Source organism: Molossus molossus, unplaced genomic scaffold, assembly GCF_014108415.1.
Source record: "Molossus molossus isolate mMolMol1 unplaced genomic scaffold, mMolMol1.p scaffold_m16_p_5, whole genome shotgun sequence".
NCBI lineage: Eukaryota > Metazoa > Chordata > Mammalia > Chiroptera > Molossidae > Molossus > Molossus molossus.
The window spans coordinates 47,353,889-47,642,246 of NW_023425388.1; positions in this window are offsets into that span (position 1 = coordinate 47,353,889).

Here is a 288,358-nt window from a genome sequence, read left to right on the forward strand (position 1 = left end):
AAAAAAAAGAATAGAGGAAAATTGGGCTGAGATTAGGGACATTGTAATAAAGACAGATCAAACAGAACAATAAGAAAAAGTTAAATTACAGTACAAGTTCACCAGTGAAGTTAAACATAAAAACCCTAAATAAAAATATTATTAAGTCAAGTGTAATAAATGTTTTATTATCCTCATCTGAGGACATTTTTTCATTTTTTGTTCAGATAGAGTGGAAGGGAATGAAAGGAAGAAAGAGAAACATCGATGTGAAAGGGACACATCAAGTGGTTGCCACCTGCACGACCCAACCAGGGCTGGGGACAAACTGCAACCGAGGTACATGCCCTTAGCAGGAACTGAACCCAGGTCTCTAGGGACTGCAGGCTGACGCTCTAACCACTGAGCCAAACCGGCTAGGGCCAAGTGTAATAACTTTTTAAAAGACACTATCTTATTACATGTTGAAGGAAATGTGAGTTCAAAGAAAGAATTTTGTATTGTAATTTTCTGTATTAACTGATTGAAGAAAAATCCATGTAGTAATTTCAATAGATACAGATAAGAAGCATGGGCAAGGAACAAATAAAAATTGAACAATTTTACTAATAACAGGGAAATATAAGTTAAAACCATGATAAGATACCACTTACAAACATTGATTTGCCAAAAATTAAAAACACCAAGGGTTCACTAGAATGTGGAGCAAAGGGAAGGTACACACCGATGATAGAGTATAAATTGATACATTCGTTTTGGAAAACAATATGGCATTACCTACAGAGATGGGCTCATCCTCTAACCCAAAAATTCAGTTCCTAAGTATATACCAACAAACCAAAGAATGAATGATCCTTAGAAGTGGGTGTGTATATTGAGATGGATGGGAAGAGGGGTGTGTTTCAGCCATGGGGAAAAGACAGATGCCCTAGAGACAGACATTGGTAGTGTCTACCCATGTGATGTCCTTGGGCCATTGGAGGAGGAAATTTTATCTACAGAATTTGGAAATATAATGCCTGATTTGAAGATAAACCAAAAGTCAAAGCAGTTAGCAAGATTATTGCTATATTGGATAGTTATCTCAAGCTGGTTTTGCCCAGTTCTTTTAAACATTTCCTTAATATAATACTCTGTGTTCATCAAGCATTCTCCTATTCCCTAAGCAGATCTGCCTATAGGGAGAGAATATACCATTCACTTAATTTTAAACTATTTCTGATTCCTGAGGATAATTTCTGATTCTGATAAATCCAAAAGCTAGCCTCTGATTATGGTTTGACTTTGATTATGTGAAAAGAATTGTATTCCAACCTAAATGGCCAGCTTATATTTCTCACTGAATTCATAGAGTAGGCATTCTGATTTGTATGACTCTGCCTGCTCTAGAGTTAGTGTGAATTCTTGCCCTAGGGCCGATCATTCTGAGGCTGATGTATACACATGACATCCAGGTCTTGAACAGAGTCCACATCCAGCTGTTTTCATGTCAGTGATGCTGCTATCTCACATCCATATCGCCACCCTTTAGATTGATTCCTACATGGATTACATCAGTGTTCAATTAGTAATGAAAATTAAAGGTTGCAAGTTAAAGCTATAATATACAAAGTCATTTCTGAAACTTCACACATTCCGAAAAGTCAACTAAGTCATTCTATTGTATAAGCATATTCAAATTGTGATATGAAAAATTGCTGAACACAAACAAAACCACATGTACACATAAAATTGTGCTTCACAGTCGGTTTTATGAGAAAGTTATAATTTTGGAGGGAAAACATTTAAAACCTAAAAAAGATAGGCATGTCATAGCTGAGCACTGACCAGTGGGTAAGTGGTCGACATGCAGACTTAACCTAGTGATGATTTTGTTAGGAGCCAGCAAGCGGCAACACTAATAGCCACACAAAACCTGTTGAGACCTGAATATGATAAGCATGTTTCTCAACAACCACAATTTACACTCCCTTTAGTTGACCTTTTTTTTTTTAATCTGACTTTTTTTTTTTTTAAATCTGTCAACAAATAATACCAACTCAGTGCTGCTTATGGTCCATTAATCCTGCTTGGGTCTCTTTGAAATTTTGGACAACATGCTTCTCAGGTGATTGCAATATGAGTCAAGTAGAAAAAGAGGTTGTCAAGAGTCCCGGTGAGGTCCTACACCTTGGCAGTGGGTTTCACACAAGCCTGGTGCTGTCACCGCATCAATCAGGCCTGGAGCACACTGTTATTATCACAACCAGTCATTCCCACTGCCATCACAACAGGAGAGAGGAAAGCCTCTTCACAACTGACTGCAAGCAGCTTGATCCCTGCAACCTTGAGAAGCACGGAATGTCCCAGGTAGGAGTTGCCCTTGGCTCATCTATAGATCTTTTCCTCCCTGCACTGACCCTCCCTCTCCCAAGTCATCATTCTTCTCAAACTAAAAGATAGTCATGAATGAGATGGTCTGAACACAAGGACTTGGCTATAATCCAAAAGGACAAACTAAAAGTACCATAAAGGTGAAGTATAGGTGTAATTTTGGACTGCTATGGAAGAGAATGCCAAATCCAGAGGCTGAGGCTCTGGGAGCACGTGGCAGTGCTCTTTGTGAATGACAGCTGCTCACTAGCTTCAACTAGTGATCCTTCGCAGGACCTGCTTCTGGGCACAATAATAAAGAAAGTAAAGTTTATTATCTTTGTTTATCACGTTCATTTTATGCCCTTCTTCCCTATCCACTAATAAGGACCTTTTCTCTCCTAGGGATCAAACTGGCCCTTGATTCTGGTTGATGTTGGAATCATCCACATTATAATTCATGTAAATAATTAAGGGACTGCTATACTTTACTGGGATGCTTTTTCTAGAGGATTTGAATATGAATGAGGGATAACATGTCAATTCAGAGAAATAAGGCTTGATTAGTGAATGTTTGCTCCTCTCAATCCCGGCTCCTTTGCTGCTCAGTCAGTCTAGAACCAGATGTTATTTTCTCCTGTGTTGGTGAGAACAGCATGCAGATAAAGCTTATTTAAAGCTAATAACAATCACAGCCACAGTTGCTATTTATTAAGAGACTACCTATTCCACCTACCAGATGCTTGACATAGTTATAATCATTCAGTCATCACAAAACAATATAAAGTGAATACTCATTTCTATTTTACAGATAAGGAAACCAACCCAACGTAAGTAATTCTGAGCAACTGAATATTAGAGATAGTGAAGGGCAGAGCTGGACTTTGAAAGCCCTTGACCTGTCCACTCAGAAAGCAAAAGTTTCAGTTGAGTTTTAAAATTAACACATTTAAATCAGATTTTCAAAGTAGCAATAGAATACAACTATGACACTGAAAGAGGTGATGAGAGCTTATTTACCTGCTCTACACACCTGCCTCAAAAGAATATTGTGATGATTAAAGAGCTTCTCCAAAAATCTGGGCTTTTTTCTAAGACAAAACTATTATAATAAATCTCTGTTTCATTCTTTTTTTTTTTTTTTAGAGTTATATTCCTATACCTGGACCACAAAGAAAACCTCAATGCCTTCTAAGAAATAATGCAAACAACATTATCTGACTAAAATGCAATAAAAAACTGAAATTAACAACAAAATAAAAAACTAAAAAGGAACTTCCACCTAGAAATTAAAAACTTGTTGTTAAATGACACAAAAAATTAAATTGAGTGGAAGAAGCCAGACACTAAAAGTGACTTATTTATATGAAGTGAACAAGCAAAACTAATCCATGATGATAAAGATTAGAATGACGATCACCTCTGAGAACCGGATGAGAATGGGCACAAAGGAACTTTCCGGTGGAAAAAGACAGACTAAATCTTCATCTAATTGGTATACTTGGAGATAGATAGATAGATAGATATCATTTATGTGTGTGTGTGTATATATTTATATGTATGTAAATTATAACTCAATTCAAATTTAAAAATTAATTAATGTAATTTACCACATTAAAAAATTAGAATAAAATTACATTATCATTCCATAGTTAGAGAAAAAGAATTTGAAAAAAATTTCATCACCTGTTTATAAAAACATAAGAAACTAGAAATAGAAAACTAGGAATAGTAGAAAGTTCCTTACTCTGATAAAAAAAGTGTAAAAAATGACCCTTCTGAAATTGAATACTTAATATTGAAGTGTTAAAATTTCCTCTGAGATCAGAAATAAAGTAAAGATACACATTATTACCTCTTTTATTCAACATGGTGCTGGAGATCCCAGCCAGGGCAATAAAGCACTGTCATCACTTGTAAGTGGCATAATTGTGCATGGAAAAATCCAAAATAATTTAGAGATAAGTTATTATACTTAATAAGTGAATTTAGCAAGGCCTCAATATCTGATCAATTAATAAAAATCAACTGTACTTTTATAAATGAACAAAACTATTAGAAAAATAATATTTACAATAGCATTAACTTTAAATACCTTAGAATAAATCTAATAAAATATACACAAAACTTCAATACAGATAACTTTAAAATATTATTGAAAGAAATTTTAAATTCCCTAAATGAATAAAAGAGATACCCTTGTTCATAAATTAGGTCAGTGTTGTAAACATGTCAGTTCTCCCAAAAACCCATTGATAGACTCAATATAAGAATCAAAATCCCAGCAAGGTTTTTTGGAGGGAGAAATTGACAAGTTTCTAAAATTTATATTTTAAAATGCAAAGAACCAAGACTATACAAGAGAGATTTGAAGAATATATTTGGAGAAATTGCACCACTGGACATAAAGCTACATTAGTTAAGACGGTGTAACACCAGTTCAAGCTTAGGCAAATGGACCACTGAAATGCAAGAGCGGAGCTGGAAACAGACCCTGACTTGAACACCTGATTTATGGCAAAGGTCGCATTACAGAATCATAAAAAGAGCAGAGCTGTAACAAACCGTGACATGTCAATTGGATATTCAAAGATAAAACTTAATCTTGATCTTACATGATACCATATAAAAATTCAATTCTAGATAAACTGTAGATGCAAATATGTAAGGTAAAAACAAGTAAGTTTTTCGAATATGATGTAGGAAAATACCTTCATGATCTTGTCATAAGCAAAGACTTCTCAAATAGAAATAATAATTAAAAAAGCACTAACCGCCCTGGCCGGTTTGGCTCAGTGGTTGGAGTGTCCGCCTGCGGTCTGGAGAGACCCGGGTTCGGTTCCCGCTAAGGGCATGTACCTCGGTTGCAGTTTGTCCCCGGCCCAGGTTGGTCGTGCGGATGGCAGCCACTTGATGTGTCCCTTTCACATCGATGTTTCCCTCTCTCTCTCTTCCTCTCTCTCCCTCCCACTCTATCTGTACAAAAAATGGAAAAATGTCCTTGGGTGATGATTAAAAAAAAAAAAAATCATAAAAAAGCACTAACCATAAAGGAAAAAATGACAAGATTGACTACATAAAAATTTAGAACTTCTGCTTATCACAAAAGTCATTTAGAGGCTTAAATGATTAAAATACAGAGGAGCCCATGTTTGCAATTCTTACATCTGACAAAAGTTGTCAGATGTATCCAGAATATTTAAAGAACCTCTTTAAATAAAAAGTGAGACAGTCCAATAGAAACATGGCCTAAGAATTGAACAGGCAAGTCCAATAGAAACATGGCCTAAGAATTGAACAGGAACATTACTTCTCTCCAAAGAGCTAAATCCGTTTTAGTACATGCAGTGGAGTACTGTGCTGCTGTGAAAAGGAATGGGGAGTGTCTCTACTCCCTATTTTGCTATTAGGAGAAAAAGGGAGAGTGGAGAAGAGGGTGTATAGCAATATAAATGTTTATGTATGTGTTGTATTACCTCTGCACCTAGTTTGGCAGCATAACCACATAGAAGGGAAATGTCCCATGTAAGTTTAAAACGCAATATTTCAAATATTCATTCCTAGTGGAATATATTCTAAGGACCAAAGAAATGCAAATACAACTTAGACTGTTTTCAGTAATCATATTGTTGGTAGTCTTAATATTATTCTGATTCTGATATATGTTTATTGTAAGATAAAGCAAATAAGTAATTATTTTAGTGCCAGTATCAGGAATGTTGGTGTGGAACAAAAGAATGCAGACATAAGAAGAGTTTAAGTAAAAATTCTATAGTCCTGAATTTGAATTGGAGCAGAAATACCTATTTCTGCTCTTTCCGGACCTGGTGGAACAGGAGGCACCATCATGGAAGAGGACATTCACTACCACAAAGACTGAAACTTTGGGACAAGGAACCCAAGAGCCAGGACATCTACCTGCTGTTGGTCAAGCTGTACAGGTTTCTGGCCAGATGAACCAACGCCATCCTCAGTGAAGTGGTGTTGAAGAGGTTGTTCATGAGTCAGACCAACTAGCCACCTCTGTCCCTTTGGGGAGATGAAGTTTTCTGGCCCTGGCCAAGGCAAACCCATTGTGGTTACAGGGACTATAACCGATGATGTATGCATGCAGGAGGTGTCCAAACTGAAGGTGTGTGCACTTGGCGTGAGTAGCCACCAGAGCCCACTCCTCAAGGGAGTGAGGGGGGCCAGATCCTCATCTTTGACAGCTGGCCCTGGACTCTCCCAAGAGCTGTGGCACCATCCTGCTTTTCAGTCCTCACAAGGGCCAAGAGGTGTACAGACGTTGTGGCAAGGCCCCAGAAATCCCTCAGAGCATTCCAAGGGCCTGAAGTTCGAGCTCGAGAGACCCATGGGCCAGCTCCAGCTACAAAAATTAACCCCAGATCCTACCTTGTTATTAAAAGATTTTGCAGGAGATTCCAAAAAGTTGGTGGAGTGAATGGAAGCCACACAGACCATCTCCCAGGACCAAACTGGAATTACAACTAAAAGACAAATCATTGGGAAAAAGGAACAGAAGAGCAGCTTGTGAGGACCATATAACCAGGGACACTGAACTGACCCTGGTAGGATTGCAGAGGTACAAGAGGGAGTCTGGGAGCCCATGGATAGCAGCAGTCTTAGCTGTGAGCAGCGCCCTTGGGGTTAAACTCTCAAGTGGCTTCACAGCACAGAGCCAGGACAGAGCTCTAAAATAGCCACAGCCACTCACCTTGGGCTCTGGCAGAGGGAGGGTGGACTGGACTGCAGCTATGTGGGGACACTCGGGATTTGAAGGGCACTCAGAGCTTTTGCTGAGTTGTGGTCACACAGAACAGAGGTCATCTTACTCCTTCCCAGGGCTCTGGGGAGAAGCAGTGGCCCCTCCCTCAGAGATTAAACCCCATCCAGTGGCCATTGAAATGCAAATTGAGGCCCATTAACAACCAGCATCTGCCCCACCCTTGGGAAATCCCCTAAAGCTAAACACCTGAGGGAGTTTTTCATTCAGCTGAGAAACCAAGGCTCTTCAAGTAATCGCTACTGATAGCCTCCAGGCAAAAAGCTAGAGGATAACTGAACCATTCCTGGGCTTGCAACTCTACCCAGGAAAGTAAGACTTGACATTGGTGTTTAATGTGGGTCCTGCCTCGTTCATCCAAACCCAGTAGAGGGAGCCACAAACAGCAGAACACCAACACCCACAGGGAAAATTTGGCAGGCTCCAAAACCCACTGAGATAGCCAAAATGGTGAAACAAAGAAACAAATCCCAAAAGAAAGAACAAGAGAACTCTATTGAAGATGAGATAAATGAAATGCAGTTAAGCAAGTTAACACAGCTACAATTCAGAACCATGATCTTGAGGAAGCTCAACAGTATGTGTAAGGACATCAGCACCATGAGCAAAGACATAGAAACACTAAAAATAAACCAACTGGAAATTTAAAACCACCAAGGAAAAATGAAGAATGACATAGCAGAAATAAAGAACACATTGGAAGGACTAAAGAGCAGAGTAGAGGAAGCTGAGGACCGGATCAGTGAATTAGAAGACAGGGTAGAAAAAATCAACCAATCAGAAAACCAAAAGGAAAAACCAATTAAAAAACAGGGAAACAGGTTAAGAGAACTGTGGGACAACTGGAAACAGAATAACATTCCCATCATAGGAGTCCCCGAAGAAGAAGAAAATGAGCAAGGGTTAGAGAATATATTTGAAGACTTAGTGACAGAAAACTTCCCTAATTTGGTGAAGGAAGAAGGCATTCAAGTTCAAGAAGCATAGAGAGCCCCAAGTAAGAAGAACCCAAACAGGCCCACACCAAGACACATAGTAATCAAAGTGCCAAAAATTAAAGACAAAGAGAAAGTCCTAAAAGCAGCAAGAGAGAAGCAACAGGTTACCTACAAAGGAAACCCCATCAGGCTCTCAGCTGACTTCTCACAAGAAACACTACAGGCCAGAAGGGAATGGCATGAGGTAATCAAGGACATGAAAAAACAAGGATCTGAATCCAAGACTACTCTACCCAGCAAGGCTATCATTCAAAATAGACAGTCAAATAAAGAGCTTCCCAGACAAAAAAAGGCTAAGGGCATACATGAGCACCAAACCAGCACTGCAAGAAATGTTAAAAGGACTGCTGTAATTAGCAGGAGAAATAGGAAGTATAACCACACTAAACAAAAATGGCAATAAATAAGTACATATCAAAAATCACCTTAAATGTAAATGGATTGAACGCTCGATAAAAAGACACAGAGTAGCTGATTGGATAAGAAAGCATGACTCATCTATATGTTGTTTGCAAGAGACCCACCTCACAACAAAAGACTCACATAGGTTGAAAGTGAAAGGATGGGAAAAAAAACTTCCAAGCAAAAGGAAAGAAAAAAGAAAGCTGGGGTAGCAATACTCATATCTGATAAAGTAGATTTCAAAATGAAGGCCATAACTGGAGACAAAGAAGGCCACTACATAATATTAAAAGGATCTTTCCAACAGGAAAATAAAACCTTGGTAAACATATATGCACCCAATATAGGAGTAACAAAATATATTAAAAATCTTCTAGAGGACTTCAAAGGAGAAATTGACAGCAATATAATAATAGCAGGGGACTTCAACACCCTTCTGACATCACTGGATAGATCCTCTAGACAAAAAATTAGCAAGGAAACAGAGACTCTAAATGAAGCATTAGACCAAATGGATTTAATAAATATCTACAGAAAATTACACCCCTAAACCACAGAATTCACATTCTTCTCAAGTGCACATGGGACATTCTCAAAGATAGACCACATGTTAGGGCACAAACTAAGTCTCTACAAGTTCAAGAAGATTGAAATCATATCAAGCATCTTCTCAGATCACAATGGCATGAAACTAGAAATCAATTGCAACAAGAACATGCAAAGACATTTCAACACATGGAGGCTAATTAGCCTGTTATTAAACAATGAGTGGGTTACTGAGGAGATCAAGGAAGAAATTAAAAATTTCCTGGGAACCAATGAAAATGAACACACAACAACAGAAAATCTATGGGATGCAGTGAAAGCAGTTCTGAGAGGGAAGTTCATAGCACTACAGGCCTACCTCAAGAAACAAGAAAAATCTATAATAAACTATCAAACCTCACAACTTAAAGAACTAGAAATCAAACAAAAAGAAAACTCCAGAGCAAGTAGAAGGAAGGAAATAGTAAAGATCAGAGCAGAAATAAATGACATACAGAAAAAAAAAATTCAAAGGATCAATGAAACAAAGAGCTGGTTTTTTGAAAAGATAAACAAGATCGATGGCTCCTTAGCAAGACTCACCAAGAAACAAAGTGAGAGAACCCAAATACATAAAACCAGAAAATAAAGAGGAGAAGTTACAACTGACACCACAGAAATACAAAAAATCATTAACAAATACTATGAACAATTGTATGGCAACAAATTTGACAATCTAAGCAAAATGGATAAATTTCTAGAAACACATAGTCTCCCAAAACTGAATTGGGAAGAGATAGAAAACTTGAAAGACCAATAACAACTAAGGAAATTGAAGAGGTAATCAAGACTCTCCCAGCCCAGGCCTGGATGGATCCACAGGGCAGTTTTACTGAACATTCAAAGAAAACATAATACCCATTCTCCTCAAATTATTTCAAAAAATTCAAGAAGGAAGACTTCCAAACTCGTTTTATGAGTCCAGCATAACTTTAATTCCAAAACCAGAAAAAGACACTACAAAGAAAGAAAACTATAGGCCAATATCCCTGATGAACATAGACGCCAAAATCCTGAACAAAATATTAGCAAATCGAATCCAGCAATACAACAAAAAATGTATTCACCATGACCAAGTGGGATTCATCCCAGGGATGCAAGGCTGGTACAACATTTGCAAATCAATAAATGTGATACACCACATAAACAAAATGAACAATATAAACCGCATGATCATATCAATAGATGCTGGAAAAGCATTTGACAAAATCGAGCACCCATTTCTGATAAAATCGCTCAGCAATGTGGGAATAGAGGTATCATATCTCGACATAATAAAGGCCATATATGAAAGACCTTTAACCAACATCATACTCAAGTGGCAAAAACTAAAAGCATTTCTCTTAAGAACAGGTACAAGACAGGGAAGCCCACTTTCGCCACTCTTATCAAACACAGTACTGGAAGTCTTAGCCACAGCAATCAGACAGGAAGAAAAAATAAAAGGTATCCAAATTGGAAAGGAGGAAGTGAAGCTGTCATTATTTGCAAATGACATGATATAATTACGTAGAAAACCCCAAAGACTCCATCAAAAATCTACTAGACTTAATAAATGAATTTTGCAAAGCAGCAGGATACAAAATTAACATAAAAAAAATCGATGGCATTCTTATACACCAATGATGAACTCACAGAAAGAGAAACTAAGAAAACAATCCCATTTACCATTGCGGCAAAAAAAGTAAGATACCTAGGAATAAACTTTACCAGAGAAATAAACGACCTATTCGCAGAAAACTACAGGTCATTGAAAAAATAAATAGAGGAAGATATAAAAAAGTGGAAGCACATACCCTGTTCATGGATTGGGAGAATTAACATAATTAAAATGTCCACATTACTTAAAGCAATCTATAGATTCAATGCAATCCCCATCAAAATACCAACGGCATACTTCACCGAATTAGAACAAGTACTTCAAAAGTTCATATGGAACCAAAAAAGACCTCGAATAGCCACAGCAATCTTGAAAAGGAAGAACAAAGTTGGAGGGATCACATTACCAGATTTCAGGTTATACTACAAAGCCACCATAATCAAAACAGCCTGGTACTAGCACAAGATCAGGCATATAGATCAGTGGAACAGAACAGAGAACCCAGAAATGGTCCCAAGGCAGTGTGCTCAATTAATATTTGACAAAGATGGCAAGAGCATACCTGTGTAGTAAGGACAGCCTCTTTAATAAATGGTGCTGGGAAAATTGGACAGCTACATGCAGAAAAATGAAACTAGACCATCAACTTACACCCTATACAAGAATAAACTCAAAATGGATAAAAGACTTAAATGTGACTCATGAATCCATAAAAATCCTAGAAGAAACTGTAGGCAACAAAATTTCAGACATCGTACGAAGCAGAATTTTCACTGATATATCACCTAAGGCAATAGAAACAAAGAAGAAAATGAACACATGGGACTACATCAAATTCAAAAGCTTCTGCACAGCGAAAGATAGAATCATCAAAATGAAAAGGATACCCACTGTATGGGAGAGCATAATTGCCAATGATATATCAGATAAGGGGTTAATTTCCAATATATAGAGAGTGCTCATACAACTCAACAAAAGGAAGACAAAGAACCCAATTAAAAAATGGGCAGAGAAGCTAAATAGACACCTCTCCAAACAGGACATACAAATGGCCAAGAGACATATGAAGAAATGCTCAGCATCACTAATCATCAGAGAGATGCAAATTAAAACAACAATGAGGTATCACCTCACACCTGTCATAATGGCCGCCATCAACAAATCATCAAACAACAAGTGTTGGTGAGGGTGTGGAGAAAAGGGGACTCTAGTACACTGCTGGTGGGAATGCAGACTGGTGCAGCCACTATGGAATATGGTGTCACCTCAAAAAATTAAAAATTGAACTTCCATTTGACCCAGTGATCCCACTTCTAGGAATATACCCTAAGAAGCCTGAAACACCAATCAGAAAGAATATATGTGCCCCCATGTTTGTCGCTGCCCTGTTTACAATAGCTAAGATCTGGAAACAGCCCAAGTGTCCATCAGTAGACAAATGGATAAAAAAGCAGTGGTACATATACACAATGGAGTACTACGCAGCTGTAAGAAAGAAAGATCTCTTATCCTTTGAGACTACATGGAGGGACCTAGAAAGTATTATCCTAAGCGAAACAAGCCAAACAGAGAAAGACAAGTATCATATGATCTCACTTATTTGTGGAATATAATGAGCATAACAGTCTGAGGAATGGGGTAGTCCCAGAGACGTGAAAGTCGGGTACATACTGACAATCCCCAGAAGAGGGTGTTAACCACAGAACTTATATGCATGTATGCATGAACAGTAGACTTGGACAACAAACTGAGGACAGGGCAGGGAGGGAGGTGGAGGGAGAAATCAGTGGGGAAAAAAGGAGAAACATCTGTAGCAAAAATTAATTTAAAAAATAATAAAAAATAATAAAGAATGAATACTACTCAAAAAAAAAAAAATTAGGTGGGATCACATTATCAGATTTCAGGTTATACTACAAAGCCACTGTAATAAAAACAGCCTGGTACTGGCACAAGAACAGCCATATAAAACAGCCATATAGAACAGTGGAGCAGAACAGAGAAACCAGAATTGGACCCAGGACATTATGCTCAATTAATATTTGACAAAGGTGGCAAGAGCATATAATGGAGTAAAGACAGCCTTTTTAATAAATGGTGTTGGGAAAATTGGACAGCTACCTGCAATAAAAATGAAACTAGACCATCAACTTACACCATAGACAAGAATAAACTCAAAATGAATAAAAGACTTAAATGTGACCCATGAATCCAATAAAATTTTTGTTTTGTTTTTTTATCCTCACTCGAGGACATTTTTCCATTTTTTGTTCAGATAGAGCGGGAGGGAGAGAGAGAAACATCGATGTGAAGGGACACATCGAGTGGCTGCCACCCGCACGACCAACCAGGGCAAGGGACAAACTGCAACTGAGGTACATGCCCTTAGTGGGAACCAAACCCGGGTCTCTCTGTACCGCAGGCCGATGCTCCAACCACTGAGCCAAACTGGCCAGGGCCAATAAAATTTTAGAAGAAAATATAGGCAACAAAATTTTAGACATCATAAGCAGCAGAATTTTTACTGACACATCTCCTAAGGCAACAGAAACAAACGAAAAAATAAACACATGGGACTACATCAAACTCAAAAGCTTCTGGATAGCAAAAGATACAGTCATCAAAATGGAAAGGCAACCCACTGTATAGGAGAGCATAATTGCCAATGAGATATCAGATAAGGGGGTTAATTACCAAAATATATAGAGTACTCAGACAACTCAACAAAAGGAAGACAAAGAACCCAATTAAAAAATGGGCAGAGGAGCTAAACAGACACCTCTCCAAACAGGACATACAAATGGCCAAGAGACATATGAAGAAATGCTCAACATCACTAATTATTAGAGAGATGCAAATGAAGCATCACCTCACACCTGTCATAATGGCCGCCATCAACAAATCATCAAACAACAAGTGTTGGCGAGGGTGTGGAGAAAAGGGGACGCTAGTACACTGCTGGTGGGAATGCAGACTGGTGCAGCACTATGGAAAACACTGTGGTGTTATCTCAAAAAATTAAAAATTAAATTGCCATTTGACCCAGTGATCCCACTTCATGGAGTATACCCTAAGAAGCCTGAAACAGCAATCATAAAGAATATATGTACCCCCATTTTTATAGCAGCACTATTTACAATAGCTAAGATCTGGAAACAGCCTGTGTCCATGAGTAGATGAATGGATGAAAAAGTTGTGATACAGGACAACTTTGGTCAAGATGGCGGCATAGGTAAACGTGGTATTGTGTCCTCCCACAACCACATCAAAGTTACAACTAAACTACAGAACAACCTTTATTCAAAATCACCTGAAATCAAGCTGAATGGAAGTCTTACAACTATGGAATTAAAGAAGCAGCTACATTGAGACTGGTAGGAGGGGCGGAGGTGGATGGGTTGATACCACACCCACATGAGGCGGATAAAAATTAGGAGGATACCTTGGCTGGGAAAGTCCTCCCTGAGGACTGAAGGGTCCCTGGACAGTTTGACTCAGCGGTTAGATCATTGGCCTGTGTACCAGAGATTCCCGGGTTTGGTTCCTGCTAAAGGCACTTACTTCGGTTGCAGTTTGGGTCATGTGGGTGGCAGCCAGTTGATGTGTCTCTCTCACGTCGATGTTTCTCTTCCTCTCTCCCTCCTTCTCTATCTGAAGATAAATGCAAAAAAAAAGAAAATGTCCTTGGGTGAGGATATAAAAAAAAAGATTTTGCGCCCTGGCTGGTTTGGCTCAGCGGTTAGAGCATCGGCCTGTGGTCCAGAGAGACCCGGATCTGGTTCCTGCTAAGAGCATGTACCTCGGTTACAGTTTTTCCCGACCCTGGTTGGGTCATGTGGGTGGCAACCACTCGATGTGTCCCTTTCATGTCGATGTTTTTCTCTCTCTCTCTCCCTCCCACTCTATCTGAACAAAAAATGGAAAAATGTCCTCGGGTGAGGATAAATATATATATATTTTTTTGCATGCAAAAGTACAAGTATTTCATAGCTTTGTCCACTGAAAAAGCCAAGATGCAATGACCAATCTAGGAGCAATATGCACCCCTATCATCCAAATGGTAATTTTTAGATACCACTTGCCATTAAAAAGAACCAGGGATTCATGGGGAAATGGCTGACTCAGGGGGACGGACAGGCAATCTTCACCTTGTCATACCAGAAAGCAAGAAAAATATTAAAACTATTAGAATTTTGTCAAATAAACTCACCAGCTAGCTTGTAAAAGTCTCCACTGGTTAAAGATAGGATAATTTGAGCAGCAATAACAATAATAAAATAGATTGAATTATAATAAATATGTTTAAATTTGTGAATTTATAATGGTAGTTTTAAAAAATGTATTGGTTACTTTTGGGAAATGTTAGAGATTTAACTCATTGTTTTGAAAACTGGTTAACACAGGGAAAGAAACATTTATTCTGCCTTTATTATTGAACAGTCCGTCAAGGAAAACAAATAGTTGATAAAGAATACTTTTTTAGAGAAGTGTTTCAGTGTTCTAGCTAATAAAATGAAAAAAAGAATAACAGAAGAGTGCATTTTGCAGTTCTTAATGAATTAAGGGATCTATGCAATGATCATTAATGGCTGTTCACATCTCAAAAAGAGAGACAATCAGACATTTTATGCTGCCTGATGGATGTTCACAAAATGAAATATATTTGCTAAAAACAAAAAAGTCAAACCTGAATCTGATCAAGCCTCTATATCAAGATATCAATTTATGGAAAAATAGAGGAACATGAAAACATTCTCAGTAATACCAAGGGTATATGGATAGCAAAATGCACAAACAAAAATCTACAGGACAATCTTTAAGAAGAAAAACAATGAAAGAGAACATATAGATAAAATGAGGCTTAAGAGATATATTAATCGATTGCAATTTATGTACCTTATTTGAATCCTAATTTAAACAAACAATATACGTGCAAAACAGCCGGGGAATCTTTAACTTACCAGATATCAAGAATATTATTAATTTTTAGTATGATATTATGATTATGTTTTTTAAAAGAGTTCTTATTTTTTTAGAAATACATATTAAAATATTTACAGATTAAATTATAGGACATCAGAATTTAGTTGGAAAGAACCAAGCAAAGGGATGAAACAAGATTGGCTATAAACTGATAACTGTTGAATCTTGGTGATGGGTCCATGGAAGTTTATTACACTATCTCTCAACTTGCTCCTGTTGGAGATTTCTATAATAAATTTAAAAAATTTAAAACGGTTGTTCATTTTCATTCATTTACCCATTCATTCTAAATTTATTGAGCAACCACTAAGGATCTGAAAGGAATAACAACAACAAAAATTAAATTTATATGAATCCAGAGGAAAAGTTGAGTGTAATAATATGAAATAGAAAAAATAAAGACAGAATCAATAAAGATGTTCTTCTCTTCTCCATCTGGGTAACATTAAAAACATTCTATTTCATCAGATTCTGGATAAACCCTTTGAAATTGTCACTTGCCCAATCCTCATTTAAAAAGAATTTTTTTTCGGATAAGTTTCTAGAAGGTGAACCTCACTTCAGCCCTGAATAAATTAATAAAGTAGGTGAGTTGGAATTCATTAGTTCCAGAATAACATTTTCAGGCATCCTCCACCCCCTTTTTTTTTTACCTTCATGCAGATGCCTTTCAGACATAACAGTCCTACTCTCGTTTGGAAAACTTGCCTGTCAGTGTAATGTGTTACCTTTATGGGATTATTTGAATAAGGCATACTATACACTATAATAAATGCCTTGTTAAGTATTCAAGATACATATTTTGAACTGCACATAGTCATATGATTTCTATGCAAAATCTGTTGTTATGGTTTTAAATTAAAATGCTTTCTGGCCCTGGCCAGTTTGGCTCAGCAGTTAGAGCATCAGCCCGCGGACCAGAGAGACCCAGGTTCAGTTCCCGCTAAGGGCACGTACTTCGGTTGCAGTTTGTCCCCGGCCCCAGTTGGGACTGTATGCGTGGCGACCAGTCAATGTGTCTCTCTCACCTCGATGTTTCTCTCTCTCTCTCTTCCCCCATCTCTCCCTCCCACTCTATCTGAAGATAAATGCAAAAAAATATCCTTGGGCAAGGATAAAAAATAAAATAAAATAACAAATAAGTAAAATGCTTTCTGGAGCATCTGATATAATTATAAACACTCTGATCAACATTTAAATTAATTATAGTTATGATTTATCTTTCATAATATATTCTAAAAGAAAAAATTAAAAATTGAACTTCCATTTAACCCAGTGATCCTGCTTCTAGGAATATACCCTAAGAAGCCTGAAACACCAATCAGGAAGAATATATGTACCCCCATGTTCATAGCAGCACTATTTACAATCACTAAGATATGGAAACAGCCCAAGTGTCCATCAGTAGACGAATGGATAAAAAAGCAGTGGTACATATACACAATGGAGTACTATGCAGCTGTAAGAAAGAAAGATCTCTTATCCTTTGAGATGACATGGAGGGACCTGGAAAGTATTATCCTAAGTGAAATAAGCCAAGCAGACAAAGACAAATACCACATGATCTCACTTATATATGGAATATAATGAACATAACAGTCTGAGGAATATGGTAGACCCAGAAACATGGAAGTAGGGCACAGACTGACATTCCTCAGAAGAGGGGATAGGAGGGTGGGAAGAGATGAACCACACAACTTATATGCATGTATGCATAACAAATGGACATGGACAACAAAGCCAGGGACGGGGTGGGGGAGATGGGGAGGGGGGTGCCAATGGGGTAAAAAAGGAGAAACATCTGTAACAAAAAAAAAAAAATTAAGAATGTTACTTCTTTGCAAAAATCTCAGCTTGATGTGGTTACCTATAAATCATCTCACTTTTTTTATGTTATTGTTATTCTTTTTTAAAACTAAACACCAGTATAGGAAAGCAAGGTACACACTGAAGAAGACTTAGATTTGAAATGGACTTTTTAGCCCTGGCCAGTTTCGCTCAGTGGTTAGAGGACCAAAGGGTTGCGGGTTCGATTCCCAGTAAAGGGCATGTGCCTGGGTTGCAGGTTTGATCCCCAGCCCTGGTTGGAGTGGTGCAGGAGGCAACCAATCAATGTGTCTCTCTCACATCGATCTCTCTCTCTCACCCCTCCCGCCCTCCCACTCTATCTAAAAAGCAATAAAAAAATATCCTTGGGTGAGGAAAATTAAATGGACTTTTTAGACATATTTTAGATGAAGAAGAGAAAATGATGAGACTTAGGTCAAATTTCATAAAGGAAGGGACTGGATAATACTTTCATAAACAAAAAACTCAAAATAAACACTCAAGTAAGGTGCTCTGGTCTGCTTTCTTGGCAGAAACAGGTCTGCAGAACATTGGACACCACAGGGGAAAGGTGCCAATGCAGAGCTAGTTAAGTTAGAGAAAAGCAATTATGTGTATTGTATATGTATAAATAGATATATAAACATGTATGTAGACATACAGACATATACATATGCATATAGATATGTATCAATAGAACATGGAGGATATTTGGAAGTAATCCCTTGATTATTTAGCGTTGGGGTTTGGAGCAGTAGGTGGGCCTGTGATCCCAATCCCTTGGGTGGTCCTTGGAAGCAGGAGACAGTGCAATCCACTTGAAACACAACAGGAAGCCTGTGTGTTAAAAGCAGTGAGAAAGACTCTCAGCACATATTTAAGATGTACGAGTGTGAGTTTTGTGGTAAATTATGAAATCTTTACTGCGGTTGTTCCCAGACTTTTGGGTCTCAGAGACACATAAGAAAATGTTTTAAACAATGACGTTGGCACAGGGCTACCAACTTTCTCTTTTTTTAAGTAAATGTATTTTAAACTACCTTCTGCTATCTTTGTCATTTTATTCAAAATGATATTTTAATGAAAAATAGGAAAGACATCATTTTGAAAAGAAAAGAAAAACAGTCCCTCTTAAATCAGAGAGATTAGTGACAGGTATCAGTCTGGATACCATTTTAGCAGAACTGGGTTTTCTTTCATTAAACTCTTTTAAAACTCAAATTATATAAATAACTTATATGCACAATACAGAAAACTTGAAAGAACATGGAAAATCATGCAGAAAGAAAATTTGCATCCCCCCATCCAAAGATTACCTCCACTTGGTAGGCATTCACTTGGCATTTTTAATAGGTAATTGATTTTTCATTAACCAAAAACTATTTTTCTATACACACTGTTCTTATTTTTTTTATTTAGCGCTATATCAAAATATTTCTCAAATATATAAATATATTCTTCCACAACATGATTTTTAATAACTACACAATATTATACAGGGGTGGGCAAAAGTAGGTTTATAGTTATAAGTCCACTAAACACGAGTTTATTCTTGTATTATTATTTATTCATTACTGTATTCTTTTTCATGCAAACAACTACAAACCTACTTTTGCCCAGCCCTGTATTTGTATGGGTGCAGAATAATTAACTTGACCAAATTCTCTCATTGTTGAACATTTGTTATTGTTTTTTGCTTAACATTTTCCTCTATTGTAAGCAATACTTGAATTTCCTCAGGTCTCTTCAGCCAGTGAGTACAGCCAGGGTCTACTTAACAGGAGTAATATACTTGTCACCATCTCTTGTCCACCCCCATTCATGCAGACCCAGACTGGAACATTTATAGAAGTCCCTGCGGATGGAAGACTCACATGAATTCAGTAACAATCTGGCTCCTGTTGGGGTAATGGCTCTTCCTGTGAACATTCTCTGAGCACACTGGTATGCTCTGGAAACCACTGTGTCTCCAATCAGCTTTAAGTGGTCCACTTTCTGTTCCATATTTGGGGGAAGCTTAAATCCCATGACCATTTGTGTTATTTTGTGCTAGAGGGATTCAGAACACACATTGTTATTTGACCCATAAGACGCCCCCTAGAAACAGTTCCTTCAGCCTCTGCCTGCAGGCCCTCTTTCTGCAGCCCTCGGCCTCCAGTGCCCGCACTGGTCTGGAGGCAGACACAGTGTGATCCCGGAGGTGTGCCACTTCCTCGGGCTCACCCAGGCAAAGCTTCGAAGGCCCTTTTCAGCGTGGGCAGGACTCCTGCCTTGAGGAGCACTTTGGGCATCTTTCACCTGGAATAAATTTCTAGAAGTGAATTTCTACGTACATTTTAAAAGGCTTTTAGTGTTGTCGTGCATTAAATTGTGTCCCCATCAAATGTATGTGTTGAAGCCCTAACCCCCAGAAACTGAGAATGTGACTGTATTGGGGAGACTGGGCCACTAAAGAGACGATTAAGTTAAAATGAGATCCTCAGAGTGGGTCCCAATCTAACCCGACTGGTGTCCTTACAAGAGAGGGAAATTTGGACACAAAAGAGGTACCAGGTGAGCACATACCATGTGAGGGCACGGAGCAAAGGTGACTATCTACAAACCTTTGGGGGCCTCAGGAGAAACCAAGTCACACCTACTGACACCTTGGTCTCAGACTTCTAACCTCCAAAACGGTGAAAAATAAATTCTTGTTGCTTAAGTCACTCAGTCTGTGGTGATTTGTTATGGCAGCCCTAGAAAATGAAAACAAATGTAAACTCTACAATTGGGCAAATCACTTTTCGTTTCCCGTATCATTGTCTTCTTTTATTGTTGCCATGAAGTCGCAGAACGTCAAGTTAGGGAGGACCTGAAGATCTAGCAGTGAACACTGACAACAAACAGTTCTCAGTGGGATGGATCGCAGACCTTTTTCCGTAGACGTGCTGGAGCCCCACCCAGACTTTTGAACCATGCCCCAAGAGTGGCACTCAAATTTGTATTGTACGAAACCCTTGTGTATTTACAGAAGCTTCCCAGTCTAGAGACCACTGACAGCTTTCACTAAATTATAAGAATATCGAGGAAAAGTTACCATCCCTAATTAATGGCTGAGCAGGAAGTAAAAGCAAGCCTGTTGTGGGCTCTTTCCAAGCAAATGCACCACCTTCTTCTCTGTCTAATGTGGGGTACCAGTTCGTGTCAAGAAGGATTTCTCATCAATCCATCTCTAAGAGTTTGCTTGCCCTGAAGTGACCATTACAATAATGAAAATGTTGATGAAGACTATAACAGGAGCTAACATTTATTGAGCACTTTCATGCTAAGCACTCTAAAAAGGAAATTGCAAAATTAACTCAATTAATCCTTCTTGCAACCCAAAGAGAGATGTTATTTTTTCCATTTTTCAGATGAGGAAATGAAGGCACAGACTTAGGTTCATGACATAGCATCAGAAACAAAGTACAAACCCTGAAGTGGAACCCCACTGAAATGACTCAAAAATAAAACCTTAAACTTCTAAGAGATTCTCAAAAGAAGACAGTCATATTTCAAAACATAGGTTTGTGTTCTCCACCTAGAATTAGGCCAACTATAGGAGATCAGGGATAGATTTAGAACCACCATTGCAGAGGGCAGGTACTAAGTGTGGGTCTTGAGAGGTAGCTCAGGTCATGGACAGCAGATGAAAGATGGTAGTCCTTGCAACCTGGGGGGTGAGGTATATGAGGATAATAGGAGCTTCTACAAGTCAAGGAGAGCCAAGGCAGTGTAGACTCTCATTCTGGAAATAAAAATGTGATTGATAGATTGTTGGCACTGGGATATCATACAGGGAAAAAGACAGAGGTCAAGAGGCCATGACCAAGGCACGAGGTAAAACTAGACTGGCTGCAAGAACAAAGAACAACCTGTCGCAGCGTCACTAAGCGATTGGACTAGGGCTGCTTAACGTCTCTCCTTAGGTAGCATACAGGTGAGTATCTGCAGGTGTGTGTGTGTGTGTGTGTGTGTGTGTGTGTGTGTGTGAACAAAGGACAAGAATGTGACCTATAAAATTGATATTACCCCACCATTGCTAATTGGGGCCTATTTAGCTACAGGAGCTCATTGATTAAGCAATCCAGGGGTCATCACACTGGGGCCAAGAGCATATCCTTTGGAATCAGACAGAGGCAAACATGAATTCTAGCTCTTCGCTTCCTAGCTTTGGGACTCTCACAAGTTATTTAACTTATCCTGAGCCCAGGATTTATAGGATTCTGTAAACTTTCAAATTGGGCTTTCATCACAACGTCCACATTTTTTTTCTTTCTAATTAAAAATATTTATAATTGGACTGCTACAATTTCACTTTTGAAAGCTTCTCATTAGTAAAAGAGTACCTGTGATGTGAAGGGAACTCAGAAAGAATGTAATGGCATGGATGAATGAATCAATGCATTGTTAGATGAATGTAGCATCAAACACTCTCCACGTTTGAATCTCGGACCTGGGGGAGGGGGGGCAGTTATAGCTATGTCTTCTTTGAACATACTGAACTCTAGCTCTGTAAACTTTAGGTTTTATCCAGTATTCCTTCCCTTGACTGGTGGGAATACACTCGCCCCACCCCTCCCAACGTTCCCGTCACTTCTATTGCATCAACTCTTTCCCTCCTGCTTCTTTCATCTTCGCATCAGTTAAGAAGACAGTTGGCCTGGAGAAAGTTTGAAGTACATTCCACTTCTTATAAGAAAAAAATCATTTCACAGATTTTTTTTTTTTTTTACAGATACGTTAGAGAAAGCATTATTATTACTGGGATTAAATGACGAGGTTGCCTGTTTCTGGCATAGAGTTCAGAGACTTTCCCAGCTTGAGAATAAGATCGAGCTGGTCACAGGAAAGGTGCTCAGAGTGTCATTCTGCATCCACGGCACTGAGCGCGCAGTAGCGCTACTCTAATCCCAACTTCTCATATCTCCCCAATGAATTTCTTATCACCATAAGCAATTTTTTATGCAATTCATGTTTCTGTATGTCACACGCTAAAATGAAACAAAGACCAACCAAATGCCATAAACCACCCAGAAGCGTCTTTGCTCCTTTAAGAAGACCAACAAATCTATTCTTATTGGTATTCCTGTTAAATCCTTATAAATAGTGGTTAGTCTTCCATGGCCATTTAAGAGACTTTTATATGGTTTTTTGAAATGCTCTCCAGCCATACTGCTTTTATCTTTTTTTTTTCTTTATTGATTTTTCTCCTTAAGACTTTAATTCACTCTTCTGAGGTTGCTACAGTCAAGAGAGAAATTCTGAAGATCACATAGAGATAACATTCTCACCCAGACTGGGTCACATGCATCTCACATAAGAAATTCAGCTTCCTGCAGATAACTGGTCCTTTCCTGCGTTTCAAGCCCTTTCGGTCTCTCTTTTCTTTTTTTCTTTTTTTTCCTGTTCCTTAGTATTTGAGACTTAATCTTTCTTCAGTTTTATTCTTCATGCTGAGCTCATCTGAAATGTCCCAATAATTGCTACCAGCTAAATCTGGTTTCATCATTCTGAAAATTCCTCATTGAAACCAGCCCTACAGAATACGAATCTGCTCATTTCTGCAGGTTAAAGTGACATTTGAGATGTAGCTTTGCCAATACACTAGTCTAAGCCTAGATAATTCCTGGGTAAATTTGATAATATTGCTAAGAGGTGTAGGCATATATTTGGCTAACTGCTTTAACAAAATACCATTTAACCTGATTAAAGCATCATTTAAGTGGAAATTTTTTTTAATTATGTGGTAACTAAACCTTTATAAAATTTAATACTCTGCTGAAAAATATTGTTAGTTTTGATTGTTAGCTAGACCAAGTCCTAGATGCACTGGGAGAATGATAGCTTAGTCTATTTTATAATCTAGATGTAGCTATTAAATTCTCTGTGTTCCTATGATGTGCTAGAAATTCTATGAGGTATTTAATATAGAATTTAAAAGAGTGTCAAGTCACTAGAAATAGGTATATATTATAAATAGGCAAACTAATGAATGACACCAAAAGAAATATATATTTGAAGTATATACTATGTTTGAGTCTATCTGAGGAGTCAGGGAAGATTTCCTGAGGGAGGTGACATTTGACATATTAGATTCAAATATCTTTGACGGAGACCATTAATTTATTCTTTTACAAGTTCTGCTTTTATCCCTTAGGCTGAAGTCATCATTATTATTACCATCACATTAAATTATTATAGTCCTGTCATTTAGAAGGTACTGGCAACATTTCACAACTAATTTCAGTTGTCCTCCCAGTATTAGGGACATCTGCAAAAAAAGTAAAGTTGATTTGAAAACTTTTTTCCCTTTTTCCTGGTATCCTATTTCTTCCCCGAGCCTACTGGCATCAACCCTGTGTCTTAATCTGGTTAAACTCTGTTAAAGTGCTAAATGCTATGTAGAGGTCTAACTTCTGTTCTTCCATATGTTTACTTTTTAACCAAGCAATAGAAAAAACAAAATGCCTTGGAATTACAAAACAGTAAAGCTATAATGGTGGAATGCTTGGCAGTGGGTTGACATTTGGAGAGTAACCACTGTGGCCACTTCCACAGATTAAATAATGTACGAAGCCAAGGCACAGTATGCTCATAAAATTAGTGATGGGATAAACATCTCTATTATAGTTTTAATGGGTACATTGATTTTCTTCAAGGTCACAGAACAGAAAGTGTAGTTAGCAGAAATCTAAGTCTCTTAACTTCTCCGTTTCTAGTTCTGTCTATTAGAAATGCTGTATTACAGTACCTCTTATTATTTGTTGATTTTATTCATTTAAATAGTTCAGTTAATGATATCCACCGTGTGGTGATTTATAATTTATACTCTTATTCTCATGTATATTATTGAATCATTATTAAATCCCCCAAACAACCAGGTGAGGAAACTGAGGTAGTGAAGGGTTAAGAGGCTTGCCCACGATCACATAGCTGGTGGTAGAGTTGGTACTGGTCTGATATGTGAGGACCCAGGGTCTGTCATTGTCACCTCTCCTGTGCCAGGGTGGAAGCTGCTGCTGATTTGTTGACCTCAACATAATCCTACCACTGTGGCCAATGGAAGAAACCAGTCTTCCATACCGAGGCAGCTCTTCTGTGGTCAAGGGCATAACTACATCTGTGTTCTGAGGCCAAAACTTCCCCCCAAATCCTCTTAAGCTCCATTCCAAGAACATAACATTTATGAAGCCCAGGTAGTCTAACTTTTATTCTTTTTGCATTTATTTTTTGTTTATAGAAAGAGTATAGAACATATTACATAATTATGACACCAAAATAGAAAGCAGTCAATGCCCACTGCAACCAGTAAGTTCCAAGGCTCAGAGGCCCCAGAATCCCTGGATACGACCCTGCCCTCCCTTCTCAAGTGGTATTAGTGGACTTCCTGTGTGATTCTGACGTGGAGTCAGCTGAAGTCGTAAGAGCTGGCAACCAGCTCCCCTCCATAGATGGTATTCATTTAGGAAGCATGACTGGTGGTTTCATAGGATTGGAGAAAGGGGGGAGGGGGAGCCAAAGAGAGGAGGAGGAGCCCTCGGCAGAATTCCAAGTTCCGTGGCACTGGCCCCACGGAACTTTGGAAACAAGAATCAGGCTCGGGCTGCACAGGTTCCAAGTCACAGGGCTTCCATGGCTGGCAAGCGTCGAGCCGGAAATTCAGTTGAATAGAGCCCTAAATGTTTTTTTGTTTGACATTCATGCTTAACAGAAAATGATGAATCCATTAGCAACTCCTTCCGTTGCCAAAAGAAACAGACTTGCACTTGTAGATTGCTTTCATTCTGCACTATCAAGCCACTGCATGTGCTGCTTTCTCAAAGCTGACAGTCATCTATCATTTTTAAATGGGTTTAGAGGTACAGTCGTCTTTGTCTGGAGTGTGTGGATGTGTCAGCGTGAATGCGACTCATTAAAACAGACTGATCCAAACAGTTTAAATAGGATTCACAGTAGGGGGAAAATGTTTTATTTGAGGTTTGTTTGGAATTATTTTGAAGTTTGTCACTAATTTTGAAAAACAATGGGCTCATTTTCCTAACTTCTTTTTTTTTCCCTGAGATGTGTTCAAGAGAACAAATGGCTATATTATATACACTGTCTCAAAAACATGCTCTTTTGGAAATGAAGAAAGATTCTATGATTATAAAATTTTAAGAGTTCCCTTGTGCTCTAGAACATTTCACATGCTTAAATGACTTCATGCGACTCCCCCAGGTTTCTGTCTCTCCTCAACCCTTGACCCCCAACCCATAAATGACATCTTTGAGCATAATCTTTAGACCCATTTTTCATCATTTCAATTAGCCTCTCAAGAAATATCTTTTGAAGTCTATGATTTAACATATGGCTTGAATCTTCCATAAAATGGGTTCAAATATTAGGAGGAAAGCACCTGGCTATATGCCTATATGCATATGGGTTTCATAGGACGTTGGTTGTTTTAAATGCTTCAAGATGTTCAACAAAATTGAATGTGGCCAAACTCATCCCCAATGTGAGCCTGTGGGCCTTCAACTTGCTTCCCAATGGCTCTCGTCTCTCTCTCTCTCTCTCTCTCGCTCTTCCCCCCATACTGATATGATGTTCCTAAAACAATAAGAGAAGTGCAAATTGCAGGAATTAAGGTCCAAGAAGATATACACATATCAATGAATACGAAAGTAATTTATCAAGACGTTCAATGCAACTAGTACGGTTGCAACTAGTACGGTTGATTATTTTTTTTTTTTTTGGTTTTATATGTGGTTACAGAAGAATATTCAAAATATTTAACACTTGAAAGTCTTGGGCACGCCAATCTGAACAGTCAGCAGAACAGGATCCTGGAAGCCCCTTGCTAGAGCAAGTTAACCCTTAGACTGCTGCATGCAGGAGATTCAGGCAGTCCCAGTGTTGACACCAAGGAGGCTGAGGCAGTAGATAGGGGTAGGTGGGTAGATGGGAACTTCAGGTAGTTGCTATTTATAAACCAGTAGAGAAGTAGTTCAGTATTTTAATGCACTGCTTTACCAGTGTGTATTGGTTGAATTCCAGTCCTATTTTTATCGTCTCTTGTTCTTCATTATATAGATTCCTTAGATTAAGGAAGAAAAGCAAGAATACCCCCATTATGTTTTGGCATTTCTCTGTGGTCTATCACTTCTTTCTGTGCAAACCCTAATCAACTGAGCACCTGCTAAGTCACCAAGTGCTGTTCCAGCTACTCCCACAGGAAAGAAATGTTGTTGGAAAGTGAGAGGTGAGGAATAAACCATAAGAAAATGGTGAAATAGCCCTGGCCGGTTTGGCTCAGCGGTTAGAGCGTCGGCCTGCGGTCCGGAGAGACCCGGGTTCGGTTCCCGCTAAGGGCATGTACTTCAGTTGCAGTTTGTCCACAGCCCTGGTTGGTCGTGTGGGTGGCAGCCACTCGATGTGTCCCTTCACGTCGATGTTTCTCTCTCTCTCTCTCTCCCTTCCTCTCTCTCCCTCCCACTCTATCTGTACAAAAAATGGAAAAATATCCTCGGGTGAGGAAAAAAAAAAAGAAAATGGTGAAATAGTGATTGTGATAGTATAAAAAAACATCTTAAAATAACAATAGTTTCTTAGTGTTTACCCCATTTTACCCAAAGACTTCTAGATTTTAGCACTGCAAAGCCCATTTGCAGAAAAAAATATGTAGACTATATATTCAACTTTTGTCACATTTCTATTACAGAGCTAAAATAATTTGACATAAATTAACCTATTCGGTCATTCCTCACCACCACCACTCCCACAAAAGGTAAACTCAAGGAAGACACTGTGATACCCGTGCCTTGGCTGGGTAGTTCAGTTGGTTGGGGAATTATCTTGAACACCAAAAGGTTGTGGGTTTGATCCCTGGTTGGGGTGTATACGGGAGGCAACCAACCAATTGGTGTTTCTATCTCACATAGATGTTTCTCTCTCTCTCTAAAAAAGTAATCAATAAAAACATATCCTTGGGTGAGGATTAAAAATGTATATAGGGTGTCTGTAGATTCTATACATTTTTAAATGAAATGTATTTTAATAAACACTGGCTTTATAATTATTCAAAATTGCATATACATTTTTGGGGACTATATATATATAATGGTACTCATTTTGCAGGTGAAGAAGTTAAAGCAATTTTCTGGACCCTAAGGCTCGCACCAACCAAGGACCGGTTGAAGTCAAGTCTCTTGCCTCCAAGACTGCTTTGATGAAGCTGCCAAGTTGTCTGACAAGTAACATTCATGTATGAAGAGGAAGAGGGAATGTGACAATTCTGAGACTTCATTCTTTACAGAAGTATAATTGGATACCCCTTGTGTAACTTACTTCAGAGCCTGAAATACACATCAAATACAAGGAGAAAAAAAAAGGAATGTATTGCTTTTATAGGAAAAGCACAGATAAAAAAGTTTTTACTTATATGCATACAAATATAATTAAAAGCTTTTGATAGAGAGAGAGAGCATAGAAAAACCACAAGAGAGGCATGAAATGTCACATTCCTTCAAAAGTCGCTGGAGCCAGAGAGTGGCCATTACATCTGATTCTCCTAGGCAACATGCAGAGCAGCAGGAGATGGCATTTCTGGCCAAAATATCAAAACTCAAGTCCAAAATATTTTATTTAAACTATAAATGTATATGCTATATACAATGTTTATGCAAATAAATATATGCTTTACAAAGATTCAAAAGGGCTGAAACTGTAACAACCTTATGCATTTTGTTTAGTAACAGAAGATTAAAGGCAGACTGTGGAGTCAGACTGCCCAAGTTTGTAATCTAGCATTACATTTTTGTGAGTGTGTAAACTTGGACAAATTACCCCCTTTGGCCCAGCTATTAACACCACATGGTGAGGTGGTGAGGATTAAATAAGATATGTCTGTCAAATTCCAACGAACAACTGGTGAAGAGTAAATGTTAGGGTGCCTCCCTCTCACTGATAAATCCTCCTCCTTTTCAGTGACTATTTTCCCTTAGCAACCAAAGACATTCGTGCTTGTATTATTGGTCTTTCTGCAGCAAGATTAGAACACAAAGCTAATGCAGCTTCATGAAAACATGGTCCCTCTTCCTGGTCCTAACCACCCAAGTCTTTCTCATCCTGTTTGCCTCGTTCCCACTATCATTTCCTGATAGACCCAGAACGTGGGCCACGGTTCCCTGGCACACCGCTGCCACCTCACTGATCACTTGGGTTCTCTCTCATGTGGAGGCAATGTATCCAGGCCCTCTGTAGAAGCAGGTACGAGCTACCAAACTCTCCCTCTTTGTTCATGGCTTGTAAGAAAGCACACACATCTTTTGAGTGTAGAGTGAGCAACTACAAGGAAAGACAGGGAAGAAAATAGTCAAATAAGGGAAAATTTTATAAATTATTTATAAAATCCCATTTATTAAGAGTGAATTCTGCTCTTGACTGAATTGCAAATGGAACTAAAGTCTTTCTTGGTTCTCATATTTTTTTCTTTCATCGTTTAGGCTGTCATCATCTCGGGCTTATTAACTTATTCAGCAAATATGTATTGAGTACCTACTACACGCCAGGTGCAGCGTCACTGGGATACATCTCCTCAACTTGAGATATGTCAAGTCTAGTCTTCCTGCCTGCAGTCTATTGGTTCTTGAACGTTAGCAAAACAGAATTGCTTAGAGGGATTGTTAAACTACAGGTTATTGGGCTACTTCCTCAGGTTCTGATTCAGGTGTGGGTAGGGGGTCTGAGAATTTGCATCTGCAACTTGTGGGTGCTGGTCTGGGACAGACTTTAAGATCACTGCTCTAGGCTAGGCCTGGAATCCATTGTTTTCACCATCACATGTGTAAACTTTCTAAAATAGCATCAATTGCTCTGTAGAGCAAAAGCCCCATTTGTTTCTCCAATAGAACAAAACCTTCAACCTTCAAGACTTGCCATTCGAAGCTTTTACTTTCCAGCCTCTTTCTGATGATGATTAGGTATGAGGAAGTAGTCCCCTCTGTACAGGTCCTGTTTCATAATTAGCTTCTTTGGAAACTCAAAGTCTTAGACTTTCCATTTATTAAAAAAGGGAGAGAGAAGTGGGTTTACTTTTGTGAGTATATTGGTTCATTGGGCACGCGAAGCTGGCTTTCAGGGAAGGATTATTGGCACTGTGAAATAGAACCGTGTCGTGAAGCCCAAACACTGAAAAAAGTTGTTTAAAAAATTTGAGTTTAAATTGAAGAAATATCTGATAACACTATTCACTATACTTATTACTAGAGTGTTTTCATTCTACAATTGTGTCTAAAATTATAACAGGACAAGAGGCATCATTGTATAAACATTAATATAGCAAGCAACTGCATCAAAGAGGAACAGGAAACACTAGCTTTTATTTCATTTCGTGAGATTAACCTAAAATAACTTACTTGTGGTTTTGTTTGAATTCACCATGCAAAGTTTCAGCATGTGGTAATTCTTAGGAAGCAACATTGAAAGTATCATACCTCTTATTTCTAGGGCATAAACTTTCTGTATTAATATACTCTATGAGAAATGCTGTTTGTATTAGAAATATAAACCAAAATAAAGCATTTCTAAACAACTTAAATAAATACTTAGGTATCACAAAGATATGGGTTGTGCTACTAGATTGCTAAAATCATCTGATTTGAGGAATAAAAAGTAAGAGAGAGAGAGAGAGCGCAAGAGAGCAATACACAGAAAGACCATGTATAATAATTACCTTTTTCTTCCTGTCTCTGAAAACAGTTGTGTTCATATTTTTAAGATTTTTTAAAAAATATCTTACCTGTGGGCAATCTTCTAATTTAACACTGTAGAGAGGTCGAAGAAATATATTAATAATAAAGATGAACTTAATAAAAGTTCCCAGAGTGTATGTGTGTGTCTAGGAGGTTGGAGGGCGGGGGCTGAGTCGCTGCTATTCACATTTGGTTTGACGTGGTACCTACATTTGTAACTAAAGAGTCAAGGGTAGCCCTGGTTGGTTTGGCTCAGCAGTTAGAGAGTCAGCCTGCGGACCAATGAGTCGAGGATTCGATTCTGGTCAAGGGCATGTACCTCGGTCCCTGGCCCTGGTTGGGGTCATGCGAGAGGCAGCCCCTCCCTGCGTCCCTTTCACATTGATGTTTTTTTCTCTCTCTCTCTTTCTCCCACTCTATCTAAGCAAAAATGTCCTCAGGTGAGGATAGGAAAAAAAAGAATCAAGGGTAGTTTTCCAATTCTACCTACTGTGTCGGCCAGAAGAGAGCCTACCCTCCTATCACCCTTGCTGAGGCCTTGTACAGGCTCTGGAAGGGAGCGGGGGCTCTCAAAGGGTTTGTGACCAACTGCAATCAAACAGCACACTTGTAGGATCAATGCACAAATCCCACCGAATGATATTTGATGACCACTCTGTCCTTAAATCATGGAAGAGACAGCTTAAAAAGACAAGCCTGGAATTAAGCTTTTTGCTATTATTTATATTAAACATATACATACAAAACGGTAACAGAAACCAAAGGCCTTTTAGGAGTAGCCTGGTGTGTGCAAAGAACAATGGATTTGAGTCAGGCTCACATGGGTGTATATCCTGGCCTCAGAGCTGTGACCTTAGTCTTGTTTTCCATTTCTGTTCACTGTAAAATAAAAATAGTGTTGTGTTGTGAGCGATTCAGGGTGCTAGCATACACAAACCATTTGGAACAGTGTCTGGTACACAGTAGGTGCATAATAAATGACAGCAGTAGTGGAACAACAAAAGTGAGTAACTTGAACTTTTGTATACAGCTCTCCTTGGCCAGAAGGCCAAGGGCAGGGCTCCAACTCCACAAACTTTCTTCTTCACTGAGACTGCTCAATGCATGTGTGGTCTATAAAGGAATAAATAATTGCAACAAATAATCATATTCTCTAAACACTATCTGACAGAATGTAAGATTTCCCAACAGCTGCCATGCCAGACAAAATTGTAAATATTTTTTAAACACCTATTAGGTGCAAGGTACTGTTCCTAAGTCAGAGAAGGATGAGCTTAACCTTCTAAAGATAGTGGCTTAACCTTCTCAGTTATGGCTACAGACAATGACCTAGGAAGATTTCAAAAATCTTGCCACCCAGGCTGCATCTCATACCAATCAAATCAGAATCTCTGAGGGTGGGATTAACACACCAGTGTTTGTATATGCCCCCTGGTGATCCCAATGCAAAGCCAAGATTAAGAAGCCATGGTCTAGGCAATTGGTGGGCAGACCACATGAATATAGATACTTAATAACAATGTGACAGTGATATGGAATATTAGTAGGGAAAATGAATGTAGTGGAAATGGGAAAGCACCTAGCAGGAGAGGTACATACACAGAGGTTTCAGAGAGGAGGCAGTGTTTGAGCAGAATCCTCAATGTGTTTTAGCAAAATCTTCAATGGTCATCCTTACAGGTGGAACAGGCAGGCAAAAGGCCCATGGTGAAGGGATGGCCATGTCATGTGACGGAGATGCGTGCGGTGTTCTGTGTCATAGAGAATAATGATGCACCAGGTTCTTTTTCATAAACTTACATTTCAACACAACCACCCTGCCCCATTTGCCTCTGGTTTTACAACTTTCACAATCCTAATGCCCCAATTTCTAAATGTATCTTTAGATCTTTAGGTCAAAACACATACCTTATTTTAACAATTCATACATATTTTTATTTTATGTAGAAACTGGATCTTTCACAGTCCCACAAAGAATTTGAGGTGACTTACAATTTTATAGCACTTATAAGGTAGCAATTTTTTTTAAGGCAGAACAGAAATCACCTAGGAAAAATAGACATAATTATACCAGGAAGTGAGGAGGACATTGTTTCTGAAATTAAGTACTAAATATAGCCCTGAGATTCCTGTCTGTCAAAGCAACAAGGGAAATGTGAAATTTTATTGTCTGATAGAAGAAAGTATGTCGTTTATTTGAAAAGGCAATACTATCTGATTGCTAACGTCTGGGAGAAATGTACTCACATGAAAAACACATTGCATAACATAAGAAATGCATTTAACTCACTGGTTTATCCACAACCTTGTCCTCGACTACTTGGAAAATTTTGCTGATTTCAACTCACTCTGGGACTAGGGTCTTTCCACCCATTTTTTTTTTCTTTATTGATTTTAGAGAGAGAGGAAGGGAGAGGGAGAGAGAGAGAGAGAAACATCGATGAGAGAGAACATCGATTGGCTGCTTCCTGCATGCCCCCCACTGGGGATTGGGCCCACAACCTGGGCACGTGCCCTGAATGGGAATCGAATCAGCGACCTCTTGGTGCCTGGGTCCACACTCAACCACTGAGCCACACCGGCTAGTCCTTTCCACCCATTTTAATTCATCCCTGTGTGCTAAGATTAGTCAGACTGAATTAATGTGCCCATTCTATGTAGAGAAATTCGTTCTCTCTCTAATCACTCGACATGGGAGAAAATACCTGCACTGATCTTTCTGCTTTCTAGTTTTGTTGATGTATTAGCATACGCTATCTGTAAACCTTATATTTTAATTCCTCTGTGGTGCCAAGTGTAATACTTAAAGAATCATTCGCCCACCTATATTGTTCCAAATGCAACACATTCTTAAAAGAAAACATGGGTAGTAAACCCCTCTTAAAATTTAAGGCATTTGAAGGAGTTATATTCTTAAGGCATTAAGTCACTATATTAAGGTATATAAGCAAATTCTTATAAGCTTTCACACGCCCAATTTGGCAAAGGATCATCTATATAAATAGTCCTTTGTTTTCACTCCTAAGATATGTACAGGTTTTTACAGAACTCAAATTGATTCTAGCAATTATTTAAAATTCCTCAGAAATACCTTAAATCTCATATCTTCGTTTCTGAGTAGGGACAATGCCAAAATGCCAACAGATAAGTACTTTTAGATTAAAGGCAACATCTCTTTTGACAGCCTTTCACACAGACACAGGCAAACAGCAATTCAGATAAATCACAAGCATCTAGTGTCTCACTTTATGTATCTTGATGGGGGAATCCTGTGGTTGACTAATCTAAGATGTGAACCTGGGCCATCATTTCTTGAGACTGATTTAAAGCCAGTCTAACTCAAAACCACGCTACAGTCAACAGGTCATGTTTTAAATGGAGGGTTGTACGTTTAGGTCTATTATTGCATTGCCTTGCAAGATCACATATCAACTCCTTTGTCACTGTTAATTACAGCTATAGCAGCACATTATCTCATACCAATCTAAATGTCTACACTTTTAAAGCATTGCCCTTTATTTGAGAGATGCTGATGACAAATATAACTGAGTTATTTTCTAAGACCTACTTTACGCTGAACCATGCTCTCTTATTCTCTTTCTCCAGACTAACAGCTTGTCATGCACAATAGCTGAATGGGTTCAAGATTTAGTCAGCAAGCATGAACAGAAAACTATGGAAACAGTTGCACGTGAAAATGCAGATCAGAATCAACTTATTACATTTTCTAGGACAAGAATGGTAAACACAGTCAAACACATTCATGCCCCTTTATAGAAAAGTGAACATTGACTAGTTTATCGTGACCATTTCTCCTGAATGGCTTGGACATGGCCTCATAATTCTTTTTGACCAAGAATATTATGTAAACATTATTAATTGATCAAAGGGGCACTTTACTGAAATGTATTTGCTGTCCCTCTCCTATGACTTCAGATTGGTGCAGACCTTGAAGGTAACACGACTCAACCCAACATCTGGTGCTTAATCCCTCTCTCAAACATCTCCAGCGAGTGACCCTTCAGCTTCTTCTTGGACACTTTCATCCATAGGATAAGTGAACAAGCCACATACAAAAGGGCTCACAAACTCATGTGCAAAAAAGACTGAACAATTAACTGATTCATAAATAAGTAAAAACAGCTAGAAGTTCCTGAGCTGTCTTCTAGGTAGTCTTCTATTGCTGTGGCCCGCTGCTCACTCTGATCACAGCTCTTTTAAATTGAAGGGGACGAAAGAAGTTTTTTTGCGCTTTATTTCCTAAGAAAACATTTCATATTCAGGAGTAAACTCTCAACTCTCTGGTAAAAGGAGACTTTGCATTCTAAAGACGAGTTTGTAGAGCCCTCCAGGAATTGGGCAGTCTGAAAATTCTCACGGTAAAGGAAAAAGGAGATAAGAGGAGAAGGGCCAGGAACAGAAGAGTCTGCCGAAGGGGCAGAAGTCTGATCCCTTGTGGCCCAGATCTCTTGATCTCAATGTTCTTGACCATTCAATCCCCTTACCAAATCTCCATACAGTCAAAACCTCCACTTTTCCTCCCGATTCAAAAGACTCAATCTAACTGAACTAATAAAAGAAATGTACATTAAAGTATAGCTAGCCCTTTCAGAAAACATTTGAATCTAAGAGAAAGATTTGTTAGTGCAAATGAAACTCTACTTTTAAAGCTACTTATCAAATAGATCGTGATCCCTTACTTCCCCCGCCTAAATCAATTAGAGTCCCAGGAAATGAAATCCATGTTATTTGTCATCATTTTATAAATTGCAGCCAAATGGCGGACTTTTCTAGAACTTTTAAAGTTATTGTACTTTCTAGCATGTTGATCTTCAACAATGCCTGAAAACATCTGGAATGCTTATATTAAAATATTCTACCCAAGAAACTATAAACTTCAACAAACCATTACTGTTGTGGTGCAGGGGGTGGAGGGGCACCTTAAATAGCAACTTGCTGTGCGAGATTTCTAACTATTCTTCATTCACTGTAGATCTTAACCAAAGGTTAGTCTTTAACTGCAACACACACACATGCAAAAGCTAACACACACAAAAGGAACAATGCACTTCTGAGACCCAAATGACATTACAGAGATCTTTGTAATTGCAGTGTCGGCTGAAAAGACCACAATAACTCTTCTACTGTCCAGTGTTACTGGCTGAATCACACTTTGTGTAGCCAGCGCATATTTGGAAATTGTTGCTGTGATGATATACTAAAGGTATATGGTATATATACTGTCTCATCAGGTAGCTGCTCCAGATATTTATAAGGACCTTTTCTTTCTGTGATTCAGTGAGGCATAATCATTGAAGTTCTTTAAGACTAATATAAAGCAGGCAAAATAGAACAAAAGTTAAAACGTACACCCAATATTAAATCTGGAGTTGATCTGTTTTATGCCTAGGATTTCATTCAGCTCCTTAGATTGATAATAATAATTAATGGCATGACTCAAAAGATTAGAAAACCAGCTCGTCTGAATCTCAAATAAGCCAAGTCTTACAGAAGTACAGAGTATGAACAGGTAATTTTCATTATGAAAACATTCATATATTTCTTTTTGCACAAATGTAAAATTATCACGTCTCATGTTGAGTTAATTAGGACATATCAATCTCTGATCAGCTAGTACTTTAAGAGTAGATTGGAGAGGACTTGTACATTCAAAAAGTTTGTATGCATGGTATAATTTATAACTTTATTTTCCCCCTGAACCCTGGGGCAAAATGTCACCTTCTGCTACTATGCTAAGTTAAAAATAAGAGTTGGATAGTTGTCCCTATGGTAACAGAGGCTCATTTTACCCCTAGCCCATTTCCAACCTGTTACTAAATTACTAAGCACTGGAGCCATGCATCAAAGAGCAAAGGGAGATGCTGTTAACATATTGAAACCAAACACCATCCACTTAAAACATGTTGTGTCAGCTTGGAAATAAGGATGGATAAGCCTCATACTTTCTATTTCCACCCTTGTAGCTGACCACCTAGCAACTGTTACATTTTTCTAAGTTACAAAACTAGGTCCTCCCTCTAAGGTACAAAAGGTACTTCCCAAAGGCGAAACTGACTCTCTAGAGCTCTTGTGGTTTGAGCATAGAAATATTGTTTATTATGCTCAAAAACATGTTCTTTAACTTTTTCACTTCTCTATTATTCTATATTAACAATCAACAATTAGATATATATATATGTTTTTGGAGGCAATGTATAAGCGTCTATTAGCTGCAAAAAAGCAGTTACATTTCTTTAGAGCATCCACGAGTACAGGGGGCCAAGAATGAGATTTTCTGTCAAAGTTTTCAAAGGGTCAGCCAAGAGGATTGGGACAGGCTGTATTGCCTCCTAATGGTGCACCAGGACACTCCAATACCCTGCTGAGAAGAATATTCTACTTTGAATTTTAAAGTCTCATCTGACAGGACCCATGCCAGCAGGGGCCTCAATTTATCTGCCCTAGAGGAAGAACATTGAAATACAATCTGAGGAAATCCAAATTTTTGTTTCCATGGCGAGGCTTCCAAAAAACGACAGAAAACATTCAATTCTGTCCACTATAGTTATGGGTATCAGTATATTTAAAAATGTAACCTTAAATTAGCACAAAGGTACACAAACATATCTGTCATTTCTGCAACTAGGAGCCAGATTGTGGGTATTTACCTTGAAAGGCATTGCGACTGTGTGTTCCTGTTAAGTTATCTCGTCTGAAAAATGAAGGTGTTGAATTAGACGATTTCTTGGATGCATTTGGGGGTCTACACTGTAACTAAAGGTTAACTGTGTGACCTTAATCAAGTCACTCAGCTTCACTAGTGTGTGAGTTTCCCTCCAGTTAAAACAAGTCCACAGGTTTCTATATTATTTCCTGGATTATACTATTCCTTAAAATTAACTGATCATTTTATAAATAAGATTAGTATTCTACACACCATCTGAGATGGGGAAGGGGGGGGGGGCAGTAAAAAGTAGGGAGTAAATTTTTGTCCTAAGAGTCAATTCTGTTTGGCAATCAGATGGGCAAATAAGTAACCAAAAAAGGTGCTTAAGTAAAAAGTGCTTGAGAATGTTAAGATAATGAATCAAAGAATGACAACTGATGAAGTATAATATTTCCCATTAAACTAATGTCAATAGATCTTCACTTGTCTTTTTCATATCAAAAGCCTCTTTTCTCCCTACCAGTCTTAAGTTCTACAACAATATACAGTAGGCCTTTTTGAGAGTCATTCCTTAAAATGGCTCCTCTACCAAGTTTACTTAGATTTCAGTTCAGTAGGAGATTTCTCTATCAACTTGGAGATACATTCATTGATCTAAGTCCCATACAACAGAATAAATTCCTGAAGGCAAGGTAGTATGATATAGGATATAGGATATAGGATTTGGATTTAGAGGACCCAAGCAAAATGAACTTTGTAACACAATTCTGTCCCTTTCTAGCTGTGAAGCTGGACAATGCTTTTAATATCTCTGGGCTTTAGTTCCATCATATGTAAAATCATAATACTGATACCCTCTTTAAATACTTTTAATAAGGATTAAATGAGATAATGGGAGGAAAGTGGTAAGACCTCAGTAAATGCTTGAACTACCTGTTGAATTTATTCAGTTTCAATACAATAATTATTTACTATCAAGTGCCAGACATTGCATAAGGTACTATAGATTAAATGATGGAAAAGATTTACCCCTACTCTGTTGGTACACTTTGAATAGAAATGATCCAACATGGCCATGGAACCTGAAGAACCAATTTGCCTTGAGATTCGAGATTATAAATTGTGCTATTTACCTTTTCTATGGCAAAATTCTTGGGGGCGGGAGACCTGCTGTTTAAAGTAATTTGTCACACCCTTTTTCAGAGGCATAATATTCTCATTTGCTCAAGAGATATTAATTGATCAACTGCTCTATGTGGAACACAAAAGTCTTATTATTTTTGCTATGATGTTTATAATCTCATAGAGAGAGAAGATATAAATCTATGGCAAGTTAAAGTCAAGACAAAGAAGTAATTAAATTCAGAAAACACCACTGTAGTTTTAGAATCCTGCTAGGACTTCTAGAAGAGGGAGAAGTAGGAAATATATATAACTCCTGACCCCAGGGTAGTCACAGTCTATTGGGGGAGGAACACCAAGGGACATAAATTGCTAGTACAAAATTGCATGTGATTATATGTCAACGAAATCAACTGAGATGTTCAGAGAGAAGTTCTAATGTGATTCTGTAGGAATTGTGATTTGCTCTCGTCAAAAAATGGTAGAAGGAGAAGGTGGGATTCAGCTTAACTTTGAAGAATGGGTAGGATTTAAATACACGGATATAAAACAGAGAAAAGTCCAGATAGAGAACTTGTCTTTAAAAGTCTCAGTGTTAAGAGAAAAATGAGCACAACATGTTTAGGGGGAGCAATATGAGATGAGGATGGAAAAACAGGGCACCTGACGAGGGGAGAGCGCCTATACAAACAGTTGTTTCCTTGGCCTAGCAGCAGATGGCAAAGAGACCTGCTCTAACTGACACCTGTCAACTGTACTCTTAGACCACAAATGACAAGTTATAACATGCATCAAATTTTCTGTCACTGAGAACACAGCCAAAGTCACAGATACTCAGTTCACAAATAAAGCACTATTATAAAACAAAATTTCCATTTGACAGAGAGTAAACTAGAGATATATTCAGACAAGGCCCAGCGTGAAACTGGATAAGATGCAAGGGATCTGGGTCCCAGAAGTGGGATTGTTATTACATTACTATTTCCTGTTTCAAAGCAAGAAATAGCAGGGAATGTGTAGCCGGGGTAAGAAAAGAGAGCAAGCGTGGACTTGAGAATTGGGTGCTTCTTCTGAACACTCTCACTTAGTCCAGCAACTCCTTTCAAGCTCTGTCTTTAGAGGTTGCCATCTTCCAACACATGCTTTTGCAAGTGACTTCTAAGTATATATTAACTGAAGACAAGTGTGACCTTTTCATAAAAGAATCAGTAATATATGTATGAATCCAGTTTGGATTACAGATATGTATATGTATTTATTTATTGACCACATATTGAGTCAGTGAAAACTTTTCAGTTCTTCTAGAGTGGGAGCAAATGCCCAAGACTCTCCTACTAACTACCCCACCTCAAAGACCTGGAAATACCAGAGATATAGAAATAGAGACTATATAGAAGAAATAGAAATGCTTAACATAAGCAATATAACTCTTTCACCTCTCTAATTTCAGCACCTTAACTTTATTGACATTGTCACTAATATAATGCAGTTTAGGCACAGTTTGACTTAAGAAGTGGATTCTAATAAATCTATCCTGGAATGTTTAAGCTCAATATTGCTGGGAAAATATATGTAAAAGAAAACCTTGATTTATCTGTTTGTAAGATGAGAAAATTTATTGGAATTTGAAGACTCCTCTAAATCTTTTTCTCCAACCCAGCTACCTAAAAGTGTCAGGAGATAGAAGTAAAGAAACAATAATTTTAGTTAGACCATATACTAGTATTAGATTTATTTCTACAACTGAAATCCGGAATTTAGCTTTTATATGGAATATACTTTCCCCCAACCTCTGGCCCCTAACTGACTTTGCTGTTTCTGAACAAGTCCTTCAGTCGATATTCTTTCATGTGAACTTGCAGGCTTCTTGCCTAATTCCAGTTCGTTTGAGATTGTTTTGGGGACTGTCACTTTGAAGGTGAAAATGTTTGAGCCAGGTGGGTTCTGCCATTTTGTTATCACTACTGTCAGAAGATTGGGGAGAGGGACAAAGAGCACATGTGTCGTATTACAAAGAAAAGACACGTCACATGTGATTTCCATATTGGATACCTCGATCAGAGAGCTACGCGTATGTCCCAGACACAGGCTATAGAGTTCAGAGTGATGTTATATTATGACTTATTAAAGGATTTTAAATTATATCACTGGAATTTAAATGTATGGTATACCTTTTTTTGATTAAAAAGAGTTACTATGCCCTGGCCGGTTTGGCTCGGCAGTTAGAGCATCGGCCCACAGACCTAGGGGTCATGACTTGATTCCCTGTCAAGGGTACATACCCGGGTTGCGAGTTTGATCCCCGACCTGGTCGGGGGTCATATGGAGGACAACCAGACAAGGTGTCTCTCTCACATCGATGTTTCTCTCTTTCTCTCTCTCTCCCTCCCTCCCTCCTTTCCACTCTATCTTAAAAAAAAAAAAAAATCAATGGAAAAAGATCCTCAGGTGGGGATTAACAAAAAAAGCACTGCTACATTGGCAATATATAACAGTATGAAGACTGCTTACCTTCAACCCAGCAATTTCAGAACTTGTTATATTTCCAAAGGAATTTTCAGACCTACGTACAAAGAAACATGATTTTAAACTAGTGTAAACAATTCTGTGATGAACAATTAGAAACAACAGAAATGCTCTTCGTTAACAGAAGAATAGATTATCGTGTCATGTTTACACAATTGATGAAGTAAAACAAACTAAGTAGAGCTTTGTGAACCACTGTAGGAATAAAGTCCCACAGATACAATTTGCAGCAAAAGAAATAACATTTGCATAAGGATATAGTTGATATATTATCATGTGTGTAGATAAACTTTAAAATCATGCAAAACAATACTATCTGATTATTATTGATACAAATATATGTAAGAAAAGCAGTTTTCAACCTTTTTCATTTCATGGCACACATAAACTAATTACTAAAATTCTGCGGCACACCAAAAAATATACTTTTTGCCGATCTGACCAAAAAACAGGTATCATTTTGATTTATTCACACCAGGCAGCTATTGTTGTGTTGGCTGTTGCCATTTTTTTAATTTGACAATCTAAAGGGAAAAAAGATGAGTGCCCCTGACTAAATAGTCAGGTACTGCATGTTTTCAGAAATCCCGCTGCGACACACGGGTTGAAAATCGCTGGTATAGTAATGCAACAGCAGAAGGACACACAATGGACCTCTGTATCTGTCAAACTGTATTTCTCAACAAAATAATTCAAAGCAAATATGGTAAAATGTTTAGAAGGCTCAACACTGGGTGCTTGGATATTAGGAACATTGTACTTTTCTACAGGGTTACAATCTTTCACTTAAAAAGAAAATTGAACAAATACAAAAGCCTACCTGCTTTCGTTGAAAAACATTTTTTTTTTGAGGTTTTGAAGAATTGTATGTACCACATGGGTTCTTTCTTTCTTTATTTTTTTCTCTTCTATGAAGGTTTTGACTTCTCCACAAGGACATGTGGGAGTTTTAGAAAAAGACTCCATAGCAATTCTTCAAAGAGATTGTTCAGTAGTGAAGCGCAAACCGAAGGAACTTACGCACCTAGTGCAACGGTTTTTCTCTGCCCTGACTTTTTTAACCGAGAGGTCACTACTCACAAATGCTGGACTTGGATTTTTGTGTGCCGGAACATCAGAGCCCAGAATCGCTGAGCCTGGGCCCAGCATTTGAGAGTGAGTATCTGTTTGCCCCTGACATCTCTAGGTGCTTTAACTTTCCGAGCTTGGCTAAATGCATCCCCCGTCAGTGTCCCTCTGGAGCAACATGACAGTCTCTGTGGCCACATGTGCACTGTTCATTATCTGCATCCTCTCTTGAGAACGTCCGTAATTGCTCTGGGGGCTACAAGGTAGAGCCATTCTCGTTTACCTGTAGGATAAACAGCATCCAGGTGAAATATCTTCCACATGGCTGGTCTGAGGCCTCCCCTGACCCCAACCATGAAATTCCCATTTGCAGATAAATGTTTTCCACCCAATCAATATGAACTTTAGAAATAATCAAAGTAAGTCTAGCGGTTCCTCTTAGGGAAGACACATTTCCCATGGTTATCTTCCTCTATTCTCTTATTTTTATTTCTGAGTTCAGGGTCATGGAATCTTTAACAGAACTGAAAACTCTCCAACCAGCAATAATCCAGGAAGACATCAAAAACACTCAGACAGAATAAGGCTAATATTTCCTCACCAGGTGTCTAGCCTCTTAATCTAGTGATAATATCACATTCCAAAGAAAAGGGCTCCAGACCCTCCCAACCAGTGCTCTAAGCACTTACTTCTTCGCCGAGGATTACCAGCTTGTTGAAGCAGCAAACATTCTCACCTGCGTCGGCGGCAGGGCTGAGCTCCGGTTGCTGAGAACGGCAGCATTTGAGGAGGAAAGAAGGGCACGGGCAAAACTTTTCTTTGGAAACCCAAACCCAGCAGCCAACTTGCTGGTTTCAGGTGCAGGTGCCAAATTATCTGGGGTTTCATTTATGCTTCCTGAGACGGTGACCCTGCTTTAAAATTTGGAATTTAAAAGGTATTCTTCACTGAAAGGGCTGATTTTTAGACTGCTGTGTTTTAGAGGTATGCTTCGGGTTCGTTGATGAAGAGGGGATGACCCATCTTCCTTGGCAGAGGATAAATCGGGAGATTCCTCTATTGATGATTTGACCCCAAACCCTGAGCAGAGTCAAGGGTCTTATCTGACAGATGCTTGATGCTGAAAAGTGCAGGGAGAGAGACAAAGCAAAGGACATTTGGGGTGGGGGGCGCAGAATCTGATTTATCCTCAAGTTGCCATGAACTCACCTTAAACAATTCAGTCTTTCCTTTGAAAAAATGGAGAGGGACTATTAGAAGATCCTGCCTAAGGTTTCTGAGCAATTATGCAGAGACCGTCGGGAAACGTGGGTTCTAGTCACAATTCAGCCCCTAAATGGCCGTCTTCAGCATCCTTATCAATACCGTTAGAAGAAGGGCCTAAGGCACGGACAGGCTACTCCACTTTGGAATCGCTGGGGAAGTGAAAAAGCAGTAACAATGACAATGTCCTGCCTGCCCCGTCCTTGGACCAACAGAATCAGAAACTGGAAGGTAGTGCTTTGCACTGGTATGTAAAAATCTCCCGAGATGATTTTAATATAAAGCCAGACTGAGAACTGGAGTAGTGTTTCTCATACTTTAATGTGCCAGCAGGTCATCTGAGAGCTTATTAAAATGACGGTTCTGAGTCAGTAGGTCAAGGATGAGGTGTTTCTGACAAGCTCCCTGGTGAGGTGGGGCTGCCGGTCCACAGAGCACACTTTGAGTAGCAAGAAACTAATGATTTCTGAGCGCCCTTCCAGCACTGGGATTCTGCGAATCTGTGTTAACTTTCAATTCCGACAGAATCGCCAGACAATTTCCCACCTAAGAACACACATTTCAGACAGAAACGCCTTTTATGATGCCATGTGCCGCGCCGGGTCTGTGAAATAATGGTCTTTGGAAGTTAGGAGAGACTTCAGAATCTTAGAGTGTCTGAGGCAACACCATGGACATTAATTATCACTGAATGGGGTGATGGGTATAAAAACTCCTGGGGGCTCCTGGGGGAGTCACGTAAGCTAGGAATGGCAGCCAACGTGGAGGATGAAGTGCTATGAGGGGCTGTGTATGGGCCATCGCTCGGGAGAGTGTGCGTGTGGGTGCCTGGGTCGGGTGCAGGTTGGAGTTTGGAGAGGTTTAGGGAAAGCTTCCTGGGAAAAAAATTACTTTCAAGCTGAGTTCTAAAGACGAGTAAGATCTGGGAATCGGGAGGGCTGTCTAGACGGAGAGTTGTATGTAAATACCTACACATACGTGTGAAAGAGAGGCGGAGGGCATCAGAGGACTAAAAGTAGCTTCATTTGGCTGGAGCATAAAAACACCAGAGGAACGAGCTAGTGGGTGAGCAGTGGCCGGAGACAGGACTTCGTAAACCTGACCCAGGAGTTCATCATTATCCTGAAGTAAGAGAAAAAGTCTTCCAAGCATTTTACATAGAAAAAGCAACATGATTTACATGTTCAGAAATAACTTTCTGTGCTGTGTGGGCAGTAGATCCTGGAGGGAGGCAAAGCTGCCCGAGGGGTCTTCCTATAGGCTACTGATAGTTGAGAGTGAATGAGGCCAGCTAGTCCACTTCCAGGACACCCTTCGACAGAGACTCATCTGTGTACACGGATGTCTGGGCAAGTGTGTTCATTGCACTATTGCTTTTGGTAACCAACACTTCCACACATAGGGGATGTCTACCAACTAGAAACTAGTTTTAAAGTTTTTGGCATATCTGTGCTATGAACTGTTAATGGCCATTAAAAAGAATATCGTACACCTATATGTAAAGATATCCGAGACATACTGCAAAGTGGAAAAAAAAGCAAGTCAAAAAATAATTTATATAGTATGGACCCCCATTATAGAAAAACAAACACATATTCTCTACTATCTATATATGTGTGTGTAAATTAATAGTAAAGGGACTGAGGGACCACCTCGCAAACTGTTGGCGATGGCTTCCTCTAAGAAAAGGGATGGAAGAGGAAGAGCTACTTGTACTCCCCATGCTTCTGCTTTGTTTACGATATTTTCAGAGATAGTTTTTGTGCATCACTGTGTAACAGAAAGGACAGAGAAAGGACTGAGTTGCTACATTGCACGTTTTTCATTCATCAATAACATGAATTTTGACTTCATTCAATCTAACAATTCCTACCATTTTGAATTCAAAATTTTCTTTTAAAAAAGAAAGCTCAAAAAAGTATTTTAAGAATTTAAAATACTAAAATGTTTCACCTCTCCCTTCAAGGCGGTGCCCTAAGGTCACTCCCCCCCACCCCCACCCCCGTCTCCCTCATTTATTCCTTCCTGCAGTTTCCATCACTCAGCTACCCTACACCTAAGGTAACTCCAGGCACAATCTAAACTTCCAACGGTTGAAAAGTCATTAAAAAGATTAAGTAACAAGCAGAAATCAACAAGGTTTGAATAAAGAGGTTTTCCTCTTTGCTCTTCTGGGAGCTGCGAATTTTCAGTGCTGCCATAATTTTCTAGAAAGATCCTCTGATGACCTCTGAAAACAATCCAAGACCCCCCACAGCTGCTCTTGGATCCCAGTATAACCAATTCAGCCGTGCACTAAAGGGAAAGTTATAAATTGCTTAGAGAAGGAGGTTACAAAAGGGAGCGACCAGCCTGGCTTTTGTTAGGGTAAATCTGGGCTCCCCAACCTGTTAAGATGCTTTGAAAGAGGTAACAAAATGATCTATAAAGGCCAACCAGTGGGTGTCATTTCTTTAGATAATCAAAAACCTTTTGATTGGGGAATACACAAAAGGCTGAGGAAGGTTAGTAACCCTGGGGTAAAAGAAAAATTTCCTTCATCAATTAAAAAGCAGTTATGGAAAAATGGGGACTAGAACTCTAATTTCCCAAATGGAGGAAGATTAAAATATTGGCATCACTCAACAGTTATTATATCCAATGTACGATTGAATGAAGATCTCCTGTAAGAAATCAATGATCTAAAATTGATTTAAAATTTATAAATAAAAACAAAGTGTAAAAACAAACTTTCGTTTTATAATTAATTAATAAGAGTAACAGCCCTGGCCGGTTTGGCTCAGCGGTAGAGCATCAGCCTGTGGTCCAGAGACCCGGGTTGGGTTCCTGCTAAGGGCACGTACCTCGGTTGCACTTTGTCCCTGGACCTGGATGGGTCGTGCAGGTGGCAGCCACTCAATGTGTCCCTTTCATGTCGATGTTTCTCTCTCCCTCTCTTCCTCTCTCCCCTTCCCACTCTATCTGAACAAAAAAAATGGAAAAATGTCCTCGGGTGAGGATAAAAAAAAAAAAAGAGTAACAAATATTTTATTTCCATTCTAGTGCGTGCTTTTCGGCATAGAACCCCAAAAAGCAGTCCCCAGCATGGATGTGGGGTCACGTTCTAATGCTGTTCGTCCTTTTCTCACCAGTCCTTAACTTTTTACTTGAGTTTCATTTTAAATCATGTAGAGGCTCCTTCTGATAGTTAACCGGGGTTGTTTTTTGCTTTTAACCTAATTCACAGTCACTAAGTAACAGTTCTCTCTAACAAAGTCGACACAAAAGGGCAGCAGCACAAAGCTTATTGATAATAACATTTGTAGTTTATTTTTCTCTGGACAAACTAAAAACTCTAACTTGCAGCGGCTCTCAACCTGGGGGTCGAACGACCCTTTCACAGGGGTCGCCTAAGACATAACAGTGGCCCAATTACAGTTATGAAGTAGCAACGAAAATAATGTTATGGTTGGGGGTCACCACAACATGAGGAACCGTATTAAAGGGTCGCGGCATTAGGAAGGTTGAGAACCACTGCAAGTTACTTGCCATTTAATAATCATTAAACATGAATGATGTGCTGACATGATCCATGTGTTAGAAAGAGAATAACAAAATCTGTATCACACCAACTTAAACCTATAGCCTCGAGGAAACCTTCAAGTTGGTGAAGCATCAAGCCGTAGAGGGGTTGTGTTTGCCTGGGGAGCTTTGAATGTTTTGGCTGACAAAGGCGAGCAGAGCAAGGAGACGTCGCCGTACAGAATAGGAAGCTGACATAGTGCTGGCAGAGCTGCATGCCCAGCTCATGAGCCTGCTCCAGAACACAGAGGCAGTGCAATGGAGCCAGCTTCGTGAAGGCCAAAGGACTCTACTTTGATGCCTTTCATCGCTGTAGAGCAACGACGATGGATGAAACACCTGTCCACCTCCAAGGCTGGATGATAAATAATGACCAAGGCTGCCTCACACAGATCAGGTGCAATAGGGTGCCCGTGGAGTGGAGGGTGTTACGCTAACCAGGACAGCAATGACAAGAGCTGGCATGTCTGTGCAGCACGTGGAGAACAGCAGAGGAGTGTGGCAGTCTGAGCTTGACCGTGGTTCAGCAGCTGACGGCCTGCACCCAATTCCCCCTGCTGAGGCACATGCATTTCCAGCCCCACTCACCCCTTGACTGTGTCCCTGTTTACACCCCTCCACGATAAATCTGAAAAAGACGGGCAATGAGGTGAGGAGTTCCGGATTTTTAAAAAAATAAAACTACATTTATTCATTTTTTAAATTTTAATACTTTTACTACTGAAATGATGGTTGTAAGAGACCCTGGAGAAGTAGTAGTAATATTTTATTGGTAAAATAAAATGTGGCAGGGGGATCCTATATTTATTTCCATTTAAAAATATTACTTTGTGCCCTGGCCGGTTTGGCTCAGAGGTTAGAGTGTCGGCCTGCGGTTCAGAGAGACCCGGGTTCGGTTCCTGCTAAGGGCATGTACCTCCGTTGCAATTTGTCCCCAGCCCTGATTGGTCATGCGGGTGGCAGCCACTGGATGTGTCCCTTTCACATCGATGTTTCTCTCTCTCTCTTCCTCTCTCTCCCTCCCACTCTATCTGAACAAAAAATGGAAAAAAATGTCCTCTGGTGAGGATTAAAGAAAATAAAATGAAATAAATAAAAATATTACTTTGTTGAATATAAAAATCTGGGGATTTCTGGTGCAGTTTAGTTCCAAGTTCTGGCTGAAATAAAATGGATTTGGTTCCAGTCCCAGCTCTACCACTCTCGGGCCATGTGACCTCTAAGCCTCAGTTTTCTCCTTTGTTGACTAGAAATAACAGTAGTGCCTCCCTAGTAGTTTCTCATGAAGATCGAGAAGATAATGCAGAAGAGGTTAGCACAGAGCCTGGTACATGGTAACACTCGAGTGTTAGCTTTGAGTCATAAGAAAGGTTGACTCCTCAGGTACCCTTAGTTTGCTGAACTCTCAGATGAGCCATTTGACTTCAGAAACTTCTACATCCCCTCTAATTACTACATTCTACACCGAAATTCTAGTCCTATTCCTTCTAGGCTATTCAAGTACACAGCTGTTCACAGGTTCAAGTTGAACAAATTATCCTTCATCCATATAATGAACTACCATCCAGCCATGGAATTACATCCATATATATTACTAAGTGGGAAAAACATAACTACAAACCAGTTATTAATAGCACAATTCCTTTTGTAAATGAAATACATACTTACATAGTGGTCATTTCTAACTCAGACTCCGGAACCCTCCCCAGTCACTCTAGGCTAGCGCTATCCAACAGAAATATAGTATGAGCCACCATGTGAGCCATGTGTAGAATAGTAAATTTGCTAGTAGCCACATTAAGAGAGAACAGGTGAAATTTGTTTTAATGATATGGTTTATTTAATTCAATGTAAACAAAATATTCTCATTTCTAATATGCAACCATTACCAAAATTATTAATGAGATTATGTCATTTTTTTGGATTGAGTCTTTGAAATCCAGTGTGTATTTTCCAGTTACAGTACATTTCAATATGGACTAGCTGCATTTCCCGTGCTCAGTAGCCACACGCGACTCCTGGCTACCACACCAGACAGCACAACGCTAGGCAGTTAGCCCCGCTCCTCACATTGAATTAGAACAATCAGACTAAAAGGAAACATGTCTTATTTACATGCCCATTGCCTAAAACAACTTCTGATACCAAATGGGTACTCAATAAACGTTAGTTTGAATGAACGTATTTCATTCCATGTATTCTTGGGTAACTTTGCACTGTTAAGTGCCGCTATGAATCATAGAATCAGAAAACACATTGTACCACTCCCAAAGAAAGAACACAGGAATTTTGGGAAGCATCTCCCACAAGGCATCACACCTCCCAAGCAGCCTCCTACTTTGTCTAGGAGCAAAGCCAGCCATTCAGAAATGTAAGATACCTTCATGAATTAACTAAAACAATTTAGAATTAAAGTTAATGCCAAGATGTACATTATAGACAAATAAACATTAAAAGATAGTAGGACTGAGAGAAATGGATGATAAAACTTTATTAAGCACCTGCTATATGTAAATAGTTTACATACATTGTTTAGAATCTTCACTAATACTCGGTAAGGTAAGGTGGAGGAATAATGACACAGAGGGGAAAATATATTAGCTATGGAATCACTATAACAGACAAACGAACAAAAGTTCTTTAGATTTGAATCCTATCTCTGTCAATTTCTAGCTCTATGACCTAAGATGCATTTCTTAATCTCTCCAGGCTCAGTTTTCTCATCTACAAAATGGGCATTAAAGTAACTACCCTTGATTATTGTGAGGATTGGCTTGACACATGAACTCTCAATAAATAACACCTAGAATTATAATGGTAAGGCTCAATTAAAATGGGAGTGATCACTGTTATTATCCTTGGTTTACAGAAGGGGAGGATGAGGTTCAGAGGAATAAAACCTCAGTGTCATGTAGCAAATACATAGATGAGCCAGGATTCAAACACAGGTCTGTCCAACTCAGCTAGCCCATGCACTTTGCACCACATGTGCCTGGAAAGGCCTCATGGCAGAGTTCGCAGTGTCTGGATACAGAGAAGACATTCTGCACGAGCATCCGCACGGCCAGGGCTGCAGATGAACACCTCTTGAGAAGAAAGGCATCTCACTTAACCACATCAGACAGAATACCAACTGGAGGAGCTGAGCTGAGTCAACACAAGGAGTTTGCTTGCAGGAGGCCTTGCGCCAGTTGGAGGAGTTGAGACTTGATTACAGCCTAAATCCCGTCATAAATCCGTGAAACAGTTGATCAGTCTCCATGCAATTATGAAGCTCTTCTTTTTTTAACTTAATTCTTTAGGCTGATAGAAACATTCCTTTACTCAAGTAAAGGCTGAACATATGCTTTTCTATACTTCTCAAATCCTACCTTAAATTTGTCTTAATCCTTTGAGTCTACGTGAGGAGTGGTGTTCACGATCCCATATGTTAACTGGGTTGTGAACGAGAAACCAACCAAACTCTTATCTGTGGTTGGAGCATTGCAACAACTTTACTCAAGTTAGATCCTCCAGCAGGCCCATTAAACCAACACAGCTGCTTGCCATTAGTTACCGTCTCGCTTGGCCCTTTGCCTGAACCAGCTCATCCACGAGCTATGAGCCACCACACCTGCCACGTTCATGTCTGAACCAAGTCATGTAAAGAATGCTATCAAAACTTTTTTAAAAAAATGAATAACATAGCCCTGGCCGGTTTGGCTCAGCGGTTAGAGCGTCGGCCTGCGGTTCCGAGAGACCCGGGTTCGGTTCCCGCTAAGGGCACGTACCTCGGTTGCAGTTTGTCCCCGGCCCTGGTTGGTCGTGCGGGTGGCAGCCACTCGATGTGTCCCTTTCACATCGATGTTTCTCTCTCTCTTCTTCTCTCCCCCTCCCACTCTACCTGAACAAAAAATAGAAAAATGTCCTCAGGTGAGGATAAAAAAAAAAAATGAATAACATATATGTATGTGTATTAGAATCTGTACATAGACACGCATGTTCATATATATGTATGATTATTATACGTGTTCAAGAAACACATGTAACTAGGGATTCTCTCCAGTTAAAAATGGAAACAATAGCCTAACCAGAGTGGCTCAGTTTGCTGAGTGTCCTCCTGTGCCGAAAGGCTGCCGGTTCTGTTGCTGCTCAGGACACACACCTGGATTGTGGATTCGATCCCTGGTCAGGGTGCATATGGAAGGCAACCGATTGACGTTTCTCTCTCACATCAATGTCTCTCTCTCTCTCTCTCTCTCTCTCTCTCTCTCCCTCTCTCTCTCTCTCCCCCCCCCCACCCTTCCTCTCTCTAAGCATGTCCTCAGATGAGGATTCTTTTTAAAAATTGAAACAACAGGTTATTTACACAAAAATTCCCCTAATTATTTTGGTTTTCTAAAGAAGGTACTCTCTTTAAAAACATGTGTAATCTTTTTCTCAAATTACTTACTTTGGCATATGTAATTTACTCCACACACAAAATGAAACAAGATCTACTAGCAAAAATGATCAGTGAAAGGACAGAGAATGAAGTTTTAGGGAAACTGTCATTAACAATGAGAATGAATACTTATTCCCTGTGATAAGTTCATAGGCGATTATTTCCCATTCTTTTCAGGAAAAAAAAATAATATATATATTATATATATATATATTTATCAATTTGAGAAAAAAACTTTATGGAAGATTAAAATTGGCATCTTGAAATCTTTTGAAACATTTCAGTCTTCTCTACAAGTAAACAAACCACAAATTACTGATAAACTGAATCATTGATTGAAAACTGAAAAGTGTTGTAATTACTCAAGACACATTCTCCTTCTCCGGCCTGTAGAGTCCTGGCGGTTTCATTGTCTGACACTTCTCAGCACTTGGAGCTGGTTTGTGGCACAACCTCCCCAAAGTAATACGAAGAGTAATTTTCAAAAGGAACTTTTATTTTTAATATGGACTGATTTTTATAAAGGCAGCTCCAAGCAGCCCAGTGTATCAAACGGGAACCATTCCACCGATCCCAATACACCCGGGGCAGTGCGCACGCCAGGTCTGTTGTTTCTAGCAGGTATCCATGTAGCCAGAGAGGTCACCACTCAGCACGGTGCTTTCTTTCTGGTGTATAAGAAAAGAAATCACTAGGAATAAGGGGGGAAATGGGCTTGGGAAACAGGAGAGGAACCTGTCAATCTCCAAGATGCTAGAAAATGATTGTGGAAGTCTTTTGTTAGGGAATCCTATAATGGTGTAGCTGCTCTTCTCTTGTGGACACGAACAGCAAGCCACCAGCCTAAGATGACGAGGGCAACAGAGGATTAGACAAATAGTGAAAAGGCCCAGGAAAGGACATTACTGGTGTTTGGAATCATAAAGGCCAAAATTGTATTATTATTTACCTTCAACAGTGGTGTTCTTATAAACAAGATTTCATGGGGGAAAAACCCAAAGGCGTGTATGAAATGTTTATTATAAATGTCTGTGTACAAATTATTTCACAAGTGGGGAAAGTAAAAGGCCCTACAGAACTATTCTTGTAAGTGCTATAGGTCATACACTGATTTTTTTATATTAAGAACTTATACTATTCCCAAGAGAAGGACATTCAGCTTGTTCCCAATCCTTTTTAGTTTAAACATATGAATCAGTGAGAAGGTTGGCATTGTGCTGGAAATGATTTTGATGCACATAACAAAGCTATAAAAACAAAACAGGAAGATATGGATCAACTGTGAGGTTTCGAGATAACTAGTAGGATTGTAAGATCATAGGGCAGGGTCCCTGGCGTTATCCACTAGGCAGGAGAACAGAATATTCCTGAATCCTTAATTTTAGGAAACTACGTTGTAAAGAGCTCAAGTTTTTAAACACAAAAGTCAGTCTAGGGGCGTATCTTCCTTAATCCTTCCACAGACACTTTAATGAAAAGGAAAATCTTTTATGAATGTTTATATAGGTGTTACAGTCCAAGTTTTATTGTTTAATAAAGACAAGTACATTTTTTAGTAAGATCAAACAATATGTCATTAACTAATTATACCCCTTTTCCCCTGGGTACATTCTCTAAATTGGTTGTTATGGGCCATCAAAATTCATGCCCTACCAGTAAGTGAGATAGTTGTTCCTTCAGATAATACTGGTAAAGGCAAAAGCAGTATGGTTACAATAACAACCACGAGCGCTTGTCTAATGACGCAGCTAGTCTCCTATGATGTGCCAGGCACTGTACTTGGGGAGCCGGGACAGGGAGAGTTACAGAGAGGAACTAGTCCCCATCCTCACAGATTCCAGACTAGTGGGGGAGATGGACATGGGCATAAAGGATGATGATTCAACTGGGTGAGTAGTCATAGAGGTAGTCGTAAAGGCACAGGTAACCAGAAACACTGTATGTGCAGGAATACTGCATGTTAAGTGCTCGCTGAATGAATGAAGTGAAGTGGCCTTCTGCCTGCCCGACCTGCAACCTGCACACTGGCCTGGCGTGCTCATCCTCCCTTGATTGGACTCGGCGTATAGCCCACTTGACCTGTGGTCCTGGCCAGACTTGTGGCAGGTCTCCCAGACCTAACCCACTCCAGCCACTAATACTCTATTATATCAAAGTCTCCAGAATTATTTCTTCTGAGGAGAACCAAGCCGAAGCTGTCCCTAGTCACAATGAAATATTTCAGAAATCACATGAACTCTCCGCCATGTGTTGGGAAGCAGTACAATCTTACTACTAGATGATTAGAAGAGCCCGGGTCTTGGATTAGAAGACCAACCCATGGTGTGAGCATAGGCGAGCCATTTCATGAAAATCTACCTGAGATTCACATCACCACGGCACTTATTTGCATTGGCAAGTGTCCCTCTTCCCATGCATTTATGTTGCATTTAGGATAAGAAACCATGAGGTAGATTCCTGAGCCTTTGTTTTAGCCTCGTGGCCCAAACTAGTAGGCTTCCTACAGGTATCATTCACAAAGAAAGACACATTTTCTTGCCCCATGAAAACAAAATATGTATCAAAACAGTTACACGAAAATGTTAAAAAATATAGGAACTCTACTTCTAGAGAGGGCACACGACTGGACAAGACTTGGAGGAACAACACCACCACAGATTATTAGAGCTAGAAAATCTCTTTCTTCCAAGTCAAGCTCAGAAATGATGGCCCAGAGTGGCTTAGTGACTTCACCAAGGCTACACAGCCTATCCTGGGGGGAGCTGGAAGGGACCCCTAACTTGTGCTCTGCTATTAGAGTCTCCCTCCACTAAACATGTTCTGCACTTAACTCTTATTAGTGACTCTTTAAAATCCACCGAGGGGCCCTGGCCAGTTTGGCTCGGCAGTTAAAGCATCAGCCCATGGACCAGAGAGTCCCAGGTTCAGTTCCCACTAAGGGCTCAAATCTTGGTTGCAGTTTGTCCTCGGCCCGGTTGGGGTCGTGTGGGTGGCAACCAGTCAATGTGTCTCTCTCATGTCGACATTTCTCTCTCTTCCTCCCACTCTGTCTAAAAATAAATGCAAAAATGTCCTCAAGGATAAAAAAGAATAAAATAAAATAAAACAATCCACCAAGGGTTCTCTTTACACGCGAGGGAGATGATAGGGTGCTTCCCTGAGTTCACCTTGAATCTCTGCACTCTAAGTCTGTACACAACTTTGGGACTTTTCAGGACGCTCCAGCCTTCACACAAAGACCCCAGCTTTTCACTCGCTCGCAAGACAGCTCTACGCCTCCTACCATCTTTCCTCCAGAACTACCCCAGTTGCCAACATGCGCTCCCTGCTCTTCGTCCTTATTTCTGACATAGGGGCAAAGAAAAAAAGAAAAGGAAAAGGATAGGTATAATGATATTTGTTCATACAACTCTAATTGTCTGCAGCAAATGGAGGAGGTTTTATTCCTTTTCCATTTGCATTAATTCACCCCCAATTTCTCCATATTTTTGCTTTTTGATACTTTCAAATGTAAACAGATTACTTAGTTTTACTCGTTAAGCTTTGGTTCCTGGGAGAGACATGTATTGAGTACTTATACGTGCCGAGCAGAGATGCTGGGTTCCGGGTGTGCTGTACAACCCACCACACTTGCCCCCATGGGGTGGACAGTCTGAAGGAACTAAACAAATCACACCCGTACATACATAGGTGTGTCTGCCTTGCGCTAAGGGATCAAGGAAGCCATCAGGGGCCTGTGAAAGGGAATATTGTGAAGATCTGATTCAGATTAGAGTGAGAGAAAACTAACTGCTTACTTCCTATGGTCTCCGAACTTGTCTTTTTTAAAAGGGATGCTATTTATTTTCTAAGAACAAAGCTTTCAGCAAAAGAAACAAAATCATTTCCTCTCTGTCTCAACTTCATCCTCTATAACAGCGATTTTCAACCTTTTTCATCTCATGGCACACATAAACTTATTATATAAACTAATAAAATTCTGAGGCACACCAAAAAATATATATTTTTTGCCAATTTAACAAAAAAAAAGGTATAATTTTGATCATTCGCACTGTACAGCTATTGTTGTGTTGACTGTTGTCATTTTTTAAAACTGACAATCTAAGAGAAAAGAGGTCAGTGCCCTTTACTAAATAGTCAGGTATTGCATGTTTTTGAAATTCTTGCAGCATACCAGTTGAAAATCACTGCTCTATAACATCAATAATCATAATGACCCTCACCCTACTTACTTCATACAGGCACTTTGTGAATAAAGTAAGACCAGAAATGAGAGGTTGCCTCCAACATTCCACTTATTACCTAGAACAACACCAGCAGAGTTTATATTTAAACCTAGTTTTCAAAAACAGTAAGAATAACAGCAATACTATTGGAAACATTTTGACAAACTAAAACGTAAACATCATTTCTCACCCCAGGCTTTGATGGTAATAAAAGATACCAGCTTTCTAAAAATGTAACAAAACTTAGGATTTCCAGGTGGACCAGCAAATATGCCCTGTGAGCCCCTGTGCCAGTATTATAAAATCTGCCTTTAATTTTGCTTAACAGTAATAAAAGCTTATCACGCAGCCAAATCCCTACAGCAATGTTCTCAAAGGTTCTGCATGTGTAAGCCTGCTGCCTTTCAGCTTCCCCGTTAAACACCTGTTCTGGGCTTGGGCCATGCTTCTGGTCTCTCACTCAGGTGGAGAGTCTTGCTTAAGGGGACAGACAGGTATTTTTGCTGTCACCAAAGACAGCTAATTTGGGAAGCCTAATCTTGCAAAGGGGCCAAGTTTCAGTTCTCAGAGTGTTGGGTTTAGGGTAGAAGGGACTCCGCCCAGAAATGCAACCTGAATACTTCCCGATTTGCCCCTCTCTTGTCTTTGCTGAGAATCCCCTCGATAACTGACACGTTTCATAGATTTCAGGCAACCAGGCCTACGGTGCGTAGCTCCCATTCTTTCCTGTCACCTGGCTAATTTAATACTTTCTTCCTCTGATGGATAGAGCAACAACCCCTGACAAGCAGTGGACTTGTGGTTGATTTCACTTAATTCAAACACAATGATAAGTTGAGACATTAGTTATGGGGATTGAAGGAAGGGGGAATTTTACAGGTGCGAATTCATAGCCATTTCTGATCCAAATATTTCCAAAGGAAGCCTTGCTGAGCAAATACCATCTCCCAACTCTTAAGGCAGAGGCCTCTCTTAATGAGAAAAGATGTATTTTACAGGCTATAATTTTGCAATTTCTTTTAACCCTAAGGATTAATCTTCGCTTGTCCTCCTTTCAAAAGCACTATACCAGAATTTTAAAAAATAACTTTTATTCAATAGTTGTTTGATAATAAAGGGCTGGTGATGCCAGTCACTGGTTTCACTTCAAAACTGTGATTTGATCCCTGGCCAGTATGGCTTAGCGGTAAAAGCATTGCCCTCAGACCAGAGAGTCCCGGGTTCGGTTCCTGCTAAGGGTTATGTACCTTGGTTGCAGTTCATCCTCGGCCCCAGTTAGGGTTGTGCGGGTGGCAACCACTCGATGTGTCTCTCCCATGTTGAAGTTTTGCACTCACTCTCTTTCTTCCTCCCTTTTTCCCTCCAGCTCTATCTGAAGGTTAATGTAAAGATATCCTCGGGTGAGGATAAAAAATTAAAAAAAAACGTGACCTGAATGCACAGCAGTACTGGTGGCTGCTGATCATCCTGCTGCTGGTCGAAGTCCAATGGAGCTACTCTCTTGGTTCCAGGATTTTTTATTTTAGAAAGGGAATTCTTTTCATAGAGCATCAGCTTGGAGGATGTTGTCGTTAACATTTTGGACAAAATGCAAATAATTTCTGCTTACTTGACCATAATCACTATTGCACAAAAACAGCATGTGGAACTTTAGTTACCCTACCCATCCTCTCCACAGAAGAATTAATATTAACAATGTGATATAATGCATTAGCATATTGTAAGATGACCTATATAGGATAACTTTTATATAATGACACAATATTATACACATAGAATACAGATAGAATGACATATTTCATGATGACTTTTAAGAAAGAAATGTGCTCTTCAAAAAGATCAGCCATGGATGAAACCATAGGTTAAGGTCTAATCTGAACGGGTCAAAATCTCTTGGAAAAGAGTTAACAAATCTTTGTTGTCTTCTCTGGCAATTAGAACTTGTTTTTTTTTTCATTATTTATCTCAGTTATTATGTTTAAAAGGATGCAATATACAACACAAATATTTAAGATGTGAAATACATTTGTTGCAAGCCAAATACAAAGGATGTTTTGATAAAATATATTTAGGAGCGATGTCACCGATAACCAGGAGGACACTTTAAAGATGATGGTCTGGCCCTGGCCTGTTTGGCTCAGCAGTTAGAGCATCGGCCCACTGACCAATGAGTTGATTCTGGTCAAGAGCATGTACCTCGGTTGGAGTTCGTCCTAGCCCTGGTTGGGGTCATGTGGGAGGCAACTAGTAGATGTGTCTCTTTCACATCGATGTTTCTCTCTCTCCCTCTCTCCCTCCTTGCCACTCTATCTGAAGATAAATGGGAAAATATCCTCAGTTCAGGATTTTTTTAAATAAATAAATAAAGATGATGATCTGTCCAAGGTACTTCCAGAGCCCACTATGCCTCATCTCAGATGGCCCATTGGCCCTGGTGATTGCAGGTGTTTGAGAAAGTACCAGTGATTCCCAATGTTTCCAATATGCAAATCCTTTTTAATACTAAAAAAATTGTCCCCCTCAATAGCAGTCATCCTTCTTTTTTATTCACTACTCAGACAGTACTTAGTGCTTGTGCATATTCCAGGGACCCCATGATCCTGGGGTAGAGATGTGAAGCCCCATTTTTCTGATGTGGGCTCTGGTGATCACATTAGCACATGACACAGCCAGCTTAATGCCTCCTGCATTTATTCTGCTCACTAGTAACACTTGAGGAAGTCAAAGTAAAGGTTCATTGACTAATACCTTTCATCTCCTTACCCTCAACTATATAAACGTCTGTTGAATAAAATACAAGAGAATAGATTCCTGACCCAGGTTTTGACCTTAAAAATAGTGTTAAACAGAAACTCAGATTGATGGATTATTCATTCCAAAAAATATGTGAAGGATATTTGTATTTCCTGTGCATATGTATTTCCAACTGGTTTTTACAAGATTACCTCAACTATAGAAGAGGTCAAGTCTCTGTGGATTCTTCAGAAGGGCTTCGATGCCGTCCAACCAGACTTTCATTGGTATTTTCAGTTGCTGCCTGGAAGGTGGAGCAATGCATGGAGCCTACTGATGATGAAAAAAACATGGGCGTTTAATTCTGTACTTCTAACATGTCCCACTGTGCTCGTTCTCTTCCTTGTAGAAGGCAGCGCCTAATGCAGGAAGGCAAGCACTGGGGTCTGACTCCCAGGGCTCACCCCACTATTTATGTATATAATGCACTTACACCTCCATCAATTTTCAGATGGCACCATAGTGACCTGAACTGGGAACTCTCTCCATCCCTGCTGCACACGGCCTCAGAGCACATCGCCCCCTGGCGGCCCACGAGGCGGAGGACTTCTACCTCTAGCCTCATCACTCCTGGCTCTCCGCCTGAAAGGCAGGAGGAAACTCCTCATGGTGGGAGGAAGGAGCTACCTGCCTAACCCTTCACATACCTCCCTTGATGCTTTGAAAACAGAAAGGCTAGTAGAAAAGTTTTGAAGAAATATATAACAGTACAAGTGATGACCCATCTTATCAGCATTTAATTCTATACGCAAGGTAAGCTGCATCGTACTGAATCCCCAAATTATGTTCATGGTTTTAACTTTGCAGTTGTTGCAGACAAACAACTCTGTTCACACCATGGAGCACCCGTGCACTTGGCTGTTTGGGTCATTGGGTGCAAGGGGACACGTGATCATAGGCGGGGCCATTTCCAGCGGGAACCTGCTGCTACCTCCCCGTAATGACATTGCTCTGACCTCACCGCCTACTCATTACAAATCTGTCAGCTGAAGAGAAGAGGGGTATCAGGCAGTACCCCAAGCCAAGCAGAGGGGTTATTCAAAACTTCTTCAAAATCCAAGTGAAGGAGAGTAATGGAGAATCATCTCCTTGAGACAGGAGAACTAGCCACAGCCCCATGCCCCAGACTTGGTTTAAATTAGTATTTGGAAGCCACGGCACTCGTGGGAAAACTGTGAATTTAAGACAATGCCAGGCCGAGTGCTCATTTTTACATTAAGTTCAACAGTGAACATTTTTTGCCATATTGTTTGTCCTCGTTCTTTTTATGTTGGTGAAGAAAATCACCACGACCAGGGAAAGATCTGTGGTGCTGTTCAGATCTCTGTTGAGAAACATCAGAAAATGACGCTCACTCTCCCCCTCCTCCCACATGTTTCACTAAGCTTGACGCTTCAGAAGGCACACGCAGGACTCTCCTCCTGCCCCTGGACGTCCTTGTAGAGTGGCTGCACCTCAGAAGCGGCTTCTGGCAAAGCATTAACCCAGGGAGCAGCATGCACTTTTTGTTCTTTTCAACTTCTGTAGGAATAGGGCTGTTCTTGGGACCCCCAGAATTGTCTAACTGCCACTGACGGCCAGGAGACCTCAGCCTCACTCTGTGATCGGGACAGATACCCCCTCCTCCTGTAACAGAGCATCAGGCCATGGGCAGCTACTGTGGCTGCCACAGGGTTTGTCCCAGTAAACAGAGTGAGGAAAGAGACAGCACAGCCTCACAGTTTCTGACAATCTGACAGAGACTCACAGCCCCTGGAGGGCGGGGGGAGGCAGGAGAAAGGTGTATCATCATGCCCACGCGAGAGCCCCAACCGGAACGCCCAGCATCATGCACTCCATTCTCAGGCCAGATCTCCAGGCTGGTTCCTTTAATCCTAGCCTAACCAAGACTTCCTACTTCCAAGAAAAAGATGGATGAAAAATACCAAAGACACAACAGGCTCCGGCAAGACAACTGTCTTACGGTTAAGTGTACATTATAATATAACATGCGGGTTGAATTTTTCTTAAAACACACAAGGGTTTAGCAATTAAATTCTCCTGCAAAATGCATTTTGAATATGAGTTTTTTGTTTATTTGTTTGTTTGTTTGTTTTTGCCATGGTCCAAATATTTGCAACAGAGCAAAGGTTTCAAAACATAGCTTCAGACTTTTAAGAACTTCTACACTGGACGTGGCTCTGGCATCCTGGTGTTTATAATTCTGCTACCATTCTTAACACGATGGCACTGAAGTGGTATTCAACGGAGTCTTGCTATAATTCATTATGTAATTCATTCATTCATTTCAACAAACTTTTACTGATTGCCTACTATGGGCCAGGTACTACATGCTAAGCTTTTTCTTTCCAGATGTATTTGATGGCATTACATTCTAATAGTGGTTTGGTATTAGAATTATCTCTGAAAAGAATAAGTCTAGAAGATGTTCATTAAATACTGTGCTGAATTTCATAGTGGTGCAGATTGTGTTGTCCTGAGAAACTTCTAGCACATTTAGTAAAACTCTGCCAGGTCAGAGGTCAGAAAATAGCTAACATGCATTTTCTTGTTTCCTAACTCATGTGAGCTATGACACGTAAACAGATACATTTCTGTGGTAAAGGCAGAAATTCACCACTCAAACCCTCTTCAAGGAATGGTCGATACCCAGTTGCAGGGAGTGTGGGCAGCAGACAGCCTTCAGCTAGAGGGTCCTTTGGGACCAGCCCAAACGTCAGAGCCAAGGTCACATTTTATTCCAGGGTCCCTTGGCCAACAACTGAGCAAGGCAGTGACCCAAGGGCCTCAGCTGGTGGGACATAGGCCAATGCAGGACTCCTCTACAAGAAATCTCTGCCCGGGCTCCCCATTGTGTTGAAGAGACCCTGTCAGGCCTACAGCACAGTCTGCTGGGTCCCTCGCCCACTCCCGCCTCTGCCCTTCCTTTTGCCAGGTGTGACTTGGGGTCTGCCTCCCGGAGAACCTAACCTGCAGCACTTCCTGACAACAAAGGGATTGATAGTTAAGGTGGAAATTCTAATGAAAGTCTTCGTTTAAGAAAATGTCATTCTCCACACTGTAAGTACTACTTTTCTTTGTTGGAAAATGAACAATAGATATCTAGACATCTGCTACCTGTTTGACGGGTTTCTTTCTTTTTCACTTCTCTGACATGGAAATTTCAGGACAGGCATTCCAAAAATTCAACACTAAAATAACCCAACAACAATGACCACATGGGCATCTTAATAGAGCATAAGAATCAGATAAACCTCTGTATTATTTTCCACATATTATGGTTTACAGAAGAAATACGGAAAGAGAAGGGAGGAGGATAGGAAGGAGGGAGGGAACACACAGGTGGCCAGGGATACAAATAACCTATATTTTTCTTCTTAATCCAACCACCAACTATGGCACTCAGATCAATTATTTTTCTTTTATTGTCATAATTTCCTAAAAGTGAAAAAATCTGCACCCTAATTATAGAATGTAACAAGAGAGTTAAACCTTTTGGCCTTCCTGGAACATGTATTTATACATGTAAGATTTCTTAAATATTAAACATGAGATTAGGCCATTTAAAAGTGCCTTTTAATGTCATCTTGAAGTCATAGAACATACACTAATCACATTAGTATAATTTTATACTTTTTGTTTGAATTCTTCAGGTATAGCAGCACTGTGTGAAAGACCATTTGGTTGATAGCATTATGAACAATACTTCCTTATCCACCTGCAAATGATAAAAACAAGTAACTGACATTTCTTTCCTTTTTGCTCTACACTTTCCTTTACATCAGGGATTTTTCTTAACCTTTGCACATCAGAATCCCCTTTAAGGGAGGAGAGGCATCTTTAAAAACTTATAGCTACCTTACGAAACATTTTAATAAACACTTCTCCAGAAACAATATACAAATGGCCAATAAGTACATGAGTAGATAGAGGTTTATTAGCCACTAGGGAAATGCAAATCAAGACCACAGTGAAATATCATTGTACAACTTTATATCCATAGAATATCTTTAATTTTTTTTGAAAGGAAAAGAACAAGTAATGGTAAAGTTGTGGAGAAATTGGAACCCTGGTACATTGCTGGTAAATTGCAAAATGGCTCAATGCTGAGGGAAACAGTTTTCAGGTTCCTCAAAAAGTAAAGCATATCAATTAATATTTGACAAAGGTGGCAAGAGCATACAGTGGAGTAAAGACAGCCTCTTTAATAAATGGTGTTGGGAAAATTGGACAGCTACATGCAAAAAAAGGAAACTAGACCATCAACTTACACCATACACAAAAATAAACTCAAAGTGGATAAAAGACTTAAATGTGACCCGTGAATCCATAAAAATTCTAGAAGAAAATGTAGGCAACAAAATTTCGGACATCATACAGAGCAGAATTTTCACTGATACATCACCTAAGGCAACAGAAATAAAGGAGAAAATGAACACATGGGACTACATCAAACTAAAAAGCTTCTGCACAGCAAAAGAAACAATCATCAAAATGGAAAGGCAACCCACTGTATGGGAGAACATCATTGCCAATGATGTATCAGATAAGGGGTTAATTTCCAATATATATAGAGTGCTCATACAACTCCACAAAAGGAAGACAAAGAACCCAATTAAAAAATGGGCAGAGGAGCTGAATAGACACCTCTCCAAACAGGACATACAAATGGCCAAGAGACATATGAAGAAATCCTCAACATCACTAATCATCAGAGAGATGCAAATTAAAACAACAATGAGGTATCACCTCACACCTGTCAGAATGGCCGCCATCAACAAATCATCAAACAACAAGTGTTGGCGAGGGTGTGGAGAAAAGGGGACTCTAATACACTGCTGGTGGAAATGCAGACTGGTGCAGCCGCTATGGAAAACAATATGGGGTTACCTCAAAAAATTAAAAATTGAACTTCCATTTGATCCAGTGATCCCACTGCTGGGAATATACCCTAAGAAGCCTGAAACACCAATCAGGAAGAATATATGTACCCCCATGTTCATAGCAGCACTATTTACAATAGCTAAGATCTGGAAACAGCCCAAGTGTCCACCAGTAGACGAATGGATAAAAAAGCTGTGGTACATATACACAATGGAGTACTATGCAGTGGTAAGAAAGAAAGATCTCTTATCCTTTGAGACGACATGGAGGGACCTGGAAAGTATTATCCTAAGTGAAAGAAGCCAAGCAGAAAAAGACAAATACCACATGATCTCACTTATATACGGAATATAATGAACATAACAGTCTGAGGAATACAGTAGACCCAGACACATGGAAGTAGGGCACAGACTGACATCCCTCAGAAGAGGGGATGGGGGGTGGGGGGGTGGGAAGAGATAAACCACAGAACTTATATGCATGTATGCATGACCAATGAACATGGACAACTAAGCCGGGGACGGGGCGGAGGGGGGGTGGGGTGGGGGGTGCCAATGGGGTAAAAAGGTAAAATATCTGTAACAAAAAATAAATAAAAATTCATAAAATAAAAAAAAATAATAAAAAAATAAAATAAAATAAAAAATAAAATAAAAAGTAAAGCATAGAAGTACAATATGTTTCAGCAATTCCACTCTTAGGTATATATGCAAAAGAATTAGGTATTCAAACAAATGCATTTACATACGTGTTCAGAAAAACACTGTTCATGATAACCAAAAGGTGGAAAATTACCAGATGAATGGATATCCATACAGTGAATATTATTTAGCCATAAAAAAGAATGCAATACTCATACATGCTACGAAATAAATGAGCCTCAAAAGCTTTATGCTAAGCAAAAGGAGCCAGACACAAATGGCCACATATTGTATTGTTCCATTTATACAATAGGTATATCCATAGAAACAGAACGTATATTGATAGTCCCAGGAGCTAGGGAGAGGAAGAGAGTGCGAACCAACTACTTTATGGGAATGGGGATTTCTTTGGGGGTGATGAAATGTTTTGGAGCTAGATGGAGGAGATGATTTCTCAACATTGAGAATATACTAAGTGCACTGAACTGTTCACTTGCATGGTTAATTTTATGTTATGTTAATCTCACCTTGATTTTTTTAAAGGTAAATATTACACACACACACACACACACACACACACACACACACACACACACCTGGTTGCTTCCTTGGATTGACTGAATCAAAATATCTTGGAGCCTAGGATTCAGTAATTTTTAAAGTTCAGTTGGGTGATTTCACTGTGCAGCAAGGGTTGAATTTGAACCTGTAGTTGTATTTTTATTAAGATGACTAGCTAGGTAGTAAAAATATCACTAATGTGGACTTTGAAAGTTACTTTTTTGAGTTATTCGTTCAGAAAATTGACAGATCATCTACAATGTGCATTGTACTATCTGGTACTTTGCACAGATATTTAAAAAGAAAGGCAAAGAAGCTCTTCTTTTTTTTCATCCTCACTCAAGGTTATGTGTCTATTGATTTTTTTTTCTCTCTTTTAGAGAGGAAGAGAAAGAGAGAGAAACATTGATTGGTTGCTTCCCATACATGCCCCTACTGGGGATGGAACTTAAAACCTAGGTATATGCCTTGACCAGGAACCAACCTACTGAGCCAGAGCAGGAAGCTCTTTTTATTGAGAGCCCTTATCAAGCACAAGAGCTTTATCAGACATTATCTCAGTGACTCTGGGAGGTAGAGCTTGGACTCTTTATACCCATCAGGAAAAGGAGGCTCAAAGAAGTTACATAATTTGACTAGGGTTAGCCATCTGTTGAGTGGCAAAGCAAGGACCATGTTCAGTTCGTAAGTGTGTAACTAGAATCCTGAGATTGCTAACATAAAGGAGGTGTCAACCACATCAGGAAGTTGGGAAAATCCACACGAACTGTGGGTAAGAGCAGGAGCTTTGGATCAGGATAGACCAGGATTCAAACCCCAGCTCTGCTGCCACTTTATCAGCCATACGGCAGGAGCTAGGCTGAATTACACAGGTCTCCTCATCTGCACAAGGTAGCAATTCCTACACTGACTGCAAAGCATTTTGGCATAGTGCACATCCAAATATGCACTCAGTAAATGCTACCTGTTATTAATTTTGTTTTTGTTTCATTTACTTTAACTCATATGGCTAGTAGTACTTCTACTAGGGAAGGATGAATTCTGACCCACTAGCCATCCCTTTTCATACTGGGCGGTAAATGTCAGCAGTGCGGGAACCCCAACCATCCCCTTCGTCCTCTGCAGCCTAGTACTATTGTTCTTTCCTATTGTTCTATCCAAATGCTAATTTTTGAAAGACTTAAAAACAATTTAAATAGCAGAATATACTGGCACAAGTTGATCATAAATTCAACAGACATAGGAACTAAAGAAATGCATCTATTTTAGGGATAAACAAGCAAATTCTAGTCTAATTTTGTTCATTCTTATAAGCACACTTTTTTTGGTAATGTGAACAGATGAATTTTACTGTAGAACTCAAATTTTTTCTAATTAAAGTTTTTTTTTTTGTTTTTTGTTTTTTAAGATGTGCTAAAGGACACATTCCAAGAAGCAAGAGTGTAATTATAGATGGAGCATCCCCTGGATGGCCTGACAGAGTCTACTGTCACTTTAGAAGCCATTACAGCATATACTTAACGTCAGCTTGATAGAAAAAACACTTTCGGAGGTTCTCTTTGATTGACACATTTGAAATGACATCAGTTTCCAGCTTTAAAACCTACTATTATTAGGTCTCTGTTGCTATTTATGTTAGAAATATGTGCACGTGTGTCAAAACAATATATCAACTTTGCTGATTGGCTGCATCTAGATTCTGTTGCCAAGGGTAACAGAACAATTGCTTTTAATCTTTCCTAAATTGCTTCTTGTGTGTGTGGTGTGTTTTTTTTTCCTAAATACTTGGGGTTTTCAGAGTTTTGTTGTGTTTTTTTCTCACTCCATAACAAAAATAAAGAAATTTTATGTAGGGAGAAAACAAATATATATATTGTTTGTGTGTGTTAAAAGAAAATTTAAATTCAAAAGGCATCCTTGGTATGTATGTTACTTTGTATTGCCACCTATCGTAGATACTGCAATAGCACTGGTTCTTAAGGCTGAGCTGAATAGAAAAGACTATCTCCACACCCAAATGATGCAGCACCCAACCATTTCTTCTCCAAGGGCTTCTTTCTTTTGGCAAAAAGCCAACTTCACAGATTCTTCTTTGGAAGGCAGGAATGACCAAGAGAGAAAATAATGTCTTTGGCCCTGGCCGGTTTGGCTCAGCGGTTAGAGCGTCGGCCTGCGGTCCCGAGAGACCCGGGTTCGGTTCCCGCTAAGGGCGCGTACCTCGGTTGCAGTTTGTCCCCGGCCCTGGTTGGGTTGTGTGGGTGGCAACCACTCGATGTGTCCCTTTCACATCGATGTTTCTCTCTCTCTCTCTCCCTCCCACTCTATCTGAACAAAATATCAAAAAAAAAAAAATGTCCTCGGGTGAGGATAAAAAAAAATAATAATAATAATGTCTTTGGAACTTTGCATAATCTTTCCTGCCTCACTGGGTCATAAGTAAGTCCTTATTGATTATGCATCCTGACCTCAGCCTTTGGACTTTTGAAAGATTAAGAAAACTGATCTGCAGGCTCACATATGTACATGGTATGCCTACAAATTAACCAAACAAGTTCCTTCGTACAATCTGTCTTATTTTATCCATGTTAACAGCTCTCAAACTTCAATAGGGTACTCGTTAGAAAGGTCCTGAGCAACACCCTCAGAGATTTTGGTTCCTTAGGCCTGGGTTGGGGCCCAAGAATTGGCAATTTAAATGATGATTCTGCCCGGCTGGTGTGGCTCAGTGGTTGAGCGTTGATCCATACATCAAAAGGTGGCTGGTTCGATTCCCTGTCAGGTCACATGCCCAGGTTGTGGGCCCGATTTCCAGTGGTGGGGCATGCAAGAGGTGGCCAATCGATGTTCTCCCTCTTCGATGTCTCTGTCTCTCTCTCCTTCTCCCTTTGTCTCTCTAAAACTCAATAGAGAAAAAAAAAAATTTTTAAATGGTGATTCTGACGCAGGTAGGCCAAGGTCCACATATTAAGGAATACTGCTTTGTATCCACTTTCCAAATGCTACATTCTTCCCTCAAACAGCAGAGGCTCCCATTAGGGACAGTCCTGTGCATCCCCTAGTCCTTACACTTGACCCCTTCCCTGCAAAGTTAATGAATGAATGAATTAATTATAAACTAAATCCCAAAGTGTATCCTACTTGATGTTGTCTTCCATCAGTTTTATTGAAAGTTAAGACTTTAAGAGAATTTAAGTGTTCTTAGAAGTTGTAACACCTCAAGGTATGATTTACCACCTCTCTCAAATGTATTGGTGGTTTTGGTGTGCTGAAGGAGAAAGAGGAAAAAGGAGAAGAAAGCTGGATATTCGATGTTATGGGTTGAAATGTGGGCCTCCCCACACCCATTCACATGGTGAATGAAGTCCTAATCCTAGTACTTCACAGTGTCACATTACATGGAAATAGGGTCACTGCAGATGTAATTCATTAAGGTGGCCTCATTAGGGTGGACCTAATCCAATATAACTGGTGTTCTGTGAAAAAGAGAAAGACACCTACAGAGGAAGGAGGATGTGAGGACGTAGAAGAAGACCATCTGCAAACCCTGGAGCGAGGTCTGAGCTGGTTCTTCCCTCACAGCCCTCAGAAGAAAGCATCTTGGTTATGGACTTGTAGCCTCCAGAAATGTGACCCAAGAAATGTCTGTTGTCGACACCACCCAGATTATGGTACTTTGTTAACAGGAGCCCTGGAAAACGAACACACTTGAGTTAAAGAGTCAGTAGAGGAAGAATATGGCCAAAATTTAGTGTCTCCAAAAATAAACTCTTTCTATTTATCTTTTGCCTTTGTCTGTAGCTGTCTTGTTTAAGAGAGTAACACTAAATCAGGAGTCCTGTTTAAATGTGATCCTATAATCCTGGAAATGAGGGGGGCCATTATTATCTAGGTGCAACCCCCAAACCCTAACTCTCAGTAAGTTATCCATGTTCCAGGGGCTGATCCCTGCCCAGCAACACCACCCAATGCAGGATTCTGAGACACTGGTAGCAAGAGTCTCATATAAAAAATAAAATAAGCTGTCGTTTGAATTTTAGGGAAGTGATGCCAAAGAGGAATAATTGCGTCCACTCGCTGTGGCAGCGTCTCGTGGCAAACATTTTACTTCAGCAAACAGTGAAAGAAATCATTTGGAGCTTTCCAGGGCAGCTCCACAGGAATCGAATTTCTCTGAAGTTGCTGTTGGCCTTGCCAAGTCTGTCTTTAATGCTGTCTCATCACTGCTTCCACATCCTACCCAAAGAGGTCTGTTAGGGTGCATCACTTGGCCAAGAGCTGATACCATCTCAATCACCAAGCTCAGACTGCGGTCTGTCTGTATAAACCCACAGACCTGGGGTTTCAGGAAAAGTTTACAGGGGGAAGGGGAAAGCAACTAGAAAGTAGGGGATTGAGTTACAGGCTTAAAAACAAAAGAGGGTGTAGGGTATGCTATCATAAACCTCACCGGTGAAATTACCAATGTGCAAAGCTCCTTATCTATGACAACACAAGGCAAAAGCACTGCTGTGGTAGACTTTAAGCAACCCAGTAAAAGGAAGAAAACAATATAATCAGATCAACATGCAAAGAGCAACAATTAAAATGTAATAACACCATGTTCTTTATTTATAATGTGAGGAGTTGAATGGCATAGAGGACCAGTTATATATGCAATAGAGTAGTAAAAAATGGCAAGCTTGGAAGAAAAGGGGAATTTAAGTCTCATAAAAAGAAGGAAGTGATGAGAGGTGAGAAATACACTGAAACATCTGTTTCATTTCATAACCATAAAGTAGTTTACAGCCTTTTTATTATACCTCCAGATGTAACTTGGTGTTTGAGGGTCAGGAAAACAAGTTAGTTTCAATGTTCAACACATTTACACCAAGGAATTTCTATATATTTATTTATTCCCACAATAAAATGATGAAGCCTAGTATTTAAATTTTGTCCACTACTGAAATGCAAAGTAAAAAGAATTTAACCCTTTCCCACGACAGAATTAATCCTAACCAGTTAAATAAGAGTGTTTTCCCCCTTTTCAGCAATTACCGTAAAAATGAAAACAAAAACCAAACAAAATGAACACCTAGAGGCACTCCCTGTTGCAATCAATTTGATTTTGTTGTTCATTGTGACTTATTTTAGAGCAAGATCTAAATTACTTTTTGTTGTAAAAAGAAGCCAGCCTTCGTCTTTCCAATTCTCTGACTTGATCCCATTACTGGACCTGTCCGTCTCTTTCTGTTTCTTCCTTTCTCCCTTTCGTGTGTTTCCCCAAATCACTTTCAGGTTTTAGGTTTACCAGAGTTCCCAGCACGGAGGGCAGAGCGCAAGCAAGGGCTGCTCTGAGCACTAGTAGATGACCGGCGCGTGCAGCCCGCGGTACAAGGCTGGTGCGGCAGTCAGCTCGCAGGAATTATCATTATTCTTTGGAGTTCTGCTCCTCCAATTTCTTTCCTCCAATTCTCAAGTTCACCTCTTCAGAGCCTGGTTTTATTATGGCTGTCTGAGGCTTGTCTGGAAGGAGAGGGTTTCAAGTCAGTCATATGCCCCGGGAGGACTGGGCTGAGTGATCAGAAATCTCAAACACGTAGAAAGGAGCCGCCAGTCAGGGCCGATTTAATTGTGTTTATGTTGGGGGAGGAGGGCGGGGAGGAGGCTGAGCAAAGATGTAGGCAGGCAGAGGTGGTCACCAGCTATGAAAGCATAAAATAAAACCTAACCCAAAGTAGTCATAGGTGGACACTGGCATCGGGGCCCACTGGTCGGCAGGAGACCACAGAGTCTGGCGGGCTGGGAATTGGCCCTTCACTGGAGTGGAGGAGGTCAAGGAGGCAGCAACAAGGCTGAGTTTTAAGGTAAAGGCCACCTTTAAAAGGGATAGCCCAGGGCTTCCTGTGGCCAACTGCCCTGGGCACAGAGGTCTGTGCTCATCTTCACTACCTGTTAGATGCCAGCTTCTGTGGTGGCAAAGGCTCGGCACGTTCCAGCCTGGTGTTTTTTGACCCTGCACCAAGCAGCGGCACTATTGCAGGATGAAGCATAGACTCTGCTAGAGGCAGATGCAGACAGAGGGTCTTGAGCCCTCGCCTTATGCCCCATGCCCCAGACCATAACCACGTTGTTCACTACCTACTCACAGAGTCTGATCGTGACTGACTCCTAGTGGGCGTTCAACAAATGCTGTTTGGATGTGTAAAGGAATAAGCATTCATGAGGAACATTACAATAATCCTTGTTCTGTCTTTTTTCTCTTCCTGCTTTTGACAAAAATCTAATACAACCTACAAAACCTTCTAAGCTTCAGTTTGAGAAAAGATGAGCCCTTTTATAGGCTCCCTCCTGAGTCCCAGCGAGGAAGGCGGTACAGCCAGGGGAATGAGCAGACACTTCGATCTTGCTAAAATCTGGGTTCAGTTCCTAGTTCCACTTTTTGGAACTTCTCTGAGCTTTGCACTTTTTCACTGACAAAATGGAAATAAGAACTCCCAAGACATCACTCTGGGGGTTGAATGAGATATGTTTAAATTCCTGGTGCAGTCCCTGAAACAGTACATACTCAGTAAATATAATTCTAATCCCTTAATAGCTCTGGAATGTAATCATTTCACTGTATTTCCAATATTAAGAATTGCTCCCATTTTTACATATTAGAAAATGCAAGAAAAAAGAGATTAAGTAAACTGTTCAAATTGACACGTTTCATGATAGAGCCTTTGGGAAGTAAAATACTAAGGCTAATAAAATATATTGGCCTGTTGAAGGTCATGCCATATTTTAGAAACAAATAGACTTAATCAAGGGATAAATGGGATTGCATCAGAAAAACAGAACCAATATTATAAGAACAGAAAACAAACAAAACAACAAGAATAACCAAATACTTTTGTTTAAAATGAATCTGGCCATTGACTTTACACCCTTCACAAAAGTTAACCCAAAAGGAATCATAGATCTAAGTGTAAAATGTAATGGTATAAAATTTCCAGAAAACGACATAAGAAAAAAATCTTGGTGGCTTTGGGCATGACAATGAGTTTTCAGGTACAACAAAATAGCCCAATAGACGAAAGAAAAAAATTGATAAGCTGGATTTTATAAAAATTTAAAACTTCTGCTCCACAAAAGGCATTAAGATAATGAAAAGACAAGGCAAAGACTAGGAGACGATATTTGCAAAACATATAACTGATTAAGGATTTGTATCCAAAATATACACAGAACTCTTACAACTCAACAGTAAGAAAACAAACAACCAATTAAAAATGGGCAAAGATCTGAACAAACACCTCAGGAAAGAGATGGCTAGTAAGCATGTGAACAGACACTCAACATCATAGGCCAGTAGGGACATGCAATTTAAAACACAACAGGACACTTCTATATATCCATTAGAATGGTCAAAATCCACAACAGAGACATCGTCGAATGCTGGTAAGGATGTGGAGAACAGCAGAGCCACTTTGGAAGAGTTTGGCAGTTTCTTAGAAAAGCTAAACCTAGTCTTATCTGATCCAGCAATCACACCCCTACATATTCATCAAATGAGTTAAAAACTCACATTCGCATAAAAACCTGCACATGGATGTTTAGAGTAGTTCTATTCATAATTGTCAAAACTTAGAAGCAATATAAATGTCTTTTAATAGGTGACCGGATAAAGAAACCATGATATTTCTATATATTAAAATATTATTCAGCAGTAAAAAGAAATGTTCCGTCAGAGCAATGCAAAGACCTGGGAGACCCTTGAACGTGCATTGCTAGGTGGAGGACTCCAGTCTAAAAAGGCTGTATACCGAATGATTCCAACTATATAACGTTCTGGAAAAAGAAAACTACAGGGATGGTAAAAAAAAAAATCAGTGTTTTCCAGGATTTGGGAGCTGGGGAGGGAACAAACAAACAGATGGAGCACAGGGGACTTGACGGCAGTGACACTGTTCCGTGTGATACTGTAATGATGGACACATGACAGTACATTTTTGGTAAAAGCCATAAAACTATACAACACAAAGAGTGACTCACAATGTCCTTTAGTTTATAATAATGTATAAGTTGTAACAAATGCACCACACTCATGCACAAGACACTAATAATATGGGAAACAGAGCGGAGAGGCAGCAAATGGCTCCCTCTGTACGTTCTGCTGAATTTTTCTGTGAATCTAAAACTGCTCCCCCCAATAAGGTCTATTAATATGTAAAAATAAATCAATAAATAAAAGAAAGAGAGAGAGGGATAAAAATAACCAACTGGAGCCTATAAAGTCTAATTGTTTATCTGTTTTTGCATAATTTTGATTACTCTGCGTAATTTTCCTCTGTTCTAAGGCCTTTGTGTTTCTTTCCACACAACCCCCAACCTACACAAATGAGGCCCCCACCTCTTTGTAACTCTTCTTTTTTTTTATATTTACCCTCATGTATTAAATAATAACTTTGATACTTGTTGGAGATATGGAGAGAGGAATAAGATCTGACTTTAGAATCTCACAGTCTAGAGAGAGGCATGTTAATTACAGTGGAACAAGACATTAAGTGTCATAAATAAAGGTAGAAAAGATGTCTTCGAACCACAATAACCCAGCACATTGGACTCTGCAAGGTATTCTGGAACTATATAAAAGCCACATTGTCTGCTTTTCCTTAGTACCCTCTACCTTGCCTTTGCCAGTGTTTCACGTTTAAAATTTCCTTTAAACTTTTCCCTCCTATTCACATTCTTCAGCCCTTTGCTTCTTGCTCAAGACTGCTAACTCTTGATGGCTTTCCAATTTAGTCACGCTACCAGGCCAACGTCTGTATGCTCAGCCACACAATCACTGGACTCTGCCACCTGCAAACAAAAACAGGGAGGAAGGGAGGGAGAGAGAGGTGGGTGGGAGAGAGAGAGAAAAAGAAAGGGAGGAAGGAAGGAAGGGAGGGAGGGAGGCAGGGAGGGAGGGAGGGAGAAAAGAAATAACCTTTACTCAAGGTACAGTGTCATTAAACAGGGCGGTGGGAAGGTTACCAACATGCAGTCTCAAGACCATGTTACAGAAGGTGGAGTCAGAAATGGAATGATACCCAGTTAGAGATCAGCCACTCCCTTCCTATGCACTGCCCTGCATCAGGGTCCAAGCCCCCTGTGTGGGGTAGACTAAGGAGCTTGGGGGGTAGCTCTGAACAGTGAGCATCTGGTCACAAGCCCCCCATGCCAGGATTTCCCTCTGGCAGTAGACAAGAGGGAGAATCAGGTGCTGTTTTCCATGCTGCCAAGGGCAGGCCATATTAAACATTCTTGTCGTGACCTTGGAGACAACCAGTCACCAAGCACCTGCCACTAAACCCCGCTTACCTCTGTACATTCATCTCCTGCTGCCGTCCACGTTCCCACTGTGCATTCTGGTGGTAGCAGGTGAGGGGACGCTCCTCACAGCCACACTATGCTACCTGGCTTTCTGCCTCAGCTCATGCTTTTCCTCTCCTGAAATCATCCACCTGAACGTCTTCACCTGGCCAGGCTCCTCTCTCCGGAGATCTTTCCTCAACCAGTCTCCGTCCCCACCTATCCTTCCTCTATCTTCTCTTTGGATTGACTTAACCTGTTTCCAATTCTGTTTCTCCTCCGCTGAGCAACTTCAAGTCAGGGGAATTACAGCGCGTGGACTTTTGTAAGCAGCAATGTGTTTGTACCACTGCCTCCCTCCCTTAGTGGGTAAATATATGTAATGTGGCATGTGTTAAAATGAAAAATCGAAGCCATACAGCCTGGGTTTGAATCCTGACTGCCACGTACTAATCATTCACTCTGAATCTGGGAGCTGTGCTTAACGTCTCAGTGTTCTCAGATGTGAAATGGGGATAATCCTGACCTTATAGGACTGTTGTTGTGAGATTTGGCTGACTAGACAGATCACAGAGATAGATGTTCTGATTGCTACGGGACACACTGAAAGTGCTGGGTAAGTAGTAGCTACCACATGTCGTCATCGTCGTCAGACCCGTAGTCCTGACCGTAGGTGCTCGGTGCCCCCCACGCCTCTTTCAGGATTCCCGCGATACTTGTTTGGATGTATCTGGTTCCCAGGTTATTCAGATTAAATAGTTAATACTGACCCTTTGTGTTGGGGTCTTCTGGCACAAACTCGAATCCAGAAGGGGTTCTGGTGATTTCAGTAAATACAACGACTGATCAACAGCATCCTGGACAGGAACCACAAGCTCGTGTCTCACAGCATTTGCAATTTTAGAAGAACTGGTTTTGGGGTTTGTTTGTTTTTTTAAAATATGTTTTTATTGATTTTTTACAGAGAGGAAGAGAGAGAGAGACAGAAACAGCGAGGTGAGAGAGAAACATGGATCAGCAGCCTCCTGCACCACCCCCCTACTGGGATTGAGCTTGAAACCCAGGCATGTGCCCTGACCAGGAATCAAACTGGGACCTCTCAGTCCATGGGACGATGCTCAGTCCACTGAGCCACACCAGCCAGGCTGAACTAGTTATTTTTAAGGGGGAAAAGAATACCAAGAAATAAAAGAAAAAGAGAGAGAACATTCTGGTATTATTGGTAATCACTTTGGAAAGATAAATGTTTCATAAAAGAATTAGTAAGGCTGTTAATTTTAGCAGCTTGTTTCAAAATGCTGAATTTCTTTAGAACAACACATTTGTTGAGAAGAAAAGTGCTAAGGGGAAGGAAAAAAAAAAAGCTATCCAGGCAACTGCAAGAAACTCAAGCCAGCGTGTAGCGCGTAGCTGCTGGCAATCCCCTCATCACAGGAGGAAATAAGATACAAAACTGAAATTGCTATTCAAAGAAACTTGATAAACAAAACAACCCATTCAATATAGCAGATGGCTGTACAATAGTGTGTGCCATGACTAAATTATCTGACCCACCCACCTACCCACTGGCGGTGCTACCAAAAACATCGATTTAAGCTGGGCGACCTGAAATGTACAGAATAAAACTGGCTCCAACTACAGTGTCAGCAAAATATGTTCATGCTGAAAGGAATGAAAATCAAGACACGTCACCTAAAAACAGCATACTTCCTAATGCTATCTTCTCTCTGCTCGGCCCAGGTACATCTTCTGTCCTTGTGGGAGTTTTACCTCTCCTTCGGTTAATCAGTTCTGTCATTCGCTAAGATAATCAAAGTTGTGCTCAATCTAGTTCGCCTTAAGAGCTACTGACGACACCTCTGCGGGGTTCCAAGCCCTAGTCGCTGGAGGTACTGAGGTGACTGTGACGTTGTCCCAGATCTTGAAGTTTATCCTCCAGTGCTGTTTATCTACTTAGCAGAAACCAAAGCATCACTTTGGATATTTAAGCCTCTGTAAATTTGGGGTTGCTAAATTAATGGTTTGTGTTGATTTGTTTGATGAAAACTTATGGTCAGAACTTTCTAGCCCACTCACTTCCCTGCCTGCCACACAGTTTAAAGTTGTTGTGATGGACTGGTCTGAAGGATTTGGAATAAGGCAAAGGAAACTTTATCGCTTTACAACCCAAATCTAATCAATTAAAAAGTTATTTACAACTTTCAATGCTCCGATGTATAAACCTGAACGTTTGAGCAGTGGCTTCTTATACTCGTAGAGTTCCTTTCATGGATACGGTGGATACCACCAGGGCGAACCCATGTCGTACTTCGGGAAAAACAAAACCCGGAGCACCAATAAAAAGTGTCAAAAAAAATTAATCCCCACCTTTCCCTGTTGCCCAATTTCCTGATTAACTTCTGGTGGGCCTTTGAGGCAGCGAATTAAAATGCTCAGACAAAAAGGACTTTAAAAGGAGGTGAACTTTCATTGCATAGTATTTCTGACAGCTTGTTCCTGAGCAAAGCAACTGGTGTCCCCGGGGACTCATTCAACATTCATTCGAATCATGGAGAAAGAGACCCAGTTTGGAAGATGTTTTTCTGGAGTACAGAGGGGGACTTTGATCCTAGCTCAGATAACAGCTGCCCTCCATGGGAGGGTTTTCTGGTCTCTCTATCCCTCAGGCCAGGTAAGTCTCTGGGGAGGTGTCTAGTTGACCTCAAAGCTCAGCCAAGCAACTGATACCTGAGGGAGGGTCTTTGAGTGGGCAAGGGAGCCTGGCATTGAGTGTTATCGTTCTGTCAGTCTCTCCTGGCTAGACACAGAGCACACAGGAAAGGGCTCTTGCAGGGAATCAAGTCTCACCTTGATTTTCCCCCCATTGTAAAATTAAAGGGAGGCAGGAAGCCAAAATACCATGATAGATTTTAGTCTCTACCATTGTGTTTTCTCACTATTCTGGAGTAGTAACAAAGTGTTTGCTTTGAAATTCCTGACCCCTGGCTTTTAAATACAAAAGCAAAGGTAAATATGTATGATTGACACCTTAGAAAAAAATAAATGTACCATATAGTTAGTAGGCATGGAAGAATATAAGACTACCACTTTATAGAGGGCCTTTTTTTCTTTTAGAATGAAGGGAATTTACAAAAAATTAAAGGACCTCCTTTAAAATGTAAGAGATTAATCTAAATATTGAGGCTGTGAAGTAAAGTTATGTCTTTGTCACTGGTTTTTTCTTTTATTTGTATTTATGATCTAGAACATCAAGGAATCACTAAAATTAAAGGAATCACTAAATTTAAAGACATTTAAAATTTTTAATAACAATTTGTTTTAAAAGGTGAATGCCAAATCTCTAGCCATCATGAAATTATCCTGCTATTCATAATTAGATAAGACTTTATTTATCCTTTATTCATGTACTCATTTAATACATATTTATTAAGCATTTATTATGTGTGAGCCATTGTTTTTGACTGTATGGAATACAGAGATCAATACAGATATCAGGATTAAATGCCATAGAGACAACACCAACTAGAGGACTGAACAGATCTCTCAACGACCACCAGAACCACGCACAGTTTTAGCTCCAACTACTACTTTAATTAAAAGCTCATTTCAGGATGGCAGGTTATTTAGCCAGTCTCCTCCCCTGTCACAAAGAGGGAAGTGGCCACTGTCAGCCCGCAGAGAGAGGGTCTCACCCTCCACCTGTTTATGAGAGCCAGGGAAGGCAGCCCGCCTGCCTCTCTCCTCCCTCCTCCAGCCCTCATCCCCAGGTGTGAAGTGGGGTTGACTGCAGTAAAGAGAGTGGAGACAAGGGAAGAAAAACACTGCTCCCCAGCCTCCTTCAAGCTGCCTTCCATTCCTGGGCAGCCCTCCCTGGCTCCCGGGGGGACCTGGCTCCTGCACAGATGTCTGGTATGACAAGGGGCAGCTTCAGCTGAGGCCCCTCAATGACAGCCACGAACCAGAGGCTTGATGGAGGAAGAGAGGAGATGCTTGTCCTTTCTCCCAAGGAAGGCACCTTCCTTTGAGTCCAACGAGGCCAAACGTGTTGTTATTAATACAACTATTGGCAAGCCTTCAGTGGGAGTGAGTGTTGAACACACAAATGGGCGGACAGCACAAACTCCAAGGGGTGGGCTTTGTGTTGGAACCCGCTGAGCCCGTGACCAAGCTGTTGTGTGCCGGACCCCTGCTCAGTAATTCTGTTTGCTTCAGAGGAGATTTTTCATACTTAAAAGAACACGACCCACAGAAGAGACCCACATTTACTCCAGCATTTATACCAGTTGTACCCAGATGTGCCCTTCTTTCTCCTCTTTCTAGATTGCGTGATAGGATTCAGTTAGGAAATCTACTTTCTGCTTTGACTTGTTCATCCCTCTGACTGCACTTGGATTCCTTAACCTTTTTTTTTTTTTTTTAATCCTCACCCGAGGACATTTTTCCATTTTTTGTTCAGGTAGAGTGGGAGGGAGAGAGAGGAACAGAGAGAGAGAGAGAAACATCGACGTGAAAGGGACACAGGGAGTGGCTGCCACCCGCAAAACCGACCAGGGCCGGGGACAAACTGCAACCGAGGTACGCGCCCTTAGCGGGAACCGAACCCGGGTCTCTCAGGACCGCAGGCCGACGCTCTAACCGCTGAGCCAAACCGGCCAGGGCGATTCCTTAACCTTTTTTATTTTTATCTTTTTATGAGGGTTTTACACTTTTTTCCCTTTCTGACATTATCTTTATGGAGACTCTCGGTGTGAGTATCTTTTAAAATCATTCTTATATCATAGTGCATTTTTCACAAATGCTTTTTTCATCTACCTGTATCTACATCTATATCTACATGCCTATGTGTACATGTACATACCGTATCGTGTCCAGAGCCGCAGAGGCCTTGCAGGTCCTGTCCCCATACTCCTGGAGCCCTGCGGCGGCCATGCCTGGAGGACACACCGAATGAAAGAGCACGTGGAGGAAGAAGCCAGCCAGCCCGCTCATTCCTGCCGTCCCCAGTGACATCAGATGTGTGAGCGAGACCCTCTTAGACCATCAACCCCAACTGAACCCCAAGCTGAGTGCAGCCACAAGAATGAGACCAGCGGAACCCGCAGAGCAGCCCAGTCAACTTACAGAATAGTGAGGAAAAATGAACTGCTGTTGTCTTAAGTAATGAAGTTTCTGGAGGTTTGTTACTTAACAGTACATAACTGATACAGCCTCTAACGTACCTACTACCCTACTTGCTTACAGTAAGTGCTCAAATACAAAATTGAAAATATGTATGCCAAGCAGGCCACAGACCTGGTCATACATATTCATTTGCTATTTTTGATACATATATATCAATAAATCCTGATGTCTGATGGGTATACAGTAATCCCACGGTATCACTGGGGATTGATTCCAGGACCCCCTGCAGATACCAAAGCAGATCTTCAAGTTGCTTATAGAAAATGGCGTAGTATTTGCACGTAATCTACCCTCATCCTCCCATATACTTTAAATCATCTCTAGATTACTTACTTGTAAACACTATGTAAATAGTTGTTATATTGCATTATTTAGAAAATAATGACAAGAATAAGAGTCTGTACATATTGGGTACAGATGCAACTACATAGTACACATCAGCAGCAACATAACATTTTTTCTCAAATATTTTCCATTCATTGTTGATTGAATCTGTAGATGCGCAATCTGCAGACACAGAGGGCCATCTGTATATATAAATATTTATTTATATAATTAATATAGAAATATAATATACAACAAACATATCTCTCTCACACAAACACATATGGGCAGGCGCGCACACACGCACACACACACACACACACACAATCAGGCCCAGTCTTCAGCACTGAGGTACAAGATGAATAAAATTGTGTTCTCACCATCAGAAGTCTCATTAGCCAGTCAGATGTGGTTCAGTCGAATTACACTGCCACATGAAATTTTGGGTGGAATACTACAGAATCACAAAGAAAGGAGTGATTCACTCTGACAGAGAAAAGAGAGGATGGGTATGGAAAATTGCAAAGAAAAAATATCAGACAGTAGTTACTGAGTTAAAAACGGCAGCAGCAGAGCCCTGGCCAGTTTGGCTCAGCGGTTAGAGCGTCGGCCTGTGGTCCGGAGAGACCCGGGTTCGGTTCCCGCTAAGGGCACGTACTTCGGTTGCAGTTTGTCCCCGGCCCTGGATGGTCGTGCGGGTGGCAGCCACTCAATGTGTCCCTTCACGTCGATGTTTCTCTCTCTCTCTCCCTTCCTCTCTCTCCCTCCCACTCTATCTGTACAAAAAATGGAAAAATATCCTCGGGTGAGGATAAAAAAAATAAAAATAAAACGGCAGCAGCAGAAAGTTAGAACTACATCCAATGCCCTGGCCAGTGTGCTCAGTGGGTGGAGCATTGCCTGTGCACCAAAGGGGCTTGGGTTTAATTCCTGGTTAAGGGCATGTACCTAGGTTGCAGGTTTGATCCCAGGCCCAGTAGGGGTATGTACAGGAGGCAACCAAACGATGAGAGACACATCGTTATTCAAGACATCAATATTTCTCTTTCTCTCTCTCTTCCCTCTCCCCCTCCCTCACTCCCTTCCACTCTCTAAAAAAAAAAATCAGTGGAAAAAATATCCTCAGGTGAGGATTAACAACAACAAAAAAGAACTACATCTGGGGGTGGCAACACCTGTCTCCAAGGGCCATCTTCTGCCATAAGGATTTGGAGTTAAACTATCACCTAAAACTCTCCTACACAATATCTTCACCCTCTCTTCCCTTGCCTTTCATACACTTTTTAGCACTATATGATCAGCTTCTAAAACTTATGGGATGAATCTTGCTATCGGTTAGCTATATAATTTAAGGCTATTTTCTCATAATATAATATATATCTGTTTACCCAGTTGGTACACTAGCTGCATACTGCACTAGGCACCCAATTAGACCATGAGTATCTAAAACTCAACATGTCCCACACTGAAGTTATTGTTCTCTAAAGTGTGTTCTCCTCTATTTCCCACCTAGTCACTATAGCCATGAACCTGAAAGTCATCCTTAACTCTTTACTGCCCTGAGTTTCCCTCAAAAGTTCCATCCCCATTTACCCTCTGAAATCTAATTCATTATCAAGTCCTGTTCATTTCTACTTCCTAAGTACCTCTCAAATCCACCCCATGCTGTTATTCCTACTTCCTGAGTTCAAGACTCGCCATCCTTTCTGGAACCATTGCCAGATCTCCACTATCTGTCATTCTGCTTCTGCGCTTGCTGTCCTTCATTCCATCTCACTCTACCACCAGAGGCATCTCTGGAAAAGTCAAAGCTCATCATATTAGTTCTATGGCTAAAGCCTTTCCATGGTCCTCCCGCTTCAGAATGAAATGCAAACTTCTAGGCATAATATTTAAGGTGCCTCTTGATAACCTAGTTTATGTTCTCACTTTCTTACTTCCCCATCCCTAACATACACACCATACCTTCTAGCCATAGCCATTATTTGTATTTCCCTTTGCTACCTTAACGATGGTTCGCACAACCACTCCTGTCTCTAAGTACCGTGTGTAGACTGATCTGCCTCAAGAACAACAACTCATTGCTAAAGGCACATCTCCCTTCTTCTGGAAGCCTATCTCCACACCTGTGCCACCATTCCTTGTCCCCATAGTGTAGAATGGACCACTCTTACCTTTATTCACCCAATTATATTCTGAACATGTATACATGTATATATAGTTCATACTATACTTTATTCTACTTTATTTATTTATGTTTCTGCTCTTCCTCATTCCCCCAATTCTGCCCTCATCAGGCTAACATCGTAATAAAAACAAGACATCTTTTATTCCTTTGATATTTCCAGCACACCACGCATTGCCGAGGTCATAGAAAGAATTCCATAATGAAGATGAATATTTTTTTTAATAATTTGAATACCATAAATACAGATAAAATAAAAAACTGGATCAAGCATAACTTAAACTTGCTATCTTGACTTTTGGTTTAGCTAGCTTTATTCCTGTTTTTTAAATTATAAGTGTGTCTAAAATGTGGATGAATGAGAATTTATTGTATCTCTTTCCTAGCTGATATAATAACCAAATCTTTATATAATAAACAATTAGTGTTTCTCTAGAATAGTAGATTTGCAAGCCAATACATTTAGGGTATCCAGAAACCAACTACCTCGCACAAATTGAGAAACACTAGCCAATGAATAACTAATGTCTCCAAATTCTTGCATGAAAACAAGTACACAGGAAAACCCATCCCTTAGAACTTTGTGCTCTAGCCCTGGCCGGTTTGGCTCAGCGGTTAGAGCGTCGGCCTGCGGTCCGGAGAGACCCAGCTTCGGTTCCCGCTAAGGGCACGTACTTCAGTTGCAGTTTGTCCCCAGCCCTGGTTGGTCGTGCGGGTGGCAGCCACTCGATGTGTCCCTTTCACGTCAATGTTTCTCTCTCTCTCTCCCTTCCTCTCTCTCCCTCCCACTCTATCTGTACAAAGAATGGAAAAATATCCTCAGGTGAGGATAAAAAAAAAAAAAAAAGAACTTTGTGCTCTAAACCTACAACAGATTATAAACAGAAAATTTAAATGAGGGAGAGAAGGGGCTAAGGGCAAACTGATCATCTATAGCAAGAAATGACAACTGTCAGCTAGGGGACAGACATAAAATTAAGGAGAGGAGACCTAAGACCTCAAACAGAAAAGTTATCCAGAGCCAGCAAAGGTAGAAAAGAACCAGAAATTTGTACCTTAACTAGTCTGCGAACATTGCTGAATTCTTCCATACAGGTAGTATGTAGTATAAAGAGTACAGTTATTGTTTATTAATGAACACTTTTTAATTAAAATTATGTTTATTACATTTTGAGCAAAAATAAAAGGAATGATGTAAAACATTTTTTTCACAATTGATAATTTCAAAAACGGTTTAAATCTTATTTATCCAAGATATACGGAATAACCCTTTCTTAAGTCTTTATTCCATTTGAATAAATACTAGTTAAAGGAACCACTCATTCAATAACTAAATACTATACAAGCTGCACTCTGCACCAGAACCTATAGGATAAGAAATATTATCCCCATTTTACAGGTAAGAAAACCAAGGCCCAGAAAAGTCAGATATATCACCCAAGGTTACATAGCTAGTAAGCAGCTAAGTAGAGATGTGATATGTGACACTTTCATTCATGTTATCATTACATGAAAATTGAATGACTGAGAATTCATAAGATTATTTATTAATAAATTGATCTCTAAGAGTTCAGCTTGAATACTTGCCTTCAATTCACAAATCTGTACCACAGTTGAGTTTCTTTTCACAGTGAAAAAAACATTTAAAAGAATAGCTTCACCAAGATAAACTCAGCCAAGACAGAAATCTTCCAGAATGAAATGTTTCTTATACAATGGCTTGCACATGCTAATAGAGGCCTAAGAATTTACAAAGTGAGCTGTTAGGAAAAAGCACATGAAGTTATTGCTATTTTCCACAGGCAGTCAAGAGCTGAGCAGATTTCTAGTTAGGATCTAATAAAGTCATAATTGTCTACAAACAACAATGGTTCTTCAAAATGAAAACATTCAAACACACCAGCAATGAACTTAAAATCCAAAACAACTGTTAGATCAAATATACTAAGAAAAAACAAACAACAAACAAAAAAACTCATAAATTTGGAGGCAATTTTCATTTAAAAAAATAGATTAATGTTAGCATTTTAAACTGTTACTATAATAGTCAAAACACTAGAAATGTCCCTAAGAGTTATTTATTTAAGGGCTTTGTTCTTGAAATTCATTACATTATTCCAATAAAGATTAAAGAGGTTATTTTCTCTAAATTATTTAGGTGTAAGAGTTAGCCTTCAGCCAGGTGTTCTGTTTATGCAGATGGCAAAATAAATTATTCAGAAATAGAGACAGGTAAAACAGATGGAAAAGCAGAGTAAACCAAGAAAGCTGTGGGCAGCTGCTTAACAGGCCCCCAGTAAAACACCCAGTTCTACATCATGGTCCAAGTCATCCAGTTAGGAAGAGTTCTAGGTTCAAAACACCTTTGGGACCTAGCACTCAGTTTGGTGATAATTTAAAGTATGTCATCTAAAATTCTTCATGGAAACAAATGCCTTAATGTAAACAGTAAAATATTCCTAAAGGCATTTTCCCTACCAGATTAGAGAGTAAATTGCATTTCCAAATCACGTGAGGCTTTTTCAAAAAGGCATCTTATGCCCAGCTGGTGTGGCTCACTGGTTGAGTGTTGACCCATGCACCAAGAGGTTGCCAGTTTGATTCCTGGTCAGGTCACATGCCCCGGGTTGTGGGCCCGATTCCCAGTGGCGGGCATGCAGAAGGTGGCCAATCGATGTTCTCTCTCATCGATGTTTCTATCTCTCTCTCCCTCTCCCTTCCCTTCTCTCTAAAATCAATAAAGAAAAAAAAATGTTTTAAGTGATCTTACATTCCATGCAAGTAGAACTATATACATACAAATATCTTCCATAAATTGATGGGGTTGCCTTTTTAACAGCTAAATTCTGTCTCTTAGTTCATTGAATTACTGACTCAACCTCTATAGGTAAAGAATACCAGAAAGATCAACTTTTTGGTGAATTCTGTACTAGAAGACTATTAATGTGGTAATCTGCTGAAGAAATTCCAGAAGGAACCTACCTACAGAAGTGGACCATGAAGGGAAAAAATGTTCAGAACTCTACACATACCTGCTTTAGTTTTGCTCGTTTAATAACACAAACAAATTAAAGCCTCGCCATTTGAGGGAGGAAGTCAGTTCAGGCACAGGAATGACCTGGGCAGGGAGGAAGGTGTGCTGGGGAAAGAGCAGCAACCTTCCCTGGAATGAAGCACACTAGCCTGGACACCTGCAGATCTGGCTTCCAGTCTCAACGCTGCTTTAGTCTGGCTCTAAGACCAGGGCGTGTCAACCTCTCAGCTCTGGTGTTGAATGACTCAATGAGAAGGTCAGCCCATCCCCAAATCCTTTAAGCTCTTGTACTCACTCTACAAGTCCATATGAATTTGGCAAAAAGATAGCAGTGAAAGCAAATGAAATCCAAGGCCATACGTCCATAAATAGAAGCACTCATAAAAGCATTTTGTCTGCATCTTGTACTTTCATTTTAAATCTAATTTGTCGTTTTTAGAGCTATTATTTCAGAGGAAAACTTTTTAGAGATAAAAGAGGAAGGCTATATAATGTAAGCTAAAGACTCAGTCTTCTAAATGATTTCCATGATTTGGATGTTTGGTGCTATGAAAGCTAACCCTCAAAACATCGACTGTGTTTTTCACTTTTTACTGAAATCTTTTGGTGTTACATAGGCACTGCCTAAAAAATTTGTTTCAATCAGTTTCTAAAACACATGTCTAAATAGTCACTGAAGCATTTCAAAGGTTGGATATTGAAGATGTTATCTTTATTGACATTGCCATTTTGTCTAAACATCATCCTAGCAATTACCATTAACCCAGGCCCTTGTCCGAACACTATCCAAACTAAATTTGTCTGACTTCATTCACTCAAAAAAAAAAGTTTACTTTTCCCATGTGGCCAGATTGTGAAAGGGTCATCACTATTCTAGAGGGGAGACAAATAAGTAAGCCAATAATTACAATTCAATGGGGTGGAGTATGATCTTTGTTCTGCCTTCTCAGTGTTGTCCTTAGACCCATTCACCTATACTGTCCTCTACTTAATATTTTTTCTTTAAATTAACTTGCTATTATGACCTAAGATATTTATGTCAAAAGTATATTTTATATCCTCTCTATATGTGGAAAATCAGTAATACTTGTCAATAACAGACAGAAAATCAAAAATGTGTATATAACCACTAAAGCAAGTATATTAGTTGGTGAGCTACCTAAAAATCTTCTTGCAAATCATTGGTGAAATGCATAGTGCAGAAGTGGTAGTTTTTTGGTCATGATAAGGATCCTGGTTTAAAATATTCTTTTTAATTTAATTAGTATGTATTAAGTGCCTAATATGTGCCAGGCACTATTCTCTGATGGTGATAACAATCTATCTAGGGATTGTAAGTAGTAAAATGACAGAAATGGTTTTGCACTTCAGATGGTTTAGTTTTCAATTTGGTTTGGAAGATTAACTGAACAGGTATTGAGACTACAAGAGTGGGAGTTAGGACCCAAATGATGATAGTAATTATTGACAAAGAGATGGAGAGAATCACTTCAACCTATGTACAGGAGGTCCAGTCAACAGGACTTGGGCATTATTTGGTTGTGGGAAGCAAGAGAGAGGCAGGTGTCAAGGATGATCGCCAGGTTTCTGTCCTGGATGACTGAGTGCGGTTAGGTATCACATTCCTGGGTTCACCTGGGACCTGGAATGTTTAGTGAATCATTAAAGGTCCTTATCTCCACCTAAGAGATTTACTGATGAGATATTATGGTATTAGTTTCACTATGCACTATTACAAGAGTACGTTTAGCAAAATAACTGTATAGATATTGGTTTGTTGGGGTAGGAAGATAAATTGAACCAACTGACTTAAGACATTAAGTAGACCCCAGCCAGCATTTTGCCTTTCTGAAAACTTAAATGCACTCGGAGACTTTGTACGGAGGCGGACTCAGACAGCCTCCAGGCTCAAGTCTAAGCTCGCTTGACTGGCTAAGAGAAAACAAAAATCCAAGGCTCTAAAGAAATAATGCAGTCCTTGATTTGCTCATTCCACTTTAAAAAATCCCCCACACACACACAAAAAATTGTTGCAAACGATGAACAGATGAAAGAATTGTTGATGCTCCCGATAATGTCACTGGAAGCGTGTCCCCATCCTTCGGGTGTGACCTCCACTTGTGCTGCCTCCATCAATCATGGTGCTCCTGATGAAGCAAGCAAAAGGATAAAGATGCCTAATTATTAGTCAGCACAGCCAGAACAGCCACACTGACCTCCTGGTAACAGGAAGAGGATCCTGTTTCAGTCGCTCTTGGCTGCGTGATCCAACAGGTTATTACCTAGGCATTTTTCAGAGTAGAAGCAAACCAGTCACACGCATAGTTGCTTCAATAAACTGACATATAAATTATGGGACACCTTATGCATGCTCTTAAGGTAATTACTTTCATCATTACAAAATCATCGCTTCATCTTCTAGCTAGGGCATATTGTAAATTGCAGATTTACGGATATGATTGAGTCGATTGGAGTCAGAAACCCAAAAACACTAAGACTGTTTAAATGTTTAGAATCTTGGACATTTTAAAATACTTTTTTTGGTAGAGAGGAGATCCAGAAGAATAAATGACAGGCATAAGTAGAAAGTAGCAAGAATGGGGAGGAAAACACAGAGGTGCTCTCTCATTCATTCCACACTAACAAGAAGCAGTTCTCCGGAATGTCTCCCAGGCTTGCATCCAGCTTTTGGCAATTAAATTTGTACTCTTTAGGGAGACCAAAGCCTGCACCTCAGCTCCCAGCAGTCATCTTTCACACATGGCTCTGTAGCACCGTTGAGAGAACAGATCCAAGTGCCGAAGACACTGATTCAAGGTCAGAGCATCATCTACCATCTTTACATAGGAAGCACGATGCATTCAATGTTTTTTTTAAATGTATCTATTAATTTCTACAGTGAGTTCTTAGAATTTCACTGTAACAAAATAGACACTTCACCATTAAAAAAAAAAAAAAAAAGAATGATTTTCAAGCAAATCTCTGATCCAGGAAAATCATTCTGGTTCTGTGAAAGAGCTAGTGTGCATACGTTTACAAAAATGAAGCTAACATTTAAACACTTCTTCACAGACTCTCACTTGAGAAAGGGTAGCTCATAATGGCTAATCAAACATTGTTTTCCTCTAGGAATCGCTTTTGAAGAAAGCTAAACACAGACCTCACCAATTTTTAGTGCTGACATAACTCAGAAGCTTTTCTCCTGAAGGAGACTGGGAAGCTGTCTCTACAGCGCCCTGAAGAGCAGGAGCTGGGAAATGAAGTGTTATTCATATATCCCTATGAGCAAGAAGAGAAACACCTGAAGTACTAAACTGATTTTTTTTTATCCTTGAAAAAAAATATATGGTATATATAGCATAGCCATATCAAATTGAATATCACAGTGACATTCCTCAGTTAGGTTGGACACCTACAAGAGCCAGGCTGGATTATGTCAGTTTGTTCTGTTTAATGATAGCATCAGAGCCAGTGCTAAAGGAAAAGATACAGAAATAAATACTAGAGTCACCAACTCCCAAAGATGGACATAAAAACCAATGACAGAAAGAGAAGATAATATATGAACAAAAGTATTGACATTCCGTCCTGAAATTGTGTTAGTCAGTCCTGTCTCTGTCTGGAGCAAAGGTGGATGTATTTTTAAATCCTCTCTATGAGCATTAGTTAATTTGTTTAATCATGCAATCATTCATTCAGCAAATGTTTCTTGAGGATCAACTGCAAGAACAAAACAAAATCCCTGGCCTAACAAAGCTTCATTCTAGTGAAAGGAGACAGACAAGAAGCAAAATATAAATAAACATGTTTTTTCCAAATGGTGATAATACTGGAGAAAAAAAATGAATAGGGTAAATAGGCTAGAGTTTGCAAAGGGACCCAGGAGATAGGAAGGGTTGAAAATGTTACTACTACACAGAGAAAGGGTGTCAGAGTAAACTTTCCATGAGACCTGAACAAAAATGGAGAAGGCATTGAGTGAGACATGTGGGTACCGAGGGACACAGTGCTCAAGGCAGCAAGTGCAAAGGCCCAGGGACACCGGGCAGGCCTGGGTGGCTGGGGCAGAGTGAGCAGAGAGCAGCGGTAGAGACCAGTCAAAGAAGTACTGAAAAAACAGATGCGGTTTTGAACGTCTACACCAGCCACAGTCACCACCTGAATATTAGCTACATATTTCTATGATCTCCGTGGTGTCTAATAGTAAAACAGTAGGTGATCTAAATCACAGAGACCATGATGACAAGGTTTCACAGGAAAAGTAGGCTAAAATTAATTTTTAAGTCCCTGACAATCTAGTCACACTGCCTAGAAGGTTTGACTAAGGGATAATGATTAATAAAAATCAAAAGAAAAAGATGAAAAAATGTAATTCCAACTTTCAAGAAACTCACAGTCCAGTAGATTTCTTTAACCTTTACAAAAATCTAATAAATTAAGTATCATTGCCCCCAATTCCTAGTCAAAGAAACTGCTGTAAGCCACATGCTCTCAATTACAGACATGGTGGACAAGCTGGAATTTAATCCCCATTTTTTGATGTCTCAAACTTGTGCCTTTTTACCTGGGGAAAAAAAAAAAATGCTGCCTATTTAAAAATATCATCTTTTCTCTTGGCCTTACCTTTGTAGAAACTGATTTAAGCCAATTCAGTTTTAAAGAAAGCCACATAAAAAAAGTATTTTTTAACTCACGGGTTGCTTCTTTATAGAAGAGAGGGAACTAAAGCCTGAATGTTTTTATTTATTTTTTTAAAATTATTTTTATTAGTTTGTTTTGTTACAGATGTTTCTCCTTTTTCCCCCATTGACACCCTCCTCCCCAGCCCCCTCGCCTCGTCCCCAGCTTTGTTGTCCATGTCCATTGGTTCTGTGGTTTATCTCCCCCCCTACCAACATACCCTCTTCTGAGGTTTGTCAGTCTGTACCCTACCTCTGTGTCTCTGGGTCAATTTTGTTCATCCGTTTGTTTAGTTCATTATATTCCACAAATAAATGATATCATGTGATATTTGTCTTTCTCTGCTTGGCTTGTTTCGCTTAGCATAATGCTTTTAATAGTGTTTATAAGGTCTTAAGGATTTACAGTATATAGTGTAAAACTGAAAAAGTCCCTGTATCACATTCAAAAGTACCCCTCATTTGTTTCAGAGAAGTCCACTTGGCTTGTGATATAAGAAAAAAAGGTGGGAAATCTAGCAGTTTTCATTGGTGGAGCAATTTATACAGAACAATCTCTTTTCAAATATTAAAAACAAAAACTGATAGAATCCCACTTTCCCATTAGTCCTTTGAAACTCCCTAAGAACTATTTTTAAATGTCAAGAAAAATATTCAATAATTCTTTCCTAATATTCTGTGCTGCCCCACAGAGGATGTGGTTAGGTTTCAGAGGAGAAGCAAGTACATTAACATTAATAATGGAGGCAGATCTTACATAGTGAGCTAATTTCCTACAATGAATATCATTGCAAGACTAGAGGCGTGAGGTTAAAATTCACCCTCTGTGTGCATCTCCTTCTTTCACTCTGATGGGGTGGGGTTGCCTCAGGGAGAAGACAGTGAAAGAGAAAAAAACAAACAAACAAACAAAAAATCTTGGATGTTTCCATTCACAACTGATATGATACTAGCTCCTTCCTGGAAGAGCTGAAATTTCCCCTGCAGTTAAAAGATGTCCTGTCTTCTTTATCAGCCTTTGTAATCAGATAAGTAAGTGAGATCACAAGTGTCCTGTCCCAGCCCTACGGCAGTATCAAACTGAGCAGAAAACTGCTTTCTTTGCTCTAACTTGCCATATGCATTTTCACATCACCAGGTTCTTTACTGCTTGAAAAATTAACACTGGTGAATCCCCTTCATTGGCCCTGACTGGTTGAACTCGGGAAAGATGCCAATTATACAGTCTTCCTGATTTCCAAGGTTTACAGAGCACACATTGTCTGAGAGACAGTCACATTTCATTTTCTGATTTACTTTTAGAGGTGTATACCACTGAGCAATAAAACTTCAGACTATCTTAATTATGGGATGTTTGATTCATGAAGCTGCTATGGTTCAGAATGAAAAAAAAAATCTGAAGGAAGCATTAAGCAGGAATGGGAAATGAGAAGAAATACTGTTTGGGAAAGAGAAACAAACTCTGGTTGTCTCAGTGTAAAACTGGTGATGGGGGTGATGGTGATGAACAAGTATCCGTCAGAGTCCCTCCAGATCTAAGACTGCGAAAGCTGTGCTGGCCACTGGGGACCTTCCTGCTCAGATGTCCAGGTGTGCCTTTCATCTCCGGCTTTCTGGTTAGGCAATGTTGAACTGGTTTACTGAATCCCTGTCCTAGGGTTTCTAGAGAATATTCCAGTTACATGGCAGTGCCATTTGTCAATAAGTGACATTATCTACCTAGACATTTTTCTTTCATTAAAATGATTTCCTCAGATGGCTATGAGCCTCTCCCTAACTTTGGGAAGATGACACATAAGACTAAGCCTAATATTTTACATGTTTTATTCCTACAAATGTAAATATAGACGTATTTATATCTGTTACTATTTTTAAACCACTTTCAGGATTTCAACAATTTAATTTTAACATAGGTTTCGCTGCAACTGCTCCAGATATGACAAAGTTCTCAGTGCCCTGTTTTCTGAAATTGTCCACAAATTAGCCTTTTGGGAATAAAGGTGTACAGCTGCAGGGAAGATCTCAGTTTGGTGGCACTCCTTGAAACACAGCTGACTCCACCAAGATGCCAGCCTCCTCGTCTTCCAGGCCAGTTCGTGATGCCAACCCTGCAGTGCCAGTGAGATACGTCAGATTTTTGCCATTTTCTTTTAATTGATTTTGAAGAATAGTTTGTATGATCTAAGTGAAGAGGTATTTGGGGAGTTTGTTTGGGGTGGGTTTTTGTTGTTGCTGTTGTTGTTTTGCTATTCTTATTAGTTTCTTATTTTATTGCTTTATGCTCAGAAAATATGGGTTCTATGACTTTTGCTTTCTGCAATTAGTTGAGATTTTCTGTATACACTAATTATATGGTTAGTTTTCTGTGCCATTTGACAAGACATTATATTCACTGTTTTGTTTTTTGGGTTTTTGTTTTTTGTTTTTTTTTTGGTACATGCCCCTAGTGGGAACCGAACTCGTGACTCTCTGGTCTGCAGGCCAATGCTCCAACCGCTAAGCCAAACCGGCCAGGGCTTCATTGTTTTTTTGATACAAAGTTAAGTATTAAACATGTTAACAGTGTTATTTAAAACTCTAGATCCTTTCCTGTTTTTGTCTAATTGTTTCGTTCATTTTCTAGGGAGCTGTCTTTTACTGTGATTGGAGATTGATGGTTTTTCTTTTGTACTTTTAACAGTTTTTTACTTATATACTTTAAAGCTTTATTGTTAGATACATAATATCATTTATTGTCATTTATTGTTAGATACATATATCATTATAGAATTTTTCTATACTCAGTATGAAATATCCTTTTCCCATTTGATGCTTTTTTCTTGGACCCTGTTTTGTCTTATGTTAATTTAACAATACTCAAACTTTATTTTAATTAGCATTAACTTGGCAGGTTTTTCTTGTTTCTGCTTTTAAATTTACCTAAGTAATTTATTTTGAATATCTCTTATAAATAAAATATAGTTGGAGATTTTTAACCAAAGTGAGAGTTTCTTAGTAGTAGAAATACATTTATAGTGATTACTTATGTACTACAACTTCTTCTTGCCATCATAATTTAAATTTTGTTACAAACTGTATTTTTTTCTTCACATTTTCCTTCTGATCTATTGATTAAGGGTGGAGTAGAATTAATTATTGTACTAACTTGGGGGTAAAAAGATTTGTTCGATTGCTGTTTCTATGGTTTGAATGTTATCTATTATATTTTAATTTTTCCAGTTTTTACCCTAATATTTCCAATACACATATTTAAGGTACATTTTCTTTTTTTTTTTTATCCTCACTCGAGGACATTTTTCCATTTTTTGTTCAGACAGAGCGGGAGGCAGAGAGAGGAAGAGAGAGAGAGAGAGAAACATCGATGTGAAGGGACACATTGAGTGGCTGCCACCCGCACGACCAACCAGGGCCGGGGACAAACTGCAACCGAGGTACATGCCCTCAGCGGGAACCGAACCCGGGTCTCTCTGGACTGCAGGCCGACGCTCCAACCGCTGAGCCAAACCGGCCAGGGCAAGGTACATTTTCTATAAGTGATAATATTTAATTAGAAATTAGATCCTTTACTATGACTTTGATAATGCTATTCAACTCATCTATTGAATTTTTTATTATAATATCATTTTGAAAAACAATTTTATATTTTGAATTGGTAATTCACACACAGAAAAAAATTCAAAAAGTACAAAGAGGGATAGGGTCAAATGTAAGTCTCTCTTCCATCTCTGTCTCCTAGTCTTCCAGTTCACTTCCCCAGAGACAGTTGCTGGTATAATTTCTTGTGTGTCCTTCTAGAGATAGTTTGTTCATATGCAGTCTTAAAGTCTGGGGTTTTTTGTTTGTTTGGTTGGTTGGTTTTTGGTTTTGTGTGTTTGTGTGTGTGTGTGTGTGTGTGTGTGTGTGTTTAATATAATGGTATTATATTCCCTACACAATTCTGCTTTTGTGTTTTGTTTATTCTGCTTTGGTTTTCCTTAGCAATGTATTTGACATATTGTTCAATATAAATACATATGTCATTTCATTTTTTGTCTGATTTTTCTTTTAAAATGTTTTAAAGAGAATATACGCATTGAAAAAGCAAAATATTCATATTGTTCCATTTTTTAAATGAGGATATACAATGAAAACTCTCAAGCTCTTCCTTCCCTTTGACCAGTTTCCAGCACCGAACCAGGGAACTACTATTTTTATTTTCTTGCAATGTTCCAGAGTTTTTCTATAAAGTGCAATACAAATGTATATATTTCCCTCCTCCTTATTCACAAAAGATAACAATGCATACTTGCCTTTTCACTTAACAGTGTATCTGAAGAGAACTTTCAGCATTTTACCCATAGTTTCTACATTTATTTTTACAATGGAATGGTACTTAATCATTTTAATATCGCATACTGTATTTAATCACTATGCTATTAATGGACATTTGGATTATTTCTAACTTATTACAGTTTTAAGAAATAATCAATAACTTTTTTCATGTGTTATTTCAAGGATAAATTTCCATCCTACAAATTATACCATCTTTTTAAGGCATGGTTTTCCCTTTTATGAATTACTATAATTTATTTAACCAGTTTACTATTGGTAGATATTATGGTCGTTTCTGATACTGTGCTAATAAAAAAAATTATGTATGTACAATTAAGATCTCTATATACATGCAATTAAAATTTTATTTGTGCACATGCACATCTGTGACCTCACTTCCTAGCAGTGTAATTGCTAGGTCAAGGGCATTTTATAGCATGACTGTCATACTGCTCTTTATACAGCCTGTGCCGATCTTACGCTCAACCAGCAACACCTGTGAGCTTATTTTCTCATGCGTTAACCAAATCAGTGTGTTTTCAGAGCATTCTAACTTTATAGGTTAAAATGTCATCTCATTTAATTTTTAGTTTGCTTTTTTTTTTTACCATGAGTGGGGCGGAGCATATTGTCAAATATTTAAGAAATATGTATATCCTCACCCATTTTCCCCGTTGTTGGGTTTTATTGATTTACAGGAACTCTTCAAATATTGAGGATATTTTGTGAGAAATATTTCATCTACAAAATCTTGAGTTGTTTATTTTTGATGGATGCAATAATCTCTTGGAATTCTATGATATTAATGGTACTTATTTTAAATTCTTCTTCTGTTTGTTCTGTTACTTGGGAATGTGGTTTGACCTCTGAAAATTCCTGTACACCTGCTTGCTATGTTTACTTAAGCAATCTGCAGTAATTATGGGGAGGAGATAGGATGTACTGCCAAGAGCTTACTGTTACTCATTTTCTGAATGTAGAGGCTGCCCAGCTTTCCTGGAGGAAAGGAGTAACTGTCCTCTCACTTAGCCTGTGGGTCAGCTCGGTTGCTGCCCATGATCAGCACAGGTGGGAGAGAGAACGGGGAGGGACCGCCCTGCAGCAACAAGGGGCTGCCCATTATACACTCAGATATGTTTCATGGGACCCTTCTTTCTCCTAGTAACTACTCACTCTGAGCGTGGCTTCCCCCAGGAGTGTTCCCACCTGGATAGATGTCATCTTTTGTGCATATTTTGGGCCGTATTTTCTGCAGATTATTTCTCCCATGATCTGATCCTATGCAGTTGGTTTGGTCGTTTGTTGATTGGTTGGTTTTAATATTTAGGAATTTCTTAAGATTTCTGGTCTGCTATTAGTATTCTTCCTTGATTCTCAGCACAGCAACTGATTTTTTTTTTACTCTAAAATATTGTTTCTGTCATTCTGTGGCATTTTGGGCAGTATGCTTAGGATACTCTCTTGATCAAATCTTCCCAAATTACTTTGAAAACCCAAAAGGTAGGAACAGGACCTACCTTTTCAACTGCATGGCTTTGCTTGTGGGCTTTCTTGAAATCAGACATGAAAAATATGTAACTTGGTACTTGCTTAGCATGGTGTCTGGCTCATAAGAGGAATTCAATACGTATTTATAGTATAATGAAAGGAAAGAAGAAAAGAGGGAAAAGGGAACTTTAAGAATGATTTCTATTAGGGCCAATTCAACATGTTTTTTATTGAATAATACTACGTGTGAGGCACCACTAGGCACAAGTGTTATAGAAATGAATAAAACACTCTCCTTCCCTTCTTAAGCATGTGTGTGAGCAAGGGAGGTAGAAAAGATTAGAACTGTGTGTCAAGAGTATGCATATTTTGCCCTGGCCGGTTTGGCTCAGCGGTTGGAGCATCGGCCTGCGGTACAGAGAGGCCCGGGTTCGGTTCCCGCTAAGGGCACGTACCTCGGTTGCAGTTTGTCCCCGGCCCTGGTTGGTCGTGTGGGTGGCAGCCACTCGATGTGTCCCTTCACATCGATGTTTCTCCCTCTCTCTCTTCCTGTCTCTCCCTCCCACTCTGTCTGAACAAAAAATGGAAAAATGTCCTCGGGTGAGGATAAAAAAAAAAAAAAAAAGAGTATGCATATTTTTAAAGCAATGTGTAGCCAAATTGCTCTTGGGAAATGTTGTGCCAGCGCATGTTAGCAGTTTACATTTGACACCCTTGCTATTAGCCATTATTTTATATCCTTGCCAATCCAGTAGTTTAAAAGTGGTATTTTATTGCTGTAATGTATATTTATTTGATTACTGGTATGTTTGACTATTTTTTCCATGTGTATTTTGGCTTTTTACATTGGCTTTTACATCCAGTTCCATAGGATGGGATACGATGGGATGGGATGGGATGCGATGGGATGGGATGCGATGGGATGCGATGGGATGGGATGCGATGCGATGGGATGGGATGGGATGGGATGGGATGGGATGGGATGGGATGGGATGGGATGGGATGGGATGGGATGGGATGGGATGGGATGGGATGGGATGGGATGGGATGGGATGGGAAGGGAAGGGATGGGATGGGATGCGATGGGATGGGATGCGATGGGATGGGATGGGATGGGATGGGAAGGGAAGGGATGGGATGGGATGGGAAGGGATGGGATGGGATGCGATGGGATGGGATGCGATGGGATGGGATGCGATGGGATGGGATGGGATGGGATGGGATGGGATGGGATGGGATGGGATGGGATGGGATGGGGAGGAAAGAAGAGTAGGGTAGAGAGAGTAGGGTAACCTATGGTTCGTTAGGATAGAGCCACCTGAGACCCTGACAAACAATGGCATCCACAGAATGCTAGACAGGTGTGGGCTGAAGCTACAAAACTGTTAGGAGGTGGACCAGTCTAAAGTTGGACTGGAATGAGACATAATTCCAGGATTCATGACTCTCTTCTTCCTTCTCTCCTAGACCCCTACCTAGGGCTAAAGTAAGTGAAACAGAGCCTATGGAAAAGATGCTGGAAAGAGCTAAGCAGAGCAACAGCCCCCAGATGGGAGCTCAGGACGGTGAAGGACTCCAAGGAAGAGAAACCTATGCTGATTGTACAGCTCAGTCCACACATGGGGGCAAAAGATTTCCGCGGAGCCAGGCTTACATCTCACACCACATCAGTGACAGCACGCTCCTAAATCCCCCCATCCTCGTGAAAAGGGGCTAAGGAAGTAAGTTAGACCAAGGATGTAACTAAAAGTAGCTGGGGAAGGGAAAGGCCATCTGAATACCAGCCACTTCTAATGGCTTCTAATGCCAGTAATCTCATTCTGCCCCAACACTCCAGGCAGAATCCTGCACACAGTGGGGCCTGCAAATATTTGCTAAATGAAATAGATAGATAGATAGATAGATAGATAGATAGATAGATAGATAGATAGATAGATATAGATATAGATATAAATGAATAGATGAAATCTGTAAAACCCGTTCAACTACATAACAAAAATCAGTATTCTTAAGACTTTGTGAACTCTTCAAAATATTTTTTTTTAACCAAAAATAATGGGAAAATAAAATTTTTACCTCCAGTTATGTCAATGGTCATTGCATGTATTTAGAGTTTCCTACCAGGAATTCTAATAAATATTTAAGCCATTCCAATTTACCTTGCCAGTTGGTACTTAAGGGGAATTAAGCTGTGGATTACAAGAATGGTTTCTTCGGAAGCTTTGAAGTCTACTGTTTTAGGCTGTATGATCACAGGAATGTCTCATCCACTTCCCTTTCTCCTTTCTTTTCTAATCTTTTGTTAAAGAAAAGTAGCCATAAACATACCAACCTATGTTGCTATAATGATTTTCTTAGTTAACACTGTAGTCAAGGTTACCTACAGACTTTTACTGTAATCCCCATCTTCACTAGTTGCCAAGGATCTGAACATCCCTTCAGCCTAAAGCTTTCCAGGCTTTGTTCCTTATTCAGACAAACGTTAAACTCAGTCTGCTCAGCTGCTTCTGAGAAGAGAGAAAACAAGAGGTGTAATGTTTTGCCCACGAGTGTTAGAAAGACTAACTTTCAAAGTTGACATATTCATCATGGCAACGCGTTATTTGGGAAAGACGTCATCATCCAGGGAGTTATCAGGGAATCAAAAGACCAGGAGAGAATAATCAGGTGATGTCTATGAGCCAATTTGGCTCTTTTGACTGAACCTACTCAGGTATCTTTACAACTTCAAAGAGTCTGAAAAACAGCCCATTGGTAGGTGGGTATCCCACATACTAGAATTTTCTACTCAAAGGATGAATATTGTTCAATGTGGTCTCTTTCATGCACTTGAGCTTAACCTTTGTACACAGATAATGCTATTCAGTGGTTTACTTTGGTTTAAAAACTAATATTCAATTAATTATGGTTACAAACTCAAAACTTCTTTATGCTTTTAAATTTACCACACAAAACTTCTCAGCCTAACACATTTCAGCAAACATTTTAAAATTAAATTTATTGTTGTGACATTGGTTAATAACATTATATAGGTTTCAAGTGTACAATTCTATAATACATCCTCTGTAGACTGCATTGTGTGCTCACACCCAGAGTCTAGTCTCCCTTGTCACCATGTATTTGACCTCCTTTAGCCTCTGCATCCTCCTCCACCCCCTTTGCCCAGTAACCACCATACTGTTGTCTGTGCCTATGACTTTGTTTGTTTTGTTTGTTCAGCAAACATTTTTGAAAGCATTAGATTGATATTTGGTCCCATGTACAGACTTAATTAAATACCTTTATATATATATATATATATATATATACATATATATATACATATATATTTAGAGAGAGTGGAAGGGAGGGGGTTTAGAGAGAGAGAGAGAGAGAAACATCAATGTTGAGAGAGACACATAGATTGGTCACCTCCCACACAGCCCTGGTCAGGGCCGAGAAAACTTGCAACCCAGGAGCACGCCCTTGACCAGAATCGAACCCACAACCCTTCAGTCTGCAGGATGAAGCTCTAACCACTGAGTCAAACCAGGCAGCAAACCCTAAAATATTCTTAACTGCATTTATAAATTGAATGTATTGAATATATATATGTCCTCTTAAATATAATTTTTGACTCAATAAACTCTTCCAAGTGTTTAAGTAAATCATGTAAATATAATAAATTAAACTTTTAATTTAAACACCTCAAGTCTAAACCAATGATTCAACTTCACATTTTTAAATGTGAATCGTAATTCTGGCATTAAGTCTATAAACCCAAATTCTCTTAAACAAATTACAAATGTTTAAAACACCAAATATGCACAGATTTCTTTATGTAAGAGTACTAGTATTATGGGTTTGACCTTTATAAACACTACCTATTTAAGTCTGTATTGAGGGGAATTTAAAACTGTTTATTCCCTAAAAGGTAATTATGTCATCCGAAGCAAATTTGGAGGGTAACTCCTCAAACCCTCAAGACACCTAACTGCTTCCATCATGCTCAATTCTTCATGCTCAAAAACTTTTCTCCTTGAGTAGGTGAACAGATAAACTGTGGTAAACCCAGACAATGGAATATTATTCTGCACTAAAAAGATCTAAGGCTATCAAGCCACAAAAGACAGAGAAACCGTAAATGCATGCTACTAAGTGAAAGAAGCCAGTATAAAATAAGCAACGTACTGGGTGATTCCAGCTATATAACATTCTGGAAAAGGCAAACCTATGAAGAAAGTAACAATTTTAGTGGTTGCTAGGGGACGGTAAAAGGGAAGGATGAATAGCAGAGCACAGATTTGTAGGACAGTGAAACTATGTTTTATGATACTATAATTATAAATATATGTCATTATACATTTGTCAAAACCCACAAAATGTTCACCAAGAGTAAACCCTAATGTAAAGTATGGACTTTGTATAATAATAATGTGTGGATGCTGGTTCACAGATTGAAACAAATGTGCCATTCCGGTGGGAATGTTGATAACGGGGTAGGCTGTGCATATGTGGAAACAGGGAGTATATAGGAAATCTCTGTACTGTCTGCTGAATTTTGCTGTGAACTGAAACTGCTCTAAAAAATAAATTCTATTCAGTGACATTTTTTAAAGAAAGTCAGGGAAGGTAAACCTCTTCATATCCCCAAGAAATTCATCTGTTTGGCCCAGGTAAAAATGCAAATGAGTTGTGAATGATGACAGTTGACTGCTTAAACGTAAGCAGGTGGTAGCCACACTCTCAGATGCTTTGCTGGATGTGGTCTCTTTTCTCGAACAGGTAAACACAGTATTCATTTGGCCAATGTAGTCTTTTCAATGCCACCAGGAAGGATGATTGCAAACACTTTCCTTTCATGTGGAAAGAATGGCAGTACTTATTAACACTTACGTTAGGGCTCTATGTGAACCTTTCTCTGTTACAAGATAGTCCAGAAGAACTTTGATCATCTTGATATTACAGAGCATATCACATTAGTTCCTTCTCTTACTGAGGTCATACTAATTGGGCTGGTGAGTTGGAAGGGGCAGGTATCTGGGTGTCCTCATTAGACACATGCATATCACATGGTAGAACAGAAACCTCATAAAGACTCAGGGGCCTCACACATCCATAAAGGTGTTTTATGACAAATAAAAAACATTTTTCTAACATTTTATTATGAAATTTTTCAAACATCCAGAAAGGTTGGAATAATTTTACAGCAAACCCCTGAATAGCCAACACCTAGATTCTATAATTAACAACTCACGGTACTTGCTTTATTGTATTTAATGAGGTGTTTAAGAGCTCAATAATCTGGGGTATGTCGGGATATCCCCTTTAAAAGGAAAGACAAGTTGCACCTTGCACCCCCTACCAAAAAGAAAAAGATATAGAGTGTTCAGTGAACCATTTTGAATTTGGGGGCAAAATATACTGGTCTTAGGAACACAAAACACTGGTGAGGGTATGGAGCAACAAGAATTCTCTGATTTAGTTGTTGGACAACTTAGAAAGCTAACAATTTCTAATGGAGCCCAGAGCAATAAGAAGCCTATACCCTCTAGAGTCTAGACTATATAACCCAACAGATTCAACGGCACTAGGGATATCCATGGTGGATACGTGGATCCTTGGTGAACACAGGTCAAAAATCTCTGGAAAATGATAATACTAAAGCTACAGTAGAAAAACATTTCAGATTTTGGAGTAAGACTCTGTCTTTTGTTGCAAAAACTATATGCATTTTGCAAAGCAGCCCCTGGCTGCCACTAAGTCCTAATAGAGACTAAGTGCCCAACTGAATGGCTACGTCAGGATTGCAGCCCATGACGGTTTGGTATTTTCAGATCTACCAAGTTATAAGGTCGTACAAGTGCAGCAGCAATAAATCATACTATGGAAATGGCACAAACCAGGACCAAGCAAAGTCAGAGGATACAAAAAAGCTACACAAACAGGATTTCTGACTCCCACACATTTACTACACCAGTGTCTAACCCTCAATTCACCACTAACATTTTGTTGAGGGGATGAGTATTCCTAAAGCCAGTGATGGAGGAGGAAAAATCTTGGGTCTGGTTCACAGCTGGGTCAGCACAATATTTCGGTACAAACTGAAAATGGACAGCTACTGCACTATAGTCCTGCTTGGGGATAGCCCCACGTTTCAGTTGTGAGGGATAATACTTCCAATGAACAGAGCTGAGAGTAGTGCATTTGCTCTTTTCACTTTTTATGCAGGAAGAAGTGGCTAGAGAAGGATATACATGGACTCCTGAATATTGGCAAATGGCTTGGCTTGTGGGTCAGGGTATGGAAAGAGCTAGTTTGGAAGCTCAAAGAGAAATGATCATCTAGGGAAGAAGCATATAACGGATCCAGTGGAATGTGTACAAAGTGGGCACAGATCTCATGCTACTGCCAACCACAGAGCATCCAAGTCAGGGGAGACACGCAACAACAAGGATGACTTATCCTGGGAATGTCAGACACCTTCTCTGCCACCCCCATGCTCGCACAATGGGGCCAAGAATGGGGTCACCTCAGTGGCAGAAATGGAAAGATATGCATGGGCCCAATGGTGTGGACTCCCACTCACCAAGGCTGAGCTAGCTGTTGCTGTTAAATACCCAGCCTGCCCAACTGTTAACCTGATATAAAGCCCTTGATAAAGCACCAAAGCTTGATGTGAGCCAGACACTTGGTTGATTACACCAGACTCCTTCCACCCTGGAGGAGGCAATGATTCAACGTTACTGGAATTGATACTTACTTCCATATGGCTTTTTAAATTTTTTTAATTTTAATTTTTTCCCATATGTTTTTGATGTCCCTGTCAGCCCTGTCTCTGCCAGCACCATGATTCAAGGACATAGAGAATGCTCAATTTACTGTCACCATGGGATTCCACACAATGTCACTTCAAATCAAGGGACGCATTTTACAGGGAAGGATATGCAACAATCAGAGCATGAGCAAGGGATCCATTACTCCTACCACAAAGTACATCAGCTGGAAGTAGCCATTTGCTAGAGCAATGGAATTACTTACAAAGGCTCAACTAGTCTTGGCCAGTTTGGCTCGGCGGTTAGAGCATCGGCCCGTGGACCAAAGAGTCATGGGTTCAATTCCAGTCAAGGGTACATATCTCACTTGTGGTTCGTCCCCAACCCTGGTTATGGGTTATGGTCATACAGGAGGTAGGAGGCAACCAATCTCTCTCTCTTTCTCTCTCTCTCTCTCTCTCTCTCTCTCTCTCTCTCTCTTTCCCCCTCCCTCTCTCCCTCTCCTCCTCCCTCCCACTCTATCTGAAAATTAATGGAAAAATGTCCTCAGGTGAGGAATAAAAATCTAAAAAATTAAAGGCTCAACTAAGGTGCTAACTGAAGACAAAGACCTCTATGTAGTTGTGACATTGTCATCAAAATAAAGCATGAGAACTAACAAACAGATGTGCTGTTCTCCCAATAACTAGAATAAAGAGGTCTAGACACCAAAGAGTAGGAGTAGAATTTGTCCCTCTCACCCTTCCTTGTTCACACTGTTCTACTTACAGAATATGTGCTTCCTGTCCCCACATCTTTAGGTTTCCCAGGGTTAGACGTCCTGGTACCCGGGGGAGCACTATTTCCATTAAGGGACACAGTGAAAGTTTCATCAAACTGGAAGCTGCCTGCTGCCTGTTATTGTTGGGTTCCTCACACAGTGACCTAGCAGCCAAAGAAAGGAGTTACTATACTGGTGAGGGGAGGAAAGCAATTGAATGTGATTATCTTGAGGAGTAGGATTTCCCTCTACACAATGAAGGCAGAGAGAATATGTCTGGAATACAAGGGATTCACTGGGTGTCTGTGGGTACTTCGATTCAAGGTGATACTGGTAAATAGCCAATTGTAGCAATAACAGCTCAACAAGGACAAGGACATAAAGGGCTCAGATCCCTCAAGGATGAAGGTATTGGCACACCACCAAGCAAGTAATCTAGAGGAACTGAATTGCAGGGTGAGGGAGAGGGAAATCTAGGGTTGGTGTTGAAGTAGGTAGATGATGAATACCAGTTATGACCTCAGGCCCAGTGCAGCAGGGAGGATTGTAGCTTGTTACATTAATCCTTTGTATTAAGCTCCTTTTTGGAGTGACTGCAGCTGCCAGCACTTTGAAGATTCAGTGACAAATTGGTCTTAATGTGTGGTGCAAGCAGGAGGTGGACTATATCAGATGCTTCTTGTACCCTGCCTCTCTTCCTCTCAGTCTTCCTTCTCATTCCATTTGCAAGTGTGGCTGTGCTGAACAGTTATGTGGCGAAGGGTGACCACATCTTGCCTGAAGCATGTCTTTGGTTTGCCATTTGTTTTTCTGATACTAAAGGAGCGGGATACCGACTGGACATAGATGTCCAGTTACTGGACATAGATGCTTGCACAGGGCAAGTGCAGGGGAATTAGCATCCCAACCAAAAGGAGATGGGAAGCAATGGACAAGTGCTTCCACTTGTTGAATTCTGGGATCACATCCCAAATGCACCGCCTGAATGCAAGTTATATTCTCAGGCTCTGCTCTCTAGGGTAACCCATACTAAGAAAGAAACCAATGAGCATTAACATAACTCTTGCATATAAGATATAAAATGCTGCAAAACAACGATAAAAGTTTTCATTCTGCAAACACATCAGCTTCAAGGGCAACAAAAAGTGTCAGTGTTGACTTATTCTAGCCCATTGTTCCTCTTTTTATAAGCCAAAATTTAAGACAAATATACTCCTTTGCAAATTCTTCCTCAGCAAATATTGATAATAAAGAGATATCATTATAAAAAAGAGTATATTTGTATTTGCTTTCTATTGTTCCTCCACATTACCACCATTTCAGTGGCTTAAAAACAATACAAATGTACAGTTCTGTAGGTTAGAAGTTCAACACAGATCTCACTAGGCTGAAATCGAGGTGTGAACAGGGCTGCATTCCCTCATGCAGGCTCGAAGAATCGGGCACCTTGTGTTTCTCCAGCTTGTCAAAGCTTCCCACGCTCCTTGGCTCACAGGTCCCTTCCCCATCTTCAGAGCAAGCAATGGTACAGCAAGTCCTTTCTACATCACATCACTCTGACCTCCTCTTCTGCCTCCCTCTCTCACTTTCAAAGAGCCTTGTGGTTATACTGGGTCCACTCTGATAACGCAAGATAATCTTTCTATCATAAAGTCACTGGGCTAACTATTTTAATCCTGTCTGCAAATTCCCCTTTGATGTATAATGTGACATATTCATAGGTTCCTGGGATTAGAACATGGACATCCTTGGGGGTGTGGTGATGAGCATTATTCTGCCTTACCATAATATTAAAGAAAAGTGAGTTCATAAATTTTCTTTTAATTCTACCTCATATTTACTTTAGAATCAAAATCTCAACCAATTTAATCCAATTTTAATTCCTTGGTTATAATTATATTGATTTATAACATTTGATCACATCAAGCCGGTGAATCCATTTTCATTTTATAGGTGAACAGAATGGGATATGAAAAGCAAAATAAATGACCAAAAAAAGTAAAAAGGGGAGAGAGAGGGAGAGGGAGGGAGGGAGGGAGGGAGGGAGGGAGGGAGGGAGGGAGGAAGGGAGGAAGGGGAAAGGGAAGGGGAAGGGGAAGGGGAAGGGAAGGGAGGGAGGGAGAGAGGGAGGGAGGGAGGGAGGGAGGGAGGGAGGGAGGAAGGAAGGAAGGAAGGAAGGAAGGAAGGAAGGAAGGAAGGAAGGAAGGAAGGAAGGAAGGAAGGAAAAGGGGAAGGGAGGGAGGGAGAAAGGAAGGAAGGAAAGAGGGAAGGGGAAGGGGAGGGAGGGAGGAAGGGAGGAAGGAAGGAAGGAAGGAAGGAAGGAAGGAAGGAAGGAAGGAAGGAAGGAAGGAAGGAAGGAAGGAAGGAAAAGGGGAAGGGAGGGAGGGAGGAAGGAAGGAAGGAAGGAAAGAGGGAAGGGGAAGGGGAGGGAGGAAGGGAGGGGGGAAGGGGAGGGGGGAAGGGGAAGGGGAGGGAGGGAGGGAGGGAAGGAAGGAAGGAAGGAAGGAAGGAAGGAAGGAAGGAAGGAAGGAAGGAAGGAAGGAAGGAAGACACAAACAACTTTAATTTTATTTTCACATATGGAGAGTATGCTTAGCTACTGGACTCTACGGTAATTGAGCTGGTGAGATGGTTAATCTTATGTGTCAACTTGATTGGGCTAAGGGAAGGCTAGATAGCTGGTTGAACGTTATTTCTGAGTGTGTCTGTGAAGGTGTTTCTGGAAGAAATTAGCATTTGATTCCGTAGACTCAGTAAAGAAATTTGCTCTCACCAGTGTGGGCAGATTTCATCCAATCCATGGGAGCCCCACCTGATGGAGCGAAGTGGTGAAGGCAGGGCAAATCCTCTCTCCCTTCTTGAGCTAGGCCAGGGAGCTCCTGGTTCTCAGGCCTTCGGACTCCGGCTGGAACCGCACTTCCCGCTTTCCTGGTTCTCCAGTGGCAGATGCTGTATTGGGGGACTTCCTCGCCTCCATAAATACGTGAATCGATGCTCATAAGAAAGCTCCTCTTAAATATAGCTCTCTATATCAGAATGGTTCTGTTTCTCTGAAGAGCCCTGACTAACAGTTGGAGAAGACTGTCTGAGGAGGAAGCACCCACTTGAAGCTAATGATCTTGGTCAAACTCGAAGTTCTGATGAGAGATTCTGGTCATCACAGCTATCAAGAATCTAGTCAAGTATGAACTTTCACTGGCACAGTTTGTTTAAAATTATAATTTAAATTATTGGCACATGTAAGTTCTACCAGCTCAAATTTTCTTGAAACAACTCGTATTCTTCTTGATCCTTATTTTATATATATATATATATATATATATATATATATATATATATATATATATAAAACTGAAGATCAATGGCAGGCCATAATATCCTTTTGAAAAACAAATGGATATTGACCAATACAATGTATCTAATAGGCATCTTCAGCAATTACCATTCTTTGTTCTCGTGCAAATTGTTCATATTTTATAACCTCCCAAATATGATCTGTAGGATTAAATGTGATGAAGTGTTTCGATTGACAACATGTAATATTTTATTTTACTATTGATCTCAATCCATGTGATTAAGGTTTATTCTGCAAGACATCTTTCTTTTGAACCAGTAAATCCAACAACAGTGATCAAGAAATGGCAGGGATGCAACATCCTGAATACGCATTGGCACTTCAAAACAAATGGATTGTTAAAAAGTTCTTCGAGATTAGTTGAGCATGAGTAGGTATTTATTGCTATTGTCTTGGCCAGAAAATTGTTAGAGAAATAAGGCTAATAATAGAAATATTTCCTCTTGTAAAGCATAATCACCTGAGAAGATTGGCTGTAAAATATCCTAGAGCTTTTAAATATAGTCTTTTTGGTTATACCAAGTATTAGTTCACTTGGGAAACCAGTAATATAAACTGTAATGTATTTAGTACAGGGGATTAAAGAGAAACCAGAAAGATGTTTCAGGAAGGGAAGTCAGTACTTGGGTCTGTGTTTAACTATGCCACTCACTCCCAGCCTAATTAGATACTTTGATTCATTCTGAGACTAAATTTCCACTCCCGAGAGCATCTATTTCTTTTTTTGATTGTCCTGGTCTCTATTGGCAGAAGTGTCTACTGATGTTCAAACACCATTAAGGCAAGAGTTATGAGCCAACTTGATCATACTTATAAATGGGAATAGAGAAAGACTTTCAGTTAGAACAACTATTTAAGTCCAGTAATTTGTGTTTTTTTATGATTTGGGGGTGGGGAAGGTCACAGCTGGGAACTGTGTAAGCGTCTGAGGAGCCTATATTTATTAGTCCATCCCTAAAGAACATTCCCTCTTTAAAGGCATTATTAAATAAACCTTAAAAGCAAGCAGATCCACTTCTTATTTACTCAAGGGTTTAAGTTCTTGAAAGTGGAAGGTAATTAAATCACAATTCATTTTCTCAGAAGAAATGAAGTTAAAACAGGTAATATGTTCTAATATGTAGGAAATAATGTAAGTTGTCCTTTCTCCCCATGTTTCCTTGATATAGCAGTAATGAAAAGGTTTTGGAGAAAAAGTGAGCATATAAGGAAATTAATCATAAAATTACATTTTAAAAGTCACTGACAATGTCTAGTTAATCTGTAGGCAATGTTGGTCTCATTAGCTGTTTTATTTTTTATTATAACCCTTTAAGAAACTCTGGCATTAAAGTCTTTGACATATTTGTTCACTAAATTCTAGCGAGTATCCATTGAAGGAAAAAAATCTAGGGCAGAATAATTAGGACATTAAAATAAGGAAAATTCATTTTACCCTGGAAGATGGCAACTTAAGTATATTTCTTTTTTTTTTTTTTCTTTATTGATTTCAGAGAGAGAGGAAGAGAGAGGCAGAGAGAGAGAGAACATTGATTGGCCGCCTCCTGCATGCCCCCACTGGGGATCGGGCCCACAACCTGGGCATGTGCCCTGACCGGGAATCAAACCAGCGACCTCTTGGTGCATGGGTCGATACTGAACCGCTGAGCCACACCAGCCGGGCTTAAGTATATTTCTTATATCTGCATAATGCTCTGTCCATAGAACTCTTTGTTGCCCACAATTTCATTTGACTTTCACAAACTCTGTATGAACTCAGTATTGCTAGGGAGGCACCTCCTATTTACAGAAGAAACAAGTGAACTCAAGAAATGTTATTTACTCACCAAGCAAATGTACACTGGAGTATGAAACTCTATTTTGTTCAACTTACTGGGTAACTGCTCTGAGAATTCATTATCTAGACACAGTAGAAACTGAAAACATAAATACACCTTAAAAAAAAAAAAAAGCTTAGATAAAATTCACATACAGTTGACCTTGAACAATGTGGAGATGAGGGTCACTGACGCCTGAGCAGTCAATGATTCACATATAACTTTTGGCTCCCTGAAACTTAACTAGACCAGTTGTCCCTCAGTATCTGCGGGGGATTGGTTGACTCCCCACTGATACCAAAACCCATGGATGCTCAATTCCCTACATAAAATGGTGCAGAACAGCAATTTTCAACCTTTTTCATCTCATGGTACACATAAGCTAATTACCAAAATTTTACAGCACATCAAAAAATTTATTTTTTGCCAATCTGACAAAAAAAAATAGGTATAATTTTGATTCATTCACACTGGATGGTTATTGTTGTGTTGGCTGTTGTCATTTTTTTATTTGACAATCTAAGGGAAAGAGTTCAGTGCCCCTGACTCAATAGTCAGGTATTGCATGTTTTAAAAATTCTTGCGACACGCCAGTGGCCGGCCTCGGCACACCGGGGGGAAATCACTGGCGTAGTTCAATGCAGACAGCCAGCCAGCCCTCTGCGTCTGCAGACTCCCAACCATGAATCGAAAACAGTACAGCTATTTACTGAAAAAATCTGCAAATAAGTGAACCCATGCAGTTCAAACCCATGTTGTTCAAGGATCAACTGTATAACAAACCTTTGATTGACTCTACTATGTTGATTTGTATGTAGCTATTAGTTCTTCTTTTAAGATAAAAATAATTTCCTTTATGAAATAGTTTTCATATTGCATAGCTTTGCCTGGTAAAACCACTGTATTTGCCATATTATATCTAGGACAAGTTTTAGCAGGAGAGTTCTTTAAACATAAATGACATATACACATTCTTTTGGTGATGAATAAGAAAATTATACTACTGTATCTTCTTGGTTTACTTACTTGAATTAATCATAGCTTATTACTGATGGGAACGTGAAGCATACCTTAATACCAATACTGACGTCTATCATAACATCTGCATTGTATATAGGGCTTTTCTGTATGTAAAGATTTAACATAACCATCTTCATGTATTCCCAATTCTATTAGAATTAATAGATTAGGAGGTTGGTTGATTTCCATTTCCAAACATCTCCGTGTTAAAAAAAAAATATTTGTACATTATGATAGATGCCCTTTTGTGGTTTTGAGAGTTTTCAATTCAGAATAATATCACTAAATCCCATCTAGTCAAAACACTAAAAAATAAGCAGTGCTCTCTAGGACTAAAAATAATAAATTTCAACTAGTGAGTGTCTGTCATGTACAGCTGCATACACTAATCAATTTACTTCATTTAATCCTCACCTCCTCAAACAAACTCTATAAATGGTTATTATTATCCCATTTTAAAAATGAGAAATATAAGACTTTGAGAATACTTACCCAAAAATATACAGCTAATAAATGGTGGAGTTGGCAGTTGACCAGGGTCAGGTAACTCAAAATTAATGAACTACTAGTTTAAATAAAAAAGATATTATCAATGCAACAATTATCACAGAAGCTTTAATAAGAATTTTATTTATCGTGGTGGTATTACAATGCCATTACTGTAACAACCCCTTAACACTGACCTTCTCTGTAAGTGTCTCTTACACATATTGGAACTATCCTCTCTTCTTAGAAGATAGCCTGTCCTGTCAATATTTTGCTTAAATGACATAACACAAAAGAACTTTCAAACATTGTATTCAAAACTGTACAACAGGAGGCACGACAGATTTTGGCACACACATCTGATGCACAGTATTGGCAGATAACATGAAAGTGCTAGGTGCTATAGTGAATCAGAGACATTAAACAGGATTATCAGTTGAAAAGATACAACTCTTCTTTCAACCCACGATAGACCAATCAAACGACTGCGTGCAATTCCGTAGCAACTTACTCTAAGCAAGATAAAACATGACTAGTGCACGGACCCATCAAATTACATTTTCAAATTGAGATAATCTCAGCACACATTTGTAGAAAACAGGGACAGAATGTACAGCTTAGCAGAATGTGCACTAGAAGGCTTCCCATCCAAAGATACATAGAGTGTCCCAAAAAATACATCCTCATACACCTAACAGCTGATATCTCAATCGATGTGTCTTTCTTTTCAGATTTAACCCACTGGAATTTATAACTATTTAAAGTGTGTATACATTTTTCGGGATATCCTGTTTTTATATATATATGTATATTTTAGATTTAGAGAGAATGAAGAAATTAGTCATGGGTTTCTGACACACAGTGAATTGTGGACCCAGTGTTGTGGCCGGCAGTTGTCCCCAAGACAGAGTCATATAGATGCAACAGACCCACCCACAGACAGCCACACTGCACCTGAACTTTCCTCCTGCTGAGTACAAGTGGCTTCTCTCCCACACATCTCTGACGGCCAGCTGTTAATTGCCCCTGCCTTGCGTTCTCCCCAGGTGGAAGGGCACCGACGCGTCCCACAGATGGAACTCTGGGCTGGTTTAGGTTGGAGATCCTGTAGTGAACCCTAGACCCCAGAGCAGTCTGGACGGGGTGAGGGGAAACACTGGTGAGACAGATGACCTAGGTCAAATCCTGTTTCCGCCCCTTACTCTGGCATCTTTAGAAAAATTACCCAACCCCTGGGAGTATCTGTTTGCTAATCTGCAAAACTGAGATTGAAAAATAAAACTATAAAGGCATTGCCGAGATTGCCGGATATGATGCCACAAGCCTGGTGCAGAGCCTTGACCTAGTGCATCCTCAATAGCTTCTCCTCCCTCCCGCCCTCCTTTCCTGCAGATCTGTGGATAGACCAGAGCTCCTCCCACCTCCTAGGCGAACAGCTCTGCAAACTTTCGAGAAGGCACTTCTGTCACTGAAGGCTTGCACTCTTCCACTTCCTCCTTTGGCTCCAGGGCCATTTCTGCAGTTTCCCTTAAGAAGGGATTCTGAACGGAGAAGTGAGAGCCGGTAACCCTCCTGCTCAGTCTTTTTGTGCAGCCCTGGGGTCACTGTGAGCAGGCCTGGGGAGACTTTTTTCACTAAAGCCAAAGGAAATGATGCATTAAATGAGGCGAGGGCTGCCTTCGGGTGAAGATGAAAAGGCCCTGTCTGCCCCGGAGAGAGCATTTCCTCCAGGATGTGTTCACCGCACTTTTCCATTCCACTTTAAATAGCGCAGGTGATAAGGACTTTGTGTGTGTAACCCCTGAACCAGCCCAGCAGCCCTGTGGCACTTGCTGCTACAGAGAAAGAGAGAAGGGAAGGTTGTGCAAGAAGAGATGCTTTAGCTTGCCTTTCAATTTTTTTTCTTCCTCACGCCCCCTTTGGAAGGAAAGGAAATACAAGCTCAAAGAAAGTACCACTTATTTTACCAAAACTTCAAAAGACACCAAATCCAGGTCTCCAGGTAAGTTTCTGGAACATTCCAGTAACCTTTGATTAGAGTTCCAATTAGGATAAGTTTTGCTAAAATGAGTTAGGTATTTCTGTGTGTCTGCCATGGTCATATAATGGAGACAATCAGTCATTTACTGTACATGTTAGTGAGGACTCAGGGAAGACTCTTAGAAGATGTGAGTCTCTGTCTCTCCAAAGGGTCAAAGGGCAGGTAATTTCACAATAAAGGGCAGTGAGATTTGGACCTCAAGGTCATGGGAGAAACCCTGCTATCTGATCACAGTGCAAATTGCTCTAAGGTTGGGCTGTCAATCACTGCACAATAAGTAGACCATATATTTTACTGTCTGCTGCTTGTGTAGACTAAATGAGAGCAGTTTGTACACTTTTGACCACTTCTTTGTATCTGGGGCTGTTAAAAAAATAAATATGGCATATGTCCAGTTTGGTCATCAGAGCTTCAAATACAAAGAAAATTGAAAAGATACTTTTGTAAAAGAACTTTTTAAATCTTCCTTGGCTATGTGAGATGAAGTAGTTTTCTGAACTATGCAAACATAGAATACAGAAATGAATATGAATATTGCCTACCTATACGTTACATATTTCTAACAAATAAGTGGTAGAACAAGGTGTAAATGTGGGGTCCTCCAACCTCCTACATCATATAGCTGCTGTGAAAATTAAGCATGGCAAACTCAAAAACATACGTAGAGCAGTGTCTGGCATGTAATGAGCACTCAGTAAGAGGAGCATCACCCCCAAAACACACACACACACACACACACACACACTTCATTTTTGCATTTATCCACAGGTCACTCCACACTCCACAGCCGGCGGAGTGACACAGGAGCCCAACCACTGGTCAACCATCTGCAAGTAGACAAAGATGAGGCTACAAAGCGAGGAAGAAAACATTTTAAAGGTGGAGGAACAGCAAGGCTCTGTGATAGCCTAAATGAGAATAAAAACGAAGTGTTTGGAATAAGGCACCAGGTAAGGGACATGGTGCTGGGTTGGTGGCAGGTCAGGAATTTACAGGAGGCAGCATGCAACTGAGCCCTGCCACACGCTAGAGCTGGATAAGAACCTCCTCTGAGCTCCTTTTTCTGCAAATAGGGGTCCCTGGTGAGAAGATGATACATCAAAACTTTGAGTGGGTATCTTTTTTTATTTAATTAATTTATTTTTTGTTACAGATGTTTCTTCTTTTCCCCTCATTGACACCCTTCTCCCGATCTCCCTCCCGACCCCGCCCTGTCCCCAGCATTGTTGTCTATGTCCATTGGTTATGCACACATGCATGTAAGTTCTGTTATTTATCTCTCCCCCCTCACCTCTTCTGAGGCTTGTCAGTCCGTACCCTACTTCTGTGTGAGTAGGTATCTTACAGGAAAAGAAACAAGGTCCCTTCCTTGTTTGCTCTGGGATGTAGCCATATTTCCTTAGGCCAAGCCCCCGGCCTGGCTTGCAGACTATATATTTTTCCTATTTTTTCCCTCAGAAACGACTCACAAATGCTACATTATTTTACCCTACGCAAATTGCTTTCCATAAACCCAGAAGAAAAAAAGTGCTTGGAAACATCATTATAAACATGACACATCTGTTTTTAATAACTGAAGAAGTATAATAAAACCTTTACTTTGGGAGAATATCCAGAGTTTTATCCTGAAGAAAAATTGTATCCATCTGGTCCCAAGAGAGCCAGTTTGTGCATTAAGTGATATTTGTTAGTTGGGTGATTGGAGAGTGGGAGTGAGGAAAAGGGGGAAGTTGTTAGATCCAACACTCATCGTTAAGTGGAGCTAGTTTCTAAAAATGTCGCATCCAGAAACTGGTGAGTAATCCTCCTTCCTAGTGCAATATTATGTCACCAGATCTGCTGATCCAATGCACAATAAACTTAATCCTCCCTTCTGCAGTGCTGGTGATATGGCGATCACAGATGTGCTGAAACAGAAGTGTTCGTGCCAAGCAGAGGAGCCACAGACCTGGCCAGTTGTTGAGTTTCCGGTCCACACTTAACTCCAAGCCTACAATATCTGAAGAAAGGTGGCCAAGGATTCACTAGACAGCCTTCTAATCCTTTCTGTTTCCTCTCTTTCCCCAGAGTTGTAATTGCACATTACTTTAAATTTCCTGCCAATCCAGCAACATAGTAATTATGAAGACGGTATGGGATGGGGACAGTGGGCGATCACGAAGAAGTAGGTACAGGAAAAGAACTGGCATGTGTGGCCATGTGCATTCCATTAGGCGCTCTATGTTTAAACCTCCCGACAACCCCACGCAGTAGGTGTTACATGCCTCACAACTGTCCAGGGACAACGCTTTACTTGGGACCCAAATCTTTATTTCGAATCCAAATCTGTGCATCTTCCAAGCTCTTTCCATGCACAATGCTGATCCAATCATTTTATGGTTGATGCTTAAATTCTTCTTCTTAATGATCCCTATTGATTTCTAAAAAGGGGGCACTAGATGAAAAAGATTTAGGGGCAATATAGTTTATCCATGACAAGGTTTACTCATAGGTAACTCACAGGTCCAGTGTTACTGCTATTTGTGCCTACTCCATGAAATCAATGGTACTCTTATTTCAGAGATTGGTCACATGTCCATAGTACCAGCACCCAGCCCTTCAAATATCCAGGAAAGAGACTCTGATTGGTTGAGCTAGGGTCACATGCCCACTTTGTGGCTAGAAAATGTCAGGATCCTCTCACTGATACTCAACAAAAGACCATAGGCCAGGGGAAATCGGGTGGCTGTTAACCAAAAAGCCAAAATAATAACTATCCACTGGAATGGTACTACAGAAATCTGTAGTTACCTTTTCCATTATTTACATTTCTATTATCTGTCCCTCTCCAACCAGAGTGTAAACTCCATGAGGGAAGGGAAATAGTCTGTTTTGTTGCTCTCTGTAAACCAAACAGGTAGCACAGAGCCTGATACGCAGTACAGACGGGCTCAATACGTGTTTGTTACCTGAATGGGCCAGGCCCGGCCCATGTGTTGTATGAAGCCTCATTATAAGACACTGATAAACAGAGCTTGGTGCTTACTTAAAACACACTGACATAAGGAAAGGAAGAAGTAAAACTGTCATTAGTTGCAGATTGCATGTCACTATATATAGAAAACTCTAAAAATTCCATCAAAAGACTATTAAAACTAACAAATGAATTTAGAAAAGTAGCAAGATACAAAACTAATATTTAGAAATCAGTTGCATTTTTATAATAATGAACTATCAGAGAAATTAAGAGAATGATCACTAAAAAATGGGCAGAGGAACTAAATAGACACCTCTCCAAACAGGACATACAAATGGCTAAGAAACATATGAAGAAATGCTCATCATCACTAATCATCAGAGAGATGCAAATTAAAACAACAATGAGGTATCCCCTCACATCTGTCAGAATGGCCGCCATCAACAAATCATCAAACAAGTGTTGGGTGAGGGTGTGGAGAAAAGGGGACTCTAGTGCACTGCTGGTGGGAATGCAGACTGGTGCAGCCACTATGGAAAACAATATGGTATTGCCTCAAAAATTTAAAAATTGAACTTCCATTTGACCCTGTGATCCCACTTCTAGGAATATACCCTAAGAAGCCTGAAACACCTATCAGAAAGAATATATGTACCCCCATGTTTGTAGCAGCACTATTTACAATAGCTAAGATCTGGAAACAGCCCAAGTGTCCATCAGTAGACGAATGGATAAAAAAGCAGTGGTACATATACACAATGGAGTACTATGCAACTGTAAGAAAGATCTCTTATCCTTTGAGACTACATGGAGGGACCTTGAAAGTATCATCCTAAGTGAAACAAGCCAAACAGAGAAAGACAAGTTTCATATGATCTCACTTATTTGTGGAATATAATGAACATAACAGTCTGAGGAATGGGGTAGTCCCAGAGATGCGGAAGTGGAGTACAGATTGACAATCCCCAGAAGAGGGGGTGGTGGGGGAGAGATAAACCACAGAACTTATATGCATGTATGCATGAACAGTGGACATGGACAACAAACTGGGGAAAGGGCAGGGAGGGAGGGGGAGGGGGGAATCAGTGGGGGGAAAAGGAGAAACATCTGTAACAAAAATTAATTAATAAATAAAAAAAAAAGAGAGAGAGAACAATCACATTTACAATTGCATCAAAAACAGTAAAACACCTAGGAATAAATTTAACCAAGGAAGTAAAAGACCTGTACTCAGAAAACTATAAAACATTGAAAATATAAATTGAAGAAGACACAATTAAATGGAAGCGCACACCATGCTCATTAGTAGGAAGAATTAACATTGTTAACATGTCCATACTATCCTAAGCAATCTATAATTCAGTGCAATCCATATCGAAATACCAATGGCACTTTTCACAGAACTAGGACAAATAATCCTAAAATTTATATGGAACCACAAAAGACCCCAAATATCCAAAGCAACCTTGAGAAAGAAAGACAAAGTAGAGATATCACACTACCTGATATCAGACTATACTATAAGACCATAGCAATCAAAACAGCATAGTACTGGCATAAAAACAGACACATAAATCAATGGAACAAAATAGAGAACCCAGAAATAAAGCCATACCTTTATGGTCAAAGGAGGCAGGAATACACAATGTGGTAAAGATAGTCTCTTCAATAAATGGTGTTGGGAAAATTGGACAGATACATGCCAAAGAATGAAACTGGATCACTTTCTTGCATCATATACAAGAATAAACTCAAAATGGATTAAAGACTTAAATATGAGACTCAAAACCATAAAACTAGAGGAAAACATAAGTAGTAAACTCCTTGACATTGCTCTTAGTAATATTTTTTTGATATGTCTCCGCAGGCAAGGGAAACAAAAGAAAAACAAATGGTACTACTTTTTTTTCCCCTTTATTGATTTTTAGAGAGAGAGAATGTGAGAGGGAGAGAGAGAGAGAAACATCGTGAGAGAGAACATCGATTGGCCACTCTCTGCATGCTCCCCACTGGGGATTTGGCCCACAATTGGGCATGTGCCCTGACCGGGAATCGAAGCGGCAACCTCTCGTGCATGGGTCGAGGCTTATCCACTGAGCCACACCGGCTGGGCAGTACTACTTCAAATAAAAAGTTTTTGCACAGCTGCACAGCCCCAGCCTGTGTGGCTCGGTAGGCTAGGCATCACCCTGTGCACGAAGGAGTTACTGGTTCGATTCCCAGTGGGAGGCACACAGGAAGCAGCTGATCAATGTTTCACTCTCATGTGGATGTTTCTCTCTTCTCCCTTCCTCTCTCTCTAAAAATCAAGAGGCTATTCTTTAAAAAATTTCTTGCACAGTAAAGGAAACCAGCAAAAAAACTAAAAGATAACCTACTGATGGGATAACATGTCTGCCAATGATATATCTGATAAAGGGTTAATATCAAAAATGTATAAGCAACTTATACAACTTAACAAAGAAAAATAACAATCAAATTAAAAAATGGGAGGAGGATCCAAATTGACATTTCTCCAAAGACATTTCAGATGGCCAATAAACATATGAAAAGATGCTCAACATCACTATTCATCAGGGAAATGCAAATTAAAATCACAATGAGACATCATCTCAGTCTGAGGAATGGGGAAGTCCCAGAGACATGGAAGTGGGGTACAGACTGACAATCCCCAGAAGAGGGGGTGGTGGGGGAGAGATAAACCACAGAACTTATATGCATGTATGCATGAACAGTGGACATGGACAACAAAGCTGGGGAAAGGGCAGGGAGGGAGGGGGAGGGGGGAATCAGTGGGGGGAAAAGGAGAAACATCTGTAACAAAAATTAATTAATTAATAAAAAAGGAAAAAAAAAAAGATATATGCATCCCTATGTTCCTGGCAGCATTATTTACAATAGCCAAGCTATGGAAACAACCCAAGAGTACACTGGTAGACGAATGAATAAAGAAGTGGTACATATCCCTGGCCAGTTTGGCTCAGTGGTTAGAGCGTCAGCCTGCGGTCCAGAGAGACCTGGGTTTGGTTCCCACTGAGGGTGCCTGCCTCTGGTTACAGTTTGTCCCCGGCCCTGGTTGGTCATGCGGGTAGCAGCCACTTGATGTGTCCCTTTCACGTCGATGTTTCTCTCTCTCTCTCTCCCTCTCTCTCTCTCTCTCTCTCTCTCTCTACCTCTCCTTCTCCCTCTCCCTCTCCCTCCCACTCTATCTGAACAAAAAATGGAAAAATATCCTTGGGTGAGGATAAAAAAAAAAAAAGTGGTACATATATAAATGGAATATTACTTAGTCACAAAAAAGAATAAAATTTTGCCATGTATGACAACATAGATGAACCTAGAATGTATTATGCTAAATGAAATAATTCAGAGAAAGACAAATACCATATGATGTTACTTATATGTAAAATCTGAAAAACAGAGTAAATGGACAAATAATATAGAATCAAACACATGGATACAGAGAACAAATTGACAGTTGCCAGGTGGAGGTATTGGGAGGATGAGTGAAAAAGATGACTGGATTAAGAAATACAAATTGCTAGTTATAAGAATAGTCACAGGCCCTGGCCAGTTTGGCTCAGCGGTTAGAGCGTCGGCCTGCGGTCCGGAGAGACCTGGGTTCGGTTCCCGCTAAGGGCACGTACTTCGGTTGCAGTTTGTCCTCGGCCCTGGTTGGTCGTGCGGGTGGCAGCCACTTGATGTGTCCCTTCACATCGATGTTTCTCTCTCTCTCTCCCTTCCTCTCTCTCCCTCCACTCTATCTGTACAAAAAATGGAGAAATATCCTCGGGTGAGGATAAAAAAAAAAAAAAAAACAAGAATAGTCACAGGGTGTAAAGTGCAGCATAGGAAATACATTCAATGAAATTGTAATAACTATGTATGATGTCAGATGGGTACTAGACTTATCAGGGGTCACTTTGTAAGTTACATAGGTGTCTTAATTACTATGTTGTACGGCTGAAACTAACGTTATATGTCAACTTTCATCGAAAAATAAAAAAAGAAATGTAAACCCAGTGATTCAGAGAGCTCTCATTAATACTCTTCTATCGGTTGAATCTCGAAATTGAACGTGTATCCTGGCAGGCCCAACAGCAAGGAGAAGCCTGCCCAGCTGTGACTTGAGCCTCTTCATGGGAACAACACTCACCAATTCTTCGTGCTCAGACAGCCAATTCACCCGGTCAGCTGAGTGATAGCAGTTCCCATTAAACCTCTTTTTCGTTTCAGTTAAACATCCATTAATTTTAAATACTAAATACAATGCTGTAACTCCATTTCGGGTATCAATGACTGCTTTAGCTTGTATTTCAATGCCACAAAAGAAAAATCTCTTTTAATTGGGAGGTTGACACGTTTTTAAATTGGAAATCAGGAGTCAGGAATTTCCTCCACCTCACTTTGACCAACACCCTCCCCTTGAAAATGTCATTTCTGTGTTTCTTCTCATTGCCCTTCTCTGAGGGCCTCTACGCTCAGACAGAATGTCTATCTCATTTCCCGTTATATCCCCAACGCTGCTACAGTCTCTGCCCGGCACACAGCACTAAATAAATAGCTTCTGCACTTAGTGAATAAACACATCATGTGCTGTTTCTTTAAATCAATTTCAATGCAATACAACTAATCATGGAATACTAATGCTATGCCAGGCAGGGTGCTGTTGGGAACCCAAAGGAAAGTGACCTTAGTGTTCTTGTCAACCTGTACAGGTACTTTGTCCCCTCAAAGACTCACTGTCAGTGAGATCTACAGAAAACCACGGTAAGGAGGGGCAGGTTTTCTAATGAAGTAATTTAACTTGTTGGCACCCCCCACCCAGTGCCGTTGCCACATGGCCTCTTTGGGGCAGGACCACATGAGGATGTTCATGAACCCAGGCATTTTGCCATCGTGTCTCTGTTCCTCCATGAGAATAATTAGAAGTTACGCTTTATGATGGCACTGGTGTAAAGTTGAAATAAACCAGGCTGGATTCATTATTATCTATTCATTATTATGATGATGTCTATTTTTTTATTATTTTAAACAGAATGAAAAGTACCACAGGCCCCATAGGCACTTTGCCTAATGGCTAACTGGGCCCTGCTCTGGGGGCCACATGTAGGGACCATGTCCCCACCAGAGAGTTCTCCTCCTCCTTCCTTTCCTGAGGGGATGCAGGTTCACGGCAAGGGGCTGGTCCAAGCTTTCCAGCCGGAATCCTAACTCAGGAGGTCTCTCCTTTTCTTGTCTGACATAAGAATAAACTGAGACCTACAGGGGGACAAACCTTATCGGCGTTAACCTTCCGCTGACTCTTACCTTTTCCGTTGCTAAGCTGTGGGAAAATCATGCCTCCCCAACACTGCAGAGCCCTCCTCTTGTTTATGTAAAGACCCCAATTAAGCTAGAAATAGAATTTAGCACTGCAAACATTGTTTAAGAAATGTTGAGACATCCAGTCCAGTGCTTCTGTTCATTATTCTCTGCTGAAACCTAATATTAGTAACAGCATGTACTGAGGACCTGGACCATGAATTAATAATGAAGCACTTGTACTGGAAAATATGTGAGCACCTTAGTTACTTTCTTTGGCAGGCACCCGTGGGGACTGGAGTTTGTTCTGTCTTACACAGCACTTTCCGCGATGGTTTTGCAGGATAAAGGTAGTTATCAGTTATTTTGGAGGGGTTACCTGCAGGGGAAAAGATAACCTAGCATTCGTCCACCACCCACCCACCTCCGTTCTCGGCAGCCCAACCATTTCTTCTGTGAAACTTTCACTTTCCTCGAGTACTTAGGCCCATCAACGTTTTAACACGTGTCGTTTCAATTATTTCTTCATCTAGTTTAATCCACCACGAGATTAAAAATGCCATCAGGACAAAGAAAGAATTGTACACAGAGGCAAGGTGGGATAGTGGCTGAGGACAGAGGTCACGGATTAAATCTGACGGAGGCTGGAATTCTACCGTTCTGGACCACGTAACAGTTGCATGATACTGAGCAAATCTTCTGATCCTCAGTTCTTCGTCATTAAAGAGGATAATAACAATGATCTTTCTGGATTGATGTAAGGATTAGGGTGAATGAGGGGGGCACCTCGTACAGAGCAGTATATAGTGGCATTTCATGAATGCTATCATCATCATCATTTTTCCCATCACCTGCTTTAGCTCACACTAATGTTTGTTGTATAAATCATGAAACATATTTTACACATAATCCTCTGATCTAAGAACGATGGCTTCAGAAGTCAATTTGTTTTGTTTGGCTTTTAACAAAATTAATTTTCACCTGCGTTTCCTCCTTCTTTGCTACATCATTGCTGCCTCTTGGATGGAGGAATCTTTGAATAGATTGATAACACTGTATCAAGGATGTTTTCCAATGAAGACTCCATTTCTGATGGGTTTTACTTTCAAGAGAGTTTGGAAGAAATTCTCAACCAGAAATGATCACAGCACCTATAGTACCAATCAAGAGAAATGTAAAACTAAATATGAAAATACTATTGTGTACAGAGGTGTCAAGCATTTGGCTCTGATGTGTTACTACAACTTTAAGGATTATTTGGTTTATTTCTTGCAGGGCAACCCACATATCCCCTAAGACCAGGTATTTTGTTGCTTCCTGCACATGTAAAAAAAATGCCTTTCTACATCTGCAGAAAACAAGCAGTTGTTGTCATCACTATACTTGCCCTATGAAACCTTAGCAAGGTGATCGAGTTACACATTCCGTTCCTTTAAGAGGAGCACAGCATTTCAGCTCAGCCGTCTGGGCGTTGCTTCCAGTGGACCTGATAAACTCGGCTGTTAACGTTTTGTAGATTTAGACATTAAAAATGTTTTAAACTGGACTAAAACCCAAAATGCTTTTCAAAAACAAAAAGATAAAAGGAAAAAGAAGGGGTTCAAATTCTCTCTGCTGAGGAAAACTAATTCATGGGGAAAAGTCCAGTTGTTGTTGTTTTTTAAGCTATTACATAACTGAGTGTAGTATGTGGTACAGGAAATAATTTTGCACCTGCACAGAAAAACCCACATCAACAAGTTTGCTTCGGCCATCAATCTGTGGGACCAAGAGCTAAGCCTGAAAGCAAAGGTGAAATAAAATACGAAAATTGCACAGCCGCCGCAGAGGAGTCAGCTATCCAGAGGCCCCTGCTGAAACCCCATCTTTAGGGTAGAGTTTCAGGCACAGTTTGATGTTATGGTCACCTGACCCAAGCTCTGGAGCCCAATTGGCCTCCGAGTATACAGGCTAAGTAATGATGTAACCAGAGTGTGTGGGAACCAGAAGGAAGAGACAGATACAATTTTTCCCAGTCATTGATTAGACTTGGCTACTAATTCTGCTTGTTCCTCAGTTTGACTGCTGGTTATCAGGAAATTCGAACTACTTAAAGGACATAATGAGTTTATCTATACTCAAGGTAGAATTTAGTCACATTCATATAAATGTAAACCACAGTTACACGGAATAGTGCATTGTGAAATTCAATTATTTATATTTGAATTTGGTAGCAGATATGTTTTAACGTATCTGTATTTTGTTACGTACTCCTTTTTCTAACTAAACATTTACAACATCACTTACAATATCATTCTTATGATGTCTAGAAAAAATCCATCAAAATAAATACGTTGGTTTATCCATGATTTTTTCCTATTCCTTTTCTTAATTTACAGAGTTTTTGTCTAAACAAGATAAATGTTTATGCTCGTGTAATTTGTCACTATGGCAACTTTTGGCTTTTAAAATGCTGACAATATATGAGAGACAACCAAGCAACCAAGAAATTATCCTTGTTGGACAAGAATAAGCAGAACCAGTTTGGCAAACTTCAAGTATGACCAAACACAGCAGGGCAAGGATGCCGAAGGATAAAAGCATTTGTTGTTCAAGCCACACGACTTCTTGTCAAGAAAAAACCAGAGCCTATTCGGGTTTCATGGCAAAAACGGAAGATCTAAAGCTGATAGCAAAACTTACAAGGAATTTTTTCTCTCTAAATTCCCTATACTTGTCCCCCCACCAAAGAAATCATTGAAGTAATTTCTAGCACTCGCACTATGTGATCTCCTTGATGTGTCAGCATGAGTTTGAAAAGTTCTCCAACCCGTAATTCTGAATCTCTTAAGGACAGTCTCGCAGTTATACCTCACCAGACTGCATCAACAGTTTTACAACAGGCAAACACAAAATGTCATAGGTCTCCAAACTGATGGTGTGGCTGGGCTTTACAGTAAACTCCCTGCATGTTTTTAAAAATTAATTGATGTTATATTTTTGGTGGCATTTATGATATAAAGTATTCTCAGAATACTTAATCTAGTTAGCAAAAAAAAGTCTTTATAAAAGACGTTCCTAAAATATAGTTATCACTCTCCCAACACATACACAATAGATATGGTGTCTGATATCTACTTCAACCTGTTGGGAACGATATCAAACATTAATGGGGATTAGTGTTAGAACTGGTGTAAACATAGCAAACACCCTGCTGAAAGCACATACTCACATTTCCATATGTTATGCAGTAAGCAGAGTCATTTAACAAGTGAGATACTCCAGGAGGTGGTGTGCAGGTAGCAAGTATTTGGCAGGGGAGAAGTAAACACTCCCTGGATATATTTACTTCGTAACACCAGCATCTACACACCTACCTAACTCTGGCCCTTCAGCTTTTCCTCAAGAGACAGGTCAAGTTCAAGACAGGCAATTTCATTATCAAAAGTCTCTACAACGTAGATAAAAATGATTTGGTACTTCCAGGTGCAATGTAATTCTTGGCAGAAAATGTTAATTCCAGGTGTGTAATCTAAAGAAATCTGTTGTCAAAGCTGGATAAAACCATCACATTAGAAAAATAGAAGTCCACCCATGAACAAAGTACAAGGTATGGCTAGGAAAACTCTCTGCTCCATGCAGAAATTACAGCATAAAAGTGAAACTCCTTTTTACTTATGTAAACATTGCTTGATTTTGGGCACCGTTTCAAAAGAGGTAGAGCTGAACATGCACGAGCATATAGAAATGTGACATACTCTTGGTGGGAGGTTGGGGTGGGGCCCCAGGGCCAAGCCAGACTCTAACACACAGACAAAGGAAAAAAGAAGATGCATTTTATAGCTTACAGATTTTTTTCTTTTTTTTTTTTAAGCAGCTGACCAACCAAATAACTCAATCAACAACAACAAAACCAAGATGTGCCACATAGTAGAAAATGTTATAACAGCTTGAATAACAAGGGGGCCCTAGCAGGGGTGGGAATGTGGGTGGAGGGGACAGGAAGAGAGATCCTTATATTATGGAATATTTAAACTTTATAATTCAATGCACATTTATTAATTGATTTTCTTTTAAGAGGCACTTATTTATGACAGGTTTATGAACAATATAGCATGTACACAGCACTGAAGTTCTCCCATGACTTGTTTTTATTTCCATATGTTCAGATGAAATGAATATCACATTTAATAGTATTACTAGCTGCTCTTGAAGTGTCTGCCAGTGCTACATCCCTGGGGAGTTGTTACCACCAGATTAATATCCTGTGGGTCACTTCATTCAAAAAACCACATTATAGAGGCATTATGTGATTAGATGTACTGCTTTTACAAGCCAGTTGGGGTGTGTACTTTGCATCTGGTTCAGAAAGGCTGGTGAGGCCAACTTATGAAGACCTCCAACCTGGAGTCTCTGAGAGGCCAATGACTGTACAGACATATGGGCTACCAGAGAAAAACCTACCCTCCATCTACCATCAGAAACTGCCTCGAAAACAGGATCTGAAAGGAGCTCACTTCGTCAGAAACAGGCCTGAACAGCTGGTCGGAACTGGCTGCTTCAGAGACTGGAGGCGCTATCAATCCCCCTTCGGGCCTGCTTGTCACCAAATGCTCACAGTAAATAGAGAATCATGCGATTTCTACGATGTGCTATCAACACCCGTTCTATCAACTGCAAAGCATTTTACTTGTGAATTTAAAATATGCTCTTTATTCTCCCTTTAAGTATGTTCAAAGCTAGGCATTGGGCAGACCACCCAAAGCAACAGGAAGTGTGCCTTTTGAGTGAGCAAGAGGAATTCGCCATAGGCTCCGAGGACGCCCTAGAATAGGACACCCAGCATTTCCTGCAGGAGTTTTAAATGGCAACAAGTGCAGAGGCTTCCAGGCAACACGGAAGCATCAATCATCAGTCACAGTCCACTATTGATTATCTGTAGGGAGATAATTCATTTAGACTTCCTCCAGGCCAGGCTCAAAGAGGCCTCAGGCTACCATCAAGAGGGGAAAAAACCCTGAAAGGCATCCCAGGTGGGACACTGTGAGCTGGAGAACCTACGACTGAAATACACTGTGGTATTTCTGGCTACACTCACAGTCAATTTAAAATAATGTTTTCTTTCACTATAACAAATCTGTAGTAGTTACTTGTCTTTTTAACTGTCCTGGACCTCCACAGATACTGTACACTGAAATGACTGTTTTAAAAATAAAGTCACTTTCTTCAGTCCCTTAAACTGTCAATGGAAAAGTTTTTTTCATCAAATATAAATTGAACTGATCAGTTGTGAAGTACATTTCTCTATATAAAGGAAAAGATATGTATTAGAAGTCAGGACTGTATGATGAATTGGACAACAAAAGTAGTAGTGTGCCTATGGGTTTGTCAAAGCAGAAAATTCTCAACAGCCTCCCTGAAATTTCAGCAGAGATCTTCCGTGGAGGAAGGTGCAGTCAGAGAGAAAGGCATCTCTAGTGGCTGAGTTTGAAGCCCTGCTTGTATCTATAGGAAGTGAGCATAACAAGTCTTTCAGCCCAACCACAACGATCTGGGTTTATTCACTACTCTATTTATTTCATCTGAAGCAACAGGAGAAACATGGAGGCGAGAAAGGGAGGAATGAAAAGATGATACTTTGTATTCTGTTCATTTACCACATTTCTAAAAAACCAAGATTCCCAATCTCAAGAAGATGCATGAGACTTTTGCTCTATGCATTACTTGACAAGGAACTAATAATTCCCAATGGCTGAGTAATTACTGAAACAATTTCCAGTGCCAGGCATTTGTATCTTTAAACTGATAAAAGATGGAAATCACTCCCAATTTGTACTGATCTAGACTTGGAATACTGTCCCAAACTGTGCCACCCTGAGTGGGTCAGAGAGCATCTATGTGTATGTTTCCTTATGTGTAAAATCATGATTATCATTTCACCTGTAAATTCATGAGGTTGTTGAGAAGAATTAAGTAAGTTCATGATCAGGAAAAAACCTCCAAAAATATGAAGCAGCAGCAAATGCAAGGAATCGGGCAATTATGAAGATGATGACAACAGCAATGAGCGAAGAGGCCGGTGGAAATTGTGTGTACCTATGAAACTATGGCTTAGTTGTTGTCATTGAGGAATTTTTTTTTTTTTTTTTTTTTTTTTTTTGCCATTCAGGACTGAGATACTAATAAAAGTTATGAGCACAATGGTGGATCCTCGAATGAAACATGTTTTAAATATGCAATGTATATTTTTCCAAAGAAAATTCATAATATGCAGATTTTTACATTTCCTAGCACTAGCAAAGGTAACAAAGACATTAATGCAAAGTGCACAGCATTTTCCAGGCTTCTTGGAGATACGTTTCCCTGCTTTGGGTACAGGAATCCCTCCTCTTGAATGATGCTTGGGAAGGCCTGGTGATGGTCATCTTTAGAACTTTAGCTTCACTGAGACCCTGCCCTGTCGTATTCAAGTACTGCAGTTTGTGCCAAAGGGTGAAATAAACCTGCTTCTCAGTATCACCACCCAGGAGATTTTACTGGGTCTGCCTCAAGTGTCTGCTAAGTGATGGAAGGATGAGAAAGAAGAGTGTACAACAATGAGAACTAAAACTATACCCTAAAAGAAACTATAGTTTTTCTAGTTTATCCCCTATGAGGATAAAGGCTTAATTTTATGCAATGCCTGTTACACAATGGCACTATAAAATTTTTTATCTTTCTAGATATCTGCACTTATCTCTGTCCACAGTACCTTCCCAACACTAAGGCAAAGGAAAAGCATATTGATTTTCCTGGAAATGTACATACCTTGACGTCGAGTCACTGGAAATCTGTTTTTTAAATTGGAAGCTATGCCCTGCTTAGATAGCTGAAGTTGCTAGAAGAGCTTTAATTGGTAAGACATCCAAGAATGGCAATTATTTACACTGTACCTTACCACTTAGACACAAAATAAGGCTGGAGGAAGAAGAGCAATGGTGTCCATGGAGAAATGAGAATTACAGCATTCTGGGTAGATAGATTTTTATTATCCCTGTTTTCAGATAAGTAAATTACTCTGCAAATGGAGGGCAGTGGAAAGCCCTGTGCCCTATTTTCTTGTCCGACTTCAATATCCTGTGCTAGGATTTCAAGAACACTTGAAATCCTCTTGCATTCCTCCTTTTGCCCATTATATTCCTTGTCTACCGTGGGCATTTTCAGCTCTGCCAAGGGTGTCTGTGAAATCTGGGCTCTGGCAGTCAGGACCCTGTCCCCGAGGTTCGCTAATTATCCTAACTCCCCCTGCTGGTGGGTTTAACTACAACCCACACTAAAACCCTCCTCGCATTTGAACGCAGGAACTGTTAAAAAACATTTTTCAAGTGAACCCACCTAGTAACAGAGTAGGTCAGAAGAATCAAGAAAACTTAAAAACAGATGGTGAATACTACATGAGAATGTAACTCACTGTAATATAAATAAATTGCAGGTTTGATATGATTTCTAAAAGTAGCTTTTGTGATTAGATTTGTGAGCTATAAAATAGATCAGTTGGTCTAATTTTTCCTTATTCTCATTTTTGTTCCCACACCCTTTTCATTTTTGTGCTTTGCGATATTTCCCTTTGTCTCTAAGCTCTAGACTTCTACTAAATAAGTACCAATAAAGATTGGATGTTATCCTTAAACAGTGGTCGCATTCCCCACCACCTGCTAATTGCTTTATTTGTACTCAGTGTTTCCGCCCTCTCGTCAGCGGGGCTTTAGCATAAAGGGCAATGAAGTAGAATGTGAGGAGGCAAGGAGCCAGCCGCGTGAATGCTTCTATAATTACACGGCAGCCTGGAGTAGCTCTTCTCAAATCAAATTACGAGCCTGGATTACCTAGAACTCTCAGGACACAGCCCAGGTTTTCATTCGTCCATATGTTACTGTGGCCAAACAGCCCTCTTTCCTCTCGCCTTTATTCTCCACAGAGACGATCAAAACTCCAGTTCTGATGCAACATTCCCAAAGCAATGAGACATTGTGCAGAACGTGGCTTTCTTAAATGGCTCATCTGACCCTGTGTGTTTTATAACTTATTTTTTAAAATTTGAAGAGAAAGAAATGCTTCTCATGTTTATAAGCACCCTTTCACTTGCATATCAAAGTTTAATCTCTGCTGGATGGATTCATGATTCTTTGGCAAATATTTATGCCTTGTCAACATCCCAACCACCTATAAGGCAACTGGAACAAAAGTCACTAGGCCTGGGCAACATTTGGGTCCTTGTTTGAACACCTGACCATCCCCTTAGAAATGTACAATGCTCCGGAAATAACAGTAATAAGAGGACCAGACACAAGGTCAGGCCAGCTGAAATAGGAACTCAAAGCTTTAGTTGACTAGCTATGTGGCCTTAAACCAGTTGCATAAGTTCTCATTTTCTCCATCTGCAACTCAAGGAGATTGAACTACGTTCTCTAGGGCCCCTCTAGCCCTATGGTTTCATGTATTCATTAGCACTATATGGATAACGTAACAGGAGATGGTACATATTTGATTGCAGTAGTTAAGCAAAGCAAGATAGCAATCCATTTCTTAAATGGTTGAAATGGCTATTAAATCAAGATTTGGGGTGTTCAAGATCAGGTCAAAGAGGGAACAAAATGTGGTAAGGATTGACTGGTTGGTGGCTCCTGGAGAGAGAGCTGGCGTTCAAGGCTCAGTTCTGTCAGGCGCAGTACTGGGTCCGTCCCCCAAAGCTTCTGCGAGGGATGGGCTAGATGATCTTTAAAGTTGTTTCCAACATCGAAATTATGGCTCAAGCAGAGAAAAACTCAAATCACCACATTCCTATATGTAATATTCAGTGAATTTTTCTTTATATTCTTGAAGAAAAGTGAATATTGGTCTGAATAATTATGAAACAGATATTCTCTGTTCCACATTACTCTGTATTGAAGAATATTCAGTTGGTTTACAAATATGTATTTAAAGCATGCATCCTGATGGGAAAGATGAGTAAGATTATAACCACCACAAAGGTAAGGAAATTTTTCAAATATGGTCACCATAGAAATATATTCTAATATCTCATGCCAATTTGTTAAGGTGACTCTAGCTACTACCAAAAAAGACAATGAATGTTTTAAAAATATGTTTTATTGATATTTTTTTTTAGAGAGAAAGGAAGGGAGAGGGAGAGAGAGAGAGAAACATCAATGAGATAGACACATCAATTGACTGCCTCCTTCATACCCCACACTGGGGATTGAGCCTGCAACCTGAGCATGTGCCCCTGATTGGGAATCGAACTAGCGACCTCTTGGTCTATGAGTCGACACTCACCCACTGAGTTACACAGGCTGGGCAGATAGTGAAATTTTTATCTTCGTGGCTAAAATCTTAATATGGAAACTCACACCAAACAGAAAATATCAGTTGCATGTCCATTCTTTTAAAAAGCTGTAAGTTTCTCATACCAAAAACTTTTTGAAGCTATCCATTAACTAAACTGTCACAAAATAAGCTCAGTTTTAAATTGATTCCACTTGAGAACTAAAAGACTTAGTTAATGATGCAAATTTAATTTAGGTTTCCTTATTATTCTTAATTTTAAAATTACAAACATAAATGCTAACACCTTCTAAGTACACCTTCTAAGTACTTTCCATGTTTACTTGAAATACAAGCTATATCCACAAAACTAAAACACCCAGCCAGTGAGATCTCAACACAGCCGCTCGGCACATGAAACAAAACCGGCCCCAGCATGGACATGGTCCTTGCTCTGAACTCCTGTTGCCTCCTTTGTGAGCTTCACTGAAGTGGATGGGCAAAACAACGCCACTTGGGAATGCACGAGGTAAGCAGATTACAAAAGAATTTAGAACTTCCAAGTGCATGAATTATACAAAGATAGGGTAACAGGAATTTGATTTCTGGTATATCAAGTCAAACCTGAAGCCCCTCGTCCAATTGTTTCTGAAACATTTGAGGAACTCTTAAACCTACTTTGCAAACTTGAAAGGCTAAGGCTAGCCCGTTTGGGGTTTGCTCTTAACCACTGTTTTTCTCTTTCACTTGTGGTTGAAGAAGGCAGAGAAAATAAATATTACTGAAAGTTAGTAATATAACATTTGTCATTTTCCAATTAAATATCCTCTCCTTTCTATCTCATTTGCTTGCCATTATAACACTACATTTGACTTGTTGGTCTCATCAAGGTGGAAATGTATATGTGTGTATGGGTGTATTTTACATACACATATACATATATAGCATGGAAAAGGAAGTATTGCTTGATTTCCAGGCTGTTCTTTTTTTTTTTTTTTTAAGTACTTATTTTTGTGCCTCCATTTAAAATCAGCAACTTGCTCTCAAAACTTTCTCATAAATAAACCTATAAAGTATTCTTGAACAGAATAATGGTTACACACCCAATATCTGAAGCCAGGCTGTGGTTGCAATCCTGGTTCTACTTTTCTTTATCTGATAACCTTAGAAAAGTGCTTAACCTCACTGTGCCTCGGTCTCTTTACCCATAAAATGGAGCTAACACTGGCATCTATTTCATAGGATTGTTGTATTAAATGAATTTATATGTGAAACAAATCTAGAATAATACTTACCACATAAGAAGAATTGGATATTATTATTACTATTGGTTTAGCTATTATATTTTATTTGAGCCACAATGGTTAATAGGGCTACCACATTGGACAGCACCATTGTAGAGCATTTTGGAGTTACACCTAGACTTGAATGCGTGGCCCCAAAACTTACTACGGCATTTACTCTCTTGGAGCTTCAGTTTCTTAATATGTAAAGTAGAAAGAGTAATACCTGTCACCTAGAATAAATGTAATTAGATTTGTAAGGGTTCTGATATACTGTAGTTTATAAATATTATTTTCCTGATACTCTACCCTCCTCTAAATTGGTATTATTTGGACAGAACGGCTCTTAGAATGACCAGACAGAAAGCAGAGACACGTTTAGCTCTTTCTAGACTTCGAAAAGGAGAACACCAGTCCCTCAGTGCTCTAACTTCCTTTCCTCTGTCAGTCCTGAATGAAAACGTGATGTTCTGTTTTGGCAGAGACTCCCGAAATGCCTCAGCATGTCTCAAAAGACCCAAAACTAAGAGACTCCTCGGGACCCCGTCCCACTCGGAGAGCTGCAGACTGTGGTGGTGGAGACCCCATCTGTATGCTCCCTAGATGGTGGACCACAGTCCAGGCTGCCTCTTGCTGCCTCTATCAAAAAACAATCACTGTGGGCCAATGTTCCATTAACCTTGTGATCTGGCATTGATATCTTCATCAAAGAACTGATCTCAAATAGCTGAGGGTTCCCAGGATAATCTCCTTACACCGAAAACTCCTCACAGTTCCATTGCTTAAAGGTGGTGGAAGAAATGTTTGTGCCTCATGAAATAGAAGGCAGTCTCTTTCAATACCTTCGAGGACATGTTCATAAGGGGCTGGGATACACGACGTCAGGGCAAATCTGAGCAGCTCATTACAACCCTGGGTCTGGAGCAGCAGTTCTCACAAGGTCGCCTAAGACCACCGGAAAACACATATTTCTGATGGCAATTCATAACAGTCGCAAAATTACAGTTATGAAGTAGCAACAAAAATAATTTGATGGTTGGGGGTCACCACAACATGAGGATCTGTATGAAAGGGTCGCGGCATCAGGAAGGTTGAGAACCACTGGTCTGGAGTGAAGAACTTTGGAAGTATAGATAGAGGATCAGCATTCCTAAAATTGGGACCTGATTTCAGAAGGGCAGGAAGGGGCCCAAAATACTTTGTCAGCAGCCTCGGTCCTTTTCTGAAGTTATCCTCTGAAGTTTCAAGGTGAGAAAACCTTTTACTATCAACCTTGTATTTGATGACTTAAAGATTTTGGCCAAATTGGTTTCTTACCAAGTCCAGAACATAAAGACCTTCTGGACATCCACAGCTTCGTGTGAATAATGTATCACGATTATAATCCAAAAACAGGAAAGACCACATATCCACAACCATTATAACTTGTATGCCAGATAAACTAGGGGAGGGGAGAAGGGAGGAGAGAAGCATAGATGAGAAATACTGATTTCATCCAACTCTGGGCTAATATATACCCAAAGGGGAAAGAACCTCCCTCCAAAAAGACACCCAAATTATTGAGACATCATGGCGCTGTGGCAAAAGCAGTGGCTCGGTGCCATAGACTCACTCCTTATCACTCAGTGACTGTGACATTTGGGTCCAGTTACTTGACTTTTTTAAGCCTCGGTGTCTATAATATGGGTATAATACTACTTTATTTTGAGGATTATGGGAATTAACTAGACAATGTATAGAATTCTTAGCACAATAACTACCATGGGGTTGATAGTCAACAAAGATTTGTCTTCTTCACTCTTTAGATATTTTTAAATAATATTATGAGCATTCTGTTTAGCTTCCACGGTTAGCACAGTCTATCCAAAAGTATTTATTTAACCTTTCACCCAGATTTCAAAAATGATTGAGTCATGTATTAAGCCAGGATACAAACTTCAGTAAATACTGAAGTTTTGGGATTTAGTACTCCTAGACCTCAAATAAAGTTTGGGTAGTAAGGATTTGATCTTTCCCTAATCAATGAATTAGAGGAAAAGGACATGCATAATACAGGCATTGGGCACCATTTGCCTAAATTAGTACATTTTCTTTTTCACTGAACAGCCTTTTATCATTGCAACCAAAGACATATTTTTCGTTGTGGGTTTTGACTATATCAACCCTCTTCTCCTCTAGGAATTCTTATTGTATTTGAATAAGAAATAAGACCCTTGTAAATGGTTCCTGAAACCTCCTTTGGGTCACAATTAGACCCAAGGACAGCCCCACTTCCTGTGTTTCTATCTGCATTCCTTGACTGGCTTTTCCCATGCCCGCCTGACCATCATCTTATTCCTTCACTCTGCACCCTCACCTCTGAGTGGGCCTCAGTGTTTCAGATAGAATTCAACAGAGTGGAAAGAATTGAAATAATGATTTTGCAGGCCCATTTCAAGTCAACGATGTTGTGATTTTAAAGTTATAAAATCCTACTTTCTAAACCATCACTTACGCCCCCTCCCATCAGCTGTGGTACCTTCATCAAGTACTGAAATGAGAATGCACCCCACCCCCATACGCTTGCCTCCACAAAGCCTTATCCAGAATAGAAAGTAAACCTCTTTAGTTTCTCATTACTTAAGACTGTGAATTATAAAAATTCTTCCCAATCTTTAGCCACTTCCCTTGTAGAGCACCCAAATCCTGCACTGAGCATGTAATTAGCACACCATAAATACCTGTTAATTGATTGACAATGTTAGTATTCTTTATTCTTTTCATTTCACATACTTGTTCAGTGTTTTACCTGTTGTCTATTTACCCTCTACGCCTACCTCCATTGTTGTTTTCTCTAAAACTACAAGCTGCCAAGTGTAGGAGCCACGTTTCTTGGACTCACTGTGGATAATGGGCTGTAGAGAGATGCTTAACCAGGCTTTTCAATTGACTGATTAACAGAACGATTGATGGATGGATAGAGGAAAGGGTGAATGCATTACAGCATTCTCCATTTGCTATTCCAACAGACTAGATTTACCAAAGGGGTCCTGTTCTGCCCTTGCCCCCTAAACAAAGCAGTAGAGGTAGGTGAGTGAGAGGGTCAAGGAACAGCTGTCCCTACCGCACACAATAGAGGAGGGCGTCTTGCAGAGGATACGCGTCTTCTTCCACTAATTGCTGCAAAACATCTTTTGAAGCAAGGTGGTTATTTTCTATTATTTCTTGGTCATTTTCTTAGCACAATTTGTATTTTTTTAAGTTACACATGGAAAAAAAAAGAAGAACCTAACAAGCACTACACTTTTTTTTTTTAACCCCGCACTTTTTAACTTTGAGTTAAAGTGCAACTAATTCCCGTGGTTGACAATTTATTTATTCATTTTCTAGAATATATTCAGCGTATAGGTGGACTTTGTTTCATAAATCTAAAAAAATGAGGACAAAAGAGATACACAAAATATTTAAATCTTTACACTGCCAGGTTTAATTTAAAATGCATGCTAATTTCAAGTCCAAACTAAGGGTCTTGTGTTCAAGTGTATGAATTTTTTATATTTTTGCCCAACTGTTTTAATCAGATAGAGGAGTGGGCAGGACTAGACACATGGAAGCAAGCAAAAGAGCTCCAGGTTTTCATGAATTCTGGTTGGAGATAAAGAATCATGTCTCTGTTCATGTTTATTTCTACCAGTGCTACACGTAACGTGCAAGACAACTGAGTTCCCCAGGAGCTTCACCTGTGGGCATTCCCAGGGCACACACTGACTAAAAATCCATTACCCGTTTTGTTACTCAAGAAAATATGTCAGAGTCTCATAAGCGAATAAACTAAGATGGAGTCAAACTTCGTTTTCAATTGTTCATTCATTCATCTATTCAAAAATATGTACTGAGTACCTACTACTTGCCAGGTACAATTCTAGGCACTGCAGATACATATGTAAGAAGATATACAAGTTCTTTGCTCTCAGGAAGCTTTTATTCACACAGTTTGGCCATTTCTTTGCTAGTAATTAATTGGATACTGTGCACAACTGGTTCACTTATTCCTCCTCTTTGGCTCCTTGGCACTGTTTTATGAGCTGTATAGAGAAGAGACAGAATTGGGATCTGAGCTAATGGAGGGATATAACCCAATCCCCAACAAATCCTCAATGTCCATTACGTAGGTGAGGCTGGCCAGGATGGTGCCTGTGCCCTTCCCTTTAGCACTGGGACCATCATAGTACTATGGCTCTATAATCACTCTGGAAATCTCCATTAGCCATAAATGGTAACTGAGACTCATGGATCTTAGTGAGGCTTAGTCTGCCATTGTAGAAGAATATTTCACAACAGGTTTACCTTAGATCATAAATGAAAAAATCAGTTTATAAAACATATGCAGTAGACTCCAGTTTTGTTTAAAGACAAAGAGTAATTATGCATAGAAAAAATGGCTAGGATCTACAGTGGCACATCGGAGATGGAGAGCTCTGGTTGGCATTGTGGGTGCTATGAACGTATGAATGCATGTGTGCAAGTACTTTGCAATGTTTTCTAAATTTCCCACAATAAGAGTATTTATTGAATTTTCTAATCAATGGGAGAAAATTTTTACTCCTCCCAAAAACTACATCAAATGCTACCGCGAGGGAGGAGCCGGCCTTCTTGTCCAGGTGACCTCCTTTTGTAACCTAAGAGGTGATGTTATTTGGCCTTGCCACACTGGGAATAAAGCCCTGATGTTTTTCTTGTCAAATTTCACTTGGACCTATTAGCCAGCAGCAACCTACTGACCATAATTTTTTAAACCCTACTGTTAAGTGCAGTGCATAGGTGGTATTTCATCACCTATCAATAGTGGGTAATTTTCACAATAGCACTTATTCTACGAAAATAAATTGTACCTTTTTTTACAAACATCATCAAAAGAAACTTATCACAATGGTATCAAACATGAGATGTTGTTTCAACAAGTACATTTTTATTTTATTTATTTTTTATTTATTTATTTTTAGTACGTGCCTCTAGCAGGAACCGAACCCAGAACTCTGCTCCATAGGCTGACGCTCCAACCGCTGAGCCAAACTGGCCAGGGCTCAACAAGTACATTTTTTAAAGGGGGTGGTGGATTTCTAAATCAGCCAAAGTACTGTCCTCCCTTGAGAGCTATGCATTAAAAAGAGAGAGTTTGCTAAAACAACACAATGACATGGTACACCTTCTTTCATTTCAGTCTGTTTCTTCCTAACGTAATCACCCCTTCCTCTCCACCTCTTGGAGGAAGTACAAGGCTATTCACCAGTGGAGAGAAAATAAACGATTGTGTAAACTGATAGACTCAGCTTATCACAAATTGGCAAATATAGTTAATGGTTAATTATCGGCAAAGCCTTCAGTCCTGTCACTTCAATTTTCTGGTCAGCATTTAAAATAAGAACCAACTCTAATGAGTAAAATAATTTTTTCAGGTTCTTATAACACTGATTCTATAAAGCTCTCGGCAAACATTGCTTTTGTTTCGTGTGTGCTTTTTAAGTTAATGTAATTTCCTTATTCTTACATGAGAGCTAAGAGCACTTGCACACTTAACCCACCTCCTAACCAGGAAAATATCTTTTTAAATATTTTTTTAAAGCCCAAATCTAGGAGCTCTGAGTTTCTGCTGCCATTCCTCGGTGCTGAATGGCTAAAAGAGAGCCTAAACCTCCCAGATAGAAAGTTCTATTTGAGAGTTAGCATGAGATTTATGTCAGACATGTGAATTAGCTCATGATGATGGTAATAGAATCTGAGAAGATGATATGTATAGCTAATATAGAGCCAAAATTCTAGAGATAACATGTAGATAGTTCCAATTAACTGCTGGTTCCATTTAGAAAAGAATCTCCTCCTGAGAAAAGAGGGTGTGAGTTTATCTCCCTGTTCGGTAGCTCCTTTACCTTTGAGCTTTTGGGGGGCCAGAAACGCTAACCTTAATTAATGGAAGGTCCACTAGACCCCAGGCAAGGGTTTGGGTCCCAGGCCCAGGTCTCCTCCTGTGCCTCTCCCAGGAGTAACGAGCAAGCAGGCTTCATTACTGGCAGCTGAGGGGAAGGGTCACTGGGAATGGATTTGCAGGGCCCTCATTGAGCGATCACTCCATGCTGAGAGGAGCTGGCCATGCTCTCGGACACCTGGTCATTAACATTGCTAATTAGCAGCCATTAATCAGGGCGCTCGCTTTTTTGTTGTTGTTGTTGCATGTCACCGGCTCAGAGAAACCAAGTGAATAAGAAGATTGTTTCATTACCTCCACAAGAGGTGGAATGAAAGCAGTTCCCATCAGCTCAAGATGAGATGGATTAAGGGAAAGGTTAGACAACAGTTTGAGATGAGCTGGGGCAGGCGGGGGTTGTTGGAGGGGCCAGGAGACCTGCGCTGTCTGCTCAGGGAAAATCGGTCACCTATAATTAATGAAATCTACAGCAACCTCATTCTAATCATCGTGTGAGCGGTCCTCCAACAACTAAATTTTTGTATCTTAAGAGCTATATTTTCTTCTGTTAGAGCAGGGGCTTATCTTTAAGTCATTTTAATTCTGTTTGAAACTCAGTAGGTTTAAGTTAGACGTTTTCTGCCTTCTCATTCTAAATTAATTTTTCCTTCTAAAAGATTATGGCATAATTTAAAATGTTAAGTAGCTAAAGCTAAAGCACTTTTAGAATATCTTCACGCATTTACCCAAATGGACACATTCCAACAAACAATCAAAGGGTAATGAAAAAATAATTCTCAGTTTTTAGAATAGAAATAATAATAATAAAAAAAAAGTGGTTTATTGTTACTCCTAACTGTCCTTAAAAGGAAAGAGGAATAAAGGCTCTATATTGATTTGAATATAATGACACTGAGAAGAATAACATCATTAAAAAGGGCCAAAGCGTGTGTGTATGTGTGTGTGTAAATTGGTTTTTTTTTGTTGTTGTTGTTAATTCAAATGCAGTGTGATAAACATGTTTCAATGGAGCGTTTTCTCTTCTGGAATGTGGGGTGTCATGTGTAGAGCACATTACAGTGACCTTAATTTCTGGAAAATGGAAATCTAGGTAACAGGTTATGTGCCCAACTGTTGTTGACATCGTCAGCGTTTTCTATCTAGAAAAAATATTGTGAGCAGACTTATTTAATTAGCAGTTAGTTAACTGTTATGAAGTCGTTCCTTTATTTTTTAGAATGTGCTCACCCAAGAGCTGCAAAGCAGATCTCTTGGACTTAGGTGGGAAGTTTTCTTTGTGAGACAGCGAGCACTTCAGCTCCTTGCTGTTTCTGCTCTAGTCTCCGGAGTGGGTCACAAAATGTGGTTTGCAGTGGCACTGAGTGACTAGGAAGCAGAGATTGCCTAAGTATTTATTAGTGTTGCGGCTTTATTTGGACATGTGTAATGAATATACATTTGCACATGTAATATGTACCCCTGCACTTTCAAAGCAAAATTATTCATTTAATGTGCCCTACATTTCCAAACAATAAGAAGCTAAACCTTTTTTTTTTTTTTTTTTTTTTATGTACTAATTTGCTCTATTTACAAAGAACTATGAAGTTGTTGGGGAAAGGGAACAAGTATGTAAAACTAATCTGAGGAGCATTTCAATTGTGTTGGAAATCCGTAATATGATTTCTAGGACTTCATGGGAAAGTTGAACGCTCAAGGGGAAGTTACACAAAGAACAGCTGAGAAAAAGTTGCATTCTGGCACAGAATCATGCAAATGGGGCACATTCTTCAGTTTTCTCATGACGGATTGCCTCTGAAACCACTGAGCCAAGCTGAAGCAATGCTAATGAGGGAGATGCATCAATGAACAGTGTCATCCCGGGGGCTTCCAAGGGGGACGGGGGACAAGGAGGGGGCCGGAGGGAGTCGGAGGAGGAAGAAGGAAGAAAGAAAGAAAAAAGTGATTTGGGGTGGGGGGAGAAAAAGAAAGAGAATGGAGAACAGTTGAACTTTGAATTATTAGGGCTAGACCATTAAAAACAAAACTAACTTAGCAGGTAGCTATGAAAAGTACTAAATGAACAGCGTTATAATTACATGCCCTTAAGATTTTAGAGATTTTAAGAAAACAAAACGGGATAGGAGATAGAAAACTCTTTAAACTGCCTGTTGGACTAAAAATGATACTAAGTTGGGAGCTAAAATGCTTCTACCCAGGGGATAGTTTGTGGTTTCTTTATTGAGGACTCTGGACTCTAGTGGAAAAGACTGGGAGACCATCTATGCCAGGAAACAAAAAGTAGCACTTTTCCGTCTTAACTTCTTTGTGGTTGCAGATTTCTCATTTGAATATTTTTAAAATTTTTTTGTAAATGCATACATTTGTAGCTCATTTACTGCAGATGAGAGACAGTTTGCCTGTCATTCTAATTGTGTTTTAAAAGACTTTTTCTCTAACTGCATACACACACAGATTAGTTTTTTAAAAAACGAATGTTTCTCTTGGGATTAACAAATGATTACTTTTGTAGAGATCTGTGAGATTTCTCTTGCTTGAGCTGCTGAAACACTTCCAACCCACCTAGTGAATCCAACATTTATTTTTTCTTTGCTTTCTATTTTGGGCTTCCAATACAAATTTCTCATGGAAATCAAATCAATAGCTATTTATGGAGCACTTATTATACTTAAGTTACTTGGAAGTATTCTTATTAAGAAACATCTACAAAATATATAACACTGTTGCATTTCAGACCTTTTAAAGTGGTACAAACTTTCCAAACATTATGAATCAATTCCTTTTATAATAACACCATGGTGAGAAGGGCCAATTTGGTATTAATGGGAATTGTGTGGTACACTTCCAAAATGTCCCACTGAAACTTACTCCGTGCTGGTTCGATCAAAAGTATAATAAAATGTATCTTTCCTTTCAGTATCTTATCTTATAAGCATTCAGTTTTTAAAACGTAAACAGCCAACTGTGCCCCCTGTTTGTCAGCCATTTCAATCCCTTTAGCTGGGTAAATAAATAACTTAAACAGAAAAAAATAATGAGTGGTAAATTAAATTCTTTAATCAATGAGGAGTATATAAGGAGTTCTGCTCTTACCCATCACTCCAGACTGAGGCTAAAATCAGATCCCTTTTATTCTTTTGCTCCATTTCAACCAATAGGAACTGCAAGATTCAGAATTAAAGCTCCCCAACTCCCTCTATTGTGTATTACAGTTCATATGGTATAGTTTCCAAGACCACCCACAGTTGAGAGGCTGCCTAATGGAAGATTGTATCAGCTGCTGTACCTAATGACAGCTAGATGAGTTAAGAATGAAGTGTTCATAGTACTTGTGGGCATAAAACAGATTATTCACATCATTTCAAAGATAACCTTTGTAGCAAAATGCACTCATTCGTGTAACACGTTTCTAACTAATCAAGTACATCATCTATTGAAATTAGCTTTTAAAATTTAAATTTCTAAGATAAAAAATTAAAATACATTACATTAGATCGGTGAACATGTATGTAGACAATTTTAAATTATATATTAATGGAAATAGCAAAGCATGTTTCTGGCATCTCACAGTGTCGTTTAACAGCATAATTATAAAGTGTTATTAATTTGTAGTTCACTATTGTCTATCAAACACCTGAGATCCCACAGAGTCTCAAAAAACTTTCCCTCTGAAAAAAATCTCTAAAGGCAGAGAGAATACATTAGAACCACAAGACACCAGGACGAAAGGCTGAGGCAGCCCCTCTGCTGGTCCCCCTGCCTTCCTTTCCAGGAGGGGACATTTCTTTGAAGTCTCCTGTTTTGTTTATTAACTCTCCATGATTTACTCTACAATATAGCCACATTCGTTTTAATATAAAATTTAAATTACTGTTTAGTCTGCTAGCTTGCTTGACTGCTTGCTTTTACATCTTAGAGTAAAACACACTCCAGGAAGATGCTGCCTGTTGGTCCCCCCAGAATCCTGCTATCCAGAGTGAGAGGCGCTGCCATCAGCAAGCCTTCCTCGGAGCTGAGGGGCTCCGGTGTGACGCCCGGCTGCCGACGCGCAGTGTGGCTTTGGGCACCTAAGTCCTTTAGCTGCTTTGGTCCTCGGTTTCCTCATGTATAAAATGAGGGGGGACAGCCTAGCTGTGGATCTTTAAAGTCTTTTCACGATTAGTATGCTATAGTCGTTCTGGTAACACATTTTGTTTCTTCACTGAAGAGGAACAACTACTAAGAGATAAATGTAGATTAATTCTGTGAATCGTTTCCAATAAAAGGATTTTAAGAGGGCATGGCCTCCATGTGTGAAATATAAAAATAAAAACCTAGTCCCTGTTTTGGCAAATTTAATTCCCCAAAACTTTAAAAATCAAAAGCTGGGGCAAAAAATGTCCTGTTTGTATTACCTGTCATTTTTGCTGTTCAGTAAAAGAGTGTTTTATTGAAAATAAGTAACCATGATCCTTTTTTAGTCAAATCTTTTTCTTGGAGCATAATTTCAAGAGGAAGATGAACAAAAAAAGCAAAAAAAAACCTTGTGACAAGTGTGTGTGTGTGTGTGTGTGTGTGTGTGTGTGTGTCATTTAAAAATATCTAAATGATGTATACAGTCATTCATGAGGCTCGGTTTCCAACATACTGTACACCCTTAACTAGGGCATTTTGGTTTCAGGCTCAGGCTCTGGAATCAACCCTGGGCTGAAGTCCTACCTCCACCATTCAGTTATGGACTCACTCATTCTTCCCCAGTCTCCTTGGTCTACTCTGTGAGATCAAGATAATAATAACCCCTCATAGAGTTGAGGGGGTATTAAATGAGATAAGTCAAGTGCTCGGCACAGTGTTAGGCTCAGGGTAAGTGTCCCATTAATGCTATTGATTATTAATACCATTACTAGATGGTGGGAATTGATGTTTCTCTTAACATTAAAGGCCCATTGTCAAGGTAAGACAGATACATGGAGCATACCAGAGGTACTAGAACAGGAAATTAACCCCGACTACTTAGCCAGATGTTGTCCAAATTACCTTCCCAAAATACCTTCTTCGATCAAAAACAAAAAGTTTCCATCTTCCTACTTTCCCCCCCCTGCATAATGCCACCCCCGAGCCACACTGCCATGGTGCTCAGCCCGTATGACAGTCCTCTCTGCTGGCGCGGTGACTCCCTGCACATTCAGGATCGGTCCCTCGGGAGCATCGCGAGGTTACCGCCTGTCCTAGCTGACAAGCCTGCCCCACGCACCAGCACCCTCAGGCTCAGTCTGAGCAGGTTCACCCTCACTCTCTGCCATCACCTCTCAGTCCTCTACCTCACTCCCCTCGGGCAGTCTCTCTCTTCCCACACTTCAGCCCTTCATTAGCTAGCGCCACAGTTCACTCAGCATCAAATCTAAACTCCTTCGCATGGCCTTCCAGGCCCTCCTTTCTTTCTCAGCCTCAGTTTCCCTCTCTGTCCTCCACCACTACCCAACTACTGAAAGTTCTCAAAACGCCCCATTATTTATCTGCACCTCCAGGCCTTCAGAGGTTCTCTTTTTTCTAGAATACTCTCTCTTTCCTTAAACCTCCTCCTTCAGACTCCCCATAGCTAATTTCCATTTGGCCTTAAGTTCTCAGCTTCTATGGGAGCCTTTCATGACTGTAGAAGATTTGTTTAGAGGCCTGCTCACGCTCATGTGTTCCATGACATTCCAGTCCTTACCCTTATCAGAGTTTTATCAAATATCACTGGAATAGGCTATGTGCTTATTTGTTCTACTCCAAATAATAAATTCCCTGACAACAGGGGCTGGTTCACCACTGTATCCCCAGGCCTGAGCACAGAGCTTTCCCACATGAAGTCCTAAGAAAATATTTGTTATATAGACATTTACTTTTTAATCCTACCTGAAGACATTTTCATTGAATTTTAGACAGAGGGGAAGGGGGGGGGGGAGCGATGTGAGAGAGAAATATCCATCCGTTGCCTCCTTCATGTTCCCTGATCAGGGCCAGAGATTGAACCTGCAACCTAGGTTTATGTCCTGATCAAGAATCAAACCTGAGCCCTGGCTCAGCAGTTAGATCATTAGCCTGCAGTCCCGAGAGACCGGGGTTCAGTTCCCACTAAGGGCATGTACCTCGGTTGCAGATTGTCCCCGGCCCTGGTTGGGTCGTGTGGGTGGCAGCCACTCGATGTGTCCCTTTCACATTGATGTTTCTCTCTCTCTCTTCCTCTCTTTCCCTTCCACTCTATCTGAACAAAAAAAAAAAAAAGTGGAAAAAAAAAAAGAATCAAACTCGAGATCTTTTGGTGTATGGGATGATACTCTTACCACTGAGCTACACTGGACAGGGCTAGATTTATTTTATATCTATCTTCATATAATCATCTTTGGTGCCCAACGTAAAACAGGTATATTGATAATAAAAGTCATTTTAAATAAATTGCATCATTAGAAATTGCCATTAACTTGCCAACCATAGAAGTGATGTGGGCCTAAAGAAACACATCGACACTCACCTTCTTGCCGTGCTGTCCTGGAGAACATTGCAGAGGGGTCCTTGAAGGGCTACTGTGTTTTTATTGAATTAAAGTTTGCTAGCTTATTTATGCACCTTCAAGGCTGTCCCTTCCATCTTAAAGGCTAAGGAACGTGAAGGGAGAGTGTTTGAGGGTGATAAAGAGCAGAGAGCCATTAGGAAAAACTGGGAAGATTGACATATTGAAGTGTTCATTGGTTGTGTAGAGAATTTGGGACGTAAATCTTTTTTGAATGTTTTATTTATAACTAAGAAAAACGGAGGTTTTCCAACCCCTGTACCCTGTAGTGTGTGGGTGTGGAGGTAAGACGGAAAGTTCTCTTTATTGTGTCTTAGTACATCTCCTTTTTCTAATTATGTAAGAGCTTTTCTGTATATACTCTTCTACCTGACTTTACCGTGCCTGACCCAGCCAGACCCTCCACACGTCACGTCATAAAGGAACATCTCAGATACCTCAGCTCTGACCACAAACGCTTATTTCTGTAACACCTGTCTCATTTCACTTTTGCCTTTATTCCCATTCCTCTTGCTCCAAACTTTTGATCCTATTTTGGTGTCCATTTTTGGCTCCCATTGTGGATCCTGGGATTTGTTTCTTCTCAAGTTTTCCCCTTGATATTCTTTTAGAACTTTGTTTCCTGATACTCAGTGTTTGACTCATTCTACTGCAATACCTTGCCATTGTTTTCCATCTCCTTTTACTGGACATATATATTCCATATACATCAAGAGCCAACATAAAAAGGAAATGGCCATTCTAGATCCAAACATTCACGGTGAGCTTCGGGCCAGCTGAGCCACCGGCCACACGATGGCTGGTGTTTCCCGAAGTGTAGAACACGCGCCACCTGCGGACACACCACGGAGCTGAGCAGCTCGCAGGTGAGTGGCACAGGGCACGGACTGAATGCCAGGGGTGCACAGCGGGTGTGGAAGTAATTCTTTTCCGTTTTCTCTCACTCCTGATTATGGTAAGAACAAAGTCTCAGCTGATCTTCAGCACCTTTTCTGTACTTTACAACTTCTCCTATACAAAAGAATTTAGTAACAGTTGTTTTCCTTTGTTATGCTATCTTTATGGCATATCAGATTTGTTTCCCATTTATTTGGTGGTATTTCTTTAGTAACAGTGTGATGTTTTCATGGTAAATAGTTTCCCTTGCAACTAGATTACATTTCAAAGGTAAGTCAATATAAAATATATTATTTAAAAAAATAGTGCAGGTACAAGTAGTGTGTGGCCATGATAAAAAAACATGACAGTGGTCATGAATTGCTAAACTTTGGTAAAAATAAGCCAAAGTTGTAGATCAAAATCACAAATTAGACTTAGGTATTCATAATAGTTTAAATATTTTCTGACCCTCAAAATGCCAGGTTTTCCTTAAATCAGCAATAAATATGTTTCATTAATTCTATAAGCATTCCTTAAGGGCCTTTTAAAAAAAATAGAATCTCCCCATACTTTCATCCCCAGCTCTTTTTTCAAAACCACGAAATGATTGTTCCATAGACTATGGCACTCGTGGGTCAACCAAAAAAAGAAAAAGAAAAAGGATCTTTTAGTCCCATAATTACCAAAGAAATAAGCAGAACCTTGAGAAAACAAGCTGGTGTTCAAGAAAATAATTTTCATTGCCAGCACCTAACCACTGGCCTCTTTCTTAAGAAGAGGATGAGGCCCATGGGGTAATAAAAGGCCCTATAGAACCGCATAAAAGTTCCACATGTGCTCCTCCCTGAGTGGCCTTCAAGGGGGTAAGGGCTGGAGGGGGAGCAGGGGAACAGGGCTGAGCACAAGACAAAAAGAAATCTTACTTCTGGAGAAGCCGTTCATCTTACACAAAAAACTAATGAACGTGACAGATTCCCGTCTGCAGAAGGTGTTATCGGCGAAAAACAACAAAAATCATAATCATAATCATAATAATAATAAGATGAGCCCTAGCAGTTGGGGTTTCTGCAATTACAGTGTGAATTGCATGAAAGGATTATATGAAGTGCTCTTGGCTTGGAGGGGGAAGTAAGAGCTTCAGCTTTGGAGTCGCAAGCAGCTGCTTGGGGGCCGTGCACCTGCCGGGTCCAAGGCTGTTTTCACCTCGAGAGGAAAACAGGCCCCCTCTCTCTCCCTTTCATAGCCCCGATCCGAAAACCACCTCTAAGCAGGGGGGAGAAATGGGGACAGAAGTGGAAAGGAGAGGAAAGCGGAAAAAAAATAAAACTAAAAAAGTTTGTCCATAACAGCAAGAGAGGCTCCAGACTTAGGGAGACAATCGTGCGCTGGAGAGCCGGGAAGGTAGGAGTGGGAGGCGGCGACGAGTGGGAGGGAATGACTTCATTTTAATGCAGCCACAGACAGAGTGCGATCTGATATTGGCAAAGTTTCAAGGAAAATGGGGGATGAGGGCGGGAGGAGAAGAAAGGACTCTTTTACTGTTTCAGGCGTCTAAGTCTTCCCGAGGAGCATAAGCTCAGCTCGACATTCTGGGAATAGCAATGAGGCACACACAACAATCAAAACACACTAAATCTGTTGGATGATTCAAACACATCATGCATCTGCACCCACCAAATAGGACTTCAATTAAATAACCTTGCAGATTGGAACAGGAAAAGAAGGGAGAGCGTGAGTATTTTTAATTAGTAACTCCAAATACAAGCGGTTCTGTAGAAATTAGGTGTTTGCCCTACACTTTATTCTAAAGTGAGCTGTAAGCGTGTGCTGCTAAAATACACGAACAGCTCCTCTCTAACGCCAGCTTGAAGTTGTTTCCTTCTATGCGGAGAAGACTACAGGAGGCTGCTTCAACAAGGTCTTTCCCGGGGAGGTGAGAAGGGTCTGCATGAGGCTTTTTCATACATATTCACACAAATACAAACATATACACAGACCTTTTCCAGTATAACAGGAAACTATCCAGTTTGTTAAAACAACACACACACACACCAGAAAAAGAATAAAAGCCCATGTCTCGAATCAGGACATTATGCAAACTACAATTTCTGTTCCCAAGCATTTTTACTTATACGAATTTCTACTTCTATGGCAGGGATGCATTATTTTGCTACACAATTATTACTCGGTCTTGGAGCATATGTTCTGTCCTATATGTGGAGGCCATGCTGTAGAACGGCACGCCGTGAGCTGTGAATGATGGGTTGAGTGCCGTGGAAAAGGCCTTTTTCTGTCGGTAAAGGGATTCGGACTCACTCATTTTCAGACTGACTTCCAAATAAACTTGGCCTGGCCTCTGCTTGCTTCAAAAAAAAAAATCATAAGAAAATAATTCCTGTTGAAGAGTAGGGAAGCGTTCGTAAGGCTCTCTCTTTGGACTCTTGCAAACACTTCTCTCTTTTATTGAAAATGTATTCTACCTTCGACCGAAGCAGAAATTTGGAGAAAGGAGAGTAAGTTTTTGAAACTTCCTAGACTATACTCCCCCCCCCCACACACACACACAAACACTCCAAATGTATCAGTTATCTGACAAAACATAAATAAAGTCTATTTGAAATATAAGCATTTTTCTCAACGTGAATCTCTGAGTTTAATCCAAAAACTATTTAGTAGGAAAAGAAAGCCAAATGTTCAAATTAATCAGACATGAAAATTAATTCAATCATTCTTTAGGGCCTAAAAATATAAATAAATCACAGAGAGGGAGGCAAGGGGTCAAGAGCAGGAGCATAAATATAAAATGTCTCACCACATTCATATTTTTAAAGAGTAATTTGAGCAATTAGGGGTTCAAACTATGGTGACAATTATACTTTTTTTTTTCTTTTTTGTTAATCTTTACCTGAGGATATTTTTCCTTTTATTTTATTTTATTTTATATCTTTGGTAATAGAGTAGGAGGGAGGGAGGAAGAGAGAGAAACATTGATGTGAGAGAGACAGACACATCCATTAGCTGCCTCCCACACAACCCTGACCAGGGCTAGGGATCGAACCTGCAACCCAGGTATGTGCCCTTGACTGAAATTGAACCTGAGACCTTTTGGTCCAAAAGCCAATGCTCCAAACACTGAGCCAAACTGGCCTGGGCTACTTTTTAGAACACTTACAACTTTGGGTGATAAAACAGAGTTCAAAAGGAACTCACACCAGGGACACTGAAATACCCATCAGTCCTAGTGAAAATATGTCCCTTTTATAAGCCTATAAGCTTTAGGTAAAATATGAACTAAAAAGTGGACAAGTTTGTTAATCGTGGAAGTGGACACTGCCTGAACTTGTGGTAACCTGTAAAAGTGGAAAAGTGCAGAGACTGTTCATAGCACCTCTCAGTCAGTTCCCTTCTGCACTAGGGTGAAGCTTTGTATCCCACTGTCAGATGAGGCCAGATTCGGGGTGAGTTCTTGGCTAATGGAAATCAGAAAGGGACTGGGAGGCAGGAATCCTGAGTCTCGATCCTAACTCAGTGTACCCTTGAAGTAATAACTTGCTTTCTCTGACCTCAGTGTTTTCATCTGTGAAATGGGCTAGTTGAATCATTACTAAGTCTCAGAAATGCCATCCAATTCTAAAATCCTGTGATTCTGTGGTTAGAACCAGACAAGACTAATAACATATTTTGTAACAAGTAGAAGACAAGCCTATTTCTATTCCTCTCTCCCTGCCATGATTAAAATCCCCCACAAATTGAATTCCCATTAACTCACAGCTTCAATGGAAGCTCTTCAATTAGGCTGAGTAATCTCACAAGAGTCTAACAGAATGAAAGTAAATTGTCAGTTACAGAGCCCCTGGAAGTTCTGGCCACTTAACCATCTGTAAAGCCCCATGTGAGGTGGGGGTTCAGAATCTCAGTGGAAAAAGGGCAGTTGTTTATCCCACTCACAACTCCTTCCCCCAAATTCAGTCCACAACCCACAGTGAGCCGCTGCTATTCATGGGAGTGTGTCTCAGGTGTTTGGAGGAAAAAGATGAAAAACCATGGTGTACCTTACTTCTCACCTAGCCAGATGTAATCTGTCCTTGAAGCTTCCATTTTCCTTCAAGATTTTGCAGACTGTTCCATAGTAATCTTTCTTCATTAGAAATTGGCACCATAGAGACAGTAGCAGTCATCTGACATTAATTATGCCTGTGACATCTCATATGTTTATTTAACTTTTAAAGCAGCATTTCCTCAAGTATGATAGTACTTCATTGTCCCTCAATATGATCCTGTGATCAGAATCTAGTATAGGCTGGATTAAACAAAGTTGAACATATTTTACAGCAAAATGTCCCAGAACAATTAATTAATAAACTGATGTGCATTGTGACACTCCAAGTGGTCTAGATAGCACTTGGACTCTATCAGAAAATGCTCAATAACAGGGTTTCACTTAAGAATGAAGGTTCAAATCTGGCCAGGTGGCTCAGGTGGCTGGAGCTTCATCCCATGCACCGAAAGCTTGCGGGTTCAATGCCTGGTCAGGGCACATACCTAGGTGTGGGTTCAATCCTGGTTGGGGTGTGTATTGGAAGCAACTGATCTATGTTTCTTGTTCACATCGATGTTTCTCTCTCTCCCTCGCTCTCTCTACTTTCCTCTCTCCCTAAAATCAATAAACATATTCCCAAGTGAGGATAAAAATTTTTTTAAAAAGAGTTAAGATTCAAAAGTTCACTTGTTTATTTGACCATCAATGGCACAAATATTTACCCAGGCTAGGTGTGGAGCCATCAGCTGGGTAATTCCCAGCCCTCAGTGCAGTGGAGAAGATATAACAGCTAATCGTACCCAAGGTGATGGGGACATTGACAGTGATGTGCACAGGACAATAAGAATGTCAATGGAGAAATATCTACCTGGTGGGAGAAGAGTGATCAGGAAGACAGAAAGCTTTCTCCGTGGGGTGACATCAGAAGTGAGGATGGGAGAGACCTATCAAATTAGTGGCTATGTATAACAGTTCACCATTTACAAAGTTTTTCTCATAAATTAGTACAATGCCTACTTTTACACATTCTCCTGAGCACTTGCAGTATATTAGATATCTTGGATTCGTGTGTGCTTTATTTGCCTTTCTACGAAGGTGCATTTTCTTCAGAGTTTCCCCATATATTTTTTCATTCTGTGAAATGCTTCTCTCCCAACCTCAGATGATAGTGAAAGGTAAATAAGTTCAGACCTCCCACACATGAACTTTTTTTCATATAGTTCTAAGGGTGAAACTCATTAAGCAATATTTATCAAATTCTCAAGGAATATGATGATATTCCAAAATTGTGAGATTTAAACATTTGAAAGCCTTGCAAGCAATACAAATCACATAAAGGAACTTTTTGTTTGTTCTCAGGAAATGTGTGATTTGGAGTTCCTCAGTAGATTACCAACAGAGGGACCCTGGACCCTACAAGGAGGCTAGCCTGACACAGACAAGGTAGTTTTATCCAATGAAAACCCTTAAAGACACCGCCACTGAAGGTAGGGCAAAGGCTCACCTTGTTGGCTAATGGGTGTTGCTAATCTTTCAACCAACATGGTAAGATACCTTATAGAACATGTTTTGACCATAGACCATCCAAAGCTGTTTGATAATAACCTGTGGCTTATAGGGATTCTATAATACTTACACTGTTATCACTTCTTACACATATGTAAAAATAATGGGTCCTCTACATGGGACCAACTCTGATTGCCCCATTAAAAATATAACACCACCTACCTTTCTCCAGGGACATGGCAGATTCATGACATAATTACTTACATTCTTCCTTTCATTAGGATAATTTATGAGAGAGAGAGAGAGAGAGAGAAAGAGAGATCCTTCCTCCTCCCCCATTCATACCTAGCTGTGTACAGAAATTTTCCTTGTAATTTTAAAATCAAGTAAGAAAACTTGGAGGTGGGAGGGTGGGGCAGGGAGGGGAGGGTAGTGTGTGGGAAACAGCAGTAGCCTGTATGCATGTGGCAACTCCATTCATTCTGTGTGAACAGAACACTAAATCCAAGGTCCAACAGCTCGAGTCCTGACCCAGCTCTACCTACCTCTTACTAATGGGACATTTTCCTTGCCTCACATGGAATAATAATGTCCTTCAGTGTCACCCTCGCGGTGCTCAAGAGGTGCAAATGAGTCAAACCAGGTGAAAGCACTGTGAATAGTTGACAGTGACAAGTGCAGTATCGAGGCCTCTCTTCACGATGTACACGATCTGACCAACGGCGTGGGCCCCAGAGTCAGCCCCACCTGAACTGGAATCCGGCTTCGGCCTCCTAGCAGCTGCATGACCTTAGGCAAGTTTCACTCTCTAAGCTTCATGTTCCTCATCTATAAAGCGGAGCGGACTAACCCTCAAAGAGTTGTGAGGGTTTAATGAGATCATAAATGTCACACCCTGACAGTGTCTGAAATAGAGGTTTCTCAATGAACACTGGTTCATATCACAAGTGACAAGTTACTGCCATATGGGTCATCTTATTGCTACAGTGTGGGAGCACGAGACTCATCAAGTGTGTCTGGCGACCCCATCACATATAAAATTTATGTCACTTCCTCATTAGAAGCTTTCCTCGTTCCCCCACCCCTACCCAAGTTCATCATCTCTCCGCCATACCAGCTCTGTTTCAATATTCTATTGTACTTATTAAACACCATCTTTAATTTATTAATGTATGTTTCCTCTACTAGACTATAAGAAACTTGATGGCAGGATCTGTTCTATTCATCTGACTCTCCCATGCCTCAGATAGCTACCTCACAGTAGGCACTGAATAAATGCTTATGGAACTGGATTCGTGAATATATAATGTTATGCTGCAAGGTAGTCCCCAAATAAGTGATAGAGCCATAAATACAAAGATGACATGACACAGGGAAAGAGCAAAGTGCTCAGAATCTCGGACAGCCTTAACTTTGGCATTGTCTCTTGCTCGCTCCATAGTGTGGACTTATGCAGATCTAGTGTCTCTGCCATGCAGTTCAAGCAAACATCTGTCGTTCATTGTTTTCCTGGCTGGGTAAGGCCAATAGAAATGAAGCAAGACAGTGGTGGAAGTAAAGTTTAAAATGCAGTAAACTTCACCTGTCTTTAGATTTTGCATCCCTAACATAATGTCACAAAATTCTGAACTCCAAACCAAAGAGAACAAATTTCCTCAGAATCAGGGGATTCAAGTAGAGATGAGGTCTAGATGAAGTTGATGGTTTCCCACATAGTGTGATTTCCAGATAAAACTGCCAAACCCTACCCTCTCAATAATTTTCCTCCACAAATCTTCTCCTTCATCCAAAGTAGCCTGAAATTCTTGGTCTGTAAATTTACGTCTATGTGTGTGTATTTGAGGTGTTGGTAGGAATGGGATGGACGTGACATCTTCAGAAAACCTTTTAAAATCAAGTAAGGAAACTTGGAGGTGGGAGGATGGAACGGGGAGGGGAGGGAAACACTTTGCAAAGATGCTATTTTTTCACTTGCTTTTTCTCATTAGCATATTTGCATTGTCCATGTGGATGTGCCTTTTACATCATAAGAAATTATCATTAATAACACTGAATCATTTATCAGATAAGCTATAGGTCCCACGGAAGATAGTTTGGTCATGGGAAAGAAAAATTGAAAAGGACAGATAGATTTTAATCATGGGCCTCACATCACTTTGGGATTGAAACCACAGGCAGCCTGAAGAAGGCGGACCAGGGACAGGTGACTTACTTTGAGCCCGGGGGCCTGGGCAGCTGGGGAGGAAGCATAATGATAGAAGTCATGCCAATATTCAATCCTGTTGTCCCTGGAATCTACTCATTTGTTGTTGTTGTTGTTATTTTCAAGTAAGACTTATTGAGTCCTGAGCATGTGCCAGCAATAGGCCAATCTTGGTGTACAGTGGTGTGAATGCAGAGGTGCTTCCTCCTTTATAGAGCATACAACCCTAATGTAACAGACGGTTAAACCACATACTGATTCATATTTAATTTTAAAACTTAGAGACAGCTTAAGGAAAAAGAACAACTCGTTATGAGAAATTAATGGAGCACAGGCACCTACCTTTTGGATTGAGTGTTAAAGTGAATTTACCTTGAATTAGTCAATTTAATCTTGAAAGCCTCTGGAGATGGGGGGAGCTCGACAGTGTGTTCATATGGCTATCTCTTGTTTGTAATATTTGCCAGTGAAAGACATTTTAACGGCAATCAGTTACGACCAGCGTCTCGCCCTGGCTGGTTTGGCTCAGCGGTTAGAGCGTCGGCCTGAGGACCAGAGAGACCCAGGTTCGGTTCCCGCTAAGGGCACGTACCTTGGTTGCAGTTTGTCCCCGGCCCTGGTTGTGGTCGTGTGGGTGGCAACCACTTGATGTGTCTCTCTCACGTCGATGTTTCTCTCTCTCTTCCTCCCTCTCTCCCTCCTGCTCTATCTAAAGATACATGCAAAAATGTCCTCGGGTGAGGATTTAAAAAAAAAAAAGACCATTGTCTCTTTCTACTCTGACTTCCCTGTCCTATTTCCCTTATGTTATGTGGAGCTGGACGGCCACAGGCATTTTAGGGATCTAGTTGGAGGGAAATTGAGATGAAAGTACATTTCATTTGGGTTTGGTGGAAACATATTACAAAATGCAGTTGAGTCACTGTGAGCATCTCCAGTATAGGAAAGATTTTCATGAACATTCCTGCAAGCCTTTTTACCAGCTCACACAGCAGATGACACAATGGTGCAGGCCTAGAGGTGGCCCCCGATGTGACTGTGCCCTTCATTGCCCGGCACCAGAAGTAGAGAGGTGGGGGGGGGGAGAAACCAGGTTTGAAATGCAGGGGGCAAGATGGAGCTTTCGGCCTGTGGAAAGATAATACTACTAAACATCTGCATAGCATTGCTAATAAAAAAAAATGTTGTGAAGCTAAACTAAACTTTTCTAACATGTCATAATAAAAATACAAACTTTGATTGCTGTGCTAGAGGAAAACTAAATTAATCTTTTATTCTCACTATGGAAAATATTATAATATCATTGTCATATGAAGGAACAATCAAAAGATATGTAGCCATATCGATTATATCTCAATTTAAAAAAAAGATATATAGCCAAAGAATGTAGGGGAGGAGGGGCGGCTATCAAAGCAGTGCCTATGGTACTAGTTACATTTTTTAATGTATTATTCTTTAGGATGCGTCCTCTTATTTTAAATAATCACTTTTGCGTGTAAGTTTATATTTGTAATTTTTACTCATTTTAGAGAGACTGCCCAAATTACACAAGCCTCAGGCCCCACAAAACCTGCCCCTGGGCACAGCTTCTCCATGATGACATTTCAGCTGAACCCCAAGGAAAGTGAAGAAACATCCACAAGAAAATAAAACCTGGGGTCATGGAAAGAGCATGTGCAAGGCCTGGAGGTGGGAATGAGCTTGGAGAGTTCACGCGTAAGACTACAAGTCCCATGTATTTCTTTTTTTGTTTTTTTGTTTGTTTGTTTGTTTTTATCCTCACCCGAGGATATTTTTCCATTTTTTGTTCAGATAGAGTGGGAGGGAGAGAGAGGAAGGAGAGAGAGAGAGAAACATCGACGTGAAGGGACACATCGAGTGGCTGCCACCCGCACGACCAACCAGGGCCGGGGACAAACTGCAACCGAAATACGTGCCCTTAGCGGGAACCGAACCCGGGTCTCTCCGGACCGCAGGCCGATGCTCTAACCGCTGAGCCAAACTGGCCAGGGCAAGTCCCATGTATTTCTAACAATACTTGCTTAATTATTAGAACAATGCATGTTCACTGTAGTAAACTTGAAGAGATCAGAGAAGCGCAAAGGAAAACCAAAGGACCACCATATGTGTCCCAATTTTTTACCAGAAAAATATGACTGCTCCAGTTATACCACAAGGGCTCTGGCCAAAGTAGGGTAGCTCTAGAATGATCAAAACCTGGCAAATTTTTAAAGCATTGTACAAATATAAAGATTCTGCTAAGTGAAATAAGTCAGACAATGAAAGACAAGTACTATATAATTTCACTTATATGTGGAATCTAAGAAACAAAATAAACAAAACAAAACAGAAGCAGGCTCATAGATACAGAGAACAGACTGGCTGCCAAAGGCAAAGGGGTAGAGAGAAGGGTAAAGAGCTGAAAGGGACTGAGAGGCACAAACCTTTAGGCATAAAATAAATTAGTGACAGGAAGGTAATATACATCACAGAAAATTTTGTCAATAGTATCATAATATGTTTGTATGGTGACTGATGGTTTATCGTGGTGACCACTTCATAAGGTGTGTGTATATAGATGACAAGTCACTATGCTATACAACTGAAACTGATATGATGTTGTATGTCAACTATACTTTAATATAAAATCAATTAATTAAAATAAAGAATCTGTTTGCTCTCCTCATCACCATCACTCTTATCATCATTATCAATGCTCAATCAGAAAAACAAATTTAAAATATCCTCTTTTAAATCTTTTGCCAAGATCATCCCGCTGGGAAGATCTACATAGCATCTGTGGCAGTAAGACACAGGTGAAGAGGAGTCCCTTAGGATTCCTGGTAAAGTAAATACTTATTTTGTCCTGCTGTTCAGCACCCTCCCTTCCTCTAGAAACAGCCTGTCAACTTTTAGGGAACCAACCCTACCACTGTTTCAACCACACTACTTTAATAGAAAGAAGCAATCACAGTGTCTCTTCCCAACTCCCAATCTTAACCGATGGTTTGCAAATGGGCACATGACCCATTTGGACCAATCTGAATTCTCCCCCACGGTTTTCCAGCTGGAGCTCCGAGACACCGGCCCCTCTCTACAGTGGCGAAGATGGGCGGACGGGGCCTGCGAGAAGTAGCAGGCCATGTGTCAAATTACATAGAAATCAGTCTGAGAAAAGAATGTTGAGAATCTAAGAGAGGAGCAGAGAAGAGCCCCTGTTTCTAGACATCTCTGAGACCTAGCTGCCCTCACAGCTTCTTCTGCTGACTGTCTGGGTGAGATAGAAAATAATTCTCCTCTTGCCTGTTAGTTCAAGTTGTGTATCTGCTACTAGGACCACGTTATCCCCAGTTATGCTAAATTTGAATGCCTCCTGTGGATCTTTATCAAGTATAAGTCACCACACTGGACTTAAGGGTGCTAATAACGAAGAAACGGACAAGAACTAACTTATCCCTTTCTGAGTGTCTACTGAATTTCAGGGACTACACATACATTACTTAACTTCTGTCCAGCCGGTGTGGCTCAGTGGTTGAGCATCAACCCATGCACCAGAAGTTCGCCAGTTCGATTCCCAGTCAAGACACATGCCCAGGTTGTGGGCCAAATCCCCAGTGGGGGCCATGCAGGAGGCGGCCAATTGATGTTCTCTCTCATCGATGTTTCTATCTCTCTCTCCTCCTCACTTCCTCTCTCTCTCTAAAATCAATAAAGGAAAAAAATTACTTAACTTCTTTTTTTTAAAGAAACTCTAGGAAATAGTTACTGCTTTTAGGAAATTAGGTTTTACTGTGGTGAGTAATATGTTCAAGCTCTCACAAGAAATAACAGAGGCAAAATTTGAACTTAAATCTGATTGCATATTCCATTCTCATTCCTCTGCTACATGTTGTCCATTACGGGGTCTTATACTACAACTCAGAAAGAGATATTTATACAAATAATATAATGCGCTATGAGCTGAGGCAAACAAGGAAAGAGGAAGCATTGAGTATGAATTGACCCAATGGGAATCTTGAAGTGCTATTACTGCTTTTAAGTCCTGTCCTTCCCATGAATCTGTCATTGTTACTAGATAAGAGCTTTAATCAAAGCTCCTCACTTAAATATGTTCAGATCTATAAACTGAAGGTAGAAAATAAAATCTTCAAAGACAGCAATTTTATTGGGAGAGGAGTAATGTTTAACCAAGTCTATAATAAAATGCGGAAGGATCAGCAAAATACAGCCATCCAAAAACAGGGCAGGGAAAATGGGTCTAACCACAGCAGAAATTACTTAAGTTCTTTATATGGGAAAACTGTTGGCTAATAGTGAGGGCTGTTAAACAATGAAATGGGTTACCAGGGCAAGCTAAGGAATCTCCTCATCTACAGGCCTTTAAAATAGTAAAAATTTCTTGGTCTGAATGGCTTTACGTGTGGTCTTCCTTGAGGAGCAGTGGGGTCAGGGAGCTACAGAGGAAGGGATGACCCCTCCAAATCCCTTCCCAAAGCCTGGGATTCTCCCTACCTGATCATCAACACCTTGAGGAAGGGGCTCTTTGCCGTTCGACAATCTGCAACCCCCCCTTTAGTTCTTGCCTACCTTAGTAATGCACTAATTCACAACTGCTGTAGGAATGATTGAAATATTTAGACATAATGGAGGAAGTTTAATAGGGTCCAGTGGGAAACGCAGGTGTTTAGATCAGCTTAAAAATAATAACCACCACCCCTGCCGGGGGCTTTCCATTCACCACCAGCTCTGCTTTTATTCTTAACCATAAAGGCTACCTCAGACAGGAAATTGTTCACGTGATTGGTCTTTACAAGTGCTGTTGGGTTTAAACTGAGGGCTGTAGAGGTCATTAGTGGGCAGCCATGTGATTAACCTTTGCTAGCCCGTTGCTTTTCACACTTTGTTAACAGCTTCCATTATTGCCCCTCTGAGTCTTGAGGAAGCCGTTTATTGACAGTATTAAAAATACATAGCTACAAATTCTTAAGAGCCTCGTGTTTAAAAAAAAAAAAAAAAACTCTCCCAACATCTTATAGCCAGCCGACTGGGGAAATGGGAAACCTCTAATTTGCCATACAGGTTTATCAAGAACTGCATTGAGTAACACTACATTTACCTCAGTGGTGGTCCCTGACACCAATCCTTTCTTTCATATTTATATATGTTATGGTGACACCAGAAAATTTTAAAATTTGAAGCAGGAGCTATAAAATCTCTGGAAGTGTTTGGGGCTTGGATTCTGTTATTTTTGAGGAAATTAATTTCTACATACGTTTGGAGAGGAGAGAAGGAAAGAGGTTGATAAGCCCTCGCCCACATAAAACGACCAAGAGTTTCAGAAAGAATTTTTGTGTGTGAATCAGTCCTTATTCTAATGTGAATAAATGATGGTTGTTTAGTTTTCACCCCTCTCTTCACCCCAACTCTGGGCTATAAAATGTCTTGAGAGGCATTTCTAAGAATTGTTTGTGTAAGAAAGACCATATTGATGTTTCCCAACCAGTGATATGTGTGCCTAAAACCTACTTAAAGGATGGCATTCTTCAAATGATCCTCAGTCCATGACCCCTCCCACTGCCCCTATGACCTTCCTGCGAGAGTTTAATGGCCTTTCTATGACCCCCACCCCAGCATAAGATTTTTTCCCAAGAACTTTTATTTTACGTTCTGAATTCCAGTGAAGAATTTAACTCTGGCTTTAGAAGTATCTAAAGCTTCCCCCATCCTAGGTCAGAAATCATATTCAAGGGGGGAAAAGGCCCAAATGATGATTCTTCAAGAGATTTATTCCCTGGTGGTATACATACATACATAGATTTATTATAGATATATATAAATAAATGTATATATAATACATTGCCTATATATGCAACAAATACCTACATAAGCATTTGTATGTTATATATAATAAATGAGTGGAAAAGAAAACCATTAGAATTCCATATAAAATTTCTGTGCTGAAAAGGAACAATGTACAAAAGGAGAGATGATTCTCCTTCAATTACACTGACTTTTGTTTGTTTGTTTTCTGTTTTGATGCTACTGATCTAATTTATTCATTTGCTGTTTCAAATGTGCAGATAATAGACCCAAATTCTTTTCCTGGGAAAAGAATTATTTCTTTCAAAGAAAAATATAAATTAATTAATGCTCTTATTTAAAAAAGACAAACATAGTAAGTGGGGCTACTACCTTATCCCACAATTATCTGCTATATGTTATAATGGCCTCTGATTTTTTGTGTGAATTGTACTGTAGTAAGACTTTATAGTTCCCACTCATATACTATGCTCAACAAATACAAGCAAACGATAAAGTTCAATTTCCTTTTTAAAAGTCCTTTATCGCATTTAAAAATGACAAGCCACATGTTCCTCTATTTCATGATGGAAGGGTGGAGGGAAAATTGTTGCTAGGATAAGACTTTCTATTTTATGTCAGATTGTATCTGGAAAGTCATTTTAAAAGTGAAATTATAACCCGCCCACCCCCCAAAAGCAGGGAATTGAGATGAAAATGCCAAAATAACTTTAATTATAGGTTTGTTGGGGGTGTGACATTAAAATATCAGTCAGTGAAAAACTTCACATTATTAATGTGTCACTCAAAAAAATGTGAAATTTGTGTTATACCATTACTATTTATTTGTATATTCTCGGTCTCCATAGAACATGCTTGGGAGATAAGAGCTCAAATCACCACAGCAAGCAGTCCAACATTCTGAAACTTCTTTTAAAATCGGAGTTAAATATAAATAATTGTAGGCCTCTTAATGTAAACCTTGGTTCTACTTATTGCAGATATTGGAAATTGGGCTGAATCATAGCTAATATTTTAACATAGAAAACTAATAAATTTCAATTTCATCTAGAATCTTTTCATTTTGTTCTCTCAAATTCAAAATAACATGTGGCACTGGGGGAAAATATGCAGTAGCCTCTAACATCAAACCACTATTTCTTGCCCTAGACTTACTGTAGACAATAATTGGTTTTCTCAGCTCTCTCTCCCAGGCTGCATGAGAAAGGAAACCATGGAAACTGGGCCACCATAAAGCAATGCTTTCTAACCTCAGCTGAGCGCTCACTGATCCTCCGAAATGTTTTATACATCCCTTGTTGACTAATTATTGTAGGGAAACATAGTGGCTGTTGGAAATACTCTTCATCCTCAAGGGCCCACCCCTTGACTTCCTTCAACTTAACCTGACTCATGGGAGATGACCTTATGGCCTGCTTCCCTGAGGAAGGTCAGTCAGCATTAGCTCCTTGCACTAGTCCTTGATCAAACTAGACCTGGGCTTTGACCTGCCTGGCTCGCCTTGCTGGCTCAGCACATGAAGCTGGCTTAAGTTGTCTCCACCTGCACTCCCTACCTTCATCAGGCAGCCCCAACTTGACCGTTCACCTTTTTTTAAGGCCTCTATGTCACTGAGTGGTCCCAGCTAACCTTGGTCAAAAATCCATCATGATTCTTAATGGCATTTTCTATTTCTTCTGCCAATGGTTCATCCCTGTCTCAGAGAACATGGCCATCTCTCCCTCATCCTTACAAATTTCCTTGGAGCCTCTCTCTCCACCATTTATACTTCTTTAAATCTTTATCCTTTGCCTTCTTCCCTAGTTCTCTCTCTTTTGTAGTCTGTCTTTTCTGCCTTCTTTTGCACTCTCATCAAATCCAGAGCTTCTATTCTCATCTTTAAGCAACTAATTCCTCAATCCCTAAACTCACATTTCTAATTTTCAGAACTATTGATGAATTCCTCAAATTAAAATCCTCTGTCCTCAAGCTACCCCTTCTTCTCCACATTCTCATTTCAATAGATTTAGTCATTAATGTCTCAAAGTCATGGGTGTTTCTTCTCTCTCCATGGCCAATGAATTGCCATGATACTTATAATAAAATCAAAACTCCTTTCCGTGGCCTAAAACTCTCTGAATAATCTCTGGTCTCATATCCCTATACCCTTCTGTGGCTCACCATGATTTAGCTTTGTTTCTGCTTCTCAAACCCATCAAGCTTGGAGGTTTTTATGCATTATCTTCCCTCCTAGAACTTTCTATCCCCCTCCTCCAGATCATGGATGGCTTCTTGTCCAAAATGTCACCTCATTAGAGAGATGGAGTCAGAAACCATCTCTGTTTATATTTCCCCTGTAAATGTTTATGACTGATGTTAATTGGCTAGGATTAACATTACAGTAGCAATGATAAACAGGCAAAGGGAAGGACAGGCTTGAGAATGTGGTGACAATTATACAAGTAGCAAGGGTGAAAGAGTTATGGATTATCTCCAGATTTCTGACATGGGCAACCAGATGTATGGTGGCCTTATCAAGTAGAATAAAAAAAACTTTTAAGACAAAAAACTGATCTAGAGAAGAGACAATCAGTTCAGTTTAGGATATGCTGAAGTTGTGGTGTCTACAATGAAGACTGAAAGACTTCCAAGAGGCAAGTGGACATACAGGTCCAGAGCACAGGAGAAAGCATTTAAAACCACATGAGTAGAAGATGGGGGATATGTAAAGTAAGAGCAGAAGAGGGACCCCAGAGACCATTGGAGAACACCAATGTGAAAGGGAAGAGAAACTCATGAAACAACAGGTCAGCAGGGAAGAAGGAAACTGTGGAAGACAAGTAGGAGTTTCAAGAACAATGGGGAAAACAACAGTGCCAAAAGCAGTTGTGTTGCCTACGATAAAAACTTTAACATGCCATTGGGTCAGCAATTGCGTCATGAATGAATTCAGTGACAGCAGTTTCAGAAGCAAAAGTCAGGTCACACAAGGTTGAAGAGTATAGGAACCAATGCAAGGGGAAGAAAAAGACTTCAAGCCATGAGGGGAAAAGAGGAAAAGACAACAATTAAAGGGAAATATAGACTAGACATGGGTTCTTTCTCTTTGATAATTAGAGAGACTTAGTTGTGTTGGTACGGTGATAAGAAAAAATGGCAAGTAGAGACAGAAAGGCTTCCAAGCTGACTGACACAGGCTTGTTATTTCCAGCATTATCTCTCACTCCTCTCTGCCTCACCCCAAATGTCCCCAGACTGGAGCTCTAAGGTTGAAGGAAGGCACTGGAAGGGGAGGAGATAGACATGAAACCTAGTATCCCTGCCTCATCATTATGCCTCAAGCCAGCTCCAGATACCTGAACTGCAACTGATGGATGATTCAGCTATTTGTCCAGGTGTGGTACCACATGTTTGCCCCGCCCAGACCGCATGGAACTTGGGATTCAGAGGGTATATAAAGAAAACTATGTGTTACTTGGAAGAGAAAATACTGTGTTAAACTTAAAATGAAGTTTCATCCTCCCTAAAAGCCCTCTATGTTCTAAACAAACATGTACCTATGCAATGAAAAATCTTAGTATGTTGTAAATAAATTTCACCTTTCAGCTATAAAATTATTTATTGTCTACTAATATCATTCCTAATTTGAGAATGAAAAAGAAAGGAAAAAAAAACTAGTCTTTACAAAGAATTCAATATTCTTCTTGCTCTCTGGATACTCATGCTTCTCAGAGAAGCAGTGCAATCTCTTTCATAATCATCTTGCATCTTGAGCCCTCATGATCTGAGCGGGTTTAATTAGCTCCCATATAATAGCCATAGCTATGGCACCTGAAGTAGGTCATTTGGCTATGTGACCTTGAGCAAGTCACTTTACTTCTCAGAATGTAAATGTCCAACCCAATCTACTTCAGCTCAGTTGCATCATGAGATCAAATCTTATCACTTGTTCTACTGCAGAGGAAACATACTGCAAACCTACCAGAAAAATCTTTTTGGGGATATGTAGGAGTATTGCCATATGAGTTTCTAAGTTACACTAGAAAAGCTGAAACTTCAGACTGTGGGAGGAGCTTACAAGGTCATTCTACATGAAGGAAAGATTAAATAATGTTACTGAAAATTGCTATTGTAATTCATTCTTCCATAAAAATTCCCTCTGTTGTACTTGCAAGTTCAGCAAGACCTTGGGTTATCAGCCAAATAAATGCCACTTCAGTAAGTTATTGCTGCCTGGGGCCAGCTTTAACTTGTATCGTCAACTTTTTTCCAGTCTAAAGTTCTACTGTAAGTTTTGCATTCATAAACCATGTTCCCCTAGCCTTTATTGCTTGCCCTCTTATGACTTTTCCCCTCCTGTTGGTTGCTAAAGAGAGCCCAATTGTGTATACTAACACCAGAGAGCTTCATCTAGTGATGTAAAAGAGTTACATTCAAATCACTTTTTTAGGTAGAACAAAGTGCAAAAGCCCACTGAACATTTCCTTACTGTGTGAAAATAGTTTCTTGCATCTTTGTACCACAGTTCTGGGAATACAATTCAAAAGAGATGTGTTCAAAAGTATATGACTTTGGCTCCCATGTATGATCATGAGACAATAAAGGAACAGTAAATTTTGTGACAACTTTTGAAATTTGTGGTTCTACGCAAAATTTCACCAACTTTCCATCACTTGAACTGAATTCAAAATGGAGTCAGAAAATGTGGTACTTGTCTAAATGAAAACAAATGTTTCAACAGTCTTTTCTTCCCCTTTAAATTGATGGTTAAGTGAATAACAAAAGGAGAAGACAATAAACAACATATATACATACTTGTCTGAAAAAGCCCCCCAAAATGCCAGCCACATACACGAATACCACACACAGTTGCTTTATGAAGAAAAGTCAGATGCCATATAGGGTAACTATTAAGTGTGGATGACATTTTTTCCTACCTCATCCAAATTACTCCTGTTAAAGTGCACCCAGCTTGCTTTTTGCCAGTGTTTCCCTCCATTATGTTGTCAGGTGTCGATTAAGGACACATCCTAGGAGCATTCTTCATAAGAACATTTCTCGCAGGGCTACTTAAACATGGCCTCTTACCTACATCCTCTGCATCACTGGCCTTTGATAATCAGTAAAGTATCCTTGCTTAAAGAAAAATGAGTAGAATAAGCCTCTTCTAGGAAGAAGAAAAAAAAACATGTGTAAGTAGGTAAGAAAGGTTAAGAGTACAAAGCCCAGAAACCTAATACAAATTCTCCTGAAGGACATACCATTTTCCTGGAACATGAGAATGGCTGGCCTCGCCCTAATACATCCCCTATGCATCTCTTAATTCGAGAGCAACCTTCAGTTTGTTGCTGGAACTGATGCTTTTAAAAGCATTGTCCCAGTCCCTCGTGTTAATAAAGAGACACCTGATTAATCCCAAAAGGCAGAGTATACTGATTTGAGGGGGAGATGTTTGTCCTCACTTTAAATAAGAGTCTCCCTGATGTTTGAGAATTGGTGACTTGGCAGAGAAATAAAACTACACTGTGAAGTTCTGAATTCTCCACTTGCCTCCTTTGCTGAACTCATTCTGTCCTTCCAAATCCATACTAAGCATTTATTCATTAATTTAACAAATATTTATTGACTACCTGATGTGTGCCAGGTGCTGTTCTAGGCACTGAAAATACAGTCATGAACCAAACAAGCAGAAATTTCTACTTACATCCTTCATCTCTCAGACTTGTGGACCAAGCTAAAATAGAGCTGTTTTCTCACTCCCAAATTGTATTGATCTGATCTTTTACTTAGGACAAGGGTCAGTTGTCTAAGAAAGAAAGCCCTCTTATTTATTAGAGTAAACAAAGGTCGTTGACAATCCTACACCCATTCACCTAACAATTATTGATGAACATCCCCTGGATGCCAGAATATAGGCTTCGAACTGGGGGACAGCAAGATGAAAGCCACACAGTCTTAGGTTGACAGGGATTATATATTTTTATACTGTCTTTTATGTGAACAGATTAACAATTGATAGTTTTTAAATTGAATTTGAATGTTTGAGGTTTGCTGATAGCTGAGAGTTAGTTGCTTTTCTTTTTTCCCAGGCCAAGTAGTTCTCCTGACACACTTAAGTATAGACTCTAGGGATAATGGCCATTTCTCAAAAATATGCTACTGACCAACTTGAAAAGGGTAAGCTAGACTTGGACGTGCATCTAAGTGTTCTCACTCCATTTTCCACAGTCACAACTCCTGCTATGTTTTCAATTAGCTACAGTAACTGAAATTATTATTCCATTACACTTTTTTTTTATTGTTCTTTAATTTAACCAACAATAATCATCAGGGCATAAAATAGCCCAAGTCCTTTGTTTAGGGTCTGGTGAATAGAACCACATGCCTGACCTCAACCCTTTGGGGAATGGACATTCAGAAAGTATTTACATGGCCCTTCAGTTTGGTTTATTATTTTCCTGTTGCTTTTTTAGTCTATGTGGCTTTGTTTACTCTACTCACTACATGTGGGGGATGAGGCTGGAGTCAGGGGTTTGCTGTACTTCTGGAATTATGGCATTTGAGAATGTCACCCCATTTGTCATCCATTACGCCTCATCTCTGTTAAGTATTCCAGAAGCCTCTGGTCAAAGCATACACAAAAGTTAACAAATTTTTCTCTTCTTTTTTTCTGTGTGTGTGTGTGCGTGTGTGTGTGTGTGTGTGTGTGAATGAGCAGATGATAAATAGACATCTATGTTAAAGTGTTGATACCTAGATATCCCACCTAGAGTGGGAAGTTGACAATTTATAACCCAAATGCCCCGCGGGAGGCATGCCTGGTGGTGATCTCTGTCATTCCTCACCAGATGAATATACTATGGCTTTGAGCCAGACACTCCTGAGAGCAAATCCTGGCTTTACCTCTTAGCAGTGTGTGACTGGGCAAGTTTCTTACTAACATCTCTGAGCCTGTCTGCTCATCAACACAATGAAAATAATGTGACTGACCTTGCTGGCTGGGTTTTGAAGATTAGAGATAATATGTGTGTTGAACAGGACACAGAACCTCTATGAAAGGGATTCAATAACTGGCAGGCATCACCAGCATTATCATTATTATTTCTCTTCCATTCTTTTCCTTGTACTCATCATCTGAACTCTCTCATTTTCCTTTTCCTTTTCTGTACTCTCTCCTGCCAGCGCCCCAGCTCTCTGACTGGTATCCAAAGACATTGCTCAGGCCCACCAGCAACCCTCAGAGACTAAAGTGTTGCAGACCCTTGTTCTCCACAACCAGCCAAAGAAGAAACAGCCAGAGAGAATACCACCCAGGAAACGTCGTCTCGTGTAAAAAGATGTTCAGTGCGCTCAATCAATGCAGTGTAGCTAAAGTTACCCAATTGCCTAGAAATGCTGAGTACCTTTTCTGCAAGTAATGTCAAGCCCCAGATATTTATCATTTCTTCATTCATTTATTTATTCATTTTCAAAATGTTTTAAAGATATATAATGTGATAGATTCTATGCTAAAGTTGAAGGATGACATATTTATTATCTATCTTTGTATCAACTTACTCTATAGATATTTGTTGAGTAAATAGCAAGTGAATGACGAACAAGTCAAAGTTTCCAGATGTGAAGACACTGAAAAGAAAAAGTAAAATTTGTGTTCATGAATGTAGGTCATGTATACATACTAAAGCTTTCTTATTTTTCCAATTAAAATTAGTAACCGTCTATGTGTCAGGTTCTAAACTGAATGTTAATATACAAAGATAAAAAGACAAGACATGGTCCTTGCTCTTTATTAATTTACACAGTAAACATTTCAAATACCTACTAGGATTTGAATTGTGAGGATTGGGTGAGGGGCCGCAGATGCAGCCCTGATCAAGATAGACATGGACCTTGATCTCATAAACTCATTTCCCAGTATAGAAAATATATAAGTAAATAAACATAACCCCCACTAAAAAATATAAAATAATTAAAAATCATGAGGAGAGTTAACTGTGGGCTGAGATGGACAGGACATCTACTTTAGACAGTTCAGGGGGAGACAGAAAAGTAATCTGATTATTATAATTCAATATTTACTTATCTGCCTGTCAACTTATAGATTCATTATTCCTTCCTTCATCCCCAAAAAGTTTGGAAAGAGCAACAAAATATTCTAAGAGAAGTCAAGGAGCACACAGTAAAATGTGGGCAGAGCTGAATAAACAAAAAACCTAGTGGAATCCCAATAGAAATATAGAAATACAGGAAGGCAAGTAATATACTAACTCAAAAGGTCAAAAAGACCACAGAAAGCAGCAAGTAGTGAAGATAGGGTTGGTGGGAGCCACTTATTTCCAGCCCAGGTCCACGGGGAATAGCAGCAGTTCTTACTTGATAATGTAGTCAGAGTATCTCTATGGTACCCAGATCGTACATCAGCACATATGGTTTCTCAGTACCACCTCCAAGGCCTGGGGGCTTCCATGGCTTGGTCCCTGAGTCTGTTGCTTGTCCTGCTGCTGAAGGAGCCCTGACTTGACATCAAAGGCTCTAAGATCATAGTCCATCTCTGCCACTCATTAACTGTAGGACCCTAAGCAAGTCACTTCCTAGCTCCAAGTCTCAGTTTTCTCTGTTCTACAATGGGTGTATTAGTCAGAGCACAACTATAGACAACGAAATCTATTGTACCTTGTTAAAACAAAAAGGACTTTATTACAGAGAATGCCAAATCATTGGAAGGGCTAGATGACCAGGCTCCAGGCTGTTTCCACGTATAGCTTTCAGCCCCTAGAACCACTTAACTTCTGAAATCTTCTTTGCAAGCAATACAGATGTCTCACACCTGATCTGTTTAACCTTGTGACTAATCCAAGTCTTTTGAGAATACAAGTGACAAAACTTGCATCCAAAATTATAGCTGCGAGGGCATGTGGGAAGTGCCGTTTTTAGTTGTATAGGAAGTCACACCAGAAGGGGTTGAAACAGGTGGAGCAAGCAAATCCACACAATCTGCCACAAGGGACAACAATGCATCCCTCACAGGATTGTTACAAGGATTGGTGTTTGTAAAGAGGTTTCCACTTAGTAAATACTGGTTTGCCCTGATGCTATTGGCCATCATTTGTTGTGCCCTAACACTGGGTCTTAAAAATACTGAGTCCAGCCTGGGAGCCCAGCCCCATAACCAGACACTTCCCAATGCCCTGAGGCTGGATCTTGCTTTCAGCAAGCTACCCTTCCTGTCTGATGGACCTTGCTGGCTTACAGCCTGGACACATCCAGAGAGAGGTTCCTGCTCCCAGCAAATCAAAGCCCACAAGGTAGAGTGGTGAGTGCTGAATTGGAGTATTTAGGGAGTACTATGAAAATTCAGATGGGGGGCAACTTATTCTGCCTGGAAGAGTCAGGCATGACTTCTTGCATTGTCATTCCTGAAAATAAAGAGTCTAGTAGGCAGAATAGAATATCACTCTATTTGGCTTTCTTTCTTGACCTGTAATCTATCATAAAAGTTTCAATGCTAAAAGCTGTTAGTGTGACATACAAACTCAGTTGTATGCAGTTAGCTGATTGAGAATCTGGCCCTAAAGCATTAAGCATGACCAGAAAGGAGAATCTCTCTTGACTTTTTGACATTTTAAAATTAAAGTTGTCTAAATAAAATTTTTCTAGTTATGAAAGTAATGTATAGTTATTTGAGAAACTTTGGAAAATTCTGAAAAGCATAAAGTAAATACAGTTACCTCTCATCTCATCATTTAGCATTTAATCACTGTTAACTATTTGGGACCATTTCTTTCCAAGCAAATACTAACCAGAAAGACAGTGTAGTTGCATTATCACACAAAATTTGACTTTAAAGAATTATCAGAGCCCTGACCAGTTTGGCTCAGCGGTTAGACCTCCGGCCTGCAGACTAGAGAGTCCTGGGTTCAGTTCCTGCTAAAGGCACGTACCTTGGTTGCAGTTTGTCCTGGGCCCCGGTTGGGGTCATGTGGTTGGCAACCACTTGATTTGTCTCTCTCACATTGATGCTCTCTCTCTCTTGCCCCCTCTCTCCCTCTGCTCTATCTGAAGATAAATGCAAAAATGTCCTCGAGTGAGGATAAAAAAAAAGAATTATTAGAAATAAGAATGGTTATTACACAATAATAATAGCTTCAATTCACAAGGAACATATAACAATGTTGAACTCCTAGGCATGTGTTATCACTTGAAAATGTATGAACACAAAATTGAGATATCTGTTAAGAGAAAATTTCTGTTCACGTACTTTAACACACTTCTCTTAGTAATTGACAGATCAAGCCAACAAAGAACAGCAAGGATATAGATGTGAAAATACAAATAACAAGCCTAATCTAAAGAACAAATTTTGCATCCAACTACTTGTTGAAATCACAATGGTTACTTACAAAAATTAACCATGTATTAGTCTACAAGACAAGTCTAATAAATTTCAAAGACTCTCTGAAGGCCACATTCTCAGGCCAAAATGTAGTAAATATAATGTTTCAAACAAGCAAATAAATTCCATTTCATTGGAACTTTTAGAAAGAAAAATAATAATGGAAATTAGATTATTATATACGATTTCAAAAGAGTTATATATAAAAATCAACATGTCAAAACTTGAGGGATTCAGTTAAAGCATTTTTTTTTTACAGGAACATAGCTGTATATATTTAAAGTAGAAAAAATGGCTCAAAATTATGAGTAAATACATATCATAAAATCAGAAAATATTTAGAATTAAAGCCAAAGTGGAGACATTGAAAAAACTTAATAAAATTGGAAATTTTCTTGTAATGTTAATCAAGAATAAAAAGAAGAGCCCTCGCCAGTTTTGCTCAGTGGTTAGAGTGTCAGCCTTTGGACCAATGAGTCATGGGTTCGATTCTGGTCAAGGGCGAGCACCTCGGTTGTGGTTCGTCCCAGCACTGGTTGGGGTCATGCAGGTGGCAACCAATCGATGTGTCTCTCTCACATCAATGTCTCTCTCTTTCTCTCTCTCTCTCTCTCACATCAATGTCTCTCTCTTTCTCTCTCTCTCTCTCCCCCTCCCACTCTATCTGAAAATAAATGGAAAAATATCCTCAAGTGAGGAATTAAAAAAAGAAGAAATAAGTAAACAATATTAATGAAGAGACCATAACTTCAGATGCTAGAGAAATTTAAAAGATAATAAATTAATAGTATGAATAATTCTATGTTAATGTATTTAAAAACATAAATAAAATAGAAAATCCCACAAATATACAATATAGCAAGAGTAAATGGAGAATTTTTAAAAATTAAAAATAAAAGAAAATCTAAATAGATATATAATAGTGTTTTATCCTAAAAATGCAAGGTTGGTTTAATATTAGAAAATATTACATTACAGCCCTGGTTTGTTTGGCTCAGTAGTTAGAGTATCAGCCCACAAATCAAAGAGTCTCAGGTTCAGTTTCAGCCAAGGGCACATACCCTGGTTGCAGTTTGTTCCCAGCCCTGGTCAGGATTGTGTGGGAGGCAACCAGTTGATGTGTCTCTCTCACATCAATGTTTCTCTCCCTCTTTCCCTCTCTCTACCTCCCTCTCCTCCACTGTGTCTAAAAATAAATGGAAAAAATGTTCTCAGGTAAGTATTAAAGAAAATATTACATTACAGATAATGGTCGAGTATCCATACTAATAAGAAAAAAAATCTCCATAGATGTTGAAAAATCATCTGAATAATGTAGGAAAAAACATTTTAAATAAATGCAAATTTATTCATAATTTTTTTTAAAACCTTAGCAAACTGGGGCTCTTTCTTTCCTAAAAGAGGGTAATCATAAGCATACATTGCGGATGTCATACTTAATGGTAAAATGTTGAAAATATTACTTTGAAAGATCTTCAGAGCTCTATTATATCTCTTACTATGAATTGCAACCTATCTATTTACATGTTTGTCTCTCCTATCTCACCTACCCAACCCTGCCCTCAATGCTTAGTATAGTTCCTGGCACTAAGCAGGCATGCCATTGATGTTTGTTGAATGAAAACATACATACATACATACATAGAGTTCCCTACTGCTAAAATACAGGTTTCATAAAGAACACCAGGTAAGTTCTGATTCCTCAGCTTTATCCATTTAGCATTCAAGAACTTTTTAAATAGAATTTAAGTACTGCAAATGTCCTACTTACCTGTTGCTAATTGAATGAGTGAGTGGTCTGTGATGTTGAAATACACTGGTGGCCTTTATGCAACCTGCATTCTCTCATTCATTCACTCACTCATTCATTCATTCATTCAGCTAAAATGAATTGCATGTCTGCTGCATTTCAGATGCTATACTAAGCACTGGAAATACAGAGATGATTAATGATTAAGACATGAACCTTTGAGGAGCTCACAGCATATCCAAAATCACTGGGCAGCATGAATTTATTTTAATTTGAAAAATCTACATTGACAGCTCTCTATCTTTATACCTTCCTTTTACAAGCAAGGTACTTTGACCCTTGTCAAGGCAGAGTTGGCATGGAGAACAGAGCAGAGATCCTCTCACAAAGACTCAAGCCCAAAACTAGGATGAACTCACTTCACTGTAGTGATTGGTCTTAAAGGGCAACCCAGAAAATCAGGGACATGGTATTCAAAGAGCATCATGAGCTGAAGCATAGCTCAGAAAATTATTGGCAATTATAAGTCCCATCTCAAGGCTGGACCATGGCCACTAGGGACGGTATGCAGGATCCCAACTAGAATTAACCATAGAAGACATGTCTGATGCATCAACGCTTCCCCCAAATATGTGAGAGAATGAATTTGAGAGAAGAGATGATGTGAGAAAGAAAAGTAGTATACCACAGCATCCTTCATTAGGAAAGAGAGATGTCATGGATGGGAAAGGTGGTCTCAGCTCCAAACATAACAAAAAGTTTCACATACTACTAAGTTACCATACAGACTGAGGAAATTAGTATAAGAATGTCATAGTGTTTTATATTGATTAAATGAAAATATTAATGCCTTACAGGAGATAGATTTTTTGCCACATTTTCTAGTTGCTCACTCCTTTTGAGAGTCCTTGTAATATTTGAAAAATGTTCTACCTTATGAATTTCAAGTCCTCAAGTTAGAAACCAGAGTACAATATCCTCAACTCTTTAGTTGCTAAGATGGACACACAAGACCTAGGATCCACCAATCAAGTGTTGCCATGTGATATTTGTATTCAAAAGTAAACAATGTGAAAAAGGACTGTGAAATTTATATTCTAGAGCACATGCGATTAATCTGTCCAAGTCTTGGAGGGCAAAAGGGACAAAGCTCCTGGTGTCTAGTCCCTTCTGTCAGTGGCGATCACTGCTCTGTGCTTGCTGAGCTATGGAGTTGAGGCGTGGAATGATAGGAGTCACACTTTTGCCGGCGAAGGTTCTTGTAGCATAGTTGGTCAATGTTTCCAGCTGAATAGCATTCAATCCAGAGTTTCTGACCCACCAGGAGATTGGGGAGCTTTTCTACTTAAACCAGCCTGACTAGATTCTTGTAACCAACAATCCTAACAGATACAATGAGTTAGACCAATATCTCAACCCCGAGGAGGGATTTGGGAGTTACATGGATACCCAGGACCAATGCCTGAGTCACCAAATGCCAGATATCACTGATGGTAAAGGGGACAGAGCATATAGCTGCTCTATCAATTATGCTTGCATTACCGAATGCTCTTTCCATAGAACATGGCTTAATTCAGGAGTCTACATATTGGATACTGTTTTCTCCTCTCAAGAACCCTCAGCAATCAGAGCTGTCATGCAATGTGCTTGGTAGAAGACCCAGGAAGGGAGAAGAAAATCAGAAGTTAGGGAAATGAGGCCGAGGGTAACTGCCTCCACCCTACCTTTCAGAGTCTCCTCATTTTCCCCATCTGAACTCGACTAACATTCTAAGGGTTCTCCCTGCAACCAGGTATTAAAACCAAATAAACAAACAAAAACGGACAAATGGACAACAAAAAAGGAGGAAAGGGGGGAGTAGAAGTTTTCTCATTTATTACCAGAGAACTGCCCTTAATTGCTTTTAGAGAATGAATGTTTTGCTTTCTGCTTATTCCTATAGCTGTTATGAACTTTCAAGATACATTTGATATAAGGAACATCATTTCATTTCTTCACTTTAATATCAAAGTCCTAACCGCTCATACTTCTGTGATAGGGAGGCAAAGTCTCCTCTTCCTGGCGTAATCCCTGAGCTAGGCGCTGGTGTATAAAAATAAAGACCCAGCTTCTGACCTCACGGAGCTGGATTGAGCAGAAAACACATAGATAAAAAGCATAATAGATATATAGACAAAGTGTTATGGAAGCTATGCTTGCCTTCTCCACAGGTGGGGAGAGCTAAGACCTTACAGAAAGAAGTGACGTTTGGCCTTGACGCATGAATAGAACTTTAATGAAAAAATGAAGACATCCCAAGGAAGAGGAAGCAAGTCGTGTTTGGGGAACACTGAATACTTGATGAGGAGAGTTAGCATGTGTGTAACAGAGAAATGGGTGGTAGGGAGGACAGACTGTTCTCTGGGCTTCTTCCTCAGTTAGAAAGAAGCCAGGTAGTACAATGTTTGATTGAATGATGATGTCATAGAGTCACTAAAAAGTTGAAATAGAGTAAAAACCAAACCAAACAAAAATATGAAACTTCACCCCATCTGCCAAACTCTTCATAAATATCTGACAGAACTCCAAATATTGCTTGGTAAAATATGATTTTTTTTAAAAGAGAGGGTTCTTTGATACAAGTTAATCCATGTATTTTATTCTGTTAAAAATCAGCATAAAGATAATGGTGAGGAACCCACTGGAGACTGAAGTGCTTCTGAACTGTGAAGAGAAAGAGGTTGTAAAAGGGAAATATTCAGACTTGGAACACGGAGTCTATACTCTGGACCCTGAAATGGCTACATTTTCAGGATACTCCAATTTCCTCTTGACTGGTTCACACACTTCTAGTTCCTTCCCTATCTCACCCTAAGCCCTCTCTGCCTCCCAGAAAGTGGGAAATGTCCCTCTTAGAGAGATCAAATGAAACAGGGAGAGAAACTATATATTTTAGTCTGAATCCCCCATCAACTCAGAAAGGAGGTAGCATTGACCTAACTTAGCACCATATACCTCACCTTTCAGCTGGTACCTTTGTGTACCCCTCGCTGATGCCAGCAACTCTGCCCCATGTCTCCCCCTCAGCTCTCCCAGGCTTCTTAGAACTCAAATTCCCAAGACAAAGCACAATTGAGGCCCAGTTAGTGCTCAAGTTTACTGAGAATTAAACCATAGGCAGATACCATCAAAACACATTTCACTTGTGACCTTTCACAGCCAACGAATGGGAAGGATTTTCCTTTGCTGGGATTGAATTTAAAACGACTTCCCAGGAGCGAAAGGTCAGCCCATGGAATCATGATATCCAGTTAAACACAGCTAAATAGAACGTTTTAGCATGACAATAAATGGAGTTATATTTAGCTGATTTGGGAAACTATCTGGCTGAGGGAAAAGGAGGAGCACAGAGATTCTTCATCTACCACCCCTCCTCCCCCAGCTGGAAAAAGTAATGGAGTAGTATAGGAAAGCACAAAGGTGAAGAATTTTACTGAGTCTGTCCAGTGAGACCGTTTCTGCTTTCCCAACATTTACCATGTTCTGAGTAGGACGTGTTGGTTGAACTGCATAAAGGCTATATTGTCTTCTTGACACACACATGAAATTCCTATTAGCATGACTGGAGCAAGATGGGCTCCAAAGGGAGAACATACCCTCAAGTAACTTTCTAGGCAGCTTTGATTTCTAGATATGTATGAGGTGAAAGCACATTAGCCAAACTGGCTTTGATAACAAATGCATTCTTTTTTAACAAGGAAAGACTGAAGGGAAAAAAAATAGTTGGCACCCGTCTGCCCTTAACTTGAAATGCCCCATGCCATTTTGAAATAGCCTCATATTTTGCTGTTGTTAACTAACAGATGGTTTTGTTAGCTGATGACTGTTTCTCTAAATAACTCCTGACAATAAAAGGCTGTGATACATGAGAGCAAAATGGGGACCGTAAGTGGTAGCCTTTTACCTCCAGAATCTTACCTTGTCGTCCATCCTGAAATTTGATGTGTGTAATTGCAGCCACTGGGAAGGTGTGCAGTGCTATAGCATCACAGATCTGCCAAGAGTTAGAAGAGATTATAGATGTATATTGTTTTCTTAGAAGGGGAAAAAATATATTTAATTGAAACCAATTTAGAAATCAGGATCCCTGTAAGTTTAGAGTGAGAACGTTTTCAATGAAATACTGTTTCATCCTGGCTGAGAGACCAATAGTGTTTCTCTCCCAGGCTGAGTGTGCTATTTGATAGGGAATGCACTGTTTGTACTTGTTCCCCAAGACTCTGTCTACTACACAATAAACTAGTGCTCTGGGTAAACATAATCCATAGTGATTTAGCAAAAACCATCAGCCTGAGCCTTGTGGATTCTATCTAAACCTTGTTTCACTTACAGTGACCAATCCCTTAGCTTATAAGGTCTTTTTAATATAAACCTATCTTCTTTCATTTTATCTTTTTAAAAATCTAAACTAATCTGGCTATCTATAACTCTGTTACTTATCTTTTATTCTGGCTTTGGACAGTCCAAAATGGGCATGACTCAACCTATTTGGGCATAATATTGGCCACTTTCAAATTTCTTGCTAAGGAAAACATCTGGCCAAAGAGTATTGCTAAATTCACAGTTACTGATACTGAGGCTTAAAGCTCTTAGCTTCTCTAGCTCTACATTGGCCCACCCACTTTGAGTCTACCCTCAACCGGGGAAGAGCTAGATACCATATAAGGGAGATTATGGCCTTTATACAAGTCAATAAGCACACCCTACTTAGAACATGGTAAATGTTAGGAAAGAGACCATCTTATCTCTCCAAATGTTCTTTTCTTCTGATATATTGCTGACCTCCCATTGTTCTCTGAATACCTTACCAAGCCTCTATAGTGTGACACACTGATCTGTTAAGCCCAGAATCCAAAACGAGTTCCATTTTCTGCTTCATAATTTAATCTCTGACCCTTGGTTCAAAGGGTTCCATAATGATTTTAGCTTGCTACTAAAATGAATCACCCCAATCTGTACTATTCCCCACAGATGGTCTCCCATCAAGGTCTGTGACACCCACTATCTCTCAACCCCACTCTCTTCTATACTTCTCTAGAATCATAAACCATTCCCAAAAGTCCACGGATCCAAGAGGCCTAGATAAGCATAGATTACCTGAGATAGTTCCCCTCACATACAGCCAGAATATTGTTGCAGTAACCCCATTGTTGACATGAGGAGATAATGCTAAATTGAACTAAGGCAGTGGCAATAAGAAGAAAAAAAAAGTCATACTCAAATTATATTTTTGACAAGTCTTGATAACTGATTGACAAAAAGAAATTAAAAAGAAGAAAAGTTCAAAGTGACTTTTAGATTTCTGACTTGGAAAAGGTATTGGATGCTGGATGTGATAAAAGAATAAGGACAAAGAATTTAAGATTTGAAAATGATTGAAACCAGGGCTATGTATGTACATGTCTTATTTCATCCCATTATTTATCAAGACTCTTATGTGAGCCCGGACAGTGTGACTCAGTGGTTGAGCGTTGACCCATGCACCAAGAGGTCACCAGTTTGATTCTCGGTCAGGGCACATGCCCAGGTTGTGAGCCAGATCCCCAGCGGGGGACATGCAGGAGGTGGCCAATCAATGTTCTCTCTCATTAATGTTTCTATCTCTCTCAACCTCTCCTTCCTCTCTTTCTAAAATCAATAAAGAAAAAAAAAAAAGTCTCTCATGTGAAATCTCTGTACAAATGTACAGGACTAGGGCAACTTTTATTTGAATAAATGTTTAAAAAGTAGAGTACAGAAACCTTTATCATATTACAAAACTTTGAAACACAGTTTCCTTGTCTATAAATGGTGATAACAACATTTATTCAGTATATTGGTGAAAATAGAACACACATGTCACAAACTACCTAATACAATACCTGGCACACTATACTCAATAAATGATAGGTACTATTGTACCTATGATTTGGAATGGCTTACTTCACACGATCCAAGGATTGAGGTAGGCAATTTGAAAACCAAAAACTGAACCAACAATAAAGTGTTGAAGAATGCAGATAGCACTCAACGTAGACTGTGACCTCACTGCTATTATTTACTGTTTACCTAGCACATTAGCCCAGCGAATTTCAAGGTCAGTCATTACCATTTATCGAACACAGGAAATGAGAGCAGCACTTCACAGATGGGGAAAGCACAGCACCCTTGCTGGCAGGAGTCATATAGTTCATTCAACTCAAACAAGTTCAAACACTTGATGGCCTAAAACCATAGTCTGTGAATCTCCATACCAAGAAAGACATCAAAGAAAACAACCTGAAAGTACCTCTGGCTTTCTCTCTTATGAAGACAGAGGCTGAGGAATTGTGTTGTAGGTACAGGACATGCAACCTCAGATAACCTTGGAGATGGAGTGGTAAATTATGCAGACCTTTCCCTCAAAGAAGGCCTTATGTTCTCTCTTTCTGAAAATGACAAATTATGAGTAATCTATCTTTTTCACATAAAATAAATAACTCTCAGAATGACTGTACCTGTAAATACATAAAACCAGTAGAAAAACTAAATGTGCCTTAAAAAATAAATAAATCAAACAACCTCTTCTGTGAATAAAAAAGACGTGCATTTTCCCCACACTCCTGAAATCTTCTCTAAAAGAACTTACGTCATCACGCAGATAATTTTCAAAATCATCTACTATGGTTACAGTATAAGCTACTGGCAACCTACATGCTCACCCACAAAGATGTGTGTATGGGTCAGGATTATTTGGTTGCAGGTAATAGAACTGAATTCTGGTTATCTTAAAGTAATAATAATGATTAACAATAATAAAATCGATTACAGAATGTAATGAAAAAGTGAAGACTCAGGCCTGGGATCAAAGATGCTCCAGAAATTAGGAAACAAGCAATGGGGACCCCAAGAATAAAGAGCCATTTGATGTGAATCCCGAGAAGGAATTTTCTGCTGAAGTGGACTCCCCACGGTCAACTGAGCACCCACATTTTATGAATGGTAACAGTCTAGTGGCCATTTGCTGACAGGGGCTCCTCCTATACTCTTTGTTTATGTCATCTGGGTCAACCACTGCAGGGAAACCCTGGTTTTGTTCTTTCAACCAATAGACTGAGACCCATCCCATCCAACTACAACTGCAAATTTTGAATGCTTCAGTTACATAAAACGGACCCAATAGCTAAAGCTATAAAGGCAGTCTCTCTTTTGTCTTGGTGGAACATAATTCATGTTGCTTCCTGAATCTCCTGCAGCTCCTTTTGCCCAAATATATGCTATTTATTCTTTATTACAATCTAAAATTATGATTGCTTTACAGCATTAACAGACAGCCTCTGCTTCAGGGGATGGACATTGGAAGAACCCATTTCAGCCTTTTGCGTCAAGGTCCACTCGCTAAAGATTTCATCTACAGGGAAGACAGGATTAGTCTTACTCCAGACATGGGTCTGAGGAGGGTGAGGACAGCACACATGACTATTCCACCAGAACCGCATGAAAGGAGGGAAGCAAAGTCTCCAGAAGGAAAACGCGAGCTCTACTAACAAGGAAAAGGTGATGGGAGAGCTGCTGGGCGGGTTGAACCACAGACCCACCAGAGCCCATCTCAGAGCATATGGGCACTGACCAGAGATAAGCCCTGGCTTCTCAAACCCATTTGTGAAATTCGATTCATATAGCCCAGGCAGCAGGAAAACATATATATTATTTAAAATTTTTAATTTAGAAAAAAATCTGATATAAGCTCATAGTCATAAAACTACCCTCCGCGCTCGGCCACTGAAAGCGCTCCACCCACAGCAATGAGAGCGGCAGCACGTGTGGACACAACCCGCCTTCGTGCGCCCTCAGAGAGCACAGATTATGGTTTCAAACCACACTCAAAGGAACCAGACTCCTTGGAAGGTACCTGACTTTATGTCTTAGGGCAGGAAAAAATTAGGATGGTGATGATACATCTTATGGTTATCAAAGAGCAAGACTCTTTTTTAAGATGACAGGGTACACTGAAAGACAACAGAGAAGAAAGAAAGAAAAAGAAAGAAAGAAAGAAAGAAAGAAAGAAAGAAAGAAAGAAAGAAAGAAAGAAGAAGAGAGAGAGAGAGAGAGAGAGAGAGAGAGAAGGAAGGAAGGAAGAAGTGCTACTACTCACCATGCAGTGATAATTCAAATATCCAAAGCAAGCAAAAATATAATAATGATTATGTTTAATTAGAACAGTTGGATCTGTCGAAGGCAGAATTCACAAATGCACTGAAAAGAGAGAAGTTAATTTAAAAAGTGCAAAAGTAATTGAAATCTAAAAATGGTATTTTTACTTATGTTAATAAATATTGACATATTTATATAAGTGGGCATTTTTTTCTTCTATAAGTATATGTGTATTTTTAAAGTATAGCTATATACTTGTTTCTATCTGTAGGTACAGAAAAGAGTGAACACAGGAAAACTGAATAAGTCAAAGAGATCCAGAAAAGGTGGTTACAGTCCCAACAATAAGGACTAATTAACACCAGTGGTCACAGATAATAACCAACTAGAAAAAGAGCCTATCATTTGCTCAGCCATTCACAACAACACATTTTTTAAAGGGGCTTACAATGTATTACATAATGAATAATTAAACTAAAATCCCAAAGAAGAGAATTAACTGAACAAACTTGATTCTTGGATGTCCAATAGAGAAAATCTCTAGGTGACCTTATTATTTAAAATTAAATATTGATTTGCTATATAATTTGGCTCCAGAAATAATAAAACAAGATCAATATATTATAATGGCAAGACAATACTCAATTTGGGGGTGAAGGTGGGGGTGCAGAGGCACTTCAATTTTTTTAGGTGAAAAGTCAAGAATTTTAAAATTCTACTATTAACTACCAAGTATGAGACAACCACAAAAAGGGATTCATACTAATGATCACAGACTTGGGTTTCATTCAGCTTGTTGTCTCCTTATCAAGGATCAATCCAAATTCTGCCACCTCAGCTGACTTCCTTCCTTCCTTCCTTCCTTCCTTCCTTCCTTCCTTCCTCCCTCCCTCCCTCCCTCCCTCCCTCCCTTCCTTCCTTTTTCAAGGTTTCTGGTAATATTACTACAACTAGGAAAAAAACTACCACCCTAGAAATAGTATCTGCTTAATTATAACAACCAAGAAAGTAATCTTGAGAAAGGTATAAAATTAAGATTAAGAATATCAATAGAGATTAAAAAAAAAAAGACACAGACTCAAATCCATGGTACTAGAACTTGTGTAGACAGTTTTAGTATAACAGTTTTGTAATCTCTATGATATTTTGTAGTCATTGTGATTTTTATATGTTTGGTTTATTTGGGGTGAGAAAAGATGTTTAAAGTATTTAAGAGAATAAGGTATACTCAGTTTGTGGATTTAACTAAAAGTCAAGACAATATGATTAAATATTTAATCAATGCTTATATTTTGGGATACTTATTTTGATAAAGCCATAAGATTTCTCAGGGGTCAGCAGAGTGAACATATTTGGACCAGAGGTCAGCAAACTTTTTCTGTAAAAAGCAATAGAGTAAATATTTTAGGCCTTCAGGCCAGATCATTTCTGTCACAACTACTCAACTCTACTGTTGTAACATAAAGGAAACCATAGATAATACCTAAATGAATGGGCATAGCTGTGTCCCAATAAAACTTGACAAAAACAGGCATTGGGCTGAATTTGGTCCATGATCATAAGTTTTTAGCTCCTGATTTAGAGGAATATTAACTGTTTAATATTTAAAAGATTGTTAGAGTTTATGGTATTATTTTTTTTCTGCATGCAAAATTCCCTGGACTATAAAAGAAACCAACCCCTCTAATCCAAGTCAAACCTGCAGCCAGTCACAGATGTTGGCAGCCCCGGTTTTCCCTTCTTTTCTATTGTTCTGTCCTGACGATGCGTCAGCATTCCTTAATTCTGTCCAAGATGAGCTGTGCTTTGCCTTCATTGAGGTTAATGTACAGTCTCCAAATGTACTTCCATCTATAAGTTTTCTCGCATTAGAAACATAAATTATTAATTATTCTGATGGCAGGAAGGAGGAAAGAAAGGATGGGAAGAAGAAAGTAAGGACAGAAAGTAGAAAGGAAGTAAAAACAACAAAAGAACAAGGACATAAAGATACCAAGTTACTAAGAATTAGAAAATAGTCATAAGCTTCACAAACTTATGAGTGAAAACAGAAATAATAAATATAAAGATAAGTTAAAAACAATAATTATTTAATTAGTTTTCTTATAAATGTAGATTCTATTCAAAACATGAATCTTATCTTCATTCTTACATCACTAGTATCTAGAACAGAGATGTCTAGCATAGGGCAAATACTCAAAAATGTTTGTAAACTAAGCTGAATAAACGAATGAAGTCATGAGTGTCAGTACTCAAGTCCAATTCTGCCCTGATGGTTGGTCAACATGATAGCTAGTCTGAGGCTGTGTCAGTTCAGGTATTCCTAAGAGCAGATATAAAGACATAATTAGAAGAGCAAGATATGTATGGGGGATATAAATTGCAGTGAAGAATAAAAAGAGCAATAGTAGAAAGAAAGAGCCTTCATATCACAATGCTGACTTAACACTAGTGAAAAAAGAGAGGGAAGGAAGGAGGATTGGGTAGGGAGAGCCTCAGACTGCAATGTAGCTTGAGAAAGTTCCAGGCAGGCCAGTAGAGCAAAGACCGCCCATTAAAGAGTCCCATATTGGGCAGAAATGACCTGGCTCTCCAGAACCTCTGCTGCACTGTTCCTGGCTATGAGCAGTCCTAGAAGGGCATGAACTTGAAATTGAAAGCTGTGGTGGATCCCAAAGTTGCCACATCTGCAGGCTGGTTCTCTCTTGATGGGAGATCTGAGGGCATACTTCCATGGTCTTAGAAACCAAAAGGCTCCTGTTTCTAATGATGGGTAGATCAGAGTCAATATCAGCAGTAAATTTTCTCTCCTCATTTCTACCATGGACTCAGTAAGCTTTCCTCCTTGAATACAGGAGGTCATTCCTTACTTCTCATTCAAATATGGGCATGGATTTAGAGTTAACAGATATCAACATTAAAAATCATACATAGAAAGGGCATTTCTATGTGCCAAGACCATCAAAGACTACCATCACCCCATCATTTTTTAAATATCCCCCACTTAGGTGCTAAGCTTTCAGTAAATGTCTACATCTAGCTTATAAAGCAAGCTGGCATTCCTGTACTTCCATACCAAATTCTGGGATTCTCCTCCTCTAAATTAGTCCAAAATAAAACATAAAGTTAATATACAAATAACTATGATACATAGGGTATACAGTTACAGCTATTTAGTTATAAAACATGCAAAATATGTAACAATCACAGAATACTGAACATAGGTAGTGAAAAACGCTAATGGAATACAAATAAATGCTGTGAAAGTTCAAAGACAAGAGAGATTACTTCCAATTTGGAGGACTGGGGGAGAGTTTCAAGGAAAAGATGTCATTTAATCTGGGTCTTGAAAGATGAATTAGATGTGTACAAGTGACAATGAAGCAAATGCTATTGACAGATGGAAGCTCATGCACAAAAGCATAGAGCCAGAAAACACAAACTTGTAAAACACAATACCAAAATCTTAGGGCAGTGATTTTCAACCTTTTTCCTCTCCTGGCACACATAAACTAATTCCTGAAATTCTGCAGCACACCAAAAAATATATACTTTTTGCCAATCTGACCAAAAAAATAGGTATAATTTTGATTCATTCATACCACACAGCTATTATTGTGTTGGCTGCTGTCATTTTTTAAATTTGTCAGTCTAAGGGAAAAGAGGTCAGTGCCCCTGACTATATAGTCATGTGTTGCATATTTTAAAAATTCTTGCGACACATTGGTTGAAAACTGCTGTCTTGCGGGCCTAATTGTTTTCATGGCAGCAGAGACTTATTAACTGACAAATGTAAGGCACCTCTTAGGACTTAAATTTTAAATCTAAGATACTGTTGGCCTGCTAATCACTAATAGATATGCTATTATTGTTGTCTAGCCTTAAGATTGACATCAGAAAAATTCACTTGAGCATAAATCTTGTCATTGCCTCTTGGCCATGAGAACATTCTGCTTTGAGGATACATTTTATTAGCATACACAGCATATGTTAAAACACTGAACTGAAGATATCCATAGAGTGTAACTATTGCATGACAGATAGAGTGTTTAAAAATAAGTTTAAAAAGGTGTCATTAGTTCAAGTCGTGGCTCTGACACCAAATAGCTGCTCTTTGATCTAAGAATAAACTCATTCCGTACAGTGTTCCATTAGTGATTTTAATTGCATGCTTAGCTTTATAATTTGTTGCTGTCATTTAGGTTCATGTACTGTACTAATATTTATTCTACATATTATATAACACCTTATTAAGTTTATTGCCTGCTTTCTATAAATTTTTCACCTGACTTGCATGTGAGGAGCTAACTTTCCTATCTATTAAAAGTAGTACTTGAGTTAAAGGTCCTCTTAATGTTCTAAACAGAGTTTTTACAATATTTTTTCCTTTATTTTAGAGAAAGAAGAAGGGACAGGGAATGAGAGAGAGAGAGAAACATCGATTGGTTCTCTCCTGCACATTTGCTGACCAGAAATCAAACCTACAAACTGGGCATGTGCCCTGCCCAGGAATCGAACCCACAACCCTTTGGTGCATGGGACAGTGTTCCAACCAACTGAGCCACATTGGCCAGAGCTAAACGAGTTTTTTAATTGTTTAAGTCTATAGAAGGAAAAAGAAAACGGTTTGTTTCCTAAATGGAAAAAAACTAAATATACATCCTATTCTACAATATCTATGCCCTGAGGACCACCAATAATATAAACAGTAATTACTTGATTTGTCTTTTCCATGCCCTCCACCAAGCCATCTCTGACAAATGGTACCAGTATATGTAGCCCCCTTTAACTCACATCCAGTAAGCAAAGGGTGCTTCACTTTTAAGCACCTAGCACAATGTCTCAGATGTTAAAGTTGAGTAAAAATGTTTAATGAAAGAAATAATATAATAATTAAGATTTACTTCCAAACATGCCTTGCATCATGTGATGTCGTATTCTCAGTAAATCATGATGGTGGTAGAGGATATTCAGGATTGAGTTACAGGGCCACAGCAAATTCCTCATCATTATCCTACCACATAGCCTTGCCTCTCCTATCAACTTCCTTTAATTCTCTTTCTACTCCTTCCTAAACTTAACTCTTAGATGCACCAATCCCTGCTGCACATCTGTCATGCAAATATTAAGAAGAATGTTTATGAACATCTATCATGCAAATATCAAGAACATTTCTGTGGGTCTTGTCTCTCTTCCTCCCTTGCTTTTCCCCCCAGTTTCTTGAAAAAATATCTCCAAAACATAAATATGTGAGTCCACAGGTTCCATTTTTTTCTAACAAACCAAAAATGTAATAAAATTACCTCACCAGATGACATGAAGGGTTTTTGTTTTTGTTTTTATCCTCACCTGAGGACATTTTTGTATTTATCTTCAGAAAGAGCAGGAGAGAGAGAGGGAGGAAGAGAGAGAGAGAGAGAAACATAGACACTTTGAGTGGTTGCCACCCACACGACCCCAACAGGGGCAGGGGACAAACTGCAACTGAGGTACGTGCCCTTAGCGGGAACCGAACCCAGGACTCTCTGATCTGCGGGCTAAAGCTCTAACCTCTGAGCCAAACAGGCCAGGGCCGACATGAAAATTTTTAAGGTAACAGGTATTCTTTTCTTACAAATATAAGTTAAAGTAGATAAAATGTCTATGAAGAAATATTGTGTATTTATGCTCTAGATGTAATATGTAAATATTTTTGGACTAAACCCCTTTTCATAGTTGAGCTGATCACTCAAATTATTGTTTCTATCCTTGCTGACTTTTTGGCAGAAACAGGGTCCAGTGAGAGAATGTGTGGATCCACATGACCCTCCCGCCCCCGCTAATAAAAATAAAATGTGTCACTGCTTTCCTGCTAATAAGTCTGTCACATGGGAAGCACATGGGGTCCCGAGTCAGAGATACCTGGTTTAAATCCCAGCTCCTCTGTTTGGTAAGTTACCCAACCTCTCTGTGCCTCCTATCCTTGAGCTAGGAAATAAGGTAACAATGCACATTTTTTAGGGTTATTGTTAGGGTTAAATGGGAAAACATATATCAAGCATCTAGTACAGAGCAGGTATTCAATAAATGGGTGTTTTTATTCCCAGGTTATTTCATTTCTTTTTCTTGCTTTCACTCAACATTCTTTAAAATTGCCTAGAGAAACCTGCTCCACACACGAACAGCAACAGCCTTGCTAGAAAGTTCCTGTCATGTCACTTCATCGTAGGCATGTGTGGCAACCTTCAAAGCAGGCAGGGAAGGGAGGGCCAATTGATACAGGTGTTGGTTTTCTTAGAATACAACTTAGGGAAATGACATGTCTATCATAAAGTGTGTGCTCCAGAAGGTGAGTTGTACATTTTAAGATAAAAAAACCCAACGTCCGTTATGAATAAATTTCTGCTACCTTACAATGTTCTCCTAAAGTCTTGGGTTTCTTATCACTTTCTGTGAATAACAATACTAGACAAGTGGAGAGATGACAGGGAAGAAATAGAATTGACAGTGAGCTGATGTGTTAATCTATGACCTTGTTTCATCTGTTGTTGAAGAGCAAAGTCAACAGAGAAGAGCTATGGAAGGACAAGAAGGAAAAGACTAAGAGACGCACTTGGCACTGCAGTACATCAGGATATCAGGATCTGCAGCTCGTTTCTTTTAAAATGTACTGGAAATACACAATTTTAGCAAATATATACAGCCCTTCCCATCAGGGAGATCATAATGAACAAATTAGTATTTTGATTAATACAATACAAAGATGTGTGCAGGAGAAGCATAGGTTAATTTCCTGCCCAGATGCTAAACTCGTGGTCAGGGAGCGGAGAGCGGGGCCCACAGGAAAGATTCGAACCTGGGTATATCATCAGTTATTAACCTAGACAGTTTTTGAATGTGTCATACAATCCAACATAATTTCTCTAAGAAAAATATTCACATCATATCCTTTTAAATCTATTATAAGCATCAGAGGGAACCAAACTCTAGGTTTACTCAAATCGGTATAAGTTAACTGATGGTCCTAACTTGTCTCTTTTAAAGAAAACATAATTAGATGATTTCTGAAAAATTAGACCATAGTTACTAAAAACTTTAAACTAAGTCTTGCTTAATATGTTTGTTTTGTCACGGTTGTCTTATACTACTGTGGTTTAAAAGGAAATCTATTTTTTAAAAGATGTCCAAGATGATCCGGGAATGACTGAGATCGATCCAATTAAGACTGCATGACAGTGGGACATAATATCTTCAAAGAAAAACTCCTGGGCACACCTCGCCAAACATTAGGGGTTCATTCTCCCAGAGGGTGGAACCGTCTGTGATGGTAAAGAAAAAATACCTGCATTCTCAAGGTCAATGAACCAGAGGTGCAAATATAGTTAACGAGGTGTTTTTACAACAAGTCCATGTTTTCCCTTTCATCCTTACTGAGACCACGGTCATTTTGACATTTCCATATTTGATGCTAACCTAACAGCTAATGTGTGTTCTCAAATGGAATAGCTAAAGAAGAATTTTAGAATAGAAGTTCTACCACAATACAGCTTTTAAATATACTTTCAACTACTGTTTGATCTTTTTGCAAGGAAAACTTCTTATGAACTCTAAAGTATTCTTTCATCTATTCCACTTTCAGTGACCTATTCATTTTATTTTTACCTTCATCACACATATCCATCACCAACAAATATATATATACTTTATTTGTTTTATCTAGTCACAGCGTTTCATTTTCTATTTGAGCTTATATGCTCCCTGAATGTAGGTGATGTCAAAAAAAGATAGATTTGCATGTCTTATCTAACTTGCAATTAGGGTGATTAGCGTACTATATCCAGGAAAGATTTTGTGTAAGCTAGGTTCTGGGCTCCTTGGCAACAGATAAAAAAAAGAAATCCAGGACATTTCCTTCACAACAATCTCCTTCCATCTTATAGTCTTTTGTTGAGTCTCTTCATTTTAGATTTTCTTCCCAAGAAAGTACGTAGACACAACTGCCAGCATCCCTAGAGCCTTTGTTAATACTGAAATGACAAAAGTAGACCATTGAAATGTGTGCTTGAAGTATGCAATTTCCAGTTCCTTTTGAATGATTCAATACATACCCTTTGCTTTTGATTCAGACCAAACACAATCAAAAGTATAGCTGTAGAAATTACAAATTGTATGCTTTCCAATTCCATATTTCTTATTCACATAGAACTCGAAATCAGGTTATTAATATTACACCTAGAAAAGTGTGGGAAGGAGGGGGCTCTCCTTTCTTTTTTAATAACTCCTAAGAACTCCATTACATTCATGGTGATCTTCCTTTATGCCATTTTAGTGTGATGCCAAACCATCATGATCCTCCTTCATCATAATAAGGTACCCAAGCAATCTAAAGACAGACTTCTGTCATGCTACCAGAGTAACTTTTACTATACAAATAGTCATGATACGAACACCTAGGGGGAAAATGGAGATTAGCTGATTGATTCCAAAATGGATTTTGCAGCACATTCCCAAAATCCAATACATAATTCTGGGAATTAATGTGCAAATAGTTGTGTTTTTGTTTTGTTTTTTAATTGGTGATTAGAAAAACACCCAATATATGGACACATGGCTTAAGTTTTTATAATCTAATTTTGTTGTTGTTGCTGTTGTTAACCAGTTTGTTCTCACATTGTAGTCGAAATCAGTACTGAATACTGGGATTCATAGGAGGTCCTAGTCAAAAATATTTCCCTGTAAGCTGATGCTTAACATTTTGTTGTAAAAGGTCATCCCCACTGCTTAGTGGTAACGTGTTATATTACTAACAGACATTTATGGCTGAATGTGCTTTAGAGGATTTTAGAGAAGATTTTGACAAAGAAATGGGAAAGAAAGCATGAATATACTAGGTAATTCAGGAGACCTGAGAAATTGGTGTTGTTAGCATAGGGACTCCTAACTTTTAACCATCAATGATAGATTTTATTATGTATATGGTTCATCAGTCATAACACAGAAATCTCTATAGTATAATGGCTAATCAGATCTTCTATTTGGATGTTTAATAAAGCTTTAGGAAAATTATCAAAGCCTGGTGAATTTGCAATTAAGTACATATGAAAAGGTTGGGAATTTAGATTTTCATTACCAATTCAATGTCTTTAAGAGTTATTGAATTATTTAATTTTCCATTTATACTTGCGTCAATTCTAGTAATTTACATTTTTCTAAAAATTTACTCACTTCATTTAAGATTTCAAAGTTAGTGATTTAAAGCAGTTTATACCAGTCACAAGATTTTTTAAAAATCTCTATCTGTAATTATATTTCCTCCTTTGCCCTCAGTGTTGTTTTAATTTATACCTCTACTTTTTCATTTTCTTGATCAGTTTTTCTAGATTAGTCTATTTTTAAAATACTGAAAACATTTATAAAATTTGCCATCTAGTAGTTTACATTGGATACCATCAAAATAGGAAAAAATATATATCATAAAGATGAGTACTTAGAAAATAATGAATTCTTATTGGGTGTGGGATCTATTTCTATATTAAATAAAATGTTAATTTTATTGTTCAAAACATTTTTCAGCCTCCTTGATTCATCCGTTTCTGATCGAGATGTGGTAAATCTCCCACTCTGAATGAGGATTCTTCTTGAATTGCTTGCAAACTTCCTCATTATTTCAATTAAAGCTTTTGCCTTAAATTCTTTTCTTCTGCTATTAGTATTACTACACTAACTTTCTTTTGGCTGGTTTTTGCATGGTTTATTGTTTAACTTCAACATGTTTATGAGACTGGTTTTAGTTGTATCCTCAAAGGAGCATGTCACTGGGCTCCTTTTTCAATCTACTCTAAGAATTCATGGGAGTTGAATCTATATTTTACTGTGATTACTGGTATACATGGCCTAATTTCTACTATCTTGCTTTGTTTTTTCTATTTATCATTCTTTTCTTTCGCTTTCATTTTCCTTCATTTCTGCTTTCTGTTAAACGAATATTCCTCCTTTTCCTTCTGCTAATTTTAAAGCTATACATTATATTTTATAGTCAGTTGCTTTAGTCATTACTCTTAACTTTTTAACATGCACATTTAACTATAAAATTTTATAACAATTACTAAATGTATTCAACCTGTTTTGCACTTTTCCCAAACATTGTGTTCTTCCGTGAGCTGATTATAGAACACCACCCTCCTGTTAACTTTTTATTCTTGAGTTTTAGTTTTACACCTTTAGGTTGTTTTGTTTTGTCCTTGTTTTTACTTACTATAGCTATTAAATTTACAAACGTGTTTTAATCAATGCTTCCGTTCACTGTTCTGTCTTGTATCCCAGGCTTTCCTTTTGAATTAACTTTTCAGTTTATGGAAGTATACATTTCAGCAGATTCTTTTTTTTTTTTTTTTTTTTATCCTCACCCGAGGACATTTTTCCATTTTTTTGTTCAGATAGAGTGGAAGGGAAAGAGAGGAAGAGAGAGAGAAACATCGATGTGAAAGGGACACATCGAGTGGCTGCTACCCACACGACCCAACCAGGGCCGGGAACAAACTGCAACCGAGGTACGAGCCCTTAGCGGGAACCGAACCCAGGTCTCTCTGGACCACAGGCCGACGCACTAATCACTGAGCCAAACCAGCCAGGGTGATTTTACCAGATTCTTTAGTAAAAATATATGGATAGTAAATTCTCTTGCACTTTCACGTATGAACATGATTTCATTTTGCTCTCACTTCTGAATTTTAATGGAAAATAAAATTATAATTTTTTTTATCCTCATCTGAGGACATTTTTCCTTTTTTTTGTTCAGATAGAGTAGGAGGGAGAGAGAGAGAAAGAAAGAGAGAGAAACATCGACGTGAAAGGGACACATCGAGTGGCTGCCACCCGCACGACCCAACCAGGGCTGGGGACCAACTGCAACAGAGGTACATGCCCTTAGCGGGAACCGAACCCGGGTCTCTCTGGACCACAGGCCGATGCTCTAACTGCTGAGCCAAACTGGCCAGGGCTAAAATTACAATTTGATGGTTATTTTCCTTCACCACTTTGAGAATATTATTTGTGTGTGTGTGTGTGTGTGTGTGTGTGTGTGTGTGTGTGTGTGTGTGTTTGTTAATCATAAATTGTTTCTGAAATGTCTAAGACTGATCTAGAAACGTTGACCTTTCATAGATAATCTACCTTTCCTCTCTGATAGCTTTTAAGAAGTTCTCTTTAATCCTTGAGAACCTGAATTTTTACTATGGTTTGTCTAGGTGTAAACTTATTTTAATTATCTTTTTTGATACTCAGAGGGAAGTTTTAATCTAAAGACATCACTATTCCATTCGGGGGAAATCTCATGTGTTAACTCTTCTAATACTACTCTTCTGTCATTCCTATTATTCTCTCTGGGACTCCGACTGGCATGTGTTGAAGCTTTGTCATGTCTTCCATGCTTCTGGTTGTTTTCTTTCTTAGTTTCTTTCTTTCTTAGGTTCTCTCCCTGTCTTTCTCTCTGTTTCCCTCTCTCTCATTTCTGTCTCCTTCTTTCCTGTTTTCTTCCTTCCTTCTTCCTTTCCTTTCTTTTTTATCTCCTTGAGTCTCTGTTTTTAATTGGACATCACTCACCAGCAATATGAGAAAGTTTCAGTTGCTTCAAATTCATTCCAACATTAAGTATTGTCATCTTTTTTAATTTCAGCTACTCTAGTGGGTGAGTATGTATAATATTGCACTGTGATGCAATTTTACATTTTTCTAATGGCTAAAGATGTCAGATATCTTTCGTGTTCTTATTGGTCATTTACATACCTTCTTTGATAAAATGTCTGTTCAAATCTTTTGCCCATTTCTATTGGGTTATTCATCCTTATCGCTGAGTTGTAAGATTTCCCTTTCTATTTTGGATTTGAGTCCTTTTTTGAATATAAGTTTTGTAAATGTTTCCTCCCTGTTCATGGCTTGCCTTTTTCATTTAATTTAATTAAAAATTGTGTCTTTGAAAAGCAGAAAAATGTTATTTTGTTAAAGATTTTTATTTGAATCAATATTAAATACTGATTTTGATCCATTTTTTATAGTTAATGTTTTTATGTCCTGCATAAGAAATCTGTGCCTACCTCAAAGTCATGAGGTATGACTATGTTTTTTCTAGATTTTTATACTTTTAACTTTAGCTTTAGATGTATGATCTATTTGACTTAGTTTTTGTGTATAGTAGCAAGGTAAAAGTTAAGCATCATTCTTTTCCAATGGAATATCCAGCTATTTCATTATGACTTGTTGAAAATAATTCATTTACCAAAGAATTATCTCAGCACTTCCATCAAAAATCAGTTGACCTTGCCCTGGTTGGTTTTGCTCGGTGGTTAGAGTCTCAGCCCGACAACCAAAAAGTCATGGGTTCAATTCCAGTTAAGAGCTTGTACTGACTCAGTTGTGGGTCAATCCCCTGCCCTGGTTGGGGTCATGCAAGAGGCAGCCAGTCTGTGTGTCTCTCTCACATCAATGTTTCTCTCTCTCCCTCCCTCCTACTCTATCTGAAAAGAATCAATGAAAAAATATCCTCGGGTAAGAATATGAAAAAAAAAAAAAAAGTTGACCTTATATGTGAATTTCTATTTCTATTCCGTTGATCTATATGTTGATTTTTATGCTAATACTACATTCTCCTAGTTACTACAGTCTTATAGTAAGTATTAAAATTAGGCAGTGAAAATCTTCAGCATGACCATATAAGTTTTTAAAATCAGTTGGGCAACTTTTAAAAAAATGTTTTTTAAAAGGAAGAAGGTTGCTGAGTTTGGGGTTTGGGGAGGATTTTGTGTTAAATCTATAAATCAATTTGGGGAGAACAGACATCTTATAAAACTGAGTCATCTGATTCTTGAATATAATATATCTTTTCATTTATTTAGGTCTTATTTTATTTCTCTCAGCAATAATTTGTGATTTTCAGAATACACATTTTATTAAATGTATGCCTAAGTATTGCATTTTTTTTTTTTTTTATCTACTGTAAGTAAAATAATTTTTGTGATCTCCATTTTAATGATTTGGTTGCTAATATGTATGCAATTGATTGTTTCTTTGTTTTGTTTTTAATTTTTTTAATTTTTTTGTTGTTTTTTTAATCCTCACCAGAGGCTTTTTTCTGTTTATCTTCAGATAGAGAGAGAGGGAGAGAAAGGAAGAGAAAGACAGAAACATCGATGTGATAGAGCCACATCGACTGATTGTCTTCTGCACAACCCCCACCAGGGCCGGGGACGAACCACAGCCCAGATACATGCCCTTGGCCAGAATCAAACCCGCGACTCATTGGTCCACGGGCCAATGCTCTACCACTGAGCCAAACTGGCCAGGGCTACAATTGATTGTTTTTATATTAACCTTATATCTATGACTTTGCTGAATTTATTTATTAGTTCTAGTCATTTCCTTAATGGAATTTTTAGAATTTTCTACATATATGATCACATCATTCTTGAATTGAGTTTTACTTCTTCCTGTCCAATAGATATGCCTTTTATTCCATGTGTGTGTGTGACTTACTATACTGGCTATGACCTCCTGCAGTGGAAAAGCAAACAGCCTTGTATTGTTCTTAAACGTGGGAGGAAAGCATACATTCTCTAACACTAAGTATGATGTTAACTATAGGTTTTTGTTCATGCCCCATATCAAGTTGGGAAAGTACACTTCTATTCATAATTTGCTGAGATATTTAATCCTAAATTAATGTTAAGTTTTGTCAAATGCTTTTTATAAATATCTATTAAAATTATCATATGCATTTTCTAATTTATTTTATTAATATGGTGAATTGCACTGGTTATTTTTGCTTGTAAAACAATTTATATTTCTTGGATTAAACTTCACTTAGTCATGATAAATTATCAATTGTATAAATTATTATATTTAAGTAGCTAACATATGTAAAGGATTGTTGCATTTATGATGATGAGGGATGTTGGCTGAAATTTTCTTTTCTTTTAATATCTTTCTCTGATTTTGGTATCAGAATAAAGCTGCCTCAAAAAAATACAGTGGAAAGTCTTTCCTCCTCTTCTATATTTGAAAGAATTTGTTTCATGTCAGTATAATTCTCAATTGTTGTGGTTTCTTCATGAATTGACACTTTAATCATTATAAAATCTCCCTATTTATTCCTTTAATCAAAGTATTTAGTCCACCAATTGACATAGCTGCTTTAAGTCTCCCGTGTTACTATTCGTTATATATTAGTCCATTTGTCTTTGTTATTATTTTGACCTGTTATGATTCCTTTGGGATTGAGATCTTTATGATTTCATTTTATCCCTCTATTAGCATGTTAGTTATAACTGTTTATTTTGTTATTTTTTTTTAGACTTAACAATATGCATGTTTAACTTTTCACACTCTGCATGCAAACGATATTATACTTCATATATAATATAAGATCTTTATAAGAATATTCTTCCACTTACCACTGCCTTATTTTTTGTGGTATTGTCAAATATTTTACTTCCATATAATCTCTTTAATACATTGTTTTGCTTTAAATGTTAAATATTTTTAAAGGATTAAGATGATAAAAAAAATATGTTTTATATTACTCACATATTTTTTATTTTCTATTCCTGGGACTCTTCATTTTTGTGTATGTATATACTAGTTTCCATGTGGTATTATTTTTCCTCAGCTTGAAATTTTTCTTTTAATATTTTTGTAATTCTCATGAAATATTTTGTAATGCTGGTGATAATTCTCTCATCTTTGGATTTTACCTCATTGTCTATGATATATTTGCTGTAAGTAGAATTCTAGGTTCATGCTATGAATGTTTGTGTCTCCCCAAAATTCAAATATTAAAGCCCTAACCCTCAGTATCGCTTTATTTTGAAATGGGTCCTCAAAGGTTAAGTGAAGTCATAGGGTGGGACCCTGATCCCATAGGATTAGTGTCCTTACAAGAAAAGACACCAGCCCTAGCCGGTTTGGCTCAGTGGTTAGAGCGTCGGTCTGCAGTCCAGAGAGACCTGGGTTCGGTTCCCACTAAGGGCATGTGCTTTGGTTGCAGTTTGTCCCTGGCCCTGGTTGGGTCGTGTAGGTGGCAGCCACTCGATGTGTCCCTTTCACATTGATATTTCTCTCTCTCTCTCTCCCTCCCACTCTATCTGATCAAAATATTTAAAAAAAGTCCTCAAGTGAGGATAAAAAAAAGAAAAGAAAGAAAGAAAAGACACCAGAGTCCCCCAACCCCTGCCATGCATGGAGGAGAGCCATGTGAGAACATCGGAAGAAGGCAGCTGTCTACAAACAAAGAAGAGCGTTTCACCGGGAACCAAATTGCCAGGCACTTCCCAGCCTCCAGAACTGAGAGAAAATAAATGTCTGTTTTGTAAGACACCCGGTCTATGGTATTTTCTTATGGTACCCTGAGTTGACTAATGAGTTCATAATTCTTTTCACACTTTAAAGATGTTTTCATTTTCTTCTTGCTTGCCTTGTTTCTGATAAGATGCTGCCAATTATTATCTTTGTTCCCCTGTACATAATGTGTATTTTTCTCCAGCTCCTTTAACGATTTTTCTCTTCACCACTGGTTCCCAAACTTTATTGTGATATCCCTTGGTGTGGTTTTGTGTTCATCCTACTTAAAGTTTATTGATTTCCTTCAAATATAGGTTAATATATATTTTTCAAATCTGTAAAGTTTGGGGCAAGTTTTTCTTCAAATATTTTCCCCAGCCTCTCTTCTTTATATTTCTTTCTGTCTATATACATTACTATTCCACCGACCCTGAAGCTCTGGGAGTTCTGGTTTTTGTTTGTTTGTCTTTTGGTGGGAGGAGGTTGGCCTTTTTCATCTCTGTGTTTCCATTTGAAGAGTTTCCACTGTTACCATTGCAACTTCACTGATACGTCTTCTGTAGTGTCCTACATGCTGCTAGGCCCATTCCGTCATTTTATTCATTTCACATTTTGTATTTTTTAGCTCTAGAAATGCCGTATAATTTTTTAAAATATATTTACATTATTTGCTAAGGCTGCCATAACAAAGACTGAGTGGCTTGAACAACAGACATCTATTTCCTCTCCCTCTGATGTCTAGAAGTCCAAAATCAAGGGATCGTTGGGGTTGCCTTTGTAATCACCCATCCTCATCCAGCTGTTTGGGGTTGGCCCCGCCTGCCTGCAGCTCGGAGCCCAGAGCGAGGCTGTGTAGTGGCATTCCAGAGCTCTCCACCAACAACGGTGAGCAAGGAGATGGGCTTCACCCACTTCTTGCAGAGCCACCCCTCCCCCACCTTGCCGGAGCCTGACACTTGTGAAAGCCAGAACCCCAAGTAATGATGAGTGGAGGGACTCCCCATTCCAGTCCCTGAGTTAAAACTGCCAGGCTGGCTGTGACAGCTTCTTTTTTTTTTTTTTTTATCCTCACCCGAGGACATTTTTCCATTTTTTGTTCAGGTAGAGTGGGAGGGAGAGAGAGGAACAGAGAGAGAGAGAGAAACATCGACGTGAAAGGAACACATCAAGTGGCCGCCACCCGCACAACCGACCAGGGCCGGGGACAAACTGCAGCCGAGGTACGCGCCCCCAGCGGGAACCGAACCCGGGTCTCTCAGGACCGCAGGCCGACACTCTAACCACTGAGCCAAACCGGCCAGGGCTGTGACAGCTTCTTTTATGGAACCCTTTCCCCACAGGACTCCTGATTCCAGTGTCTGTTCCTAGGTCTGAAGTCCCCAGGTTTGTGAAATCAGCTACAGTGATATTTATCTTGAGTTTTGATTAGTATAAGCCTCTCTTAGGTTTTCTATTTTCACATTTTATCTACTATTGCTCTGTATTTGGAGTGAAGCGAGTTGACGTAGAAACTAACTAAGCCATCCTGACTTAAAATCTTCCCCCTTCTCCCCTTGGCTCGGTTCGGTTCAGCAGTTAGAACATCAGCCCACAGAACAGAGACTTGGGTTCGATTCCACTCAAAAGCACATACGATCTCACATCGACGTTTCTCTCTCTTTCTCTTTCTCCCTCCTTTCTTCCGTCCCTCCCACTGTATCTGAAAATCAATGGAAAATATCCTTGGGTGAGGATTTTTAAAATAATTTTTTCCCGATTCTGCTCTTCTTCTCATCTCTTTTAATGTTCAGACTAACAATACAGAAAACATAGCTAATGCTTAGTACAAAGCATGGCTTTCTACATTAACTGAGGTGGTAATGTGGGTGATCCTTGAAGAAAAACTTAACAAGAAACTCCCAGGTCAAAGCCCTGACTTTTGAGGAGATACAGAAAGGGAGAGGCTCTCTTGTCAACCACCACAATCCCCACCTAACTACCTTGGAAGTAAAAACAACCCTCACCCTTCACCAAAGATAGTGATAGGTCAGTGTACTCATCCCAGTTCTCCAGAAGCAAGAGAGTGTTCTTTGGTGTTCAAGGCAGCTGTTCCCTCTGCCTGATGTTTCCTGTTCTTGATTGTCCTCCTTTCCCCACTTTTAGTAGTGACCAACCCTCTTTGTACTATCTGCTTCCCTTACTAGATTTAAAGGCTAAAAGGTACTTGGAAATTAAGACATGAACAGGTAAAAAGTTTGTATTAGCTACCTATTGTTGCATAACAGAATATCCTAAATTTACCAACCAGAAACAATGAACACTTGTTATCTCAGTTTCTGTGGGTCAGGAATCCAGGAGTGGCTTAGCTGGTAGTTCTGGCTCAAAGTCTATCATGAGGCTGCAATCAAGGTGTCAAGTGCGGCTACCAGCATCTCAGGGTTCAACTGCAGGAGGATCTGCTTCCAGCTTACTCACGTAGCTGTTGGCAGGCCTTGGAAGACCTGCTTCCAAAATCACTCACATGGGTCCCTCGCAAGGTGCCTCATTGTATGACAGCTGGCTCTCCCCAGAGCAAATGATCCAAAAGAGATCCCCCCAAGATGGAAGCCACAATCTTTATATAACCTTATTACAGAAGTAACATCCTATCACTACTGCAATATTCTGTTCATTAGAAGGGAGTCAATTCCAGGCCACATTCAAATGCAGGAGATTACATAAGGGCATAAATACTAGAAGTCAGAGATCATTGGGGATCCTCTTAGAAAATGCCTAGCATCTTCTAGACCAGGAGTTTGCAAATTTTCACCACCAAGAAACATCTCATAAGTTTTTTTTTTGTTTTGAATGCTTTTTCCTGGCAGATTTTATTAAGTAATGGATTATTTCTTCACTTTTATTCATATAAAACTATAATATACAATACAGTAATGAGCAATAGCTATCCACAATACTTACAATTGATGAAGCTATGTATTAATTCGATGGCTGATGCACTAACTTACTCATAGGGACTCATCTAATATAAACATGACATTTTGTTTAGACTTTTTAAAATACTGAATATAGCCCCCAGTTTCTCATTACTTCCTTTATGAATTCTCAGAGGATCAGATACGATCTAGTTAAACCCCACTATTTCATAGATTAGTAAATGGAGTCCCAGAAAGGCGAGTGTTGGAGCTGGAAAAACCATCTCCATCTCCTGGCCCTGTGTCCTCTACAGCACATGCCATTCTTGGTCTTATCCTTCACTCCCAAAGACTAGCCAGAACCACTTAATAGAGCATAATGATGATTATAATAAAGACATTAAAATGTATGTGGTACGGCCCTGGCCAGTTTGGCTCAGCGGTTGGAGCGTCGGCCTGCGGTACAGAGAGACCCGGGTTCGGTTCCCGCTAAGGGCACGTACCTCGGTTGCAGTTTGTCCCCGGCCCTGGTTGGTCGTGCGGGTGGCAGCCACTCGATGTGTTCCTTCACATCGATGTTTCTCTCTCTCTCTACCTCTCTCTCCCTCCTGCTCTATCTGAACAAAAAATGGAAAAATGTCCTCGGGTGAGGATTAAAAAATAAATAAATAAATAAATAAAATGTATGTGGTACGGTAATCATTTCACAGTATAAGTAAATTAAACCATCATGCTATACACCTTATACAGTGCTGTATGTCAACTATTTCTCAATAAAACTCAGAAGGGGGTGGAGATTTATATAGCAAAGCTAATGTTATGAAGCATTCTTACCTTAAAGGGATTAACTTATTTTAGCCAAGCCAGCCACAGTTAATGGAGCATTTTATTACACTTGATACAAATCAAATCCTGACCTTAGAATTTTCATTATTCTAATTGGTTATAAAAATAACTTTTATCATGTTTAATAATAGTTTACTGTGCTAAATAATTGGCTTATCAAATGGAAAATAGGTTGAAGGCATCACTGTAAGCCTATGAATCACCCTCAGTTCCAATGAGGATGAATATGATTAACTATGGATAAGAATGGCCTAATCAGTTAATCTAGTTAAAGGCTCATTAGCCCCACTCACCAACTCTAGAACAGTGAGGAAGTTTGAACGGTGACAAGTTTTCCATGCCCCAGTTCTTTGTGTTAAGTACTGGATCATCATGGTTCAATGTGGAATGGTATGAGTACCATCGGGATATTACAAAATGTCACAAGATACAATGATAATGAATTTTACCGCCTCATCTTCCAAAATAAAATAGTGCAAAGAAACTAAACTTTGCTTTGTAGTATTTACCCAGCAGAGTTTTTGTTTGTTTGTTTTTTTATGAATTTTTATTTATTTTTTTGTTACAGATATTTTACCTTTTTACCCCATTGGCACCCCCCACCCCACCCCACCTCCGCCCCGTCCCCGGCTTAGTTGTCCATGTCCATTGGTCATGCATACATGCATATAAGTTCTGTGGTTTATCTCTTCCCACCCCCTTACTCCCCCACCCCCTCTTCTGAGGGATGTCAGTCTGTGCCCTACTTCCATGTGTCAGGGTCTACTATATTCCTCAGACTGTTATGTTCATTATATTCCGTATATAAGTGAGATCATGTGGTATTTGTCTTTTTCTGCTTGGTTTCTTTCACTTAGGATAATACTTTCCAGGTCCCTCCATGTTGTCTCAAAGGATAAGAGATCTTTCTTTCTTACCGCTGCATAGTACTCCATTGTGTATATGTACCACAGCTTTTTTATCCATTTGTCTACTGGTGGACACTTGGGCTGTTTCCAGATCTTAGCTATTGTAAATAGTGCTGCTATGAACATGGGGGTACATATATTCTTCTTGATTGGTGTTTCAGGCTTCTTAGGGTATATTCCCAGCAGTGGGATCACTGGGTCAAATGGAAGTTCAATTTTTAATTTTTTGAGGTAGCACCATATTGTTTTCCATAGTGGCTGCACCAGTCTGCATTCCCACCAGCAGTGCACTAGAGTCCCCTTTTCTCCACACCCTCGCCAACACTTGTTGTTTGATGATTTGTTGATGGCGGCCATTCTGACAGGTGTGAGGTGATACCTCATTGTTGTTTTAATTTGCATCTCTCTGATGATTAGTGATGTTGAGCATTTCTTCATATGTCTTTTGGCCATTTGTATCTCCTGTTTGGAGAGGTGTCTATTCAGCTCCTCTGCCCATTTTTTAATTGGGTTCTTTGTCTTCCTTTTGTGGAGTTGTATGAGCACTCTATATATATTGGAAATTAACTTTTTATCTGATACATCATTGGCAATGATGTTCTCCCATACAGTGGGTTGCCTTTCCATTTTGATGATAGTTTCTTTTGCTGTGCAGAAGCTTTTTAGTTTGATGTAGTCCCATGTGTTCATTTTCTCCTTTATTTCTGTTGCCTTAGGTGATGTATCAGTGAAAATTCCCAGCAGAGTTTTTTGAGATAAATTAATTAAGAAGTTAATCATAGAGGGTGTTTCAGAGGTACACACACACACATACACACACACACACACACACACACACATACACACACCCTATTCTTACATTTATAAAAGGTTTTAAAAACTAGAACATAAGAAATTTATATTCTCTTTGATCTGAAAGAATAACACTTGATGGAAACAGAGTCACTAAATGCTTACAGTGGTAGAGTGTGTGTGTGTGTGTGTGTGTGTGTGTGTGTGTGTGTGAATCCTGATTTTAATGAACAGATTCCAAACAATGTCTCAATTGTGACTACCAGAGTTCACTAGTACATGATTAACAGGAACTCAAAAACATTTAACCCTCCTGTGCTTACACTATGAGATTCATATGAGATCATACATATTCATATCTCAGGATCTCTGCAAGGAATCACCTTGATAAGATCGGAATAGAAATAAATGATCAGGAAAAAAGCAAAGATGAAAAATATTAGGAAAAAGCATGGAGAGTGATGAGATATTTTTAGATATGGTATTTGCTCACTCTGTTTTTTAAAAAGTCGGAAAAAAACAAAGCTAACTGGAATTGCTTGAAAGGTTGAACCACCATTTGAGAATGGTCAATAGAACTGGGCTCAGAACATATGGACTCAAAGACTAGCTTACTTTAAGCATCTATGTAATCTTATCCAAATCACTTCACTTTTTGGAGACTGTTTTTTGAAGTTCAATACAAAGGTGATATGGTTGAGAAAAACCCACCACCACTCTCCCCCTCACCACAAGGAGCTCCCCTTTTGCCTTTTTGCGCATTAGGCTCTCAAATATAATATTTGTTGCCAAAAGTATTTTGAAACCACTTGTCTAGCAAAGGTTTAAAAAATCAGCATAGTGCCCTGGCTGGTTTGGCTCACCAGTGAGTGTCGGCCTGCAGACCAGAGAGTCCCAGGTTTGGTTCCCACTAAGGGCATGTACTTCCATTGTAGTTTGTCCCCGGCCCCCGGTTGGGGTCGTGTGGGCGGCAACCACTTGATGTGTCTCTCTCAAATCGATATTTCTCTCTCTCTCTCTCTCTCTCTCTTCCCTGCGCACTCCCTCTGGCTCTATCTGAAGATAAATGCAAAAATGCCCTCGGGTAAGGATAAAAGAAAATCAGCATGGCAAAAAATAAAATAAAATCAGCATGGCATCATCTGTCTGGGTTGGTAAAGATCCATTGTAGGGCTGTGATAGAAAACCTAGAGCAGTGGTTCTCAACCTTCCTAATGCCGCAACCCTTTAATCCAGTTCCTCATGTTGTATGTGGGCGTATCTGCATGTGGGCGGACCCGCCTGGAGACAGACCGAGGAGCAGTGTCTATGTTCCTAAGACCATCGGAAATAGGTGTTTTTCAATGGTCTTACGCGACCCTTGTGAAAGGGTCGTTCGACCCCCAAAGGTGTCGTGACCCACAGGTTGAGAACCACTGATCTAGAGGATCCTGAAAGGTCTGAGTCAGGACCTTCTCTACCTAAAGACACTAGAGGCGCAGGTTGGAGCATCTTGCTGAGCTGTGGCTGGGGCTTGGGAATGGCTCTCTCAGTCAGACAGTGAGGGACAGACAGACAGCTAGGGCGCAAGAAATGAAGGCCACTCCAAGGAAGTCAATTCTCATTTTAAACATTTTTAATTTAATAATAATGCATAAACAAATTATTTTTAAAAAGTCAAATAATAGAGAAATAAAGAGACTAAATGTGAAATTTCCTCTCTATCTGCCCATCCCACAATATCACATTTCTCACCATAAGTAACCACTATGTTAGTTTGGTCTGTTCTCTCACAGACCTTTTTCCTATGCTTGTGTATGTATTTTATACACGTATAAGCACATACATTTTTTTTTTTCAATAAATTAAGCTGTATACATTGTGTGCAATTTGCTCGATTTACTTATCGATATGTCTGGGAAATTTTCTGTATCAGTACATGTATTTCTGTCCTTTCTAAAATAATTTCATTGTATTTTGTATTATAGATATGCCATATTTATTTAATAACTCTCAAATTAGGGGCTTTAAAGTTGTTTGCAGTTTTTATTAATCTAGACCATCAACAGCATTGCTCAAACATCTTTATGTACAAATGTGACTTTTTCTGTAGGTGGATTACTAGAAGTAAAATTGCTATGTTAAAAAGTATGAAAAAATTTCAGCTAGATCTATTTACACGAACACCAACAGTGTGCTTCTCTTTATATTTGCCAACAATGAATACAGTAATTTATACTTCTCTGGTTACTAAAGAGATTGATCATCCTTTCATCTATTTATGTTTGTATTAGTTAAAAGAAGCCTGACTATAGAAATTTAGAGACTAGATTTTAGCCCTAGGTTTAAATTAGCTTACAGATTTTGATTAACTTGATTCACCTTTCTGAGCCTCAGTTTGTCAGTCTGACCAATGGAAATAATCTCAGTCCTGCCTTATTCCCTTACTCCACAAAGCTATTGCAAGTGCTCAGAAAACAATGGATAGAAAAGCAAGCGAAAAATTCTAATATGACAGACATATAAATGGGTTTCCTTTTAGTTTTAAAAAACATGTGCAACATGACTGAGTAACTATACTTGAAGGGTTTTCTAAACAAAAGAAGGTGATGCCTGCAGCTGCTCATTTACCTACCAGCTTCAGGGTCTCCTCGGAGAGGTTATGAGGAGAGTAGAAGGCACAGCTGTTTGTTCAGCTCTAACATTGCTTGCCATTCCAACCTGGCCTGGGTGAACACACAAGAAAGCTTGCTGCTTGCGGGATTTCTAATCTAAGTTTGTTATTTCAAGGAGCTGGGGTGGGGGTGGATCCTCTCCCACATCATTGGTTCATCCATCAGCAATAACAATGCCATCTGGTTACCGGGGACCAGTGAGGCATAAAATGCCCAGAAAAGCAGCTGTCTTCCCCTTTACCTGTGTCAGAATTACTAATTAAGTGACAAATTTGCCTTAAGCTATAAATTAAATTTCGTGCTGCTGAAACTTGTACAGGCTTTACTCTTTATTAACTATAGCTTTTTGTAACTACAACTCCTTTGAAAGAAACTTACACTCCATGAAACCAGGATAAAAATTCCCATCTGGCCATCTGTCTTTTTTTTAATGATGTATGCAGTAATTTGTATAAACCTTTAAATGTCATCCTACCTTTTGCTTTTTACTGAGAGGTGAAACCAAATTGCCTGTTTGTGTTCACTCTCCTTTCTCCAGTGTGGGTCCCTGTTACACATGGCAGAATTCTCAGTTCCAGTTTTTCTACTACCAGTTCAAAATGCCAATGTATCACATAAACTTGCATGTGAGGGCAATGTGACTGGGCCCTAGTCATGTTACCTTTCACAAACTTGGTAAAACTTCATATAAATATAAACAGGCTATTTCATACTCCCCAAATGTCAGCGCTTTGCCTGTGTAAGCTATTAGGTAAACCAGGAATTAGAAAGTCTGAATTGGATTGGATTTTCTACAATCAACAATCCTACTGAAAGATCTATATGTTTTTGGTAACTAATATGAAAGAAATACAATACATTCTTCAGTTTTCAGCACAAATAAAATTATTTCCCAAATGCCAGTCTTCACGTTGCAAACCCTTTCTTTATAGTCCTGGGTTCCAACTCTGGTTTTTCTCATCTCTTCACAGAAGGATTAATAAATGCATGAAAACTATTAAGATAACATCTCCTCCGCTTTTAGAGGTTCATCCTTCTTTCAGATAATTTTGAATGGACGGACATCTAGCCTTGGTTACCCCAAATCGAAAGACGTCCCCAAATTGTGGTATCTTTCACAATTACCTTGAGGACCTGGTCTATTTGGTAACAGACGAGCCTAATCTGGACCAGATTGTTCAGTTTGCAGTATGACCCAAATGCTTAGAGTCACCAGGGCTCACTTTACCCCCAGTCTGTGATGTTAGGTCATTATCAAGTTCCTTCTCATTTTCCAAAGAAAGAGCCATGTCATGACCCTTGTAAGCACCGCATCAATTGGCAGTGGTACCAGTTCAGTGCAACCATCATTTTTCGAGCTTCTATTATGATAATGGCCCTGGGTTAGGAATGTAAAAGGGATAAATAAAAGTACTTATATTTAAGGATACAAATACAGGGTGGGGCAAAAGTAGGTTTACAGTTGTGAATACGTGAAACAGTTTATTCTTGTATTATTTATTTATTAATGATCATATTATTTTCCATATGAACAACTGTCACTTACTTTTGCCCATCCTGTATATGCAGCCTCAAGAAGTTTTTCATCTAACAGGAGAGTTGTCATGTATAAAAATAACTACAACATAAGACAAAATGTGGATTTTCCCTTAAAACAGGTAACAACAAGCTATACGGGGGTAGAGAAAACCATCTGATATTTTACTGGGTCATCCGGAACATGGGTTGTCCTGTCTGAACAGACAGTCGTGTGGGCACTCTCTCCGCCTTTGTTCAAGTCCCTTTGTTGCTGGTATGACTCACCCTCTAAGTTCGCCTCAAACGTGGAGAGTGGGGAATGTTTGATGTTGTCTTAGAGGAAATGTCAATAGGAAGATCCATTTTCAGCGAGCACTCCCAACAGGAGGCAAATCGTTGAACCAAGAAGATTTACAATGCTCTGCAAACCTCAAAACACATATGAATCACCTGTATAACTTGTTAAAATGCAGATTCTAGTTCAGTAGTTCTTGGGTAGAGCCCGAGATTCTATATTTATAACAAGTCCCCAGGTGCTGCCGATGTACTCCAGCCCGTCCTTGGAATAAGGAGGCTTTAGAACATTGCTCCTGCAGAAGATGCTGAAAGTCGCCAGAGAGTCAGTTCAACCTCTTTGAGGTGGACAAATAAAGCAGATGGCCAACATTTCACAGAGCATAATACAGGCAAGCAAAGCCTTTTACACAAATCAACAGAGAAGGACTCAGTACTTAAAAGCTGCATTTTGTACAAGGACATGGACAAATGTTTAGAACAATCCTGTCATTAGCACTAATGGACATGAAGCAGAGTTGGCATCCCAGGCAACAACAAGAAGAGAATCTAAACTGATCACAATTTCCCCACCACAACTTACTAGTCTCACTCATCCCTCAGTGGCTGAGAGCTGAAGTCTGAGATAAGAACACACTCCATCTTTCATGTATATATTGTACATAGGTGGAGCGAACAGTATAGAATTCTCGTTGAAGAGTGAGGATTCAGTCCCACTCAACAAATCCTTGTGCTGTCTGCCTGCAGTGCTGAGCTAAAGGGCCTCCTCTGTTACTAAGAGAAGTATGAACATAGTAGGCCCGTCTATGTATTAAAAATCAAGATCCAGTTGCCTGGATCATTGACTTAACATACTCAAGTCTCCACATACGGCTACTACAGAAAAAAAAAATGATTGAAATAAGAAGTGTTTGCAGCCAATCTTTTGGTTCTACATGACAAAGCAAAAGGATCTTGTTGCAAGATCTTAATACTTCTAAGGAAAAAGCCCCACATCATGGACCTTCAGGTGGATATTATAACAAAGTTCCAGCATATTTTCTTAATGGACATTATGCTCGGCTGCTAAGTCTGAGTAGAAGTCAAAGCCAGACAAAGCAGATTTCCTCTCCTTCTAAAGGAGGATTTTACCATTATTCTCAGGGAAGAGGCTAAGTAATCTTCAGCTGAATTCTGAACTTACTACCCACAAACTTAAGGTTTCTTATACTACCCAAAGGTCCTCAGAATATTTTATCTAATAAAGGAATAGTTATATCAATCTCAGATTGCTTTATTTAAAACAACTATTTTGAAAGTTCAGTTTAAATAGTTTCAATAAGAACTGGCCCATCATCAAATTCTGTTGAGTCCTTCTGACTCCTGTTCACAATGGGCATTATGGTTTATTCTTTAATGTACATTAATTTGGTTCAAGCAGGATCCAGACTGCACATCTCAGCATTCTACTTGAATAAAGAAGAAAGAATTCAATTCCTCTCTCCAGAAAATTCAGCCTTCCACAAGTCAGTTCTGCCAGTCAGTGATGGCTGCATTGCAAAAACTGCTTTGCGAATGTTTTGCTGGGTTTTGTTGCTAGGTGATGACCAGGAAAACTTTGCAATTCCTGCTGAGAGCTTTAAAAAAATGTGCCTGTAACCAGTTTCATATTAAAGAGGAGGGGGAAAATAGGACAGCCTGCACCTTAATTCCTCAAGGTTCACTCCTTGCCCTATACTCCCCCTTAGCTGTCGTACAGAGAAATTGTGACCAGTGAGGGATGTAAACCCACAACATTGAAAAAAAAAAAAAAGAAAGAAAGAAAACAATATTCGATTTATCATCAACCAATCCAAAGTAGAGTTAATAAGACAGAACTTGTCAAATGTCTTTTGTATAGTCTAAACTAGAACTTAAATGATTTAGGGATGGGAGAGGGGAGAATAGAGAAAGGGGGTAAATGAAATGATACCAACTGATTCTCCCAACCTTCCTTTCTGTTCCACATATTAGCAAAGACCCTTTGCTGAAGAAATTGGCCTGATGCTAGAGTCAGCTTGTACCTGAGCTGCGCTTCAGAAACCCTTGGCCTGGACCCGACTTTCCAGCCGAGCAGCAGGGATTCCTGGGAAAGCCCAGAGGCCTGTCTGAGGCCTGGTCCTCTGTCAGTGATTGATGAGGACAAGTGCGAGAGGTGACACACTGTGAAATCAGACTGAGGCACAAAGAGTTAATCTTTGGGCATTTTCCAAATGGGGTTCTTTGATGGAAAAAATAATATTTATTCCTTCCTTTAATTTTGCGGCTAAAAATGCACTATTGATATCAGATTCACTAGGCAAGATGCCAGCCTGCAACCTCCTAAAACTTCTGCAGATAAATACCACACTAGAGGCCGTCAATCCTTTTCCTTGTAGCATTAGCATCATCAAATTATTTTAAACTGCTGATTTAACAAGGACTATATTATAATCAATAGTAAGAGGAGAACAGTTGTTTTAGCATACAAATTTCTTTTCACAAATGAAAGGACCTACCTATAAATCACAGGAGAGAAAATACTGAGAAATTACAACTCTGCCACCCTGGCTGCTCTAGTCTCAGAAATGTGGCAACAGCTTGGTAGTAAGAGTTCCCTTCTCTCCTTCACTAACTCATTTGCTTGCCCTCACTCCCCACTGGGTCCTCTCCGGAGAGGATAGGAAAGGCCATGTGTGTCTTTGACTGGGCGACGCAGGCGGGTTCCTTGTACTTTCGTACCCTCCCTAGCAGATGCACAAACTTGAGCAGCGTCTTTTTAACACTTCATTAATTATTGAGCTGTGCCAAGAGTAATTATTACACTATGCCAGGAGTCCTTTTCTCCCACATCAGTAAACAGTAATTTAGAGAAGGGGGGGGGCTCTAACCTTAGGGTGAGCAACGTCCCCCCCCCACAGCTGTGTGGGGAGCTCAACAATACTGTATATGCTTCAACAAATGAGGTCCATGGCCCAGCTTCTGCGGCACACAGGAAATGCTACGGCCCGGGAGAGGAAACCCATCACGCTGATTGTGTGACACAAAATTTGGGATATCTCATTTGTTCACAGATCCAAGATATTCATTCTGATTTTGTGCTTTTGCCTTAATATAATAATAATAATAATAATAATAATAATAATAATAATAACAATAATATAGTAAATCCAATATATTGGGAACTTTCAGATTTTCCCTTATATGTTGTAATGAAAACATACTAACATTGATATAGTACTTTCTCAATTACTAAGATTTATTTTCTTTTGCCATTACTCAGTAAAACTTTAAATTCCTTTTCCTTCAGTGAATAGATATTGTTTCACAGTCACTTGAAAAGCCTAATCCTGAGACTCAACACAACGGAAATGTCTTTTTCCTACATTTTTCAAATCAAATCAGACACAGAAAGTCTAATGGGAGCTGGTGTTCCTCTGGTTGTTTGGACCAAAGGTTTTGCTGCTCGCCTCTCAGAACCATAGAACCTCAGGGTTAGAAGTTTACGTAGTACAACATTCTTCCCATCTTATATGATGTTTCAATTTCCTCCAAATAATTTACTTGTTTTAGTGATTATCCAGTCTCTGCTTCAATAAAAGAGAACTTGTTTCTGTCATAAACAACTCACCTGCTTTTAAGAGGCCAGTATTTGGGTGTTCTCGTATGTGGCAGAAATCTGTCTACTTTTTAGTCTCTGCACATCAGTCCATCAGTTGGAGATTTTGTGAATATTTCAAGTTAAATAGAAATCCCTAAACCAACAGTTTTCAAACTTTAAGGTGAAGAATAAACTCCACATGCTAAAAATGAAGATTCCAGGTTTCCCTGTCGCTGGCGATTTCAGGAGGTCTTTAGATGGTCCACAATTACACTGCTCTAAGACTTTTCTTTCCTTTTTTTATCTTTATTGTTGAGAGTATTACAGATGTTCCTCCCTTTTTCCCCCAGTGACCCCCCTCCTCCCCACTCCCACCTCCCTCCTGCCTTCCCCATATTATTGTCTGTGTCAACTGGTTATACATATATGCAAGTAAGTTCTTTGGTTTCTGAGATTTTTCTTCCCAAGGTTAGATGTCTTCAGGTTCTTTCCACTAATTCTCATTACAAGAAAGTCACCGATGAGATCCATGTTGCCAAATCCAGCGATGAGTCTTCTGTTCTCATCTTACTCACGTTGGTTACTTTGTCCTTGAAATGCTTTAGTCACCTAACCTCTGTGGCAGCCCTGCTGGTCCTCCTGCATCCCTATCTGCTAACAGCACAGCGGCTGCCTTGAGTTCCTGCCAGATCACATGAAGCAAAGTCCCACCGTAGGGTTTTGTACTTTCTTTTCCTCGGCATAGAATTTTTTTCTTCCATTTATGACAGCCTCCTTTAGTTATCCCAAGTCTCTGGTCAAATGACAACTCTTCAGAGATACTTTCCTGGCCAACGTATCTGACATAACCTTCACCCTATTCTCTATGCCCTTACACTGCTTTATTTTATTCCATCGTTTATCACTATCTGACTTTATGATATACTTTTATTTGTTCATTTGTTCGGTTTTGCCTCTCTAGTAAGAACATAAGGTACAAGAGGGCTGTTTTTATAAACGGTCATTTCCTCAGTGCCTACCATATAGTTGATAAGCAAAAAAAAAAAGTTAATAAAAGGATGAAAGAAAAATGGTACTGAGTCTCTTTGTAAGTCTGGTTATATCTATCTATATACTTCAGAACTACGCACAAGCTCCATAATAAAACAGGATAATCTATCTCCCTGTTTGGAATTCTAGATTTGTACAAATGTGGCATCCGTTCTATTCACTTTTAAGACAGCTATGTCACATTAGTGAATCACACTGCCCTGTGCAGCTGGATATTTGGAACTCGGCTCAGGATCTCACATGCATCTCTGTTAAATGTTCTCTGATTAAATTGGCTCCAGCCTATTAAAATTCTTTGGATACTAATTCTGTCGTGAAGCACATTCCCACATCAGTATCTCTTCCACATACATTTTCTATGCCTATTGATTCATTTTCTTGTTCTAATCATTAATTTTTTTAAAAAAGACAGTGAAGAAGAATGGACTGACCAAGGTTTGTACTTGGGCACTGCCATGTAGTAGCTGTGTGGCCAACCTTAGTCAGGCTAATTAAGTTCTCCAACTTTTGTTTCCTCATCTAGAAAATGAAGAGAAGAATGCCTATCTGATAAGGTTAGTGTGAGAATTAAATAAGATTGTAAAGTGTTGAGCAGTTCCTGGCATATGCAAGCCAGCTTTATTCTAACACTCAGCACAGTGCCTGGCACAGAGTAAACACTAAACAAAACTTTGTCAGTTATTGACTACCCGGACAAGGGCACAGTCTATATGGTAGAACTCAACTATATATCAAGGTTATGATGACTGATTAATTAGCCTTCTTTGGGGTTCAATTAGTTCCTTGACCAGTTATAAATACATCTCCTGGTACTGACATCCTATTTGCCTTTCTCTATTTTGTTTTTAAAAAAACAGTTCACGAGACACTAAAATATAAATACACTATGTTTGTTGTAGTCTCCTGAGCTACCAAACTAGTATCTTTGTCGAAAATAGAAAATTTAGCCCTGCCTGGGTGGCTCAGTTGGTTGGAGTGTCAAACCATATACCAAAAGGTTGCAGGTTCATTTCTATATCAGGGGATATAACTAGGTTGCAGGTTTGTGTATGGGAGGCAACTGATTGATGTTTCTCTCTCACATTGATGTTTCTCTCTACATTAATGTTTCTCTCTCACATCAATGTTTCTCTCTGTCTCCCACTCCCTCCCCCTCTATAAATATATTCTCAGATGAGGATTAAAAATAATAATAAAATAAATCAAAAATTTAACTTACTTGGCATGACTTAGAATCCCCTGCTTTCTTTTTTATATATTCACAATTCATTTCTATCTGGGTTTTATGCCTTGATTACCAGTTTGTCACTGATTACCAATAAGTCATCTGTCCCTCTTCTTTCATTCCTCCATTCTGTCCTCTTCCAGGACTTCTTCCATTCTCCTCAGTTCCCTATGGACTAAGCTCATCTGCAATTTTTCTCCACGCCCTGGAATAGGTAACCCAGAAAAGGAAATCAGTATGCACTTGTTGCAACTAAGATGTTCACTTACAAGTTCCTTACATACCTAAAGTTTCAAGAGTCTCTCACCAATACTATTCCTTCATTTCATAGTTTATTCCTATCCATTTCCAAGAAAAGTATATGTCCATATTGTCACGTTGAGAATACAAATCAGAGAAGAAGAGTTTGGATAGTCTAAGCTTCTCTTTCTTCTTTCTATCAAAAAATAGGAGGACAAAGACCTCCTTTCTGAACAAATATTCAGGAGAATTTCTTGTTCCATTAACTGAGTGGTAAAGTTTAATACCAGGCTTCAATGTTGGACAACCTCTACCCAGAAGGCTATATATAACTAGAGTACACCACAGGAGAGACAGATTGTACAGTCTGAGTTAACTGAAGCTAACTGTCTGCTAGAACAAAAATCAGCACATTTCAGAAGTAAATAACAATTCAAAACGTTTACAAGATATTAGTCACAATATCTAGCACTAGGTTGGAAAGAAGCAGAAAAATATGATTCATGGTCAAGAAAAAAGTAGTCAACAGAAACTAACTCTGAGTTGACCTAGATGTTAGAATTAGCAGCTGTTATGATTATGTCTGAGAACTTTTCTTAAAGCAATAAAAATAAATGAACAAATGGAGAATCTCAAAGATAGTAAACTATAAAAAGTAACCAAGTGGAAATTCTAAAATGATAAATTACAATATTTTAAATTAAATTCACCATATAAACTATTTAATAAAAAAGAAATGTGTGTCTAAAAACTTGAAGATAGATCAATAGAAATTATCCAATCAGAAAAAAGGTGGGGGAGGAAGAAAATCTGAACAGCTCTTTGGTGGCCTGTGGAATAGATAGAGAAAATAGAGAAGAAAGAAGAAAATATCACAAAAATGTTTCTCAATTTCAGTGAGAAACATAAGCTTAGAGAGCCAAAGAGTCCAATAAAACTCAGGCAAAGACCACATGTTAGGACACAAGCTAAGTCTCTACAAGTGCAAGAAGATTGAAATCATATCAAGCATCTTCTCAGATCACAATGGCATGAAACTAGAAATCAATTGCAACAAGAACATGCAAAGACATTTGAACACATGGAAGCTAAATAGCATGTTATTAAAAAACGAATGGGTCAATGAGGAGATCCAGGAAGAAATTAAAAACTTCCTGGAATCCAATGAAAATGAACACACAACAATACAAAATCTATGGGATACAGCGAAAGCAGTTCTGAGAGGAAAGTTCATAGCACTACAGGCCTACCTCAAGAAACAAGAAAAATCTCTGATAGACTACCTAACCTCAAAACTTAAAGAACTAGAAAGCAAACAAAAAGAAAACCCTAGAGCAAGTAGAAGGAAGGAAATAGTAACAATCAGAGCAGAAATAAATGACATAGAGACAAAAAAAAAAAAAAATTCAAAGGATCAATGAAACAAAGAGCTGGTTTTTCTAAAAGATAAACAAAATTGATGGACCCTTAGCTAGACTCACCAAGAAACAAACAGAGAGAACCCATATACAGAAAATCAGAAATGAAAGAGGAGAAGTAACAACTGATACCACAAAAATACAGAAGATCATTAACAACTACTATAAAAAATTATACAGCAACAAATTCGACAATCTAACTGAAATAGACAAATTTCTAGAAACACATAGTCTCCAAAAACTGGACGGGGAAGAGATAGAAAACTTGAACAGACCAATAACAACAGAAGAAATTAAAGATGTAATGAAGACTCTCCCAGCAAACAAAAGCCCAGGCCCGGATGGCTCCTCAGGGGAGTTTTACCAAACATTCAAAAAAGAACTAACACCCATTCTTCTCAAACTATTTCAAAAAATTAAAGAAGAAGGAAGACTTCTAAACTCATTTTATGAAGCCAGCATAATTCTAATTCCAAAACCAGAAAAAGACATTACAAAGAAAGAAAATTACAGGCCAATATTCCTGATGAACATAGATGCCAAAATCCTGAACAAAATACTAGCAAATTGGATCCAGCAATACATCAAAAAATTATTCACCATGACCAAGTGGGATTCATCCCAGGGATGCAAGGCTGGTACAATAATCACAAATCAATAAATGTGATACACCACATAAACAAAATGAAGAATAAAAACCACATGATCATATCAATAGATGCTGAAAAAGCCTTCGACAAAATCCAGCATCCATTTCTGATAAAAACACTCAGTAGTGTGGGAATAGAGGGATCATATCTAGACATAATAAAGGCCATATATGAAAGATCTACAGCCAACATCCTACTCAATGGGCAGAAACTAAAAGCATTTCCCTTAAGAACAAGAACAAGACAGAGATGCCCACTTTCGCCACTCTTATTTAACATAGTACTGGAAGTCTTAGCCACAGCAATCAGATAGGAAGAAAGAATAAAAGAGATCCAAATTGGAAAGGAGAAAGTGAAACTGTCATTATTTGCAGATGACATGATACTATACGTAGAAAACCCCAAAGACTCCATCAAAAATTTACTAGACTTAGTAAATGAATTTGGCAAAGTAGCAGGATACAAAATTAATGTCAAGAAATCGAAAGCATTCTTATACACCAATGATGAACTCACAGAAAGAGAAATTAAGAAAACAATCCCATTTACATTGCGGCAAAAAAATTAAGATACCTAGCAATAAACTTAACCAAAGAAATAAAGGACCTATTTGCAGAAAACGACAGGTCATTGAAAAAATAAATAGAGGAAGATATAAAAAGGTGGAAGCACATACCCTGTTCATGGATTGGGAGAATTAACATCATTAAAATGTCCACATTACTTAAAGCAATCTATAGATTCAATGCAATCCCCATCAAAATACCAATGGCATACTTCACCGAATTAGAACAAGTACTTCAAAAGTTCATATGGAACCAAAAAAAGACCTTGAATAGCCATAGCAATCTTGAAAAGGAAGAACAAAGTTGGAGGGATCACATTACCAGATTTCAGTTTATACTACAAAGTCACCGTAATCAAAACAGCGTGGTACTGGCACAGAACAGGCATATAGACCAGTGGAACAGAACAGAGAACCCAGAAATGGACCCAAGGCAATATGCTCAATTAATATTTGACAAAGGAGGCAAGAGCATACAGTGGAGTAAGGACAGCCTCTTTAATAAATGGTGCTGGGAAAATTGGACAGCTACATGCAGAAAAATAAAACTAGACCATCAACTTACACCCTACACAAGAATAAACTCAAAATGGATAAAAGACTTAAATGTGACTCATGAATCCATAAAAATCCTAGAAGTAACTGTAGGCAACAAAATTTCAGACATCATACGCAGCAGAATTTTCACTGATACATCACCTAAGGCAATAGAAACAAAGGAGAAAATGAACACATGGGACTACATCAAACTCAAAAGCTTCTGCACAGCGAAAGATACAATCATCAAAATAGAAAGGCTACCCACTGTATGGGAGAGCATAATTGCCAATGATACATCAGATAAGGGGTTAATTTCCAATATATATAGAGTGCTCATAGAACTCCACAAAAGGAAGACAAAGAACCCAATTAAAAAATGGGCAGAGGAACTAAATAGACACCTCTCCAAACAGGACATACAAATGGCCAAGAGACATATGAAGAAATGCTCAACATCACTAATCATCAGAGAGATGCAAATTAAAACAACAATGAGGTATCACCTTACACCTGTCAGAAAGGCCGCCATCAACAAATCATCAAACAACAAGTGTTGGCGAGGGTGTGGAGAAAAAAGGACTCTAATACACTGCTGGTGGGAATGCAGACTGGTGCAGCCACTATGGAAAACAATATGGTGTTACCTCAAAAAATTAAAAATTGAACTTCCATTTGACCCAGTGATCCCGCTTCTAGGAATATACTCTAAGAAGCCTGAAACACCAATCAGAAAGAATATATGTACCCCCATGTTTGTAGCAGCACTATTTACAATAGCTAAGGTCTGGAAACAGCCCATGTGTCCATCAGTAGACGAATGGATATAAAAGCAGTGGTACATATACACAATGGAGTACTACGCAGCTGTAAGAAAGAAAGATCTCTTATCCTTTGAGACTACATGGAGGGACCTGGAAAGTATCATCTTAAGTGAAAGAAGCCAAACAGAGAAAGACAAGTATTATATGATCTCACTTATTTGTGGAATATAATGAGCATAACAGTCTGAGGAATGGTGTAGTCCCAGAGACGTGGAAGTAGGGTACAGACTGACAATCCCCAGAAGGGGGATGGTGGGGGAGAGATAAACCACAGAACTTATATGTATGTATGCATGAACAATGGACATGGACAACAAACTGGGGACAGGGCAGGGAGGGATGGGGAGAGGGGAATCAGTGGGGGGAAAAGGAAAAACATCTGTAACAAAAATTGATTAATAAAAAATAAATAAATTTTTTAAAAAAAGAAAGAAAATTGCACAGTGACTATTTCAAAGAATGGCCTTATTCTTCAGAAATACAGATTTAACTATGTATAAAGTATGTTTCAGAAAAAAATGATATGCATATGTGTAAAATATAAAAAGGGAATATAAAAATAGAGTAAAATATAAAAATTTGGTAAATCTGTGTAAAGGGTATACAGGAATGCTTTACACTATTCTCACACTATTATAAATTATATTAAAATTAAGTAAAATCAAAACAAAAAAATAGAGGCAAAGGACAGACAGGTTGAAAGAAGGAAAAGAGTATTAAAGACTTCATCCCTCTTAGCAGCAAATGAGTGAATATAGTTACAAAATAGAAACATTTCAATTTTAAAAAGTAATGTTTCTAATGTCTTGATGGTTTTCAAAGTCTTTCTTTAAACAGGATCTTAAGGGAGTAATATCTCTTTAGGAGAAAACTATTAACATTCAAATATCTTGCATTTTAAAATCTAAGTCAATTAAAATAAAATGAAATATATTTTAATAGCTGGTAGAGTATGATCCCAATCCTATATTATTTCTCTATTTCTCTATCTATCTATCTATCTATCTATCTATCTATCTATCACCCTGCCTCAATTCATCTGCCAATCTCTACACATATATAAAGGGTTGACTGAAGTAATGTTCACCAAATGTTATATGAAGTTATTTATAAGTAACTTTTTCATTTTTGTACCTTTAGCACTACATGGAATTTTTTATAATAAGCATGCATTATTTTTATAAAAAATGAAGTGCATTACTCTAACATACAATGGCACTTACATTACATTTACATTTTGATTCTCAAAACATAATGATATTAATTTTAAATCTGATAAAATATTAACATGCTAAAGTCATTTCCAGTTCTATAAACAAACTAAAAAACTAACACAAAGTATCTGCTCCACATTTCAAGAGTAATGAGTTCAATCATGTTAAGGTTATAATTTTGTTAGTCTATTAATTTTTTTCCTCTCAATGCAACTAGAAATTAATTCTTTGTCAGTCTTAACAATTAGTGTTCTTATCTTTTTTTCTGAAATGAAGATGACATTAGATCAAAATCTTTTCATTTTTCTTCTTTTAAAAAATTCACAGTAATAGCCTAGTCGTGACAAGCATATGATAATACCATCTGCATAGAAAAATAAAATTCTATGATTTTACAACCAACCCTACTAACTACCTCATTGAATATGTGGCTAAATTAAAAGTTTTCTCTCACATTTACCCTGAAGCTTCCTTTATTTGAATTTTTTCTCCCATATCCCCAGCTTCTCTCAGAACATTTCTGTATTCCTACACATTATTTCTTGTTCTCTAGAAATGTCTTAAAGTCTCAAGATTCTCCTCCAAGATATGAAATCTTAAGGCTGAGAAAACAGACTGTAGAAGAGTGATGGGGTAGATTATATTGCTGCTCATCAATATTTGCTGCCCCTCCCTATGGGATGATTCCACTCACTTAGCCTGTTGAACTCAGATGCCCATGTGACCTGCTTCGGCTGATGAAATGTGTGAACTGATGTATGTCTTTTCCAGGAGTGAGGTAAGAGCCAGTGTATGCCTCTGCCATATTGACCAGCAGTGTTTCAGGTAGAAAAGAGGATCTATTCAGCCTGGGTCCCCGAGTAAGATAATGTGGAGCAGAGCGGCAGCCAGCAACAATGGGCGTGTGGCATGGGCAAAAACTGTCCTTGGGAACCACTGTGGCATGGAGGTTGTTTGCTGTCACAGCATAACCTAGCCTGTCCTGTAGAACCAACCCATGTGGGTATACTGGTAGCAAAACTACTCACCCTTTTTGAATTGCAGCTTTCTTCTGTGTCCATCTGGTACATCTGATGAACTTTCACTGGATAAGTTCCTTGGGAGGGGGGCACCTTATCACAATCATGTTTATACCCCCAGAAAATAGGCAAAAGTTCTGACATTGAAAGATCTCTTTTTCTGGTTATGCAGGAGCAGTTGGCTTATAAAAACCAGCAAATACAATTAATCTATGAAATTCCAGTGTTGGGCTAAATTTATTTTTCTGCCTTCTGTAAAATAAATATCATATGTGGTCAGGGACTCATACTTAGTAGACAAATCAAAGAGGTCTGAGTGATTAATGGTCATCTTCTCTCTTCCTAATTACCAATTTTTACCTTTATGTTCAACTCAAGAAACAATTGTCTATTACATCCCAGGCATAAGATGGCAAGAATATAGAAATAACTATGAATCCTTTCCCAGAAGGAACTTATAGGCTAGTAAGTTAGACAAATAAGTAAAACACAAGTTGTCTTGACCATGTCAGAGTTTCAAATGGCTGCCCACAAAGGCAGCAGACACCCTTTAATAAATAGCTGTATTTGCCCTGTAATCCAAGAACTATCCGGAGAACTAGGCAAGGCCTAATAAAGCCACTCCCTCTAGAGAGTCACCTGGGATGGTGCATGAATCCAGTAGATTCTTGGGAGTTTCTTTACAATCACTACATACAATCAATGTTCATGCTCTTTCCATTCTCTCTCTTCAGTTCTTCTCACTTTCATTTCCTTCTTTTCTTTCCCATGAATGTTGTGTTACTTCCCAGCTTGATAACCTTGTATCCTCATCACTCTAATCATTTCCTGGCAATATATGTTCATGTTTTGATCCTGGGTTTAGAGAAGAGGGTGCATCCTGGAACGTCTGTTTCTCTGACAGAGCCTACTCCAGATCCTTGTGAGCTGTCAGCATTCCATAAACTCTTTTTCCACGAAATCTGAATCCTCACCTGAAAAATTCATCTTTTACAATTAATAATGATCGCCCGGCCAGTGTGGCTCAGTGGTTGAGCATCAACCTATGCACCAAGAGGTTGCCAGTTTGATTCCCAGTCAGGGCACATGCCCAGGTTGTGGGTCCAGTCCTCAGTGGGGGGCATGCAGGAGGTGGCTAATTGATGTTCTCTCTCATCTCTCTCTCTCTCTCTCTCTCTCTCTCTCTCTCTCTCTCTCTCTCTCTTCTCTCCCTTCCTATCTAAAATCAATAAAGAAAAAAAATTTTTTAAACAATTAATAATGATCATGCAGCTGATCCAAAGGAGTGGATTTGTCTAACTGGAGTTATCTGGAATCTTTTCAATGGCCCTAAATATGAAAACTACCACATTTACTGCTAAGCCATAAATTCCAGGAAGCAATATCATCCGAGCTGCCTCATGACTCAAAACTCAATCCATCAAGAGGATTGTAACTTTCTCTGCTCTATTTCCTGGCTTAATTACATTCCTCAATATCAGGTTACTAGTTCTCTTATGAAGTAATTTCTAGTGTCTCCTCACATGATACTCATTACAACTCTATCTATCTACGCACTATGACACTACCTCCTGGATTCTGCCCAAAGCCTGATGATGCACAGAATGCTCATGTTCCTAATTCACTGTGCACCCACATTTTATTTCTTCCACATCCCAACTCTGATTTGCACTTCTTGGTAAGAATTGCTTGGTCTTTAGTTTTCATTGTTTCAGTTGATTTAAGTGTCCCTTTAAAATCTCCTGGGCAAATATAGTGCTTGATGACATAGAATCTTCAAATCAAATTTAAAGATATTTGATCAAGATTAAAACATTATTTTCTTTACTGATATGTATTTTCTTTATAAAATAATACATAATAATATGCATATTATTTATTAATTATTATATTTTAGAAATATGCCAAGTAATAGTAAATTTCTATTTTTAATTCCTCTCCACCCAATCCTGTTCCTTCCCCAGAGATAACTACTTATAAGAGTTTAGTATATATATTCTCTCAAACATTGATAGTTTCTCACATACACCCTTAAAGTCACATGTCAAGTTTATTGTATGTCAATTATACTTCAATAAAACTGTAAAAATAAAATAACACTAAAGAAAACTGTTCACCCACCAAATGAGCAAAATCTAAGAGTCCAGAAGTGGAGAGACTATATAATTATAAACATTTTCATGCAGTGTTAGTTGGAGCTTAAATCTTATAGTATCTCTCAATTAAAATGCACCATCCCTTTAAAACAGCTATTTCTCTTTAACAATTAATATTTCTTACAAAAATATTTCCATATGCATACAAATATAAACATTGCTTACAATTACATATAGATTAATATTAAATGTCCATCAATAGCATGATGGTTAAACAAAGTATAAATTATCCATATTATGGAATAAAATTATTTTTAAGTGTTTTATTTTACTACATAAATGTCTATTTTAATTTTTTTGTTTGTTTTTACTGATATTGCATAACTGAATAAGTTGTATCCCCAAGTTGGATTTAACAGGTGATATATATATATATATATATATATATATATATATATATATGAGGGATCTAATTTTATTTATTTGACAGATGTAAGTTACTCAGAAGAGCTCATTTTGATTTACTGGGTACATAATAATATGCCTTCAAAAGAAAAACATGTTCGTACATATTTGCTTGACAGATTGAAATGCTGCAGAACTAGCACTTTGTTCTTTCAAATCTATATAGACAGACAGATAGAGATATATGTCTTTCTGAATACGTTCCTGGACTAATCATCCAAGTAAATCCAAAGGAGTTATTCTAGGTTCTTGAATAAATATTACTCATTTTATATTTTTACTTTCATTAAAGTAAAAAATAAATATCACCGAGACTTTACATACATCATCTATAAACTTGTAATTGGAGTATAAATATGTGCAAGTTATTTACACTCATGTGCTCACACCTACTATCAGAAAGCCAAACAAAAGCTAGGACATAAGAGTGAAATTTTCTTTTTAATTCTGAGCATTCTATTACACCTCTTTTCCATACCAGATCTACCCTGTGTCTCAAGCTGGGAAGCTTATAAACTTTGCTTTTCTTAGTTTGTATCACAACCAGATTTTGTAGTTTACTGGACCTTAGTAAATTTAGCTATGTGGTTGCTCTGCAGCAAGAAGGGTCAAGGGGAATCAACACACTTCCTGACTCACTAATGCCTCAGAAGCTGTGGGAACCAGGCATGGAACACGACTGCAATGGAAACTGCACTTGAAGAAAAGTAACCTGCCTTCTTTAGACTCTGTTGGAAGTTAGCTTCAAATGATTTCCTCCTGATGCCTTGCTTCTCCAGAATGTGGAAAGCAGCTAGCCCTAGGGACTATGAAGCAAGACCTAGTGGTTTAGGCCAGCATCAGGGAGAGAGCAAGACCATGACAAACCAAAGTCATATGTGTGACTTCCGGTCAAGATAGCAGCATAGGTAAATGTAACACTCAAATCCTCCCACAACTACATCAAAGTTACAACTAAACTACAGAAACACCATCATTAAAAATCACCTGAAACCTAGCTGAATAGAAGTCTCACAACTAGGGATTTAAGGAAGAAGCTACATCAGACTGGTAGGAGGGGCAGAGATGCAGAACAGGCTGATCCAACACCCATGTGTGACACATAAAAATTGAAAGAAATATTTCGGCTGCAGGGGTCCTTCCTGAGGAGCCAGGGATCCCAGCCCCTCACCAGCACCCCACCCCCCATCCCAGGTTTCCAGAGCCAAGAAGAGAAGTCCTCATAACTTCTGGCTGTAAAAACCAGCAGCTTAGTGAGACAGAGGGCTATTAGAGTCCCAGGCAGTTCCTCTTAAAGGGACCACACACAGACTTACTCAGACTGACTTGCTCTGAGCTCCAGCACTAGGGAAGCAATTTGAAAGGACAGGGAAATATGGGGAGGAACTGAATTGTCTGACATCAGGATGAGAGCTAGGGAGGCAGCTTTCTTCCAGTCAAAAGTGCTGGCAGAAACCTTTGCTCCTTTTCTGGACCTTCACCCCACAGAGTTGATAGGCAGGTGCCATATCTGAGTCTCCATCAACCTGTCTCATACTGTTTGCCCTTCCCTGGTGATTCCCTGAGAGCCCAACCTACTGAACTTGTGGGCCTACCCCAGCCATTTCCAGTGGCTTTTCTATACAAATGGCCTCTCCTGCCTCATGCTTCAAAATTTTTAATCTCTCTCAAACAAGCAGCATCTGGCCTTGGTGTACCCCATACCTCTTAAGTAGCCACAGGCCCGGCACTAGCAACAGTTGGTCTTGGTTCACAGCTTGGCCCCTCCTCGGCATCGCTAAGCCCAGCACAAGTAGCCATCTGCAGATTACTTGTGGCTCATGCCGTGTGGCTCCCAGCAGGGCACTGGCAATAGCTGACCTTGCACCTTCCAGGAGGCCACGGAGCCAGTGCACCTAGTGGAGAACTTCAGACCACACCGCATTATAACCCTACCACTTCCATGAGCAACACACTCAAGGACAGACTTGGTGAGCACCAAAGCCCCACTAAAGCAAGTCCTGCTACATAGGGTCAACTCCTGCACAGCAGCTCCTCCACAGTAGTCACAGCCAGTCTTCGCAAGCCAATTGGCCTGGGGTAAATCCCTCCCATTGAAATGCCAACTATAATCAAGGCTCAGCTACAATAAGACAATGCACACAGCCCACACAGGGGCACACCTGAAGTACCCAGCTCAGGTGACTGGGAAGGCTGTGCCACTGGGCCCTGTAAGACACCTATCACACAAGGCCACTCTACCAAGTCCAATAGGCAGAGCAGCTCTACCTAATACATAGAAACAAACAGGGAAGCAGCCAAAATGCAGTGACAAAAAATAGGTCCTAATGAAAGAACAGGAGAAATCTCCAGAAAAAGAATTAAATGAAATGGAGGCAAGCAAACTACCAAATACAGAGTTCAAAACAACAGTTATAAGGATGCTTAAGGAACTCAGTGAGAACTTCAACAACATGACAAAGAACTGTAAAAAAAATAACCAGTCAGAAGTGAAGGACACATTAACTGAAATAAAGAATAATTTACAGGTAATCAACTGTAGAGTAGATGAAGCTGAAAATCAAATCAGCAATTTGGAATATAAGAAAGCAAAAAACACCCGATCAGAACAGCAAGAAAGAAAAAGAAATCCAAAAAAAATGAAGACAGCATAAGGAGACTCTGGGACAACTTCAAGCACATCATATGGGTGATGTCAAAAGAAGAGAGTAAGCAAGAAATTGAAAAGCTATTTGGAAAAATAATGACATAAAACTTCTCTAACCTTTTGAAGAAAAAAGTCCAGGAAGCACAGAGAATCCCAAACAAGATGAACCCAATGAGGCCCACACCAAGACACATCACAATTAAAATGCAAAAGGTTAAAAGCAAAGAATCTTAAAAGCAGCAAGAGAAAAGCAATTAGTTATTTACAAGAGAGCTCCCATAAGACTGTCAACTGATTTCTCAAAAGAAACTTTGCACGCTAGAAGAGAGGGGCAAGAAATATTCAAAGTGATAAAAAGCAAGGACCTACAACCAAGATTACTCTGCCCAGCAAAGATATTATTTGGAATCAAAGGACATATAAAAAAACTTACAAGACAAAAGAAAGCTGAAGAAGTTCATCACCACCAAACAAGTATTAGATAAAATGCTAAAGTGTCTTCTTTAAGAAGAAGGGGGGTATTAAAAATATGAACAATAAAATGGCAATAAATACTTATCTATCAACAAATGAATCTAAAAAAAACAAAATAAATGAACAAGCAGAACAGAAACAGACTCACAGATACAGAGGACATTTTGATGGTTGCCAGATGGGAAGGGGGTTAGGGTGATTGGTGGAAAAGGTGAAGGGATTAAGAAGTACAAATGGGTTGTTACAGAATAGTCATGGGGATGTAAAGTACAGCATTGGGAATATAGTTAGTAATATTGTAATAATTATGTATGGTGTCAGATAGGTACAAGATTTATCAGGATGGTCACTTAGTAAGTTATGTGATGTCTAATCACTGAGGTTCACACCTGAAAATAATATCATATTGTATGTTAACAGTAATTGAAAAATAAAAAAATTATTTAAAAAAATAAAAAATGTAAAATGAAGTCATATGTGAGAAGTAATGATTGAAGCAGATGTCCAGAGCCTCAGCAGCCTGGAGCTCAGCTGAAAGCCCAGAGATCCTAGTGAGGAACTGGAGGGCAAAGTTGTTGTTAACTCAGCTTTGTAGACTCAGGAGTGAGACAACAGTTCTCTTAGCCACACAGAGCAAGACAGAGCAGAGTGAAACGAGCCTGAGAAAACAAGCTCCAAATGTGATGATAGACAAAGAGCTGGAAGCCAGGCAGGAGGTAAGGGTAGAGTTCCTGACCATGCAAGGCAGGATCTCGGCCAGAAGACAAAGGCACAGACGTGAGTGTGAACAGGTGCATGGTGGGGCACTGCCCCAGTCTAGACAGGACGCGGGGCTTACTGAACATCAATTACGTGCTAGGCATTAGACACTTTTCCAGGCACAGGGGGTTACGTCATGAACAAAACAAAAGCTTTGCCCTCATGGAGCATACTCCCTTAGAGAATGGCAGATAATAAAGAAGTTAACAATTTTTTAAAAATTGTTTTTTTAGAAAGTAAAGTAATGATTTATGCTACACAGGAAATAATATAGGATAATTTGATTGAGAGGGACTCTAGGCAGGGTTCAGGAAAGGCCTTTCAGTGGGCTGGTGATATTTGAGCTGCAACTAAAGAATGAGGCAGAGGCAGCCTTGCAAAGATATGAGGAAGAACATTTTGCACAGAGGAAGCAGTAAACGCAAGGACTCTGCTGGAGGAGGAACCTGGCAGCTTCTGGTAGCAGAGATTTCAGATGAGAAGGCATTAGGTCATGTGGGGCCAGTGGGACAGGCGGGGGAGTCTAGATGTTATTATAAGTACAGGGTAAAGCTATAGGGGGTTTCAAAGCGGGGAATGGTATCATCCTGAATTTTGTTCATAAAAGAGCACTGTGTCCGCTCTCTGAAGAATAGATGGAGGGGCAGGAGCAGGGAGGATTATTGGGGGGGTATTACCATACTTCAGTAGAGATGATGGCAGCTCCGAGCTGGAGAAAAGTGAACACGTTGGACACCTGTTTTGAATATAGGCACCGCCAGGACTCAGTGATGCATCGGTAAGGAAAAGAGAACCATCAAGGAGGAGTCCCAGGTTTTCAGACTTACTAACTGGATACAGTTATTAACATAGAGGAAGAAAAGAGCAAGGCAGTGTCAAGAAAGAAAGCCAAAGTTCCTCGTAAGCTCTGTTCGTTTAAGATGCCTCTTACACCTTAAATGCTGATTAGGCATTTGACTGTAAGTCTAGAGATCAGGAGGAAGGTCAAGTCTAGAGATACTTAATGGGGAAACTAATGTGCACAGATGGGGTTTGAAACCATTGGGGCCAAATGAAAGCTTCTAGATGGAGAAGAGATGGAAATAAAGAGAAACAGAAATAAAAGGAGACTGGCCTATGACTGGTCTCTGGTCTCCCCAACCCTTATAGGCTGGGAAGAGATAAGAAACAGATAGTGAGAGAGAAGAAAAGGGAGGCAATTTGGTGTCAAGGAAGCTAAGAAGGAACTAGAGCAATGACCACCAATCAGGCATCCAGAAGGGCCATATGAACAAAATCTTATCCCTGTGCCCTGGGCCGATATAAGAGGGCTAAAGGGAGTCTGTGATTGAGGGGACAGATATGTTGGAGCCCAAGACACTCTGTTTTTAGAGAAGCTGTTCATGGGTCTCTTTGGCAGCCAAGGAGAGTTAGTGAAAACAGGAACCCAGGAATTGTAACAAGACTTCCAGATAATTCTGTTCTGGCAGCAGAGCGTTAGTGAAATCACTGCATGAGTAAGTTGAGAAGGACGGCTTCCATTCATTCTGCCTTGTCAGCATCAGCTTAGGATTTGGGCTATGTGTGAGCCCACATTGCCACATTAGTAGTGGAAATCGGGAGAGGGGTACCAGCAACAGCTAATCTTGATTGTCAAAACTTAGGGAAAACAGCAACAAGAGAAATGAGACAAGGGATGACAAAGGGAGCCGGACGGCTCAAAACCTGACCAAGAGAAACCAGGGGGTTTGCAGGATGATAAGAGGGTGGAACAAGGGGATGAGTATCCAGGCAAACATCCAGGTGGCAGGTAGTGCTCAGAAATAAAGGCTAGTCTTGTATTGGTAACCAGCCAGTTGCCTTAACCTAGAGTACCAGAATAAGCCCAAGATGGAAAAGGAAGCCTGCAACTGGAGTTGGGAGGGAAGGAACCAAATGGCAGATGTGGCACAGCGCCAGGCACGTAGTAGGGCTTCAGTTGATGATGGGCACATTCAGTAATTACCATTCTTTTAACCAGAGCAAAGCCACACTAACTATGGGGTAATCACAGATCCTTATACTGACTGGTTTCCAGATTCAAAGCCTATGAAATAATGGCCCACCCCCAGGTATTCTGACCCTAAACTTACTTTCTTTACAGAATTAAACTTTAAAATGGAATTTCAAGCTTTCTGCTGGGTCTTTGTGTGCTGAGAACACAACTAGAATATGTCCGTGCTCTCTTCAAAAATCAGATTTTCTTCCTCTGAGTATACTTTCAACTCTAAGTCCAGCACCTAACAAGGTTGCTAGGGAAGAAGATTAAATTTAAAAACACTGGTGAGCCTTGGGATTATCTATGGATTTCACTCATGCAAGCTCTATTTCCTCCCAGTAATACCAGTACCTGAGGAACGCCTGCTCAATATATTGTGTTTATGTTATATGAGCTTCTAATAGGTCAAGGAGAGAAACGCAGAACTCGGTTGTGGTGGAATTTAATAGTCTTTCATTCCAGCTGCACACATGTATTTTGAAAGAATACTTAACCAGGGTGAGCCACTCAGCCCACCCTTGCCCGGCCTCAAAAGGCTTCTCCTCTCATCAACTCACCTCCTCCATTTAATACAGATGATGTATAATTTCAAACAGCAGGTTTCTAAGTTCCTCCAAGGACTACCCAAACCTAGTTAATGTAAGAATCTTTGGGAAACAAACTTCTCTGTGCTAGAACTGTCAGCCTGACCGCCCGTCCAGAATTGTATTTCATCATGTGCCCAAGGCTTGAACTTACTGTAGAACTGGCTTCTCTCCTCTCTTTGTGACTGTCAAAACTCCAAGGTGTCATTTAAAAAAACAACAACAACAACAACAATAACAACCCTGGCCAGTTTGGCTCAGCGGTTAGAGCATCGGCCCACAGACCAGAGAGTCCCGGGTTCAGTTCCCGCTAAGGGCACGTACCTCGGTTGTGGTTTGTCCCCGGCCCCAGTTGGGGTTGTGTGGGTAGCAACCAGTCGATGTGTCTCTCTCACGTCGCTATTTCTCTCTCTTTCTTCCTCCCCCTCTCCCTCCCACTCTATCTGAAGATAAATGCAAAAATGTCCTCGGGTGAGGATAAAAAAAACCTCCAAAGTGTCATTTAGTTCAGGGCATTAACCTATTGGTCAGCAGAGCTCAGCAAGCCAGTGGCAGAACCTGAGTGAGCTGCATGCTAGGAGGCAGGTGCTGAGGGTGTCAGAGATCACACATCTGAATGCCCACGTCTGTCCAGCAAAACCTATGCGGACACCTCATTCCCCAGAGAGAAAGGAGTGCAGAGGACCTGGAATCGGCCCGGGGGCATGTGCCATGGATAGCCAGCTATGCTACACCAACCTGAAAAATTCACATCGTCTTTATAAGGTAGCACATTCAGAAAATTCTGAAGTCGGCACTTAGCCCATTCTCTAAATCCGCTGATGGCGAGCACCGTTGTAGGAAACCCTGAAACAGCCAGTTTTCTTTATATTGGCATTAACGGGCAACATGAAGGGCTTGAGAAAACTCGGTTAGAAAATTTCCACTTTGAACAGCAAGGGATTAGGTGTCTATTCCAATTTCCCTTTCACTCACTCCCTTTCTGAGAGGGGAGTTCGCTCTGAAGTTGAAAAGTAAACAGCTACAAAAGCACACCCAGGTCCGCAGCCACTGGGCACGCTCCGGCCTTCGGGCAGAGCCGAGCAGGTCCCTACCACGGCGTCTTACGTTCCATGCATCCGTCCACACTGGGGATTGTTACTGTACACCTGTGTATCATTCGGAGGTTCACCCAGCTCAAGCAAATTATATTTTAAAACTGCACTGATAAAAAAAAAAAAAAAAAAGAGTTCAGGGAAAGGGATTTCCTAGCTCTCAAATAAAAATGTGCAGTGGAGCGCTTACTAAGTAAACAGAAAACATGGGCAGCTGAGAAATCAATTTAGCTGAACAAACAATGTTCCATGTAATGAACTACTAATTATCCTTTTATGCCATGTCAGTCTGAGTGATTACAGAGCTGTGCAGTTTAATTTGACGTTTGAGCATTGCCTTGCTCCATTAGCTTCATATAAAGCTACAACACAGTCAAAAAAGGAGGGGGTTCTGTATCTATCTGGAACTGAGTAAGCACCTGTATTAATAATAAGAGGAGCATCTCAGAATCTTTTTTAAGCTGTGTTTTTATCATATAATAAATAAAGCATGGAGAACCTAAGGGAGTGAGGAGATCAAACCGGGTGTCTTAATAGTCCGTGGACAAGACACCTTGAAGCGATGACATGTGTTGGGCTTATCACGGTAACTCCATCCGTTGAAAATGCCACCACCTTCACACGGAAGCCTACCCTGCGCTCCAGCCCAGCCGCAATCAGCTGCAGCACTGTGGACCAGACCCGCAAGAGGATGCGGAGTCAAGGTGGAATGAGGAAGGCCCTTTTTCAAACTAGACTCATTAAGTTGTACTGAGAATGTGAGAGAAGAGGAAACGTGGGTGAGAACCCTGCACTTCACCTGCTTTGCACGTCCTATCACATGCTGAGGGAAATGGCTGAGGGAGGAAATGGCGATCTGGAATTTATTTTTTTAATTTTATCCAGTTCCAAAAATTCATACGCTTCTCAGCCATGCACTGTGCCAAGTGTAATGGTAGGAGAGTGCAATATGATACAATGCGTGTTCTTCAGGGACAGGGCAGACTTTACTACTCCAGCCACCTTCTATTTCTTATGTCACTGAGCAGGAAAAACTGGCCCTTGTAAGGCACTGGTTCTAGCTTTGGCTGCACATTGGAATGACTTGGGATATATTTTTTTAATTCATCCCTGGATCCCATCCCCAGAGAATCTAATTTGATGGCTCTGGGGTGTCACGGAAGATTTTAACGCTTCTCCAGTGGATAGAATGGGAAGGCATTGTTGCAATCCACTGCTCTGTTGACTAAAGTTGTATCTTCCAATTATGCCATTTACTCAATCCAAAAATATTTATCGAATACTTGGGAGGCACTTACGTGGTATAGGAAAGGTGTACAATGGTGATAAAATGATCCCCAAGAGAGGGAAAAACCACCCACCAGTTTGGAAAACGTTACAGCTAGAATTGTACAGCACTTCAGAAAGAATGACCCCAACCAGTGTCTACCAGACTTCAGAGGTGAGGTTCCCATCCCTGCTTAGGAATGGGAAGTGAAGCCTGGCAAAATTAAGTGGTTCGTTCAAGGTCGAACATTTAGTAAGTGAAAAGCTGGGATTTCAAAGAATCATTGAATGTAGAACCAGATGAGATCTCAGATCAAACCGAATTCAAACCCTTCATTTTTGAGTTAGGAAGTTCTCTGGGTTCCAGAGAAATTAAGTGACTTGACCTGCCAGTGGTTAAATGGCTTTTGAAACCCTAAGACTAAAACCCAGTTTCCGAATTTCCAGTTCAATGTTTTCTCTGAGCAATGCATTCATTGCACCTCCGCATGTCAGCTCTGGTCACTAGACACCTGAACACAGGCTATTCCGTAAGAAACAGGGTTCCATAACTCACTTGTTTTAGCCTCGCATCAGATAGATGATGAAGGAAACAAATCCACTGCTTGGTGTTTAAGCTAAGTTAAGAAAAATAAGTAAAGAGAATTATACTGTCTGTTAAACCTATGATAAAGAGACTCTCCCAGGATCCCAAATCCTCAGCCAGCTGTGCACCCGAGGCCTACTCCTTCTCCATGGCTATCTCTAGAATACACAGGCCAATGTATTCTTTATTATTAGCTAAGTCTGCAGTCCTTCATCCTGACTGCACATAGCATCACCTGGTGGACTGCTGAAAGTACCCACACCTGGGCCACGTCCCCAGGAATTCTGATTTAATTGGTCTAGGGTAAGCCTTCCAAGTAATTCCAATATGTAGTAGGTTGAATCACTGACTCTAAGAGTTGCCCCTCAATACACTGGACCACTGATGGTCCTCAGGTGCTCTTTGTACCCCTTCGCAAAAGATCAGAGTATGAGGAGATTCAGTCCCTCCTCCCTGCCTTCTCTCCCCGGGGCTCTACCTTGATTCCTCACTGACCTTCCAAGACAGCAGTTCCTCCCAAGCAAAAGAGGATCAAGCCTCATTTTGAAACACAACTTTATTTTTTATATATATATATTCTATGAAATACCTGGCCAATACTCCTCAAAATTATCAATGTTGTGAAAAATGAGGAAAGACTGAGAAACTGTCATAGACATAAAGAAACATGACAATAAATGGAATATAGTACCCTGGATTGGATCCTGGAACAGAAAAACAGACATTAATGGAGAAACTGATGAAGTCAAAATGAAGTCTGGAGTTGACAGTAATGTGCTAATGTTGGTCTTCTATTTTTGACAAATAAGCCATGAGACTATGAGATCTAACATTTGGGAAACTGAAACTGGTTGGGGGGTTTAAGGGAACTCTGTACTCTTTTTAAAAAAAAATTTTTTTTTCCTTTATTGATTTTAGAGAGAGAGAGGAAATGAGAGGGAGAGATAGAAACATCGATGAGAGAGAACATCGAATGGCCACCTCCTGCATGCCCCCCGCTGGGGATCAGGCCCACAACCTGGGCGTGTGTCCTGACCGGGAACGGAACCAGCGACCTCATGGTGTGTGGGTCAATGCTCAACCACTGAACCACACCAGCTGGACCTCTGTACTATCTTTGCAACTTCTCTATAAATCTAAAACTATTTTCAAAATAAAAATATTTATTAAAATTAAAAAAAAAAAATTTAGGTTCACTGAATGAGAGTTTAAGGGCTCGCTTTCCTCATCTAGTTTTAGTCATGATACCATTTACCTTCCCCTGAAATTGTATCCCTTGCTAGTATGGCATATTGCCTGTACCTCGCATTTGAGGATTTTGTCCCTATGTTCTTCTTAAACTACTCCATAGTTCGAGGGTGAAGGTGGCGCAGGGGGGCCTTGAGTTCTCCCCAGAGGTTAGAAGGTAGCACTAACAATCTGATCAGTGTTGCATACTCATCGTGTGGGGGAATAGAGTATGGTGTCATTAGAACTCAACGAATCTCCACGCTAAGGAGCACAGCCTGGCTGCAGTGCTCTGAGACATGAAGCCACATGGTGCAGCCAGCATAACAGTGTTCCCGTTGCGTTGGCAGCACCATTTTTACTGTCATGTTCTTACCACACTCACATGCATATTTTACGAGCTTACTGAATGCAATGTGTTCTCTACATAGTACATATGTAGCCCCCAAGCACATTAAAAACAGCTGCTGCCCGAATCCCTGTCTGTTTTCCCAGCCTATAAGCCTAGTTCCCAGACCCATCTTCCAAGACAGTTGACTTAAGAAAAAATGAATAAGCTATTAGCCAGAGGTATTTTGCTACCAGATCTCCAAGATGATCTCCATGAGAGCTCACTGAAGCTCAAAGGAGTCTAACTTCTCATGGAAGAAAAGAGAGCTAGCTAGCTTCACTTCCTATTCAGTCCAAAGAGAGACCAGCTTATGGCGAGTGCAGGAGTGTTGTTGCTAAATTACAAACCCACTTGGTTCTGAGTGAGGCTCACTAGACTCATACTGCCCTCATCCCACGGACAAAGAATGTTCTAGGAGCCTCCTAGATGGTGCCTCTGGGAGGTGAAACCAAAATAGGAAGTTAAGAAGAGATGAAATGGGGCTTTAGAAAGAGGACCTTTCATCCAATTGAGTATGTTCTTCTGTCCCCAGAACAACAGAAGGAACCTCAGCGTTGACCACTGTGCTAGGAAAATGTTTCAAACCAGTCCCCTCCATCGGGCCTGCTTCTGGCTTTCCATGTGACCAGAACAGGATTTCCGTTACACTGTGTTCCAAGTTGGAACCTAGAGTCTGGGTGGTTCTGAATTTGGCCTGTGCTCAAACTTGTCCTTCCACCCAGCCTCCCACATCCTTGTGTTGCTTCTATGCCTATTTCTCCACTAGACTATAAACCCCCATGGAGGAGAGAACCACGTCTTATTCATTTTTGTGTCCCTTGCTATGCCCACCACAATGCCGGTCAAAATAGCAAGTGTTCAGCAAATGTTGGTGAAATATGTTTTGTAGTTCAAGTGGCAAGTCTTCCTGTGGAGCTGATTCACAGCTGCACTGCCTGTGGTCACACCAGTGCGGGGGTCACAGCCGCACTCATCAGAACTCAGCTGGAGGACCCCACGTTTCTCTTGCCCACCCTGGGAAAAGTAGGGGTGATTCACTGGAGACTGAGTCAGTGCTAGCAGCACCTCAGAATTATGTACCAAAGTCAAGTTTTCCCTCATCTTTAAGCCAGAGGGAAATTATGGTTGTAAATTTTCTCCATGGCACAGAACTCATTAGCTGAAAAGTAATGATACAAGTATGTCTCATAAAGGAGACATAAGACAAGGGCATGTCCTGAAGACCAAGAGAAGACAAGCTCTTTGAGCATGATGATATATAGCTGACTTGCAAGTAAGAGGCCGGGTCGCATCATTCACAACCACATGGTCTTACTGACAGCAAAGCACAACAGCCAAACCAGGAGGAAACACAGCCTCTTCTGTAAAGTTGGAGCAGCATCATGCATCCTGAGTTTACAAGGGTGAACCTAAAAGAAAGGCCTCCCTAGTCTATCCCACCATCCACAGCCCAGCATTAGTTTTCATTCTGTACTCTAGAGCTTTTCCCAAAAACCACCCTCTTGTAGTCCTTTCCCGCAGAGCCACCCACTCACGCAATCTTTTTTCTTCCACACCTTTTTTGTTTTTAAAACAGCTTGTTTCCTCCCACCAGAGCTCTACCTTGGACTAAGCATCCAAGTGGCTTGTCAATCATCAGCAATAAGCATTTATGTTCCTGGACTCTGAAGGTAGAAGTAGAAACAGTAGAGGACCCTTGGTAATTACCAGGAAGGGGTATTTATGAATTAATCACACCCATTATACTGCTAGGATTAACCTCTTGCTAGCGTATCTCCTTTGGTTCAGATTCCTCCTTTATCTTCACTCTTGCTACTTTCTTATTTACAAAAACTTTCGTGTTACATATATCTTACTTATTCAACTTGCTTTGAGGGAAGGCCCGTGTCCCTAATGTTTACTTGATATGTAACGGTATCCCGCAGTAGGGGTAGGGGTGAGAAGGAAAATTACCTAAGACATTCAATGCTTTTATTCCAAGTCCATAACTTTGTAGATTTTTCATAAATCCTACAGAAGATGTCTGTGAAATCATCTTGGTCATTCTGGTGCCCAAATCACAACAAAGTCTGAGTCATTTTACTCACAGTTTTCATTTCTTAAGTTAAAATTCTCCTCTGTATACAGGTGCAGGCATGCATACATATCCTTCAGCCAAACTAGACAATTACAGTGTCTTCTAATTAGGCCTATCCTTTCTGGCCTTGTATGAATCAGATTTTTCTGGGACTATGCTGCATAACAAACAACACCCAAAATCTCAGGGCCTCGTAACAACTAACATTTAGTTTACACTCACGAGTCTCCGTGTCTGCGGAAGTCTGCGCCGTTTCAGCCAGGTTCGCCGGGGCCACCCTGGACTTGGGCCAGGCGATTTTCAGGTCTGTCTCCACGCGCCTTCGTCCGGGTCCCAGGCTGAAGGAGCAGCTGCCACCTGAGACCCGCTGTGCCCGTGGCAGAGGGAAGCAGCTCTGAGCGCTGGCTGAAGCTCGCCACGCTCTTTTAAAGCCGGACTCACCAGGGCCACCCTGTCCCTTCCACCACATCCCAACAGCCCAAGAACATCACAAGGCAGAGCCCAAGGCCACTGAGGGTAGGGGAGGACGCTCCACCCCACGCAGTCTGGGAATGAAATGAGTAACTGTGGTTCAATGATCTAATCTACTCTAAGTCTCTACAGCTTTCTCTTCACGACCGCGTTTGACTGAAATGCCTCCTCTATCCACAAAACCACCTGTTTAAATCTGGCCCATTTTTCAAGTCCCACTTGACATGCCACCTCCTCCATCAAACTCTCTTGGTCATGGGGCAGGTATTAAGCATTCTTTTTTCCAAATACCATAATCTGGATGGCTCCAACATTGTTTATTATACACAGAATTATATTACTGTCATTTGTCTGTGTGTGATATCTCCTATACAAGCCTTAGCCCCTTAAAAAAAAATAGACTATGAACAATGTGGTTTTTTATTACCAACATCATCCAATGCCTTGAGCATGGCAGATGCTCAGTATACGTTGCTTAAAGAAATGAATACATACACATATGTGTGTGCATGTGAATGTGTCGGGGGCGGGGGTCTGCATAAAAGAGAAAATATAATGATAAGGGTTTCAAGCTCTGGCCTCAGACAAACCTTGGTTCAAATCCTGTCTTCCCCTCTCCTTGACTGTGTGCCCTCTGGGAAGGTACTTAAACTCTCTGTGCCTCAGTTTCCTCAATGATCAAATCCATGTAAAGGGTTGAATACAAGAAAAGCACTCAATAAGTTCTGCTATGTTTTAATTACTATATACACTATGGTAAAAACATTATTTCTGTTTTTATATACAGTGTGATGAAAATATTTTTAAATAAGTACATAATGACAGCGACTAAAAGGGAGCATATGTTAGAGTAGTAGTATTGTCAGTAAAGCATCCTCTTTTTTATTTTCTTCATAAATAATATGGTTTTGCTTACACAATTAGAAGAAATAAACTTATTTTCCTTGGTGTTTAGCCAACTCTGGGGTGGTGACATCCATATGGACCTACCGCTCCACAGAAAAGACTTTTTGAACAGATGCTACATGTCAGACCCACTATTAATACTTTTTTCTAATTCTTATAACAACCCTGCAGGGTAAGTAATACTATGCCCATTTTATAGATGAGAAGGTGAGCTCCTGAGAGGTTAAATTATTTGTTCAGAGCTCTACAGTTAGTAAGTGGGAATATGAGAAACATACATGGCCTGACTCTGAAGTCCAGACTTCCTTCTCCACCCCACAGTCCCAGCCCGTCACCATTTCACAGGTAGTTTATAGTGTGAAAAACAAACCAGAGGCACCCAGACAGGACTGGGTTTCTAAGACCGTTCTCCAATAAAAGAAACCAGGGTTCCTTGGAGAAGTGGCTGAGTCTAGGACTGTAGCAGGAAATACACAAGATAAACCTGGAACATCTAATAGTGCCAGAAAGTAAAGAAATACTCAAAAAACCTACAAAAAGAAAACCCATTCACACCCAATGAAGCGGTAGGTCTAAGGGCACCAGAACCAACAAAAAGCGCCTCTGATGGCCACAGCTTGAGCAATTTGAACAACAAAATCAAGTAGTATTGGATTATAACCCAAAGTATAAAGTAAATATTCATGAGACCATAGTGATATAAATAAGTGACTGAATAAAAAAAGAAATGGAGGAGAATATATGAATTTCCCATGCAGAAAACGGCCAAATAATCTATGTGGCTACTATACCCTCAAGGAGGGAGAGCATGACTCCTACTCCTTAAGTGCAGGCTGCACTGGTAACTTCCTTCCAAAGACAACAATGGGGAAAAGGGAGAGAAGTGTAACCTTAAGATGGAGAAGCCTAACAAACCACTTCAGCCAGGTGATCAAAGTCAACATCAACAGTAAAATCCTGTCGATGTGATGTGATGAAAATGGTACTTTACCTCTATAGTCTTCTTCCCCCAAACCTATAACCCCATCTAATCATAATACCACCCATCATCAGACAAATTCCACTAATGGAGCATCCCCCAAAATGCCTGACCAGTACCCTGAAAACTATTAAGATCATCAAAACAAGGGAAGTCTGAGAAACAGTTGCAGCCAAAAAAGCTAAGAGACATGGCAGATTAATGGAATGTGGTATCCAGGATGGAGTTCTAGAGCAGAAAAAACATTATGTAAAAACTAAGGATATCTGAATAAAAAGATGAACTTCAGTTAATAGTTGTATTAATAGTGGTTTACTAATTGTGTCAAATGTGCCATATTAATGTAAGATGCTAATAATAGGAGAAACTGGGTGTGGAGTATATGGGAATTCTGTACTATCTTCACAACTGTTCTATAAATCAAAAATTATTCTAAAATAAAAAGTTTATTTTTAAAAAACACACGGCCTACCACAGACCAAAGGGTCACGGGTTCGATTCTTGGTCAAGGGCACGTACCTGGGTTGAAAATTTGGTCCCCGGCCCTGGGTGAGAATGTGTAGGAGGCAAACAATCCATGCGTCTCTCTCACATCAATGTTTCTCTCTCCCTCCCTCCCTTCCCCTCTATTTAAAAATCAATGGAAAAATACCTCAGGTGAGGAATAACAACAACAACAAAAGGCCTAGATATGAAGATAAGTTCCAACTCTGGTATTGTCCCCAGAAGAACTTAAGAAAGTACCACCTGACAAAAGGCTTGCCCACTATCACACTGAAGGCTGACTCACCCAACCAAAGAGTCTGTCTGGTGATCCTAAAGGAGGGACCGATTTGCCAAGTCATAAAGCAAGCCATTCCATGGTGATCTGGTGATCTCTGCCCCATCCCCACCATTGTGTTTTCTCATGGCACACAGTGTGAATAGTTATGTGAGTAACTGCCTGTTCAGTGTCTGTCTTCCCCATACACAGGAAGTTCCAAGAAGAAAGGGACTTCTTTTGCCATGCATTTCCAGAACTTAGCCGCGTGGCCTACTAGGTGCTCAGTAATTATTTACTGAGAGCACGAATGTCACTGCAGTCTAGAGGGACAATGACCAATGCCACTAACTGTGGTCCACAGTGAATGACAAGCCTTGGCTTTCTGAGGGCTGAGAGGCCACTGGGACAAATGTAGCTTCTCTCTGTCTTCCCAGTCCCTCCAAGTCCCCAAATACCATTATTGCTAAGCCTTTCAAACAAGGCAAGTGCCAGGCATTTTACCTGTTGTCATCAAATCTTATCCTAGAAAACACTGAAGTTTTCTACACTCCAAGGAAATGATAAGATCCACATGTTTTCTTTGGTGTGGCCCATCTATTAGCCTAAGAACTGCACTTATTCCAGGCATCACAAGGAAAATTTAGACTCCTAAAAACCACAGGAAACATGTAGCCAAAAGCTCTGAGGGGAAAAACCACGAGCATAAAACAGATTTCATTCGGGGTGGTTAGTATTAAGTCTCTCTGGTACATCAATCTTCATTATTTTTATTTTATTCTATCAGTGCATTCCAGGTCACAGCAAGTTAGTAATTTTGCCATATCGTTCACTGCCTGGCTTTATGTAAGTGCTGCTAAGAATAAAATTAAGCAGTGGGAGAAAAACATCAGTTTGGTGTCTAAATTTAGAAAACTTGATGCATAAATCTATTAAATTCATTGGGGGAGAAGAGAAAAGAGCAAATCATTCCTTGGAAGGATAAAATAAATAGAAAATAAAAGGTGATTGTCTTTATAATTTAGAACAACAGATTTAAGTGTAAGCCCCCTCCCCTCCCCTCCCCACCCCTCTTTTATTTACAAATGAGTATACTGGTTGATTATGTATTTTCATCCATATAATCCTCAACTTGAATTATGTCAAAAAGACACACTCCATGGCAAGAAACCACGCAGAAAAGAGCTATATAAACCCTGGATGCAGTATTTACTGGGGAGGGGTGGGACCTTTATGAGATCCTACTGATGTGATATAAATCACCTTCAGAAGATCATGGAAAGCAAGTGCCCCAGCACCGCACTGCAGACATCTGGCAGGCTTTTATCCTCACTCTCCACCCTCCCGCTCAACATCTGGCAGCCCCTTCATCCCTGTACCCCACCCCCACCCCCAACTGCCTCCCAACATCTGCCACACACTTCTCTTAACCTCAGAAGCAAATCCAGTCAAAAGCTCAAAGCACAATGTTCCAAGGGTGGTGACCTGGAGTCACATGCTGAGTGGGGGTGGAGCAGGGTTTGTTTTTATTTTTTTCCTACACTTAAGTGAATACACAATTCAGTTAGAAGTACACTTTCATGTCTAACTGGTTCTCACTGAGAAGCTTGTTTAAAATGGAAATCCAAAGTTAATATTAACCTCTTAAGAAGTTTTATATCATTCTAGGAATTAGAGAATACAATAACAAAATATAGGGGACAAAAAACAACTTTATGCTGATGAAGTGTCTTATGAGCAAAGAGAATTATTTCTGACTGGGAAAAAACAGACAAACATGTATGTCTTGCCTGTAATGTACAAGTTGCTTAAAAGAAATGTTTTCAATCTAGTCCAGAACTCTTTGGTAACCTATTTAAGGAAGTGAGTGCTGTTTGAATTCCACATTACTTCAGAAATCCCCTCAGTGCTTCCAACTCCTACGGCATGTACTTGTTTGCAGAGCCACAGCTCCGGTGGTCTCCCTGGTTCTGAACAGGGGTACAGCTTGCAGGCTGTGCCCCCCCCACACCTCCACTCACCTGCAGGAAGTCACCTGACTCAGCTTTCCTGTTGTCAAACTTTTATTCTGGGCTATACCGCTCTGACAGTGTGCTGTTAACCATTTCATGGTATTTCTCTGAGGGCTACACCTGCATAAGTTAACTCCCCAGCAATGTCCTCCCTCCCTGCCCCCACCCTACACACTCACAATTCTTCATTCCCTCCCTTCCTCGGACCCAATCCCCATTCCTGTCCTTCTGGGACATTATTTTGATTCTGTTGTAGTTTGCAATTTCTTACTTAAAAGTTTAAATATGTTTAGTGACTGTTCATCAGCTGAAATTCCTTGCACATATGTTTCTATTTGGTTCTCTGTTAAAGTTTTGTTTTGGTCCCTGAGAATGCTGTAAAACAAAGAGTTATACTAACATTGTTTTCTCTTTTGATTGTTACCTGGAGTGGGGAAATCTCTGTGCCGTTAAAATCACAGGGACAGTAAACGAGGTTAGGCTGGAAGGAGACTAGAATCATAAATGCTGTTTGCATGTCAACGTTATCATTAGCAGGATAGAGATAATGTGAACAAAGTCTACAGAGAGTACAACGTAAGCCGACTCATTAATGCACATAGTCTACCGGAAAGAGCATTTGCAAGGGAGATAGCTAGTTTTCTGACACTAGACATGCCTCCTTGCCTCTTTAGGCCTTGGTTTCTCATTTAGAAGAAGTAGGTTTCTCAGCATACATTTTTCTGAACTTTGTATTATGAAAAAAAAATTACTCACAAAAGTAGAGAGAATAATGTAATTAACCCAGCTAAAAAAAGTATTAATATATCTTCTTTCATCTACATTGCCTTAACTTCCCATGATTTTCTGCTGACATTTTTTTAAGCAAACTCTAGACGTTATAGCATTTCATCCATAAATACCTGATATTTCTAAGCAATAAAGACTTTTGCCTTAACTACATTATCATTACATCAAAACAAACAAACCAAAAACAAAAGAACAAAAACACGTAGCAATACTTCCTTCAATCCCTTCGAATCCAACATTTCAGAGCCCAAAGCCTCTCACAAGCTACTAAGACAGTTAGAGCCACACACTCCTAAAAGGGAAGCTTTTTTCATTCCATTCTATAAATGAGGAAGAGTTTAACATTTTTACTTAATAGCTTCACTGATCTCCAATTCTGGGCTTCAAACCAAAGAGGAACATGAAAAAGTTAGAGAGGATTGAGTAAAGAGCCAATCCAAAGGTTCAGATGTTCAAAGAAGACAGATTCCTCACAAAGCATTAAAGAACTAGAATTATTCTGACCATAGAGAAGACACACCAATAGAGTGAATTAGAAGCAAGAACTGTTCATTCATGCATGCATCTTTTCCATTCATTCATTCATTTAACGAATACTAACCGAATACTTGCCTTGTGCCAAGGACAGTGGTAAGTGATGGGAATGCAAATATGAATATGACATAAAGAATCATCCACAGAAGTGTGGCAATGAGCTAGTCTCCATCTTCAATTACAGAAAAATTAATAGCAGTGGAACTGGATATATGCAGTGGGAAGACTTTCAGAATATTAAAGTGAGATTTCAAGGGACTCTGGCCATCTCCTTTTAGAAACAGGAGAACTTCCTTTTTATTTAAGATGGTTTAGATATGTATAGAGGATGAAAAATATTTTAAGTTGCCTTTCAATTCTAATATTTTATGAATTCAGATTTGATACTTTGACAAGAAAAGTATAATATAATATAGGACAGATATGACAATGATTACTATTACCTGATTTGTATGTCTGATATTGGGAATTTTCTTATACATAAGGGTAAAACTTCCTTGATAATTAAGGACTGCTTCTCTCTGAAACTGATAATGTAAAAGATAACCTGAACTCACCTTTCTAAAGAGAATCATAGGTGTGTGATCATTGGAAGATACATCGATTGATTAAAACTCATTTCAATCTTCCTTCCCCTACAGTGTCCCTGCTAGTGAGATACTGGGCTCTATAATCTGATAACTACAAAATCTTTAAGTTACTAGGTCACCACAGTAATTTTGATATCACAGCTTCAAAGCCCAGTGACTGAGAAAGACCATATGAGGTAACTCAGACACCTGCAAAAGGACAGCCCTGTGCCAAAGAATGATATGAGAAATGTTTGCCCTGATTGACCCCCTCTTACTCTTTGCCTGTACCCCCAAACCATAGCCTTCACACCGATTGGCTGTTGAGACCCTCTACTAGATGAGGCTCCAGCTCCCGACTCGCCAGTCTTCTCCTGCCTCCCACTCACCCCAACCAAAGAAATGCCCCTCCCTATGCTCTTTTCCCCCAGAGTCATCCTTTATCCTAAACCAATTTTAAAAAATAATGTGGATATAAAAACAACTAAATGTGTTTGCTCTCCAAGAATGTATATGTTCATTTTACTGTGGATGCTTCCATTAGTGAGGGAGAACAGAGGTGTGTCTAGCGCTGGGTTTACAAAGGGCTTTCAAATACATTGTCCAATTTAACCTAATTGCCATAGTAGCCCTCTAAGATTTATATCATTTTAAAACAGATAAAGAAACGGCAGTCCAGACTAAGTAGCTCGTCCATGGTCCCCCGACAGTCAGAGGCAGAGTTATTTCTGGTTTCAGTCTCCTCTCAACATCTGGAAACATGAGCACTTTCAACCTCACCAATGGAGCTCCAGCAGGCCCCTTGCTTAACTGGGAAGGAGCCGCTCTCGTCGGACCCTTCCTTGCCAGTCTTCCAGCTTCCGGATTCCAAATACTGTTGTGTTGTTGTCGTCGTCACTGTTTGTTTATTTTGTTCTGTTTCCACAATCTCAGCACATTTATCTAAAGAAATGCCTTACCCTAAGAGACCTTGCATTGTGGACATTTGAGACCCTGTGGCCCCTGGATGGTGGAGAGACTTCCAAATGGCACCACAAAGGGAACCACACATTCAACCAAAACCCAGCCAGCTCTTGACACCCTGGTTGTCGTACAAGAGGGCAAAGTCAGCCACAGAAGAGGGAGGGTCTTGGTTTCTGGTGCGTGAATGGACAACCTCGGCACCCTTGGTTGCCTTGATCAGAGATTCAGAAAGATTAAAATAAATCAGTCAGGTCGATGCCAAATTGCGATGAGTACTATTGGATGAGCCAATGAGGGAAAAGGGAGGTAGTCAGACATTTATAAAGCTGACAACACTAACACCATCTACGGTCAGCTGAGCTGCCTCTGGCTTTCATACAGGGCTTATGTTTCAAGGAAACTAGCCAGATTCGTGTACCTCCAAATCTGTGTGATAACACAGCATCTTCTAACAGGTGCCCTCTGGACTAGGAGTCAGCTATCTGTGGTCTAATCCCAGATCTCACTAGCTCTGTGACCCTGAATAGTCACATAACCTCCCTGGGCCTCAGTTCATTCATCTGTAAAATAGGAGCACTAAGAAGAGAAGGTCTGGGCTGGATAAAATTGCTAGCACTGGTCCAGCCGGTGTGGCTCAGTGGTTGAGCATCGACCCATACATTAAGAGGTTGCTGGTTCGATTCCTGGCCAAAACGCATGTCCAGATTGTGGGCCCAATCCCCAGTTGGGGGCATGCAGGAGGCAACCAGTCTATGTTCTCTCTCATCGATGTTTCTATCTCTCTCTCCCTCTCACTTCCTCTCTCTCTAAAAAATCAATAAAGGAAAAGAAAGAAGAAAAAAATTGCTAACACTGCCTGAGAAACTGTACTATGTTCCCTTTCGGAAGGAAGTAACTTGGCACAAAGAGATTTAACAGTATATGCAACTTACTTCACTTTTCTAAGACTTGGTTTTGTTATCTATAAAGTGGAAATAATAATGATTGGGGGGACAAATGAAGTAATGCATGTGGAATAATGAGCAGAGTTCCCGGCACACAGTAAGTGCTCAGTAAGTGTTAGTATTATTGGTTCATATTGCATTGACACGTCTCTCATCCTTTACTGCCAACAGCCCCCAGATTCCGGTGCATTAGGAATCAAGATGACTCCTTCTTCCTTTGAAGCTTTTCAGTCTCCATGAAAACCTGGGAAAACTGTTCTCCAGTTCATAAATTAAAAAACGTCTGCTTAGAAACTCTCTGTGCCTCGCTGCGGAACCTCGTTTGCTGGGATGCTGTGTCCAGGCAGCTAGCAGCTGGCTGACTGCGCACCACTGTGTGGCACACACATCTGAAAGAAGGCAACTGCTTCGGAAAGGTCAATGAAGCAAAACCTGTACAAAATACATGCTCCTAATTATTTCTCAGTTATTTATATTATCAGCACTTAGACACAGCTATTAAAATTAGTCCATCGAGACGGTGTACACACGTCATGTTATTCATTTACTAAAAAAAAATATTTATGATCACCCACGGTGTGCATGCTGCTGTGCAAGTCACTGAGGCAGACACAGGGTCCCGAACCCGGTGCCTGGGAGCTGGCCGTCTTGTAGGAAAGATGCTACAGACACGAGCACCAACCAACTGCAGCAGGATCCAAGTGCCATACATGGGTACTACGTTCCGAAAAATGAAACAGTACCTCTGCCCCGAGGCAGAGGAGAACCAGGGAGAAGTTCTCGAAGAAGGTGGTGTTTCAACAGGCCCTGTAATGGTGAGTAGGATTCCAATGATAAGAGATGTGTTTTGGTGGCGGGGGATGGATGAGATGAACCTAAGAACTCATATGCATGTAAGCATAGCCAATGGACATAGACAACCATGCTGGGGGGGGGGGGGGGCAAGGTAGGGAGAAGGGGGCCTGGGGGGAGGGAGAAAGATCTATAACAAAAATAAATTAATAAAAATTGGAAAAAAAAAAAGGAGAGAGAGAGAGATGTGTTTTAGGGAGGAGAGTCCCTGAGAGCGTCTGGAAAGCAGGACAGGCCTCCTCAAAGATGGGGGGAGCCAGACCCAGAGTCCTTTCTGCTTGGCGAGGGAGATATAGGTGAGCGTGAGCACCAGACTGGAAAAGAAATGACTAGATGGAGGAAGGCTTTGTGTCCACTAAGTTTCAGCATGATTTCGTAAACAACCACCCACCAAAGATTTGAAGAGCAGGTACCTTAGGAAAATCAATCTGGCACTGCAAAGAAAAACTTCCTTTCTTCTAAAAGCTCCACCAGGTCTTTGAGGGCCTATAGTGCTCAAATGTAACGTGGAATGTCAAATCTTCCCCTGGGAAGCAGCACTGTTATATTTTCACCGATAGATGGGACACAAACACCCAGCTAGAGTTTGGTAAAGACCTGTAGGCATTGCTAATGAGAGCCACGCCATCCATGCACCATAATCTATTTCTCATTTGCCCTGAGATAAGCACTACAATCCATGCCTCTCAAAACAACGTGTTTATCCTCGTGTCCCTAGAAAGTGCTATAGCCATCGCTAATAGCATATTAACTGCTCAGATGAAAGCGTTATGTTAAAGCCTGCGGCCTTTATGTCAGGGTAGCATTGAAGGAGCAAGGCACATGTCATGAAATTAAATAAATTCACAAAGCCTATCTTCTCTGGAGTCCTGGCTTTAAATTCAGGTTGCATCAAAAATGAAATAGGCTTGGTGGCCTCTGCCTATTGCCTGGGAACATTTGTTTGATTTACAATTACAGGACATGATTTGACATACTCTGTGCAATTAATATTCACTCCTTAGGAGAATACCCCAACAGTGAGAATTCAAATGTACTGAAGCCAGCCCTGAATTTCTCTCTGTCCTCCTTCTCTCTCCCTTTTCCCTCCCCTCTTTTTTCTTCTCTCTCCCATTTCCTCAGAGGACCATGCAAGCTGGAGATGTAACCAAGCAAATCCAGATGTCACAGGTGCTCCCCAGCAAATCAAGGAACAAAACGCATGTTTCAGCCACAACTGTTCCGAGTATCTAGCAGAGGCTGCTGTTATCTGGCTGCTCCCCAAACCTCTTCACGCAACTACCGGTTACTCAGCACTGGTTTCACATAAAGAATTTTCTGGAAGACGCCCCATTTCAGAGAGAGGTGCTGAGCATTTAACAGTGCTTCGTGACAATTATTGAAGTTGTTACTGCACTTAAATAAAGCAGAGCATAAACATACAGAAGACGTGGTAACTACTGATCACAACATATGAAAATATCTTCTGTTCCCAAGAGCAAAAGAGTTTGCCTGTTCATTTTAAATCGGCTTAATTCCTGTTTGGGGGCCCTTGTGACAGTTTTCCAAAAGATAGCTACCAAAACGGAGACTATATTTAGTTGTTTATTACACACCAACTCAAGGTGGAGCGTGCTGGTAGACACAGGAAAGCGAAGAAAATTGGAGCTCATTAGCAAGGGAGGCTAGGAAAGCTTTAGGGAAATTCTGAACTGGGAAATATTTGTTAGAGAATTTTGCCTGTGTTATTTCTGAGGACAAAAAAAAAAAATCTAAGCTATAAACAAGCAGTATAAACAAGCATAACAAGCAGCATAAACAAGATAATTTTAAAGTTATAATGGACGATGAAGAGGCTATAATAAATAGAAAAATACAGACCCTAATCTCCAAGGCAAATGGAGAAAATTATTCATATCGCGATCCTTCACGTTAATAAAGTTGATGCGCTTCCCCCGGCTCACAGCCTAGAAATGCAAGGGCAGAAACCACTTTGAATTTTTTTCTATCCAAAAGTTACATGTGCCATTTTGGAATCATCACAAGTTTCCACTGGGTGGTATCCAGGTAAGTGACCACTTCCAAATAAGTATGTGGCAATATAGCCATGCAGAAATGGGATCACAGCTGACCTGCAAACTCCACAGCCGAATGAACACCCTGCGTTTGGTTTCTTCTTAGCAGTGACTATTATTATATTGGAAGGCCCAGCTTAAGCTTAGCCTCAAAACTGCTTCAACTGCTTATTAGTGGTGTGTGCCCTCATTAACAATCACTGAAGACAGGGAAACAGACATTGAAGCACATATATCTACATTCAAAGCCACAACATTTTATTTTATCCTTTGGTTTGGTGAAGGCTTGGTAGGGGGAGCAGTCCATGTTTTCTTTCATTTCTTGGAATAGAAGTGGAAACTAATTGTATGTTGCTCTTAAAATCAGTTTAAAAAATAGTTTGAAACTAGCCCATAAAGTTACATAACCATAAGTGGCAATTGGCCCCTAATTGTATCTCAAAGGTTGGTCAGCGGCAGTTCAGTTATACTTTCTTTCCCAATATATACACACTCCCCTCGGTCTCTCCCCAGTACCACCCCTCCCCCAAATAAAACATACAACTTTTAAATTCAGATTTGTGGAAAGGGCTAAATGGAATGGTATAGATGAGTAAACAGTGCCACCTAGTGGACAGGACAAGAAGAAAACTAGCTGTCAGCTTTGGGCCGCCTTTCCCCCTCACTCCAGCCTTCTATGATCACTTGCGAACAAACAAGGAAGTTTCTTCAAGCCGACACCAACAAAACTACTAACAATAAACCAAAACTTGCCCAGCTTTTCCCCTCCAGTTCTCTAGTTCACTAATAAAGATCCTGTAAAAATAACATTTATTGAGTATTTCCCATGATCCACTATTTTTAAGAGTGCTTTATCTGGGTCATCTCACACAGTTATCCAAACAGTCCGATTAGCTGTTAGAACGTTTGGGTGATTTTTCCAAGGCCTTAGAGCAGCGGTTCTCAACCTGTGGGTTGCGGCCCCTTTGGGGGTCACACAACCCTTTCACAGGGGTTGCCTAAGATATAACAGTAGCAAAATTACAGTTATGAAGTAGCAACAAAAATAATTTTATGGTTGGGGGTCACCACAACATGAGGAACTGTATCAAAGGGTCGCGGCATTAGGAAGGTTGAGAACCACTGATACAGAGCCTGACTGTGACAGATAGCCCATGTAGTAACACCCACTATTTAGCAACCCCCCCCCCCACACACACACACACACACACATACATACAGCCCAAGGGCAAAGAAATCTTGGAAAATATATACAATAAATGTTAGACATTTATTGTGCTCTGGTGACTATATAGGGGATACAAAAATGAACTGACATGAATGCTGCCTTCTAACAATTTATAGTCGTAAAACCTAAATTCGTAGCATACTTTAAAGCTGACATCATCTCAACCTATCTTCACAGCCCTATAAGGTAATTATGCCCCTGACTTGAGAAATGAGGTTTTATGATTCATTCAGGGTCTCACAGATAAGAAGTGGCAGCTCTTCAGACTTAAAAGCAACTTCATCATTCCACCTCATGCTGCCTCTTTCTCAGATGCAACTACTAAAGATCCCTGGTTTTATGACAAGAGGTGGAGGACAAATGCAACAGAAAGCTCACTTGAGGACTAGTCATGATAGATATCAAGGTGGAATGTCCTTTCTCCCTTCTACCATTTCCAAACTACCCAGACCTGAGAGAAATTACCATAAATAAAATATCTCAATGGGTCAGATTTTTAAAAACCATCTACATACTGTGGGTCTCAAAATATGAGAACTATAGGGAACTTTCATAATCTAAAAAAGAGTATACACAAAAAACCTACAGCTAACATCATACTTAATAGTGAGAGACAAGACACTTTCCCCCTAAAAGAGGTAATAAGATAAAAATATCTTCTCTCATCATTCCTATTCAAAGTCCTAGCTAGAGCAATAAGACAAGAAAAATAAATAAAATAAAACTTTATTAGATAGGAGAAAATGAAACTGTTTTTATTTGCAGATGACATGTAAAGAACTCCAAATAATCTACAAACACAAAAACAAAACTAGCAAATGATTATTGTAGCAAGGTTATAGCAAGTAAGATCAACATACAAAAGTCATTAATTTTCTACATACCAGCAATGAATAACTTAAATATAAAATTGTGAAACAATATCATTTCTACCAATATCAATACTACCAAGAAGAAGAAAACCAACTTAGTTTTTTTTTGTTTGTTTGTTTTTATCCTTACCCGAGGACATTTTTTCTTTTTCTTTTTTTTGTTTAGATAGAGTGGGAGGGAGAGAGAGAGAGTGGGAGGGAGAGAGAGAAAGAGAGAGAGAGAGAAACATCGACGTGAAAGGGACACACTGAGTGGCTGCCTCCTGCACGGCCCTGTTAGGGGCTGGGAGAAATTGCAACCGAGGCACGTGCCCTCAGTGGGAACCAAACTCGGGTCTCTCTGAACCACAGGCCGATGCTCTAACTGCTGAGCAAAACCAGCCAGGGCACAACTTAGTTTTTTATCTAACAAAATACATATGGAATCTGCATGTGAAAAATTACCTTCAGTGGAGAGAAAAACCTTCTGATATATAAAAATATGTCAGTAGAATCAGGAACAAAGTATGTTTTTTATCTTGTAAATACTGGGGGATTCTACCAGAGGTAAGTTGCTAAATTTTAAAATCCCAAGATTAGTGGCCCATCAGAGGTTGCTGGTTGCCCTCTCCCTTTTATGTTCCTCCTGTAGAATAAGGGAACCATAATCAGGTGTGACATGCTCAGAGTCCCTAAGTCACTTAGGAAAGCTAAGGAAAAAACTAGAAGGGAAAAATGTAAGATTTTTTCATAAGAAGCCTTAATACTGTCAGATGGGCAAAAAGAAGCAAGTACAGCATTTCTTTTGGCTCCAAGGACATCATGTTCTGCCTTTCTTCCAGCAGTTAAAATTCCAGATCTAAAATCCTTCGAGTGTCTTTTATAATTAAAGAGGTCATTTTAACTTGCTGAATGGAGCTGAGAGATGCAGCTACAGTTGCCCACTTACCTTCCACACTATCAGTACCACACACAAAAATTCATCTGCATCCATCATGCATCATAAGAACAGGGTGGACCTTGACTTACATGATGCTTATTCTATGTGACTCTACGCCAGGCACTTTCATAAGCACTTTACACATGTTAGCTCATTTAACCCCCAAACAACCCAATAAAGGAAGTACTGTTGTTATCCCTATCTTACATAGCTAAATATAAGGATTTTTTTTAACATTGCAACATTGGTTTCTTTTGTTTAAGTTTCACTTTGAGTTCCACAACCTCTGACACATCAACTATAATATCTTAACATAATTTGAGTACTTCACAACATTTCAAGAAACTATTGTTTGTGAAAAGCAAGGTGTATTGGTGCTCTGGGGCCCTTGTGTGGTGGTAGACAGGCAGGAAGGGTGCCTCATTTGAGGAAAATCTGTGTACAGTTAGCTCCCCAATTTTTTGTTTTTGCATTTATCTTCAGATACAGCAGGAGAGAGAGAGGGAGGAAGAGCGAGAGAGAAACATCGATTTGAGAGAGACACATCAAGTGGCTGCCACCCACACGACCCCAACTGGGGCCAACGACAAACCACAACCAAGATATATGCCCTTAGCGGGAACCAAACCTGGGACTCTCCGGTCCGCAGGCTGATGCTCTAACTATTTAAATAAAAGGGGGAGAAAGGAAACAACAAAGAAAACCCTGACTTTCAGTGTTTGCCAATTTCCATGTATAAATACTCTCACCAAAATTACAAGGTTCAGAAGTTCCTGAAAATGTAAGCAGCCAGTGGGAGCTGCCTCTAGCACATCACTGCAAAGCTCCATGAAGATGAGTCTATGACTGTTTTTTTTCAACCTAGAACCCAGCACAGTACCTAACAGTTAGCACTCAAGAAATATTTGTTGAATAAATGAATTAATTAATGAGATGCAATCAAGAAATTAGACAGAGGCATCCAGCAGGTGTAGCTCAATGGTTGAGCATCGACCCATGCACCAAGAGGTCACTGGTTCGATTCCCCATCAGGACACATGCCCAGGTTGTGAACCCAATCCCCAGGGGAGGGCACACAGGAGACGGCCAATTGATGTTCTCTTTTATGGATGTTTCTATCTCTTTCTCCTTCTCCCTTCCTCTTTCTCTAAAAATTAATAAAGAAAAAATTATTTTTAAAAAGAAAGAGGTAAGTATACTCTCCTCCACTGGTGGTAACATAACCGGGAGCTTGCTGTTTCAATGACATCACAACCTCTATCATGATGGTTGTAATTTGTGTTACTCTTTTGTGGAAAAAGGGGAGTATTATCCCAACGTTGTGCTTTGTTAATCCTAATGGGAGTACTAAAGGATATGTGTTTATGTGTTTTCTTTCTTTTTTTTTAATGTTTTTATTAGTTATTTAGAGAGAGAGAAACATCGATTGGCTGCCTCCTGCACAACCCCCACTGGGGATTGAGCCTGCAACCCTGGCATGTGCCTTGACCGGGAATCAAACTGGGGCCTCTCAGTCCATAGGACCATACTCAATCCACTGAGCCACACTGGCAGGGCTGAGTATGTGTTTTCAAAAGCAGTAAAAAAATAAATAAAAGAGAGCCCTGGCCGGTTTGGCTCAGCGGTTAGAGCGTCGGCCCATGGACCAGAGAGTCCTGGGTTCAGTTCCCACTAAGGGCATGTGCCTTGGTTGCAGTTTGTCCCGGGCCCCAGTTGGGGCTGTGTGGGTGGCAACCAGTCGATGTGTCTCTCTCACATCGATGTTTCTCTCTCTCTCTTCCTACCTCTCTCCCTTCCACTCTATCTGAAGATAAATGCAAAAATGTCCCTGGGTGAGGACAAAAAATAAAATAAAATTTAAAAATAAATAAATAAATAAATAAATAAATAAATAAATAAATAAATAAATGACATTAATTTTGTTTTTTGTCCAATTTAATAAAAAATAATATACTTATAATTTTTTAATGTTATTTAAACTTCTATGAGAGAAACATAAGTTTGTTATATAAATCTTAAACCCTAGCCTCTAACCTCTTGAAATAATAATTGAAACAATTATTTTGGTAATCAAATATTCTTAGGAACTCAATTGTTTTATTAGAACAAAACAGACAGGGTACTAGCTCTCCACTGCTACCAGGTATTTTCTATGTGCTCCTGGAAATGATTTTCCTATAGCACTCATTGGACAGAATCTCAGAATGGAACTGGACAGTCACTCATTTGTAAATAAATGAAGTGATTTCCGTTTTTCTAATACCAACTATGTGCACAAACTTCAAAACCTTTAAGAGATAGATGCAGGCATTGTATAACACCATTAAACTTCTAAACGGCAGCCCTGGCCGGTTTGGCTCAGCAGTTAGAGCATCACCCTGTGGACCAATGAGTCTCAGGTTCGATTCCGGTCAAGGGTATGTACCTTGCTTGCGGTTCATCCACAGCCCTGGTCGGGGTCGTGCTGGAAGCAACCAATGTGTCTCTCTCACATTGATGTTTCTCTCTCTCTCCCTCTCTCCCTCCCACTCTATCTGAATAAAAAATGGAAAAATATCCTCAGGTGAGGATTAACAAACAAACAAAAAAAACCTTCTAAATGGCAAATGAGAAAAGTAGTAGGGCCCTGATATAGCTTAAATTGAGAATGAGAACAATTCAAAGTGTGAAGCAGATAGGCTCGGCTAGTGGCTCCCAACCTACGGTTGCCAGATAAAATACAGAGTTCCCATTTAATTGGAATTTCAGGTAAACAATCATTACTTAGTATGAGTGAAGACATACTTGTACCACAAAAAAATAATTCATTGTTTATCTGAAATTCAAATTTAGCAGGGTATTTGTATTTTTATTTGCTAAATCTAGCAACCCTATCCCAGAGACATATTTGCCTGAAATGGCTTTAAAGGGATCCTGAAATTTCAAATAGATTCAATATTTAAAAGTAAAATCAATATAGGAAATTTTGAGAGAATTCTTTTATAACCTTAGTGTTGAAAGCATTTCTAACTGACACAAAATCCAGAAGCCATGGAAGAAAAGATTGATAAGAGCCACTCTATAGGAATCAAAACAGTTTTTCTGAGGGGGGAAATAAGTCAAGTGAAAAACAAATGATATTTAGGCAAAAATATCAGCAATTAAAACATAGATAAGGGACTAATCTCCCACATATGTAAAGAGTACCTATAAATCCATAAGAGTAAAAGAAAAATCATTTATCCAATTAAAAAGTTCACAAAGATAGGAACAGAGCATTCACAGAAGAAAGGATAGATGTGGTTCATAAACAAGGGGGGGAAAGAGATGTCCAACTTAACTCATGGTAATAAAAATTAAAATTAAAACTAGGTGAAGTTGAAGGCATCGTCTTCTACCTAATAGATTGGCAAAAAATCCAAAAGGTAGATAATAAACTATGCTGGCAAGACTGCATTAAAAATAGCACTTTTATATTTTGCTAGTGAGCTAAGAATAGGTAGGAGTCATATGAAGGGCTATCTGACAGTGTCTAACAAAGTTTCAAATATATATCCCACTGACCCAGCAATTCTACTTCTAGAAATTTTTGCCACAGATAAACAAATGTAAAACAAATTAAGTATGTGGATACTATCTGTAGCATTGTTGTAATGGAAAAAATTTGACAACAATCTATATGCTCATCAACAAGAAACTGATTAAATAAATTATGGATACATCCATACATGGAATACTATGCAACTACAAAAAAAAAGAATTAAGAAACTATTAATGTACTTACATGAAAAAATAAATCTCTAAATAATACTTATTAAAAGTAAGTATATAGTATTTTACTATTTTGGGAAAATAAAACAAAAGAGGTGTGTGTGTGTGTGTGTGTGTGCGCGTGGATTGGCTTCTATTTGCACTTAAAAAATATCCTTGATAGCCTGGCCAGTGTGGCTCAGTGGCTGAGCATCAGCCCATGCACTAAGAGGTCACCGGTTTGATTCCTGGTCAGGGCACACTCCCAGGTTGTGGGCCCAACCCCCAGTGGGGGGCATGCAGGAGGCGCCTAATCAATGTTCTCTCGCATCAATGTTTTCATCTCTCTCTCCCTCTCCCTTCTTCTCTCTCAAAAAATCAATAAAGAAAAAATATTTTTTTAATATCTTTGATAGAATAAGAAAGTAATAATAGTGGTTACCTATCAGAGGGATAGAGATGGTTGGATCAAGGGCAGGGAAGGGAGAAAGTCTTATAATGAATAGTGTTTATGTTTTATAGTTAAAACATGTGAATGTATTAGCAATTCAAAAAATTAAATAAAAATTATAAAAATAAATGTATTATAATAATCCTAATACTGTTGTTATCTTAAAATAATAGGGCATGGAGATAGCATGCTACATTTACCATGTGGTCTGTCCTACTGGATGGTCATTTAGACAAGAGATTTTCAACCTTCTTCATCTCATGGCACACATAAGCTAATTACTAAAATTCTGCAACACATCAAAAATATTTTTTGACAATCTGACCAAAAAATATAGGCATAATTTTGATTCATTCATACCGGATGGCTATTGTGTTGGCTGTTGTCATTTTTTTTATTTGACAGTCTAAGAGAAAAGAGGTCAGTGCCCTTGACTAATCAGATGTTGCATGTTTTAAAAATCATTGTGGCACACCAGATGAAAATCACTGATTTCGACCATTATCTCTTAATTTATTGAACCATTTATTGAGCATTTACTGTACACTCAGCTTTATGCTGAGTGCTTAGGGTATAGATATAAATAGTATAAACATGATTCCCACTCTTTTTGAGCTTAAAGTCTGGTTGAGAAAAGATGCTAATAGCTCATCTTTAGGAAGTGCTTACTCTGTGGTAACACTATCCTATGCGATTTATCTCATTTAATTCTCACAATAACTCTAAAAAGTAAGAACCATTATTTGAACTGGAATTTGAGGGATAAGACTTTCCATAAGCAAAGAATGAGAAAAATCAACCCTTCAAGTGGAGGAAACAGCATGAACAAAGACAAGAAGGTAAGGAGAGCCCTGGCCGGTTTGGCTCAGTAGTTAGAGCATCAACCCATATACCAAAGAGTCACAGGTTTGATTCTGGTCAAGGTCATGTACCTTAGTTGCAGTTCAGTTCCCAGCCCCAGTAGGGGTCCTGCGGGAGGCAACCAATTAATGTGTCTCTCTCACATCGATGTTTCTATCTTTCCCTCCCACTCTGTCTGAAAATAAATGGAAAAATATACTCAGGTGAAGATAACAAGAAAAAAAAAAAGGTAAGGAGAAGCTGGCATTTATGTGACTGTATCATCAGGTTCATGGAGGGATGAAGGACTAAAAAGTTCACCTGGAGCCTTAACTCTCAGACTAAGGGGGGTTGAAATTTTATTCTAATAAAATAGGCACAGATAGTATCTGATACTTCTTCCTGCTTTTATTTGGGCTATTCAAGATTACAGACGAAAGCTTTAGTGTAAGAACAGACCAGAGGTCCAGAGTAGAATTCAGCTTGAGGAAAACTCAGCTGGCTCTCTCCCAGATACATGGACAATGACCACATCAGGTTACAGTTCCTGTCAACAGCACCTATTAAGTACCAAGCACTGAGTCAAGTGCTAGAAATGCAAAAATAAACAAGTAAAATACATTCCTTGTGCATGAAAGTTTATAGTGAGCAGGAAAGAGAGACTGTTAAATGAGCAATTATAGTTTGGGCATATCAGTATTTTGGTCTGGGAAACATGGAGCACTGTGGGCACAGTGAGCAGAAAGTATCCTGGAGCCCAGGACCAGCCCCCCCACCCCACGGAAATGCCTCTGAGACCTGAAGCAGAAGTGTAATTTAGACAAGTAAAACAGGGAAAAGTAAAGAAGAAACAGCATGTGCAAAGACATGGAGATATAACAAAGCATAGCTTGGAGAAATGAGAGAAATCCCCTGTGGTTCAATTGTGGAGGAAAAAGAGTTGGTTTTATTCCCTTTCTACATCGTGTTTCTTTCTCTTTCTCTGTAGCCCACTTGTCTCTCCCCCAACAGTCTTAGGAAATAAGTGGAGAAGTGAAAGATATAGAACTAGAAATGGGAATAAGAAGGAAGAGAAGAAGGCAAAAAGAAATAACTGAGGAGTGAGGAAAGAAGGGAAACAGAGAGGGGTCAGGGGGGGAAAGAGGTTACACAACTGGCAATAGTCCAAAACATAGGGCACTGGCAAAGATTAAAATGCCCTTAAGACAGCAAAATCCAAAAGCATTTTTGGGAGAATCCTTTAAAAAGGGATCAGAAGAAAGAAAACAGCCATTGAGCATCTCCTGTGTACTAGGCATTTTCATGCATGGGATCTCCCTTAATCCTCACAAAAGCCCTACAGCTAAGGCTTTGGAAAACTAAATGAGTAGTTTACCTGGTTGGTAGCTGAGCAGGCTGACATTCAGACCTGGGTCTACTTGAAAATCTCTGCCATTCGAGACAAGAGAAGGTGGCACTGAAAGGGACATACCCAACAACCCACATTAGTTGTCCTTATCGTTTTGCTCACGGCTGTCTTTGAACATGAGAAAGGAGTCATCTGCATTCTACCATAAAACTCTCGGTAATTATACTTTATTACTATTTTTTAAATATCTTTAATCTACTCCTGGCTATACATATTATCCATGGCAATAAAATCATGGGAAACAAGAAAAAAGCAGATACATGAACTCTGACACTAATTCACAACCTCAGATTGACTAATAGTTTCCCAATAATTTCAATTTACACATAGATACAAATACACACACACACACACACATTGTAGGGCAAAAGAGGCATAGGTGCAAATGCTGAGAAATGCAGAATTAAGTTAACTATCATTTCATTTCATCTTCCTATGAGATACATAGTCCAAAGGGGCAGAAGGAAGAAAGATACTAGAGCTGTAGATGATCAGCTGATTGTATGCTCGCCCATCTCCATTTTCTCTTTCCATGAATATCTGTTCTTAACTATTTGGTGTTTGCCCTTCCAGACCTTTCTTTATGCACAAATACTCAAATATGAATACATATACAAACAAATAGCAAAAATATATATATTTAATAATATGTATACACATACATATCCACTGATATATAGGATTTTGTTTTGTTTTGTCAGGTTTCTCTTCATTGAATTTATTGGGGTGACATTGGTTAATAAAATTGTATAGGTTTCAAGTATACAGTTCTATAACTCATCATCTGTATATTGTATTGTGTGTTTACCACCCCAAGTCAAGTCTCTTTCCATCACCATTTATCCCCCATTTATCCTCTTCTTCCTCCCCACATATACTCCTTCCCTCTGGCAATCACCAACTATTGTCTGTGTCTATGAATCTTTCTCTTTTTCTTTGCTTAACCTCTTTACCCTTCCCCCAACCATCTATCCTCTGACAACTGTCAGTCTGTTTTCTGTATCTATGACTCTGTCTCCACTTTGCTAATTTATTTTGTTCATTAGATTCCACATAAAGTGAAATCATATGGTATTTGTCTTTCTCTGACTGGCTTATTTCACTTAGCATAATACTCTGTAGGTTCATCCTTGCTGTTGCAAAAGGTAAGATTTTCTTCTTTTTTATAGCTGAGTGGTATTCCATTGTGTAAATGTACCATGGTTTTTTTAATCCACTGATCAACTGATGGCCCTTGGGCTGCTTGCAAATCTTGGTTATTGTAAATAACGCTGCAATGAACATAGGGGTGCATATGTTCTTTTGAATTAGTGTTTTGGGGTTCTGGGGATATAATCCCAGAAGTAGAATCACTGGGTCATAAGGAAGTTCCATTTTTAATTTTTCGAGGTAACTCCATACTGTTTTCTACAGTGACTGCACCAATCATACTATGCAAACTATTCAGACCTTGCATATTAAATATACAAGGATACCCTGGATTTCTGCCCTGGCCTGTTTTGCTCAGTGGTTAGAGCGTCGGCCTGTGAACCAAAGAGTCTCAGGTTCAATTCCAGTCAAAGGCATGTACCTCAGTTACATTTCGGTCCCTGGCCCTGGTTGGGGTCGTGTGGGAAGCAACCATTCAATGTGCCTCTCTCACATCGATGTTTCTCTCTCTCTCTCTCTCTCTCTCTCTCTCTCTCTCTCTCTCCCTCTCTCCTACCTCCCTCCCACTCTATCTGAAGATAAATGGAAAAATATTCTTGGGTGAGGATTGATAAATATATATATATCTCCTGGATTTTCATGATTCTTTTGACTTGATGACTAATACTCTGTTGCATGGATACACTATAATTTATTTACCAATTTCCTTGTTAATGGACTTACAATGACATCTGCTTTTTTAAACACAAATAATGCTGCGTTAAGCATCTTTTCAATTATACCCTTGTGCACCTATGTGTTTCTGTAAGTTAGCATTCTGGAACTTAAATAATTGGATCAAAGTGTTCACACTTTGTTTTGCTTTTTTATAGATACTGCCAAGTTGCCTCCAAAAACTAAACTGTTTACTTCTTTCACCAAGATTTATGAGAACTAAACTTTTGGTAAAACCAACACCACACCTAAAGAATCTCATGTTATTACAAAAATCATTTGTTTCACAAATAGTTTTCTAAAAGGGCCTTCATTTTTTCTTCCAGAACAGTTTGGGTTTTATTATAAGTAAACGAAAAGCTGAGGAAGTTTGAAACAGGCTACCTGACGAGGATTCCATCTGAATCTCAGTACAGGCAGAAGGATGAGCTGGGGCCCTGCAGGCCCCCAAAGCCAGACAAAGCCCGGGGGCCCACAGATGATAGCAAGATCAGAATGGCAATTCTAGTGGTGGCCACCAGCAGAGCCAACAGTTTGAGCTGGAAGCTTGACCCACAGGAAACATCAGGTAAGGTTAGTAAAGGCCCACACCAGTTTATTATCGTTCCCTCGGGTATTTATTGAGCAACTGCTACTATGTGCCTGGCATGGCACTAAGCTTGAAAAATATAAAAATAAATAGAACATTTCTCCCTAACATTAGAGCGGCCCCTAATCTAGTGAGAAACACTTTATCTTGTCTCCTGGGACTTCTAAATGCTAGCTGGTTCCAGATTTTCTCCTGAGCCCCACCCCCTCCAGCTGCCCCCACCCCAGCTCCCTTTCTTCTCTCCACCTTGCACAACAGCTGGTGCGACAATGGGGTGATGGCCAGGATGGGAAGGGAGACGTGGTAAAACAAGGATGCATTTTAGCCCGTTCTAGGTCTCTAGCCTGGGCACCGGAAAGCCATCCACCTTTACCTCTTCCCCAGTCATAGTCAGTCTCACTTTAGATTTTTGGTTCATTTAACATATTGAACATTTAAATGCTTCCTGCTACCATGGGTGGTTTAGGACAGCCAATTTGGGGCTGCCGTTCACAGTCAGATTTAGAGAATTTAAGAGAGCAAATTCTGTGTTTGTATCCATGGAGACAGGGCTGGGGGTGGTTCACCCATGGCATGTAACAGGTAACCTAAAGCAGTCTCTGGGGAGGACCTCACAAGGTGACATCTCAGACTTGTCAGGACACTTCCCCGTACCATCACATCACCAATTTACGAAAGAGGGGGGAACTCATATTTTCTTAGATAATTACACTGAACTGGCAGGATGACTAATCCATCCGTTCAAAGCCATAACTTGTATTCTAAAGGTAACCTCAGTCTCTGCTCAAGATCAGACTTCAAGGCAGGCTAGGATCTCAGCCCAAGGTTCAAGTGCTTGGTGTACCCCTCTCAAAGCCCACCCTGAGGTGCTTCAGAAAAATTAGAGTTCTCAATTAGAAAATCTAGATTCTCTTCTTTGCTCTGATACCAGATATGTGTCTTAGAGACTCAGAATCTTCATGTCCAAAATGGTGAAACAATCAGCACCCTCCTGAACCTCAAAGAACTGTCATAAAGACAAAATAAGAGAATACATGAGAAAGTGCTTGTAGCTGCAAAGTGCAATAGCTATATAAGAGATGATGATGATGATGATGATGATGATGATGATGATGATGATGGAGGGGGGGGGCTGACATGGCTAACATCCAACAGTTGGATAAGGTTGGTCAGCAAATTATTCAATTCTGTCAGCTCAAATGCATTAACTCTCAACTTTAAAGTTTATTTCACTTAGCCCTAGAAACCAAAGAGTAACCCAAGCACCGTGTATCAGTTTCTTGGTTTCAGAGAGCAACATTCTGAGGAGCTGGCAGTTACAACTAGGTCACTGGGTCCAGCACATGTGCCCACGGATATGCAAAAGTAAAATTATGAAAGCTTCAAGTGGGAAAAATCCTGAGGCCACACAGATTGCTTAATCTTTGTGCTAAATAACTACAAATCCCCGAGGAGAAGCAGGAAGAAAACAACCACATACTCTCGCTAGTGACCCAACTGCCCCGGTGCATATGAATTCATACGAATGCCTGCTTTATTGGGAATTGGACTGGGTTGACCTAGTCCTAGAGGTACACTAAAGAACGGCCCTCCTTCATGGAGTTCTCATTGACCTCGGCACTCTCTTTTTTCTTTTTGTTAATTGAAAAAGCTAAACTCCTCCTGCCTTAATCCTGTGATTTCCTCAGTGGGTCCTAAAAAACTACAAATAAAGCGCTGAGGCCTTCTAAAGCCAAGACTTTTGGAACTGGCTTGCTTTCCGAAATCAACGGGGGAGACAGGCTTGTGAGCAGATGGAAACACAGATATAATTGCCTTGTGTAAAACTATTGCATAATGGAACTTTTTGCAAAACCAGAGATTATGTAAGACATAAGAGAAATGATTCCAAATCAAAGCACTTTATTTGTCAAAGTGACTAAAATAGTTGTTTAAAACACACACGCGCGCGCACACGCACGCACACATACTGTTTTCTAAAGCGTGATATTCCTGCCTGAGCCTTTTCTTCTCACTTGGCAGCTCTGTTGTGTACACGATCTCTACAGGAATGCAGAAAAACCACCTGAGGGAGAAAATTACTAATCACCAAAAATTACTAATCACTCTCTCACACTAAACAAATCCCACCGGGAGGTTTTTAGTTACACGAAGGGATATGGGTTCTTTTTTTTCCTCTCAGGTTAATGATACAAAGGCATACAAAATAAAAAAAGGAAGCATGTCACATCTTAATATGCATTAGTGGGGATATTTTTACATGATAGCATCTAGGTCTCAGTCCAAAATAAAGGCAAAGTAGACTGAAAGTCTCTAATGCCCACCACTGGGTCTCTCAGAAAGAAAAGAGGTTGGAGAGAGAATCGTACTTCCCACAGCACTGAATACGGGGCCTATCATCCCCCGGCGGTGGCCCCTATCATTTACTCTAACATTCAACAACCTTACTTTCACATGATATTCAATTCAAAAGCTCATCGGGTGCCTGTCATATATCATTTCATTAAATAGATTAGCGTGTTATTTATGGCGGTCCCCACCAATTTATATCATATCTTTATACTGTTTATCTCACACTTGTTTATCTTTTACTGTTTCTTTAGTCCATTGTAAATAGCCTAGGCCCGTGTACCTGCTTAGCTGATCAGAAGTTGAGTGTATCCAATTCAATGGTCATATTACAAATGAGAGAAATTAGTAGGAGCAGAATTCAGAGTTTCTTTCATTTGAGTGCCCCCTTGGGTTCTTTTTTCTTCTTTATTATTATGGTTTTGGCTGATTATAAAACATAACACCATTCACTATAAAAAAAATGTTTAAGTAGGTCACAGGTGCATAAAGTACAAAGTAAAAGTCACTCCCCGATAACCCCTCATCCAAAGACCATTATACACAAATATTGTATTCTTTATATATACTAATATAATTACAGATATAAACATAAATATATCCAATTGGAACAATATTAAGCACATTGTTCTATAGTTCACTTTTCACTTAACAATATAGTCTAGATATCTTTCCATATCAATAAATAATAGGGTTATATCTTCCTTTTGAACAGCCACTGAGTATTCAATTTGGGGGTATATCATAATTTATTTAAATAATTTCCTATTAGTGGACATGTATCTTGTACTCCATTTTTACTCTTATTAATGAAGTTGAGATGAACAGCTTATAAATTTATCTTTCAGTACCTTTCTGATTTTCTACTAGAATATTTAAAAAAGGGATCAGTTCATCAAAAATCATGACCATTTTAAATTTTAAAATATATTTACAATATACTTTGCAGTAAAGTTGATCCAACATGCCCATATTCTCAAAAACATACATATGATCTATATTTTTATTTTTGCCAAGCTGATAGATAATGATCAAATATAATGTCATTATTCTTTCAGTTGCATTTCTTTGTTAGTGAAACCATATTGTCAGATGACAATTTCATTAATATTGTAATGAAATCTAATTGTTTAAGGTTAAAATTCTTCACATGTTATTTTACAGATGGAAACTACCCCTTGCTTTTACTAGCCACTATCCATTTATCACACCGCTAAAGGGTCAATCCCATTTTATAGATGAAGAAGCTGAGTCCAAAAAAAGTTAAGTAGATGGCTAAAAGAGAGGGAAGAGTTGACAAGCCTCCTAATGCTAACACTACTTCTGGAGGGGAGAAAAATGGGTAGGAGGCAGTCCGTGCTCTAGACAAGAAGTAGAAAGCAGAAATATTAAATGACTCACATTTATCCCCATTCTAATCTCGAGCCATAGAGAGTCCAATTGCATACACAACCGAAAAACCTGACAAAGCATTTGCGTTTGTGTTCCAAAACTCCAAAATCTAGACCCCTTGTGTGGCCTGCTGCTCTGGCACATGAAATGCCAACAGTGACTGTGCTCTACCTTCAGTTCTTTAACGTGCAGGTTACAGTCAGTGCTGATTCAACCCCAGTGAGAACTGAGCCACCTCGGGGGCACCCCACCTCTGACCTGTGGCTCTAACAGTGAATAGGGTTAACTGGACGGAGTCGGTCACTCTTGAATTCTCTATCAGGAAGTCAAGGAAGAGGAACTACTTGAGAAAGAAAAGGTAGAAGAGGATGCACCTCAGAGAGGAGGGGAAGAAGTAGGGGGGTGCACATGCACACATGTTACTTCTCTGTAACATTTGCCTTTCAGAATTGCCTTTTGGCACTCAGACTAATTAAGCAACATCTGCTAAGTACCCTGCTTAAGGTGTTTCCTTCCCCCATCCCAACCCCCACCTCCACCTCCACTGGCTTTGCTTTGTTCCCCTCTTCATTTGGAGGCTTGTTGAGGCCTCCCAGTCACCACCTGTGTGGCAAAACCAGCCTTCCCTGGAGATCAGCCACTCTGCCGCAGTGCCCAGGTGTGTCCTGAGCAATCTCGGCATTCTTGTTTTCCACTTAGGCAGAAAGAAAACAAAGAGGCAGAAGATTAAGTTATACCCAGGTACAAACTGATGAGAGAGTCTAGGAGAAGCCTTGTAAGCTAGAGCCACATTTGGGTAAGTGGAACTGGAGGGTACCTAGTGATGTAACTGGGATTGAAATAAGTTTTAAAATTAGCAACTACTAAGACAGAGGAATCTGATTTTTGTGTGACAACGCCAGTTAATTTTGGTTGTTATGGAAATGGCAAGTCTGTAGTACATATGATTATGTTATTGGTGGGGAAGAACAACAGAACCCAAGTGTGTTAAGCAGATCTCCCGTGTGCCATATAGTATTTATGCAACGACATTAGAATTTTTTCTTGGAAGTTCACACTCTGTCTGTGATAGCAAGTACATAAATCTATAAAAATAAGGCTCTCTGGCTTCTTCTCCTGTCCCTCACCAGCTTGCTGGCAGTTCCTGACGCCTCAGATCTGCTCTCTTTCAATGTGAAAACATTTATCTAATCCTCTTTCATACATGTACACAAGTTGTGATAATAAATATGAAAATGCTGCATTCTTAGGAAGGCACTACACAAACCCACGGATCACTGAGTCTTGTCGATATAATGTGCAAATCCAAGGAGATAATACCTACAATATTATGTTGTGTTGAAGGAAAGCAAATTAAAATCCTTAAAGAAGAAAGGATTTTTTTTTTCAGTAAAGAACAGTGGATTCTGTTCTCTCTCCCTCCCTCCCTGCCTTCCACTCTCCCTTCCTTCTTTCCTTTCTTCCTTCCTTCCTTCTTTCCTTTCTCTCTCTCTCTCTCTCTCTCTCTCTCTCTCTCTCTCTCTCTCTCTCTCCCCCCCACCCCCCTGCCCTCCTCTCTCAAGGACTGACTCCCATGTTGCAATAACATGTCCACAACCTTGGGCAACTGAAACACCAGTCCTTAGCTACGGAGTATTACTCATTCTGTGTATTACGTTTTCTCAGGAATTGGCAAGCTGGGACATCAGAAAATCACAAAGACCAGAGCAATTAATTTTTCTTATGTCTCCAAGAAGAAAAAATATTTTAAGTAAACAACCTCAGCCAACATGAACAATTAATAACAATGTTTTAGAGAGGCTTCCCACACAAGGAAAACTCCTACTTGGTTCTGGTTCTGGGTTTTTATCCCTGAATATGGAGATGCTGATAGCAAACCTGCCATAGGACCATTTTGGGTAGAAACGCATCCTTGCTGCCTGAACTTGTGCTGGCTGCGTCTCACAGGCTGGACCACAGGTGGCCTGAGCTCAGAGGTGAGAAATTGGGGAGCATTCACACACAAGCTCCAGGATGCTGCTGTCACACTAGTGACAAGTGATCTGAACACAATCCTCCTGAGACCTTAGAGCTGCTGCTGAACTATGACAGGCCACAAAACTGACAGAATGGAATGGCAGGGTGGAGGTGCATAGCACTATGGTTCAGAACACAGGCACTAGGACCACTTGGGTTCAAATCCCAGCTGAGCCATGTACGAACACTGTGACCTGGGGCAAGTTACCTAACCTCTCTACGTTACCATCTCTTCTTCTTGACCTTGGGAAAATTATGTAACTTCTCTGCGTTACCATCTCTTCTTCTTGACCTTGGGCAAGTTACCTAACCTCTCTACATTACCATCTCTTCTTCTTGACCTTGGGCAAGTTACCTAACCTCTCTACATTACCATCTCTTCTTCTTGACCTTGGGCAAGTTACCTAACCTCTCTGCGTTACCATCTCTTCTTCTTGACCTTGGGCAAGTTACCTAACCTCTCTCAGTTGCCATCTCTTCTTCTGTAAAATGAGCACAGGAGTAGGACTTCCTTGTGACTGTGCTGCCAGAATCGAATGGGATGATGCCTGCCAGGCTGCCAGCTGGAGCGCCCGAGCCAGAGCTTGATGGATGGTCGCAGAGGGTAATGCTAGCCAGTGCTGTCTTTTGGGAGAGGACACATAACTTGCCCAGGGGTGCCCAGCTAATTAGCCAGGACTACGGCTCAGTCAAATCCACTTCCTCCATTGCCACTCTGCCACCTACCACTCTGCCATCACCAGGCCCAACTGATTTAGAGAAACAAGTCAGTTTCCCATGCAACCCAGCCACACCCGGCTCTACTCACGCCACCTTTACTTCACCCCAACCCTGCCCTGCCCTGCCTTCCCCAGCCACCCTGAGTAAGTCTCAGCGGGAGGCACTAGACGAGCCAGGTCTGAGCACCCGTCTAACTGGATAGTGAGGCCAAGGTCCCAAACCAAAACCTTGACCCACAAACACAGGTTGAAACTGCTGCCTTTGCCAGCAAAAGCCAGGGGCTTTCGAACCAGGAGAAAGGGGAGCGGAAACAAGCCAGTGGTCCCAGACCAGCTCTTGTCAAGCTGCTAAGTAAGAGGTTTGTCAAGGTTCTATAGAAGCCCAACAAACACATTTTTTAAAACTTCCACATAAGGAAGTAAAGGCAAAATGCCACCACCTCCAGGGCTCCTGAGACACAGAAGCCGTGGCTTCGAAAGTGAAAATAAGCAAAGGGGGGCTGAGCAGGCGCAGGTCCAGGCAGAGTGTCGTGTTTGCACCCATCGGGCTCACACAGAACTCTGTGCTCCGCTGTGGCCCCTGCAAGAGAAGAAACAGGCAAACACGGGGATGGCTAACAGGCAAGGGGTGCCTCTCAGCTCTGTGTGGGAGGAGGACAGAGAAAAGATGTTAGGTGTTTATCCTGAAAAAGAGACGTCTCAGATGAGATACATCAGCGTTCTATGAATTTTTGAAGTTTTCCCAATTAGACCAACTTTGTCTCTGTGGCTCCCCCGGGCAGAGGTAGGCTTGGTGTGTGGAACTCACGGGCAGGCAAACCTCAACACAATATAAGAAAGGTATCTCCAGCTGACACCCAAAGTGGTGGTGGGAGAGTTGAGCTATGCTGGCAGTTGTCAAGAGAACAGTGAATCACACAGGCAGGATTCCTGCACTGGGTAAGAGGCTGGTGGATGAGAGATGACCTCTGACACCTAGGTTCCTTTCCATTCTGGAATGGCAAGGTGCGGAGAATCAGTGAGCACACTTTCCTGCATAATTAATACTAATTTATTTTCCTCCCCTCTTCCCACCACTTGATTTTCTTCTAAATAAGTAAATGGGCCCTGGCCAGGTAGCTCAGTCGATCAGACCATCATTTCAATATGCCAAGGTTGCAGGTTCGATCCCCAGTCAGGGCACATACAAGAATCAACCAATGAATGCATAAGTAAGTGAAACAACAAATTGATGTTTCTCTCTATATATATATAAATAAATGAATAAATAAATACATTTTTTTAAATAAATGGGACATAATTGTCTCCTAACCCTCAGATTCAATAACATTTAGTGGCTGATTATTAACTTGCTAAAAACACTAGGTTACCTCTCTCTCACTTATTCTAATGTTTTAGAATCAGGGAAAATAAGAAGTAATTTTTTAAAACCACATTTTTAAAAGGTCAAGTTTGAAAGAGTCAGTTATATACATTTTTAATTTCTCATTTAACAAACAAAACTAAAAGGCAAATACACTGGTAATGATAATGTTTGGAATATATGGGACAAAAGAATAGTGTGTTAATGCATACACAGTTCATATTAATCAATATGGAGACAGTCATAGAAATAAAAAAGCAATGGATCCCCATTTTTTGTAGAAGAAACACAATAAATTTCATGTACAAGGCTGTTTGGTTTAATGGTCTGATCCGTTTCTGACCTCTTTAGACAGAAATGATGACAGTGGAGAAGTTCAATCATAGCACAGTTACTTACTTGAGATGGGTTTCGCGGGCAGGGCCTCTTCTGGTCTTTGACTATAGCATTTAAAAAGAAGCTGGCATAATTTTGCAGAAAGTTTTCTTGCAAGGGCATCTTTAGTATTTCATGTTTTTTGCTAAAACGTAAATTTTATCTTTCTGAGAAAGATGCAGACAGATCTTGGAGAGACATACTAGAAAACAGTAGACAAGAGTCACAATTTGCTATTTTCTGATCTTTGCAAGAGAGAGGTAAATATCATTAAATGTACAGGGCTCTTTGGGCCTATACAGGAAATCTAGCCAAGGGTCTCTGAAGCACACAATATCACATAGGTAATTTATCTTCTATATTGCTTGTAACATAGGTAGAATTTTTTTTTTTAATAACACTAAAATTCTATTCCAATGCCTATAAAAAGCTTATGTGTAAAGTTTTGTTTAGAAAACATTTCTAAACACTAACTAAAAAGGCATCCCACCCTGGCCAGTTTGGCTCAGCGGTTAGAGTGTCAACCCGCCATCCAGAGAGTCCCGGGTTTGGTTCCTGCTAAGGGCATGTACCTCAGTTGCAGTTTGTCCCCAGCCCCGGTTGGGGTCATGTGGGTGGCAACCAGTCGATGTGTCTCTCTCACATCGATGTTTCTCTCTCTCTCTTCCACCCTCTCTCTCTCCCGCTCTATCTGATGATAAATGCAAAACTGTCCTCAGGTGAGGAAAATAAATAAATAAATAAATAAAGGCATCCCTTGACCTCTTAAAATTTCAATGGTACGTGCTTTTTGTCCCCTATCAATGAGAAAACGTCAGGGGTAACTACATGGAAATCAGAGAATAAACAATGTGATGAGAAATGTGTGGGAAGAAGGTGGACAACCTTCCCTGAAAGAGGTAAGCTCGAATAGAGGGACAGACATGACGGTGAGAAAAGTGGTCACGGTAAGTGAAAGAAGAAAGAAAAGGCATGCAAAGGGAAGCGGAGAAGGGAATCGGAGGGCTGGAAGGAAGAAGAGAGCGGAGGGAGATTGTCGGTACAGCAGCCGAAGGAGCATGTTCCTCGAGGCTTCCCCACTCCGTTCTGTGGTGTTCGTCTCTTGATGGCAGGGAACAGTCCACTTTTGAACACTCCTCCCTCCCAGCCCTCTTTGCGTATTGAATTTTGTTGATTGGAAATTAGAGAATGTTAAAGTTGTCCTTGTATTCTCTTTTACATTTTAATAATTTTTTAAAAACGTTTTTGAAAAGAGAGAGATAGGAAGGGAAAGAGAGAGAGAGATAGAAACATCGATAAGAGAGAACATCAATTGGCCACCTCCTGTATGCCCCCACTGGGGATCGGGCCCACAACCTGGGCATGTGTCCTGACCAAGAATCAAACCGGTGACCTCTTGGTGCATGGGTTGATGATCAATCACTGAGCCACACCGGCCAGGCAACATTTTAATAACTTTTTATTATTACAAAGTACATTGATTGTAGAAAATTAGAGAATGCAGAGAAAATAAAAGGAGTAAAATAAAAATCACCTTTACCTACCTCTCTCCTAGTAGGCTTAGGTATAAATCTTCCTGTCTCTTTTCAGTTGTATTTGTTTACAAAATGAGGGTTGAAATCAATAAGCAATAACTGAGTGGTATACCATACAGTTTCAGATAAATTTTAAAAAGAAATAATAAAAGCCATTTGACATCATTTTCTAGATATTTCAGTGGTGTAAAACTTTCACCTTACTGTTTCTTTAAAAAAAAAAAAAAAAAAAAAAACAGAGTCAATCTTGATTCTGTCAAGGAGGTAAGTAGCCAAACAGAGAGAGAAGAAACTTGGAAATTTGTATAATTAAGAAACTGAGTAAACTACTTTGAATAAGCAAAGAATATCTGTATAAATTACTTTCAGTTGATGTAAAAAGTAGTGTATCATTTCCTTAAAACAAATGTATAACTGGTTAAGCAAATGACATTACTCTACAGTTTTCAGAGTAACAATTTTCTTTTCATTCATTATTAGATCTGCATCCCAACACTTTTTTCCAAACCAGTCAAAGGGCATCAGGATAAACCACCCCAAGAAATTACATCTAAACCAAGACCTGAGGGATATGCAGAGATATGAGCCAGCTGACAGGGGGCCCATGATCATGGTAGCAAAGAAAGAGGGTTCCAAGTAGAAGGAATAGTGTGTTCAAGAGGGAGGAGAGCATGTCACACTCCAAGACCTAAACGGCTTCCTGGAGTTACAGGATGATACGGCCTGGGATGAGGCTGGTGAGGTGAGCCAAATCGGGCAGGGTCTCGCCCAGCTCCCACCACCACCTGCACAGCACTTGTTCCCCATGGGAAATTAGTCATAGAAGCCATCTCTTCGTGAGCCATGAGGAATGCTATCTGTAGGAAAAGCCCCTGATCTGGATCATTCTATATGATAGAACTTGACCCAGTACTTACCACGGCCACCAATGTGTGGTTCCTGCAAATTCTATCAGGGTTGGTCAAAATCAACCAGCAAGTGTAACAGCCAGACAGCACCTGCACAGCGCTCACTGTGACCCAGTATTGTGCTAAGAACTGTGCGTGAATTGACTCATTTAATCTTCACAATAGTCATATGGGATAGGGACTATGATTAGCCTCATTTTATGGGTTAGGAAAACACAGACAGGTTAAATAACGTGCTCAAAGCCACACAGCAGGCAAGTGGCAGAGGAGTAAAATTTGGCTCCAGCAGCCGTGCTCTTACAGATCACCCCACACACCCTCTTCATGGGCACTGCACGCCTACTGCATACGCTGCACTCTGCATCCGTGGGCAACAAACAACCCAGAGTGAGGAATGTGCCCCAGTGACAAGAGGCCTCAGCCGGTATTCTGCTACAGGAGACAAAACTGTATGGCAAGTCCCTTAGCTAAACATTCCGGGAATTCATCAACAGGTGTGCCTCGTTCAGTGGCAAGGAAGTGATAATGATTGCCTCTGGTATTTGTATAGCACACTATCATTTACCAAGCACTTCCCCAGGTTGTCGTACTGCCATGGTTGTCACAACAACCCTGTGAAGCCAGAAAGACTAGATGATCCTGAGAATCAGACCCTGAAGAGGGAAGTGACCGCCAAGGGCACCACAGGGAAGCCCGGCCAGAGGCTCTCGGGAGCCTCACTACACCTGCCGCAGCCTTGGAGTGGAATCTTGACTGGGACAACTGGGAGCTACTTCCTTTGCTAATGATGCGATCTCTCTATCTCAATTTTCACCTCCGAAATAGGAATAATACCATCTACAATAGACAGCTGTTGTGAGGACTGAATGAGGTAACGGGACAAAGGTCACTCGACAAATTCCGTGTTTCCTTTTTTCTGTCAACTTCATGTATCTCCCAGGAAGAAGGTTTATGTCACATTCACTTCATATATTAAATTGTAGTTTAGATGTTGTTATATAAAGGAACAAACGTGGTAGCCTGAATATTTAACCCTCCCTTCTCTCCCCACCGTCATTTTCACTGATCGGTATATTCTGTTTGGGGTTTTCTCAAAGTAAGTCACGTAGAGCATAGCCTCCAGAAAACGTGCATGTAGGAGGGTGGAGGGCACAGATCCACCCCCCACCCCCACGCCCCCACATTTCTGAAGGTGACAAAGTGGTTGTAGCTGGCTCAGATGCAAACTCCCACGATCAGAAACAGCCAGACATGGGAGGGACTTGCTCCAGGATCCCTCCCCAGAGACAGCACCTGACCCTTGCCTTCCGGAAGCCCATCCCAGCATGCAGGCCATTGGATCACATTCTGTTCTTCCCCAGGCCCAGGAACTCACTGTCCCCAGAGGCATAAAAGCCTGCACATTGGGGTACGATGCTCCACCAGAGCACTCACACCCCCAGAGACAAGCATCACAATCCGGCCACTGCCCTTGGGCTTCCTTCTGGAAGCTGTACCTGCCACAGTTTGTTCCATGTCCCCCTGCAGAAGCAACCAGCAGAAAATGCTGGAAATTGAGGAAATTCACTGTCACCTTAAAAAGTATATTAAAAAGAAAACACATGTCATGCTTTTTATGTGAAATAAATTCAGACACTGAAGGTCTGAGGGAGAAAATGAGTCTTTGAATAGGACCCTACAGCAGAGAGAGAATGGAGGGAAAAGGCTGAATTTTTAAAATAACTACATTTCTTTTCTTTTCTTTCTTTAAACACTGCCTGTTCAAGCAAGAATAAGCAGTCTCCAGAAGCACCCTCCCCTCGGCTCTTCCTGGGGCCTCTGAATGGGGGGAGGAGGAAATGGTGAAGTTTGCTTTGCGTCTTTCTGCGGCATTTGATTGCCCTGGTGGTGCTTACCTCACACATGCAGCCTAGTTCAGGCCAGAGGGGAGGCGAAGCCAATGAAAAGAACTCCACGGGCTGGAGGTGAGCAGGCTGGATGCCGAACAGTGGAAGCCTTTTCAGAGGCAATCAGTGAGAAGTAGTGGTAGCTTGGCTGCAGAGGACGTAGTGTTCATTGGGGGATGGTTATAGTAGGCACAGGGGACAGCCAACCTTTGGTTACAGACAAGGACTCCATTATCTTAGTGGGTGGGCCAGAGAACAGACAGCCTCCCTCGGCCCTGCCTCAGCTGGAGTTCAGTTCACCTGCTTTGAAGGAGTTCGGGGAGAACGTCACTCACAAAGAGATCTGGAAGATTTGTCACGGGCTATCTCATTCCGTCCTCCACCACCCCACATCCCATGGGATCCTAGCTCTGTGCTTTAAATCCCACTTTCCAGGAAGCCTTGGCCGATCCCCCAGGGCAGAGGTGGGCTCCTTCTGAGTCTCTCATGACAAGCTGTTTCCCTTCCTTTGTAGCACTTCACTGTGCTGTATTTTAACTTTTGTTTGACTTGTCTATCTCCTCTCTCTGGCTTTAATTTTCTTAAGGGCAAGAACTGGCTTGTTCACTGTTGCATCCCTGCACACATTATGGACAGTCAATAGTTACTGGTTGAACGTTGAAATTTGAAAAAAAAGAAAGAGGGATGTTAGGTACCTTCTGACCAGGTAAGTGCCTCAGTAGTTCCTACCCATAGCCCACGCCCACTCATTGCTTTCCTTGGAGGGCTTTGGGTCATCCACATGAAAAGAAAATGTTAGTATTTGAGTGTGATTATGAGCTGTAATGGGTGAAACATGGGCTTTGGTGTCAGAACAGATCTGGTTTGGGATTCCAGGTTCTACCAATACCTACTATCTGTACAAACTTGGATGATTTTTTTTTTGTAACTTCTCTTAACAAACTTTCTGATAGAAGATAAAACTCATAGAAAAAATACAAAGAGGCCCAGCCAGTGTGGCTCAGTGGTTGAGCATCAACCCATGCACCAAGAGGTCGCCAGTTCAATTCCCAGTCAGGGCACATGCCCAGGTTATGGGCCCGAACCCCAGTGGAGGGCATGCAGGAGGCAGCCAATCCATGTTCTCTCTCATCGATGTTTCTATCTCTCCCTCTCCCTTCCTCTCTCTCTAAAATCAATAAAGAAAAATTATTTTAAAAAGAAACAATACAAATAACACATGGAACCATCATGTGACAGTGACATATGAAGTGTCAGCTCATGCACTGCCCTGGCCAGTTGGTCTTCCTCTCCTGCATCTTCTACCCAGCTCTTCAGATGAGACTCTGGCCTTTACTGTACCCCAGCCTCTAGGGCAGCCTCCCATTTCTCACTGTGTAATACATACAAAATAAGTTTTTTTTTAATTTTTTCTAATCTTCACCCAAGGATATTTTTCCATTTATCTTCAGATAGAATAGGAGGGAGGGAGGGAGAAAGAGAGAGAGAAACATCAATGTGAGAGACAAATTGATTGGTTGCCTCCCACATGACCCCAGCCAGGGCTGGGGACTGAACCACAACCGAGGTACATGCCCTTGACCAGAATCGAACCCACAACTCTTTGATCTGCAGGTCGACACTCTAACCACTGAACCAAACCAGCCAGGGCCAAAATAAGTAAAATTTTTATTTTATTTTCCAAAGGCCCAGCTCCTAAAACACAAGATCTGGGAGAATACAGGCTGAGTGGGTCCCTCTTCCATTTCCTCTACTTTTGCTTCTGTGCCCGTCAGAGATGAATGCCATCTACAAACTGCAAAAAGTGAAGAGAACAAGTTTAGATGCTGATTTAGAGGCTACAATCCTGCACCCTGAGACCAAGTCCCAGCAAGGAGAGGTAGTGCTTGAGGTGGGAGATGATAGAACATTTGTAGAGTTGAGGATCCCTAAAGAAAGAAGCTTGAATACCTCCTGCTCTGAAGGGTCTACTGGTAGACCTACAAGGGGTCTTCCGGCTGGTAAGGAGGCCCTGCAGATTTCATGGCAAGCTAATGAGAACACAGTTATTTCTTAGGAGGTGGCCAGTGTGGGACCTTCCCAAAGTCTAAACCAAATAGCTAATCGCATGGGAGATGGAACAAAATCTTAACAGATCAAGATCGAGAAAGATTTTTCTTTCTCTATTCCCCATCTATAGCAGCAGATTCACAAAATCACTGCAGTTTTGAGGATCAATATCAGGAAGAAGGAGAGGAAGAAGAGGAAAAGCCCAGAATTACATGAGTGTATATACGAAATGACTAACATAATCACGTAAGGAACTGAATTGGCATAGCCATAAGTAGACTGTTTTTCACATCAGAAAAAAAAAACAAAAAAGCATTTAATAAAAATTTTCAGTTCACTTATAAAAAAATAAAGCTATATTCTTGCTTTTTTTTTCTTGTGGGCCTTAAAACTCATACAAAAAATATAAAGCATCTAAAATGGGGCCTAGTACATAGGAGGTTTTGAAGAAATTAACTTCCCTAGCCTAGACTACCTTAAATTTTTATGCTACTAATTCTCTCTCTTTAAAGTCTGTGACATTCATTGCTTGGCTTAAGGAACCAGTTAGGTTTACTTTGAGAATGCAAACAAGTCAAACAACAATCATTCAAATACCCAACAACTATAAAAGCAGAGCACTGACCTTCCAGGAAGTGATGATGTAATAAGTAAAACAAGACAATGTCTATCATTACCCAAGTGGCAGTGGAGTCAAAAAGGCCATGCCAGACCTGTACGCTCCATCTCCCAAGGATACACAGATTTCAACCACTCTCATTGTTTCAACCACTCTCATCCTCATCCAAGCCACCGTCTCTCCCCTGGATGCTGCCTAGCCTCCCAGCTTCTGCCCTTGCCCCTACAGTCTACTGTACACAGAGTGACCCTTCTAAAGCATAAATAGGATTGTGTTGCTCCTCTGCTTAAATCACTCCGAAGAAGTTTAATTCCTACAACCCCTGTTTTCCTAAGGTGAGCTAGATTCCGAAGAATAGAGAAGGAAAAAGGAAATATAATAACTCTGTGGTGGAGATACCTGGAAAACCACCTTAACCTAGTAATGAAAGATAACATCACCAGTGATCACATGGATATCAGGTACCACCTGACATGACATGATAGGAAAGAACTTCATCTCTGTGTTGTACTTTCCAAAGACCCACAGCCCTAGTCTAATCATGACAAAAGCAACAGACTAATCCAAATTGGAGGACATTCTACAGACTCCTTGACCAGTGCTCCTCAAGAGAGTGAGGGTCATGAAGAACAAGGAACGCCTGAGAAACTGTTGCAGACCAGGGGAAACTAGGGGGGCATGACAACTAAATGCAATGCGGCACCAGGGATTGGATCTTGGAACTGGAAGAGGACATTAATAGGAAAACAAATGAAATCCTAATAAAATCTGGAGTTTAGTTAATAATAATATAACAGTGTCAATGTCCTTGTCCTGACAAATGAACCATGGTAATTTGAGATGTTAACAACAGAGGAAACTGGATAAGGGATATACTATCATTGCAACTTTTCTGTAAATCTAAAAGTATTCCTAAACAGAAGTTTGTTTTAAAGATTCATACAAAAATGTAATTTTCTTTATATTTCTGTAATCGAATTCAGTTCTTGAAACCCATTTCTGTAAATGATGAAAACCTTTTTAGTTTTATCATTTTTGAGGTAACCTAGATACATCCAGAATAATTATGCACTTATGTTTTTTAAAAAATAAGACTCCACATGATCCCCAAATTCCCAATTCCAAAGTCTTCACCACGGCCGAGAAGGTCCTATATGATCTGATGGTGTGACCCCTCTTCCTTCTCCAGCATCCTTGCCGTTGTTGGAAGATTCCAGCACATTCTCACCTCAGGGCTTATATATTCACTGTTTACAAAAATCTACATGGTGCCATTCTTCCTTCTCTCAGACCTCAACTCTAATATCACGTCTTCAGAGAGGCTGTCCACGATCACACTTCAGTAACACTCTTGCCCCCATCCTCATCACTTTCTAGCCCCTTACCTTGCTTTATTTTCCTTCAGACTTCCGAGTACCTAGCATTAAATTATGGACTCGTTTGGGGTGGGTTTGTGGTTTGGTTTGGGATTTTTTTGGTTTGGTTTGGTCACTTTTGTCAGTGAGGAGAGGGATTTTGTCTGTTTTGATCCCTGCTGTAACCCCAGTATTTAACAGTTCCTGACACATAGTAAAAGTTTAATCTGTTGAATGAATGAAAATTAAATCTGTGCGGTTCTTGCCCCAGCCAGGTGGCTCGGGGTTGGTTGGAGTATCCTCACATACACCAAAAAAGAAAAGGTTGCGGGTTAGATCTCCCGGTCGGGGTACATATGGAAGGCAATTGATCGATGTTTCTCTCTCACATCGATGTTTCTTCCTTTATTTCTTTCTTTCTCGCCCCCACACCCCCACTTTCTCTCTCTAAAAAAAGAAAATCAATAAACATATCCTTGGGTGATGATTAAAAAAAAAAAATCTGTGCTTTTCTTGCTTCAGTTCATGTCTCTTCAGGTGGTATTAGTCCATTTCAACAGGAAAACTAAGATTGCTTTCTGGGCCCAAAAGATACCAGTGATGGACATGTTTGATGTAAATGAAATGAAACCTCCTGCCTTGGACTAATTATAAGAAGCTATTATAATTAGTTCATTGTTAAATTAATCAGCAAGCTTCTGCTACCTCAGGAGTAAAGTTTTTCCTGAATGAATTTGCCACTGCTGATAAACCGTAGGCAATGGACCATATTTTGCTGCCAGTAAATGTTAAAGAAAATTGTTTGGTTAAGATGCTGGTAAAATGTATTGAGACCTATCTTTTTAACTTATTGGCATGAATAAACCTGACTGCAATTATTTTTATAATCAAATGTAGTCTCTATCCTTCAAACTATGCCCCTACATTATGAAATTTTCTGGAATAATAGTAATGTTCTCTATCTTGATTGGGGGTCACATATGTGAATACATTTATCAAAATTCATCGAGTATTTCACGTAAGACATGTGTAATTAATTGTATGTGAATTTTACCCTGATTTTTTAAAGTAGAGCCCTAGAGTGGTTAAAATCTCACTGTACACAATCCATGTTTAAAAAATAAACAATTTGTGGAAGAGATATATATATATGTTTATAGTAACTATCAGTTATAGAGGAGAGATGGATAGATAGATAGATAGATAGATAGATAGATAGATAAGAACTAACCTTTGTACTGTATTTTCTGTTTGGAAGTTTCTAACTAAAAAGCACTATACTAATATTTGCCATTATCATCATCAATATATTTTTTATTTAAATAATTTTATTTAATTTAAATTAATTTTATTTTAATTTACATTATTTCATCTTACCTGGATGGTGTGGCTCAGCAGTTGAGCATCCACCCATGCACCACGAGGCTGCCAGTTCAATTCCCAGTCAGGCCACGTTGTGGGCCAAATCCCCAGGGAGGGGAATGCAGCAGGCAGCTGATTGATGTCCTCTTTCATTGATGTTTCTCTCTTCCTCTCCCTGTCCCTTCCTCGCTCTCTAAAATCAATAAAGAAAAAATTAAAAATAAATAAATACAAGTCATCTTGAAACTATGTTTGTTATCCTCATGCAGTAAAATGCAAAACAATGGGTAGCAAAAACTATCCCCTCAAATCTAAATATAATCTTACAGCACAACCTTATCTGGAGGCAAAATGTACTTGAATACTTCCAGGTGCTGGGAGAATTAGCATAGAGAAAAGGTAAATACTTTAATTGGAATTAAGCCAGGTAAAATCCCTATTCCTTAAAGGGGGAAATAAAGACACCTGCAGGTAATTAGCACAATCATGACCACAAAGTGAAACACAAAAGGTAATGAGCCAAGACTGGGGAGCAATACTGTGAATCTAGAATTCCCACAGTAAATTAGTTCTTAAAATTATTTTAATACAATAACTATAATATATATTTCTATGTCTAAGTTGCCAGACCATAACCTATAAACAACTAACATCAAATTTTCCCAAGAGGGATACTTGCATAAAAGTAGAATAAGCCCTGGCCAGTTTGGCTCAGCGGTTAGAGCGTCGGCCTGCGGTCCAGAGAGACCCGAGTTCAGTTCCCGCTAAGGGCACGTACTTCAGTTGCAGTTTGTCCCCGGCCCTGGATGGTCGTGTGGGTGGCAGCCACTCGATGTGTCCCTTCACGTCGATGTTTCTCTCTCTCTCTCCCTTCCTCTCTCTCCCTCCCACTCTATCTGTACAAAAAATGGAAAAATATCCTCGGGTGAGGATAAAAAAAAAGTAGAATAAATATTTGCAACACTTTCAGTTTCACAAAGATGACCTAATACACTACCAATTGCAATATAAAAAGTTTTGTCATTATATTTTTATTAAAGGCTCTTCAGGTAGAGACTAGGTGTGTGAAATTGATATCCTTTCCCTCCTAGTATTTGCTTTGACCATCAACCTTCCTCACCTTACTTATGTACTCCACAGCACGTTTGGCTGACTCGTTTAAGGGCAGGTTCCTCCACTGCCATGTGAGCACCGGGAGGGTGTGACCTGGACTCTCCTGTCTTTGTGTGTCCCAGCACTTGCAATAATGGCCAGGTACATAGCAGCCCTAAAACCACCCAGTTCGGCCACTCTAACAGTGTGTGCATGCCCTGGGAAGAGGCTACTGATGGAAATACTAGGAGAGCTGTATTACCTTGGGCCCCAAAGCAGCTGTGTGTGGGGCCACTCCAACGAGACTCACAGGGGCGGTGTAATGGCTACACGATGCTGGACCACAGCAGGCAGTGTCGTGCGGGAGAGGGTGGGGTTGAAGGGGGTCAGGCCATGAGCAGTGAGGGAGAGCCTGGACTGGCTGAGGCCTAAGGAACATGATGCACAGCAGTTCTGAAGCGGGTGACCTGGGCAAAGCATACAGAAGCGTGGCTGGTGAGCAAATGATGTCAGCAGCACAAAGGGGTCATGAGGCAGGGCCTGGAGTAGAGCAGTGACAGGGACACAGGAGGCCATATGAGACACAGTAGACTGATTCACAGGCAAGGCTGGAGGACATGTAGGCCACACAGGAAACAATTGGAAAAAAGAAGAAGAAAAAGTAACATACTCCATCTGGAACGTACAATCACCATTACCGTGTGGGCATTTCACTCCCAGTCCTTTTTGCTAATCCACATGCTACACAAATACATTACATCCTAGGGAGTAGTATAGCTACTTTCCCTGGGCCATGGACCACCCACACACGTTCCCACACATGCTCTCCAGTGTCCAGCCTCTTGGCTGTCCTCACTCAGTCCCTTCTGCCTGAAGCACCCTTTCCTTTTCCCACTTCCTTATGACTAAATTCCACCTACTTACCAAAGGCCAGCTCAAACTTTGTAGTTGGATAAGTCAGTTTATGTATGTCTTGCCCTAGCTGGGTCACAAGGTGGGTTGGAGTGTCGTTTTGCACACCAAAAGGTTTTGGGTTCAATTCTCAGTCATGGCCCATACCTAGGTTGTGGGTTTGATCCCTGGTTGAGGCACATACAACAGGCAACCAATTAATGTTTCCCTCTCATATCAATGTTTCTCTCTCTCTCCCTTCCTCTCTCTAAACATATCCTCAGGTGAGGATTAAAGAAATAATTATCTATGTCCTTTTAGGAAATGGGTCTCTTTGAGGTGGGTATTTAGCTGTATCCTCAGAAAGAGGCAGTGAGATGTATTAAAAAAAAATCTAAGCTTGGAGTGAGAAACATCCGGGTTCAAACTAGCAAAAATCACACTGATACAGTATCAGGTGGACTATCCATTCAGTTTCCCTTCTGCTATTAGCCCATGAGTCAAAGGGCTAATCAGATTTGATTGGTAGTAAGCTTAAGTTCTTCAAAGGTGGGAGGTGGGCCCTGGCCGGTTTGGCTCAGCGGTTAGAGTGTCGGCCCGTGGACTGGAGAGTCCCGGGTTCAGTTCCCGCTAAGGGCATGTACCTTGGTTGCGGTTTGTCCCCAGCCCCAGTTGGGGTCATGTGGGTGGCAGCCTGTCGATGTGTCTCTCTCATGTCAATGTTTCTCTCTCTCTATCCCCCTCCTGCTCTATCTGAAGATAAATGCAAAAATGTCCTCTGGTGAGGATTTTTTTAAAAGTGGGTTACCATTTCCCAGTGGACTAGATACAGGAGCTGACTCTGGTATTGTTATGAGTTCAACATCTTCTATACAACACTCCTCGTACCCTGGGCAAGGCTGCTGGCACAAGTCACCAGGGCACAGGTGGACATCTGGGCTTGCTGCATCAAATGGTGCTCTATTTGAAGGCAATGAAAGATGAGACAACATCTGGTGTTCTGGTGTTCACTGTCTACCTGAAAGGACCCCAGAGATCCCCAGTAGAAAAACAAGGGAAGGAGTCGGGCATTGCTTTGTTCTTGGATGGTGCTCCAAAGCTCCCATCCAGAGAGCATGCTTCAGGTATTGGCTTTGGCAGGCCAGACGCATCCTGGAGGTTCATAGAATATAGTAGATACTGTTCAACTGTCAGGGCCCTGATAACACTGCAGGGATAGCACAGAAATACCCAGAGGTAACAGAGATAAATGCCGTAATTGCTCCAAATTCAGATGTTCTGATCGAAGTTCAGTTCATTATGTGAGAACTTCCTTGTGTATATCAAGACAGGTCCTCTTAGAGCTCCTGGTGGAAGTTTTACTGGACTGTTGGTGTAGATCATATAAGATGGACAGATTTAAGGATCTAGACCAGTGAGAGTTAGGTCACACGTTAGGACTTGTGGGTGATCCATGAAGACAGACTGGTCATGATGGCAATGATAATGACAACAGCTAATAGTTTGTAAGCTTTCCATGTGCCAGGCACTGTTCTGTCCAGTGTAGGACCTACTGTTATTACTGCCATTTTATAGATGTAGAAACTGAAGCTCAGAGGTAAAGTGATTTGTGTAACTCCACACGATGAGTAAACACTGGAGGTGGGACATGAATCCAGGTAGTGTGAATCCAGAACCTGCCCTCCAAACTCAGCTGGATGCAGACAGGAGCAGGGCCTGGGCAGTGCAGGGTGATGAGTACAGTCTTGATGAGAACATCCTCTACTTTAGAGCATTCCGTCAGTGTGAGAGGTTGGTCAGAGATTAGAATAAAAGAAGGAGAGGGACTCAGTCCAGATCATCAAAAACCATGCCCTCGAGCTCCTTCTAATACCATGTCGTAAGATTTTGAAACTACATGGTGCAGCTGGCCATTCTCCCACTTCCAGGCAAACCATCATAATATTGAGGCCAACTTACACCAAGCACAGCCCAAATTTGTGTCTTAGTAATGCTCAAAGGTTCAGGAAGTCCTCTAATGGAAGTTTACTAATCTGGAAGGAAAGTTCTATTTAACTTTCTGCTCCTCTCACCAAATATAAGACAAACCACATCACCCTCCTGGGATCACATGTCCATATGTTTCATATGTCCTGATATAGTTACACCTGCAGGAGAAAGCACAACAATGACTTTGAGTTGCTGATGAATTGCTTCCAGTACAGCTGTTACAGGATCAAGGCAGCAGGAATGCCAGCAGGACCAGGTGTCCTAGGCTATACACTAGAACATGAGCTCACTTGGCTGTGGCATGAAGAGGAGGCCATGGGCTCCCTGTCCGCATGGCATGTCCCTCTGTGACTTCTAGAGGATTCTGAGCCTAGAGTTGAGTCATCCAGTCCTGAGAACCCAAGCACTGAGCCCAGGTACACCTTCTAAAGCTGCCCAGGTACACTTTCCATGTTCCCCCCAAATCTGCTGCACCTAAAGGGCTGTGCAGGTCCTTGGAAACACCAGGGTTTCTGAGAATAACTGTCTGACACTGCCTCCTGTGGCTTCACAGCATTGGGATCAGCACCCAGGGGAAGATGGATCTGGGAGCCACGGCAGACACAAAGGACCAGGGCCAGGTGAGTGGGCAGAGAACAGAAGAAACCCACAGTGCAAAGTTAACAATAAATAACAGGCGCACAGGAAAGCGTGCAAAGGTGGAGTCCAGGTGGAGCCCAAGAGCTGATACAGAGAGCCAAAGCTGCTGATACAGTGACTATGGCTGAGCCCATGGGCAGGGCAGCCCAGATAAGAGCACTGAGTCTATTCTAACAAGCATTCATAAACTCCAATTCATCCTCACACTATTTCTGACAAAACTAATATTGTCCTTCCCCATAAAAGGTAAACAAAATAATTTTGTTTGCCCATTCAATGACAGATGGAGTTGAGAGTTTCCTTTCACTTGGGGGTTATAAATATTTTGGATATATATGTATATCTTTTGTACACATGTAATACATGATACACACACAGGAATGTACACACAATATCTAGGAAATATATACATAACACATCTGTAAGGATAAGTATTTAGTTGATGAAGACAGAAGAAGAAAGACGTAGAGACAAAGAGAGATAGAAAGCAAGGGGGACACAGAAAAAGAGTTAGAGACGGAAGAAGGAGAGGGACTTACAGATCTAGAGTTCTACATGCAGGAAGGAACCCAAGTCTTGTTTGTTTTTTGAGAGGGGTGGTACACTTTGGATTCAGAATGCCGTGTCAAGAAAACAATGTCCACATGTCGGGATTGTGTTTGGGTTATCTGCTCCCTCCCATCTCAGTGCAACAGGATTTGCAGTGGACCATGTCCACTGGCACAAAGACGTGAAAAGGATGCGCATTCCTTCACACACACCACCACACAGTGACCTCCAGGCTCCAAGGGCCACTTCTGTCTGTGACATGTCCATCTCCTGTCATTAGGGCTTCCAGGCCTTCAACCATGAAGAGATGACTAACAGAGAGATGGAAAAGGAGCTTGACACCCTCAGTGATTTAGTAAAAGCCCCTCTGCAGGTATATTTTTTTGAATAGTGGTGTTTTCCATCCATATTACCCAAAGCTACACTTGACTACAGGTGAGGTAAGGGCTACTGTGACTATAACCATTATGCTTCCAGATGTCGGTGTTTGTTGATGTGTAGGCAGCCCTGGGTACTGGCTTCCTTTGCCAGATACAATGCATTTGGGTAAAGGGTCCTAGCTGCTAGCTGATATCCCCACTCAGGGTCAGAGTGTGAGGGTATGCAAGCCGCTCTTTAGTGTGGGTCACTTGAAATGATAAATGTTGGAGGATGTTAGATTAGATTTTCCTGAAATCCTAGCTTTCATTTGTATAAGTAAATGTCATCCGATGCTTAGCAAAAGCATTCAACTGAAATGAACAAGAATCTTGGGTTTCAGGCAGAAATGGCCACTGAGATCATTTGTGTCAGTGGATAAAGGTTGCCAGAACTCTTCCTTTTTTTTTTTTTTTTTTTTTTAAGAAGTTTAAGGCTTGGCAAATAGTGCCTATAGGCCAATGTAAAAAACGATTAGTAGAAGAAGGGTCAAAGCACTACACGGAAACTTAATTTTCATTTAAATAATTTTAAGGAAATTAATTCATGAGAAAATTAGTTCAAAAGACAAATGAGTTAATTTCCAAGAGCTGTCCAACATCATAATAACCCATCACTTTTTAATTCATAAGGGTATGCAAAAGTTATCTGATGAAAAGTGTCTATCCTTCCTCCCTACAGACATTTCTCTCTGCCCTCGTTTTCTCCTCCCACTTATCTTTTCTAACTCACCAAAGTACATAATTATTCATCTCGAGAGAGGATTTGTGACCCCACTGTCATCTGAGAAATCCCATAGGAATTCATAGTGGCATTGAATGCCTCTACTTATTAAAGTTATTTCTGTAACCCAGAATCAATCTATTCTTTCATTCATTTAGAAAAATATCTGTTGACTAACTACCATTCCTGGCACTATCTATACTGAAAATGCATTAAGGAGTAATGTAAATAGATTTCCTGCCTTCATAAAACTTATAGTTTGCTGGATGAGAAGACACTAATCAAAAATCATATAAATAGCCCTGGCCAGTTTGATTCAGTGGTTAGAGCGATGGCCTGAGGACCAAAGAGTTGTGGGTTCGAGTCTGGTCAAGAGCACATATGTCAGTTGCAGTTCGATCCCAGGCCCTGATCGGGATCATGTGGGAGGCAACCAATCCATGTGTCTCTCTCACATCGATGTTTCTCTCTCTCTCCCTCCCTCCCACTCTATCTGAAAATCAATGGAAAAATATGCTTGGGTGAAGTTTGTTTTTTTAATCGTATAAATAAATGCAAAGTTTTAATTCTGGTAAGTGCTATGAGTAAGAATTACATGATCCTAAGAGCTTATAGTCAAAGGCTTAACCTAGAAATATTAGAGAATACTTCCTTAAGCAAATGACAATTGCAATCTGAATAAAGAGACCAGAAGGAAGAATTGAGTTATAGGTAAAGAGACTGGCGGAAAAGGAACTATACATGGAAAAACCCTGTGGCAATTAAAAATATGATGCATATTAGAAATTAAAAGTAAAGCAGAAACTGCATTAGTCACTAGATGCAAATCAAAACCACAATAAGATACCATTTCATAACTACTAATAAAAAAGGATGGACAAGCCCTGGCCCATTTGGCTTAGCAGTTAGAGCATTGGCCCTCAAACCAATGAGTGGTGGGTTTGATTCCACTCAAGGGTACCAACTTTGGTTGTGGTTTGATCTCCAGCCTTGGTCAGGGTCATGCGGGAGGCAACCAGTCAATGTGTCATCTCTCTCACATCAATGTTTCTCTCTCTCTCCCTCTACCTCCTTCCCTCCCACTTTGTTTGAAAATAAATGGAAAAATATCCTCGGGTGAGGATTAAAAATATATATATATATATATAAATATAAATATATATATATGGACAAGAACAAGTTGGCAAAGACCTAGAGAAACTGGAACCTTCATACATTGCTGGTGGAAATGCAAACTGGTGTGGCCACTTTGGAAAACATTTTGGCAAATCCTAAGAAAGTTAAACATAGAATTACTAATTACCACATGACCAAGCAATTCAATTCCTTGGCATATACCCAATATGTTCACACAAAAATGTGTACATGAATATTCACAGAAGCAGTATCCACAATAGCCAAAAAGTAGAAAGCACCCAAATGTCCACCAACTGATGAATAGATAAATAAAATGTGCTATATTCATACAATTTGGCATAAAAAGGAATTAAGTGCTAATACACAGATGAACCTTAAAAACAGTGTGCAAAGTGAAAGGCAGACAAACACAAAAGTCCACATTCTGTTTATATGGTTCCATTTATATGAAATGTCCAAATTAGGCAAATCCATAGAGGCAGAATATAGATGAGTGACTGCCAGGGACCGGGGGAGAGGGAAATGGAGAGGGACTGCTAAAGGGTTTCTCACAGTGGTGATCAAAACAGTCTGGAATTACATAGTGGTGATAGTTGCACAACCTTGAAAATATACTAAAAAGCCTGAACTGTATAATTGAAAAGAGTGAATTTTATGATTTGTTATACCATAAAAAGTGAATACCAAAAAAATTATATCTTAATATTTTCAAGTAAGTCAGGATGTAAGAAGTAAAGCAGATTATGGGTAGCGTAACATAAAATTAGGCTGAAATAGGAGATAGGAGCCTGACCTCACAGGGCCTTTGTCACTTAAGGATTTGGTCTTTGTTCTAAGAGTAAATGTAAGAGAAGGGAAGATATGATTGGATTCCTGACAAGAACGATCACTCAAGTTTTATTGTGAATAATGGAATGGATAGGGCAAGAGTGGATACTGCAAGGCCAGATAAGCCTTTGTAGGATCCCAGGTGTGGAAAGTAACATGGACCAAGTAAGGGGAAATGGAGAAGGAGAGAAGTGGGTGGATTTAAGATTCTTACAAAGTAACATCTCTATGATTTATTGAGTGTGATGGAGGGTGGTGTCAAGAATGACTTCAGGTTTCAGATTAACTTAATTAATTATAATACCATTGACTGAGCAAAGGAACACTGCAAGAAGACTGGGCAAAGGCAGGAGGTCAGTGACCTCTGTTGAACGTTGAATCAGAAGTCCTTTCAGACATCCAAGTAGAGATGTCAAGTAAGCTGGTGGACAGACAGAGCTGAGGTTTAGAGAAGAGATCTAGACTGGAGCTAGATGTTTGTGGACATCTCCATGAAGCATGGGTGAGGGATGAGGGAATAAGGAATGAAGAGAAGAGAAGGCCTAAGGCCAAACCTTGAGGAAATCTAATATCTGAAGACAAAGCAGAAGACAATAAGCCAGCAAAGGAAAAGAAGGAGTGCCCAGACAGGTAAGAGGGAAAACAAGAGTGTAATGTCATAGAGGTAAAGGAAGAACTTGCTTCAAGAAAGATGTGGTAGGTATTGTTTTCCATATATCAACCTTGTTCCATGGGAAAATGGCCCAGGGGAAAAAGAATCTATAGTCAAATCCAATGGGAAATAGATTAAGCGAAGTTAAATAATTTGTTTTACTGCAGGACTCCTCAGATTACTTTTTAGCCTGTTAATGTATATTGTGAATCTCCTGTGGTATACAACATATCCCTTGTATGGTATACAACCCTTTCTTGGGTTGGAACACCTATTAATGTGGTTTGAGACACTGTCTAGGGAACACTGTAAGAGGAAATGTGTACGTGAAGTTCACCTGTCAGCCCACCCTCCTTGAAGTAAGCACCATTTTCTACAACTAATTGATTTGCAATAAAGGTCATTTGTCCTTTTGCTCCACCTTTCTTTGTCTTTTATGACACCAGAACACAAACCTATTCAGATACATCAGACTTGACTGAATAGTTTAAGTAACTAAAGTTAATGAAATATAGGGAAGTGGAGTAGACAGAGGGTAGATTAATGGACATAAAATTTCATGTGACTTTTCTCACATTCAAAGGTAGAGCATCTAATAAAATACTTTATGGTGGGAGGAGGGTCCTCACAGTCACAGCAATGTACCCCTACCCTTGCTCCTCCATACTTACAACCCTGCCTCTCTAATGGAGCATCTCTTCAATGAAAACCTCCTTCATTCCTCAGCAAATGCTACTTCTTACCTTCTAAAGGGGATCTCACCTCAAGTATCTTTTCCCTTTTTTTTTTTTAAATCCTCACTCAAGGATATTTTTCCATTTATCTTCAGATAGAGTAGGAAGGAGAGAGGGAGAGAGAGACACATACACATTGATTGGTTGCCTCCCACGTGACCCTGACCAGGGCCAGGGCTAGGGACTGAACCAAAACTGTGGTATGTGCCCTTGACTGGAATCAGACCTGTGACTCTTCGGTTCACATGCCAACACTCCCACCACTGAGCCAAACCAGCCAGGGCAAGTATCTTTCCTCTTTGCTTCAGCAATGCCTTTCTTCGAACCCAAAGTTTTCAATCTAGAGAATAACATTCCCAGGACTCCAGGAAACAGAATGAGTAGCATTTGACACATCAGGCCCTAAAAACTAGTGTGGAGTTGGGGTGGAGGTGTCAGATATAGCTTTAAGGCTCAAAGATCACAAAGTAGTCCAGAGTGAACCTAAGCATTTTCTAAGTAGATCTCTTTTGGTATCACATATCCACCATACAACTATTCAGTAGATAGCTGTTGAAACACATACACACACACACACACACACACACACACACACACACACTCACACACATACTTCCCAAGGACCAACATTAACTCTCAGAGGCAGTATAACTAGTAAAAAAAAAAATTTTCCTAACTTCTTCCACAGTTTGCAGTATCAACTATCTCACAATAGAATCCTTAGTTTACATTTTTATGAAGAACATCTCTTTGTAGTTTCTTTTGTCCTTTGCACCCCAGCCTGTTTTCAGTTGTGCTTCCTCAGGTCTGCCTAAAACAATAAACAGCCCTGGCCGGTTTGGCTCAGCGGTTAGAGAGTCAGCCTGCGGTCCACAGAGACCCGGGTTCGGTTCCCGCTAAGGGCACGTACTTCGGTTGCAGTTTGTCCCCGGCCCTGGTTGGGTCGTGTGGGTGGCAGCCACTCGATGTGTCCCTTTCACATCGATGTTTCTCTCTCTTCCTCTCTCTCCTTCCCACTCTATCTGAGTAAAAAAAAAAATGGAAAAATGTCCTTGGGTGAGGATAAAAATAAATAAATAAATAAAACAATAAACAGTCCCATTGTTGAGCCATATATCTTTTTATAATTACCAAAAGACTCAGTTTATAAGGGGCGCCATCAAATTTTTCTTGCACTGGGGGAGTTTGTGTGATTCTGCTAGCAAAAGATAGCTTGGTTCTTCATATTCTTAGAAAAACATTTAGAAAAAAAGAGTTACAATAGAAATTTCTTCAACTCATTATTATTTTATTGATTTTAGAGAGGGAGTGAGAGATAGAAACATCGATGAGAGAAAACATTATTTGGCCACCTCCTGCATGCCCTCCACTGGGGTTTGGGCCCACAACCTGGGCATGTGCCCTGACCAGGAATCGAGCCAGCAACTTCTTGGTGTATGGGTCGACGCTCAACCACTGAGCCACACAAGCCAGGTAAAACTTCTTCAACTCTTAAATGTATTGAACACAACTGAGTTCACATGTAATTTTTATACATTACTAAGTTTTCTCATAAGAAATCTCTGAAACTTTAGAGGTAGCAATGGGTTCCATGTGCCATTTTCAAGATTTTAAAATATCTTAAAAATTATATATTTGGTCACCATTAAGGAGTCTATGAACCTGGCTGGTTTTGCTCAGCCATTAGAGTATCAGCTTGTGGACCAAAGAGTTGTGTGTTCGATTCCAGTCAAGGGCACGAACCTCAGTTGTGGTTTGATCTCCAGCCCTGGTCAGGGTCATGCAATAGATGTGTCTCTCTCACATTGATCTTCCTCTTTCTCCCTCCCTCCATCCCTCCCTCCCACAGTATTTAGAAAGCAATAAAAAAATATCCTCAAGTGAGGAATAAAACAAAAAAAGGAGTCTATAATATCTACAAGTTTCTTTGGTTTGGGTAGGAATTATAGCAATTCCGTGTTTAATACATATTGTTCACATTTGCCACAATGGTAACTGATAGCTACAACTGTCATTGTTTATTAAAATGAAAGAACTCATAATTGCTTGATAAAAACAATTTAATGGGACAAAAATCTTTCAAAATTTGTAGATCATGGGGCAGGTAGGTGATAAGACTTTTGCTGTGAACAATGTTAAAATCACTGCTTCATTGGAGTCCTCTGTTCCCTGAAACAACACATGAAATAAAACAGCTGCTTTCTGGCTTAGTGGTCACATAAGCAGGCGGTCTTCTGCTGACACATTTTTGTTTTGTTTTCTGTGTTTGTGTTTATAGTTATAAACATCCTTCCCTTGCATCTACAAAGTTATAATTATTAGGTGTTCCAATTAAAGCCATCTGAGGACTCATCTATTGTTGTATGATTTTGAAAACATGCTATCTGTTTTGATGACTATGATATTATTAATCAGCTAATTATCATCATTAGAAAAATGTGTCCAAGAAGTCTTAAAAACACCTTCTGAAAATAAAGTAATGAAAACTCTTAAAATGTGTATGTTATTTGAATATAAGATGCATGTTTATGTGTAATTGCTCAGCTCCAAGCAATGGCAGAACTAAGCATAGGGCCCCACAGGAATTGTGTCACCTTGTTGATTTCTGATGTTTTTGTGACATTCCCTCCAAGCTCAGCACAAGGTATGTGTCTGTCAGCAATGGTCAGCTAAAGGATTAGCTGACACAGCCCTTCACTCTATGGGTCACTGGCAGAACAGACAGGTTCAAATATACAAGATGTTGGCTCTGGCTCTTCCTGAATGCCTTTCCTACTTCATTAAGCTTTGAGCATAGCTGTTTGTGTAGGAAAGTAACACACATTGGCACTCCAAAATATGAACCCACTGCTTAAATGCAATAGATCTGTGTAGGAATAATCTAACAGACTGATTCTCAAGAAAAGATTTTATAAAGCTAAGATAAGAGATTTCAACTGTGTTTCATTTTGAACTGTATTTTATCCATACATCCATATAATTATGGCACCGTGGTAGACCCAAATGTGATCACAATATCTGTTCTCCTTCCTTAAATCATATGCGTACAGGCAGATGATAACAATCACAATTCATTAAAACAAATACAACCAATAAAATATATTTAGCATTTTTGTCAACACATCTTATAAGCCAAGTGTTTGATTTAGTACCATGGAATTGTATACTCTGGGAATGATGAGGGGAGACCAGCAAGTAGAATAAGGACACAAGATGCATGACTTGGAATAAAATGAGACAATCCAAAAGCTAATATTAAACTAAAGTTCTTATTAAACGTAATTGGCAACCTTCCTTCTACAGGCAAACTATTAAATATGAATCTCTCCTAAGTTCTGGGAGACTGGAGGCCCTATCTCCCTGGTTTATCACTTCATCCTGAGTGTCTGGAACTTAGTAGGTGCTTATAATTATTTGTTGACAAATAAGTGGATTTTGAAAGAATCTTAGCAAATCTCTAGACAAACATTTCCAAAGTCACAAGTGTCTGGCAACCTATCCCTGGTGCTCCCACGACAACTTGCTAGTGTTTTTTGGGGATGTGCTTTAATGTTATTGCACACTCCTGTGGCATCAGAACAGTTCTCAGAGAGACCCCTCTCCACTCAGATTGCCCCCTAATTTATGCTCCTCTTGAAGTCATAATATTTGCTCATGAAAGCTGAGGGATGAGCTCAAGGTGACCTTGCCAACCCAAAATAAAAGAGAATGCTGTGAAGATGGAGGATTTTTAAAAGCCATTTTGGTGAAATAGAAAGTATAACTGAAATTCAAAGATGTATCTAGACAGAAGAGATCCTATCCCAATGCCTAGTTTCATGGTGTTGAAATGTAAGCTAAAATCCTTATTATATACAGGGAGGCATTTCCTTTCTCATTTCAAATATGCTTGAGTGACAATGGCAGAAGATTCTGTCATCAGACAAAATAGAAGAATATGACCATTTGTACAGGGTTTTGTAGTGGAAGGATACCATTTTATAAGCCCAAAATTGAATGTTAGAGACATAAATCAATGTATAAATTCTATTGACTGTAAGAAGGGATTTAACCGGCTATTGTGTTAGAGCCAAAATAGATATGTCCACAAACCTATGGGGCAGGACTTCAGCCTTTTCCGAGAATGCAAGTCAAACCCAAAGGCAGAATGGTCGTCCTCCCATCATTATGAAGCACCCAGCTGCGTGTGGCCTGTGATGAGCCCCATTTAGACCAGGCAGAACGCACATCCCGAGCTCCAGGACCACACAATCAAAGAAAATGCTAACACAACTGAACCAAGCGGCACAAGAATAATTAAATACACATAAATCAATGAAATTACCACATATGTCCCATTAATTCCACTTACACACAGTGTAAGTATGTTTCACAGGAAAGTGGTAGAAAGGGGAGCAAAGTCGTGGGATTTATTTATGTGGACAACTTGAAGTCTGAAAGAGCCTCCAAGCTGCTGCAGGAGTATTCAGGATGACATTGTGACAGTACTGGGCATTCCAGGAGACCCTGACTGCAGGGTAATTTGAGGAGCACGTGAGGTGAAGGTAGTATAAACAGGAAACAACAGCCCAGGAGCCTCTCAGGGGTGAAATTGAGATGATTTGGTGAATTACTGGATAAATACGTTTCAGAGGCCGGAAGGTGTGAGGCTACTGGGAAGAAGGAGGGCATGGAAGAGAGCAGAGCAGGCCACACATGGAAAGGACTACGACCTCCGTGTGAAGGGTTTGGTCTGGACCATGCAGAGAACATTTACTAAACTTCTAGTTTACCTGCTGATGTGTTTGAGAATTCAGGAGTAGTTTTCACTTTCATAAGCTTGGTCTCCACCCAGGTTATAGGCACTTTGGAGCTAAGAGCAATAATCTTCTGTTTCATTTTTGTTTATACATATTTGGTGGGAAGAGAACCAAAATAGGAAACTCAGACATATGGCCAGACCGGAGAACTTAGGAAAATCAAACAGCCAGGCTCAGGGAGTTAGAAGATCTAAACTGGAAGGCCACTCCAGATCCAAGGAAGCAATAGCAGTCAGGTCATTGTCACCCTCAGGAGTCCCTGGTCCCTTAATCTGATGTTTAGTTACAGAGTTGTAATCAAATATATCTCTGAAGAAATTTCTGCTTTTCCTAATAATGTTTGCAAAACACCCTTCAAAAGACACCATTCCAGAAATGACTGAGGTTCTTGTGGATTTTTTAGTTTGTTTGTTTGTTTGTTTGTTTGTCCTCACCCAAGGACATTTTTCGATATTTTGTTCAGATAGAGTGGAAGGGAGAGAGAGAGAGAGAAACATCGATGTGAAAGGAACCCACCGAGTGGTTGCCACCCACACGACCCAACCAGGGCCAGGGACAAACTGCAACCGAGGTACGTGCCCTTAGCAGGAACTGAACCCGGGTCTCTCCGGACCGCAAGCTGACGTTCTAACCGCTGAGCCAAACTGGCCAGGACTGAGGTTCTTGTTTACATGGCTCTATAAAGGCCTGGTCTGGCTCGGGGCTCTCCGTGATCTGCCCATTGTGGGCACTGCCATGTTGTTATAGTGGAAGGTATCACATGTGTCTCCCCCGCCACCTCCGGTAACACTGTGGCCATAGATTCCATAGCACTTCCTCCACATGGCCTGTGGTCCCGCCGCCAATAAACTCAATGTCCCTGTTAAAGTTCATTGGTCTATGAACACATAACCTTGGTTATCTTTCCTTAAGTATGACAATATGCACATATGAAAACTAGATTTCTTTTTTAATCCTCACCCAAGGATACCTTTCCATTTATCTTTAGATAGAATGGGTAGGGGAGAAAGAAGCATTGATGTGAGAGGGACACATCGACTGGTTGCCTCCCACATGACCTGTCCAGGGCCCAGGCTGGATCAGCAACTGAGTTATGTGCCCTTGACTGGAATCAAACCCACAACTCTTGGGTCCGCAGGCCAACACTCTAACCACTGAACCAAACCGGCCAGGGATGAAAACTAGATTTTGATGAAAAATTTTTAATGGCTGAATTATCTTTTTTCTCAGTTTACTGCTAGTGGAAAAATACATTTCCATTAAAACCTATCTGGATAGCTAAAGGGTACTCTATTTTAAGCAAAGGAAAGTGAGTTCTAAAACCACAAAACAGGACAAAAGTGGATTTAAAAAAATAAATTCAGAGCTAAAACAAGCTCTGTTTTTTTCTAGCCCTAAATTTTTTTTTCCTAGAACCAAATTTTACAAAGAGAAGGTTTGGGTGCAGATCTTTACTTCAAAGGTGCGCAGTTGTAACAGCACACTGTGAACGGAGTACACTTAGCAAATGCTCAGTGAGCATAATGTAAGGAGAAATAACAGAGCTTTGGAAACCACAGTCAGTAGAAGCATAAACAAAATGATTTGGCTCTATATTGAAGTTTAAAAGATCACGACAATCGTTTCTGTGCAGGAGGGTTTGACGTGAATAATTTGGTTTGATTGAGAATTATAGCAATTTAGTGTTGACCATATATTGTTCATATTCATCACAGTGGTTAACTGGTAGCTACAACGGTCTTTGCTTATTAAAATGAAAAAAACTCATAATTACTTAATAAATACAAGTCCACATTCTACTTAGATAATTTGCTCACAATCCTTGCCCTGACCCTGCTACTTAATGTAATACAATACCAACTTTAAATTTCAGGAACAGCAGATTAACAGAAAGATTAGCCTAAATACTAGGGTAATGTTCAAAGTAAATTAAAATACCAAATTACAAAACACAGTACTACCCACTGACAAGTTTATTCCCTTTTTGAGTCTTGATTGTACCATTTTTGATTTCCCAGCTAATTAACCAGTTGCCACTACAAAGAGAATTTTTCTGTCTTCTTAATTAAATCACATGTTGGATTACAGCGGTGACTCTCAAACTTGACTAAGCATCAGAATCAGCTGGTCGGTTGGTTAAAACACAGATTGCTGGGCCCCACCCCCAGTATTTCTGCTTCAGTGGGTCTGATTTTGCATTTCTAACAACTTCTTGGTTGGTGCTGGT